Source organism: Sturnira hondurensis, unplaced genomic scaffold (assembly GCF_014824575.4).
Source record: "Sturnira hondurensis isolate 20B ecotype Veracruz unplaced genomic scaffold, ASM1482457v3 Scaffold0009664, whole genome shotgun sequence".
Lineage (NCBI taxonomy): Eukaryota > Metazoa > Chordata > Mammalia > Chiroptera > Phyllostomidae > Sturnira > Sturnira hondurensis.
The window spans coordinates 1,350,153-1,628,763 of NW_028082295.1; the positions used below are offsets into that span (position 1 = coordinate 1,350,153).

At 39.8% G+C, this 278,611-nt stretch overlaps 2 protein-coding genes across 51 annotated transcripts; one reads left to right on the plus strand and one right to left on the minus strand.

The window, feature by feature from the left end:
- The first annotated feature begins 25,981 nt into the window (after nucleotides 1-25,981).
- MAP4K4 (mitogen-activated protein kinase kinase kinase kinase 4) lies at nucleotides 25,982-225,285 on the plus strand. Of its 50 annotated transcripts, XM_037057278.1 has the most exons (34): nucleotides 25,982-26,344; nucleotides 26,625-26,690; nucleotides 99,284-99,371; nucleotides 107,219-107,275; nucleotides 146,106-146,231; nucleotides 147,461-147,571; nucleotides 151,485-151,575; nucleotides 153,161-153,291; nucleotides 155,498-155,552; nucleotides 157,209-157,287; nucleotides 160,465-160,640; nucleotides 163,469-163,541; nucleotides 165,008-165,218; nucleotides 183,746-183,907; nucleotides 186,919-187,005; nucleotides 187,588-187,800; nucleotides 188,751-188,912; nucleotides 191,617-191,850; nucleotides 192,829-192,935; nucleotides 194,242-194,384; nucleotides 195,057-195,154; nucleotides 195,702-195,710; nucleotides 197,265-197,440; nucleotides 197,937-198,057; nucleotides 199,114-199,305; nucleotides 201,311-201,428; nucleotides 201,742-201,912; nucleotides 207,935-208,078; nucleotides 212,180-212,314; nucleotides 216,734-216,834; nucleotides 218,217-218,390; nucleotides 218,926-219,085; nucleotides 219,840-219,979; nucleotides 221,752-225,285. In XM_037057278.1, exons 2-34 carry the CDS (start codon nucleotides 26,665-26,667, stop codon nucleotides 221,833-221,835), a joined length of 4,155 nt encoding a protein of 1,384 aa, XP_036913173.1. In that variant the 5' UTR covers nucleotides 25,982-26,344; nucleotides 26,625-26,664; the 3' UTR covers nucleotides 221,836-225,285. The 50 variants fall into 50 exon arrangements, with proteins under 50 accessions (XP_036913173.1, XP_036913186.1, XP_036913169.1 ...); XM_037057274.1 differs by lacking the exon at nucleotides 99,284-99,371 and having other exon boundaries at nucleotides 25,983-26,344; XM_037057275.1 differs by lacking the exon at nucleotides 99,284-99,371 and having other exon boundaries at nucleotides 25,983-26,344; nucleotides 194,245-194,384.
- A 38,610-nt stretch (nucleotides 225,286-263,895) lies between these two features.
- On the minus strand, nucleotides 263,896-268,444 carry LOC118994651 (uncharacterized). The gene has a single exon (XM_037057328.1). The coding sequence runs from the start codon at nucleotides 268,412-268,414 to the stop codon at nucleotides 264,875-264,877; it is 3,540 nt and encodes a 1,179-aa protein (XP_036913223.1). The 5' UTR covers nucleotides 268,415-268,444; the 3' UTR covers nucleotides 263,896-264,874.
- Nucleotides 268,445-278,611: the final 10,167 nt, after the last annotated feature.

Sequence of the window (278,611 nt, forward strand, 5' to 3'; positions counted from 1 at the left end):
AGTAGAAATATGTATAAAGGATGTGAAAGTTTTAAACCTGGAGTAAAGGAAACCTAAACTACTTGTTTTCTGGTTTCATGGGAAAAGAGCAAATTTCTCACATGTGGTTCTGTTTCTGATCAGAAACTTGTATTGTAAGACCTAGGAAAGGTCACCTGTAGTCGGTTGGGCCTTTGCCACCTGGGACCCAAGAAGGGTCAATTGGGGCTGACAAGTGCTTCAAAGCAGCATGTCTCTGCCATGAGACTAGGCTGCAAGGAACATGTCTCTGTGAGGCACCAGTGGATGCACTGGTGCAAGAGAATGCCGTGTGTTGTTTCGGAACTCTGTGTTTTGGATTTTGTTCTGTATCTTCTCTGAAAAGGAAAAAGAAAAAGTCCACTGGCAGGCAACAAAGACCAGGGTTACAGGCGCCTACAGTCCTCAGCCTAGCTGGCTTAGACCCAGACCAGACTGCCACAGAGCTTCAGAAACTCTCCCACTCCCCCCGGAGAAGCCCTGACCGGAGATCTAAAATCATTCACCAAGGAGACCGGACAACTTTGGACTGATTTGCTGCCGCTGGCACTACTTAGAATTAGGAATGCCCCCAAAGTCTTTAGGAGACCTCTTCCCATCCTCAGAATAGATAAAGGGGGGAGATGTAGCCGGAGACCTGTTTAGACAAGCCCAGACAAGTCAGAGGGACTGGGTCCATTTGCTGAGCCACTAAGATAAGGAGGGGTAAACAACTAAGTAACTAAGAAGTAAGAACAAAAGAACATTATATGACCCTATCAGCAGCCCTGCTTTCTTGCTTCTGTAAACCTGCTTAGCTGTATGATGCTGCTGTGTGCACACTGCAGCAGTCAGGTTCTCTGCGTAACTAGTTCTGATAGGAATGGCTCTGGTTTTGAAGGTCATGAACTGAGGTCCAAGGCTGACCATCTGATTTATAGGTTGTTTGCAGGGTCTAAACTTCAAGAAGGTAAAAATGTCCCTGTGAATCTAGGGACTTTTAGCTGCCAGATACTGAGTTTAAGTACAGTCCTTCCCAGTGTGGGAAAGGAACAGGGATTAAAAGTGAATTATGGATAAATCTGGATAGGTAAAAAGGCTATAGAAGGTTTAATATTGCAGAAAGTCTGTGGGAAGTTATAAAAATAAATGGAAAAGTGAACGTTTTGGAAAGATATTATGTGGTGTTAGTAATAGAAGGTATAAGGCATGGGGATGCATCTTGATGGGTATTGTGCTTTTCTCCCTACCTGATCCCTCCAGAATTTGGCATTCTGAAGGAATGAATGATGATGTAAGGTTTCTTTGCATAAAACCAATAAGACCAGTCATTAATAGTGGTTTTGTTCACCAGGACTTTGACTGGAATATCACGCCTGAAGGAGGCATGTTCTGGTCATTACCAGAAAAGCTCAGAGGAACTGGGATTGACCTGTGAAGCTAGTGAAAGCCCACGAGAAAAGCCTGGTGCTTTGGTTGGTTTTGCAGTTTGAGCCAGCCTTTCCAGGGAAGGAAGGAATGTTGCTTTCCTGAAAGATGGTTAAAAGGAACCTGTAGGCACAATGGAGGCTCAATGATTTGAATGAAATGACTGGTACAGGCGAAGCCAGATGGCGGATGTGTGGCTCTGCTTCTGTGCCCTGAGGGGCAGACTGAGAGTCAATCTGAAGGTTCCCTGTGTGAGTTCCAGCAAAGCGGACTTAAAGATCATAAGTGATCCAGGCTGCTTTTAGTGTGTTTACGCAAATGAACAGTCAAAATCAAAAGTGGGACCCAAAGTAGTCCCTGTAATAACAGTAAGGGTGATCTTAAGGAGAAAAATTATAGTGAATGGCGCAGCTAACTGTCTTAAAACTGTCTTATTTTCATTTAAGAGTTGAAACCAGGTTTGTGATGTCACCAAAGATGTACAATTTACAGGTGCAAAGGACCTGTCAAATTGCCACTGTTAAATGTCATTTCAGGAAGGACCTTGCAGTGGAATGTCATCCCAAAAGACAGTCTCACAGGCACAGCAACTGGTTTTGGGATTATTGTGTGAATTAACCTGTGTGTTCTTCTGTTTTCATAGGCCGTATGACTATGACCTGCCTATGCCTATAGATGGTTACAATATAGACCTAACTTAAAGAGCCCATCTTCGTCATCACCTGCCCTGAGACTCAACGGTTTGATTGAACTAAATAGTTAGGTTGATAACAGTTGGGGTGGTCTGTGGGCTTCCCTTTAGAACTGATTTTCCCTTTTCTGTCTTGATAACTTGGACAGAAAGGGCTCAGAAATCTGAAAGGAGGGAAATCTTAATGTATTCCCCTCAGCCCAAGTGAAGTATAGCAGGCCACAAGAGTGTTGCTAATTTGTTAATGAAAGTGGCTTAGCTGAAGAGAACTTACAACGCATAAATGAACTTAAAGACAGACTACGGCCCAGGGCTGGGATGGGAGCATCCTCCTGGCAGCAGGACACTCTTCTCTCCTTCCTAGTCCCCATCCTAGGACCCCTGATGATCCTCATCCTAGTCATTACCATAGGACCCTGGGTCATCAGAACAGTAGTCAGCCAGTTAGAAGGAGCACTAGTACAGAAGACCACTAGCCGCATTCTCATGCTCCAGCAACAACAAGAGCAGAGAGTCCCGTTATTGGATGCTGAGACAGAGGAAAGCACTGTCTAAGCACCCACAGGGGGGAATGATAGAGAAAAGCCCCTTTTCTGCCAGCCTAAGAACGCCCGGTAGGAGATTCTAACTTCCGCATTCCGCTTCTGTAACCTGCTTCTGCTGCACAGCCAAAGAGCGCCACAGCACCTCAGATATCCCCAAATAAGGAAATAGACATAACTACCGCATTCCGCTTCTGTAACTTGCTTTGCCACATAGACAGGAAGGTCCTGCAGGCTATATAAACCCCAAGAACCCTTTGTTCAGGGCTCAGAATTTGGAGGTTACTCTCCTCTGGGCCTGTGCATGTAATAAAGATCGTGCTCCTGAACCCTCGGTGTCTGGTTGCTTCATTTTTCTGTAACATTACCTTTATACATTTCTTGTTTTAAGAGTTACTGTCCTTTTTAGTTTTCTGTTTTTGTTATGTATTTTTCCCACTGTCCTTAATTTCAAATTAACTCACAATTTTAGTTAGTTTTTATTTATGTTAGGGATTAAATCTTTTTAAAATTTACAATCAAATTCATTTTTTTCTGTTTGCTAGCCTTTTGTCTTTGCTCATTTCTAATTTTATTGTCTTTTGTGTGAAAAGGGGGCCACATAGTAAACCTGAAAAGCTCAGGGGAGGCCTACATGGTGACCTTACAAATTTAGAGACCTAGAGTAACGATATAAGATAGGTCTAACACTAACACGTTCTAACTAAAAGCTATTATGGTAGGTAGTCATGTCCTAGGACAGTACCCTCCCTGACAAAGGCCAGTCTTTACCATAACTGAGCCTTTCTATTGTCTTTTTGCATCTAGGATAACATACCTTTGGAATGTCAGGGAGGGTACTGTCTGACAGTACCCAAAAAAGGGTAATTCCCCCCCCCCTTTTTTTATACCCCTCACTACACCAGAGCAGAGACTACAATTCCCCTCATTGTTATTATGTTGTTTTTGTATTGTTGTTCAAGTACAGTTGTCTCCATATTCATCCCACCACACTCTCCCACCCCACCCATTCCCACATCTTACCCTCAATTCTAACCCCCTTTGGCTTTGTTCATTAGTCCTTTATACAAGTTTCTTGACAACTCTTCCTCTTCTTTCCCATGTTATCCCCTTCTCCTCTGGTTACTGTCAGTTTGTTCTTTATTTCAGTGTCTCTGGTTGTTATATTTTGCTTGCTTGTTTGTTTTGTTGATTAGGTTTTACTTATAGGTGAAATCATATGGTATTTGTCTTTCACCACCTGGCTTATTTCATTTAGCTCTTAACTATCCTATACCCACCAGTATAAAAGAAGTATGTGTCCATTTGTTTTACTTTTACGCAATCCCAGAGATTTCCCCAATTTGCTTTCTCCTGTTTCCCTAATCCATCACCAATGAGTTTCATGTAACCCCCTTATGTATTCCCCTTTGACTCCTCTGATGTATTAAATAAATGGTAAAACTGCTATTTTCTGGAGCATTTTCTCAATCTGTTGAGATTTTATTCCTGGCAATTGTCATTTTGGCTAAAAAAACTCATAAAAAATTCTCTACAAGTTTTAACATTTGTTGACAAGCTTATGGGCAAATTGTGTTTCTTGTGTGTATGACTTGTACTTTTTGAAATACATTGAGATTTTTCTATGTGGCCTATTTTGTAAAAGCTTTTATGAGAGTTCTGAGGTCAAGTGAAAAGAATATGTGAATATATATGTATGGGTGTACATATATGCACATATACATATGTATATGATTCAGTAGTTAATTATTCAAATCTTCCACATATATAGTGTATTTTTATCTGTTTAATTTTTTTAAAGATTTTATTTATTTATGTATCTTTAGAGGGGAAGGAAAGAGGGAGAGATACATCAATGTATGGTTGCCTTCTGTGCATCCCCTGCTGGGAGTTGGCCTGCAGGGAACCAGCCTGCAACCCAGGCATGTGCCCTGACTGGGAATTGAACCATGATCCTCTGGTTCGCAGGTCTGTGCTCAATCCACTGAGCTACACCAGCCAGGGCTGTTTAATTTTTTTTTTTCTGAGAAAAATATGTTAAGATGTCCCACTAAGATTTTTTAAAAATATTTATTTATTTACATTTATTTATCTCTAGAGGGGAAGGAAAGGAGAGAGGAAGAGAAACATCAATGTATGGTTGCCTCTCATGTGTCTCCTGCTGGGAACTGACCTGCAACCCAGGCACATGCCCTAAATGGGAATCGAACCTTGATCCTTTGGTTCACAGGCCCGCACTCAATCCACTGAGATACACCAGCCAGGGCTCCCACTAAGCTTTTTGATTGTCAATTTATTCTTCCACATTTGCACATATATATTTAAGCTATATTACTGAGAGGGCAAAGGTCCATGACAATATATTTGATATTAATATTGCCATACTTACCGTCTTTAATAATTTTTAATCTGCATGAATATTTTATGGGTATATGGTTTTAAAAATAAAATAATTTTATAAGATATATATAAATGACTTCCTTTCCTCTTACCTTCTACTCTGATTTTATCCCTCTAGAAACAACCAGTTACCATTCTTTTCATTGTTTTTTTTCAATAATTGCCTCCTACTGCTATCTCTTGATTTTTTAATTTTAGATTTTATTGATTTTCTATTGTGCAGCATTATTTTGTAGCTCCTTCCTTACATGATTCTACTACATTCCCAATTCCCACATCTCCCCCAAAATGCTGTAGCTATAATTTTTGTTTATGCCAATATTCAATATTCATTATTCTGTCTATGCAAATATAATTCACAGCCAAGTTATTTATTATATTATGACTATATAGCCCTTTTAGGTATGACTTTCCCCCAGAAGTGTAGATCTGTCTTCCACATCACACAGTGTACTCTCTGTCTTCTTGTGCCTTTGGTTGATCTCAAGGCCTCCTCCATTGTTATCCTCCTTGGACTTCTCTGCACCCTCATCCTGGGCATTCCCTTGACTGTTCTCATGGGTTTTATTCCCTATTTAATATCATGTCTTTTTTTTTTTTTTTTTTGGTGGACCAGACACAGAGCTTCCTGGTACAAGGCAGATAAAGGTGACCTGTCTAAAGCTGTCTGTAATGATGGTATTTTACATTTGAATGGTAGTTTGGGGATATGTGTGGAATTTTAGGTTGCAAATTATTTTCCTTCCTTCCTTCCTTCCTCCTGTTAGAATTTTGAAGGTTTTCTAGTTTCTAGTCTTGCTGTTCAGATGTGTGCTCCCATCTGATTCCCACTCCTTTGTGGCCTGTTTGGTTTCCTGGAAGCTTTTAGGATCTTCCCTTTGTCCTGAGTGCTTTGAAATTTCACAGAGTTCCCATGGCATAGATCTCTTTTCACCCATTGTGCTGGCCATTAGGTAGTGCTTTCCAAATAAAGCTTGTGTCTTTTATTTCTGGGAGATCTTTTGAATTGATGACTTGATAATTTCTTCTCCTTTGTTTTCTCTCTAGATAATGGGCCTGTTAAATTGATACACTGGTCCTCTATCACTTTAGTACATGTTCATCTCTTTCATACTCATGATCTTTATTTCTCCCACTTCCTGGGACATTTTCTCAAATGTATTTTATTACCTTTTTCTCATGTAATTTTTCATATGTGCTGTTGAATTTTTAATTCCAAATACAACTCTTGAATTGTTCCTTCGTTCATAGTCTACTGATCTCTTTTTTCATAGATACAATTATCTTCTTTTATGTATCTGAAAAGAACACTTTGTTTTGCTTTCCAAGTTTCTTGTACTTCTGCACTGCACTTTTTGTCTCACTCAAATTTGTTTTCTGCTTTTTGAAGGAACTTTCTTCAAATATCTGGTGATCCTTAGAAATCTTTCATAGTCAGAAGTGGGTCACTTAAAGGCTCCTTGGAGGCTTCCTATGAGTATGTATGGCATGTTTTCTGTGTGTTCAAAATAAGGAGATCTGTCTGGGCATTGTAGTCAGAGGACACCAACCACCAATATTTGAAGGTCTTTTCTCTTAGGTTAGTCAGATTCCTGGGAGAGATCATCTCCAATACTGGAGGCTTACAGTGCAGATTACCTGCATTCTTGGAACCATGTGGAGGGAGAAGGCCAGGGGTCTTATACTTCATTCTATGTAGCACTTTCCTTAACCCTATTGTCATTCATTTCTCACTTAAATCCTGAATCCAGTGTCACCCTAGCTCATTCTCTCTCTAGTGTTTTGCGGAGGTGGAATAGTTGGAGTTTCAACTATATCATATATGGACTTCAATCAATAATCTCAATTTTAGGCTCACATGTATCCCACCTTCTACACTCAGAGAGGCACATCCTACTCCTAAGCCTTTCTAGAAGTTTGTGACACAAAGCTGCCTACTTCTGGATTTCCCCTACTGTCAACCAGACATTAGCTTTTGTTTTTGTTTTTAAATTATTTACCAATTAGATGTCTAACTGCTGTCCTTTCTCCAAAATATCTCTTTGTCTTTAGGGGGTCTATTACTATGTATTAAAAAAATCCCCTTACTGGTATCTTTAGAAGGTTGTTTGTTGGCTGGGAGTGGGAGCATATTCAATCTGTTATATGTAACTCAATGTTTCCTATTTATTTTTATTAGTGTTTGCTTGCTCCTGCATTTTTAAACTTAAAACATGCCATTTGGTTTCTGGTGTCTCTTATAGTAGTAATAAGAGTTATTTATTGAGCACTATTAACTAGGCACTTTACATGTACTATGTATATATTAGGTACAAGTATTATACATATATTTTCTCATTTATTAGTCATGACAACATTATGGAGTAGATAATACATACTATTTTTATGCTCACTTTACATATACCTAGGAAGTAGGTATATGATTTCCAATATGGAAATGCAAAGACTGTATTACTTTACTAACCCCTCTAGCACTAGTAATGGCATGTAGATTTTTCTTTAATCCATTAGAGTCTTTGTCCTTTAATAAACAAATTTTACCCCCCTACATTTATTAGTATCATTGATATGTGTGAATGTACTCTTACCATATTGCTTCAAGGACATGAAACTGTTAAAATTTCTCTGAGGTTAACCCTTATAAAGTATCTTTTCCTTTTCTCTATAAAGACTGTTTACTTAAGAGGCTTTTTTTTTCATTTTAATGACTTTGATACCTTTCTTTTCTCAGCATTGCTTTTCCACACATACCAGGCTAATCTAAGTTTTCTGTTTGTATTTGAGATTTCTCTTCGGTTGTCATTGAATGTTTTTATTAGTCAGTTTCCTTCTAATCGTGAAAAAGAATCAGGATTTGGAATTAGGTTCATGTGGGAAGCTTTTCTTCTGGATCTCTCTCCCTCCTGGAATCCCATTACTACTTTATGGGGCATCTGTGCCAAATTTCCCACTTAGAAGAAATATTCTTGTACTTTGGGAGTGAATACTGAGTCAGCTCTTTCCACCTTTTTCTTCTGGCCTCTAATGTTCCTATAAAGGTCCAGGAGGAATTCAGAGTCAACCTGTATCTTTCTTTAACCCCGGCACAGTGAATATTTCTTCTTTTTTTAAATCCTCACCCAAGGATATATTTGTTGATTTTAGAGAGAGAAATCAAGGGGGAGAGAGAGAGAGAGAGAGAGAGAGAGAGAGACAGACATCTATGTGAGAGAGAGACCTCGAATGGTCACCTGCCATGTATGCTTGAACCAGGGATGGAATCGGCAGTCTAGGTAGGTGCCCTCCCTGGGGATTGAACCCTCAACCTTTTGGTGTACAAGAAAATGCTCCAACCAAAAGTACTTTTTAATATATGAATATTTCTTATTTGAAAGCAGTTCAAAGGGTTTTAACCTGCCTATACATGCTGCTGTCACCATTGGATATGGACAGTGAAAGAAGGGGAAGGGAAAGGGAAAGGACTGCTCCAAATACAGTTATTTAACTAATTTCTCTGACAATTGCTTGAAAGTCTAGGTCTATTATTCTTTGTAGTCATTTATGCTGAATGTGGAGAAATTTTAGAATTGCTTTTGTGGTCTTAAATTTTAAACAAGATTTTTTGCTTTGTTGTTTTCCCACTAATGCAGTCCTATTCATGCTCTATCTTTCAGCAGTTTCTAAAATTCTTGACCAAGGAAATTTCTTTTCTGTTTTTTTGTATTATTGTTATGCTTTCATTATTCCTTTAATAGAGAAAGGGATAAAACATTTTCAGTTCTTGAGTTATCCCACTTGATTCAGTACTTTCTACTTTATTTCAAAAACACATTCCTTGTCTCTATAACAGAGTATGTAAGGAAAGGGGAAAAGGGTACATTTGTGTGAAACTTGCTTCTTCACAGCCACTCTTAATAGGCTTAACTGGGGAGTTGCTATCATTGATCTCAGATACCACATCCAGTGGAGATTATCATGCCTAGCCCAAACAATTAACTACTTTTCCTAATTTCCTGGTGCACTTTCTCTTTTAGTTTGACCTTTCACTTGCTCTCCTGCCCCAAACTTACCATTCACTTAACTTGAATATTCAGAGTTATCTAGTAGTCAACTTTTTCCTATATAGAAAATCATCTGTGTAGGAGACTGTATAGCCAATACTAGTTTCCATTAAAATATTAGAAATTCAGTATATTTTCTCTACCAGTAATATGTATACTTTGAGAATGATGAACGAAGGAAAGCAATGCTCTCCCTGGGTTTGCTATGGACTCAGTGTTTGTGCCCTTCCCAAATTCATATGTTGAAATGCTAACCAAGTGCCGGTATTAGGAAGTGGGGCTTTTGAAAGGAATTGGGTCATTAGGGGGAAGTTCTCATGAATGAGATTAGTGCCCTCATGAAAAGGCTTGAGAGAGCTTGCTTCTGCATTCTATGCTCTTACTGTCTCTGAGGGTACAATAAGTTAGCAGTCTGCAACTTAGAAGTGGCTCACAACAGAATCTGACTATGTTGGCATCTTGATCTGACTTCCAGTCCCCAGAAATGTAATGAATAAATTTTGTTGTTTTTAAGCTACTCAGTCTGTGGTATTTGGTTATAGCAGCCCCAGTAATATAAGTATTGATAAATAAGTAATTGTGGCTATTTAGATATCTCAAAGGGAGAGGTATTCATTGCAGAGTTTTCAGACCCTGCCACTTTGACTTTTCATAAAGATAGGCCTGCCTTCTACCAATAGGGTCCTCCAGCAGTTCTGCTCATGTGAACAATGTGAACTGCTCGTAGTCATTTAGTTCCCCTTCTTAGTCCTTTGTAGATAGAGATAATAATGCTTACTATGACAATTTTGAGCAAAAATTCAGCATAGCTCCCTGGACGTTTGTTGGGGGTGACCTGTTGGGTAATTATAAATGGGCACCTTTGGAGCATGGAGAACATGGTGGGTGAGTGTGCAAAGGAAGGATGTCCCTTTTATTTTAATGACTTCAGACTTTCCTCTAGAAATGGCATAAAGACAATTTAAGTTTCTAAAAAGCCTTACTCCCTGTTTAGGGATCTATCACTGTAGAAATTTTCATGGAAGGAAATAATCCCATTCTGCACATTTGTGCCTGGAGATTAATCCACCTGAAGTGGTCCATCTATCAGTGTCAATTCCCTGGGGTATACATAAAAAACAGGTTAGTTATTTCTCATTTTTCAATGTAAACATTTTATTGTTTATGCTATTACAGTTGTTCCATATTTTTCTTTTGCCCGCATCCACTCAGTCTACCCCATACTCCTTCAGTCAATCCTCACACCATTGTTTATGTTCATAGGTCATTCACATACGCTTGTTGATTAATCGCTTTACATTCTTTCAAACAGTCCCTACCAAACCCCTACTCTGCCCCCACCCACAGCTGTCTGCTCCATGTTTCTATGTGTCTGTTCTATTTTGTTAATCAATTTATTTTGTTCATCAGGTTCTAATTATAAGTGAAATCATAATGTATTTGTCTTTTACCAACTGGCTTGTTTCACTTAGCATAATAGTCTCCAGTTCCCTCCATGCTGTTGCAAAAGGTAAGAATTCTTTTTTTTTTTTTTTACTGTTGCATAGTGTTCCATTGTAATGTACCGCATTTTTTTTTTTACCCACTCATCTACTGATGGGAACTTAGGCTGTTTCCAGATTTTGGCTATTGTAAATAGCACTGCTATGAATATAGGGGTTCATATATTATATTGAATTGCTGTTTTGAGATTCTTAGGATATATTCCCAGTAGTGGAATCACTGGGTCAAAGGTAGTTCCATTTTTAATTTTCAAGGAAATTCCATGATGTTTTCCACAGTGGTTGTACCAGTCTGCATTTCCACCAACAGTGCCTTACGGTTTGCTTTTCTCCACATCTTCAGCAGCACTTGTTGTTTGTTGATTATTAATGATAGATTGCCATTTTGGCATGTGTGAGATGATATCCCATTGTGGTATTAATTTGCATCTCTCTGATGGCTAGTGATGTGCATTTTTTCATATGTCTGTTGCCCATCTATATGTCATCTTTAGAGGGTATCTATTCAGGTCCTTTGTCCACTTTGTGATTGAATAGTTTATCTTGCTGGTGTTGAGTAGTATAAGTTCTTTATGTATTTTGGAGATTAAACCCCTGTCTGATAGATCATTAACAAATATATTCTCCCATGCGGAGGACATTGTGATGATGGTTTGATAAGCTGTGCAGAAGCTTTATAATTTGATATAGTCCTATTTGTTTATTTTTTCTTTCTTTCCCTTGCCCTAGGAGATATATTGCCAAAAAAACATTGCTACATAAGATATCTGAAATTTTACTGCCTATGTTTTCCTCTAGAATTTATATGGTGTCATGACTTACATCTAAGTATTTTATTCAATTTGTATTTATTCTGCTGTATGGTATAAGATGGTGGTCTAGTTTCATCATTTTGCATGTACCAATTCTCCTAACACCATTTATTGAAGAGGTTGGCTTTACTCCATTGTATGGTCTTGCCTCTTTCAACAAATATTGATTCACCAAAAAGATGTGGGTTTATTTTGGGGCTCTCTATTCTGTTCCATTGACCTATGTGTCTGTTCTTATGCAAGTATCATACCATGTTGATTACAGTGGCCTTCTAGGGTAATTTGATATGAAGTATTGTGATTCCTCTAACTTTGTTCTTCTACCTCAAGATTGCTAAGGCTATTTGGAGTAATTTTTTATTCCATATGAAATTTTGAAATGTTTGTTCTAGATCTATAAAATATGCCATTGGTATTTTGATAGGAAATGTATTGAATCTATAGGTTGCTTTGGGTAGTATGGATATTTTAATGATGTTAATTCTTCTAATCAAAGAATACAGTATATACTTCTACTTACTTGTATCTTCCTCAATTTCTTTCTTTAGTGTCCTGTAGTCTTCCAAGTATAGGTCTTTTACCTCCTTGGTTAAATTTATTCCTAGCTACTTTATTTTTGTTGTTGTTGTTGCAAAGGTAAACTGGATTGTTCTCTTAGTTTCTCTTTCTGATAGTTCATTATTAGTGCATAGAAATGCCATCAGTTTCTGAGTATTGATTTTTGCATCTCACTACTTTGCCAAATTCATGTATTAGATCAAGTAGACTTTTGGTGGAGTCTATAGGGTTTTCTATGTCTAATATCATGTCATCTGTGAAAAAATAACTGTATTGCTTTATCCTTTCCAATTTGGATGACTTTTATTTCTTCTTCTTGTCTGACGACTGTGGCTGATGCTATGTAGAATAAGAGAGGTGAAAGACATGCCTGTCTTGTTTCTGATCTTATGGGAAACATTTTTAGCTTTTGCCCATCGAGTATGATGTTGTTGGTAGGTTTTTCATTTATGGCCTTTATATTTTGAGGTATGTTCTCTCTACTTCCACTTTGCTGAGTGTTTTTATCATAAATGGGTGCTGGGTTTTATCAAGTGATTTTTCTGCATCTATTAATATAATCATGTGATTTTATCTTTCATTTTGTTTGTGTAATGGATTACATTTACTGATTTGTGAATATTGAACCATCTTTGCATCCCTGGAATGAGTCCCACTTGATCTTTTTAATGTATTGCTGGATCTGGTTTGCTAGTATTTTGTTAAGGATTTTAGCATTTATGTTCAGCAGCAATATTGTCCTGTAATTTTCTTTCTTTTGTGTCTTTACCTGGTTTTTAAATTAGGATAATACTGGCTTTGTAAAAAGATTTTGGAAGTCTTCCCTCTTCTTGACATTTTTGGAATAATTTGAGAAGGCTAGGTGTTAGTTCTTCTTTGAAGGATTGGTATTAGTAATCAGTGAAGCCATCCAGTCCACGACTTTTGTTTGCTGGAAGATTTTTTATTACTGCTTCAATTTTATTAGTTGTTATTTGTCTACTCAGGTTTTCTGTTTCTTCCTGATTCCATTTTGGAAGACTGTATGTTTGAAGAAATTTATCAGCGTTCCAACCAAGATGGAGGTGTAGGTAGAAACCCTTTGCATCCTCACACAACTAAAAGGAGAAAAACAACCAATCTAAAATCAATAAACAACCAGAGATGCCATAAAATCAAACTGCATGGAACTCTGACAACCATGGAATTAAAATTAAAAAGTCAAACAGAAAAACCAGACTGGTAAGGCGGCAGATGGAGAGAACCTGTGGTGAGGCTATGGACCATGGTGGTGGGGCTGGCTGCGGGGAGGTGGCAGGCTATGCAAGAGAATCTGACTTAGGGGAAACTGAGTCTCAGAGCTTGCTGTGGACTGCAGTGGTTGTCTCAGTGGGAGGAACTCCCAGTCTCACATAAGAGTTTGTTGAAAAGTCTCACATGAGAGTTTGTTAAAAAGGAGGAGCTGCATTGTTCCCTCTCCAGCCCCTCCCCCACAAGTAGCTCCACGACACAGCAAGGAGGGTTGCCCTGCCCCAGTGAATACCTAAGGCCCTGCCCCCTTACAACTTAACAGGGGCCACAAACAAAGAAATAAGGCCAAATTGAAAGAACAGAGCAAAATATCAAAAAGAGCTAAGTGAGGAAGAGATAGCCAACCTATCTGATGTAGAATTTAAAGCCTTGGTAATCAAAATGCTCACAGAACTGATTAAGCTTGGTCAAAAAATGAAAGAACAAATGAAAGATACCCAAAATGAAATAAAGCAAAATATTCAGGAGACCAACAGTGACAGAAAGGAAACCAGGACTCAAATCAGCGATTTGGAAAAAAAGGAAGAAATAAGCATCCAACCGTAGCAGAATGAAGAAATAAGAATTTAAAAAAATGAACAGAGGCTTACAAACCCCTGGGACAGCCTGAAATGCTCCAGTATCTGAATTATAGGGGTGCTAGAAAGAGAAGAACAGTAGCAAGAAACTAAACACTTATTTGAACAAATAATGAAGGAAAACATCCCCAGTCTGGCAAAGGAGACAGAGTTTCAGAAAGTCCAGAATGCCCAGAGAGTCCCAAAGAAGTTGGACCCAAAGAGGAATACACCAAGGCATATTGTAATTACATTACCCAAGATGAAAGATAAGAAGAGAATCTTAAAAGCAGCAAGAGGAAAGATAAGAGTTACCTACAAAGAAGTGCCCATTAAGCTATCAGCTGATTTCTCAAAAGAAACCTTACAGGCAAGAAGGGGCTGGAAAGAAGTATTTTAAGTCATGAAAAGCAAGGACCTACATCCAAGTATACTCTATCCAGCAAAGCTATCATTTAGAATGGAAGGGCAGATAAAGTGCTTCCCTGATACAGTCAAGTTACAGGAGCTCATCACCACCAAGCCATTATTATATGAAATGTTAAGTGAAATGTTAAAGGGGCTTATTTAAGAAAAGGAAGATAAAAAATATGAACTGTAAAATGACAAAAAACTCATAACTATCAACAAATGAACCTAAATAGATAATAGAAAAAAAACCTAAGCAAACAACTAGAACAGAATAGAATCAGAAAAACGGACATCACATGGAGGGTTTTCAGTAGGGATGGGAAAGGAATGAAAAGAGGCAAATGGTACAGGGAAGAAGGAGCATACTTGGTAGGCACTGAATAGATGCAGAGAGGTAAAAAATGGTATAGGAAATAGAGAACTCAGAGAACTTATATGTACAACCCATGGACATGAACGAAGAGGGGAGAATGCTGGAGTGTTGCAGGGTGCAGGGTGGAGGGGGCATAAAGGTGAGAAATTGGGAAAATTAATTACATAATCAATAAAAAACTTACAAAAAGAAATTTATCCATTTTTCCCAGGTTGTCAACTTCTTGGCAGATTGTTGTTCACAATATTTTCCTATAATCCTTTGTATTTCTTTAGTATCAGTTGTTACTTCTCTTCCATTTCTGATTTTATTTATTTGGGCCCTCTATTTTTCTTGATGAATCTGGTTAAAGTTTCATAAATGTTATGTTTTGGAAGAACCAGGTCCCATATTCATTGACCTTTTGAAATTTTTTTGTCTCTATGTCATTTATTTCTGCTCTGAATTTGATTATTTCCTTCCTTCTACTCACCCCAGGCTTTGTTTTTTGTTGTTTTTCTAGTTTTTAGGTATAGGGTTAAATTGTTTACTTGAGATTTTTCTACCTTCTTTAGGTAGACTTGTAATGCTATGAACCTCCCTTTCAGGACTGACTTCACTATGTTCCAGAGGTTTTGGGGTGTTGTGTGCTCATTTTCATTTGTTTCCAGGTACTTTTTTAGAAGATTTTATTTATTTATCTTTAGAGGGGAAGGAAAGGAGAGAGGGAGAGAAATATCTATGTATGGTTGGCTCTTGTGCGTCCTCTACTGGGTACTGGCCTGCAAACAGGCATGTGCCCTGACTGAGAATCGAACCACAATTCTTTGGTTCACAGGCCCGTGCTCAATCCACTGAGCTACGCCAGCCAGGGCATTTCCAGGTACCTTTTGACTTCTTCCATGATCTCATTGTTGACCTGTTCATTATTTAATAACATATTATTTAGTCTCCATGTATTTGAATGTTTTGGAGTTTTGGGTCTTTTTTTAATTGAGGTTGATTTCTAGTTTGAAGTCATTGTGATCTGAGAAAATGCTTGATATAATTTCAATTTTCTTCAATTTGTTAAATCTTATTTTGTATCCTACCTTATGGTCTCTCTTTGAGAATGATCCATGTACGCTTGAGAAGAATGTCTGTTCTGTTGCTTTGGGATGAAATGTTCTGGAAATGACAAATCCATTTGATCTACAGTGTCATTTATGGTAGCTGTTTTGTTGTTGATGTTTTCTCTGGAGAATCTATCCATTGGTGACAGTGGGATGTTAAAATCTCCAACAGTGACTGTACTGCTGCAGGTCTCTTCTTTAAAGTCCTCCAAGAATTTCTTTGTATATTTAGGTGCTCCTGTGTTGGGTGCATGTATGTTTACAAGGGTTATATCCTCTTGTATTGATCTCTTCAGTATTATGTAGTGATCTCCTTTGCCTTTTGTTATGGCCTCTGTTTTGAAGTCTATTTCATCAGAGGTAAGTATTGCTTCCCCAATTATTTTTTTCATTTCCATTTGCATAGAATATCTTTTGCATTACTTCACTTCAGCCTGTGTAAATCTATTGTTCTGGGATGGGGTGCTGTAGAAAGGAAATACATGGGTCATGTTTTCCTATCCACTCAGCTATCCTAGGTATTTTGACTGGAACATTCAATCTATTTACATTAAATTATTGATAGGTAGTTATTCATTGCCATTTTTTCCTTTGAACTTGTGTTTCTCTCTCTCTTTCTTCTTCCTCTTCTCCTCCTCTCTATCTCTTTCCTCTTCTTCTTCTTCTCCTTCTTCTTTTCCTTCTACTTCTTCTTTTAGCTGTCCCTTTAACACTTGTTGCAAAGCCTATTTGGTGGTAATGTACTCCTTTAGCCTTTTTAAAAAAATATAGGAAGCTCTATTTTCACCTTCCATTTTAAATGAAAGTCTTCCTAGATAGAGTAGTCTTGGTTTTAAGTCCTTGCTTTTCATTCCTTGGAATGGAATACTTCATACCAATTCCTTTTGGCCTATAGTGTTTCTATTGAGAAATCAGCTAGCAGCCTTATCAGAGTTCTGCTGTAGGTAACTCTCTGTTTCTCTTTTGCTACCTTTAAGAATTTCTATTTATCTTTAAACTTTGCCATTTAAATTGTACTGTGTCTTGCTGTGGGTCTCCTTGGGTTCACCTTGATTGGGACTTTGTGTTTACTGAACTCATGTGAGTTTTTTAAGAAAAATTCACTAGGTTAGGAATGTTTTATGCCATTGTTTTTTCAAACAGGTTTTCTATCTCTTGCTCCCATTCTTCTTTTTCTGGTATCCCTATGATGCAAATATTGGTATGTTCCATGTTGTTCACAAGCTCTGTTAAACCATCCTCATTCTTTTTAAGGCTTTTTTTCTTTTTGCTGTTCATACTGGGTGTTGTTTCTACCTTGTTTTTCAAATGACTGTTTTCAATTCTCTGCTTCACCTAGCCTGCTTGTAATTCCTTCCAATGTATTCTTCATATTAGATATTTCATTCTTCATTTCTAACTGGTTCTTATTCATAGTTTCTATATTCTCTTTCATGCTGATGTAGTTCTTACCAAGTTCCTTGAGAATCCTTATAACCATTACTTTGAAGTCTGTGACTGATAATTTGCTTGCCTAAATTTCAGTTAGCTCTTTTTCTGGAGATTCTTCCTTTTCTTTTGTTTGGAGATTGTTTCTTTGTCTCCCCACTTTAGCTGCCTTTTTTATTTGCTTCTATGTATTATATAGATCTGCTTTGACTCCCTGTCTTTGTGGGGTGACTCCCCTTTGTGGGTCTTGTGGCACCCAGTGGTACACTCTCCTTGGTGTCCTGAGCTGGATACTATAGGAATGCTCTTTGTGTGGGTTATATGGGCTCTCCTGTTGTATTTGGGTCCTGATTGCTGTTGGCCTGTTCATTGGTGAGATTTCCTCTCTAGCTTTCTGACTGAGAGGCTCAGCTTCCACCACATCTTGTTAGCTGTTATACAGGTGCTGACAGAACAAAGCAATATGACACACAAAAAAACCAAAAATAAAACAAGCAAAAAACATCTCAACAGCAACAGCAAAAGCAATGACAAAAGAGCAAATGATAATAAAATTGGAAAGAGAAATAGAATAGTAGGTGGGGAAAAGGAAAGAACAAAAAATAATAATAAAAGACCAAAGGAAAGAAAAGTGATTATGAGAGGAGAAAAGGAGAATATAAGTAATGAACACAAAGGGAAAACAGGAAAAAGTGGCAAAAAGAAGGAATAACAAAAATAAGGCACAAGCAGTGGCAAGCAAGACATCAGAGGGTGAGATGAACAGTATCCCACAGGGTGGGATAATTGCTTTTCCCCTGGGAGGTGCTTGCTCTTCACAAGAAAGATGGCTGTTATGGTATCAAAGTATATCCTGGCACAGAAATCCCCCTCAGCACTGACACTGCTCCATGCTTGTGGTCCTAGTCTGGGGTCCAGGCTTCTCTCTTCTCAGGTGGAAGCCTCCACAGCCATGCTGTATCCTTGTCCCACTGCCTGTGGGAATGGGGCCACCTTCTTTCACCTTCCTGCCCTTCCTACTGGTCTCTAGGTGGTTTCTGGCTGTCCTTGGTTAAAAGTCTCTTTTTCAGACAGTCTTTTGTTGTTTATTTTGGGTGACTTTTCCCTTGTTTAATTTTACTTCCATTTTGGTTCTGGGAGGAGATAAGAGAAGGATTCTCCCACTCTGCCACCATCTTGCAAACCCCAGGTTAATTATTTCTGATATTCCTCCCAATTATTAGATCTCCTCTATATTGGGTGCAAGTACCTTAACAGCTTGTCCAGATTCCATACCTGTCCTGACACTTTTGGGTTTTTAACTCCCTTCATTTTCACTTAATTACTTGGGTGAGCTTAGATTAGAGATCTCTAATCTACCATCCTCTAATTTGGAATTCTTTCTACTTTGCTGTGTTGATTCCTGTCTAGTGAAGCAATATTTGTTTTTAATTGAGGTATAACACACAGTGATACACATTAAAGTGTACACTATGATAGATTTTTACATTTGTGTATACCCCACCAGCCAGATCAGGTGTAGCCATGAATGGCTAACCTACTATTAGTAAGTTTACTATTATTATGAGTAAACATACCACTGCAGTACCACATGATATAATATAAAGGAAAATTGCTGAATTCCACCACAGTTTAGAATTAGAAAAGTCATGATAGGAGATTTACTATAAAATCACTATCTTTGCATGCTTTTCCTGGAGCCATTTATGTGGGAACACAAAAGACCCTGTGTTAGCCACACTTTATTACTCTTCCCCTATCAGAGTCAGTTTCAGGGTTCAACGTGCTATTCTCCTCTCCTGTAAGTCAATCATGGTTACTTTAGGTATGCAAAGGAACCAAAATCCAAATATCAGCCAAGTCCCTGCAGAGCTAAAATGACAACTCACTGAAAACTCTCTCATGCTTCTTATTCTTGCTCCACTATAATACTGTGTAAGAGAAGGAGGCATTTAATAAAGTGTTAATAATGTGGATGTGCATGTGTGTATTATATATTAAGTACATCTGAAACGAATAAGGAAATCTGGAGATACCCTCTAAGGCCTTGTTTTCTTCATCTTTAGTGAATTTAAGTGCACATCACAAACACAATGGCCCTTGTTTTTCTTGTTTCAATATTTAAAAATGACACAGAGATTCATACTTGTGATTGAGCCCGTTTACCTTTATTCAAACCACTAAACTGGGCATTGTCTTTGCACTGTTGATCAGAGCTCTAAGTAATTGTCAAAAATGGAATTACCCAAAATGTTCCTTTTCATACCCAATTTCAACTAAGTATATTCCCCTCATTTCTCTTATTAGCCAGGCTTGTTGACTTATTGAGATTGTAAGCCCAAAGGCTCGGGGCCATCTGTGTCTAAGACAGCACCTATAATTGCATAGCTAAAATTCAGTACATATTGAAAAATAACAATAATTCCTTGTAGAGAAAGTGCAACGGCTTCTTAATAAAATGCCATGTATTTTCACTTTTCAAGTGACAGAATCTTTGACACAGAGGCTGTTTTCTTGAGAAGAGGCGGCCTGATACAGGAGAAGAGAAGCCAGATATGATCTGGGCTTCTCTGCATAGACTGGCATGACTGCATACATCACTTACCTCACCTAAATCTGACCATAATCATCTGGAAAATGCTGATGGTCATAGAATGGTGCCATTCCAGGGCTGTGTTAAGGATCAGAGGAAACAGGACAGGAAAACCATTTGTAAACTAATAAGCATTCCATCATCTTTACTAAGCAGCAGTAGTCCCTACATGCTTTCTCAGTGACCCTGAACTCACAGCCTTGAGCTGGGCAGGCAGTGCAGATCCCTGAGGGATCCCACTTCTTCTGCACCTTTTCTTCTCTATATCTAAAGAGCTAAGCTGTGATTCTAAAGATCATATATTTTTGTGCAGCACTTCTCCACAAGTACTATTTTAAGTCTGAATACATTTTTTAGAAGCAAGGCAGGTAATAGTGATAAGTTCTAATGCAATAAAAGGTGCAATTCTATAAGAATAAGTGGTCCTTTGTTTTGTGACTCTGAGTTGCATTTTCAGGAGAAGGGTTTTCAAACATCTCCTTGATTTTTTGTCTAGCTCTTTCCATCTCCGAATACCTACCTACTCATCAACTCCTAACCAATCTCAAGGAGTAGTCTGTAGTCAAAAATCAAGACAAATCAAGGAATTCTGTCAGTCATGGCTGGCCTCTTGACCTGGTCCTGACTATATTTTCTAAATTAATTGGCCACCAAGTATAGAATATAGAAATGGACAGAAGGGTAAAGATGATAATTTTATTTATTCAGAAGAACAGAAAAGGCCTCAAATTTTATAACTCATAAATATGAAATTTACAGTTCATAGTTTATTCAACAATAAACCACGTAATCTTTTACATATATCACCACGTAATCTTTTATTATAGAACCTATTTGAGAAGATTCTGAGACTGGAATTAATATAATTTACTGAGAACTACAAATCAGTTGGACCGACCAGCTTATACTACCACTAATGGAACACTGTGGTTCATTCATGTTTCAAGTGATAAACTCGATTGTGATTGGACTCTCCTTCAGTGAGCGTTCCGATGCACATTGATTGGGATCTGATGCATCATATGCAAACTCGTGATTCTACTACAGTTGTGACATAGAGAGTTTCACTGATCTGGTCGGTCTCTTCATGAGGTCACTTACTGCACAGGCTTGGACCACAAATATGTGATCAAGTATAAATGAAATCTGTTATCTCTTCACTTAGCAGACCTACCTTGGCTTTCCCTTGGCAGAGTCTCTGATTCCCTTCACCGAACCACCTATCAAAACCAGACACACCTAATAATTACTACTCCCAACCACTTCCTGTGGCTACCATCTTGATTTCTAAAGTTAGGACTATCTCTAACCTCATTTTTGAGGCCACTAGAGGATTTTGAAGGTTAAGGACTCTTCACAGCTAAACTTGAAGCAATTGTTTAAACTTAAGCAATTCTCATATAAAATATACATTTACAAAAAGGTAAGTTAAGGGACAGGAATTCTCTTTTATAAAAAACTTCAAATAAGTCTTCTATAAACACCAAGTTCTTCTGCATTGAAAATACTATTATTAAGTGTTTACAAAAATCTTGAACACAGGGACCCATAAAATAAGATAAATCTATATTTTCTCCTTTTCTAGCTAGCTAGGTCCATCCAGATCAGCTGCCCACGGAGATAACCTGCTCATCAACACACTCGTTGATTTATCTCCATTTCATGTTTTACTTTCTTATCCCTCCACTGCACATCCTAGAATCCCCTTTCAGATAAAATCCCTGCACTAAATCCCTGCTTCAGTGTCTCCTTTTGGAAGACCTGAGCTAATACAATTTCCTCATCACAGAAGTGACAGCATTTATTGGCAAGCTGGGGTAGGATGTCTGTCTTGCCTCTGGTCCACTTTGTGGCCCTTCGATCTGCTTCTGCATTCCACACCTGCCATCCTATTGTGCACTGGAGAACTTGCTTCCTTTTAATTCGATCAACACACTAGTTGGATGGAGTCTCATTGTGTCTTCCCATGCTCATTGATGGCCTTTAGAGGGCTAAACTCTGCTGCTGAATCTATAGCATTCTGCATGTTCCATTAACTCCCACTGCTCCTAGCAACCTGCTTTCACTATGGTGAAGAGGTCTGAGCAATTATAGGGCTGAGACCAAGGTTTTATAAACCAGTGTCTCCAAGGTCCTACAGGACTTTTCATTCACTTCCATCCAATCTCTTAATATTGCATATTGGGAAACTGAGGGGCAGAGAGGGTAAGCATTTGCTCAATACCTTGTCCATCAGAGATTAAGAACTCAGACCTCTGACCCTTAAGCTTATGCTTTTCCCCTTCTGAGCTTTTCCTGCACACATCCCATCATTGTTTCCTTTGGATCTAATTCCCTTTGCTCATCACTACTTCCATCATTTATTTCCAGTTAACCTAAGTCCTCTATGACCTTGTGCCCTTAAGATATATTCAGGCTCAGTTTCATAGCTCTGTTGCCCTGCTTGCCCTGCCCTATTCTGAGGTTGAAAATCAAGTTCCATCAATATTTTAACAATAAATAAAAAATTAGGACATATGTAAAGTGATCTTGTCCATTTTGACCTCTTGCATAACTCACTGCCTCTGGAATTTCTTTGACTGGGTATGAGCTGATTTACCCTAGAAAGAGGCATGTTTATGTCTCTTGGTCTGCTGAGCTCTCACCTGCCAGCAAAGCTCTTTAGAACAGAGGCTAGGCTGTTTTTTGGTTGACTTGATTGATAATCTGGGTTCTGTTTTTAACCTCCAGATTGCCCATGCCTCAGCTTTATCTTCTGGTCCGTCTAAAACCATCTAGCTTTATCTCTCAGCGTTCTCCCAATTGAGTGTTCTGGCCCAGGGTGCAGTCAGTGTCCTTATCCTTTTAGTTTCTTATTCTTTGTTCAAGTAAGTTAATTTTTCCTCCAGTCTAAAATGCAAAATTAGTATTTTCTTTCTAAATTATTATCTTGAATATAGTTTGGAGTGGTTTTATTTTGTGTTCTTAAATAGATACTTGAGGACAAGGACCATGACTGAAGCCTACTTCCTGGCATAATGTATTGCACATGGCTTGTTATGGACTAAATGTTTGTGTCCCCCTGTACATTGAAACTCTAAGCCCCCATATGTTGAAACCTTAAACCCTGGTTTGGCTGTATTTGGAACTGTGGCCTGTGAGAAAATAACTAACTTTAAATTCATAAGGTCATAAGGGTGGGTCCCTGATCCAATAGAGATAATTTTCTTCTCTGTATGTACTAGCACTCAGGAGAGCTCATGTGAGGACATAGCAAGAAGATGGCCACCTGTAAGTTAGGAAGAGACCTCTCACTGGAAACCAAATCAAGCGGAACCTTGATCTTGGACTTCCAGCCTCCGGAACTGTGAGAAAATAAATTTCTGTTATTTAAGCTGCCTAGTCTGTGGTATTTTCATGGCAACCTAGCAAATGAGTGCCTTTTGATTGAGAACATGCTCTTAGAACTCAAGCAGAGTGGCATGCTGGGATGGGGTACACTTCCTCTGTGTGAAAAGTTAACTAAATGTGCACAGACTCCAAAATCAAACCTTCCTTTTCCACCACCACTCAGCAACTCTCATCCTTTCCTCTGTTCATAACAGCATCCTTCCAAATGTGAAATAGGCTCCTAAGCCCAGAAGCCAAGCCTTAAGACAAGAATTAAGAGAGTCTACTGGCCCAAGAACTCTTATATTTCCTGTCACCAGGTCTGATTATTCTGCCTATGCTCTTGAGATGACCTTTTTTTAAAAAAGATTTTATTTTTAGAAAGAGGAAGGGGGGGGGAGAAAGGGAGGAAAAGAAGTATTGATGTGCCAGAGAAACATCAATCGGTTGCCTCTTGTATGTGCTCTGAATGGGAACTAAATTGTGACCCACGTATGTGCCCTGACTGGGAATCACACTGGTGACCTTTCACTTTACAGGACGTTGCCCAACCAACTGAGCCATACAGGCCAGGGCTCTGGAGATGGTCTCTTAACTGTCCCTCTTACCTCCAGGCTTCATCTAGTGTACAGACGAGGATGCAAAGGCTCAGAGGTTAAGCAACATGTGCAATGTTGAACAAATGGTAATAGGACTAGGTTCAAATCCATTGCATTTTTCCTAAACCCAGAATACATCCCATTGGACTTTTTTTTGTGTAGCCAGAATTTATCATGTTCTGCCACTAGCTGTAGCTATTCATGAAATTATTATACCCATTGTAAGGTTGTAAACTCTGAAAGTAGGATGCCTTAATCTCCCTTGAAACATGGAAAATGGCTAAGCCAGTGCCTTGCACTGAAAGACAATGAATTGAAAGCGGCAAGTAATTGCCATAGGAAATAACAGCATAAGAGACAGAGTTAAAGAAAGCTTATAGAAGAAAGAGATGATTTCTGAGTTGAGCTAAGGTAATTGAGAGAATTTGGATAGGCAGAGAAGACAGGAATAGTCTGAAGCAGGCCTTAATGCATGAGTTTTGAGTTGAGGCTGTGATTCTGGCTGTGAGGTGGAGGCTGGAGCTTATGCATCAGTTTCAGCTATGCAAACTAAGCAAGTCACTTAATTTCTTTAGACTTTAACTCCTTAACATCTTTTGGTTTCCTAATGTGGAAAGTGGGAAAAATAAAAACACCTATTATTTGGGGTTAATGTAAAGAAAAATGAAATAATACATTGTTTGGACCCAATATACATTACCTATCAAGAATAATAAACACTACTAAAATACTATCACTAGTAATATGGTCTGAAAGTTCACATGTGCATTAGTCTAGCAGTCTATGTAAATTATTTAATTAACACTCTTAGATAATGCCATTGCTGTTGATGGTTAAGAAACAAATGATTTAAACCACTATTAAATTCACAGTAACATTTTTGTTATTATAATTTTCCTAGCCTATGGATTCTAGGAGTCTTTGAATGTATTTTACCCTTACAAGGGATTCTCATAGTCAAAAATCTTGGAAACCAAATTGTTGGGAGGCAGGAGACTGCCAACCATACTGTAGGTAAAAGACTAACTTGGTTGAATCAGAGACTTTTATTTTGGGAATAGGCTGAGATGTTCCATGCCCAGGCTGTGCTTCTAAGGAATTTAGGCACATCCCTTATCTTTCAGCACTCTGGTTTCCTCATCTCTAAAATAAGGATAGCATCAGTCCTGGCCTACAGAAGTACTACTGCATGCAAAGCAACAATTGGTAGATGATGATGATGGTGATGTTTGTGAAGCCTAATTAGGAAGGGTCTTGAGTTTACATTCTGTGAGGCTCCTGTCTCAAAGTTTGATCCCAGTAACAGCAATGTTAGCATCTCTGAGAACCTGATAGAAAAGCAAATTCTTAGGCTTATCCCAGATCTGCTAAATAAGAAACTGGAGGTGGGGTTAGCAATCAGTGCTTTTACAATCCCTCCTGGTGATTCTCTGCACTTAGGTTTGGAACCTGTTGTGAGGTAATAGGGAGCCATAGAGTTTTCATCCAGTAAAAATTACTGGTCACTAGGATTAAAATTGGTTCATAGGTTATATATAGAATAGAATTAAATTGTCTTAACCACTGACAATTTAAGTTGCTGGAACATGCCTGTTTAATGAGCCTGAATGATTTGTAGGCACAGAACTTGGGTCAGTAGTGATGACTCCAAGTTTTTCACTATTCACCCTAGGTAACACAGCGTAAGGCAATTAGAAAAGCTGTTTTGGAAACTGTTTCCACTTGAAATTTTCGGACATCACAGCCAAGTGACGCTCGGCGAATCCAGCAACTACAACCCGGTCAAAAGTTTGGCCTGGAGAAGAGAAAGGACAAGAAAACCATACAGGGAAATGCCGGTTTTGAGTGTAGAGAACCTGGTGGTGGGGGAGGGGTGGGGATAAGTCGGGGTGAGGAGAGAGGACCTTCCTCCGCTTGGGTACACCCCTTTCGTATCCCTTTAGCAGAGGTCCAACTGCACACAGTCTCTCCCTGATATGGGTAAGGGTACGCTGCTTCTTGGCGTTTGGGTCCTTGCTTGTTAGTGCGAGGTGAGGGCGGCTTTTTGCACTCAGCACGGCAGCGGGACTACCCAGGCTCTGTTCTGCGTGTCCAACCCCTTGGGAGGTCACGGTGCTAGGCGCCCAGCGGCCATTGTTCGGCCGCACCCTTGATGTACATTCACGCCACGCGGGCGGCCGCCCCGCGCCCTCCAGGCGGGGCTATGGTGGGAGTGCGTTTCCGCCCGTCCTTCCTGTCGGAGCAGGAAAGGGGGAGCTGTTTTCTCTGTCCGCGGAATATGTTTTTCGTGTCCCGTGTCCCCTCCTCCCGCGCCACCCTTCCCCTCCGCCCTCCTCCCTGCTCCGCCCCCACCGCCGGGGGAGCTTTGTCTCCGGGCCTCTCGCGCGCACTCGCTCCGCGGTCGGCGGCGCGGCACCTCCAGCACCCCGCCGGCGAGTAGGCGCGGGGCTGAGGCCTGGCGACGCAAGGGCTGCCGCAGGTCGCCATGGTGTGAGCTGCGCTGCCCTCCCGCGAACGCTCCGCCCGAAGCCGCCGGGCCTGTGACCAGATCACCCAGCCATAGCTGTCTTCATCCTGACACTCGCTTTGGGTGGCAAGAAGGGAAAATGGCGAACGACTCCCCTGCAAAAAGTCTGGTGGACATCGACCTCTCCTCCCTGCGGGTGAGTGGCCGCCATGGGCGGGCTGGGAGTGCGCGGGGAGCGGGGGCCGCGCCCTAGGCGCTCCAGCGCAGCCGCGAGCCTGGCGGCCCTTTTGTCTGACTGTGTCTGCGTGTGCTTGGTTGGGGCGCGACCCAAAGCCGCCGCCCCACACCTTCGGTTTTGGGCAAGCACGCGGATGGAACCCACCTCGTTGTAGCCACCCTTTCTCTCCAGCTGCCCTTCTTTATTGATTAATTGTGTGCTGCTTTCAGAAGATAACCCTTTCCTCCTTCTTGCCTAGGACCCTGCTGGGATTTTTGAGCTTGTGGAAGTGGTTGGAAATGGCACCTACGGACAAGTCTATAAGGTCGGTGTGAGGCACCTTACCTTCTTTGTTTCCCGTGGCATGTTGAAACTTCTTGTCGGGGACAAGATTGGTGGTAAACACGCTGCTGACCGCAGGCCAGGCCACTTAGCTGAAGTTGGGAAAGGGGCTTCTCCTTGCAGGCCCTCTGTTTTTAAACAGAGCTTATATTCAGACTGGCCTTAAAAGACCTCATTTCCTGGCTTTGAGATAAGGAAATAACCTACACTCTTAGGCATGCACTATAATAAAATGGGAAGACATTTTTTATAAGACAATCTTCATTTTTTTGTTCTTCCCAAATCTGGCCTTCTTAATGTGTGTGTGTTAATTAAAATTAATAATCAGGCTTTGTCTATGGTCATTTTAACCCCTGCCTTGACCTTCTTGAAAATTGTCATCGTTTCCTCTTTTGAATGCTTGCTGAGAGCTCAAGGTGCAGCGTTTGGGACACTTTATAACTCTATCATGCTTTCTACTGATGGATACATATTTTGGAAAAGAAGGGAGGATGTGTGTTTGGGCAATAGGAGCAGGAAGAATGACAGTGTAAGGATTATAAAATCTGAATTCCAGGAATAACCTGTTTGACAGGTGTGTAATTGAAACAGAACCAAGGGAGAATGAACAGTGAAGAGGGTGTCTAGCTTTCACAGCTAGCTCAGGCTTTTCTCCCTTTTTCTAACGTTCCACCCGCCCTCCACCCAGCCCCAAATGGAACCAACAAATCTGGAGACTATGAGTCTACCCTGAGTAGCTGACACCTGATGTGACTAACAGCGCTGTTCATTTTATCTAGTGCACATTCTAGAGGTTATGGAAGAGCTGTAGGAAATGGAGGTGCAGGCCTTGAACATTTTCAACGCACTGTTAAATTTTCAACGTCATGATTTGTTTGTTACTATCAAACGTTTTCTGAAAGTTATTTGCAGTGGGGTTTTCTAACTGTTAGAGTGGGTACAAGGTCAGGATAGAGGAAAATGAAGGTATTTTTGGGCTTTGTGGTTCACCATGAATTGCCATTGTTTCATTAAAAATAGAGGGCAGGGAATTGGAAGCTGACTGTAGACATTTTCTTAGGCCAAGTTAAGTGTGGATCCTGTTGTCTCTCTTCTGCTTTATGAAGAAGTTTTATCTATCACTTGCAATGCCTCTCCCCAGCCCCAGCTTCCCCTGGTCTAGGCTGTATACGGGTCTATGGTCTGAAATTGTAGGTGATTCTACATGAATAAGCTTGTGTTTTTTTTTTGTTTAACTGTTGAGGTGAGATTCTTGAATTTAAAAAATCTGTTAAATCAGCCTACTGGGCTCATTTGAATTTGGAAGTGTCTGGAAAATTTTTGGAAGAGATTGTGTTGCAACTCACTGAGTGGCCTGGTAACTGGCTTGAAGACATTTTCCCTAGCCCTGGTGTTTATTTAAGCAGCAGTTTTTTCTAACCCAGTTTTTTTGGCCAAATTTAAGTAGTGAGTGTACTCTTCCAAGTGAGTTAGCCAAAGCTTGTTTTTGACCTGGTTACACAGTGGCTAGATTGTTTGTATCTTCTGGGGTCAGCATGGATGTGAAGGGCAGTGAAGTAAACCAGAAACCAACAGTCTAGTCTGTTCTTAAACTGCAAGAAAAAGAAAGAATGAAATCCGAACATATATTAATTGGTTTTAAGATGTGAGAGTACTTTATGGTAACAGATTCATTAAGTTTTTACTGCTCCTCATTTCCTCTTTGGTTCTATTCCCTCTTCCTCCCAAGCTTTTGAAATAGATTTGCTGGCATTGCATTTGGAAAGTATTTGGGACACTGGCAGTGACACAGCTCTCTGACTACAACAGTTTGTACAGATGAGAAGTTCTCAAATTATGCAGACTGAAGGAATTAAGATGTATATGCAAAAGTGGCATACAAATCATGAAGAAAATGGTGCATGAGATTTTATTCACCAGCAGTTCTATTTTGTTATTTTGGAAAATTTCAACATGCAAAAGGAGAGACTAGATTACTCACTCAGTTTAACCCTAACCAGCACATGACTAATCCGGTATCTGTCTCTTCCTCCCTTCCATTATCTTAACCTTTTCACCCATAAACACTTAAGTATGTATCTTTTTTGTTTATTAGATAATCACTATGCTGTTCTCATACTTAAAAATTAATTCCTTAGCATCAAATATTCAGTGCTAACATTTTTCTGGTTGCTTCATATATGTTTTATTATTATTACAAGAAATTCTTTATTGTTTATGAACTGGGAAGCTTAAGTGGTGGCGATAGCAGAAAAAGTTAGCAGAAAAAGTCTCTGTTTTCTTCCTCCCTTCAAATGTGTCATTTCTAGAACCACCTATTATGCATAGGAGTTTATTTAGGACTTTCATTGGCATGATTTACAGATGGTGATTTTGGGATTAGATTGTTAACACTCTAGCATGTGTTTATTGCTACTAAACACCATCAACATGAATAATGGCAGAGTTTAGAAAGTATTTGTGTCTAATTATTTATAAAAAAGTTTCTCTTTTTCCTTAAAGCAACTTCAGGTAAAACACCTGTAAGCTGAACAACCCATAGTCCCAATATTTTATTTTTATCTGTGAAATTTTAATTTTATAGAGATAGTAGTTGCTTATTTTGAGAAGACTGTATGTGAAGTGAATTAATAGGAAGAGGGAGTTATTTGAATTTTGATATATTTGTGAAAATGGCTTCTTTTGGACAATAGTTTGATAGTTTATAATTTATCTCTGGAAAAAATAGTAAATAGCCTGGGTATAGTTGAACAGTGTATACCTTTGCTTTTAAAAAGGAGTTGAAACACAGGACACATTCTGTTTAGGGAAATTTATTTTTACCTTAGATTTTTGAGGGCTCATAGAAAAGAACATTCATATAAATCAAAACTTAAAATTGTAAATTTCTGTTTACAGGGTTTTATTCATAATACCACATATTTATAAAAGTGTCTATAGGATGATCTTGTGCATGCTGAGTAAATGTAGTGAATTTTAATTACTTTCATCAAAGGGGGAAAGTGATAACTTGAGAAATAAAAACCAGAGGCAATAAATTATAGTTTCTTTATGTTACATTGGATTTTATTATTTTTAATAATTTGACTTTTTTTTCTTGGGGTAACTACTGTTATTTTTTATTTTGTGAGCATTCAGTGGCTGGTGTTCCAAAATGTCTTGACCTGGAGAAGGAAGCCTTGTATCTGGGAAGATTCTATATAGAGAGAGGAAGTTTGGGAGTTTAGAACTCAGTGGGTATAGTGTCTGGAGTCAGAGCTTACTCCCAGTAGAAACTGAGTATCTTGACCTTGCTTGATACTGTGTGTGTGGCAGAACGGCTGAGGGTGATCTTTGGGAATGTCAGGAGGTTTAGGGAGCACAGGGCATCTTGAAGAGAAGATATTTGTGCACAATTTGAGAGCAGAAATCATTCTTTAAGTGTTGAGGAGCCACGGAAAGTTTGCTGGGTTTGGGGCTCCCTGGGAGTAGGAAATTTGATTAGATGATGTTTTGGGAAGAAGCAGAAAAGTTCGTGATCCTAGGGCAGCAGTCCAGCAGAGAGCAGGTGAAGAAGGGTGGTAGAAAACAAGAGTGTTGGGGTGGATTCTTGGGCTCCATTGAATGTGAGGAATTCACTCATTCTTTACAGGCTTTGGTGTGGCCCTTTAAATGGGTGCACTCCTTGCCCACTGGATTAGAAGGAGTGTTGAGATTTGTGAAAGTGCTATAATCACTTTCCATTGCTCACCAAAAAAGTGCCCTATAAATTGTTTAGCTTTTAAAATTGTTTAATGTTTTCAAGCAAGCACTTCAGCTATTGTGAGAGGTTTAAATGTTATTATAAGTGTAGCATTTCTTATTCTCAACTGGAGATGTTTTTCCCAGTGGAGGAAAAGAAATTTTGTAGAAGTAGATGTTTTCATTAGGAGGACGGTTGACCTGTGCTGATTGACATGTATAGACTTGTTCTGAGACAGGTCCTTCATGCTGGAAGGTTTCTGGACCTGGGTAACAGGGGAGGAAGCTAGTCCTGCTGAACACTAGTTGCTGTGTAGCTCTTAAGAAATATCAACCCCAAACTTCCAAAAAAAACTGTTTTGGAACTAAACTAAATCAGGAACATCTGACCACCAGGTGAAGCCCTGCTGTTGGTGGGTTTTTAATTCTTGTCACTTGAAACTTCATGATAAATAAATGTTCATTCACAGAGCTGTAAACTTGTCTTTTGTCATTTTTTCTTAACCAGTATTGGATATATGAATATTTCTACATGCTGACATAATCCAAAATTATTATCTAGGGGAACTTGCTGCAGTGTATTTGTAGATTTTTGTGGACTGATTTTGGAAGAGCAAAGGTGTTTTTGAAATAATACATCCTACTTTTGAAATAATGCATCCCTGTACAGGTGTGCTAGGTCAAGGACTAATCATGTAACGAGTTTCCTTCCCAGGGAACTAAAACTATTATAAGCTAAGTAGATTTTTAACTTAGAGATGGATGCTTTGACACGTGAATTTCGTACATGGTCTTTTATTTTCTTTGCTTTATTAGTAAATACTTAATCACCTGGTTGTGAACAACTGCTTGAGCCAAGGAATTGCCTAGTCATAGAGCATCAGACGTTTTCCACATCTCAGTTTTTTACTAAGTTTGCGATGACTGTGCTTCTTATCATTAGTATCAGTCCTTTCATTTTTCTGCATCCCAGTCATTTAAAAATATCAGCAGGTGGCAGTAGAATATTGAAATAATTACACAGGTATGATGTCTTCAGACAGGTGGTCCAGGCACTGAAGCAGAACTGTTGACCAGAGAGCAGCACTGAATCGTGATAGATACACTGCAAGGCCCACTCCCCCTCTTGTGTGCAGGTCTATTATGGCCATTGAAGTAAAGTGTATGAAAGTGCAGACTGCTTGGCAGTTGACTGTATTAGAGTGAAAGACTTCATGGGATATTCTCAAATCAAATACTACTTGCTGAGAATTTGTGACAATTTTAATGTTTGAAATAATTTTATTTACTACCTTCCTTTTATGAACTTTGTTTCTCTTATAAGTGGATACATCTATAGTTAGTGGATCATATATAGGTCATCCTATAAAGTACTTGCAAGTAATTGCTTTGAATGTTTACTATAGACAGATTTTTCATGAATTCAAATGGGTTTCTTACAATACTGGTCAAAATTACCAGTGTTAAAGATGTTAAGATATATTTACTATTTAATTTGGGACCAGTTACTTGATTTTGTAAGATGTAAATTAGTATTTAATTTGGAACCAATTATTTGATTTTCAGGAGATAGAGTTTGCCAAATACTAGTTTAATTTTTAGATAATTGGTCGACAGTTTTTTTTTCTAAAATGGTAATGCAAGAATTGAATCAGGATAAATTTTTCGGAGCTACGAAGGGCTGGCTAGGGAGGAATGGAGAAGGCAGGATGATGTTATATTACCAGTTACCAGTGCAGCAGCCGTATAATATTAGGTTTTACGATGTTTTATGACTGTTCACCAGACAGAATATGATATTCTGTTATGAAGCTAGTTCTGTAATAAAAGTCTGTTGGCATTATTCAGATGAGAAGTGATACGTTAGGAGGCATAAAGTTTGGAGGCACTTTCTTCTGCTATGAGAATTTCAAAAGGAAGGACAATAATAAGTTTTAGGACTTACTAGGTTTTTACAAGTAGGATTCTTGACACTCTGACATCTGTGTAGCATTATGAGAAACTTAGAACTAAGTTGGGGAGACAAGATGCAAAATGATTAGCTGCTGATACTACTCAACTGTGCTGCTGTTACATGAGTTGGGCCCTGTTCTGTGTGGTGAAGGAAGCAGGGGAATAGGCTGGACAAAAAATGCCACACATGTAACATAACTTACATCCTATAAGGTTTCTGGTTCCCCAGAACCCCCATGTAGCACTCTTGTACTCAGGCACAGCAGATACCACATATGCAGCTGGCTCTAGCTTCATTGGGTGTTTCAGCCTCCACAGGGCTTCTGTCTCTGTGCTGTAATACACAGTGCAAATAACTAAAAAGTGAAATGAAAAAGTAGACATACAAAATACGAATTTCAGTCTTTTTTTATTAGAATCAAAGAACATAATATTACACTGTCAGATAGTTATAAAAGTTTTTACACATTTATTCTCAATTTCTGAAATTATCTTATGTACCTACCAGTCCCCACACTGCACTTGGAAAAGTACTGAACTGGCAGGATTCTGCTAGGGCTGTAAGTGGGCTCTTGGGTAGTTTGTTGCATTGGCAAGCTGGAGAATTGGGGGCCAATGTCCACCTCAAGCAGTTGTTCTCCCAGCCTGGAGAAGTAGGGGCTAAGCACATATTGCTCACAGCTTTATGCTTGATTTGCCTTTGATCTCTGGAGCATTGTTAGTGTCTCAAGTGTGGCCAAATATTGACAACTTATTCTATTAAATTCAGATAGTTAAAAGAAAACCCCCACTTTTATGTTATGAGTTGAAAACTTTATTTTCATTACATGATAAGCAGGGCCTTAGAAAACTTACCAAACTTATGAATACATATAATTACAATCTACCGATACTCAAATTCTCTTGTCAGAACCTGGAGTAGTTACCTTATTCCCCAGAGGAATCTGTTTTCAGTGCTTTTAGGTGCTATATCTGAAATTTACTGCCATATTTCTAAGTTATGTGCTTTTGTGGCTATTTCTTGATTTATCAATTTTGTATACTCACTGACTTTTTTTAACAGTGTAATTGTTACGAGTATAGTTCTGTGTTTAGCTGAAGATTTAGCTCTTATACTCTCCTCCTCCCTTGAATAAGTCTATCATGATTTTAGATTAAAATGATAATTATGTTATCATGACTAAATACTTGAGCCAAATGGTCTAATATGATTACATTTCCTTTTTTAAACACCCTTTCCCACTTGTGTTGCCTTACTTTTTCTTCATTAGCCTTGTTTTCTGTGCACCTGTTACTACATTCCTCTCAAGTACCCTAAAAATATACCAAATCCCTGGCAAAGTTAAGCTTTTTTCAACAATTTTTCCAAATGCTTAAATATGTCAGATGTTTTAGTGTTTTAGATAACTTACTTTTTTTCTCCCTAGAGGTGTCTCACAGCTGGCCAGGTATGGTTGCCCCCTAGACCTGCTGCACCGTGGTTTACCTGGAACATCTCTGTTTCCTGGATACTACAGTCTTCTTTTTTGGTTTGCTACCTTATCTTCCTGCAGCACAAGCTCCAGTAGCCTTATAAGAAAGATGCAAGGGTTGTAAAGGTTTTATGTTCTTGGATGGCTGAAAGTATCTTTATTATTATTTTATGTTAGGTTTGCATATTAACTATATATGGTGGACAGCATTTAGTTTGAATATCTTTTTCCTTTGGAATTTTGAATACATTGCTCTGTTGTTTAAGTATGACCTGTTTTAAACTTCTTTTGGCAAGCTTTTAGGATATTCTCTTTATTCTTGGTATTAGAATTTATGAGTGTCTCTTGTCATTCACTGTTCTAAGTACTTGGTTAATTTTTTTAACATCTGGAGATGCCCCTTTTTCTGAGAGATTTTTGTCTTTTCCTCCATCTTCTTTGCTTCTCTTTCTAGAAGTCCTATTAATCACTTTTTAAATTTTTTAAATATTTTTCTCTACTATTAGTTATTCTTTCTCCTTGCTCTGCTATTATGTGTTGTTTCTGACTTTACATTTTAATATTTTATTGAATTTTTAACTCATTTTTAATTTAGAGCAACACTCATTTTTTAAAACTGCATCTGTTCTTTTGTGTATATGTCTCATCTCTCTGAGTATATTCATTAAACTTTTTTTTGCTTGATTTTCATATGCTCTTGCATTTTCCCTCTATTTACTCCATATTTCATTTATCCTGTTTATTTTGATCTTTGTTTTTAATGCTGAAGATTTTCCTGAAATCCCTGGAAATCTATTGCTGCTCATATTTAAAAGTAAGGCACTAGAAATGAGTTGGAGGCTCAGTGTATAAGAGCAGGAGGTTCTTGGTACTTCAGTGTCAAGAGGACAGGTGGTATGAGTACATTATCATAGATTGAGAACCTCACTTTGAAATATCTGTAGGCCTTTTCTTTGGGGTCAGTTTCTCTGAGAAGAATACTCAGAGGCTTTTACTGCCTAGGGATTCTACATCTGTTTATTGGAGTTCTGGAATTCAGGGTGGAGAAAGGAGCCTGGAGAACCTACATTCTAATATGTTAGCTTTTCAGTCCTGTGTCCCACCTCTTTGTCCTATGTGGGCATTTCTCCTTCAATTTCTTCAGGGACTAAACCCTTGGTTCTTGTGGGCATGGAATGATGTGGGATAGTCACCAGACTATACAAGGTAGTGACAGGGAACCTGGATGTTTAATCACTGAATATCAGTTCTCCTGATTTTAGCTTTATGATACTTCACTTGCTGTCAATTGCTTCCAAATAAAGATCTTTTCAGGGTTCTGTGGGGCAGATTGCCTCACATTTGGTACACCTCCTTGTATGCACTTAAGTTGTAAGGTTTTCTTCTTTACTAAATGAATTACTGCTCTAGCCATTTTTTAGTTGCCAAAACTTGATAGAAATGATCTCTGCTGTCATCTCCTTCCCTTTATTTCTTTATTCTTCTGCTTACCTTATGATTATTTTTATGGGAATTAACCCCTGTGACTCCTGTGATCAGTTCACCAACCTGAAAATTAACTAGAAGTTATATCTTTGATTTTAAACTTTTTTGTTCTGCTCAGGTATTTGTTATTTTTCATACAGATCAGTAACTTCCCACAGCAAAACAGAAAAAAGCAGGAGTAAAGTAGTGCCTTAGTGCTTGACCTCTGTGCTGAAATACTTTGGGAGTTGCAAGCCCAGGGAGATGGGGTGAGGGACAGGGAGAGTGAGGCAGGGTGCAGAGCAGTGCTCTGGTGAGGCTTGCTGCTGCTCTGAATGAGCCTTCAAGAAATTGAGAAATGTCTTCAACAGGGTTTTTTTGTTTTTTAAACAGTTTTATAGAGGTAAAGTTTATGTATTAATAATTTCACTCCCATTTCATTCATTGAAGCTCACATTTCAGTGGTTTTTAGTAAATTTACTGAGTGGTGCGGCCATCACTCTAAATCAGTGTTAGAACTTTCATTACTTTAGCAAGATCCTCATACTAATTTACAGTTACTACTTGCTCTAATCCAGATCTCCAGACAACCACTCATCCTTTCTTTATAAATTTGTTTTTGAAAAAGAAGATTTTATTTATTTATTTTTAGAGAGATGGGATGAGAGGGAGAAAAACATCCATGTCAGGGAAACATTGATTGGTTGCCCCATCCAGGGACTGAACCTGCAACGTAGGCATGTGGCCTGACTGGTAATCGAACCCACAACCTTTCTATTTGCAGGATGGTGCCCATCCAACTGAGTCACAGCTGTCAGGGCTAAATTTGCCTTTTTTGAACATTTCACCTTACATCATGTTTTTTTTTTCTTTTTTGGAGGTTCATTATACTGTTAAGTGTGGTAGCTTGTTGCTTTATTATTGTTCAACAGTTTTCTACAGTATAGATATCCAGCTACCTCTGTCTATTCACCAGTTGGTGAGTGTTGCAGTTGTTCCTGGTTTTTGGCTATTGTAGCAAAAATGCACTTTGGCAGGTACTGTGGCCTGGCATCCACAGCTTGGGCAGGAGAGCTGCTCAATGGGAACACACCTTGGAGTCTACATGGAAGGAGAAAGAGTGGAAATTGATCTGCCTGGATCTTCCCATTTCTTAACAGTATAACTACATGCTTTAAGGTTTTGTGACCCTGCTGCCTGTCTGTGCTTCGCTGAAGCCTTTACCTTCCCCATTCCCATTATTAGTCATTACTGTGAGTTTAAGTCATTTCTTTAAGTGAATATAGTTTCTTATCCCTGTGAAGACAAACTCTTTACTGTCAGTGAGGTCATTGGTATCAGGAACTAGACCAAACCAGTTTTCCTTCTGACGCTTTATTGGGGGACTCCATTGTTTAATATTCAGACATTTTCCACATGATGCTAAAGACTGGAATTTTCCTTTGTCATAGACACTCACCAGGGTTTGAAAGAAAAACAACAAAAAAAATGTATTCTCTTTGGTCAGGAGGATGTGTACCAAGTTAAATAAATGGTTTGTTCTGTGATACATGGGGGAGTATAATTATGCATTTAATTCGCTTCAAGTGTACCTTTCAGAGTATTTTTCTTACGTTTTATTCTAAAGTGCATTTATGGTGTCTTTTATTCGAGACTTACTGTCAGATCAAATCTCATTAAATTTAATAATAGTTTACTTTTTGAAAATTCTTGTACTTAGAGTTTTCATTCTTACCTGCTATGATACTAACAGAATACTGCTGACAACCAGAGCCCTTTGACCCATCGGTTTTTCTGTGACCCTCTTTATGAATAATTGCTGTATAGTTTTATGGCTATTTAGTTTTGAGATCTCAAGTCAAGACTGATATTATCCAAATTAGGGCAGTACATCAAAGGGACATACAATTTATTGGGGACCCCAGGTTAGTGAGTATTGCCTGAGTTTGAGGATGTACATTCAAGTAATACAATTTATTGAGTGTATTCATTCACCTGCTAGGGCGTACCTTAAATTCTAAGTCTTTCCTGTTTGAAGTTGGTATATTTGAACATCTTTGTTATCTCTCTGTATGTGGTACACATGAGGTGGGGCACATAATTAATAAATATTAATATAAGAATAAACTCATGTACTCACAGCTGTAAACCTACTTTTGCCCACTCTGTATGTTCTTTTCATCCATTCTTGTTGCTCCTTCCCTTAGTTTCCAGGAAAAAAAAACCTTATGGATGTTCAGCTCTTTATTCTTTAGTGGTTTGAGGATTTAGAATCCAGTTTCTGTTTCTCTATAAATATTTTGAGTCTCCTCTGCTAGGCAAGATTCTTTTCAATCATTTATTGCATACTTAATGCATACATGGTATGTGCTTGGCACCATGTGTGGTTTGCTCCGTGTTGGCAGTGAACTGGAAGAGCAGTCAGATTGTGCCTTTGTGGGACACAGAGCAAGCAATTTGAAGAGGATGATACTGCAGGTGGGGAAGAGCATGGCCTGTAGGAGTATATAGCTAAGCTAGAGCTGCTAGCTTAACTAGATATGGTGTACACAGTGGAGCTTTATGATTTAAATTCAGATTCTGTGCAGGAGGCATAGATGGGTAAGGAGCAAGAACAGTCAGCTTATAGTTAAAACAAGCCTTGAGCTGATGACTCATAACCTTGATTAATAGAGCTTTGAATAAAGATAGGAGGGGTGTGTTCTTTTGGTTATGGTAATTGCTGGCCACTACTGTTTGCTTTGAACCATCATCATCTGTCTTTTGGGAGAACTTGTGTCCTGTATCTGCTGCTGTTTTGGTGTTCATTGCTGTTTTGAATCTTCTGCATCAGTGAGAGGTTAACAGTTTATCCATAGTACCCTAATGATCCCCAGAGAACTACTGTGGAAAAGGAGTGTTCATCAGACTTCTTGAAGTGCCCTTTGTGCAACATTAGGAATGATACCTGGAGTATGTGGTGAATGGATGGCCCAGAGTAGGTCACATAGGGACTACTTTATTCAGCAGCTATTCTCCTTGAACATTAGGGCTGGAAGTGACTTAATGTAAAATGGCAACAGTGTGGTATAGCTTTGTCATATCCAGGTAGTTGTTAATAAGTTTCTGAGTTCAGTTAAAAAAGGAAATAACTTAAAAGATGAAGTATCCCATTTCTTTTTTTTTTTTAAGATTTTATCTTTATTTATTTATTTTTAGAGGGGAAGGAGAGAGGAAGAGAAACATCAATGTATGGTTGCCTTTTGTGCATCCCCTGCTGGGAGTTGGCCTGCAGGGAACTGGCCTGCAACCCAGGCATGTGCCCTGACTGGGAATTGAACCACGATCCTCTGGTTCGTAGGCCTGTGCTCAATCCACTGAGCTACACCAGCCAGGGCCCTCCCATTTCTTTTTAGGTACTGTATGTTTGCTTTTTGATTATATAGACAGAAGATACTTTCAAGCTTACTGAGTAAAATGGTTTTGTGGTCTTTTTTGAAAAATTCAATATCAAGTGAAATATTTGTAACCTTTCTCTAATAATGCTGGCAAAAAGGCTTTTGCTAGCCTTCAAGTGTGAAATTCTTTTTTATTTGTTGAAACAAGGCCTCTGACAGTCATCAACACCAGGATTGAATTCCTTTACTACTCAGCTGGTTGAAAATATATATTCTCTCTTTTATGTATTACACGAAACAAAGTGATTTAAAGTGCTAAATATAGGACATTCTTGACCTTTATTTTATTTTTCATTTCTCTCTGGCTCTTTCAGCTGAGGATTTCCTTCTCATAGTCTTTCCCCTTTTTTTCTGCTTTCCTTTGGATTAATTAATTGTTTTATGATCCCATTTTCTGGCCTACTAGCTATTTTATAGTTTGCTTTAAGGTTATAGTACATACTTTTAACTTGTCACAGTAAATGATGTGTACTTCATGTACAGTATAAGAACATTACAATAGTATCATTTCCACTTCTTACCTGGCCTTGCAGTATTTTTATTATAACTTTTACTTTTATATGTCATAAATCTCAAAATATATTGGTATTATTTTTGTTTAAAGAGTTAACTGTTTTTTTAAATTTTATTTTATTGACTATGCTATTACAGTTGGCCCAATTTCCCCCCCATTTTCCTCTCCAACCCAATCTCTTCCACACTCCGTCAGGTAATTCCCACACTGTTGTCCATGTCCAGGGGTCGTGCATATATGTTTTTCAGCTACTGTATTTCCTGTGCTGTACTTTGCATCTCCATGACAATTCTGTTACTACTGATTTGTACTTCTAAATCCCTTCACCTTTTCTGCCCATGCCCCTAACCCCTCTGCCATCTGGCAACCATCAGAATGTTCTCTGTATCTATGGTTCTGTTTCTGTTCTACCTGTTTGTTTATTTTGTTTTTTTTACTTTTTATTTTATTTTTTGGGTTTTTTAGATTCAGTTGTTGATAGATATGTATTTGTTGCCATTTTATTATTCATATCTTCTTTAAAAAGATCCTTTAACATTTCATATAATACTGGTTTGTTGATGAACTCCTTTAGTTTTTTCTTGTCTAGGAAGCTCTTTATCTGACCTTCAATTCTACATGATAGCTTTGCTGGATAGAGTAATCTTTTTAAAAAATATTTTATTTATTTATTTTTAGAGAGAGGGGACAGGAAGGAGAAAGAGTGGGAGAGAAACATCAAAGTATGGTTGCCTATCTTGTGTCCCCCACTGGAGATCTGGTCTGCAACCCAGGCATGTGCCCTGACTGGGAATCAAACCGGTGACCCTTTGTTTCACAGGCCTGCGCTCAATCCACTGAGCTATACCAGCCAAGGCTGGATAGAGTAATCTTGATTGTAGGTCCTTGCTTTTCATGACTTTGGATATTCTTGCCAGTCCCTTCTAGCCTGCAAGGTTCTTTTGAGAAAGCCACTGACAGTCTTATGAGTGCTACCTTGTTGGTAACCAGCTGCTTTTCTTTTGCTGATTTTACTATTCTCTCTTTGTCAAGGTTGGCATTTAAATTATGAGGTGTCTTGGGGTAGGCCTCTTTGGATTCATCTTGTTTAGGAATTTTTGCACTTCCTGGGCTTGTATGTCTATTTCCTTCACCAATTTAGGGAAGTTCTTTGTCATCATTTTTTCAAATGGGTTTCCATTTTTTTCTTTCTCCTCCTTCCAGTACCCCTACGATGTGAATGTTGTTATGCTTGAGGTTGTCCCAGAGGCTGCTTATTTTGAGGATTTTACTATCCTTAATTTTTTTGGAATTTTTATTTTATTTTTTTTGCTATTCTGATTTGGTGTTTTTTTGCTTTCCTCTATTCCAAATTGCTGACTTGATTCTAGGCTTCATCTGCTCTACTGTTGATTCCCTGTAGATTGTTCTTTATTTTAATCAGTGTATTCTTCATTTCTGACTGGTTCTTTTTTTGTAATTTCCATGCCTATTTTAATGCTCTTGAAGTTCTAAGTTCACTGAGCATCCTTATAAAACCAGTGTTTTAAATTCTGCATATAGCACCTTGTTTACCTTCATTTTATCTAGTTCTTTTTCTGGAGTTTTGTTCTGTTTTATCATTTGGGCCATGTTTCTTTGTTTTCTCATTTTGGCTGTCTCCCTGTGTTTGTTTCTATGCATTAGGTAGAGCTGCTACCTCTCCCAGGCTTGGTAGTGTGGCCTAAAGTAGTAGTTGTCCTGTAGCATTCAGAGGCAGAGCTTCCTCATTTACTCAGTTTGGGTATTTGAGGTGCTCCCACTGTATTGGCTGTGTACACCCTCCTCTTGTTCAGGCTTCATTGCTGTTGACATGTTCAAAGTCAGTCACTCCCTATGTTCCATCAGGGGTCACACAACATAAACTACAAAGTGATCTGCAGATGGCTGCTACTTGTGCTGGCTTGGAAGTGCCCAGGAGAGGCTAAGCTGTGAACCAAGGCTGCTGCTAATGCTAGGCCTGGGGCAACTTAGCGAGAGGTATGGGGCTTGCTCATGCCAGATGCTGGTTGTTTGAGATAATTTAGGAAAATATGAAGCATGGGCCAAGACAAGCCGTTCATATGAAAAAGCCACTGGAAACAGCCTGGGAGGGTCCAAGAGTTGGGTGGCACAGGGCCTCAGGGAATCACCAGAGGGGGGCAAACAGTGTAAGCCAGGTTGATAGAGTCTCAGATATGGTGCCCATCTGCTGGCTCTGTGGTGGTAAGGTTCAGAAAAGATTCAGAAAAGGTTCAGAAAAGAAACAGTAGCCTCTGCCTATAGTTCTTTCTGGGAGAAAGGTATCCCCTGGCTCTTGCCCTGATGCCAGACACTTCAGTTCCTCCCTGTATGCCTCTGGTGCCTTTCAATCTACTGTCCCTGTGCTGGAGTTTAGAGGGAGTGAATCTGAGTAAGTCTGCAGGCCCTTTAAGAGGAACTGTCAGGGAATCCAGAGTTTCTTTCTTCTGTATCCTCAATCCCTTTTGGTTTTTACAGCCAGAAGTTATAGCAACTTCTCCATGGCTTTGGAACCCTGGTCTGGGGGTCCTGGTGTGGGTCTGGGATCCCTTACTCCTTAGATTTCCCTCCTGATTTTTATCCACCACCTATAGGTGTGGTAGTGTGGGACTAGCCCATTCCATGACTCCGCCTCTCCTGCCAGTCACGATGTAATTTCTTCTTTAATTCCATAGTTGTAGAACTTCCATTTATTTTGATTTCTAATGGTTCTGAATGATGGTTGTTCTGTAGTTTAGTTGTAATTTTTATGTGATTGTGCAAGGAGGTGAGCTGTGTTTACCTAGGCTTCCCTGCTGGAAATTTTATTGCTTAACAGTTAACTATTTTTTAAAAATATATAAATAATAAGGAAAAAACCTAATATGTGTACCTATGTTGTTTGCATTTCTGATGCTTTTCATTTCTTGTATAGACCCATATTTTATCTGCTATCATTTTCCTTCTGCCTGAAGGACTTAGTTTTATCATTATTTTGTAATATAGTACTGCTGGTGATGTTTTTTTTTATTTAGCTTCTATATGTCTGAAAACTTTCCTTTTGGTGCTTTCATTCTTGAGAGATATTTTTGCTGAGTATAATATTTATATTGTTAGTTTTTTCTTTCACTGTTTTAGAGATGTTACTACAGCATCTTGTCACTTGAATTGTTTCTACTGAGAAACCTGCTGTCCTTATTTTGTTCCTTTGTATACATACAAGCTGTTTTCTCTGAATGCTTTTAAGATTTTTCCTTTATTATTGGTTTTGAGTAATTTAACTGTGATATGTCCTGGTGTATTTTTCTTCATGTTTCTTGTGCATTAGATTTGTGAGCTTCTTGGATCTGTGAATTTAGAAGTTTCATCAAATTTGGAAAATTTTTAGTCACTATTTTTCAATTTTTTTCTTTATATCCCTTCCTTGTTTTTATATTTGGGCACTCCCATCACATGTTTATTAGGCTGCTGGAAGTCGTCTCACAGTCTTTATTTTTTTCTTTTGGGCTTCATTTGGGCTAGTTTCTTCTTTAGTGTTGACTCTGCCATTAATCCTGTTTAGTGTGTTGGTTTAAAAATTTTTTTATTGTTAATCCTCACCCAAGCACATGCTTTCATTAATTTTAGAGAGCAAGGAGCAGGGGGTGGATAGAGAGAGAGAGAAAGAGAAACATCAGTGTGAGAGAGGAGCATCTACTGGCTGCATCTCATACACAGGGATGGAACCTGTAGTATATGGCATGATGCTCCAACCAACTGAACAACCCAGCCAGGGCCCATCTAGTGTATTTTACATCTCAGATATTGTTTTTATCTCTAGAAGATTTGTCTTTTACAGTATTTTCTAGGCTTCTACTTTTTGAATGTGTGGAAAACAGTTAAAAATAGCTGTTTTAATTCCTTGTCTTTAATTTCAATATCTGTCAGAATTGGTTTGGTTTTGATGGATCTTCTCCTTATTGCTTGTGTTTTCCTGTCTGGTAATTTTTGAGTGGATGCCAGACATTCCGAATTTTACCTTTCTGTGTTCTGGGTGTTCTTTTATTTCTGTAAGTGTCCCTGAGCTTTGTTCTGGAGTGCAGTTAAGTTACATGGAAATAATTTGATTCTTTTGTGTCTTGCTCTTGATTTTGCTAAGGAGTTCTTGACCAGGGGTTAGTTGAGTGCTAATTTTGCCCCACTACTCAGGTAAGATCTTTCTGAGTACTATACTCAATTCCCCATGAGTTACAAGTTTTTCCATTTGTTTGGTGGGAATAGGCACTATTCCTATTCCTATGTGAGTATCTGTACTGTTTCTTCTGATCCTTTTGAATGGTTTTTAATGTCCAGCCTTGGGTAATTTCCTTACTTGTATGTGCTGGTTATTACTTGGCTGAAAGCACTGGGGTCCCTCTGCAAAGCTTTCTTCTTTTGTGTATCTCTTATTTCTTATACTGTCACCTGGAACTCTAGCTGCCTTGGTCTACCTTCAACCTCAGTTCCTTCTCAGCTGAAGGAATCTGCCACAAACTTTGTAAAGGGAGTAAGTCCAGGCAGTTGTATGACTCACTGCATTTGTTTCATCTTTCAGAGATCAGTGACCTTCATGGTTTTGTGTTTCACGCCTAGTTTCATGAAAACTTTTGTTTCGTAAATTTTGTATGGAGTTGTTTTAGTTTTCAAGTAGAAAGGTAAATTAAGTCTCTGTTGACTCCACCTTGGACAGCAGTAAAAGTCCAGTGGTATGGCCATGCTATTCACCCTTTGCTCATTACGAGTAATCAGCATCAAGACAAATTGGGAAAACAACCCCTCCCTCTTTTTGGTGGGAGTAATGGGGAGTAGGAGGAGAACAACCTTGGATATCAAGAATGCCATTAATATGTTTTATTGCAGTGTAATTCAAATATCACACTAGTCACCAATTTAAAGTGTGTAACTCAATGGCTTTTAGGATATATACAGAGTTGCCACCTCTGCCCTTTCCTCTTCTCTGTTCCTAGGCTACTACTAATGTGCTTTCTGTCTCTATAGGTTTACTGATTCTGCACATTTCATATAAATGGAATCAAACAGTATGTGTTTTGTGACTGCTTCCTCTACCTAGCATGTTTGCAAAATTCATGCATGTTGTAGTGTGTATTGGTACTTCATTTTTTATTGCAGAATATTGTATGGATATATTACATTTTATTTGTTATTCAGTTGATGAACATATGGGTTGATGGACTTCTGGGCTATTAGTAATAATTCTGCTATGAACATTTCTGTATAGGTTTTAGTGTAGACTATATTTTCATTTCTCTTAGTTTGACTAATTTGGTTGGACTAACAATTAACATTGTTAATATCATGATATTAACGATAGTTGGACTTTTCCTGGACAGACCTCATAATTCAAATAACTAAATATAAGAGCTAAAACAATAAAACTTAAAAGAAATTATAGGAGCAAATCATGACCTTGGCTTAGGCAGTGTTTTCTTAGATGACACCAAAAGTACCAGCAAAAACAAAATAAAATATAAGCTAAAATGGACCTTATCAAAATTAAAATTAAATACAAACCATTGTTAATATCATGATATTGTTAATATGATATTGGTAATACTATGATATTAACAATGGTTGGAGTGACATCAGTGTAACGTGACATCTAAGGAGAGTGGACTGGAATGTGCATGTATAACCAATGACTTGGCTGTACCAGTCAGTGGGGGTGGTAGATGCATTGAGCAAGCTTGTGGCCATTGCACTCAAAATGCCTGAGTGAATAGAGCAATGAAGCTGCATCAGATTTTGCGTTAAGCTTGAGCATTCTTTCATGGAAACTATTTGGATGATTCAGAAGGCCGTAGGTATGGGTAACTGGTGATTGGCTGCTTCATCACAACAGAGTGCTTGCACATGCATTACCTCTTGTGCAGAGTGTTTTGCGAAACATCGAATCACCCAGGTAACTCAGCCCCGATACAGTTCAGATTTGGCACCCTGTGAAAACTAAACTTTAGTTTTTTCCAAAAACTAAAATCATGTTTGAAAGGGTAGTGGTTTCAGACTGTCTGTGAGATTCAGGAAAATACAGTGGGGCAGTATATGGCAATTGGGAGAACTGTGTGTTCCCAAGGTGCCTACTTTGAAGGGGACTGAGGCGTCATTGTCCTGTGTGCAATGTTTCTTGTATCTTCTTCAAGAAATGTCTCTGTTTTTCAAATTACATGGCTGGGTCTCTGGACAGACCTCGTATTTTGAGTTAGTTAATTTTTGTATGTGATAGGAAGTAGAGGTGCGGCATAATTCATTTGCTTGTGGATATCCAGTTGTTCCAGCACCATTTGTTGAAAAAACTGTTCTTTTGCTATTCAGTTTTTTTGGTACACTTATTGAAAACCACTTGAGGCCCTGGCTGGTGTAGCTCAGTAGATTGAGCACAGGTCTGCGAACCAAAGCATTGCCGGTTTGATTCCCAGTCACGGCACGTGCCTGAGTTGCAGGCTGTGTCCCTAGTATGGGGTGTGCTAGAGGCAACCAGACATTGATGTTTCACTCCCACTCTTTCTCCCTCCCTTCCCCATCTCTCTAAAATAAATAAATAAAATCTTAAAAAAGAAAGAATGAAAACTACTTGACCTTAAGTGTTAGGGTTTCTGAACCTATTTTTTTCTTTTTTAAATTTCTGGACTCTTAATTCTGTTCCTTTGGTATTTATTTATCCTATGTCTGCACAACACTGTCTTGATTACTGTAGCTTTGTAGGAAGTTTTGAAATTGGAAAGTGTGAATCCTTCAACTTTGATTTCCAAAAGAATCTTTTTTTTCCTTGTATTTTTAGCAATGACTGACTCTAGGAGGTACTTTCAAGAAGCTTCTTCTTGCAATTGCCAAAAGCTCTGTGACTTGGGATTTTCCGGTTTTTATTAAAAACTTTACTAGTTTTGCACCCTGGCTGGTGTGGCTCAGTGACTTGAGCACTGGTCTATGAACCAAAGGTTCTCCAGTTTGATTCCCAGTCAGGGCACATGCCTGGGTCTCAGGTCTACAGTAGAGGGTGCATGGGTGACATCTACATATCAATGTTTCTTTCCCTCTCTTTCTCCCTTCCCCTCTCTCTAAAAATAAAAAATAAAACTTAAAAAAAACTACTATTTTGCACTCATCTATTCATACATATGTTAGTATCACATACTCAGTAACTTTCCACTCCTCCCAAATACCTGTTTGTTAGGAAGCATCTAGAAATATTTTGAAATCTCTTTCACCTGCAAATATATGAAAGAATAATTTGATAATGTCACCGATTCTTTCAGAATGTTAGTGGCCCTATAAATTAAGTGCTGTATAGCATAGAAGAGAAAAAAATTTAAAGATCTAAGGAAATGGAACCATTTGGAAATTAAGATATCTAGGTGCAAAGTAACTCTACCTAGATGAGTTTTTGACTTTTTAATATTTTTTCTTTTTTTCTCCTCTTTATTCCTCTCTACCTTGCACTGCCCCTTCCACCAGCATGCCCTACCTTTGTTCATCTTCATGAGTCATACATGTAAGTTCTCTGGCTTCTCTATTTCCTGTACTATTCTTAACTTTTCCAGGTCTATTTTATACCTACCATTTATGCTTCTTATTCTCTGTACCTTTTCCTCCATTCTCCCCTCTCTTCCTCCCTGCTGATAACCCTCCATGTGATCTCCATTTCTGTGATTCCATTCCTGTTCATTCCTGTTCTAGTTGTTTGCTTAGTTTGTTTTTCCTTTTTTTTGTTCAGTTGTTAATTGTGAGTTTGTTGTCATTTTACTGTTTATATTTTTGATCATCATCTTTTTTTTTTTTGGTAAGTCCCTTTAACATTTCATAGAATAAGAGCTTGGTGATGATGAACTCCTTTGACTTGACCTTGTCTGGGAAGCACTTTATCTGCCCTTCCATTCTAAATGATAGCTTTGCTGAATTGAGTAATCTTGGACATAGGTCCTTGCCTTTCATATCTTTGAATATTTCTTTCCAGTCCCTTTTTGTCTACAAGGTTTCTTTTGAGAAATTTCTTTTGAGAAATCAGCTGATGGTCTTATAGGCTCTCCTTTGTAGGTAACTGTCTCCTTTTCTCTTGCTGCTTTTACGATTCTTTCCTTATCTTTAATCTTAGATAATGTAATTATGATGTGCCTTGGTGTGTGCTTCCTTGGGTCCAACTTCTTTGGGACTTCCTGAGCTTCCTGGACTTCCTGCAAGTCTATTTCCTTTGCTAGATTGGGGAAGGTCTCTTCATTATTTTTTCAAATAAGGCGCAAGTTCTCCTCACTGTGGCTGCCTGTCTCCACTCCTAAGACCCGTGTGGAAGAATGTTTCTTCTTTAACTCCTTGGTTGTCAGACTTCTATACAGTTTAATTGATGGTATTTCTGGTTGTTTTTTGTTTTTAAATTTGTTGTTGTCCTTCTTATAGTTGTGTGGGAAAACAAAGTGTATCTACCTATGACTCCATCTTGACTGGAGGTCCTAGTTTTGTATTTCTTATAAAAATTTCTAGCCAAGAGTTGGAAGCAACCTAGATGCCCATCGGTAAATGACTGGATCAAAAAACTATGGTACATTTACACAATGGAATTCTATGCTGCAGAAAGGAAGAAGGAACTACTACCCATTGCAACATCATAGATGGAACTGGAAAGCATTTTGCTGAGCGAAATAAGCCAGGCGGTGAAAGACAAATACCATATGATCTCACTGTTAACAGGAATCTAAACAAAACAAACAAGCAAGCAAAATATGACCAATGACACTCAAATACGGAACAGGCTGACAGGGTCCAGAGGGGAGAGGGGAGAGAATCATAGGGGAAAAGGAGATGGACTCACATGAACAAGTATAAAGGACACGTGGACAATAACTAAGGGTGGGGGGCGGAAATGGGAGGGAGGTGGGGAGCATGGGGCGGGGGGGCGGGCAGGGTTGGGAATATAAGACAGAAAGCTGTACTTGAACAAGAATTAAATTAAAAAAATTATTTAAAAAATTTCACTGTAAAAATTATATTCCAGAGTATGTACAAATTACACACCTGGATAACAAGCCTATCATTATCAGAATAGTATAGAGAGATAAGATTAAAGACTTTGGCCCTGAACCACTAAGAAATTTGCCAATTGTGGGTGATTGCTTGGGGGAGGAGTGTATAAGGGGACTAATGGTAATGGGGAAAAATACAATAAAGATTAAATTACAAAGAAAAGAATAATTTGCCTTGGACTTCATTAACAATTTTTGGTAAACCAAAATCTGTATCATGCTTGAAATATTTCACCTTAAGGAAAAGTGTGCTTTTCTAACCCAACATCCAGTTTGATGATAAATGAAAAAGTTCCTATTCTCTATTACCTTGACTCCACAGCAAATAATAACTCACCAAGGAGCTCTCTCCGTTTTACTCACAGGCTTTGAAATTCAGCTGGCCTGAGATAAGAGCAAGATGTTTAGTATCTTTGAAGGAGTTCATTTATACAATACAGATAAATCCCAAATCTAGTCCAGAGTGCTGCTTTAAGAAATCATGGTGACTTTAAGGCACTTTAGAAATATGGTAGTGCTATGCAATCACCAAAGAGTCAAGTCTTGTCACTTTTAGTTTAACCTTTATTATTCTCATATTCCCAGAATAATAGTTTTCATTGAACTTGTTTATAAATATTAGCAAACAAGGAACTACCCAGAACAGAGATTTAATCCTAGCAACCTCTTGAGACTAGTCAATTACAGGGAAGGAAAGAAGGTTTTGTTAAAGTGCTTTTCCTCTGCTTGTGAAGAAACCTTTGTTGAGAAATGAACTTGGAGAAGATTATGTCATCTCTGTGCAACATATTTATACTTAAGATATACCTCGTATATTGTCTTACATTTCAAATGAGGTTCTTTGAAGAAAGCAGCAAGAAAACAACTCTTTCCTTAAGAGCGTAAGAAATATACTCTGCAGCTACCTGATAACTCTGTAAGAATTTCTGTCCTTCCTTTCATCAACAAACTATGGGAAAACTTCCTCCCTGTGATGTTTAGTAGTGATGTCAATCAACCCTGAATGATAATGGAAATTAAAACTCTTATTTAAGTCATTTGTATAATTCATTTTCACATTTTGGTAATTATTTTCATGTTTGCTCGCTTGAATGTTAGGGTTGGGAGGGGTCTGGAAAATTATCTGATTCAAACTTTGGTAAAAAGAATGGGCCTAAGATTTGTTCTGAAGAGGCCGTAGACCCCTTCCAAGATCAGAGTTCGTCAGTCACAGAAATGGGACTAAAACCTACCTCTTAGTAACTAGGAGGTAGGATCTAGTAACTAGGTCAATTTAAAATCAATTTAAAAATCAATTGTTTTTTATCTAGGAACTAGTTGTCACCCAACTAGTCACCCAACATTTCTTCTTTGAATCTTTTAATATATTTTCTATTTGTAAGAGAATGTGGTAATGATAAAATGCCACAAGAACAAATGTATGTGAACTCCATACCTGTAGTAGTTTGTTTGATTTGCCATAACAAAATGCCACAGACAGGGTGCTCAATCAACAGCAATTAATTCTGCCACAGTTCCAGTGGCTAGAAGTCCAAGATGAAAGTGTTGGTGGGTTTAGTTTCTCCTGAGGCCTCTCTCCTCAGCTTGTAGACAGCTGCTGTCTTGCCATGCCCTCACAGTGCCTTTCCTCTGCGTATGTGCATCCCTAGAGTTTCTGTGTGTGTGCAGCCCTCATTTTAGAAGGATACCTGTTAACTTAACAACCTCATTTTAACCTAATTACCTCTTTAAAGGTCCTGTCTCCAGATACTGTTATGTTCTGAGGTATGTAGAGGTTAGGTCTTTGACATAAATTTGGGGGAGGTTAAACACAATTCAGTTCATACCAACACCATAAAAACAATGAAGGCACAGAAAATAAACTTTATGTTCTAAAGTACTAATGCTATATAAACTAATAAATTAAGAATTTTATTTTTAAAAAACTAAGAAATACATAAGGTCTTCTATTCAGATATATAGTACATTTATTCAATACAAAAATGCTACGGACTCTATTCTAGATGATGGAGATACAGAATTGGCAAAAAAGACAGTCTTTGCTTTCATGGTGTTTAAGACCGTAAATAAATAATACATCAGGTGGTGATAAATGTGTCTTTCAGTTGGCCTTTGCTGCATAACAGACCACCCCCAAAACCGAATGACTTAAAACAACCATCATGTTATTTGCTCGTGATTCTGTGAGTCAGCAGTTTGGATGAGGACCAGGCTCTGCATGGTGATCTTTTACTAGAGTCTCCCAGACCCCTTGGCAGCTGCAGTTACCTATCAGTTCACTGGGAGCTGCATGTGTAAGGGCTGGCAAACTTTTATTTATTTTAGGAAGAGGAGAAAGGAGGGAGGAAAATAGGGAGAGAAATATCAATGCAAGAGGAAAACATCGATTGGCTGCCTGTCATACATGCTCCTACTGTAGACTGAACCTGCAACTTAGGCATGTGTCTTGACCGGGAATCTAACTGGTGACCTTTCAGTTTGTGGGATAATGCCCAACCAACTGAGCCATACTGGTCAGTCAAGGCAGACTGGAAAACTTTATAAATTTCCCTGTTTTGTCTTACCTCAGTTTTCTTTCTCTTCCTATCATTCTTCATTAAGGAACATTAAAAAGGTTTTGGATATTTTGTCAAATTCCATTTTGATGGGTTGAGATGGAGCTATAATGCTGATCTTTTTTTAATGTCTTCATTTTACAAAAAAGGTCTAATTACTGTTAACTGCAGTGTGTTACCATATGTCCTGCTTTACTTTTACTTTACTTTAGAAGTTATGATTTTTCATCCATTTGTTTGGATAGGATGATAATAACAAAGTGAGAAATAAGTCATAAATTGCTTTTGTTTTAGATGCTGAAATGCCTCAATTCATGTATGGCAACACCAGACCTGCTTTTCTTAGCTCCACAGGAAATGAGACTGGGGCTGGGGCCAGAGGCAGCCATGCACGCCCAGCTTTCAGTTTGCAGACTTCTCATTGGTCGTTTAGGAGAGTAAGTGAAATTTCTTTCTTTCCCAGAAGTGTTGATTATGAAGGGGAAATGAGATCTATGGATAGGTAAACTAACCAGATTGTACCTGTCATTTATGTGTCATTACATGAAGTTTGAAGGTGAATTTCAGTTCTTAGGAAGAATAAAACAAGTTAAGGCTCTCACATGACAGATAAATCACTTTCTTTATGTGTAGGGGAAAGAACAGACTCTTGAAATAATGAGCCATTTAAAAATTCATGGGCTTCTCTCATTAACAAAATAATTGGGTGATTTTCAACTTCAGTGGGTTGGCACCTGGGGGTCTGCTATATGCCATGTATACTGCAGAAGCCATTTGTTTTGAGTCGAGGCTATTCCACAACGATTTTGGTAGGTTTAGAAGAGAATCAAGATGTGCTTAGCTCAGTGAGGATGAATTAGTTTTTGTTATGTGATTATATAAATTGATGGAAATGGAGGGTTGAAGATAAAAGAAAAAATGCTGACGTTGCAGGCTGGATAGATTTGTGGCAGTTTTGGAACCAACACGCTTTATTTGAATTAGTAAAGAGAAGGGACACATTGTCCAGGTGTAAAAAAAAATAGCTCTCTTGTACTGACTCTGTGAGATAGCTTTTCATTTTTATTCTTATATTTTATTATATTATAAGAACATTTGGTACATTTCTATTGTGTAAATGTACCAAAATATATTTATTAATATATTTTATTCTTATTTTACATGTGCATAGAGAGGTTAAGTAATTTGCCTGTAGTCATGTAGCAAGTAAGCAGTGGAGAAAACAGATTTTAAGGCCTTTCAGTTTTGACTTCTCAGTTTAGTACTTAACCATTTGCCCAGACCATCTCCCAGGGTATGGACAGGTTAAGTTGATAGGCAAGATATGACTAGGCCTGGAGAAGGTAGGAGGATTTGGGGCTCTGGGTGACAATGGGAAGAGGGAAGTAGTGGGATTGAGAGGCAAAGGAAGACAAGTCAGTTGCCAGCCCTTAAGCTTTTCTTTCCCCCTATTTTTCTGTACCTTGTTTGGTGCTTCTAAAACTTTAATGTGCAGTTGAATCAGCTCTGGGGAACTTGTTAGAATGCAGATTCTGATTTAACAGATCTGAGGTGTGGCTTGAGATTCTATATCTCTAATCAGCTCCCAACTGCTGCTAACTACAGCAGTTTCACACATTGAATACTAAGAATGTAAGTGGGCAAAGAGGTTTAGGACAGGAAGTGATGGTTAGCAGCCAATTTAGACATTTCATTGGAACACAGCTGTTAGAATGGCTTATTTGGGTGAAGATTATGTCTTTGTGGTATAAAATATGTATCTGTACCTTCAAAGATGATGATTTTCTGAATGAACTATAACCCTTCTTTGGTATCCTCTGAGAATTGAGGAATGTTTATACAGGGATGACTGTTAGATCATGCATCCTGGCCCCTTAGGTTATGGTGAGTATTGAGGGACTCTGGCCTGGGTAGGAGTGAGGTTATAGCACCATTAGTGCTTTTTTCTGTCTGTCTGGACGGAAGGCAGGGCAGTGGAGTGCTACCCTCTTTGGTGATTTAGTGACACAACAAAAGTCAGAAAAAGAAACTGATTATGATTCTCCTATTCCATTTCAGTTTGTAGTGCATTTCTGGGCACAAATGTGTATCAGAGAGTGAATGAGTAAAGGTTTCTGGGTGAGGCAGTCACAGTGAGTCTGGGGCCTGAGCCATGTCAGTGAGTTTATAGTGAAAATAGATGACATCATTGTGGTACTGCAGACCAAACAGTGGCAGGTTTTTCACACCGTTCAGAGTGAGAGAAGGAAAACTGGGCAGGTATAAATATAATCAAGTGGATAACTTGGGAAAGACTTTGAGCCATGCCCTTTTAGTTCTTGATTATACCTGTCTCTAGGAAAACAGGCAAGAGAAAGTGTCATTGTTGGAATAGAAAAGCCAAAAGCCTGATTGTGAGAGTAAGGAAGTTCTAAAAGGGAGACCAGTGGATGTATGTAGGAAGAGCTTGAAAATTTAAAGTACTGTTGAGAAAGAAGCAAGGAAAAAATCTGCAGAGATATAAATGTCACAGTTAGACTTTAACTGTGTGTCTTTTTGTGGGGATAGGGGATAAGGTCTGTGGTTTTTATGTTGAAGTCCTGGAGTCCTACAGTGATAGTTCTGGCAAGAATTCAGAGAGCCTCTATGTTCACCCTCCCTTGTTTTGCCTAGAAGAACCTTCAAGGATCCAGACAGGTAGAGGGTCTCAATGGTTTAAGATATTTACCAGCTGTATAGTAGACTGGTAAATATCTTAAATACTAATTTTTGAGACTGTGAGATGCACCTTCCCCATTCCCACCCTCCAAACTTGGGAGGAATAATGGTTGTTAATGCTGCTTTTTGAGTTCTGTTTACATTTAAATTTGTAAAATATTATATTATTTATGCTATTAAATATTTTACTGCATTTTTTCCTTCAAAAAATTTTCCCATTTTTCTCCTCTAAAACCTAGGTGTGTCTTATGGTCTGAAAAATAACGGTAGTAGATATTTAGGTCAAATGGACTTTCAGATTTTGCCTAAACTGACTTGTTGACCTTCTTGCTTTCTCTCATCTTACTCATTTAAAAAAAGGTACACTTTTATTGAGTGCTTACTGTGTTCAGTCACTGTAATAAATATACTTCTTTTCATCATTTTCCTTTGATTTTTAGATTATATTTTCTGAAAATTCACATATTTAAGCTAATCTTTTGTAACTGTTTTCTTAATATGGAATAATAACTAAATTTGTCTCAAGTTTTAATTTGGAAGGCAAGTGGAATTATTGCTACATTTCTGGTTTTGGCAGACTTGTTATCATATTTTATAGTTTATTGCATCAGGCTGGTCTTTAGAGAATGACATTTTTAATACTCGAGTTTTCTTTGCATCACACTAATAAAAACCACATTTAAAATTTGTCCTTTAAAAACTCTATGCTCTAACTGTTGCCTTTAACACTACGCCATAGGCACTTTACTAGCATGAATTCAGATCTGTTATCTAAATAATGCAGAAATCATATTACCATTTTATAAACAGGCCTTTGAAATTTAATTTCTATTGTAGAATGTGTCAATAGGCTCAGAGGTTAATTAAAGAATAAAACCTAGAAATTGTGAACTCTTCATGGGAGACATTTGATATAAAGGTAATCCCCCAAAGCAGCCTGGAGAATCCAGCATCCACTCATAATGACTTTGGAGATGTGCCTTGTTGTCCTCTAGACTAGTGTAAAAAGCCATTTCCAGAGAGGATGTTGCCTAGACTTTGTGAACTAGGGGGTAGCTGATCGGACCCAGAAGAAAAGGCCCAGGAGGTAGTCTGCATGTGGGATATTTTGAGTAGTGTGTTAAGATTGGGGGTGGTGTGTTGCTTTTTGTGTGTGTGTTTGTGTGTGTTTTGTGGAAGTTCATATTGAATATAAGAGTTTTCATAGAGCTTGGGTAAACCTTTTCCCAGCCAATGCCTAGCAGGCAGAGCCCCTTTCTCATCTGCTTCTTTTCCCTCAAAAATCAGTAAGTCATCAAGACAATAGATCCGCCTCCATTGATAGCAACTTCTCTATGTTTCATTCTCTAATTCCTGCTGCACTGGGTAACTCAAGATCCTCATTGAGACCTTCTTATGGCCTGGAAGCTCCTGACCACAGTTTACAGCAAGAGGGAGAGAGAGAAGTCATAGGGAGATGTACTTACCTGTTATGCACCTTGGATCACTTTGAGGAGCTTTTAAACTTCACCTACACTGGTGAGTCCTGGCCTTGCTTGCACAGCTCAGTCAGCTGGGGAGCTTTTAAAAAGTTGGTAACTGTACTGAGACCCCAGGGACTCAGATTTGATTGTCCCAGGGGTGCCACCTAGGCCATGAGTTTTGAAAAGCTCCCCTGGTTATTCTGATGTTTTTGAGCTTTTGAACTGCTGAGAGCTAGGTCAGCACCCCTTTGTCTGCTGTTGTTGGTCAGTTTCTGCCCGTGACTCTGCTGGGTGTTGAATTTGGAAATCCTTTGCATCTTTTTCTAAATCCTTTTACCTTGATTTTTAATAACTCAAGTTTTGGAACAGAGTCAGTTGATTGTGGAAATTTGCTCCTTACCTAGTTCTACATTCAAGCAAAAGTAAATCAGTCTGCTTTTTTTCCTGTCTTTTTATTGTCATCCCCTGAATGAAAAGGTTATGAATTAATAATAATTTTCTGACTGTTTTAAAGACTTCAACTGGGTATTGTGTTAGAGGTTCTTCCTTTGGGGAGTTGTTAATATTCATGGTTTGTGAAAGATTTCTCATAGGTACGACTTTATGTGTAACTTGGTTAGAGGATATTTCCTAGGGGCTGCCTAGACTGTTTTTAGAGGAAGAATCTATTGAGAGTAAGGACTAAAAGGGTTTCAGTATCATCTGTTCCTTACTCATGATCTCCTGTCCTGCAGAATCACACGTTGTTGAGTTGGTCTTATGTATATCAGACACTGTATATAGCAGGAGTATTCAGCATCTTTTCTGAGGATGTTTCCCCTAATGTTTTTTTTCATATAACACTGTATAAACATTTTGTATCAACAGTACACTAGTGATATTTTCTTGTAAATATAGTAAGTGTAGGAGAGCATTGCTGAAGACATTTAGTTGTATATAGTAAAAGCAAGAAATACAGGCTTTGAATAAGCACAGAGGAGGATAAAGCAGATTTAATATGTTTTTGCACAACCTCTGAAAACTCTTAGAATCACTGTTTTTGTTCTGTGAGGTTAGACTTAAGAAAACCTCTACCCTTGTGTAGCTTATATGCTTTCTATAGTTGAGACCCAAAGCCAGAAACCTGGTGAATAGAGGTTGTAGGATTCATATTAAGAAACTTTAAAATGATCCTTTTGTGGTTTAAATCATTTACTACTTATTTTTAAGTTCTTTGTTGCCAGCCTGTATTGTTCTTTCAACAAAACTGAAACCATAAATTAGTCTGATGGGGTTAAGTGAGCCTTTGATCATGGAATTGGAGAAGGAGCTTATAGGTTCATTAGTCTGTGCTTCCTCCTGCCCACATTCTAAAAGCCCTCCCACAGAACAGCATCTCAGGCTAGTTCTTTGTCATATCCCTTGCAAATTCTCATATCCCTTGCAAAATCATATGGATGGGAGCTCATAGTCATCGTTATTCACAGTACTCATAGTTATAAATGTCAGCTGACATTCTCTTCCCTGCAACTGCTGCCCTCCTGAGTGGTGACTAGCCAGGTAAGGAAGACCTCATTCATGTTTCCCTGAGGCTTCTTAGCTTTAGACTGCTGTGCATCTTCAGTCCTTAAGTGTTCTTAGGTTTGACATGCTCTCTGTGTTTGCCGTGATACCTGTGGATGTGTTCCAAATTGATAATAGTCTGTTTAAAAATGGTGGTACATAGGAATGGACCTGGTGTTTGTGCTATCCAACCACTGTGCAGTTAGAGTACTTACTGGCTTTCCAAGCTTTGGATACTGGGAGGATAACTGGCAGAACTCTGAGGACATGAGTGACAGAGCCTGAAGGGATCAGGAGGGATTTCCTTTACTGCTATAGTAGTAGGACCAGTTATTTTGAGCTGATCATTCTTTGGGCCTCAGATTCCTTTTCTAGAAGAGGAAAGGGTGAGCCGATATGGCCCCATTTATCTCTAAAATTTTGAGTTCTTCCCTGACCAGTGTGGCTCAGTTGGTTGGGTATCTTCCCCCAAAGTGAAAGGTTGCTATTTCAGTTCCTGGTCTCGGCACATTCTGGATTGTGGGGTCCGGGTGCATACAGGAGGCAGCTGATTGATGTTTCTCTCTCACATCAATGTTTCTCACCCCTCTTCCTCCCCTCTTTCCTGTCTGTCTAAAAATAAATATATCAAATCTTTAAAAAATAAATAAAATTTAAAATACTTCCAGAAGGCAGCCCTTTTGAAACCTCTACTGTAGGGATTCATTAAAAGGTGATCAGAACTTATAGGGTACCAGGTTCCACTTACAGGATGTCCCAGTGTTTTGGGTTTAAATTGGTTTCTTGGTTTGGTATTTTTGCCATATTTTCTGCATTCTTCAGATGATTCTCTCTTTGGAGTGAATGAAACCAAAGTCAGCTTTGGGTGTAGAATCAGGGGTTTCCAACCTTTTGGCATTTCTGCCACACTGAAAGAAGAAGAGTTGGACTTCCGGCCAAGATGGAGGTGTAGGTAGACACACTTTGCCTCCTTGTGCAACCAAAATAAGGACACCAACAATTTAGAGACAAAAGAGCAGCCAGAACTGACAGAAAATTGAACTGTATGGAAATTCGACAGCCAAGGAGTTAAAATAGACACATTCATCCAGACCAGTAGGAGTCAGGTGGCTGGGTGGAGGGGTCGCATCAAAAGAAAGTGGTGGCTTGCGGACCCTGGGTGTGCAAGATGGTAGTGGGCGGACCCTGGGTGTGCAGGCGGCAGCTGTCAGACTCCGGGCTCAGGATGGCAGCGGGCAGACCCAGCGAGGAGGGCAAGGCAGCTGGCTGATCAAGCAGTCACACATTCGTGTGCAGATAAACGAGGCAAAACTGGGGAGTGAGACTGACTGGGCAACCCAGGGCTCCAGAGCAGGGAAATAAAGCCTCAAAACACTGATTGAAAATACCTTGTGGGGGTTGAGGCAGCGAGAGAGACTCCCAGCCTCACACGAGAGTTTGTTGGAGAGACCCGCAGGGTCCTGCTTGTATACAAGCCCACCCACATGAAAATTAGCACCAGAAGGGCCCAGTATGCTTGGGGGAAGGGGCAGAAGGGACTGAGGTTGAACAGAGAGCAGATAGAGAGTGCAGCAAGTGCCACTGTTCCCTCTCAGACCCCTCCCCCACATACAGCACTACAACCCAGCAACTGCATTGACCTGCCCTGGTGAACACCTAAGGCTCCTCCCCTCACTACATAACAGGCACGATAAGACAGAAAAAAATGTTCTAAACAGAACAGATCAAACTCCAGAAATAATACAACTAAGCATTGAAGAAATAGCCACCTATCAGATGCACAGTTCAGAGCACTAGTGATCAGGATGCTCACAGAATTGGTTGAATTTGGTCAGAAATTAGATGGACAAATGAAGGATATGCTAAGTGAAAAAAAGAAAAATGAACAGTGAACTAATAGTTATGGGAAGAAAACTGGGACTCAGATCAATGGAGTGGATCAGAAGGAAGAAAAAAACAACCAAGCAGAAAAGAATGAAGAAACAAGAATTCAAAAAAATGAGAAGAGGCTTAGGCACCTCCAGTACATCTTTAAACGTTCCCACATTCAAATTATAGGGGTACCAGAAGGGGAAGAGGAAGAGCAACAAGTGGAGAAGTTATTTGAACAAATAATAAAGGAGAACTTCCCCATTCTGGTAAAGGAAATAGACTTCCAGGAAGTCCAGGAAGCTCAGAGAGTCCCAAAGAAGTTGGACCCAAGGAGGAACACATCAAGGCACATCATAATTACATCACCCAAGATTAAAATGAAGGAGAGAATCCTAGAAGTAGCAACAGATAACTAGACAGTCACCTACAAAGGAGTTCCCATCAGACTGTCAGCTGATTTCTCAAAAGAGACCTTACAGGCAAGAAGGGGCTGGAAAGAAGTATTTCAAGTCATGAAATCCAAAGACCTACATCCAAGATTGCTCTACCCAGCAAAGCTTTCATTTAGAATGGAAGGGCAGAGAAAGTGCTTCTCAGATAAGGTCAAGTTCAAGGAGTTCATCCTCACCAAGCCCTTATTATGTGAAATGTTAAAGGGACTTATCTAAGAAAAAGAAGATGAAAAGCATGTGTAGTAAAATGGCAGCAAAGTCACAGTTATTAACAGCCACACCTAAAACAAAAATAGAAGCAAACTAAGCAAGCAAGTAGAACAGGAACAGAACCACAAAAATGGAGATCACATGGAGGGTTATCAACAGGGGAGTGGGAGGAGGAGATGGGGGAAAAGTTACAGAGAATAAGTAGCATAGATGGTAGGTAGAAAATAGAGAGGGGGAGGGCAAGAATAGGGAAATGTAGAAGCTAAAGAACTTATGACACATGGACATGAACTAAAGGGGGGGAATGTGGGTGGGAGAGGGTGTGCAGGGTGGAGGGGAACGAAGGGGAAATGGGACAATTGTAAGAGCATAATCAATAAAATATTTTTTAAAAAATGAAGAGTTGTCTTGGGTCACACATTAAATTCATTTTGACATGTAATCAGAAAAAGATCTCGTAATATTTTAAGTAAATTTACAGTTTTGGGCCACATTTATAGCCATCCTGGGCTGAGTGTGGCCCTCAGGCTGCAGGTTGGACACCCTTGCCTCTAGATAGGATTTAAGGACTGATTCTGTCCTAGCTGTGAGAGATTTATTTACCCTGAGAGACAAAACAAACTGATCCCAGTATGCTATCCAGACCTCCTGAAATTGCTGTTTTTTTTAAAGTTGTTCAAGTGACTGACTGCACAGCCATCTTTGGGATAGACTAGTTTCAGAAGCATTTGCTTCTTGTAAATAGTGAAGTATTTTGCATATGAAATGATACATGTCTGGGATTTACTTCAAAATAGTCTAGTGCTAGGAGGGAGGTGAGTAGTAAAGATGGAACAAAATAGGTCATGTGTTGATAATTGTTAAAGCTGGTGATGAATGCACAGACACATCTATTTCTGTGGTGTGTTTTACGTTTTCCAAACTAAAAAAGTAAGCTAAAAATGTTTTACTTTTTGAAACCACTTCCTTTTGCCTATTTTGTTTAGTCTGTAGTCACAAAAGGTAAATGGTAAGATATGCACCATGCTCATCTCATCTGATACTTGGATAACCAAAAGGCCAAGCCTGCACTTCTGTGCAAGCACACTGGATTTGCTGGGTGTGTTAACAATGTAATGTTGATGACAAAACTGTTCAGCATCATTTTGGCTGCTAGTCTGCAAGATGACACAAAGAGAGACATTTTCTCATACAGCGTGCCTGTACCAAAATCAGCCTCTCAACACTGTTGCGTGTGAAAGGAAAATCTGATGGGTGGCATTTGCAGTTGGTGATTTGGGGAGCAGCCAGGGCACCTGTGGCCATGTAGTGTTCAAATATGTTGTTCAACATTCTGTGGCACTTCCTAGTTCATAGTGTAGATTTCATCTCTTTCAGTCTTATAGCCTATTTTTTTTTGTGGCCATCTCATGTTCCTGTTGGTAGAAGCCTTGATAAAATCTGAGTGTCTTGATGAGTCCATTGAAGGTCCACTGACCCATGTATGAAATCCTTGGCTCGTCATGTTTGGCTTTATAACTTCCTCAGGTGTCCATGTAGATGCTAAGAATTAACTTGAACACTGAGTTGGGAAACTCATTTAACCATTTCATCTCTTACACTTTAACTACTAAGATAAACCAATCAGATTGGTTTATATGCTAGAGTGTTGCAAGTTGGAGAGTTTTGAAACTACTTTATTATCTTTGAGTGAGGATTTAGAATTATAAAGGAGTCTTTGGGCATGTATATTTCTGGTAACTTGAGAATTTTAGAGGAATTATCAGGAAAACTGCTTTTGAATCTGTGTGGGGTTTAAAACCTGTTGTAACTATCACATTCTGTCACAAGTTATGTAGTTTGTATGTATGCTGTGCCACAGAGAAATACCAGTAATAGCCATTCCTCTGTAGTATTTTAGTTTTGATTTCATTGTTGCAATCCATTAGCTTTAGTTAAATATCTGCTAATCATCTTGGCATTAATTGTGGGCCTTCCATGGTTGGTAGCAGAAAGTCTTTTGTTCAGTTTTCCACTCTATAGTTAGCCTGGGTGACACTTCCATATGCTGTCATCAAGACTTCAGGTTTTACTTAGAACGTAAATAACTTTATTTTGGAGTTAAAGGGCTTTAATGGATAGGATTATAGAACAGATTCCTTAAACTGCATAGGAAAGAGCATAATATTCTTAGTATTTGTTTGGCATGATTGCTTTATATGAGTGAAGAGGAATTTAGTTCTGGCCTCTCATAATTTTCTTGTGTATGTTTGAATAGCCTACAGATGATAAATGGCTAGAACCTGTAGCATTTATTCCTGTAACTACCATTTTAAAAACAGAAAAGAATTTATTTCCATGAAACCGACTGGAGTGTATTTTAAAGTTCCTGTGAGAGTTCATACAAAATATTATTTCAACAAATAGCATTATCTCAAATACTTGAAGTATAAAGAACTTATAGTCAGTGAAGTTATCTTTAGATTGTAACTGCAAGACTCCATAAAGATAAGGCCAATTTTATCTGAAATAAAAACTATTTTTGTTGGATATAACTTATGTAAATGGTCTGTGTTTGGACTGTAATTTTTTTCTGCAAGTACAGTTGAATATAAAATGAAAGAGAAATAGGAGAGAAACACTTATTTGTTGACTTGGCTGTTAGCTTTACATTAAAAATTGTAAAACAGAAAGGCAGTAATGAGATCATGTGAGGTACACGTTAAGGACTCCATGTAGGAAATGTGCAGAGCAAAGACCTAGGAGATGGTCAGATTCAACTTGCTCTCGTGAAATAACTCAGGAAATGGAAGAGTTTGTGGACCTAAGTGTATAGCCCAAATTGTCTCCTGATACCCTAGTCTGGAACATCATTGGGGTTTTGATCCAGACTGCGTGGCATATTTCTCTGCAGTATGCTACCAAAGTCTCCATCCATGGTTCCTCTCCCTTTGTGTGCTTGTTGGACGGTTTGCTGGGCCCCACCTCACAGGTTCTGATTTAGTAGGCCTGGTACTGAGAATCTGTCTTTCTAATAAATAACTGGATGCTGTGGAAGCTGCTGGAGACCATACTTTGAGTTAATATCTTTGTATTATAATTGCCCGGGGAGATTTTCTTCCAAAATGTTATTATGAAAACTTTTAAACCTACAGAAAAGTTACAAGTATAAAATGAATATCCACATACATCTACCTCCTAGGTTTTATAATTATTTTATTATAATTGATTTCTCACATGTCTCTCAATTGATTTCTCAATTATATACATGTCCATTTATCAGTCCATCCTATTTTTTAAAGACTTAATTTTTTTAGAGTAGTTTAGGTTTGCAGCTAGATTAAAAATAAGGTACAGAGCCCTGGCTGGTGTGGCTGAGTGGATTTAGTGGAGGCCTGTGAACTGAAAGATGGCTGGTTCGATTCCCAACTCAGAGCACATACCTGGGTTGCGGGCCAGGTCCCCATTTAGGGATGTGTGAGAGACAACCATTTGATATATCACTTGCACATTAATGTTTCTTTCCTCTTTTTTCCCTTCCCCTCTCTCTAAAAGTAAATAAGTAAAATCTTTAAAAAATAAAGTTACAGAAAATTTTACATATAACCATCCCCCTGCTCCCATGCATAGCCTCCCCTATCATCAACATCCTCAACCAGAGTGATACTTTTGTTATAACTGATGAAAAAAACAACTACACTGACAAATCATCACCACCCAAAGTCCACAGTTTACATTAGGGTTCACTGTTTGCGTTTTGTATTTGCTGGGGGTTTGGACAAATGTATAATGACATGTATCCACCATTAGTATCATACAGAGTAGTTTCACTGCCCTAAAAATCCTCTGTGCTCCACCTATTTATTTCTTCATGCCTCCCTCCCCTGACTACAATGTCATCATTGGAATCATACAGTATAGATATACCTCAGAGATAATGTGGGTTCAGTTCCTGAACACCATAGTAAAGCGAATCACAGGAATTGTTTGGTTTCCCAGAGAATATAAAAGTTATCTTTACACTATCCTGTAATTTGGAAGTGTGCATAGTATTGTATCTATAAAAACAACGAACATGCATTAATTAAAAATACTTTATTGTTAAGAAATGCTAACTGTCACCCAGGCCTTCAGTGAATTGCAGTTTCTTTCCTGGTGGATAGTCTTGACTTCAATTTGTAAAAAATGCAGTATCTGCAAAGTATAATAAAACAAGATTACCTGTGTGTGGCTATTTTTAAAGGCTTTTCAAAATAAGTTGCTGAAATTAATACCTTTTACCCTGAAACATTTCAGCCTATGTGTCCTTAAATGCAGTACAGGTTTTTCAAGGGAAAATTTACATGTAATGAAATGCACAAGTCTTAATGAGTTTTGAGTTTGTAGAAAATACTGCAAACTCTGCTTTAAACCCAAACCCTCTATCAAAGTATAGAACATCACCATTACACCTGGGAGATTTTTAAAAATTCAGCCTTTTCTGGAGCTGCATTGATGAACTAATCTGGAATTAGGCCCAAGCTTGATGTTTTAAAACCAAATTCAGCCCTGTTTGGAGACCAGTGCTCTATTTTTTGTAGTATGTGAACTAAACTGATTTATATTTGGAAATCTGGCAAAATTAAGAAATAAATCAGTTTGTGACATGAAGAAAATTCAAATGTTACACTTATGTTCAGTGTTCAGGAATTTGTGAAGAAGCAATAGATAAAAGCAGAAGTACGTAACTCAAAGAGTTATAGTTTGGAAAATGATTTGTTGATTGTGAGTTTGTGTCTCTTTTCCCCTATTCTTTTTTTCTTCAGGATCTTTGAAAAAGTCTGCTTGATATTGTGGAAGACATTGTATTCAGAAAGAATAATTTCTATTTAGTGTTAGGTTTATAATATCTTTTCCTCAATTTTTGTCTGCTTTTCATAAAATGACAGAGTAGGCCTGTGTTTCTCCTGCTGTGGGGTGTAATCCATTGGTGGGAATACAGCCAGTGTCGCTGGTCAAGACTACATCTTTTTTTAACCAAGTAGAAGATAGAGTGTATCACATATGCCCAAGGTGGGTGTTTTGTGGAGGTTTTAGAAACCCTTATTTTGATTAAAATGTGTGTTATGTGTGCATTGGTGGTGGTTTTAAATGCATTTTTAATTATAGGTTGCAGTCAAGATAGTTTGAAAGCCAGTGAACTGGGAGATGCTACTTTTTTTGAGCAAAAGTGAGGAATTTTTAAGTAAATAAACATTAAATAGTATAGACATTTCTTTTCAAATGAAATCCAGCCATATTGCCCACTATACTCTGCACTGTGATCCTCATCCTGTTCTATTCCGCTTTGGTCTAGGGCTTCACTGTGACCATACCCGTCAGGACAGTTCCTTTCACCTTCGTTTAGTTGCTCCTCACCCCACTGAAGACCCAGTGCTGTCTCCAATAGTGTGTCCCTGTCATGAAATCTTATCACACCTCATATGTCCTGTTGCCTTACATTCTTTTGGTACTCAAAGTGTTTCCTGGCTTGAGAGTTATCTTAACCAGTGCTGAAGGCATTTCCTGTACCCCCAGCATAGTCCTAGATGGCATGCAGAAGACAGTTGACTGGGGTGCTGGGACCTGTCCTTACTCCTCCTCCTACAGCTCCGTGGGTCTTTGTGGTTATACCTGCAGGAAAGAGCAGTCTTCTCAGGGAGCCTGGGAGTGGAGTGGGACCAGGGACTCATCTTTATAATGTATTTGTGGACCAAGATTAGAAAAAGGAAAGGCTTATTTGGTTTAGTCTCTGCTTTTTTAATGTACTTTGTATCTAAAATTTTTTTCATATTTCTGCTTTATCATTTGAAATGTCTGCGTGGCATTTTGTAGATTTCAGCCATTGTGATATCAGAGAACAGTTTGGTAAGTGGTTTGTTTGGGGATTATATTCATAGTTTACTTCTTTTGTTTTCCTCTGTGAGAAATATTGTTATGCTTCAGTTTTGAGTCGGGGGTAAAGGGATGTGTAAAATTGACTAGTAGGCCATCTCTTCCTGACTGAAGAGCCCACCCTTCTTCTTCCCTTCCCCCTTTTTGATGGCAGTGCGGATAGTTTTTCAGACTGTGTTGGTTATAGCAGAGAAGGCAGGAGTTAAAACTTAAGGCAGTTTGGTACCACTGCAGAGAAGCCCTCGTTTAAGAAGGTTAGGTAGAGAAGGGAGCTGGTCTGCTGGCTCATGCATCCCCTGTTGCCCTGGAGGGTCATTTTCTGTATCACAGACAGCAGATCACTGCCTCCAGGACTCTGGTGGGATGCATGCCGATGAGCACTGGGCCATGTTTCTGAGGGCTTGTTCCAGTCATGTGTAGAACAAATGGGAATGGTTTTAGTGTGATCGAAAGTACTTTTTTTTCATAAGGATACCATAACTTTTTAAAGTTTAATCCATATTGAATGACTTTATTTCAGATATATGTTAGAGTACATTTACATTGATTTGAATAGGACAGTGTCTTAAAATTACAAAGCAAAGAACAGAAAATCATCTCTTTTACAAATGAAATAATGCGTGGAGGTTAGAGGAAAAGGAAGGGATTTGAACATGAACCTGATGTACCCTGTTCCTGTTTTTTATTCACTCAAGATTCCTTTTAAATGAAATAAGTTTTGGTTCCTGTTAGTGGATTTTACTTTTCTTCCCTTTCCCCAGAAATGACAAGGAAAATTATTAAAAGTCCCATAATCTTCTGTGACCTTACCAATAAAGTGAATTTGCCTCTTAATTTTGAATTATTTTTTTCAGAATTGGGGAGAGGAAGCTGGTTCTGCAATTTCTATGGTAATATAAACAGTAAGGCCAGCAATGAAGGAAGAGGTATAGATTTTAATATAATTTGTTGTTAATTTTTAACTCAGTGGGAACTGAAAGGGGCTCAGAAAGCCCACAAAAAGTAGCTGGTGTGTCATTGACTGTGGTCCTAGGGCTAAAGTAAGTCACATACTTTCCTTCATAAACTTTCCAGAACTTACTTATTCTCAGGTTGATTGTATTTTTTTGAGAACTGATTATCCCTCAGGAATATAATGAAGGTGGTATTGAGTGGCTTGGGGCTGAGGGAAAAATGGTAGGTGACCATTTCAGAAATAAAGGCTTTACCATTTTGAGATTAATAATGGTTCACGTTTTGCTACTCAGAAGATGGGATGTTACAAAATTCAGGGTGTTTTTTCCTTCTTGGTCTCTCCCCTCCCAGCCCCTGCTCAGCTACATTTTCCCTCTTCTCTGGCTGTGTTGACAGAAAGGAAAGTGAGGCCTCAACTTCCTGGGATTGTAGTGTGATTTTAGTTAGCTGTTAGTCTTCTCCCTCCTCCGCTCCCAACCACGTTTACATGCTGGTGGACTTGGAAAGATGAACGTGCAATCTTGGAGCTGTTGTCCTTACTATGGTTAGGATTTAGCAGCCCTCTTCCTGGCTGAGGGTCCTGCATCACTTGACCTCTGAGTCAGCATCACAGCATCCCAGAGAACCTTTCCAGGTGACTTTTGGTACTGTGGATTAGAATTGGTGGGATGCTAGTTGTGAAATATCCCACTCATTTGAAAGCCAGCCTTTGTGACTAGTAGGCAGGCAGGCTTCCAGGATGCCCCAGCCCTGGCCGCAGGGGTCTCAAATGTTAACAGGAGCACAAAAGCTGCCAAGCCCAGGCATGGAGCTTGTACCTGACCTCTGACTGAGGGAGGAAGTTGCTGGTGATAGTCCGGAAAGGCCTGGCTTCTCAGCAGAGTGATGAAAGGGGTGTCAGGAAACTGCAGTGTGTAAGGCTTGTAGAAGACCCATACTTTCCTGGGCCCAGAGAGGTTAAACATCCTCTGTGAGGTGTATCCAGCAGGTTGGTGTCAAGCTTAGAATTAGATCTGGGTCTCTTGGAAATCAGGCAGTGGGCACTGATAAGGTAGTTGAGGTTGGAGCAGCAGCAGATGCTGTGATGTTGAGGAAGAAGAGAGGAGTCCAGGAGATACAGACGATTTGCCTGCCAGCCCCCTGTGGCTCTCACTTTAATAGGTCAAAGGACAAAATGTACGGACAGCACATGGGGCAGTGGGAAGAACAGGAATTTTGGAACCAGACAGACTGAGCTTTAAATATTCTTGCTTCCACTTACTAGTTTGGAAACCTTGGACAAGGTATGTATTACCACTTCAAAATTTAATTTTTCTTACCTGAAAAACATCCCATCAAGCTTTTCTTTGAAAATGAAGTATCCTGTGGGCAGATGGCCTTCCATAGCACCAGCCCATGGCAGCTGACCAGCGCCTTGTCTCCTCCTCAGGGCTCACAACTCCCGGTGCCTATGCTTTTTTCATGAGTGACTATAGAAAAAGCAGACAGATTTTCAGTCTGATGTTTCTGAGTCCCAGTTCTTTCACATACTGGCAGTATGACCTTGAAAAAGTACTTCACCTCCTGGAAACTTTGTTCTGTGAACTGCAGCCATGGAATTGTAATATTGACCTCAGAGGGCTGGAGAACTAAAGGACAGATCTGGCATGTGATAGCAGTTAATGAATTTAACTGAGCTTGCCTGCAAGAGTATCTGGTAAGAATTTCTTTAACATTTTTTCCTCTATTATTATTGAGACTATTGATAGAAAAGAGATGCTATGAGTTAGCTGATTCATTATCCATTATACAGAGAATCATACCATAATTTCTTTAATAATAGAGAAAATTAAAATTTTGTAACTACTTTTGTCTGTAAAAATCTGTAAAAATCTTCATTTTACAGATTATTTTACCATAATCTGTAAAAATCAGTTATGGAAAATGCAAAGAAGGCAATGACCTAGTAAAATGTCGCGTCCGCCCCCACCCTTTTTTTTTACATTATAGCAGCTGATCATTGCATGTATAAAGTTTACTGTCGTATTAAAAAAAAACTATAAAAAACTACAAGGTAAATCTGAAGTGCATTATTACGTACCTCTATGATGGCTATTATGCTGATTGGTAATTCAGTACTAATATCCAGTAGTTAACCTAGAAGATTGTAGTTAGCTTTATTACATAGGAAGCCCAAATTTATATTTTTTCCATTTTCATTTTTTTGTATCTGTAATTGTGTACCAGTTCAGCCATGATTAGTTTGCCAGATGGACAGTGATTATTACTCATTCACCCATGCACACATTGGTAAACTCAAGGACCTGCGAGTTGCTCTCTGAGAACTGGCCTGCCTTCTCCACACTCCCTTGGCCTTATATACAGGGTGAGTTGCTATGACTATGCAGCCAGCACTTGTTACCCATCTGCCTTCCATTGTTGCTTCTCAGAGAAAGAAATTCTGGGTCTTTTCACTGGTCATGCTGTTTAAGGAACAGCATGGTCACTGCACTGTGGTCTGGCTGGAGCTAAAGCCTGGATGGTTGTGGAAGACAGAAAGCCCTGAGAAAATGGGCTTTGAGTTCTTCAGATGCAAGACTGTTTGAACAGAGTGTTGTAGATGAGCCGAGTTCAGCATCTGTGGACCTGGAGAAAAGAGGAAAAGGCTAACTGAGCCTAGTCAGAAAAGGCTAGGCTCAGTTAGCATATGTTTTGACCAGTGTTTGTGCTCAGGGTGTTTTAAAGACAGAGAAGAAATCAGACTAAAATTATACCATCTCCCCTCTCACTGGCCAGAACTTAACATTTCTTTGACTAGCACCAATGCCCTTTGTCTTTTCTTTATGTAAGGCAAAAGGCTTAACATGCAAAGGTGTAACTATAGTGTAGTGACTGAGTTACAGTTGCTGTATAAATGAAATCCCTGTTCAGATGGCAAGGAGGGGTTGGACCAGAAAGTAGGACACTTCTAGGGCAGAAAGAGGGAGTAGAAATGGGGAGAGCAATCTTGCAGGGATGAATGGGGTCACCCATGGCAAACTTCCAGACTAATTATTTTTGCCAAATCTGGCCTTGTGTATCTTTGTTTCTGTACCAGACAGGTGGACGTTGTCAGAGATAAAAGTCTTTATTCAACAGTGTCTGAGCAGAAGCCTGTTGAACAGCCTGGTGAGGGCACCAACTATAAACCACCTACTTTATTTTTATACTAAGGTTTTCTGCTGTGATCAGATGGAAAATCTGTAGGTTTTAGAGTAAACCCTTCCCAGAATATCCCAAATCACTCTTAGTCATTTGTTGGGGTCCAAAACAAAAAGGCAAGCAGGCTAGCTGGCCCACAGGAGACCCTGTGCTCTAAGCCAAGGAGCGCATACTTATCCTGAAGGTGAGAGATGAAGGGTTTAAAGCGGGAGAAAGAGACAGTTTGTATTGGAAAGCCCTCCAGAAGCACTGGGATGGTGGCATGGAGCACAGTTTGGTTGAAGGCAAGGAGACCAGTTTGGGTGCCGTTGGAGTATGAGTCAGAAATGAAGTAGAAATGGAGGTACAGTAGTCTCCCCTTACCTATGATCAACTTTAGTCTAAAAATATTAAGTGGGAAATTTCAGAAATAAACAATTCATGAGTTTTAAATTTTGCATTGTTCTGAGTAGTGTGTCTGATGAAATCCCACCCCCCCCCAACTCTGTTCTACCCAGGACAAGAATCACCCCTTTGTCCAGCATGTCCACACTGAATACCTTACCTGCCCTTAGTCACTTTGTAGTCATCTTGGTTATCAGATTAGCTGTCTAGGTATCTCAGGGCTTGTGTTCACAATGACCTATTTTACTAAATAATGGCCCCAAAGCTCAAAAGTAGTGATGCTACTAGCTATTTGGATATGCCAAAGAGAAGCCAGAAAGTGCTTCCTTGAAGGGAAAGGTTAAAGTTCTCAATAAGAAAAAATAATCATATGCTGAATTTGCTAAGATCTACAGTAAGAATAGTGAAGAAGGGAAAAGAAATTTGTGCTAATTTTGTTGTCACACCTCAAACAGCAAAGGTTATAGCCCAGTGTGTAAATGCTTAGTTAAATGATGGGAGAGCATTAAATTTGTGGGTGGAAAACTTGAACAGAAAATGTGTTGCACCAGAAAGCATCGAGCCTAAAAATGACTTCTTTAGTAAGGGATCCCCTGAGAAGAGTGACCACATTCACATAATTTATCACAGTAGTTTAACCTTAGGTTAGGGCCATTGACCCTTCCCCCAACCCCCACACAAGCAAAATTCTTCATGTAACTTTTGACTCCCCCAAAACTTAACTGCAATCATTTCTCAGTATGCCCTGGGGATTGCTTCCAGGCACCTCCTCTCCCTGTGTGGAATACCAAAATCCTTGGTTGCTCCAATTCGAGTGGTTTACAACAGTGCATACACTCAGTCTTCCACAGCCACAGATTCCCAGCAGTGGATTGAAAATACCGTTTTTGATCTGTGGTTGGTTGAGTCTGTGGATGTGAAACTTGGAGATAACAGAAGGCCAGCTGTACTCGTATATTTGTCAGAAGACATCCATGTATGAATGGACGCATGTGGTTCGGACCATATTGTTCAAGGGTCAACTGTATATCATTATTATTGTTCCACTGTGTTACTAGTTATTTTTAATCTCTTACTGTACTTAATTTATAAATTAAACTTTATCCCAAGTATGTATGTGTACGGAAAAATGTATTATATATAGGGTTTGGTACTATCCTCAGTTTCAGGCATCCATTGGGGTTTTGAAACTACTTCAGAGAGAAGTGCGTACATTTGAGAGATGTATGAATATGATGGATGAATTCTGGGTGACAGGTAATTGTAATAGTGACACCGAAATCTCAGGACAGTTTTGAATGGTTGCTGAATTACTGTCAGGATGAGTGATGCTTTTTCTGCAGGGGAGAAATCCACTTTTCCAAACTTCTTTTTACTGATGGTGTTCTCTGTTACACTCTCCAGAAGTTTATTTACAGGTGTTTTATTCCATTAAAACAAATTGATATGAAATACTTTCAGAGCTAAAAATTCTAGAGCTGCTTCTGCTGAGGTTAGCATTCCTTCCAAATTGTTTTCACACAGTGCCAGCAGTAACCTTCCTCCTAACTGGCCTCTCTGCATCTGATCTGTTCCCTACAGTTTAGCTATAGGAATCTGTTCTGAACAACTCAATCTGTGCTACCCTTCTTCAGTAGTTGCCCAGTGCTGATAGGATGAAGGCCAAACTCTTTAATGTGACTCGAGGCCTGGCTTATCCAGCCCCTGACTTGGTCTATCTTCATACTGCCATTGCACTGGCCATCTGCCTGCCGCTGCTTCTTGTCTTGTTCCTGCATGTCAGGCACAGAAGACTTTTCCAGTCTTTCCCTGACGTCCTCTGCTAGATCCTGGTCACAAATGTAGGCACTCTGAGCACTGTCTCTTGCTACTATAGCATGTGGCACTGTTGCATTTTTACATTTGATCTTGGATTAGTGCTGGAGAAGAATCTCCACTGTCTGTCCCCCTTGCTTATCATTATACCTGATACATAACTGATATTGATGTATTTTGAATTTAGTTCTCACTCTCAATTATTCAGAGAAGTTACATTCAGTATTTTTTTTCTTATTGTCCTACACAAGATAAACTCCTTTGCGGTGTGTTCCCTGTGCCCTGTTCTAACTTGATGACACTTCACATTTTGGTGTAATGATTGTTGATCTCCACTGTTCTGATGTAGCTCTGTGAGACCTGTAGAGCCTTTGCTGACAACACTTACTGGACTTGGACTTGGAACATGGTGGGTATATATTTACTAAAGGGAATTGACTGAAAGAACACTTTGGAAAGGTAGTTATTAAAATAAACACAATGAAAGTTTGGTATCAAAGAAGTTAATACTTCTCTGCCTCTCTTCTCTCTCTCCCTTCCATATTTCCTTCCTTTCTCTCTTTGACAACTCATTTTTACTGTTGAGGCAGGTGTGACGTGCTCACTACGTTATCATGAGCTGTCCACATACAGGAAAATGGGCAATTGTGCAATTTGGATTTTGATTATGAAAAGTTAGTCACTATGACAAATCCATGAAACACAGATAATAAAGCTTCTAGTAAAGCATAATCTTGTAAAATTATTTGTCACCTGGAAGAGCTGCCATTTTGACCTCTAGTGCATTTTCTTTCAGTTGGGGTGGATGTGTGTTTGTGGGTCAGACACATTGTGAGTGGTGGGGTCAGACACATTGTGAGTGGTGGGGTATGGTTTCTGAGAGATGCAAAAATTGGACCAGGGCTGTTGATTCACTACAGCAGTAATAAGCTGCTCTCCCTCTCCCAATCTGGGTAATGAGGGCTGTGCCCTCTTTTAAATTATTTGATTAAATTACGTTGGTTACATGGATTCAGATTTAGAAAAGTGCATTATTGCTCCAAATTAATTAAGTCACTTAGACCTTACCTAATGTGAGTTTTTGTCCCTATTACTAATTGTTGTCTCTTTTATGGATCGGGGTACATGGTTGGGAAATGTTCGGTAGTGATAAGTAGAAAACAGGTCTGGAGTAGTCTGGGGGAAGGGCTGCTTAGTGTTTTATTGAACATGCTGATGAATGCACACTTTAAAGATTGTGGGTGTTTCTTTTCCTTTCTCTGCCACTCCTTTTGAATTGCTCAAGGTCCAGAGCCTGTTTCTGGAATAGGTGACTCAGATGAAATTAAGTTTGAAAAGGAAAAAAGCTGTCATTTTCTGGTTATTCACTATAATTCAGGCTCAGATTAAGCCTTTCCTCTCTATTCTCTCTTCCCTTCTTGCTCCTTCATGTCAGACTTCTGTCTCCTTTAACTTCTGTACTTTTTAAGTTTGCCAGAAATGGATTGAAACAGAAAGAAGTGGCATGAATTAATATTGGTGATCTCCTCCTGCTCTTTGTCAGCTTTTGGAGTTGTTACGAAAATCAGAGAGGGCAGCATCGCATAGCTTGGAGGTGGCAGGGCTGCCCCTGAACCAGGGTTTCACTCAAAGCTCACTCTGGACTCTGTAGCTTCTAATGCCACTCTGTGGCTTCTCACCACCAAGGAAGGTCTGCTTAAAAGTGACAGTGCCCCGCACCGCACCCCACCCCAAACAAAATTGGAGCAGCTCTTTTTTACTTCTCTGAAATCACTGAAATACACTGGGAAACTTTAAACACCAAAAAGTATCTACATAAACCCGGATCCTCTCTTAATCCAGTGAACAAAAGAAATGACAAGAAATTAACTTAGACTTTTAATGAATACAGTGGCCATCCTGAGGTAGAAAGAAAAGCATGTTAGGTACAGTATATTGAGAAATTCCCTCCATCAGTACTAGGAGTGACTAACATGCCCGATAACAAAAAGAGCAGTAGGATGGATGTCTTTTTAGTCAGAGCAATTGAAATCCATTTCTGCTGAACAAAATTGGTAGTTGTTGCCTTTGGGAGGTGATTGATTCAGTGCTTGGAGGTTTGTGGAGTGAAAGTAAGGGGATAATGATCTGCAGAATATTTTTTGGTTCAGTGATTTCTTTTCCTAGACATCTTGAACCTGTCTTGTACGCTCACTATTCTCACAGTTTTGGGAGTGCCTTGGGGACTATGCCCTGATGCTGTTTTTTGTGTAGCATCTAATGACCTCCCCTCTTGGCCCTTGTCCCTCTGCCTTGCTTTCTGGGTCCTTTAAGGGGGGCCATGTAGTTTAAAGGAAGTGTTTAGGGGTGAGAAGATCACTGTTTGCCTGGCCTGCCATCAAATAGACAGAACCCTGGGGAAAAGGCTGAATCTAGCAAGTCATTTTTTCAGCTCTAGATTAAGGTAATCCCAGTAGTGCCTGTTCATGAGGTGGTGGTGAAGATTGTCAAAGATGAACGGAGTGCGAAAAGTCCAGCATGAACTGGACTCAACCTTAATTGGTAGAGGCAACTGGGTGTTTTAAAGGGAGAATGAGGGAGTGGGGAGGGGAATGAACTGGACCTCTGTAGAGTAGGGAAGTGGGTATTGGGCCATGTGAATTCCATCTGGGTTTTCTCACTAGCTCTTACTGAAGTTAGGCTCCTGCCCTCTCACAGAGACTGGAAGATGGGCCTTGTCTTCAGGCATTGGCTGGAACAGTCACACAATTACTACTTTTGCCAGCTTGGATTTTTCTTAGGCAGGTGCTTTAACAGAGGGTATGGTCACTTTAGGGATGCAGCCTTGAGCTGTTACAGAAACTGTGTGTGTGTGCTCAGGCCAAGTTTAAGGCCTAGTTGAGAAGAGGGCTTGGAGAAGACTGGCTAGAGTTCGGTCAAGAGAGAATCTGCGTCAGGATTAAATAGGGTCATGTTCATAAAGTGACACATATTAAGTGTGATTGCTGTTGGCCATCTTATTCCTTGGTGCCTCTGGTAGGGCTTTTGCTTATTGTCCTTTTAATCATGGTTGTCTCCCTTAATTCCTGGAGATACTTAATCACTGGATTAAGAGAGGATCTAGTTTTTTTTTTTTTTTTTTTTTTTTTTTTTTTTTTTTTTTAGTGATGGTACAGGGCCTGGTAGTCAGGGCCAGAGGTGAAGCCGTTCTGACAATCCCATGACAGGTTCCACAGTGTCTCTGCAGCTAAGTGCTCAAATACAGTGATAGCCACACAGTACTGTCATCCTTCACACAGTTGATGTTCAACAAATAGACAGACATTAAATGAGGATGGAAGTGCTTTTTAAAAATATAAAAGTATCAGTAAGGTATATAGATTTCCATGCGGCATAAGCTCCTGCTATACACAAGCACCCCTAGACCCTGTTCCCCGTAGTTTTAAATTCTCTTAGTGGGGGAAAGTGTGATTTCTTTCCCTTCTGTTTTGTAACTTGGATGACCCAAAAGGAAAACACATTCGTGAAGACATTTTATATATAGGATATAAATGGAAACAGTTACCTTCTTCATTGACAGAAGTCCTAAAGTATTTTTCACTGGAATATCATTTGACTCTATAGAGTTCTTTTCACTATATTACTTTTATAATAATGCAGTATAACTTAAGAAATATTAAAGCAGAAGTTAACTCCATAATAGCTGGTATACTATGTGTTGGGTTCTTAGTTGCTGTAATTTAAGTTCCCTGGAGGTTGCTAGCTACTTTCTCAGTCTGAGTACTCTCTGCCTAATTGAACTTAGGGCATATTACTTACTTTCCATAAACTCTGTTCACTAAAAAAGGTTAAGATAAATGTGATTCTGAAGACTTGTTTGCCTTAAATAATGGCAGGTAGAATTTCCAGTGAATCTCTAACTTAAACTCCAGGAGTGAATTCAGAATTCATTCAGATAGGTTGGAGTTGTTAATCAGTTCCTTGTTTGGCCATCACTATTGGAGAAGTCTACTGTAGCAGCTCTGTACTGGGGGAACTGTACTGGGGGAACCAGCTTTGGTGCCCGCACAGTGGCTTCTGCCTCTTAACCTATAAATGTCAGCAAAGCAGTCACCCTCCTTGACTCTTCTTCTTACTTATGTCTGGGACTCTGGCCCTTCCTGTGCTATAGGAAGGCCACTCATTATTTTACACCAAGGGGAAAAGGTGGAGGAACTGTTGTTGCAGCATGTGGATATGTGGACTGCAGGCCTCTGGAGGTGGACAATGAGTATCCTAGGAAGATGGAAAATAGTAGTGAGCCTTCAGTAGACAATCTGCCTATGTCTTTGGCTTCAGAGGTAATTTGTATCACCTTGACTGATTTTCCCCTACCCATCATAATCTAAAACTTACCTGATTGTCTTGTGATTCTAATTCATTATATAAATTGTAGCACCACACAGTGAAGGTCGTTTCCTTTTTTCCAGCAGAATCAAGGCTTCAAGCTGTGCTTTTTGACTTTAGTGTCTGCACTAACTGTTCTTTTCAAGGCTGTTGTGAATACAGAAAGAAATGTAAACATTGTACTGGGAAAATAAATATTTGAAGATAGTTTTTAGTCTTGGTCAGCATAAGTAAAGCCATTCCCTTATTCACTTTGAAAAGAACCTTATTTCTAGAGTAAGGGGAGAAAACATGTCTTCAGAAAACTTTGCTAAGTTTTGTGGAAGTGGAAAATTCTCTACTTAGTCTTTCTCTCCTTCTGTATAGCTAATAATACTAGCAGAGATTACTGTCAGCATTTGAATGTTTATATGCCAGACACCCTACTGAGTCTTCTGCCCTGAAAATACACCTATTAGTTGATATTCCCAAAGCTGCAGATAATGGGACTATAACCTGTACATGTTATTTCTCTCACCTAAGGCCGTAAAGAGTTTTTTTAAAAAAAGAATGATATGAGGATCAATCCAACACTGTGATGCTTGATGACTCTTAACACCATTTTATTGTTAACTTCTTCATCTTATGTTTGAAAGTGTGGAGGTTGATAGATTTTTTTCTTCTGTGAGCAGCATATCATAGACTGTTAATGAGGGATTCCTTGCTCACTCTCTAAGTTAGATCAGAGGAGTTTTATTTTGTTTCTTTCCCTCCTCTCCCCCTTTAATTATTCAGTTTTAATTTTTAATGTGGTACATACTGATATAACCTACCTGAACAAAAAAACTTTTTGGAGTTTTTAATTTTGATGAGTATAAACAAATCCTGAGACTAAAAAGTTTGAGAACTGCTGGTCTAGTGGTTGAAAGTGTAGGCTTTGGGGCCAGCTGGCCCTGTTCTAGTATATAGTAGGTAAGGGACATTGTGGTAAAAGTTATTTTGCTGAATCTCAAAGTCCTTAGTTGAAAAAAAATGGGACCAACAGTAGTAGCTAATAGGATCATCAGTATTAAATAAAGTAAAACATGCTAAGTTTTTGTCTTAGGGTTACACATTCAGAAAATGTTACTACTGTGACATGCTCCAGTGAGTCTTGCCTTCTGGGCAGTAGGACAGTTGTAGGATCCTTCCAAGTCCTACACTCTTGGGTTCCTTTCAGTCTGACTCCGGAGGAAAAGTAACCCACAACAGTGAATATGAGCCCCTAACTTCCACACATTTGGGATTTTGTTGGGAGGTCTCCCAGGCAGATACCACCAGCTTCTTGTTTATTTTGGGCAGACTGTGGAGGCCACAACCCAAGGCAATGGGGCTGTGGACTGGAACCTGACAGGTAATTTGGGAGTGCGTATTCTCTCAGTGACCTCTTTGGACTGCTGCTATTTTCCCTAAGCCTTTAAAATAAATGGTTTCTTTCCTAATCTCTAGCTTTGAACCCTGCTGCCTGCCCTCTTCCTCCCCTTGCTTTTCTGAAGACTGAGAAGTCTTCTCACTCCCCTTAGGATGTTTATGTTGTGTAAGTGTGTGCCAAAAATAATGAAGCCCCTTTAATTTAGTGGGAACTTCGGCCTGAATAAAATGAGTGACAACTAACCCTATTTAGTACTCCTTTCCCACTTCCTTTGGCCCTATCTTATTTTCATGGAAATAGTGTCCTGTTGTGTGCCCACCCTCCTGCTTTTCATCAGGTGGCTCTGGTTCAGAGGCCCTGCTCATTGTTTCTACCGTGGTTTCATTGTAGAGGCTTTGGCTAATAGTAGGGTATTTAGGATTACTCAAGTGAAAGAGAGGGGACTCATACTGATTGCTTAGGACACACAGACATTTTACTCGTATAGTATTTTCTGAAATGGATGAAAGAAGACATGAATTTACCACTCTCTCCATGAATGGGACAGTGAAAAAGTAGCTTCCACCTTTACCCCCAAAATATGTAAATTATTATTTAGAAGCCTGAAAGAGCAAATTCATTTTTCTCTCCAGATTTTAAATCTCAAGTGACAGGAGGCTTTCATCCAGGTTAGTACACCTCCCCTTTTTAAAAAGAGGTTTTATTTAAGAGTCTTAAAAATAGAAATTTGCTTGCATTCAGTTTTTAACTTGGCCTCAAAGTTTTCTACTTGAGGAGGTTAGTAAGACTAGAGCAAGGGTAAACTTCAAATTTATAGGAGTCTCAGGGTTTTTTGAGAATGATCTGTATTAATCCAGTGTTAAGGTATCTTGGAGACCCTTATAAAGGGAGGAGACTGCCTTTATTTTTAGGGCTGTGAGGTCATATGCTTCTAAAACATATATACTGATCTGAGAGGCTTTCTTAGGGTTCACATTTGGTCAGTAATATTCCTAAAATGGGGAAAGTAACAAAACAAAGAGTTCTTTATAGGAGAGCCGTCGCCCTTGTCCCGGTGAGTGACTTGTAGCATTGATTGGGTCATATCTGGATCAAGTGTTTAAGGCTCCATCCAGCTCTGCACAGCAGTGACCCTTCTCAGTAAATGTGGTATCTATTCCCTGCCCAGGTGTTGGGATTGCATATTGATCCTCTTCATGGGGACTTGCATTTTCCTCATAATATGCTTTTGCCCTTTATTTCTGCTCTACTGTCCCACCCAGACATGATAACTGTTTTTACCAGGGATAAAAACATTCCACATTTATAAACCACTCTCAAGAAATAGTACTTGAAGGAAGAAAACCATGAGAGAGGGTAAAGGGACTGCCTGTTTTCCTAAGGTGTTTCTAGCACTTTTTTTCTTTGCTAAGAACTATGAGGAATCTGGCTGTTTAAAATTTATCAGTGGAATTTGTCTTAGCATATATAAATAAGAGAACATAGAAGTCTTCAGGTGTTAGAAGACTGAAATTTCTTCTGAAATTGGACAGAGCAGATTTAGAAAATTTGATCTTTTAATTAATGAAATTTAGTTTTCTTTTTTTCTACTTACTGAATTGTAGACATTAGATCTGCAGAGGTTACTTTCTGACCAACACCAAAGTGTTTTGCTGTGCCCCTGCTTTCTGTGAGGAGGTGAGGAAACTTGAGCTGGTGTGCAGCCTTGTCCTTGGACTTGGGATACATGAGAAATGGGTGGCAGTGCACTTATGGCAGAATCTTGGCCAGGTGGGCTTCACCATACCTCGCAGCCACCTGCCGGCTCTTTGCATCACTTGAACACAGGTGCAGATGGCATTTTCTGGCCATCTGCTCTTTGCTGATTTCTTCTTCTAAGAACAAAGTTGGGTGGCTTAAAACTTCTGTGCAGTTAGCATGTGATTCTGAACTTCTCAAACCTCAGTTATTTGAAAAAGGCAGGAAATGACTTAATTCTGAGTAGTCAGTTTCCCAGAGAGCAATTCTTTAAGAACCAGAAGTTTATCTGATAACTTTTATGGTGGTAACAGTTTCAGATTCTTTTGTCATCTATAATGGGGCAGAAAAATTTAATTTTGTTTTATTGATAGTGCAATACTAACTTTTTGTTTGTTTTCTATTTTTAATGGAGTCTTTTATTTTTATTTTTAAAAATATTTATTTTTAGAGCGAGGGGAAGAAAGAGAAAGAGAGGGAGAGAAACATCAATGTGTGGTTGCCTCTTCTGCACCCCCATACTGGGGATCTGGCCTGCAACCCAGGCATGTTCTGTGACTGGGGATTGAACCAGTGACCGTTTGGTTTGCAGGCCACCACTCAGTCCACAGAGCCACACCAGTCAGGGCTGTTTTCTATCTTTTATTTATTTATTTTTGTTGTTGACACTATTATGGATGTCCCCGTTTCCCCACCTACCTTTGCTTGCCTCCACCCATACCCCAACCTCATCCTCTGACTATCAGGGCATTATTCTCTGTGTCTCTAAATTATCCATATATATTATTTGGCTAACCCCTTCACCTACTCTTTAAAAAAAAGTGCTGTATTTTTTTCCATTACCATTTAATCCTCTTACCCTTATACCCGCCTCCCAACACAATCACCCCACTGTTGTCCCTACTGCCTTTTTAATATTCTGTTATCCAGATGAGTAGCTAGCCTAGCAGACTTAAGTAGTGGGACACCAAGAGTAAATAGTGGGACATCAAGAGTTGAACATAGATATAATAGTGACATTGGAGTTGTTTTGTTGAAAAAGTGTTTGAAGGTACATTCCTTTGGTTTATTTGCATTATTTTCAAAGGAGAAATAGACCACATGCAGCCTTCAAAGATTTGTAGTTCTAGACTTCTGGCCAAGATGGAGGAGTAGGTAGACACATTGTGCCTCCTCACACAACCAAAATAAGGGCAACAACAATTTAGAAACAAAATAACAACCAGAACTGACAGAAAATTAAACTATATAGAAATTGGACAGCCAAGGAGCTGAAATAGACATATTCATCCAGACTGGTAGGCGGGGTGGAGTTGGGTGGCCGAGCCAAGAGGGATCTCAGCACAAGAAGTGGTGACACCAGGCGCACAAGGAACCCCAGGGTGCGCAAGATGACAGCAGGCAGACCCTGGCAGCCCAGACAGCAGTTGGAAGACTCCGGGCACGGGGTGGCAACAGGCAGACCCAGTGAGGGGGCAAGTGTGAAGCGAGAAACTGTGTGTAAGTTTGGCTGGCTGGCCAGGTGGTCCCATATCCAGATGCTTATAACTGGGGAGCAAGACAGACTGTGCAACCCAGGATCCCAGTGCATGGAAATAAAGCCTCAAAACACTGTTTGAAAACACTTGTGGGGGTTGAGGCAGCGAGAGAGACTCCCAGCCTCACACGAGAGTTCTTTGGAGAGACCCACAGAGTCCTAGAACATACACAAGCCCACCCACCCAAGAACCACCACCAGAAGGGCCCAGTTTGCTTGGGGGAAGGGGCGGAAGGGACAGAAGTTGGACAGAAATCAGATAGAGAGTGGAACAAGCGCCATTGTTCCTTCTTGGACCCCGCCCCCACATACAGCATCACAACCCAGCAACTGCATTGACCTGTCCTGGTAAACACCTAAGACTTCTCCCCTCACTACATAACAGGCGTGACAAGACAAAAAATATGTCCTAAACCGAAGAACAGCTCAAAGTTCCAGAAATAATACAACTAAGCAACCAAGAGATAGCCAGCCTATCATGTGCACAGTTCAAAGCACTGGTGATCAGGATGCTCGCAGAATTGGTTGAATTTGGTCAGAAATTAGATGGACAAATGAAGGCTACACTAAGTGAAATAAAGGAAAATGCACAGGGAACTAATAGTGATGGGAAGAAAACTGGGACTCAAATCAATGGAGTGGATCAGAAGGAAGAAAAAAACAAACAGAAAAGAATGAAGAAACAAGAATTCAAAAAAATGAGAAGAGGCTTGGGCACCTCCAGTACATCTTTAAACGTTCCCACATTCAAATTATAGGGGTACCAGAAGGGGAAGAGGAAGAGCAACAAGTGGAGAAGTTATTTGAACAAATAATAAAGGAGAACTTCCCCATTCTGGTAAAGGAAATAGACTTCCAGGAAGTCCAGGAAGCTCAGAGAGTCCCAAAGAAGTTGGACCCAAGGAGGAACACATCAAGGCACATCATAATTACATCACCCAAGATTAAAATGAAGGAGAGAATCCTAGAAGTAGCAACAGATAACTAGACAGTCACCTACAAAGGAGTTCCCATCAGACTGTCAGCTGATTTCTCAAAAGAGACCTTACAGGCAAGAAGGGGCTGGAAAGAAGTATTTCAAGTCATGAAATCCAAAGACCTACATCCAAGATTGCTCTACCCAGCAAAGCTTTCATTTAGAATGGAAGGGCAGAGAAAGTGCTTCTCAGATAAGGTCAAGTTCAAGGAGTTCATCCTCACCAAGCCCTTATTATGTGAAATGTTAAAGGGACTTATCTAAGAAAAAGAAGATGAAAAGCATGTGTAGTAAAATGGCAGCAAAGTCACAGTTATTAACAGCCACACCTAAAACAAAAATAGAAGCAAACTAAGCAAGCAAGTAGAACAGGAACAGAACCACAAAAATGGAGATCACATGGAGGGTTATCAACAGGGGAGTGGGAGGAGGAGATGGGGGAAAAGTTACAGAGAATAAGTAGCATAGATGGTAGGTAGAAAATAGAGAGGGGGAGGGCAAGAATAGGGAAATGTAGAAGCTAAAGAACTTATGACACATGGATATGAACTAAAGGGGGGGAATGTGGGTGGGAGAGGGTGTGCAGGGTGGAGGGGAACGAAGGGGAAATGGGACAATTGTAAGAGCATAATCAATAAAATATATTTTTTAAAAAGATGTGTAGTTCTAGATTACGTATCAAAAGATTTTGTCTATAATAATATAATATAAAATACTTTGATTCAGAGAAATACTAAAAGAAAGAGTGAAAATATCCTATCTGCCCAACTATGCTACTCATACCTCTTTCCTGCCAAATAATACTATTTCAGTAGAGTGTTGTTCTGTGCTAGTTTCTCACATACAGTGATAGTGTCATTTATCCTGAAGTTAAAAAAAAGTAATAGAAACCACATATTCTGACTGTGAATCCTGAATTTGTACTGTTCTGTATTATATAGATAGTTGTCTTTGGGCTATGAGTTCTTTTTTTTTTCTAATTACATGTGTGCCTCATCATAGGTATGTCTAAATTAGAACTGCCAGACAGATGATAGTTCATGCATACACACAAACATTCTCTCATTCACTCACTCCTGGAGGGTCTTTTTAGAGCTTTGGGTCTGAAGGACATTCTAATTATAGCACAGAATGTGTGTAAACACTCGTCATCCATAGTCATTAAGAGCGTAGCTGAGGAGGGTGTAGTAAAGTGTGGGCTACTAGCTTTGATTGTGAGCTACTAGATTGATTTCTGGAGCTCTTAGTTTGGGAAACGACTCTAGAAACTGTATGACATCCCTCTGCCTGCTCTTGTTGCCTGTTCCCCCTGCTTCCACCCCCCATCCTCTTCTAAATAGATCTGCTCTTTAGAATTCTTACATTGGTCCTACCTGGTGTGTCTGCTGTGGTTGCTGCCAGTCAGCTACTCTCACACCAAATTTATTTTTTGACATGTCTTTTGACTTGTTTATTCCTTTTAAATAAAAGTGTATGCTGGTACTTTTACTGAATAAATGAATAAATGTGGTTTTGATTGTTTTAGAACACTTGTGAGAAATTTATTTCATGTTTCTAAGCTTAAGAAGTGGCTTGATTTGTTGATCTCTTACAGTAATATGTATTATATTCAGGAGAGTTGACTACTCATGGCTGAGTGACATCTATATCCTGTCTTCTGGAATGTTAATTTTGTGGGATTACTTTTCTAATTGCAGGATGAGAGCTTGCTCTAAAAATGCTGTTTAGGGAATCTGGTAAATTCTGAACTGTGCCTTTAACTATAGGTATTTATTTAGGGAAATTTGAACTCAGATTAAAAGTAAATTACATTTTACGTCTGTGAACACTACGTAACTTTGGGGGAAAAATTTAGGCCACATGTGGACCTGTTTCTATAAGTTTTTTCCCCCTCTTCTCTTGACTTAGGTAGTTTGATTTTTAGATCCATTTCATCTTGTATTTTTTCCCCTATTTTTTTAATAGAAACTTGAGATTTCCAGTGTAGGGAGTATGTTGCTAAAACATAGGCAATACTGAGGAATCCAGGTTTACAGGGTTATTAGCAAGTATTTTAGGTAAATTTTTAAAAGTATGTCCTTATGTCCCCCGCTTCCCCCCCTGAAACACATTTTCAGGTTGGCATCCTAGGTAGAATTAACTGTACGAATTTAAGATGAGACCAAGAGAGGAATCCTGAAGGCTTGTCCTGGGGCTGCTTTTGTGTACACATTCTTGGTAAAGACTGGTGTACCTTTCTACTGGGTTTGGGAAGGGGAGAGTTGGGTATCTGGTCCCCATACCAGGGGTAGGCATTGCAAGGATGGAATAATGAAATACTTCTTTAAAGGAACAGATATTTCCACTTTTTCATTAGAGAAAGTCTACACCGCAAGTCACCACAAATTAAACAGCTCAGATGGTACATAAGATTGGATGCCATATTCCAACAGCCTTATCTAATCCTTCTTCCAAGGGATTTTTTTTCCTTCTAAGCCTTTGGTAAAGTATTAGGAAAGTTGTCTGAGGCAGTATACTAACCAACAAATAAAAAAGTCCCCAAATGTCACTTCATTACTAGCTGTGCTTGTTGGAAACACTAAAGAGGTAAATTGCTTGCACCCATGGCACCTCATTGTGTGATTCTAGTGGAAAATGCTTTGGGGACACTTGAGAAAGTAGGAGTGGTGCTTAATAATAGTATTATCAAAGCTCAGGGTAGTTATTTTTCTGGAGAAGCAGAGGACTTTTAATGTTTTTTAGTGTATGTATGTTTTCAGATCATGTATATATTTCAAAGGAGCAGCCACAACCTGAGTCTTTGGTGTAAAACATAGCATCTTACTATTTATGGGGTTTTCCAGAGAAAGTTGGTGATTACTGGATGTAAATAACATACTGTGCTTTTTTGCTTTCAAAGAAATATCTAGTGTAGTAAGTGAAGCTGTTCAAAGCAGGGGAACATCTGAATTAGATTTCCATTTACACACCTAAAAAAAGCATGTGTCTAGCTGTGTATATGGAAGTAACAAATGTTTCTGGTATTTACCTTTTAAAAAACAAGCAAGCATAAGAACAAAAAAGTTCCCACTGTTCTGCTTTGGGGTCGAAATCAGTCAGTTACTGTGAGATAACACATTTACTGAAGAGCTTTCATGTGTCCATTTAATTTCTATTTAGCTTTTTTTGGCTCTGAACTTGGAATACAGAGTGGGCGTTTAGAAATAAGGAGTGAAGAGACAAGTTTAGGGTCAGCAAGATACTCTCACAAAGGGAACAGGATCCAGATAGCATCATCTTCTGTAGTCCTTCTCTGTCCCCAGCCTGGGAAACTCTGGACTGGCACTGGTGCCTGCTGCTGGGAGGGTAGTTACCTTTCTTGTTTTGTTGTTGTTGTTGGAAAGTCTGATTTTAATAACAGCTTTTTAGTTGTGAAGTACCATTTCTTTGAAGAATTCAGTGTTCCACAATTTTGCATAAATACATTCTTACCAGGTTGAAGAGCATGAAGTCACCTGAGAAAGGAAAGGACAAAACAGACCTCAGAAGTTCATAAACTTTCAGTGGAATATATTTTAAAAGATACTAATTTGTGGAAATGGACTTTCTCTTTTCTTCTTGTTTTTGTAAGTCAAATGGTAGAATCCCTGGATGAGAGAGAGATTCTTGCTGGCTTCCTGTTCCCATCTCGGTGATCCAGAAAACAAATAGCTTAATGCCTGCAGTTACATGTCTCATCTGCAGAATGGGGCTCAGGCAAAAGACCAGAATGGTGATTCCTTAAGGTCCCTTAAATTATTTAGGAAGTACTTATTGGGTACCTACAGAGTGCAAGGCACTGTGCTATTTCCAAGGAAATCCATGGAACAGGTAGTAGGGTAGTGAAAGCGGCCATGAAACAGACAACTCCTAGATCAGTGATTATGTGACATGTAGATTGAGGAACTGTTAGGAAGTGCCGGAGCTGAAACCAAGTCTGGTTTTATTTAAAGAAAGGTCAGTTGTCCTTAGTTGGAACTTGACTACAGGCAGCTGGAGACAGAGCTGACTGGAAGTAGACTGGAAGCTCTGATGGTGTTGACTGTGTGTGCTGTGCTGTTCTGGTTGGGTGCCCAGGGTGTGTGTACATGTGAAGCTTCTTTGTAAGCTATTGTCATAATGCAGGTGTGGCTGTGATTCTCTAGGTTGGCCAGTGCTAGTCAGTCTTGTTACTTCTATCCAGGTCACTTTTGAAGGACCCTGTCTTCCTGAGTGGCAGGCCAGTTAGCTTTTAGGTGATGAACATTTTTTTTGTAGGAGAAAATTTTGGGGGTTGATTTGAGGCTTGATGTACATATAGCCTGGGGGAAAACATTCATATCTTCAAGGATAGTTCTAGCCAGAGAGATTGTCTGGTCGTCATAAAAGTTGAGGTACTTGTGTTGAAGTTTGGTTTGGAGTGAAAAGTTTACAATCTGTATAGCTCTAAATACACATGGGTAAAAGGATTTTCTAAGTTTTCAGACAGCTTTCTGGGAAGTGTCTGCATGGGTGGTGGACCATGCTGGTCACCTGTGGGAAGGCCTCACCAGCTGGCCAGGTTCTCATTCGAAGAGTCTGTGGGTCATTGACAACCTCTTAATTTCAGTGGAGATGAAAACACCTGAGCGTGTGCTTTTCAGGATGAACGGCGGGGGGTGGGAGGGTAGGGGGACCAGTGAGGAGCTTTGTCAGCAGCATCAATGTGTGAGCGTGAACATCACTATCTGGCTAGCCTCTGCACTGTCCTGGGGGTTTCGGTCATGGTAGTTATCATCATCATCACAAGAGCACAGTGATACCCTTTTGGTTTTGGGCCTAGCAGTATTAGTGGTAATAGGTCTGGGTTATGTTCATGTGCAATTTGAGGTTTTTAAATAGCACAGGTGCAAAGCATATTTCTGAGAAATAACCCATAGCTTGGAGGGGTTGTGAGGATGATACCATTTGTCAGGCTTAAGAGGACTGTGGTTAGGACACCACCCAAAGCGTTCGTTTTTTCATGTTCCTACTTGTAGAACATGGGAGAAATGGTCAATGGGATAGGCAAGTCATCTTTTTTCTTTTTCCAGTGTCTTTTTAAAAAATGTTCTTTCTTACCTAGCTTCTCCAAAATGGGCTAGGAGGGGATTGGGTGAAATTTGGGCAATGAGGGGTGGGGAGGTTGGCACATTTATAACTGATTCAAAAAACACCCTTTAAATTGTTATTTATACACTTAATTATTTCAACCTCTAACATAGTCACGTGTTCATCTTGACTATGGTCTGGACAGAGGGTCACACTGACTTATACACGTGGGCTGCTTTCCTTTTACATTGGATTCTGCCTCAGTTTGGTCCCAAATGAGCCATGGAGTGGGTGGGGGGTGGCACTGTTACATTCCTTGTCAGTGCCCTACAGTTTACTGCCTGCTCACACTCCGTATAGGATATATGACCTCAGGGTCTGGAAAGGGAGTTTTGTGGTTGTTCCTTGGAGAATGGTACTTTCCAAACTTTATGGTGTTTAGTTCTCTGTTTGTTTTTCCTTCTGAATTTTCTTTCGAGGATGGTAAAGTAGATTGAAATTAGTTTTATATTGAAATTGAAAATTTTATGACATGCCCAAGGATAAATGAAATTATCCCACAGTATTGGAAACCTGGTCTGCACCTGAAACATTACTTGAAAGTCAATGAAAATAAAATAGGGTGGGAATCTTATGACCACACAGATTTACATTTTTAGGTTGTGCTCACAATGTACCAGCTTGTCTTTTTGAACAGTTAGTTCACCAGTAATTCATGTTCTTATCTGAAAGGTGGCATTATTTCAGTTCAACTGCCCGTTGGTTCATTATTGGCTGAGGAGAGAATGTCACTCCTTATATCAGCTTACATTTTCTGATAAAACACCCAGGCCATTTTCTGGTCATCAAGGTCAACAAGCTCATATCTTCCTTATACCAGAAGGCTCTTAACATTAGGAAGTTACAAAATGATGGAGGGAAAGAAAGGATGATGCTTTACAGTACATGGAGCCAGGCCCTGTGCTAGTGCTTTCACCTGCCAGGATTAGTTTAGATGACTTAATACTCTCATTTTGTTGAAGAGGAAACTGGAGACTGAGCAAGGTAAAGTTACCTGTCGGTGGTCATGGGCTCGAAAGTGTTGAGTTGGAATTCAAGCTTATCCCACCACACTGTACCAAGAGTAATTGGTACAGATCATTATCTCTGCCAGCCAGTGTCTCGTGTAAACTTAGGAAACCATATTTGTTTCAGGAAGACCAATCCTAGTTCTGCTAGTGCCAGGCTCCACCTGCATGGAGCACTGGCAGCCTTTTGCGAAGTCATGGCACCGGGGGCAGCAGCAGACTATACAGTAATGCCAGACCTGTGCTTGGTGTAGAGAGAAGGATGCAAATACAAATAGCCAGTATTTGTTGAATGTTTTATGCATGCCAGGAGTCACTAGCTCCAGGAGTGGAACATGCTTATACAACACTGTCTCATTTAATCTTTCAAATTATTGCCACGAGTCAAGCACTGTGATCATCTTCACTTTTTAGATGTTAAACCTGAGGTTTACAGATGTTTTTGCTATTTGCCTAAGATTGTATAGAGCTAGTCAGTGGCACAGTTGTAATTTGACTTTCTTGCTAAGCATAACAACCTTCCCAAATTTGCCTTTGATTAAAAGTTAACTAATTTTCTACAGTGTTTTCCCCCTCCCCATAACACATTTTTCCAAAGAAAATTTTTGTTTGAAATAAAACAGTTTTTGAAATGTGCCCTTGGCCATTTTGGACGTAACACTCTTATTGAGCTGCGTAATGGAGAATGGAAGTGCATTTATGTCCTGGAGGACCTAGCGATAATGGGGTAGATACTGTGTTTTCTGTTGAGGTCCTGGAGTCTGAGAAATTAGATCACTTGGCATCTTAAGGTACATGTATGTAATTCTGATTATGCAACAATGATGTGGATTTTAACAAGTGTGTATACCACTTTTAGCTCTCAGACATTTTTGTTTGCAAGGATCCAGTGAGTTTTTCAATCCAAATATATAACTGCCAGATACCCAGTGAAAACATGTCCAGGCTCCAGTCTAAAAGGTTGTCTGTCTGTTCCAAGCAGTACTCATTACAGAAATTGCCAACACACCAAGGAATTCTGGTGATTGCTGTAGATTTAGTCAGTTAGGCAGCTTTTGGACAGTTACCTTAACCTTTCTTTTGTGGTTTAAAGAGTTAAGGGCCATTCACAGCAAGATGGCTTAACTCTTTAAACTACAACAGGTTGAGGCAAAGGTTCTTGTGGGCATCTTAGCTCCTGCTAAGCTCCTGCTAAGCTCCTGTTTATGGGAGATTTGCCTGGGGGCCTTATAGGAGCCACTGAAGCACAGCCCCTAGAAGGGTGACAGCCAGCCCTTTGGGGATGGTGGTAGTGGTATCTTTTATTATCAGTTCCTATTTCCAGTGAAACAAAGAGGAGGGGATGATTGACCAGCCAAGGTGTATATGGCACTTTATTTTGTTTCTATTAGTTGGAAAGTATCACAGAATTAATTGCTTTTGTTTTTGAGTGTTAGATGAACACCTAACACTGCCTGTGTCTTCTGTTTATGTGCCTGTGAAGTGTCCTGGTTGTAGAGTCGTGACATAGAACAGGCTGTGTGATTGCAAAGATCTGGGATGACGCTCATGTCTGTGAAGCTGGGCAAGTTAGTTGACCCTGTCATTCTGTTTCCTGGTCTGAAAAAATTGGGCCAGAAGTCCCTGTCAAGCAGGGTTGTCATCAGGAGTAGAAAGCATATGAGGCCCTGGCTGGTGTAGCTCAGCAGGTTGAACACAGGCCTGCGAACCAAACATCCGTGGTTCTATTCCCAGTCAGGGCGTGTGCCTAGGTTGCAGGCCAGTTCCCAGTGGGGGATGCACAAGAGGCAACCATACACTGATATTTCTCTTCCTCTCTCCTTCCCTTCCCCTTTAAAGATAAGTAAATAAAATCTTTTTTTTTTTAAGAAATAAACCAGGCTATGAAAGACAAGTACCATGTGATCTCACCTTTAACAGTAACCTAAACAACAAAACAAACAAGCAAGCAAAATATAACCAAAGACACTGAAATACAGAACAGGCTGACAGGGACCAGAGGGGAGAGTGAAGAGAATCACAGGGGAAAAGGGGAAGGATTCACAGGAACAAGTATAAAGGACACATGGACAAAAACTAAGGGGGTGGAAATGAGAGGGAGGCAGGGAGCACTGGGGAGGCGGGCTGGGATGTGAGTAAAAGACAGAAAACTGTACTTGAACAATAAATAAATAAGTAAGTAAGTAAGTAAAAGTAAGTAAGTAAGTAAAGTAAGTAAAGTAAATAAAATAAGTAAGTGCTTTGAGAGTCCAACCAGGAAAAAAAAGAAAGCATATGGAAAGTGAATTGACTTCTAGTTAAGCATTCAGTAAATGGTGTTGTTATGACTTAGGTGGTGTCATTTGGCACCAGGATTATGTGTCCCACTTTTCCAGATGCTGCTTTACTTTATTTAAATGTCTGAGAGAAATCCTCTCAGAATATGGAATCTGACAAATCACCACACCTTGATACAATGCTGAATCTACTGGCTTCACTGTAGTGATGAACCCACACCTGGCACAGGGAGGCTGGCACAGGTAGCACAGTGGGGTGTGTCCCTGCCACCATTTCCCTCTGGGCAGTTGCTTTGTCAGTGACTTGTAGTGACTTGAATTCCTGGGATTTAGAATGCTTGAGGAGTTTTTGAAGGAGTTCCTTTTGACTAAGACCCTGGTCTAGCCCGGGCCCTGACTAACGTTGGGCTTGGAGTATGGAAGTACTTTGTATGATGTCTGCTGAGTTGTCAGCTCTGTGGAGGTGACACAGCTAACGATGCATTAGGGGAGACTATTAAGGGCATGGCCATCCAGATAGGAGCTCTTTAACAAAAGCCTGGCAGTGAATGGAATTTCCTCATTTTTTAAATCTCCATGAAGAAACTCTGAACATGGGCTGCACAGAGCTTTCCCGTGTCTTACCGGGGGCCAGTGGAGTACTCTGAGGCTCTGACTTCATAAAACCTCTTCCCCTCAGCTTAAAATAATTGGAGCTGGGAGAAGAGAGGATTAGGAAAGCAAAAAGTCCACTTTGTACTAGTTCCCTGCAGCTGGTTCAGGCTAGAATGTTATGCAGAATTTGAGTATCTGCCATTTGTGGAAACAGAACATCTGAGCAACAGTTGATAGATGGTTTCCTCATAGCAGCCTTTCTGTCTGTCTTCTGAGGATATGAAGCCAGAATAGTGGAATGGCAGAGGGTCCTTAGCCTGCAGCCCAGAGCCACCACTCAGTGGTTGCATGACCTGGCAGTAGCAGTAAGTTCACTTTATCTGTTACTCCAGAACTCTAGGGACTTGCAAAGCAGAACTTCGGTAACTCTTGCACTTTACTACCACTCCATAGTGGAGAAAGGCTCTGTTCTCAGGGCTGGTTGTAGACTTGGACAGGAGTTCTCAGGAGAACCATTTTGTAGACATTCATGGGTTTTGTAGTTGTGTTTCAGCACTCCCCCATTAGTCTTTAGCTTTCAAGCTTCTTCTGTGTTATTGTTGAGTGGCTTTCCAGAGCTGTTTTCAAGTACAGTTTAGGAGGGTAACTTCATGGTGGTAACTGGCTTATATCCATACCTGTAAAGGGAAGAGCCCTACCTGTCTGCCTCAAGGGCATGTTGGGAAAAGTTTTGCACTTAAGAAGTGAGTCAGCTCATGGGTCATATTTGGTCTCCTCCATTTGATTGTATTTCCTGTGAAGACTTTGTATCTCACTTAGTTCATTTCTGGATGCCCTGTTGAAGCAGAAAATCGCTCAGGTGGACTTGTCAGGAAGTCTCTGATGAGAGAGTACCTGAGAGATTTGGAGGTTATACTGTTACCTGGGATAGGCCCGAGTCAGGGCCCCTGTCCACCAGCTTGTTCCCTAGTTCTTGCCTTGCTTGCAAGAGATGAATTCAAGCAAGAGACAAACATGTATAGCAGAAATGAGATAGCAAGTTTATTAATGAAACATATATGAGCAAGAAACTATAGGCAGGCACCTGGATCGTCTGAATACCCCATGTATAGAGGAAATAAAGTTGTTTAGTAAGTTCTGTGCACTTGAGCCAGGGTTACAAGTGGGCACTCAGCTTATCTGAGTGCACCAACTATTGGGGTTCAGGTACCTTCTCCCCTTTCTAAACCTTGGGAATAATGTGCAGCTATAAAGGCTTTCTTTCTCAGCTAGTAAAGGCTCTTTGTCTTACTTAGTGAAATTGTTACAAAGGCTCTCTTTCCCAGCACAGTGTCTCAGGGACTCCCCTCCTCCTGCACTATTCCTGCTTGTGATATTCAGAATTACCCGGCAATCTTCTTCAGATGAGATTTAGGACTGCTGAATCAGTGGGTGAGACAGGTCTCTCTCCTCCTCCCTGCCTAAGTTTACTACCTATCCTACCTGCCAGTACCTCCTATTTGAGATTGCATGTAAAGGTTGTACTTACAAATCACTAAATTGATCCATCACACAAGCATCTACCACTCACTATTCAGTCTTCACTGGCCTCCTGATTATCCATTGAAAAACCATTTAGTGGGTGGGGGCTTGCTGTGTGCAGACACTGGGGTCAGGTACTGGGCGTGTTCCTTTTCCTGCCTCTAACTTAGAATCTAATAATTAGTGATTCGCCATCTGGGTGATTTTTGTTTTTGTTTTTTCTCTTCTTAAAACAAAAATTTTTGATGCATGGTGGAGTGCAGCCCTGTCTTATACTTGTTGTCCCGGCGTACCTCTTATTTAGCGCCTCATTCATCCTCAAGTGAAAAATTGACATAATCACCCCTGAGAAGGGGGAAGAAGTCAGGGCACTTGTTTGGCTGCTTATCAGTTGTTTTTGTTGGAGGGTTATGAGGCATTTACTATTTGGGCTTTTCCCATGCTAAGTGGGCCACAGCTGCCTATTTTACAAGTCTGGGAGATAATAATCATGCACTTATTAGCTACAGTGCAATATTTACTAATTATAACATGTGCTCTACAGTTCTGGGTTTTAGAAGAGAGCTTTTTATATTTTATTAGGAATGTTTTGGAGGTACATGCTAGAGTCTTTCTGACATTATTCCTCATGGGGCCATAATTGCAGTTATTATTAATTATTTAGGGGAGATTATAAAATATGGACACTCAGGCCTCACTCCTAGGGATTTTGATCTACTAGATCTGGGTGAGGCCCAAGCATATATAATTACCAACAAAACAGACAAATCACTCAGCAACAACAACACAAACCTCTGCTGGTCACTGATTGTCAGCTACGGTTGAAGAGCCACTGCCACCACCTCTGGTCAACGACCCCTGCCAGCACACACAGAGGTGAGCATCCTGAATGGTGAGGCCATTGGAGGCATTGCTCGAGAGTTTCTGCCAGCCCTGGCGGCCTCGGCACAGGTCAGCTCTAGACAGTCTTTTCTTGGGTCTAGGGACCCAGCTTTAACAAATCTGTTTTCCAACAGAAACTAAAAATGTGGGTTTTAGAAATTTTGCACCCTCCTACTTTTTGGAATGTTCCATTTAAAAAAAGAGACACCCCCCCCCCCTCCCCGCCACATGCACCACTGTAAGAAATGCAATGTCCTGTTTAGTCAAAGAATTATCAGGGAAAGGAACTTTGTTCTTTATTAGCAATTAGAGAGTGGTTTCTTGCTGTAGAACTGCAAGAATTGCTTTAGTGAGATGCCAGGTAGCCTGACATGGTAGAAGGGCAGCCATAACAAGACAACGTGCAGAGGCTGTTTTCAGTACGGCTCTATTCATAGACTCTTGTTAACTAGTCAGTCTTTGAGTTTTGTAACCTCACAGCCCAGGTAGGTACATATCAAAAAATAATATGCAGTGATAGGTACCATAAATTCAGGGATTTATTTTTCAGTTGAAACTATTTGTTTTCTCTCTGACTATTGTCCTTATAGAAAAAAGGGATATTGTTTTCAGCGCTTGGTTAGACAATCCCAGCTGGGTTCTGCCAGTAAAGACCTTAGAATTCAACGTTGAGGATGAGCTCTGATGAAGAGAAGCTGTATAGTCAAATGATAAATGGAGAAATCTGGAGATATTTTTAAGCAGGGCTTCTGGTTTTGCTTCTGCAGTCCTTTCTATAACCCAAGTTTGAGCTTTGCACAAGGAAATAAGTCAGTGTTGGCACTGGCGTGGCTGGTCCAGAGAACAGTTACTGCTTCTGATGTGTGCTGGGAGGTCCTTTTTTCAGAGGTACACTACAGAGGGACATCCTTGGGACACTGTTTGCTGCTGACATGAGGGAGCAGAGCTTGTCACCATTGCTGCAGCTTTCCTAGAACCACCATGCTGCCTACAAACCTCAGAAGGTAATGGCCAAGGTGGTGGGGTCATGCAGCCTGCCCTGCAGTGCCTGTGAATATTTCTGTGTAGGTTAATTCAGGTTCACAAGGTCCTGCAGGGCAAGTCATTCATCACCTCTGTCTCTCTCTGTCCAAATGACAGGGTATCAAAGGGGCCTCTCTGACCACCGAGTATAAAATAGCAATCTCCCCTTCCTGGCACTGCCTTTTCTGCCAGGTTTTCACCTGTAGCTATAAAAAAAAGTCAGAAAATATTCCCAACAGCAGCAAATGTGTATTCACTTGTTTATTGCTTGTGTTCCCCTCTTCAAATGAGGGCACAGACTTATAGTTTTTTCCCATTTATATCCTTTGTATGAGGACCAGTGCCTGGTAAATCAAAATGCTGGCTTAGGGGCAGACCTCAGAGCCAGGACATTTTATAGTGAGGTGGCCAAGATCTTGAGAAGTTAAGTGACTCATTCAAGGTCATAAACCTGCTTAGTGGAAGAGTGAGGAATTTACTCAGATAAACACCATTTCTTTTCATTTTTAATATCCTGAATTTATCTTAAGAAAGCAAATTTTAGTGCACTTGTGGCTTGAAGTTTCCATTTACTGCTGTCTTTTTGGCTAGTTCCGTATTGTAATTCTGAATGCCTGTGGCTATAGGCTGAAGAGTAGCTTCCTGGAGCAGCAAGTCCATTGACAGATGTTGTCTCATCAGGGGATTGATGAAAGGGAACAGGTGGATTTGGACTAAGCCACAAAGCAGTGGTTTGTATCCCTGGGAAGAAAGAATGGTGCTGGGCATTTCTCTTACCATTCTCAGTTAAGGATCTTAAAAGCCAGAGTTAATTAGGCAATTGCACAGATTTGTGAGTGCTCAAGTTTCCTTATTCCATATCAGCTTCTGATCCCCTAGGCAGTTGTGAAATCTTAGTTTTCTCTCCCTTGCATCATTTTCTGAGTCTTGCTCTTTTATACTGATAGCCTCAGGCTTTGCCTAGACCCCAATAATGTTCTCAGGAGTACTGCAGGGTGGGCACTGGATAGTAGTATCTGTGGGGATAGCAACAGCGTTTCAGGGTGATTACTTGGCAACTCTCAGATTTCTCAGGGTACCCTGGTTTCAACACCTGAGGCTGTGGAACCAGTCAGGTTGACTGAAAAGTAGAGGTAGGGTTAGGAAGAGTAGAGAAGAGAGAGCTTTCTTAAAGCAGCTCACTGGCAGCATCCCAGGCAGGAAAGTAGATATACTTGTATGAAGAGGTCTAGCAACCCTGGTGACCAGATACTTCTTCCTCATCAGCTTTTATGTCCTCACTTCCACTCTCCTGCTGCTGTCAGTTACTGAGTGGGATGTGAGCAGATTCTGGAATGCAGACCTCAATTCTAAATTGCTGTGGCCTATGAGGAAATCCACTGATCCCTGAGTGAGAATTCCATCTCTCTCTTTCTTACTAGCTATGTGACCTTGAGCTAGTTTTCTAAACTCATGGAATTGCCACTTCCTTTCTGTAAAGTGGGTATTGTTTTCTTCTTTGTGAGGTTGTTGCAAGAACTTCCATATACTTCCTGTATATGTGTTAAAGTATTTGTGCACTTATATGTGCCAGACAGAGAAATAAATAAATATCTATTAAAAATACTTGTTGAAAGAATGCCTCTGGGCGTATCTTTATTATCCTCTCCTTTGTTGGGTGGAGGGGAGATTTATTGTTAGGAAGGAGGAGGAAGGGAGAGGAGAAAAATAGAGGGAAACTGCATGTGGCCCCCACTTCACTTTGACTGTCACTTATTTATGTATGTGGTCTTTGTGTGACCTTCTGCTAGGAGTGGTCGGAACAGTGAATCTATGACCCACTGGGTTTACTGAGGCCTGGTAAAGTTATAAACCTGTTCCTTACTTTATGTACTTCTTTACAGTCTTTCATTATGATTAGAAAGCTAGAATGGGCATGCCGAGCTCAAAAAGAAATGGTTTATAACACAGAAGAAACATAATCTGTTATAATAATTACAGTCCTTTGTAATAGATTATTGTTTTTAACAAAAGATGCTTTGAGAAATTTTTGTTTTCAAATGCTGAGACTAGACCTCTTACTATTTTGTGTGGAACTATCTCTTAAGACACCAGTGATTTGTTTCCATTTAACCGAATTAAATTTTGATGAACTTGGTGTGAGTTTACATGAAGTTGCTTTGGCTTTGAAAACTTGAGTTGGAGGTATGGATGCATTATTCTGTAGCATACTATCAAGTGGGACCTTAAAGGGAAACTCTAAAGGTGAGTTTTGTCTTTTACTTCTCGCCCTTGTTGTTTTAGAGGAGTCGAGAAACTGAGTAATGAATGAAATGTCTTGCTTGTGAACATTTAACACAGGCAATTGCAGAGTCATATACAGACTTTGAGAACTAGAAGGAAAACAAATACAGCATTTCCTTGAATACCATTGTTTTGTTACAACATTGATGTGATGTTCTAGGAACTTAACTCTTATTTAGATCAATTAGCCTGTGCTAAAACTTGTTTTGTTGTATGTTGTTTTGCTTAAAGTCACAGAATTTCTTAACAGTGTTAAGCGAGGACTTGCCATACTGCCCTCAGAGACCACATTGTAGGTAGCAATTACGCCTCTAAACCGTGCTAGTGCTGAGGACTCAGCAGCAGTTAGGTTTAGGGAGACACAAAGCTGCTTATAGTTTGACTTTATGTATATTCTGAGTATGTCCATGTTCAAGGGCAGTATTAGTTTAGAGTCAGCTTCTTGAAATGCTATGAACAAGTAAGGAACAATTTGAAAACCTTAACTGAAGGTTGCGTTGGTGATGAGTGAAAGTTGACTGTGAGTAGATCCGAAGCCTGGAGTGGAACCAGAATCCCTTGTATCACTTAATCTCTTGCCTTTTGATTTGTGTCTGAAACTTAAAACTTTTTTCCTCTAAGCCAAGGAGAAGATTCAATTTACATGCTTTAGTGATGCTTGAAGTGATATTTTAATATTGAAATTACAGCATGGGTATAATTCTAAAAATTGAGTGTACTGTGCAGTCACAGGGGAGACACATAGGAAAACTTCTTGGGACTGAGGGGATTAGTGATGGGAGAAGGAAAAAGGGAGCCCACAAAATTCTGTTTCATCTTTTGTTCAGGTTAAATGGTGAGTGAAGCTTTTTATTAAAATTTGTTATTTTCTATATGATGCCTCCTAGAGTCCTGTGGAGGCAGGGTTTTGTGTCTCCAGCTTCACAGTGGTTGATGTCACTTAGCTGTTGTTGGTTATGTTGTGCTATATATAACATTGGGTTCCCCAATGGGTCAGTCATGAGGCCCAGCTCCCTTCCCTGAATCCTATCTTCTCATTTGAGAAACTCAAAAGTTAAAACTGTCTATATGTAAAAAAAAAAAAAAAGACAGGACTCTTTGCTTTGGAGTAGGGACCTGTGGTCATTCTACATGTTTTTAAGGGAATGCCAGAGAGTTCAGATTGAGAATTATATTCCAGATAAATATTTAATCATTTTAACATGTGAAATGAACTAAAAAATAAAGTTTCTTATTTTTTAATTGTAAAATATTGATAATACAGAAAAATAGAGAAAGAAATTTACTATTTTTAGAAGCTTCAGACAGTGAACAAATGTGAAGTAGTACGTGCTTTATGTGCAGGTCTTTCTGTGTGTGAGAGCTCTTAAGTAGGGAATGTGTATTTTTTTTAAGATTTTTTAAATTTAGGAATGTGTATTTTATAGGTTGTATCTTCATCAGTCACTTAACTTTTGTACAATGCTGAATTAAATGACCTTGAGGAGTATAGTATTTTCATGTATCTTGACAGTCATGTGATTGAATTCCCGATCTCCTATTACCAGTTTGGCTAATTGCTTAGCTGTTGAGTGCAGTAAGCTTTATCAACATAGTGGCTAAGATAAAAAAATGACTTTAATACGCATTTGACTATAGAAGGGACCTGGAGTTTTTCATGCTACTTAATGTTCTTTTGTTATTTTAAACTAAAATTGTTGAATCTGAAGCCAGTAGGGTTTTTCAAGTAGGTAGAGGAGAAAGCAGCTGCAAACGTTTATTAAATGTTAGTGGTAGAATCTGAAATCTTTATTGTTAATACATACTTTAGCATGAAGACTTGCCAGTGCTTTTTCTTTTACTATGAATGTAAAAATGGATATACTAATTTTTGTCCTTTCTTGTATTTTCAGGGACCTTTACTGTTGGTACTTTTCAGTTTTCCACTTTTCCTTTTAAAATACAATTCCTCCCACTGGACACTGTCTTCCAGACACTGGCTCACACATGCACACACCTCAGGCTACTGCCTGCTTTGGAAGGGGCACTTTTTTTTTCATGCAGCTTCACCAGGTATCTTTAAAAGGTAGCTATCTTTTCTTCCCACTTGACCCACCACTGCTCACCCAAATCCCCTGCCTGCTCTACCCCCTCCGAAGGAACTACGGTACTCATGAACTCTCATGGCAATATTTCTTCCCTTGTACAACCCCGTCATTTATATTCATCTATGTTGTCTTCTACTTGTCAACCTAAACGTAATTTTTGCTAGAGTGATAGCTTGCCTAATTGGAACTTAACTTGCTGTCTGGCCTGTCCCGCCTCCTCCCTCCCCCATCTGTTCTGTCCTGAAAATGATGGGACAAGTATGCAGGACCCAGGTGACTGTGTTCTTTCTTTGTAGGAATCAGACTGTTACTGCCTGATGTAATGTTCCTCAAGGCTGTCACTTAAATTGCAAGGACAGGATAGTAATTGATATTCGTAATGATTTCCCTGAACCATTAAGAAAAGCATCTTAAATACACTCAAGATTTTAGGGTTGAGAAAGATTTCCATCCAGATTGGTCTCTTAAAGAAAAACGATGTGGTACATAAATTATTTTACCTTTAACTGTCTGCTAAGTCAGCTCTGCAGAACTACTCACCTATTAGGGGGTGGACACTTGAAGTCTTACCATGCTATTTTGACTGTTCCGTTCTTGGTAGAACTTGAGTGTACACATTCTCTGCTATTCTCCTTAAATGGAGTGTTCTAGATAAGGTAGCTCTGACCTAAGAAAGGCCTAATTCTGTGTTGAAACCTTTAATTTTCAACTCCAGGGAATAAAAACAATCTTCTTATTATCTTGCAAGTCTTGGCTGATCTCATCACACTTACATATTCCCGTGTGCTCTCTGTCCTATCATCCACAGCCCTGATGATACAAGGCAGGGAGAGATAAATAAACAGTTGCTAATTATAATAAGAAATAGTAGTCACAAGGATAAAATGTGCAAAAATATGAGCCTGCTCACCTCACACTTGTTTTGGGCTCTGGAGGAGTATAATGAAAGCAGCACTTGAAAAGCATGTTTCCTTGAGGTCATGTTATAATGCCTGCTCTGTTGTAAGGAGGTGTTTAGAAGACTGAAATGTTTTTTGAAGTTCTCTGATCTGTCTCCCAAGTTAATTATGTGGTTCCTTGTCTCAGATGGCTCATGAAGTGCCGTCCAGGTAATATGCCTTTCCCTTTGGCTGATTTTGGATTTTTTGCAGATGCTTCCTGGAAAAGAACACTCATAAGTGGGGCCTTTCATTTGGGGGTTTGCAGTGCAGAACGAGTGAAGCCAGTCTTTGTTTTGGGGTAAGTGTAGAGAACCTTAGATAGAGTGGTCAGTGGATTGAGTGCTGAGTTCATACCATTTATGACATGGTAATATAGGTTCTTATTTGCTCTTAAGAATAAGGAGATATAAGAGGAAGTGGGTTGGAATTTTAAACATATTAAAAAGACTTTAGTTTTTAGAGCAGTTTTAGGTTTCACAGTTAAATTGAGAGGAAGGTACAGAGATTTCCCATATATCCCCATTCGTATATATGTGCGTATGTATGTATGTGTGTGTGTGTGGGTAGTCTGCCACCAGAGTGGTACCTTTGTTGACATTGATGAACATGCACTGCTACATCATCATCACTCAAACTCTGTAGTTTACATTAGAGTTTGCTGTTGGCGTATATTCTTTTCTTAAATTAAAAAAAAATATATTGGTTTCAGAGAGAGGAAGGGAGGAAGGGAGAGAAAAAAACATTGACTTTTTGTTCCACATATTTATGCATTCATTGGTTCATTCTTGTATGTGCCCTGTATGTGTGGGTATTGATTGAATCTGCAACCTTGGTGAATTGGGATGATGCTCTTAACAAACTGAGCTACTTGGCCAGGGCCTTTTAGTGTGCATTCTATGAGTTCTATAACTTTGGACAGATGTACAGTGACATCTACCCATTATTATAGTATCTTACAGAGTATTTTTTCTGCCCTAAAAATCCTCTGTGCTGTGCCCAGCTGACCCTCTTCCCCAGTTGATTAAAATACATATATTATACTTATTGGGGATGATATTGTTTAATAAAGTTCTATAAGGTTTCAGGTGCCTAATTGGAATTTTTAAGGTAAAATATGAGTGATGTGAGTGAGATGTCCTGGAGAGAGAATTGGCAAACCTGGTTTTGCTTAGCCACTAGACTTGTATCCTTTTAGCTCTCTGGGATATTTCTCATCTGTAAAATCAACTTTTGTTAAATTAGGCTTGCCTGTCCTTTGAGCTCAGGAACATTTCAAGATAAAAGTTTTGAATAAGTTTCACAATATGTTATGATTTTATGATAAACATAATTGACATTTTAGAATTTGCTTGTTATGAACCCAGCCTTCACGTACTAAAACCCCCAGCTAAGACAATGAGTGCATGTTATTGTAATAAATACTATATAGTCCAAAAAGGATATGAGAACTTAAACATGGGCTTTTTCATATAAGCTTGAAAAACTTCAGAATGCATGAGAATCACTAGAGACTAGGTAAAAGAAGTCTCAAGGATTTCTGTATCTCACTGACGCGTGCACTGGCTCGCAGTGCCCGTGGCGTCATGGATGAGACATGAAACAAATTCACATGGACTACTGAGTCCCATGGAGGAAAAGGGGCGGCATGGCTACTCCCTCAAGAGGGGAGCGTGCTGACCCTTGCCTAGACAGGCTTTTATTGGTTTTTTTTTTTTTTTTTTTTTGCACAGGAATACAGGTACAGCTTATTAATCATTGTCGGGCAGTAAACAGTGGATAGCATAGAGAGAACTAATAGGGCTTCTTCTGAGTCAGGGTCTATTAGCTAAAGGGCTATAAGACTTTGGGAAAACAAACTTATTTTTTGCCTGGGCCTTTATCATTTAACTAAAAGCATTCTTAGCAAAGCAGGGTTCACAGGATTGTTAGGAATTCTTTCTTATGCCGATCATCCTGGATCCTGCTCTAGCTGGCAAGGGGCTGCACTGCCTCCCCCATCACGGGTGCTCAGGCTTCAGTGGATTAGAGCCAGGAAGTGCTCCTCCCAGAGGACATGGGGACTGTACTATGTCAGAATAGCTGTGGGGGGGCGAGAGTCCATTACACCCTTTTTGTTGCAGCCCCCTGAGTCGTTCCATGATGGCCTCCCAGGTGATTGTGTCTGGCTTAGGTTGCCCCTCCTCTGAGGAGTCTTACCCATCATCAACTATCCAGCCATGCATTGGGGGCAGGGGAGTAAGTAGAGACAGCATTTGCTACCAGAGACAAGCTTTGTCTCCTAAGTGGCTTGCATTCCAAAGGTCACTCACTCATCCTTAGCCATGGGAGGCAGTTACAATTCCTGAAACTAGGCAAAGCGGTTCCCAACACCCTACTTACCAAATTCTCATATTAAAGTCTGCACATCACAGGTGAAAGGAGAAACTGAACTTGATTTCCTTAATAGAAAAACTTGACACCTCTCCCCCTACAGTCGGCCACTTATATCCAAAATACTACATCTCTGAAAAACAAAACACTGCGAAAAATCATTAAGGTGAAAGGACAATGCTTCCAAGTTGGATGGTATGAAGAGCAACCAGGTGTTTGTACCGTTTGCGGCAGGTACACACATCACATCATGATAGAAGGCCCTCTTCCAACTTGGTGAGAGACTGGCAGCTTCTGGACAGGGTGCAGTTTATGGCAAGCTATTTTTGTCTTTACATGTCTGTAGGGAGGTGATTCAGTTTAGTGATACAGCTTCTAATCCTGGTGAATCATTGAGTTCTCCCCCTTTCTCCTGGCCTGTGGATAGCTGGATACCTCTCCTTTCTGGCATTTGGTAAGGATTATTTGCAACTGAAATTAGAGGGGATCCACATCCTGTCAATTGATCTTCAAGGCTATCATGGCAATCCTTGAAGACCCTGCTGCGGCCTCTAGGTGGGTCTACACCACTAGCCCCATAGTGACGTTTGCTTCATGTCAGCAGAGCACTTGGCTCTGATTGTGTGTATTCTTACTTCACATACTGTGGGGGCGACTTTGCTAGCGAGTCCCCCCATCTGCCACGGATGAAAGTAACACTACAAGGACACGATCTGCTTGGGGAGGAAAGGTGGTCAATCTCTCAGAGGAGAAAGGCCAGGAGCCCCTTCCTCAACGGCTTTCATCGGGTTGTAATACACAGGAATACAGGCAGCAAGGATCAAACAGTAGATAACATTTCAAAGACATCTGAGGGCTTAGTCTGAATCAGTGTCTGTCAGGAAAGGGGGTTGCAGAAACTTTGGGAGACATACTCATTTCCTGCTCGGACCCTTATCATATGAATGAAAACACTCTTAGCAAAGCAGGCTTCACAGGACTTTTAGGAATTCTTTCTTATGCCTGATTACTCTAGATACCATTCTAGCAAAGCAAGGAGCTGTACTGCCTCCCCCATCACAGGTTTTCAGGCTTAAGTGGATTAGAGCCAGGAAGCAGTTCTCCCAGAGGACATGGGGACTCAGGCTATGTCACAATAGCTGGGGGGCAAGGGTCCATCACTCCCTCTTTGTTGCAGCCCTCCAAATCCTTCCATGATGGCCTCCCAAGTGGTTGTGTCTGGCTTAGGTTGCCCCTCTCTCTGAGGAGTCTTACCCGTCATGGGCTAACCGACCAAGCTTTGGGGGCAGGGGGAGGAAGCAGAGGCAGTGTCTGCTGCCAGAGACCAGCTTTGTGTCCTTGTGGCTCACATTCCAGAGGTTGCTCACAGAGTCTTAGCCATGGGGGGCAGTTACAACTCCTGAAACCAGGCAGAGCGGTTCCCAACAACATACTACTGAGGTGGTATAAAGGGGGACGTTTGTTACAGTTAAAGCTTCACCAAGGGAACGTAGGTGGGGCCTCCCTTATGAGTCCCCAGTCTACCTTGAGAGGGGTAATCATATGTTCTATCTTGGGTATTGTTGAGTAAATCACACAAATTTTTATCATTTCAAAAAACCCTTCATGTAGCCTCCTTAGCACACACTTACATACATATTAACTAACATTTGTTATATTCAGCCTTAGTTTTTCTCCTCATGCTATTTTGCTGGCCATTTTGATTCCTTTACATGTGGTGGCCCATCTCAACAGATAGAATATTACTTGTTAGTTTCAAATTAAGAGGTTTTATACATATATAATATGTACATGTTTGTATATTTGTTTATGTATATATATTTATATGTCTGTGTGTGTATATAGATAGATAGAGAGAAAGAAGCACCTTGCTGCCTCCCCATATATTGGCCATGCCTTTTGAAGATGAGAAATGGGCCTAAACTGATGAGGTTTGAGGTAGTTGCAAGCTGCATTAGTAAGAAAAGTTCAGGGAATCAGCAGGGGCCTCTGGAGGGAGCAAAGACTCAGCTGAGTGTCTGCCAGGTATGATGAGCAGGGCTTTATATAGGTTGCGCACTTACTGTAGCCTGCTTCAGATTCTACAGTGATCTTAGAAGCTTGTAGAAGTTAAACAACTTTCCCAGGGAAATACATTAATGAAGTGGTAGTGGAAGAATAAGAGCCCAAGGCTGCCCAAATCCCAGACTCATTTCTTCCAATGCATTGTCTTGTTTCTTAGGAAGGAGAGAGGCAGAATTGTTAGTTTCCTGATTGCAATTTCAATTTAAAATGGACCTAATTTTTGAAGACCTGGTATATGTTATGGCTAATGCCTTTGCTTGGTCTGTTATGTGACACAAAAATAATAATTAGTTGTTAGGTCCTGATTCTATAATCCCTCAGTGAGGGAGACTAATGTTCTATACAAAGCAAATACTGAGTGAATTCACCATTCTTAGTCTTTATGCCACTGTCAAACTTCTAAGTCTTAAGAATACACTTGCAGTCTTAAGTTCGGGTATAGAGGGAAAAAAGGAAGACACCGCTATTGTACAAACATCTGGAGAGGTTTTTTTTTAATAGATCAGTGGATTTTCTTTCTCTGTAAAGATTGTAAGTGTTACCATATCACTCAGAATATTCTCCTTTCCTCCACATCTCACCCAATACATGCCAACACAGTATTGCTTACCCTGCTTGAAAAGAGGGAAAGCTGGGCACCTCTTGTGATATTTCCTCTGATTCTGTCAGCGGGAAACGGGCTTTAGTAACTTGTTTTTTGTATTATAAAGGATTTTTAGCATTTATTTTAACATATTATGGTTCAAAAAGTTTTATGTAACAAATAATTACAAAACACAAGAACAGATACAAGGTGTTTCGGGTACTACCCATTTATAATGTACATCCTTATTTTTTCCCTCAAAAGTTGGAGCAAAAAGTGCACGTTGTACATGGCAAAATAACAGTACTCTTCGTGCAGGGGGTACTACCTACTGCATGAAGAGTAACAGGTGTGTGTTTGCATATTTGAAGGCTGACTGAGTGCTAAGGAGATCGTCTTTGTGTTTCTTACAAGAAGTTTTACCCTTCTTGGCTATCATAATTTGGTTTCATGATTACAGTGCCAGTAATAAGTACTCATGGGAGTTGCTTGATACTGTGCTAATGAATTCATTTCTATTATCAGTTGAGAGAAACAAGGTTCAGTCATAATTTATTACCAGGGTTGTGTTTGATCATGTGCCACACACTAACTGTTCTCAACAATAAACCTGTGAAGTGGGCATCGCTTTTCCCTCTTTGACAGGAAGGAGCCAGAGGTATAGACTGAGCTGTACTGTGCCCTGGTCTCAGGCTCTGTGTGGAGGAGATGAGGGGACAGATCCGGTCTGGCTAGCCTGTGCTCTGAACTCCTGCCCTGTAGCTGCAGGGTCCTGCCCATGACCAGGACCCAAAATAAAGCTTAGTGTTCTTTGTAGTGATGCTTAGAATAGCACTGTAGTTACAAAGCTAACAAAAAAAAAAAGGCTGAGGTTACAGAGCCTGTAACACATATAGGTAGGCATTTTAAATGAGCAATTTTGGTTAGGTAGTAAAAGATATGGGAACACATAATAACCTTCATAAATTATGACCTTTCTGGCACAGAGTTGGACTCCACTGTGCAGGAGCTTCTGATAGATGTCAAACGGCTTCCTCATTACTTAGTGCAATATATAGACAAGACAGCATTTTCTTTCAGGACCAACTGTGAATGCATGAACAGTGCCAGACTATTCTCCCAGGGTACGTGGGGATGCTAGACAAGGTGTGATGATGGGGTACTCTGGGGTGGCAGGTAAGATATCCCGTCTGGGCTGTTGAGGCTAGGCAGGCTGGGAAAGCACACTTGTAGAGTAATAGCTGGCAGGTGGCTGGAAGGGCAAGAAGGCAGAGTTCCCTGCTACATGGACTATGTCCCTTCTCCCTGCCTGCCTCAGAGGTAGGACTTCAGGTGGCCTGAACTACAGATGGTACACACAGTCACATGGTAGCACTGCGGTGACTTAGGAAAGTAGCTCATGGGGAGGGTGGGATTGGCAATGTCTGCAGGTAGGTGAAATCTGGAATGAGGTGCTTGACTTGTGGATTGTGTTTGTCTTGGGTTGCTGTTGCACATGTCCTGCTTCTGAACTGTTGGGCCATTGCTGGACTCCATCCCATTATGACCACATGTAATGGAGACTTCATTTTCTTTTTTAAAGATTTTATTTGTTAATTTTTAAAAGATTTTATTTATTTTTAGAGAGAGGAGAAGGGAGAGAGAAAGAGAGGGAGAGAAACATCAAAGTGTGGCTGCCTCTTGCGTGCCCCCTACTGGGGATCTGGCCTGCAGCCCAGGCATGTTCCAGCGACCCTTTGGCTCACAGGCCAGTGCTCAATCCACTGAGCTACGTCAGTTAGAGTATGTTAATTTTTTAAAGGAAGGAAGAGAGGGAGGGAGAGAAACATCAGTGTTCGAGAGAAACATTGATCAGTTGCCTCTTTCAAACCCGGAACTGAACCAGGGACCTGGCCCTCGAACCAGGAACCTGCCCCGCAGTCCAGGCATGTGCCTGACTGGCAGTCAAACTGGTGATTTTTGGTTTGTGGAAAAACACCCAACCCAGTGAGCCATACCAGTTGGGGCTAGAGACATAATTTTAGTAGAGTGTCATTTTCACAGGGTTGTTTTTTGGACTATGAATTGGAACTTGAGTTCCTGTGCAAACTTCCCAAAGAAAAAGGGAGGCTGTTCCTTTGTTCCTCAGGTTTTAAGTTCTAAAATTCATAATGCTTTACCATGGGACCACAATAGAGGTAGGCTTGGGGAAAACATGGAGACATTACTTTTGTTTTACATTTGTTGCAGAAGGACCATTTTTCATAAAGTCCTTAAATAGATAGTGCTCAGGATATCTGGGTAGCTCTTTGTTAACAACTCAGCTGAGAAGTGATTAGCAGAGTCTTCATGATAAAGAGTGGATGGAGAGGAGCCAGACTGATAGTAATTAGATCCGATAAGCCTCATCTAGTGAGGGGAGAAGGACATCAAATTTGAAATATCTAGTGATATAAGTGAATAACAAATTTTTAGGTTCTAGGTCAGGAATTAAAATGTAGCTGTGAAAAAGCCTTAACTTGCATACCCACCCCGCATCGTCTCTCCTTCTGTTTCTCCCCCATCTCTCTTTCTCCCCTTCCTCCACCCTGCACAATCTTTTTGTACACTCCTTTATGCTGGGTAGTTATTTTCCAACCTTTCTACATTGGAACTACAAGGAGACTTCAAAAAAGTCTCTCATTATAATTCTTTAAAATCAAGTAATGGGTAATGGGAGCTCCACTAGGGAAAAATGACTGTTACTCATTTTTGACAGCAGACAGCTAGGGGTGTGTGTGTGTGTGTGTGTGTGTGTGTGTGTGTGTGAGTGATGTCATTTCTTTCATGTGGAATATTAGGAAAGAAAGAGTGCTCAATGTGATGTATAGAAGAAAACCTTTAAGTTGCTTGGGTTGAGAGGTAATGATAGGTAAATTCAACCCTGGAAAGAAAGGGGAAATTTATCAAAACGCATTTGTTCTAAATGTTTTGTTTATCAAGTGTGGTTCATTGGTATTACCAACCATATTGTTCTGTTGAAAAGCACAGACTACTTCATCATTAATTTGGGGGGAAAATACAGAAGAAATGATTGAAGCTTCAATCATTCTGTTCTAGTGATTGTGCAAAACAGTGGTGCCAATGATCTTTTTTTTTCTGTTTTTCAGGGTCGACATGTTAAAACAGGTCAGCTGGCAGCCATCAAAGTCATGGATGTTACTGAGGTAAAATGGAGTAACAAATGTATTCAAAGAAATCAGCCATGGCTGGTGTAGTTCAGTGGATTGAGCTGGCCTGTGAACCAAAGGGTTGCTGGTTCAATTCCCAGTCAGGGCACATGCTCACAGCACATGCCTAGATTGTGGGCCAGGTCCCCAGTAGGGGGCACACAAGAGGCAACCACACATTGATGTTTCTCTCCCTCTTTCTCCTTCCCTTCCCCTCTCTCTAAAAATAAAATTAAAAAAATCTTTCAAAAAATAAATCATTAGATAAAAGACAGGGACACTCGCTTGACCTCCTCCTTTCCCTCTAGCCCCAGGTAAGGGTATAGTTCTGTTTGGAGAATCAATCTTGAACACATTGCCCCCCCCCAACATTGTGGTTCATAAGGTCCAGCACAATAATTGACGTAAATTGTTGCAGATGGTTCCTAAGCAAGTAACAATCAGTAGCATTTTTTCTTTAAAAAAAAACAACACATCTAAGTGATGTCATCCCTGGCAACATAATGGACCATAATTGGAAACATCATCTCCCTCGGAAAAGAAGAGATTTGGGAAGGGATCATGGAGGTCACATAAATAGGGATGTTGAGGGGTGTGGGGTAGGGACAAGTTTCTCTAGGGATTAGACCACATTTGGAACATTTCTTTTATTTTTAACATGGAGAAAGAAAACAGGTCCAGCCAAGTTCCCAGAGGTTTGAAAACAGAAACATCTGCTAGAATGCTGAGCAGATTGTTGGCAAAATTTAGTAGCAGAAAATGGTCATGTGAGGATTTACCGTGTAGCTTTTGGGAAAGAGGAGAAATTAACTCAGACAAAAAAGTACCATATTTTGCTGTGTATAATGTGCATCCACATTTTTGTGTGCCTTATAATGCACAGGGTTATTATACCCATGGTATGTAATCTTTATATCCATGTATAATGTACATCCTATTTTTCCCTCAAAAATTTGGGCAAAAAAATGAGCATTATACATAGCAAAATACCGTATCTATTTTCCTTTGTGTGTGCATGTGTGTGTGTGTCTATATTTCATTTTTAATGAATAGCCATAAATTATAGTGCACTAAATCCATCCTATTTTAAGTTACAGTTAATACTTGAACAACATGGGTTTGAACTACGCAGTTTCATTTAATACGCAAATTTTTTCAGTAAATATTGTAAGTGTATTTTCTTAATATCTTTTCTGTAGCTTATTTAATTGTAAGAATGCAGTATATAGTACATATAATATATAAAATATATGTTATTCAACTCTTTGTTATTGGTAAGGCTTCTGGTTAACAGTAAGCAACTAGTAGTTAAGTTTCGGGGAGTCAGAGTTATAAGTGATTTTCAGTGGTCAGTGCCCCTAACTACCATGTTGTTCAAGGGTCAACAGTATTTTCTTTTTTTTTTCCAACTGTATTTTCATCATAAATTTTACTTTACACTTGTGATTGCTTCTAATTTGCTTAATTATGAATAAGGTTTACTATCTTATATCACATATTCTAGAGAAGTGTTAACCTGCAACTTTGGGTGTTTGGGATATCTAAGTTAAATCATAAGCTCCCCAAATCTGGGGTTTGTCATGGAAGATAATGGCTGAGTTAATCTCATGTGTATAGTTGAATAATATTATTCAACTATACACATGAGATTAACTCAGCCATCCCTCAGGCAGTGGAGAGGTCTCCTCCACTGCCTTGTTCTCTCCTTGGTCTCTAATAATGTGCTCAGCTCCAGTATACGTATTTCCTAGTAAGAATTAGAAAATATTGTCGTCTCTGGACCACAGGACAACCGATAGAGCTTTATACAGGTATTTAAAGGTGTGACGTTTTATAAGGTGACTACTCTCTTTTCTCTGCCAAAAAGGATATGGAGACTTTATAATGAAAAGGTAACATTGCTTGGTTAACTGGCCAAAGATTCTTGTAAAGTAGTTTGATATGGGCTGTGTCTGGGTAGCTTAGCTGGTTACAACATAGTTCCAATATGTAATGGTTGCAGGTTCAATCCCAGGTCAGGGCACATACAAGGATCAACCAATCAATGTATAAATTAAGTGGAACAACAAATCAATTTTTCTCCCTCTCTCTTTGTCTCTCTCTGTCTCTCTTTCTCTTTCTTCCCCCTCCCTCCCTCCTTCCCTCCCTCCCTTCCTCACTCTCTTCCTTGCTCTCTCTTTAAAATCAATAAATAATAATAAATAAAATAAAATCAATAAACAATAAAAAACCTACTGTGGACTGTTGTGTTGTGTTATAGTATACAACTCAGTGGGAAATTGGGTGCTTTCCAGTTAAATATTATTTTTAAGATTAAAGAGTGGTGAAAGAGCAGCAAGTTCTAAGTTACTGTGATTCAAATATCGGAGTTGAGTTATTAATGAAATGCTCTCTGTGAATGGAATGACCAGTGACTCCTTTCTACCAAGCTTCTGCTCTGCATGTTGCTGGTTCTGAATGGGGAATTCAGTGCTAGAACCTGTGTTCTTTGTCCTGTGTGAGCATACATCCTGACTGGTTACTGGCAGATGTATGGGTGCCATTGTAACGGTAATTTTCTGGAATTTTATGAAGCATTTGGAACTGAGAGTTGAGTTTCTTTCCTCACTTCAGCCTATGCACCCCTGGCTGACTTTTCTGCTGTGCCAGCCTGGTCATGCTTCCTTTCCCATCTTGAGTGAACTCTGAGGCTTGTCTTCTCTGTAGAGGGCCTCTTCTTCTAAACCTGGCTCTGATTGTAAGTATAATAAATGATCACTGTTTTTTCACATGTGTAAAACATAAGAAACATTTTTAAAAAGCTAAATTCTTATACTTTTACCACCTTACAATGCCCATTATTGGTGCTTTCGTGTATTTCCTTTCACTCATCTCTGAAGCACAGCTATAAAATGAATGGACAGCTGTGTGTGACACACACTTTTGTATTCTACTTTTGTAGAGTCATATACACAAGGTATTTACTTGCCTGAAAAATCAGGCGATGTTGGAAAAATGCATTTTGGGGGCTCTTTTAAAAATAATTATGCAAAACCCATGTGTTCAGGTGAAATGAAAACCAGATGGTGAGTCTTCAGGACAAGTGCAAACTCAATCAACTACTTACCACCTTGGCTTCTCAGTAATATTTCCTGCGTGCTTTTCTATGCAGTGACCTCTGTGCTAGAGCATGGGGTACAATGTGGACAGAGGATGTTGTGCAGCCAGGACCCCAGGAAACACATTGCTTGGTTGATTGGCCAAAGACCTTGCCAGTGCCCCCATATCAAGGCCCTCTCAGCAGCTGTTGTAAAGGTGTAGGCATTGGCCTGGGTAGGACCTGGGAGCAAGTCCGCATGAAGAGAGAATTTGCAACTGATGTTTTCCAGTTTCCACTCCAGCAGAAGGCGCTGTTCTAGAGGGTTCTCTTGATGAGACCAGGATTCTGCATGGTTTTTGACTTCTCAATTTTGTCTCAGAAGGAAAAAGATGTGAATGCTTATTTTTGGGAAAAATCACAGACTTGTTCTGACTCTTGAGCCTATTCCCGAGGTGAAATCAGGAGGTACCTACCAGCCTACTCTTTATTGCTCAGGCTCAGAAGGTCAGAGAAGCACCATGTGGGAAGGGAAGTGTGTGGCTGCTGTCCTTTCAGCTGTCAGCTCTGGCAGTCCTGAACCAGTGTGCTTGAGGGCCTGTGCTGAGTCCACCGCACTGCTTTACTCAATCACGTGACCTGGAAGCCTATTATAGTGGAGAATTCACATTTCACCTGGGGTGAGGTGGTAGGAGCTCTGTAGGAAACTAAGAGGTGTAGAAGTGATGTAAAAACCTTCTTTCTATTTCTTCTCAGATTTTAAACATTTTAAGAATTGATTATCTTTAGGATCTCCAAGGGCTCTTTTTAAAGAAAGCATGTCATTTATCTGATTGGTTGTGGGAAGAGTTTAAAGAGCAGGTAAATGATATATTCAAACTGGAAAAGACCAGGTTATGTGATCTATAATGTGTTCTTTTATTTTTGAAATAATAATAGAGTCACAGGAATTTGCAGAAAAGTATATAGGGAGATCCCATGTGTCCTGCACCCAGTTTACCCCATTGGTATAACTATAGTACAATATCATAATTAAAGTCCATGCACAAAACAAAGCAAGACAAATGATTGGTTTTACAAGCTAAGGATTTACAACAAATGAGGCTACACCATTGCTCTCTGCCTGCCTGGAGGCAGGCCACGGAAATTGACATTTATCCAACCACAAGGTTTTCCCAGCTTGAGAGTGCATTCATTTGTGTGTGCTGTGTTTTGTGTGATACTTGAATTGGTTGTTTGAATCTTGATAACTCCTTCATTTCAATCCTTATGTCTTAAATGTCAACTTGCATTATTATTGCTGATACATATCAAGGACTGATAGTTCATTTCTTCAAGTTTTAGGATCTGGTATTTTGAGGTAACACTCTGGAAGAGAAAAAGATGAATTAGCTAGATGAGTAATTCTGAACTTGGGGTCCATACACTCTTTGAGTAAAGTTTGTCTCTGAGAATTAAATTTTATGTTTTCATTTTAATAATTTTCCCCAAACTTTTTCTTATGAAATGTTCTTAATTACAGAGCTGTTAAAAGAATTAATACTCTCTACCCTTTGCTTAGATTCAACAGTCATTAGTGTTTTGTATATGTACTGTGGTACCACCATAGGCCTTCACTTAGAAATACTTGAACATGCCTTTTCTTAAAATAAAGACAGTGTTCTATATAATCATAACACTGTCTAGGAGAATAATTCCAGAATTTCACCTAATGTTTATTCTATATTCAGATATCCTCAGTTATGCTATGATAGTTTTTGTAACCATTTTTCAAGTCACAGTCCAATTAAGATTTATACATTACGTATCCTAGCTATTACCTCAATTTTAATTTACATCTTCTGTTCCCACCTCTTTGCCCCTTCTGTTTTTTTAAAGAAATTGACTTTTAGAAGAGTCCAGCCAATTATTGTATAAAATACTTCATATTCTGAATTTGTCCCTCATGGTAGTTCCCTCATGTTGTGTTTCAGCTTATTCCTCCTGCCTGTATTTACTGTAACCTGGTAATTAGGTTGAGAGACTCAGATTAAATATTTCTGGGCAGGAACATCTCTTTGGTGGTATTAGATATTTCATATTGCATCACATCAGGTGCATATTTATTCTGGTTGTTTCACTATAAGTGAAGCCAAATTGGATAACTCAATTGGAGAGGTGACTGCCAGATATCTCCACTATAAAGGTGAATATTGTATTTGTACTTGGTAAATAATCTCCATGGTGATACCATGACACCAAGTGAATCTTCTGTTCACCCGTAACTTTTTAACTAATGCCTTTGACATTCATTCACCTGAGTTAGTTAATATTGAGAGATGATGGTTTTCAGATTCTATCTTCTATATCATATCAGTCTATAAAGAAGAGTTTCCTTTTTTTCTTACTCCCACCATTGCTTGTCCTCTCTCTTTTTTTAGATACTGCCAGAGACGTGGTCAGTTTTACTTAATCAACATGTTTCCATCAATTAAAGCTGCTGTGATTATGATTATTTAATCAAGTGGTGCCAAATTTGGCCGTGGAAGCTCTCCCAAGACTGGCTTCTTGTAGCCCTTTGGCATTAGTTTTTGAGTACTTCTTGTTTTCTGGCACAAGTATATATTTGAAGCTCATCTGCAAGAATGTGGAATTACTTCCTCTGAGGAGCCTTAGTTCCTTTTAATGGGAAATATATTTAGAAACCAAGTTTGAATACTAAGTGTATTCGTTGCTGCTGAGGTGTTACTACTTCTAAGTCCTTTCATTAGATAATATGGAAATATATATTTCAAAAATTAAGAGTTTTTCCTTAATTTTTAAAATCTTTTATATTTCTTCTTCCTCCTGGACTGAAAAAATTTGATTCATGATAAAGTAAAATGCATTTATTTATTTGCTTTATCTTTAAATGAATATAAACAATTTCAGAGTTTTAATAACATTACTACTTTAGAGTTAACAGTGGAATGAAGTGTAAGATTTCTCTGAAGTTCATATTGTCTTTATGATATTCATTGGTATTCAATATTTTCTGATATTCAATATAGTCATATTGAATTCTGTTGAGATGCCAGGAGCCAGCCAGCAGATTTTATTGGGTACCCTTTGTCTTGCACTGTGCTTCTAGGGGTGGGAGTATAAAAGCTACATAAAAATCCAGCCTTGCCTAGAACAGCCAGTAAAAACCTAGCCTCTGCCTGTGTTTTGAGTAAGGGAGTATCTCTGAAAAGGAGTCACTCACACCTGTTTATGTGTTTCCACAATGACAGATTTATTAGGGGAGACCACCCCAATAACCCAGTGGAGTCACATGCAGATGATACACAGAGAGGGGAGCTTAAATGATAGAAGCGAACAGAGTGAACTTCTGGCACGAAGTACCAGTCACTGATGGCATCAGCAGATGTAGAGGTGGGAGTCGAGCCGCATAGGTACAGTGGAGTGGAAGTCCAGCAGGGCTCCAGGCATGACCCATGGTATAGCTAAGCTTGAGCATTGATTGTTCGGTGCTCTTGAGTTCTTATGGCCCCCAAGGGGTGGAGGTCCCATTCATATCTGTGTCCAGATGGAGTCCTTATCCAAGTATCCAGACATATGGTTTTGGATTCTGGGCCTCTTCTAAGGGCATTCCTGTTAAATCCCATTACTTCATTCTTGACATAGCACTTGATATAACTGCCATGTTTGACAGTGACTCCATACTGGGTTACCAAAGGTATCCAAAATGCCCACTCAGCTCTTGCTTTATGTAGACTGTCACCAGACTCTGTGGTAAGGGCCGCAGCAGAAGTGGTCTAATGCTAAGCAATGTGTGTCACCTCTGATGGACACGTATTTGAGCACCGTCAGAGCGGGACCCACACAGGAGGAAGACAAATTTCTTGCTCTTGGGTAGTTGGTTCTGTGGCCAGAGGGAGCAGAATAAGCTTACTCCAGTGACAAAGTAAGGCCTTTGAGGCTTAACAATTTCACTGCTTTTCAGCTGGAGGGGAGCACAATGTAATGAATGTGCTCTTCTAGTCTAGACTGAAAATAAGAACAAAAGGAAGGGAGGGAGAAATCTCTGTGGACCTTGTGACCTATTGTTTACATTCTCTTGTTCCTCAGAGGCCAGTTGAATGTGGCAAGCTTTCTCTTGCCCTTGGGTGGGTCCCACAGACTTGCACAGGGTTGTGCATGGTTGATGCCATCAGTGCATCTGTGTGTCCTTCCCCCAGTATCTCTCTTGCCACATCTCCTTCTGCCGTCTACATTTCTTAACAAACTACCTGCTGTTTCATATCTACTGAGAGAGAACCTGATATGCCAAGTTTGTGGGATGCTAAATTTTCTTACTTTAGATAACTTCTAAATTTTAATGATCTTGATCTTTGATTTCTATTTCCTTACTTAGCCTTTCTGTAGATGGAGTAAAAGTCCCACATTGTACATCTTTGTTTATTTTTAATATTGGTACAAATCCTTGAAGAAAAGCTCTCCAAATGTGTTACAAATTGATTAAATTTTAGTGTATTTTAATTCGGAAGTATGATAGTTATGTTGAGAACTAATAGCTTCAATGTATCCTCATAGAATACAGCAGTATTTCTTAACCTTATTTTCATCATAACCTCTTAAAAGGTTTCTACCTTTTTAGATATTTTTCCTTATCACTCCATGAAAATGTTAAACTCTCTATTTATCTGTTCATGTACTGTATTTATATCTTTATGGTTTATGCATAAAAGGGGTAGGTTTTTTCCTCCATATCCTAGTACCACTTTCACCCTCTTGGATGATAGCAACTCCATTGAAAAACCTGTATAGAGTAAGAAAAACATATGACCTTTTACAGATGAGCCAGAGTAAGCTTTATATTATTTCTAATATTTTCTTTTTTTAAAAAATTCACCAGATACTAGAATTAATCTTAAGTGGTAAAGAAGATCTGACTATAAAGTACACAGTGGATGAAGTGAATCAGTGTTTTTTTCAGGACTTGGTCCCAGCATGGCACAGGCACTTGCTTGAATTCATACAGCAGCCTTGGAGGCAGAAAGCATCCTGTCCTTTGTCTGAATGAAAGAATGAAGGCTGGGACTCAGACACAAGGTTTCCTGATGCTTGTTGCTTCTCTTTCCTTTGAGTCCTACCCATCTTTCCCCAAAGTTATATAAAGTTCAACTTAAGATTGAGGTTGAACTGTTCAACAAATAGGGACCTTATGAAGTGTTTTAGAAATAACTATGCTGGTGATGATGTGATGGATAGAATGTGTTTCTATTTTGGATTCATTCTAATTTAAGAATGTAACTAAGAATTTGCAAAATATGAAAATTCTCCTATTATGTTTTTGTATAATAAGTAAATAAGCAGAGGAAGGTTTAGACTAAGTTAGCTGTATACCTCAGGTACCTTCTGTTTTTCATGTTGAAAGATTATTTTATTTATGAATAACAACAATTGATGTTCAGAATGGTGATTGCCCTGCCCAGAATTCTGTAAATTTGTCACCAGAATAGCACCGCAGTCTTCTTTTCATTGGTTCATTGGACCAGTCTTCTTTTCATCTCTTACTTTACTTTAGGAGCAGAGCAGTGATGTTCTGTCATCAGATTTTAATGTAGTGGCAACTAACATGTTGCCATGCCCTGTTAGTTGTAGGTATTCAAATCTTTGATGAATTGAACAGGATGTTCGATTCTTGGTGGACATGTGGATAAACACAACAGATATGCATGATGGATTTCATTGTCCAGGCAAGTGATAGTAATGGAGGACTCTAGAAGATAATCATGTTTTATAGCATTCTCACTTTTTGTAATAAAGTATTTCAAATTAATCATAGATGTTATACACTAATCATAAACAAATATTAATAACACATGCTCTTTTTTTTAAATTTAACTTTTGTTCAAGTACAGTTTTCTTTCTTGTATTCCCAGCCCTGCCCCCCCCAGTGCTCCCCACCCCCCCCATCTCCGCCCCCCATCTTAGTTATTGTCCATGTGTCCTTCATACTTATTCATGTGAGTCCATCCCCTTTTACTCTGTGCTTCTCTCCCCTCTACCCTCTGGACCCTGTCAGCACGTTCTGTATTTCAGTGTCTTTGGTTACATTTTGCTTGCTTGTTTGTTTTGTTGTTTAGATTCTGGTTAAAGGTGAGATCATATGGTATTTGTCTTTCACCGCCTGGCTTATTTAGCTCAGCATAATGCTCTCCAGTTCCATCCATGATGTTGCAAAAGGTAGAAGCTCCTTCTTCCTTCCTGCAGCATAGAATTCCATTGTGTAAATGTATCATAGCTTTTTGATCCAGTCATATACCAATGGGCATCTAGGTTGCTTCCAACTCTTGGCTGTCGTAAATTGTGCTCCTATGAACATCAGGGTGCATAGGTTCTTTTGGATTGGTGTTTAGGGGTACTTAGGATATACTCATAATAGTGGAATTTCTGGGTCAAAAGGTACGTTCATTTTTAGTTTTCTTAGAAAGTTCCATACTGTTTTCCATAGTGGTTGTACCAGTCTGCAATCCCACCAACAGTGAACTAGGGTCCCCTTTTCCTCATAACTTCTCCAGCACTTGTTGTTTGTTCCTTTGCTTATGATAGCCATTCTGACTGGTGTAAAGTGGTATCTCATTGTGGTTTTAATTTGCATCTCTCTGATATCTAGCAATATCGAGCATCTTTTCATGTGTCTCTGGATCCTCTGTATGTCCTCTTTGGAGAAATGTCTGTTCCAGTCCTCCGCCCATTTTTTAATTGGGTTGCTTGTCTTCTTTGAGTGGAGTCAAGTGAGTTCTTTGTATATTTTGGAGATTAAACCTTTGTCTGAGGTATCATTGGCAAATATGTTTTCCCAAGCTGTTGCTTCTCTTTGTATCTTGATACTGTTTTCCTTAGCCATGCAGAAGCTTTTAATTTTGATGAGATCCCATTTGTGTATTCTTTCCTTTATATCCCTTGCTCTGGGGGACGTATCAGTAAAAATATTGCTGCGTGGGATGTCTGAGATTTTCCTGCCAATGCTCTACTCTAGGACTTTAATTGTGTCAGAGCTTATATTTAAGTCTTTTATCCATCTTGAATTTATTTTGGTGTATGGTGTAAGTTGGTGCTCGAGTTTCACTTTTTTGCATGTAGCTGTCCAGTTCTCCCAACACCATTTGTTGAAAAGGCTGTCTTTACTCCATTTTATGTTACTGCCCCCTTTGTCGAATATTAATTGACTGTAGAGAGTTGGGTTTATCTCTGGGCTCTCTGTTCTATTCCATTGGTCTATATGCCTGTTTTTGTTCAGGTCCCAGGCTGTTTTGATTACAGTGACCTTGTAGTATAGTTTGATATCAGGTATTGTAATCCCTCCTACTTTGTTCTTCTTTCTCAAAATTGCAGCTGCTATTCGTGGTCTTTTGTAGTTCCATATAAATTTTTGAAGTGTTTGTTCTATGTCTGTGAAATATGCCATCGGCACTTTAATAGGTATTGCATTAAATCTGTAAATTGCTTTGGGTAGTATGGACATTTTGATGATGTTAATTCTTCCAATCCATGAACACGGTATATGTTTCCATTTATTTGTGTCTTCCTTGATTTCTGTCTTCAGTGTTGTGTAATTTTCTGCATACAAGTCTTTAACCTACTTGGTTAGGTTTATTCCCAGATATTTTATTTTTCTTTTTGCTATATTGAATGGGATTTTTTTCTTCATTTCTGCTTCTGCTGTTTCATTGTTAGTATACAAAAATGCCTTTGATTTCCGGATATTGACTTTGTAACCCACTGTTTTGCCAAATTCATTTATTAGTTTGAGCAGTTTTTTGGTAGAGTCTATAGGATTTTCCAAGTACACTATCATGTCATCTGCAAAGAATGACAGTTTTGTTTCCTCCTTTCCGATTTGGATGCCTTTTATTTCCTTTTCCTGTCTGTTCGCTGTGGCTAGAACTTCCAATACTATATTGAATAGAAGTGGTGAAAGTGGACAACCTTGTCTTGTTCCCGATCTTAGTGGAAAAGCTTTTAGTTTTTGTCCATTGAGTATGATGTTGGCTGTAGGTTTTTCATATATGGCCTTTATTATGTTGATGAATGCTCCCTCTATTCCCACTTTGCTGAGTACCTTTATCATAAATGGGTGTTTTACCTTATCAAAAGCTTTTTCTGCATCTATTGATATGATCATGTGGTTTTTGTCTTTGCTTTTGTTTATGTGGTGTATTACATTTACTGATTTACGAATATTGAACCATCCTTGCATCCCTGGGATGAATCCCACTTGGTCATGGTGTATGATCTTTTTGACGTATTGTTGGATGCGGTTTGCCAATATATTATCGAGGATTTTAGCATCTATGTGAGTCTGCCTGTGTCCTGCCGTATCTGGCATCGTCCTTCTCCTTCCCGTGCAGGACCCAGACTTTCCCAATAGAGACTTCTCCACAAAGCCTGTCTCTCAGCCCAGCCCAATCCCAAAAGACCAGCAATGACAGTGTCCTTCTTAAATCCCTCAGGCTGGCGGGCTGGCGGGCTGGCGGGCTGGCGGGCTGGCGACCGCAGCGTCTGCAGTTGCCACCCTTTACGTTAACTTAAGCCCACGGGTCTCTGCCCGGCACTAAGCTGCCTGCCTAGGCGGGGAGGGGAGAGTCAGTTCTCTCCCACGGAGTGTGCCGCCAGTCCACCGGTTCTCCAGCCTTCACTCCGTCACCGGCGCCCCGGCCATGGATTCAGACGGGGCTCCTGTCCCCCCCCCCCCCCTTGGTGCCAGCCCCCATTGCGCGCCAATTCTAGTCGTCGGTACTCACGCTCCACCAGAGTTCGCCTGCCCTGTGCACGCCTGGGCGGGCACAGCCCGAGGCCTCCCGCGGGCTCGCAGCCGCTTTTGTCTTCACTCGCCTTCTGGATTCCTTGCCAACCTGCCGCTGTTTGCTTCCTCCGTCACACTCTCCGGTCTCCTATTTTAATAAATGTCGGGGAACTGTTGGTTGATTATGCTGTTCTTCGGTAGATCTGCCCGGATTTTCCACCAAATGTACGAGAGCTGGGTTCCCTCGGTGCTACTCTGTCGCCATCTTAACACATGCTCTTTACACTTAAATTTCATCCCCCTCAGAAGAAATTAAAAGAGTCTTTAAAAGTGATTAGTGGGTGGGAGAGAAAGACAGAAAACGGTACTTGAACAACAATAAAAAATTAAAAAAGAAAATGATTAGTGGTTAGGAATGAGTACATTTCTGGATTTTGTTTTTAGAATTGTCACTGAACTAAAAGAAAAGATTCATAGTTTTATTCCTTTTTACCCAAGAACATGAAGTTGAGACCTATAAATATTTTTCAAAATGAATTTATGGTTTTTGGACTTCATAGAATGTTGACCTCATTAAATAATAATGTTCTAGCTTTTACCTTAAGACAGCATTAACATCCTTGATTAGAATACAGCCTAGATCTAAATTTAATAAAGCTTCAGTTTCCTTATCTGTAATATGGACTAATAATTTCAACTTGGTAGGCTTTTGTGAGAATTAAAGTTTTATGATGGATGCATAGTGTCCAGCAAATTAATTTTTACATGGTGAGTGAGTGTTTCTTTGTTCCCTTCTCCTCATTAAAGATATTAAAATAACTTGTTACTTTTCCTAAAGACTCTGACAAACCCTTTGTGCCCTCCTTGTCTACTGCTCTCATGGCTTCTCCCAGGTGCAGGTGGCCCTTGTCCTCCCTGTGTCTGGATCCTCGCAGGCTGCTATGTCAGGGGACTTCTTTGTCTCCTCCAGGTAGAACTGCTTTTCTCCTACCCTCTGAACTGTCTTACAGTGCTGTTGAATGACTGCCTAGCAAACAACTTCCACAGGTTCATTTTATACTTACAGTATTCTGTACTAGATTATAAATTCTTTAAGTTGTTCTTTTAGAGTTCTCATAGCCCTTCCAGGCTACGATAAACCCCTTCACATGGGTGGTGCTGAGCTTATAGTTGCTGTTTCTAAAGAATGTTATGGCAGTTTTAAAAGGAGAATTTCCAGAAGGTTTTTGAGTGTGGCAAAAAATATATAACATCATTTTTATAAAATTAGAGACAGACCTTCTTTTAAAATGCATATGGTATATTTTTATTACTTTATAATCATGCATTTTTCTCTATTGCTTTGTGCAACAGTTCTGAATATTAAAAAGAGTAAAAGTATTATTCATTTTTGCTGAAAATATGAGAAAGGACTAATCAGATGTAGTTTTGGTTCATTGGGACTGGAAGGGCAAATATAAACCATAGTTTGTTGGGGGGGGTGGTTAATGCTGTTCATGTAGTTACACTAATTCATTCATTTTAAACAATTATTGAATACTTAATCTCTTTAATACATATATTCTCAGACCTGGGGTGGAATAGAAAGATTAATTATGCTCTAGAAGGAGCTATTCTTGATCTCTTGGTAAAAACAAAGCTGGCTATGAAAAGATGTTCTTTGTAATTGTTAATGAACACTCTCCAGGTGTACAGAACTTCCACATTTTCTTAGTTTAATTTCACCACTTCATGAATGAAAGGCATTTTTCTGAGTAAAATAAATAGTTGACTTAAAAAATAACCCAGTATTTTGTATAAATTGGTAGTTTTAAAAATAGAGACAACTTTTTAAATAATTCTTCTCATTCCCCACCAACTTTATTTTATAAAAAAATCATTTGAGCTAAGAGTGCAAAATTGTGTTTTTCATTTTGACACCTTCTTTCTTGCTTCCATTCCCAGCAAATTTATTAAAAGGGATGCATATTATAAGTTCAAGATCATCCTCAGGCCAGAGGATTCACTAGGAGGACTCAATGGACTCAGCACAGCTGGAGTTCAGCTGTGACTTACAGTACAGTAGAAAAACACAAAACAGGAGCAGCAAAGGAAAGGGCAGGTGGGATGAAGGCTGAAGGATTCTGGGCACTTCTAAAGGTCCTGTCTCAGTGGGAGTCATGGGACATGCTTTATTCCTCAAGCAATGAGTTGTTACAACACACATGAAATGTCTATCAGAGAGTCCCGTTAGAGACTCAGTGCCCAGAGTTTTTATTTGGAGCTGGTCACATAGGCACCACTTGCCTGGTACATACCAAGAATTTCAAACCCCAGGAAGAAAGTGGGTGTTCAACATAAACCACATTGTTGACACAATTTAGGGAACAGCAGGCCATACTTACCAGTTCTGGGAGTGGTGGAAACCCTTTTGAAATTTAGGTCCCAGTTTAAGCTAAGGGCCAGCCTTACAAGCAGGCCTTTCTAGGGGTAGCAGTCTCAGGCTTTGAGACCAGATCTTCTGACCCTGCAGTCATCACCTTGGACTGAATGTCTGGTCTCCCAGATCCAACATGTCTCACATGAATTCCTAGTCTTTGCTCATAAACCTGTGTTGTAGTCAGGTTTGCCCTTTCTCAGTTGGTGGCCACTCCAAGCTTCCATTTGCTCAGGGCAAAAAAAAGCCTTGGAATCCTCTGTGACTACTCCCTTTCTGTCACATCACTCATCTCACCTGTTAGGAAGTCCTATTGGTACTACTTCCAAATAATATCCAGTTTGTGTCAAAATAATCTTGGCCTGTGGTGGGTGATGGGAGAGAGTAGGCCACAAATTAGTAACTGTTAAATCTGGATTTAGGTATAAGAGGGTTTGATACACTATATTGTCTGCTTTTGTATATTTGAAATGCATAACAAATGATAACAGTCTACGAGTATATAAGAAAATATCACACACATGAATCTGACCCCTTCCTACTAGAACCTCTATCACCCTGGTTTCAACTACTATCATGTCTTACCCAGATTTCTTTAGTAGCTCCTACCACATCTTCCTTCTTCTTGCTTGTTCACCAGTTTTTTCTCTGTATAGCAGCTTAATGATTTTTTAAAAACAAAGATCAGATCTTTTATCTTTTCTTTCTTAAAAGTGCAGATTCTTACAGTGGTCTGTGGTGCTACTTGACTGGCCTCTCATCTGTTCTTTCTCAGACCTCCTCTCCTACTCCTCTCACCCTCATTCCATCCATACAGGCCTGCTCACTGTTCTCCAACCTGCCAAGACCTATCACTCACTGCTTGTTACCTCCCTGGAATGCCACTCCCTTATGAATGCACTGCCTGCTCCCTCACCCTCATGCCTTGACACAATGAATTGCAGCTCCCTTCTCCTGATGCCCTTATCTTTTTCTACATTTTTCATTTCCATATTGTGGTGTATAATGAGCTCATTTACTATACTTAGTGTATTTCACCTGCCTCTACCATTGCTCCATGTATCCATGCATTCCAAGGATATAAGCTCCATGTTGACAGGGATCTTTGTTCTTTTCAGTGATGACCATCACAAGCACTAGTTCAGTGCCTGGACTGTAGTAGGCATTTTGTGAACCTCTGTGGAACGAATGAATAGTGTCAGTACTGGAAGACATATTAGAAATCTACAAAAGTGCCTCTTCTTCCTCTTTATATGTGAAAAACAAAGCTGAGAAAAGTTTAATATGGTTGGTTGATGGTTTTGTGTTGGTATGTGCATGTACTTTTCATGAAACAGTTGGAAAGTTAAACTTAATATTTTAACTATGTATGATGAGATACCCTTTGAAATATAATAAAATGGTGAATCATTACAGTTGGAGAGAAAAGGTTTCAAATACCCTGTGCCCATTCCACTGAAACACTTCACCTTTTAAAATGATAAAGCCTTTTTTGGACCTCCTTAGCACCCCAAACCCATGTTTTTCTGAATGTCATTCCAATAACTGCTTTCTAGTTTAAATTATATAGGACCTGAGTATAAATTCATAGCCTAAACTAAACTGGCCATATAATAAACTTTCTGGAGTTGCTTCTTTGATTAGTTTGTCAGTGTCCAGTGAAAATCTTAAGTGTATATGATAGTGTAAGAGGTTTTAGAATAAAAGTTTTAATTGTTTAATTGGAGAATATTCACCAACCATCAGCATCATACCAAGAGAAAGAAAGGGAGAGCTCTCTAGTCACTTTGTACTAATCCTGTAGAAAAGAGGGTTGAGTTTAGTGGACTTCATCTAAAACAAGATTAGAGAGACAGCTAGTTGATTGGCTAAGTTTCTAGCACTGTCGTGGGTGTACTATTAAGCTACAGGTGGCCCTGAAGCAGTGTGGGAAACTACTCTCTCCCAGGGTAGAAGGGCTGCCCATTGGTGAATGTGCAGACGCAGGCAGACAGTCTTCCTGTTGTTCCCCATTGCACCTTATATCTTAGCTATGCCACAGATAGATTCCACCCCCAAGTCAGTGATTCTCAACTAGTGTGTCACAAGAATTTTTAAAATGTGCACTATTTGACCATTTAGTGAAATAAAAAAATGATGATAGCCAACACAATAATAGCCATCTGATGTGAATGAATAAAAATTATATCTATTTTTTCAGATAGGCAAAAAATACACATTTTGATGTGCCACAGAAATTTAATAATTAGTTTGTGTGTGCCATGAGATGAAAAAGGTTGAAAATTGCTGCCTTAGATTTTAGCTCTGCATGATAACATGGCATGACAAAGCCCAGATTTTATTGTCACTGTATTCTGCCCCAAAGCTCCTGTTTGTTTTAATTATTCACTTTACAGATTCACCCTTGTCTCTTTGCATCTTGGACATTATATGTAGTTTAGTATGTGTTAGAGGTTGAAGACTCCCTGGCTATTTGTTTCTCCTCAAGTTGTTCAGAGAGAAGGTGAAAACACCTTTTTTGTAAAATGACTGTAGAGATGTTTTTGTTCAACAGGGGAAGGGATAAGAAAACTGTTGAGTCCATTCCAAGATTTGGAATTCCAGAGTGAAGCTGCAGCATTTGTGGTCTTTGGTTGGCCTGACCCTCCGTGTAACCTAGTATACAGAGAGTGGTAGAGCTCACATGGTGCTAGCAGCCCTCTCTCACTGCCTTCCCTTACCTCTCGGCTAACCTGACATGGCACTTTTTTTATGTTTGAGTGAACTAATACCGTGCCTTGGTATGGTTGTGTGCGTGTGTTATAATAAATGATACCGTGGTTCATAGGCTGTGTGTGTTAGGATAGTCAGTCCAGAGACAAAAGAGAGAAGAAGATGGGTAACATTTGTGATCTGAGATGTTTTTTCATTCATACTGAAGCTCAACAAAATGAGTTATTCTTTTCTTCAGGAAAAGCCCACTGCCTTGCCAGTGACCATGAGTTCCCGCTATTCACCTCTGTTTTTCTTTTCCCCACTAGGAGGATGGAGAGCAGATACCTGTTTCTGCTTTCTCCCTGGGTAGGGCTGGAAATAACTGAGGATGAGTGCTGTGTGATGTGGGTCAGCGTGTGGGGTTGTGGCCTGAGAACTAGGGGAGAGGGGGAGGAGCTGCTGGTTTCCTGCAGCTGCTGGGGCTCTGCATCTTCCTCCTGCCCAGGGGGCCCCATGTTGGTTCCAATGCAGTCACAGCTGATGCTGCTTCAGATAAAGCAGAGGTCATCACAGATAGTGAATGTTTTCTTAGCTGCTCTAATCAAGTTAGTTTAGAAGTTCAAGGTCATTCAGGCCTTGGAATTTCACTGGTTAGTTCTGTTTATGTGGATGGTAAGAAAATTAAAATTTATTCTCTTCTTCCACCAAGAAAACTGCATTTCCAAGTGCTAAGTTTTATGGCATAAAAATTATAGCTTAATAAAGCAGTTGAACAAAAAGTTTAAATGACTTTTAGAGTATTTTTTGTTTAGGTAAGGGAGATATTTTAGAAAGAAAAATATAGAGAAATAAAAAGATGAGAAAAGCATTTCATAATTTTGTTGCCGTGACTTAATTATTGTTAATGTGTTAATGTATATTGCTGTAGTTCTGTATATAAAGATCTATGAGTATATATGCATATGAATGTAAAATTACTTTTAAAGGGAGCAGGTAACCTTTTCTCTAGTATTAAAAGGAATGTACTCATCTAGAAAACCTTTTTTCCCTTAGAATGCCCCCCCAAGATAATTGTAGTTGACTTTTTGGTGTGCTTTAAGTCTTTTGTGGATAAAAGCTATTTCCTTTTGCTGCTAATCACTTAGAGCACTACCATTGAATATGTGTGTTTATCTGTTTGGTTATACTAGTTTAAAAATAACCTTGTATTTATTCTAAGAAGGTTCTCTTGAATAAATGGGAGGGTGAACTCCTTAGCCTTGCCTAGTCTCAACCATACACTTCATTTAACTTTCTTTTAATCACCACCTTGCAATGCACTCCTACTTTTAAGCTAGTTAAGAGTGCCATGTACTCTTCATACAGTGGTCCTTCTGTCTGTAGATTCTGTGCACAGTGCGGCTCTAGGTTGTAAACTACTGAAGAACAAGCCAGTGTAAGTAATTTCATAGTACTGTGTGACTTGAAGCGCATTTTATATTTAGCTGGTTTTTTATGTTTGTTTTCCAGTTGACCCACAAGATCTTGCAAGGTGGGCACTAATCACCTCTGTATGTAATGGTTACCTAATCATTGTATTTTCCTTGACAGGTGCTCCTTAAATGACAAGGTATTTTTTCATTATTTTATTATCTTAACTTATCTAAGTATTAAACTGAAGTTAGTGAAACAAAGCAGTGTATGACTTACTTTTTGTAAGCTCGATGACTGCTTCAAATTTATGTACTATGTGGTACCAATTTGATAGATTCTGCATTTCCACTGATACTCTATTTCAGTCTTCCATTAGTTGCTTAATTGAGGTGGTTCAGTCCCGGTATTTGTTTATATATCATCTTTAGCATCTGTTGCTTCATTTGTGTGGAAGGGAAGATAGGCAGCTGCCACCTTGTCTCTAAGCTGGACTGTGACATCATGTCTGTGATGGGTGGAAACAGCTATGAGGTTTCCATGTGTGCTGGGCAGCACAAACACCAAAAACATCTGGTATAAGAATGAAGTTCTCTTCTGTAACTGTATGAAAGTGATTTGGTGCATGATGGAATGATAGCAAGTATACTTCCTGCACATAAAGCACACAAATGATTCAAGAGCCCAAGATAGTTTTCTGTGCAAACTTGAAGATTTCAGAGATTAAAAGTATCATCATCCTGCTATAAATCACTTAGACCAGTGCCTATGGATATGTACTAATTTTCTTCATTCCAAGTTTAAGAAATGGCCATTTTGAAAGCAATAGCAGGAGTGAAGACTTTGGCCAAACACAGTAAATTAGTTTGATTCAAATCTCACAAGGATTGCTGTATCTAAGATGCACCTCTTAGCAGCTCCAGTAGATTTTTTGAGGGGTGGTTTGAGTGTTTTTTCTTTATATAGATATTTAATGTGTATGCATCAACTTAATTATATTTATGTCATACATTGTGACTTTATACATACTATAACTTATATACATAATATGCAGTCATATAATCTCATTAGCTCTTGCATTGGCCTGTGTGGGGAAATCTATTCTAGATTGACCCTTGTTTTTATAATATCTGAAAAGTTCAAAATACCTTTTAAAAACAGAAAGGTTTCCAGTATTTGTTACATATTATACCAGAGATTTTATGACTTTTTCCCAAGTCAGTAAGGATATCATTCATTGTCTTTAATTAAAATTAACCGCTTAGGGGATCTTTGCTCTGAATAGCAAGTACCAAATTAACCCTTTGTTTACTCTGGACCCTTAAGTTGAGATGAATTTCTTTTCCTTTCTTTTGAGGTTTTCCTTGTAAGGATTGTAAGCCTTAGAGAACTGTACATTTTAAACTCAGTCTTTCCCCCACTCTGTGTCTTAGATTAGTCAGAAACTGGTCAGCCTAATTAATTCTGAGAACAGAGGATACAGTACTCTTCTGTGACAGTTTTTAGCCCAAGCCTTAGTATTCAATAGACAGACTAGCTATTGAATGTACACGTGTGCAAACATTAATGCACTGAGAGAGAGCACTGTTGATGGTTTCAGTTGTGAGGTTCCCAGTTAATACTGAACCTGACAAAAAAAGAGCCGATTTTCTTGATTTCTCTTCCAGATTTGTTTTGTTTTATTGGTAACTTAGTCTGGGCTCTGAGAATGCAAAATTACTTTGCTGGCCTGTGGGTATTCTTGCTTCATCCTGCATGCATGGTGATTCCTCCTGTCTGGAGTCTGGATTTCTCCGATTCTGGCTTTTCCCAGCCCCCTTAGCAGTTGGTCTATAAGGTTGACCCATGTGCACCTTGGGAGGCCTTCCTCAGCCTCAGAGCAGGTTGTAGTGCTTTCCTAGTTGTCACTAGCTATTGACATCTGCGCCCTGTCCCAGTGTCCACACACGTAGTGGTCTGTTAAGAAGTGGGCTGATTGAATGCGTTTGTGCCAATGGATAGGCACGTGCAAGGGTGTGGTTCTTGTTAAAATGCTGTCAAGAAAAGTGACATAGCAACTTCTTCGCCTTCATTTTTGGTGAGGTAAAGGTAAAGTTGGAGTTTGTATTGCTATTTGTACATGCATGAGCTGGGCAGTTTGCAAGACAGTAATATCTTTTGTGTTTATGAGTTTGATTTGTTGAATGACCTTTCAGAGTCTTCCCTGGATAAATTATTTATCTGAACATGTAACCAACTGCTTTGCATTTTTGGTCTCTGTAAGTCAGTTCCCTCTTGGAGGACGAGATGCCATTTGAGGATGTTGCCATGTGTGTTCAGGATGGTGGGGTTTACTGTCCTTGTTCTTTTTTTTTCTTCTGTTGTAGAAATCTATTCCCTCAGACCTGAGGGTAGGCCTGCAGGGGTTTGTGGTTCTTTTTTCTGCTCTCTACTGAAAGATGGCCCACCTGACCTAGGAGGCTTCTCACAAACTGGCCATATGTTTTGCTTTGTAGTCCTTAAGCAGGCGGGGAGATGGTGGTTTCCAGAAAGGGAGGACTGTGTTGTTTTTCAGGGAGTGTCTCTTGTTGCCAAACCAATGTCAGATCTCTCCCCCAGTGAGTCAGTCTGTAGTTTCCCTTCTCACAGCGCACGCACAGGTGCTTAAGTGTGTGGGGGGGAGGAAAATTGGGTGGAGGAACATGATCTTTAATGAGCTATTTTAGGCCAAAATGACTTACTACAGTTTTGTGAAATGTAGGTAGTAGATGACCCTAACAATATAAAGTGATTATTAACAAAAGTTTGCTAATCAGTTATCTTTTTGATGATTATAAGAAAAAAGAAGTCTACACCTTTCCTTTGCTCGCAGTACCTGCTGTAGAGCTCCTTTGCTGCTAGTTGGGTAGGGTTACTAGAAGAAGTAAAAGAAGCAAGAGTCAGGTGGGGTGTGAATGCATGTCTTCAAAATTTGTGAAAACTTGTTTTCATTTGCCTGTTTAAATTGAATTATGTCAATATCGTTATTGCCTTCTACTCTAAAATTAGATATTTATTGTCTAGTCTAAACACTTATTGCTGCATGCAATAAGTCACATTTTAAACAATAATCCTGTATCTTTTTAAAAATTACATTCATAATCCTTTCAGCCAATAAAGTTATATATGAGTGATACAGCACTTGAATGGTGCTGCTTCTTGAAGCAACACTTTGAATCGAAGTGTGCCGCCTTTAGTTAAAGGACATATGTTATGGAAAGGATATTCCAGTGTAAACTTGGAAGTGTTTATTTTGTCAGTTTTCATAAGCAAGTTGCAGTGGCTAGTGGTCATAGTCCATTTAATGTCCCCTTTACTGAGAATATTATTCTTAAGCAGTTAACTACAGTTTCCAGTTCACAAATAACTTATAAATTGTAGCTTAAGGTATTATTTTTATTTAATTCTCTTATGGAGAAGAACATGGTTTTGTTTTTTACTAGTTTTTTAAGGTCAGTTCCTAAACATGGAGGTTTTAATGAATATTGTATAACATTTTATAGTGAAATGGAAAAATTGTTGTCAGGGTAAATTTTCCCTTATGTATTTAAATGTGCCAATAACTAAACACATACTGTTTTAGTTAGAATCTCACATATAATGAGATTCTTCGATGAACTTCCTGTTGGAGTGCTCTCTACATTTTGGTTTTTACTACCTGAATGACCATTGTTGTCTGTATCTTATAAGATGGCTCCAATTTTGTGTTTTAAGGTTTAGCTTGTTAAGAAAAAGTTTAATGTTTTGATTCTTTACTGATAATACAGTATTGAAATTTTTGGCATTTTACAGATACTATCTGCCTTTTAAATTTTAATCCATTAAGTCCATTTGTATCCCATAGGTGTTTGTAAATGTTTCCCACAGTTGTATATACTTAAATGCAGGCTTACCCATTGTTCATATTGGACATTTTTGTGCTGAAATACATTAAGTGGGATTTTTGTAGCAAAGCATTCTATTTTTCTGTTCTTAAAGTATGTGTGTGTGTGTGTGTGTGTGTGTTTTGTTTTGTTTTGTTTTACATAAATCTTCAGTTTAAACACAGGTGTATTTTTTTTTAGCAACTTGACTCTTAGAATCCTTTGACTAATTTTTAAATAAATATCCAACCAAAAGTTATAAATTTATTAAGATGTGGTCTTACATACAGCATTGTTTGCATTAGTAATGTGAGATTTTTGATTTAGAAAAATCAGAAGATACAGGATTGAAGTTTCATTGTAAGTTGAAATAGAAAATATGCTAAAATGTCTAGGCTTCTGAGAGGAAGTTCTTACACTCTTCTTTCTTGGCATTAGAAAGAAGCAATATGGATTTTTCTGAATATTCAAAATATTCACACAGTTGTATCCTTTTTAGATTGATTTAGGTTTGTCTTAACCACTGTTTCTTTAAAATTTCAGGTTGTTGGCATTCACACTGAGTACGTAGCTACTATGGTTTTTGTATGGGACACATAAACATTTGGTTACATGCAGACAGATTTTAATGTTTTAAAGACTTCCTGCTATATTAACATTATGTTGGGAGTCTTTTAAAATATTAAGTAGAATTTAATTGAAGTCACATAAATCTTGAGGTGATGTCTGCAGATAGTAAATACTATGGAGAATTTTCCATTCCATATGAAAGTATGGGTGTAAATGTTTTACAGTCATTTCATATTTGGACAGAACCAGCATTCAGAAAAAAAACATTTCAGTTTGAAGATGGATTTTTTCTTGTTGCATTGTTACTGCGTAACATTTCTCAGAATTTTGTAAGTTATTTTAAAATACAGTGGTGAATTCATGTTTATTTTTTTATGTTGAAAATTGAAGTACTCAGGTGGTATTTAATGGGAAAGATCCTTTGGGGTAAATCATAGTGTATTCTAAGGAATGCATCTATAGCATTGATGACTTTAGCCTTAAAAAGGGTCTATTATTTCTTCTTCCTCTTCATCCAGTGGTATATTAGCAAAGTAGTTTATAGTCTTCTGCAGCCTTACAAAGTTGTTTTAAATTTTTAATAGAATGCTCTTAACAAAAAAATTGTATCATATTCCAGTATCCATAAATTACTGAATCACAGTTTGTAAATAATTTGTCTAATACTAGAAGGCCAAAGAAAGTCTTGAAATTTTAGTTATTGACTCTGGTGACTTCACACAATAAGATTTCTGTGCAAAAGGTAAGGTGATATTTGATCAAAAGTACATATTTTTGGTGTCCATGAGAACTAGACTTCCATATTTGCTTCTCTTGGAAAGCTCATTCCATTTTATTAAAATGTTTGTAATTGCAATTTTGTGTTTAATGTTTACTTTCTGTCTTTTCTTTCTTTAGCATTTAGGTGATTCTTCAGCAGTTTGCTATATGGCCATTGTTGGCCTTAAACTGCACTAGTAACAAGCATGGCATTTATCTTGTATTGATAATAAAACCAGTTTTGATAATTAAAAATTTATTTGTAAGTAAAATTATTTTCTGATAAACTAGAAATAGTCGTCAATATCAGCAGAAATAGGTATTATGGTGTTATGTTCAGAATATGTCTCAGAAGGAAAATACTAAAATGAAGCTGTAGCAGCATCAGTGTGTGTCCCCAAGTAGTTGTAACTTTTTTACAGCTTCAAAGTACAGCTATTAATATCATTCTCAGCAATGAATTATCATTTTTGGTTGAATCACATGTCAAAGGTATTTGATTGTCTGTTCTCTCCAGTCTTTTGGTATCTGGGTTTTTGGCATCTTTTCACAATTTTTTTTCCCAAGAGGAGTACCTACAGTTTATCAATGTGTCCTTGTATGAAGAGAAACTCACAGCATACATAGTTAAGGACTCACACTGGTAATCAGTCTTCAGCAATAGACTTAATCTCACTGTATAGTAGGCAGGCAGAACATAGGTTATGGTGGTGTGGACTGTTTCAGTGGCTGGCTGTTCGTTTACCTGACAGTCCACTTGGCTGTCTGGGAACCTTTTTTGGCCTTCTTAGTCTATCACACAACAGTGAGTCTATAAAGCTCGGCAGATGTACTGTGGATTGTCCATCCACCTATCTCCTGCCACAGGGCAGGTGATGCTAGACATTAACGTGGTCTGAGTTCACGGGTTGCTTCAGGAATGCTTTGTGTTCACAATAGTATCATGTTATTTATAAAGTAAAGAATTATTATAGCTCTCCTTTGCACCCCCATAGTGGGGAATGATCCCAGAAATTTAGGAAGTTGTGAGAAGTGTTGAAGGGGTATTCACATAGATGCTGAGACCTACCCACAGGGTGAATGGATGCTCTTACCTGAATATGGTTACCTAAAATCTCCTCAGTAGAGAAGGTCAGGAAGTATAATGTCTTTTTTTTAAATTTTATTTATTTTTCTTTAGAAGGGAAGGGAAGGAGAGAGGGAGAGAAACATCAATGTATGGTTGCCTCTCGTGCATCCCCTGCTGGGAACTGGCCAGCAACCCAGGCATGTGCCCTGACTGGGAATCGAACCTCGATCTTTTTGTTCGCAGGCCTGCGCTCAATCCACTGAGCTATACCAGCCAGGGCAGGAACTATAATGTCTTGATTCTGTATTCTTTTTTACTTGAAGATATATGGAACTCAGTCATCATCTTTTTTTGACAGTATCTTCTTAAAGCATTTCTGTGGGAACAACCTTTGAATACTCAGAGCTAAGGGAATGGTTGGTTCTTCATGTGGTTTCTGTGAGGATCTTCTGAGACTTCTTCCGGCATGAAATGTGTTAGAAGTAACTCAGTTATAAGTGAATGGAAACTGCTATTTCAGAACAAAAAGGGGATCTCTTTCCAGATATGCAAATTATCCACAGTGAAGATAATTATTTGTAATAAAGTGGCAGTGTATACACATTTAAGTTAAGGCTTATTTTCTGTTACCCTTATTGGTATGCTGTAGCAAATTTCTGTTATTCAGCAAGAGCCAGGTCAGAACTACCATTGATTTTGGTTTAACACCATAACACTTGAAAGATAGTTAACCCAGAGAGGATTTAATTACTTTTATCTGAGTGCTCATTTTTTTATTTCTTCTTTTTCACTCACCTACTGCATTGTATCATGAAACATATCAGATAATATGAGCAATAAGTAGGTTAGCTTATGAAGAGGGAGGAGCAGACATGAAGAGTGAGGGAAAGATTAAGGTAAAACCATACCAAAAATCTTTGCTTGGCCACTACTATCCTCAAGCATTGAACAGTTAGTTAACTATATAAATACTGCGCTTAGACACCCTCCACTGCCAATTACCACCCCCTCCCTCCCCTGGGACTTCTAAAAGAATGGTCCGTGGAGCGGTTACTTGTTTCATTTTTTTGATAATTTTTATACTTTTGACTTAGGCATAAATAGTAAAAATATTTTTATGATCTTATCAAAAAGCAGGAGGATTGCACACATCAATTTTGTTCAGGGTTTTTCCTGTGTATGATACAAATTTTTAAAAAATTATGGTGATATGCTTTTAGTTGTGGAAACGTAGGAACAGATGATCTATATGATGTGAGGGGGTTTTATTCTTTCACCCGGGTTGAGGAGTTAAAATATCTGTAAATCCAAGTTGTTGCTTCCTAAATGCACTGATTTAATGGACCATATAAAACAAACTGAGCCTTCCATTTCTACCCAGGAAGCATAATGGTTACTGGTTTATTGTTTTGGACTGCTAATTTTGTATCATCTGTGTTAGTTCTGGGTTTGTTTAAGTTGATCTCCTCCATGATGTATATTTGCTCCTGCCTCTTTGCATGTCTGGTAGTTTTAATTGGAGGCTAGACATGTGATTTTTACCATATTGGGTATTGGATATTTATATTCTTACAATATTTTTCAGCTTTGCTCTGGGTTGCAGTTAGTTATTTGGAAACAGTTTGATCCTTTTCAAAGATTAGTTTGTTGGTATTAATTAGATCAGCATTTAGTGTAGGACTCATTTTGACCACTAGCTGAGTTAACAGCCTTTGAATGGTCTACATAACTTCCTAAGAATGATGAGTTTTTCATTTGGGCAGTGGTAGCAGGCCCTGTTCCCTGTCCTTGTGAGCACTAAGTACTGCTCCTTGACCCCCCATTCCTGTTGGGGTTCTCTCTCTGATCTTAGGTAGTTTCCTATTGAAAATGTGTTGAGCAGGGCTCTGCTGAATAGTACAGGGCATCGCAGAGCTTGCTCACACTTTGGTCTTCTGTCCTACAAATTCAAATTGTCATGGTCTTTGCAATCTCTCAGTTACATCTCCTCAACTCAGAATCTCTGGGTTCTGATTAAGTTTCCTGTCTCTTTGCTGTAATCTGGAATCTTTCTCAGGGCAGTAAGCTGGCAGTTGTAGGGCTTCTTCATGTTTCCCATGTCTCAGAGGTCACTGTCCTTCAATGCCTGATGTTCGATGCCTTAAACTTTTTCATGTTTTGTCTAATTTTAGTTATTTTAGTAGGAAGGTAAATCTGGTCCTTTATATTGCATCTTGGCCAGGAACAGAAGTTCCCTTTATTCTTTTTTAATCAAAGACCCTTTCCAGAGTATAGTCCTTATCTGATTTACCATATCTGATATGTAAGCAGGGCTCTGTACATGAGAGCACACGTATCCAGAGAGAAATGGAGAAACATTTACTGCTAAGACATCCCTACCTTCTTCAGAGCTATGCCTCTTATTGTGCCATTCCTTACTTGGGCCTGTTTTTAAGGTTTTATTGCAAGACTATTCAGCAGGCACAATATTCTTTTCCTCTTTGCACTGTGGGAAGCTTCATGGAGTTTGTCCCTACTTTAGAGAAGGCTGTGAATGGACTGAGGTAAGAGTCTCTTTAAGGGATCCTCTGGTAGGTCAGGAAGGTAAGCCAGCATGATGGGTGATTCTGGGCCTCATTTACCTTTGCTTTGCTCCAGGAAAGACTTAAGTGTGGAAATTTCTGATCTCAAGAATTTATGTGTCTTGATTGGTACCATTGTAGCAAATAGCAAGAAATGACTGTAAGGCCAAGGTCAGAGCTTCCATCAATGGCCTTCTTCTGATGCCATTGACCCAGCAGAAGGCAGATTAACCAGTAAGGTCATAGTTCTTCAAGGTGCCATCAACCTGCGTAACTAACTGACCATTGGAGGAAGCAACTCGAGTAGGAAAATTGACAATGACTCTAGAATAGCAGGGAGGTGGTGGTGTGAGGACCCTTGTCCAGGGAGACAGCAGACCGTGTAGGTTGCCCAAAATAAACTCATCTAGAGTTCTCTTTTTTCCCTTTTTATTGAGAGGAATACTAGTTAGCAAAATTAATATAGATTTCAGGTGCACAATTCCACAACACATCATCCGTACACTGTATTGTGTGTTTACCACCTCAAGTCAGGTTTCCTTTCATCACCATTTATTCCCCCATACCCTCCTCCACCTCCCACTATCCCCACTCTTCCCTACAGTCACCATACTGTTGTCTGTGTGCATGAGTTTTTTTCTTTTTTGCTCAATCCCTCCATTGATTTACTTTTTTAAAGAATTTACTTTATTTACTTATTTTACCTTATTTTATTTTATTTTTAGAAAGAGGGGAAAGAGAGGGAAAGAGGGATTGATTTGAGAAACATCAATCAGTTGCATCTGGTATGCACTCTGACTGGGGGTTGAACCTGCAGCCCAAGCATGTGCCCTGACTTGGAATCCAATGGATGACCTTTTGCTTTGTGGGACGGCACCCAACCAACAGAGACACACAGATCAGGGCCCTCCATTGAATTATTTATGGAGCTAACTCCTCTTAACTCTACCCCCTGCAGCTTCAATTAGAAAATTAAAAGTCAGTTGAAGAATATTATTAGGTAGATTAAAGAAGAAAATATTTATAACCCAGAGACAATCTCTGGTAACATTTCTTCCTTTTTCTTTTTGTAGACTCATTAAAATGTGTAGTTATGTAAATACACTTGTGATGTGAATGGCAAAATGTTGATGTCAAGAACATACTGTTCTTGTTTTGGATTACTGCTCCCTTTTTAGTCTCATAATATAATTACAAGTTTGATTATGTAGGGGAGGAAAATATTTTTGCTCCTATGCTTTTGGTTTTTGATCAGGGTCCCTGTAACAAAAAACATTAGCAAGAGAAAAACAGAAGTTTGTTAATTAACGTGTATATTTCATATATCCGTGGAAAGCTTCACAAGAAGAATGACAACTTGAAGTGGTAAAACCAACCCAGTTGCTTTTATACTTGGTGAACTGAGAGAGGCAATTGTGAAAAAATAACTGAAATACATGGAGAGGCTAAAGGAAGATAAGAGTTTTTTTTTAATCAGATTTTTATTTTTTTAAAGATTTTTAAAAATTTATTTATCTTTAGAGAGGAAGGGAAGGAGAGAAGGAGAGAAATATCAGTGTATTGTTGCTTCTTGTGAGTCCTGTGCTGGGAACTGACCTGCAACCCAGGCATGTGCCCTGACTGGGAATCCAACTGCAGTCGTGTGGTTTGCAGGCCTGCACTCAATCCACTGAGCTGCACCAGCCAGAGCTTATTTTTAAAATGTTTGCTTGTACACAATTCTCTCGACCTCAACTCACTGTTTCTAGGGATAACTTTTTCCCATTTGGTAGAGGGACATTTTTCAAATGGAAGTTTTATTTCAAGGGGAAGTCAGAGTACCTTTTTTTTCACTTGCTGTTTTTCGGGTATTTTTAGTTCAAAATAATCCTTATGTCAAAGAAGCATATTTTGTATTGACATATTCTGGTTTCTTTCAAGAAACAATCAAGTGTTTTAGTGGAGGATTTGATTTTGGTCATATTGGACCTTACCTGGTAGATTTGCTTTTCATTTCAGTTGGGGTCCAGGTTTCAGGTCCTGCCTTATGTTTGCCATACTTTAGGGTCCCCAATAGCAGATGCAGACATACCTTTTTGGAGACACTGTGGGTTCTGTTCCAAATCATTGCAATAAAGTGAATGTATTTTGCTTTATTTATTTATTTTTGTTTTGCCAGAACATATACCATATATTGCTGTGTATAGTGCACACCCATGTTTTTGGCCCAGACTTTTAGGGGGGAAAAATCTTATGTTTTAATTTTTAATTCAGTTATTTATTTGTTTATATTTAGAAGCAAAACTGATTATTGTACTCTAGGGTATTATTGTACATACAGATATTATTGCTTTCTAGAGTTATACTTTTAACACATAAGCATACATAAAAGAATTAAAGACATTTATATAGATACAGAATTAATACTACCCATGTATAATGGCACATCATTTTTTTCCCCTCACAAATTTTTGCAAAAAAGTGTGCATTATACACAGCAAAATATAGTAAAAGTTATGTTTACACTATACTGTAGTCTGTTGAGTGTGCAATAGCATTATGTCTAAAAGGGTACTGTATATACTTAAAATGCTAACCATCTAAGCTTTTAGTACATCATCATCTTTTTGCTGGTGGAGGGTTTTGCCTTGATGTTGATGGTAGTGGTTGCTGAAGACTGAGGTGGCTGTGGCAATTTCTTAAAAGAAGACAACAATCAAGTTTGTCACACTGATCAGCTCTTCATGAATGATTTCTTTGTAGCATGTGATATAATTGGGTAGCATTTTACCCATGGTAGACTTCGGATGGTAGACCATCTACCCATGGTCTACCATCCTTCACAATTGGAAACACTTCTCTTATGCCCTGCTGCTGCTTTATCAACTAAGTTTACATAATGTTCTAAGTCCTTTGTTGCTGTTTCAACAATTTTCACAGCATCTTCACTGAGGGTAGATTCCATCTCAAGAAACCAGTTGTTTGCTCACCGATACAAAACAAGCCCTTCCTCATTTATTAGAGTTTTATAGTGAGATTGCAGCAATTCAGTGACATCTTCAGGGTCCACTTCTAATTATAGCTCTCTTTCTCTTTCTACCACATCTGCAGTTATTTCCTCCACTGAAGTCTTGAACCCCTCAAAGTCAGGCATGAGGGCAGGAACCTGCCTTTTCCAAATTCCTGTTAATGTTGATGTTTTTACCTCTTCCCATGAATCACCATGAATTACAAATATTTCTAAGGGCATCCAGAATGGTGAACCTTTCCAGAAGGTTTTCAATTTATTTTGGCCAGGTACATAAGAGGAATCACTATGTATACTAGCCATAACCTTAGGAAATACATTTCTAAGTTGAGGACTTTGAAATTCCAAGTTTATTGATTCAGTAGCAAAATTGGAGTGCATTTTTTTGGTCTCAGATGGGTTCAAAATAGTGTTTTTTCTTGAGCAAGATGTCATGAATGTCTGGTTTTCAATTTAATTATGTTAATTTTATATTTTTTCTCTTGGGCTTTTAATCCTTCCTTTGGCAGGTCCTGCAGCCTTAATTTTGTTCTAAAATGTTGCCTTCATAATTCTGTTCACCTTTGGTTGAATTGTCATTGAATCTAAGTTGTATATCTTTTCATGTGTCTGGTTAAATAAAAAAATTAATTTTGATTAATTCAGTGTATTGTGGAATGAATAATAATCTTAGATGTAGCTGAGATATGCTACTTAAAAGGTGATCTGTTCTCATTTTTCTATCAGTTCATAGTGACACAAAGAAGAGCTTGGCAGTAGTTAACTAATAAAATGTGTTATAAACTTTTAAAAAAATTGATATTTTCATTCTAAATGTGTATTCATTTATATATTTCGGTGGTGAAATCTGCCAGAGATATTTGCCTATCACATTAGCAATCCAACTAGCTAGAGAGCATAATAAACTGCTCTTTCTTTTTTGTTCAGCTGTTACTGCGTGGTCTTAATTCTGTGGAGGGTTTTGCTGGGAAAGAAGGTTAGCTCAGAACATTGCCCAGTCCTCTTGGATTCTCCTACTTAGCTTATCTGAAGTCAGCCTGGCTCTCTTGACACAGTCACTGCCATCAGTAGAAGGAGAGAGGGTTTAGGTAACAAAGGTTTAAACAACATTTTAAAGAGTCATTAAAAAAAAACTGTAATATGACCTTCTGTGTGCTCAGATGGTGGGGTGGGCAGGGCTTGTTGTATGCCTCATTTACAAACACATAGCTGCTTTTGAAAATTACCACTGTGCTGATGTTCTTCCCTTCCCCATTCTCTGGCAGCCAAGGAAGGCAACAGAAAACTTCTCAACTAGTCATCTCTCAGCCTGAGACAAAGATCTTTTCTGTAAAAGTTTAAGTGGACTTCTCTGGTTGGAGTCCAAAATGCTAATTGGCATCAGCTGCATTAAAGTCATTAAGTGGGGCCATTAACTGGGGGCTTGCAGCTGCCTCATCACTGAAGAAAACAAGGAGAGAACCTTAACTTTCTTTCAAAAATTTCCTCTCTCCCCTTTCAAGTTACCTTAATTCTTTATTTCTATTTCTATTTCTATTTCTATGTCTATTTTTATTTTTATATGTGATTGTGGCCTCCTTAGGGAGGGGAATGCAGAACAAAGTCATTTGGACTGGTCTGCATATGTGAAATGTATAAACTTGTTATGTTTTTTTTCCCACTTTTTTCCAGTTCCACTTTCTTTTCTTATGTGGAATTTGTTGTTTTAAAATTTCAGTTCTAGCCTACCGTGAGTCGGTTTTCTGTTGCATCTTCTTAAACTAAATGAGGAGTTTGTTTTTGGTGGTAGTAGTGATTGTAGTGTGTGTGTTTAAATGTTGGATTGAGACCACCAAACTTATTTTTATCTAATGGTTAAAAGGGAGGTTTGAACTCAGAAGTTGGTTTGTTATTACTCTACTCTAAAGACAACATAAGGACTTCCAGCCAAGATGGAGGCATAGGTACACACTGTGCCTCCTTACACAACCAAAATAAGGACAACAACACTTTAGAAACAAAATAACAATTAGAACTGACAGAAAATTGAACTGTTTGGAAGTGGGACAACCAAGGAGATAAAATAGACACATTCATCCAGACAGGTAAGTGGGGTGGAGTTGGGCAGCTGGACTGAGAGGGGTCGCAGCACAAAAAGTGGTGGCACCTGGTTCAAAAGGCACCTTGGGCATACAAGACAGCAGCAGGTGGACCCTGGGCCCACAGTCAATGGCTGACAGACCCTGAACAGGCAGATCCAGCGAGGCAGCAATTGTGAAAAGAGGCCCTGCAGACCAGGCAGTCCCACATTCTTGTGCAGATAAACCTCAGTAAGGCAGAATTGGGGAGAAAGACAGACCATGAATCCCAGGGTCCCAGCACATGGAAATAAAGTCTGAAAACACTGATTGAAAACACCTTGTGGGGGTTGAGGCAGCGAGAGAGACTCCCAGCCTCACACGAGAGTTTGTTGGAGAGACCCGCAGGGTCCTGATTGTATACAAGCCCACCCACATGAAAATTAGCACCAGAAGGGCCCAGTTTGCTTGGGGGAAGGGGCGGAAGGGATTGAGGTTGGACAGAGAGCAGATAGTGCAGCAAGTGCCACTGTTCCCTCTCAGACCCCTCCCCCACATACAGCACCACAACCCAGCAACTGCATTGACCTGCCCTGGTGAACACCTATGGCTCCTCCCCTCACTACATAACAGGCACGATAAGACAGAAAAAAATGTTCTAAACAGAACAGATCAAACTCCAGAAATAATACAACTAAGCATTGAAGAAATAGCCAACCTATCAGATGCACAGTTCAGAGCACTAGTGATCAGGATGCTCACAGAATTGGTTGAATTTGGTTGCAAATTAGATGAAAAAATGAAGGCTATGCTAATTGAAAAAAAAGGAAAATGAACAGGGAACTAATAGTGATGGGAAGAAAACTGGGACTCAGATCAATGGAGTGGATCAGAAGGAAGAAAGAAACAACCAAACAGAAAAGAATGAAGAAACCAGAATTCAAAAAAAAAATGAGAAGAGGCTTAGGCACCTCCAGGACATCTTTAAACATTCCAACATCTGAATTATAGGGGTACTAGAAGGGGAAGAGGAAGAGCAACAAGTGGAGAAGCTATTTGAAGAAATAATAAAGGAGAACTTCTCCATTCTGGCACAGGAAATAGACTTCCAGAAAGTCCAGGAAGCTCAGAGAATCTCAAAGAAGTTGGACCCAAGGAGGAACACATCAAGGCACATCATAATTACATTACCCAAGATTAAAATGAAGGAGATAATCCTAGAAGTAGCAAGAGATAAGGAGACAGTTACGTATAAAGGAGTTCCCATCAGACTGTCAGCTGATTTCTCAAGAGAGATCTTGCAGGCAAGAAGGGGCTGGAAAGAAGTATTTGAGGTCATGAAAGGCAAGGACCTACATCCAAGATTGCTGTACCCAGCAAAGCTTTCATTTAGAATGGAAAGGCAGATAAAGTGCTTCTCAGATAAGTTCAAGTTCAAGGAGTTCATCATCACCAAGCCCTTATTATGTGAAATGTTAAAGGGACGTATCTAAGAAAAAAGTAGATGAAAAGCATGTATAGTAAAATGACAGCAAACTCACAATTACTAACAACCACACCTAAAACAAAAACAGAAACCAACTAAGCAAACAACTAGAACAGAGCCACAGAAATGGAGATAACATTGGGGGGTTTCAACGGGGGAGTGGGAGGAGGGGGGGGGAAGTACAGAGAATAAGTAGCATAGATGGTAGGTAGAAAATAGGGGGAGGGGAAGATTATTATGAGAAATGTAGAAGCTAAAGAACTTATGATACGTGGACATGAACTAAAGGGGGGGAATGTGGGTGGGAGAGGGTGTGCTGGGTGGAGGGGAATGAAGGGGGGAAATGGGACAAATGTAATAGCATAATCAATAAAATGTTTTATAAAAAAGACAACATAAAACACTGTATTAGTAAGCATTAGTCATAATTAGGTTTCCACTTGTAGTTGGCTGAAAGTCGTCGGTAGATTCTGCATTTCTGATGTTTTCTCTTCAAGTTGGGCACTCATTAGTAAATGACACCGAGGAACTAGATATCTTCTTATTTTGTAAGGTGTGTAATTGTCATTTATTCTACACTCATAGAAACAAGATGAGTAAAGTTCATAAGTCATAGTTTCACTACACAAAGTAACTGTTCTTCCATTAGACTCAGGGATATTTATTGTGCCGTGGTAGTATGCTGACAGTATTGCCAATATGTGTATTAAGTGTTTTTCACACCAGTGGACAGTGCTGAATTTAAGCCCAGAAGAATTTTTAATTGTATGAAATGTGTAAGAGTTTTAGCTTGGTGGACACTGAAACAAAAATGGAAAAAGAAGTACTGAAACTTATCAATGTATGTTGCAATCCTTTATTGTTACTCAGGAAGTGTCTCATGGGAGAAATGTAGGTAGCATTTGCTTTCTGTCGAGAAGTGAAACCTATTGGCAGAGCATCATAGGTAGTAATGGTCCTTGGAACAATTTAGCCAGTAAGAGGAAGGAGAGAGGTGGGGTCAGCAATGGATTGATAGAGCAATCTTTACTGTCCAATAAGAATGCTCATCCACAGGGTCCTAGAATGTACACAAATCTACCCGCCTGGGAATCAGCATCAGAAAGGCCCAATTTCCTTGTGGGTAGTGGAGGAAAAGACTGAAAGCTACCAAGACCTGAGCAGGATGCATTGTTTCCTCTGTGGCCCCTCCCCCACATACAGCACCTACAGTGCAGCCATGTGAGTTGCTCTGTGCTGGAGAATACCTATGGCTCCACCCCTTATTATGTAACAGGCACATCAAGACAAAATATGGCCGAAATGTGAAAGAACAGATCAAAGTCCAAAAATAGAACTAAGCAATGTAGAGACAGCCAGCCTACCAGATGCAGAGTTCAAAACACTGGTAACCATATCTATGAACGGTTCAAAACACTGTTCATAGTAGATATGGTTGAGTATGGTTGCAAAATAGAGGAAAAAGTGAAGGCTATGCAAAGTGAAATAAAGGAAAATATACAGGGAACCAACAGTGACTTATTGAAGGAAACCAGGACTTCCTTATTGAAGGAAACCAGGACTTATTGAAAAACTTATTTGAAAAAATAATGAAGGAGAAATTCCCCAATCTGGCAAAGGAAATAGACTTCCAGGAAATCCAAGAAGCTCAGAGAGTCCCAAAGAAGTTGGACCCAATAAACACACAGTGAGGCACATCATAATTACATTACCTGAGATTAAAGATAAAGAGAGAATCTTAAAAGCAGCTAGAGAAAAGGAGACAGTTACCTACAAAAAAAGTGCCCATAAGACTATCAGCTGATTTCTCAAAAGAAACCTTGCAGGCAAGAAGGGACTAGAAAGAAGTATTCAGAGTCATAAAAGGCAGGGACCTGCTACATCCAAGATTGCTCATTCCAGCAAAGCTTTCATTTAGAATGGAGGGGCCGATAAAGTGCTTCCCAGCTAAGGTGAAGTTAAAGGAGTTCATCATCATCAAGCCCTTTTCTATGAAATAAAGGGGCTTAACTAAGAAAAAAGAGATGATCAACACTATGAACAGTAAAATGACAAAAAGTCACAAGTATCAACAGTGGAACCTAAAAAAACCCCCACAGAAGCAGAAGGAAAAACTAAGCAAACAACTAGAACAGGAACAGAAGCACAGAAATTGAGATCCTGTGGAGGGTTATCAGTGGGGAGGGGGAGGGGGGAGAATGAGGGGGAAGGAACAGGGAATAAGAAGTATAAGTGGTAGGTACAAAATAAATGGGTAGTTTAAGAATAGTATAAGAAAGGGAGAAGCCAAAGAACTTTATATGTGTGACCCATGGATATGAACTAAGGTGGAGGAATGCTGGCAGGAGTGGTGGTACAGGGTGGAGGGGAATGGGCGAAAAAAATGGAACAACTTTAATAGCATAATCATAAAGTATATTGAAAAAGAATGCTCATAACCTCAACAAGTGATTGTCTGCTCTTAACCACAAAAACAAAAAGAAATTTTTATTTATCTCTATTCTAATGCAACATTGTTCTTTTTTACTTCAGGTCCTTTTACATTTACTGATTTATATAAAATAAAACAATCCTTAGTTAACTTTCTAATGACCTAGTTGCAGTCTTTTGTGAAGAAAATGAGGTGTTTGACTTTTCAGGGCCACTTTTTCTCAAGAATAACACCACACACTTTTCCAACATGGGTATGTTTATGGCCATAGTCATGTGCTTGTTTTTTGCTAGGAATCTATCAATCTTGACAATCTTATTAACAGTTGTCCTGGGCTGCTCAGGAACCAAGAGATACCATCAGGAGCTACTTATGCTGACCCAGAAGAGAGCAGACTTTGTGTAGCCTGTGCCAATAAGTTGTGGTCACTGTACACTATGTACATAACTACATGTGAATGAGTGTGTACACATTATCCACATACAGTATAGTTTGAATGACACTTTGTGTGAATGAGAGTGGTACACTATGCTCATATGCTATGCATATGAATGACACTATTTGTGTGAATGAGTATGTGTACATTGTGTACCTACACTGTGCATGTGAAATACATTGTGCATGTGAATGAGTGTGTGGAAAGCATACAGTAAAGCTTTTGATGAACTGGGCTTCCTAATGATACTTGGGGCCTGCTTCCTTTTTCCCTATGTTAATAAAAATTGTCAACCTTTGTGTTTTAGTATAAAGTTCCTTTGAAGAAATGTCCCAATACAAGTGTGTAACTCTAACACTAGCCAGGCTGCAAACTGGTTTTGTTTAGAATTGAGGCAGTTATCCTACTTATTTAGTATCACATTCTTCATTTTTACTTAAACTATGGCCATGTTGAAATCACAGGTGAAACAGTACCCATTTGGTGTACAGAGTTTGAGAATTATTGCATGGACTGATAATATAGACTGTACTTGTCCATATGACTCTTCTTTTATTTGCAGTCATTACCTCTAAAGCCACATGACAACTATGTCCATAAAATATGCTGTAATATTCTATACTTGGAACCAAGTGTTAGTTTAGAACCAAGCTGGAAGCCACCATTTTGAAGATGGATCACTGTCCTAAGATGATTACATGTTTTGTTATGTATTTGGTCTAACTCAGTAATGTACAATTTGGAAGTTGTACTTTAAATGATATTTTTTCATTTCATCTTTCTATTAATATCTGATTAATGATGCTGCATCTTTTATCTTAACAGTATTTGCAAACTAAACTTACTTTGGGTCTGTGAGGCTTGTGAGTGCCTCACAAATGTCAGAGGGCACTAGGAGATGCTAGGCTGTAACAGGTTTCTTCTGTATGTGTGTTTCACCTTCTTCCTGTTAATGTGTTCTTCCCTGTGTGTGTGTGTGTATGTGGGCATGCACTCTCACATGCATTCTTTTTTCCTCATACAGGCACACATGCACCTAGACTGCTCAGAAACTTCTGGGTCTTCAGAAGAACATCAATGATAAGTGGAATGAGTGTGTCAGTGCAGAAAATAAGGACATTCTAGGGAACCAGTCATCATTTTCTTTTGAAAATATATGTATTAATAAAGGGAATCTGGTTATCAGGTTTTCTCAAAGACTTTCTAATTTTCTCTCTATCTAACCAAGGATGATTTTTTTCTTTTTCTGCAACTTCTTTCTTTGTTCTCACTTTCATTCTGCTTTCACCTCATTCTTACGCTACCTTTAAGTCTTTCTTTGCATGACTCTTTGCAGGTGGTTTAGCAGAACCCTTTCTCTGCGTCATGTGTCTGCAACAAAGGGCAGAATGAGCTTGCTGGTGCGGTTTCTTCCCCAGGGGGGTGTATAAGACAGGAAAGTGAAGACTGACAGTCATAAGAGTGACTTGTTTTCATTTTTCAGAGCTGTTGTCATCCTCTCTTTTCTTCATTCCTCCTTTGGTCTTCTCACACAAACTCTGCATTTTTTCCTTGCTTATCTTTTTTAGTAAAGCAAGAGGCTGGGGATGAGCCGAGCCAGAACAGCATACTGTCACTGATTAGTGTTTTGTTACCAGAACTTGATGGACTCACCTGGCTCTCTTTTTGGGGTGGTGGATTCTCACTAAGCCTGCTGTCCGCTGGTTCTGTGGCACTGGTCTGTATTCAGTAATCCACCCCTGGCCTTGCCAGACAGTGAGACTCTGTTGCTTGAGGTTGTTAGAGGTGAACCTTCTCCTCCTTAAGTGTGCCAGGTGATTTATGTTCACAAGTTCATTCTCAAACAGAAATAGCCTTTCTAGTAATTAGTTGAAATAGTAGCAGTCAGTTCTCCTTTTTTCTCCCATTTTTTACAGATGAGCAAATTGAGGTCCAAAGAAGTGAGGTAAATTGCCTAAGGTTCACATAGTGCAAGAACTGGGACCCCAAATGCCCACTGCTCTATGCTTCCTGTGCTCATCTTTACCTTTTGCACCTTTTGTGTATCTTGCATGGCTTGTAATCACATTTCAAAGTACCCAATTCTTGGCACAAGGATAAAGTGAATGGATGATTTTCCCTTGTTGGGGAGACTGAAAACTCCAGTAAAATCACACCCATCATTCAGAAACCACACATTTTATTTTTATTTTTTTCTAAAGGATGAAGAGGAAGAAATCAAACTGGAGATAAATATGCTGAAGAAATATTCTCATCATAGAAATATTGCAACATATTACGGTGCTTTTGTTAAGAAGAGCCCTCCAGGACATGATGACCAGCTCTGGGTAGGCACACGTTTCCTTAGTCTTTGTGGGGTTTCCTCTTGGGTTGTATTAAAAGGGCATTAGGGACCTTCCAGAAGGAGGAAAGAGAAAAGCAAAGAAAAAGGGCTGGTGTCTTTTTTTTTTACCTTTTTGATTGACATTATACTGATTATTTGATGTTGATTTTGCTTTGTCTGGAAAAGAGTTAAATTTATATTTCAGGAATAAAACATGTTTTAAAAGGAATGTAACCAAAGAGCAAGGAGATTAAAAACTTGAAAATAAATGCAAACTAAAATTTAAAACTTTATTTATGGAAGTTAATTAATGTGGAAAGTCAACTAAATACATCTTTCTTCATCACCTGGAAGTGAGAGACAAATTGTAAGGAAATAAACTTATGTCAGTAATTTTTAATAAGTTTAGTGGTAATCATTAATTAAAGATAATAAATTTCAGGGAAATTTCTGGGCTGGACACATTCAAACTCATCTGTTATTAAACACATTTATATTCATGATGGTCAAACTGAAATTCTATCAGCAATATGTTTATCATATTAGTTATGCCAAAGGTCCTGGGCTTAGAAAGCAAGAAAATAGATTAATACTTCTCCTAATTTTTAAAAAAGTCATTGCAGAAAGTTTTCAAAATTAAGAAAGTACAAGGAAAACAGTTACTTTCTTTTTCATTGTCCAAATCCCATCACTGTTAAAACTTTAGTTCAATTCAATTGGTTTTCTAGGTATTTTAAAAATATACTTAGATCCATGCAGTTCAGACATTTAGATATAGTAAATGCTGTAGTTTTAAAAACTGTGTATTACTTAGAAATAACACTTCTCTTTTGTACTACCCAGTCAATGTAAATTAGTTTGAGAATCATAATAGTTTGAATCTGGCAAATGAGAAACAACGTTAGGGAGTCTTTGTTTCAGATATTTGATAACTGAGCATTGATTAAGAACAAAATAGCTCTCCCGTGCCCATGTGCTAAGGAGAAAGAAGGGACATTAAGATCCTTTTCAGAAGATCTCAATCTCCTGGACTGAAATATATAGTTAATAAATTTGATGGTGAAATGCTCTCAACAGTCTTAATGCCTCCAAAGTGATCATGCACCTAGATCTTTAAGAAGGGCAAAAAGGCGTTAAACTGTGCTTTTCTAACTTGTCTCGGGTGTGTACTAATGTCCTGATACTGTGCTGACTGTTGGGATGTGATAATTGTGTATCTTTTCTGCCTTATAGCTTGTTATGGAGTTCTGTGGGGCTGGGTCTATCACCGACCTTGTGAAGAACACCAAAGGGAACACACTCAAAGAAGACTGGATAGCTTATATCTCCAGAGAGATCCTGAGGGTGAGGACAAGGCGTGGATCTTGTGTTTTATTTTCATTTTTCTTGTCCAAAGTATTTCTTCACATTAATTATAACTATACATGTTGCTCTTTTCATGAGAACCCAGGGCTCTGTATTGCTGCCTGGCTTTGATAGTTTAAACTGTATCATCATTTTGGTATAAAGAATGTAATATTCTGGCAAGTATCTAAAGAAAGTAGACATAACCAAAAAATAAGTTTTTTTCTGTATCTCCCTGAATTCATCTTCAAGTGTTAAAAAAGAAAATCAAAATGGAGAAGAGAAGTGATTGCTGTTGTTTTTATGGGAATCCTGTGTCCAAGCTTATGAATCAGTGTTAATGGTGCTGAATGCTGGCTTTCAAAATCATCCTATGGACTTTGGCATTAACTGTTAGAAATCTCTTTGAAATATTTATGAGAAAAAATTCTAGTGTTTAATGTTATTTACAGCCACTTAGAAAGCTGGCTTTTGGTCTTAGAGTAAGTTTCTGAACTAATGTTATTGCAGCTTCTGAATGATCCCTTTTATAGCAGAACCATCCTGATGGCATAGGCAGAAGGTTCTTAGTATTTCGTACTTGAAAAGTGCCTGTGAGTTGCCAGTGGCCTCTCTTTTTTGGTCAGCCAGCAGTTTTCTCTTTACTTACCTCTACATTACATACTTAAATGACTTGGTTTGATTTCATTTACCGCTACATTTAAAAAATAAAGACTGTAGAGTTAAACTGGAACCTAATTGTTATGCTTCTCTCACTAATAAAAAAATTACTTTATTTTTTATTTGTAGGTAAATTTACCCCATTTTTTATATTTAAGTTTCATGGAGGACTACAGGTTTTAAAATGCCATGTAGAATTCATGGAGATAAGTTTTAATTTCTTTTTACTTAGATATTTTATACAGCCCTTGAAAATAGATGTTTTATACAGCCCTTAAGAAACTGGTTGTGAGGATGAACTATGAGAACCATCTGTTTATACTCATATTCGGATTTCATTACTAAAACATCAGGGTTCTATCTTTTTACCAGGAGCAGATTCTAAAAGTGTGAAAGTAAGTACCCTTCCCTACACTCCTGTGGTGGAGTTCAGCATTTGTTGTATTAATAGCTAAATATCTTAGCCTGGTAGACAGGGAGGGAGCCCTGGTTAAGAGTGTAGGTGCTAGCGTTCATCAGGCCTCGATTTGAGTCCTGCCGTGCTGCTTACCTGGTATACACCCGGCAAAGCCACTCGACTTTCTGGAATTAACTTTCTTCATCCGTACGATGTAGGTACCAAGCCTATGAAGGGAGTACCTTCATTATGAAAATTAAATCAGTTGGTATATATGAGTCATATACTGTAATGTGTGGTTACACAACTGATCCTTAATATTAGTTGACATTATTCTCTGTTACATGCATACACTTACACGTACCTCTCCTATGTGTAAGTCCAGTGTAGGATTTCTCAAGTGGAGAACTAGGCTCTAGTATAAATGTCCAAGGCAGAAAATTTATTTCAAATAGACAGTTTACATACCTTTATATGTATAGGCAAGCATTGTTTAATAAGTATACTTACCTACTTCACTACCATTAGTCTCGGGCAACATTACAAAGCAGCCCAGGTTGTTCAGTGCCCCTATTCAACGAATATAGTACCTTCATGGACATCTTTTTTGGGATGCAGCAAGTATTTTCCACCTCACTGACCATGTGAAATGAGAGTTTCCTTTGTTTACATTTCATCTAGAATAGGAGTTTTTCCTATGACAAATATCTAAAATGAACTTTTTAAAAAAGCTTCTGAAAGAGTCAGGGCATCAAAAGCTGGTATGTATTTATCACAAAGGAATTACTGAGAGTCAGTCTTGGTAATGAGAAGGCAATGTAGTGAGCAAGGGGTGAGCTTTCATGGGAAAGGAAGGCAGCCACCCCCAGGCAGGTACCCTGGGATCTCAAAGACACAGCCAGGGATAATGTCTGTAGTGGTAAAACATGTTCTCACTTCTTAGTGGATGTTAGATTCAGATGCTGCTGGGTTAAGATCCCTCAAAAGGTTGAGTCTTGAGCATGTAGAAAAGCTGTTTTAGACTGTCCTGCTGGAAATTTTGAGACCAAAACATTTACGGACAGAGCCAGCGTGTTTATTCCAGCTCAGTTCCATATTCACGGTCCAAATGGAATTTTGGTAGAAACCAGCATTTTCTATAGAGTATGGGCACTTACAGCCTTTCATAGCCAATACTGACGAGCAGCCTTTGACTGCTTCTTGTTCTGTGTCCATAGTGGAATACTTACAGGAAAACTGTTGCCTAGCTTTGAAAAATTGATTCATTTGGTCTAGAGTGAGTATTTCTGTGTATTTGGACTTGTCATCTCCTAAGAAAGAACAATTGTTGTTTGACTTTTGGCATGAGAGTAGTTGAATACACACGTTCCATCCCTCCAAGGTACTCCATCCACCGAAAGTATCTTCATTGTTCAGAGCAGTCATGACTTGAGTTGGTATTGGTTGAGATTCCGATAGCCACGATTTACCCAGTGTCAGTGCAGAGGCCACCGTCCTTGACAGTAGCAAGGGGAAAGAGTCATTTCTCATGTTTATTGCTTGTAAGAAACAGGAGTGAACCCAGGCAACATTTCTGAGAACATATGGGTACTTGTCTTGGTTGCTAAAATAATCCCCAAAAAGTGTAAGAAGGGTGGTTGTGAAAGTTGGAGAAAAAAAATGAACTGGAATAATAAAAGTAGGAAATGTAAAAGCATTAGGAAAGCTGTACATTTTTTGGTCTCTTCTTTTGCTGTTCAAAGTTATTTCATGCTGAAAGGGGAGACTTATCCTAACTGTAGCACTAAGATACCATGTATTTTTAGTTCTCTTTTTCCCTAGTCAGTGCTTTGTGGTAAAACACTGCATATCCTATATGGTGGAAGAATACACAGAGCCGTTAAATACTTCTGTTTCTCAAGTGGACTAGTGACGGATTATTTAAAAACTCCAGTGTTAGAAAAACAAGTGTTCTTTAACTCATAGCCAGAAAAAGTATTTGATACTTTTATTGCTAACAATAAATCTCAAAAAATTAAACAGAAAAATCAAACCTAGTGTTTACTCTGCCATTTTTAATTCTTTTCAGAGTAAATAGATTGCTTGTGATCTTAACAAAGATGGCCTTAAGATTTCTAGCTAAAGGTGGAACAAACAAATGAGTTGTGAGAATGGTGCATTTTTATCTTTTTAGACCATACTAGATGCAAAATGTGGTTGTATTATTGCTCCACCTTTCATAAGAGACATACTTTTGGGCTTCATTCCAGATGCAAGGTCATCAAAAAGCACCATAAGCCCAGTAGGGTTTTTCTCTTTGGGAAATACATTCTGGAACACAAAGCTCCTTTGCCAGAATATTTTATACTTGGAATAGAGGTGGGATTTATTGACAGTTAGCAGTTTCTCACTATGTGCTGGGAAAACCAGGCAGTGTTCAGGGCCAAACTTTAAACCTCATTATCACCCTTTGCTTTTCCCCTGGGATGTAGCTAGTTCAAATATATCACAGGGTCACCCATGAAAAGAGATGTAGCATGGGAAAGGAACTACCATGTACACAAATAGCATTAAGTTATAGCAGTAAAAGTACAGATGGTAATCTATAGTATATCTTCAAGGGGTAGCTAGAAAGTAGTGATGTTGCTGGTAGGGATATTTGACCCATTGGAGTTGGAGGGTGGGTGCTTCTTTCTTTCTGTTTAGTGTTATGGGTGATGTCTTCCTGGAAGTGCACAAAGATTGAATTTTTATGTTCTAAATGTGGTTCACAAAACTTTTTGGTCTGTACAATGCACTTTGTCATAAAGGGCATATTCTTGGTTATTTACTTAACAGCAGTAAAGAACTAAAGTTCAGATCTGTTTTCCTATTCAGGGACTGGCACATCTTCACATCCATCATGTGATTCACCGGGACATTAAGGGCCAGAATGTACTGCTGACCGAGAATGCAGAGGTGAAACTTGGTATGTGATGGATGTACCGCAGGATCTCATACTTGTGCCTGATGCAGACCAGCAGTAGTCCCTGCCCTGTTTGCATTTAGCCTAAGTTCATTCTACTACCCATATTTTCTGCTTCTGCACTATTTAACAAGTGGGAACTGGGCATACTGCTTAGCCTGGCTCCATCTCCCTTCTCTCATGCTTCTCCCTCCTGCTCTGTTCTCTGTGTAGTAGACGGACTAGTGTCTAAATCACATCATGCCATTTTCCTGCTTAAAGATCTTTAATGGTTTTCTGTTTTACTTTGAATGAAGTCCACATTAATTACCATGGCTTGTAAAAAGCCATGGCCCCAGCTACTTTCAGACCTCATTTTGTGATGGCCCGACTCACTTCTCTCTTCTTCCTCAGTCACTACCTTTTTAACTTTTTTTGAACCTGGCTCAAAACCTTTTCTCATACTGTTTCCCAGTTTTGAAGCTCCATTTTTTTTCCTCATCCTCATAGGCCTTCCCTGACCCTCTCATTCATATTGGGTCCCACTGCTTGTTCCCTCTATAATAAGGATCACAGTTTGTAATTATAAAACTATTAATTTACTTATATTTCTGACTCCTTTACCAAAATACAGGTTCTGGGTGTGCAGTGACCAGGACTGATTTATTTGCCAGAGTATTCTTACCCAGCACTAGCATAGTGCCTTGAATGTAGTAGGTGCTTAGGAAATGGATACGTGGGTGGATGAATGGATGGATGGAGCTCATAGTGTTTTTCCTGGAGATGGTTTTATAGTGGTTCTTTTATTTTCCATTTTCCCTTACCTGGATCTGAACTTGTTCTCATTCCGTTTTCATAAAATAGTTCTGTCAGATTTTTAAACAGAATTAACATTGTTTTCTTCCACTAAGGCATCACAAAAAACCTCTTTATGCTTGTAAGAATTTAGTCCTCCTTTCCAAAAAGGGTAGGCACCGTAGTTATATTTTAAAAATAACATCTTCATCGTTGCTCTCTTGCATAGTGCCTGCAGTGATTGGTCATCTGTGGAGGAATAGTCTGACCAATTGGAAAATCCCCTCAAAACTAAGAGAGGAGGTATTTGATTGGTTCTCATTCCTAACAACCCAGCAAGCTGTGTGTGTGCCCTGCATTGTCCCCTGGTGCTAGGCCTGTGATATTCCCTCAGTTACCACTGGGTGGTGGATTGCTTCTTGCTGTCCAGGTAGCAGTAACTGCACTGACTGCCTGGCCTGTAAGTCTCTGTCCCCATGGGGAACATTCACCATGAGAGCTAGCCAGGTAGTATTTTGATAATGACCTAAAGGTAGGAGTTGACTCTGTTAACCCTGTGAGTGATGTCACACCTCTGTAGCGGAAGCTCAGGGAGGTGACCAGGTCTAGGCCTCCCAGCTTCCAGACTGGTAAAGGATCTTGGCTTTACTCTGGAAAGTTGCTCCTTATCATTGTTGGGACCTTGAGGAGTTTACATGTCCATGAAGTATTGCTGTTTCAGTTTGCTCTGAAGACACTTCTTCCTCACTTTTCTTGCTCTTATATTTTCCTTGTTTGTTAGTTGTGTTTCACTTTTCTTTTCTCTTCCTTCTAGTCGATTTTGGTGTGAGTGCTCAGCTTGACAGGACCGTTGGGAGGCGAAATACATTCATAGGCACCCCCTACTGGATGGCTCCTGAGGTCATCGCCTGTGATGAGAATCCAGATGCCACCTATGATTACAGAGTAAGATGGACCTGCTTGCTTGGCCTTCACTGGGTCCCTACCATTCCTGAGGGATGGGGGCTGTGTTTACAAATTTTCACCCCTTATCCCTTTCTGCTTTATCAATGAGGATGACATGGCTACCCTGTTGCAGTTGCAGCTTTGTCAGCATAGTATTTAGATGCTGTCTTCTGTTTCCATTCTGCATTATCACCTGTCTTCTCCTTACTTAGTAATACACTGTTTTCAAGACAGTCTAGGTTTTTTTTGTTCTGCATAGAACTTTTTGTTATGAGCATATTAAATGATTCTGCCCTGTTTGCTGTCCTTTTTATTTTGAAGAATATATTCTAATCAGATATTTATTTTTTTAAATATTGTCAGATATATAGCAATGGCTCAAATTGTTAAAGAGCTTTACAGCTTTGATTTGGTACATAGGTGTATTTGAATTATTAGAGTGACCTCTAGGGATATATATCAATAATGCACTTTTTTGACTCTGATGTAATGCCCAGGCTTGATTATCAGATTCAGGTTGAATATGTTAGCCCAAACTGTATTTTTTAATGTTCCCTGGCCTTATTTAATGAGTCAGAGTAGTTAATGTACCTGTCAGTAATGCTCAAAATTGAGTTCATAACATTCTCCAGTGTACCTCAGTATTTATTATAAATACCCAATTAATGAAATGCAATTTAAGCCTGTGGTACAGAGGAATTTTAATTTTTTATTAGCTGAAATACTTTAAAATAGTAGACATTATGACTTTTCACTTTTTAGTTTATCATTCTGTATCTCCAAAATTTGCATTTTCTAACATACTCAAAATATTTCATACATAAGTAAATGAAAATAATTTTAAAAAGTACAAAATCCAGTTATGCTGAACTGTATTAAGCAACATTATCTCAGAGGAGATGTGTGGTTCGTGTTGCACAACACCAGGGAGCATAGAACACCTGCTTGTCCTGCCACTGATGGATGGCTGCTGCTGAGGTTGATCTCTGGGTCGACGTGGTAAGCCACTCCTTTGCACTCTTACAGTACAGAAAACTCCATAAAAACAAAGGAGAAATTTGTGGGCCTCTCCTTATTTTTGTAACCAAACATATATATTTGAACTCTAAATAACTAGATTATTTAGAAAACCCTTAAACTGAACTATACTAAGTGATTCTTGTGTTAGGGTAGCATATAAACAAAAGACTGCTAATGATAGTAATCACCCATTATCTACTTTTTTTTAAGATTTTATTTATTTATTTATCTTTAGAGGGGAAGGAGAGAGGGAGAGAAACATCAATGTATGGCTGCCTTTCGTGCGTCCCCTGCTGGGAATTGGCCTGCAGGGGACCGGCCTGCAACCCAGGCATGTGCCCTGACTGGGAATCGAACCGCGATTCTTTGGTTTGCAGGCCCGCACTCAATCCACTGAGCTACACCAGCCAGGGCCATTATCTACTTTAAAAAAAATCTTGTTTGGATTTTAAGAAATTGGTTGATAATCATTTATTCATTCATCATCCTGTATTTACTGAGTGCCTACCACATGTGAGTCAATTCCAGGGACGCAAAGGTAAATAAAACAGACAAAAATTCTTGTCCTTGTGGAACTTATATTTGAGTAAGAATACAGTTAAAATTCAGAATTTAAAAATAAGAAAAGATTCTGTGCACAGAAAGGCACTTTACTTATTGCTCGCCCCTTACAAAGTTTGAGTGGAGTATAGAGAGACTCAGCAGCATGACTCACAGTAGTGAGCTGTGGTAGATTTTGTTAATTCAGCTATGGACCTTTTATAAAGAGTGCTTTCTAGCTTTTAAACTTAACATCTTCAATAAGTTTGAGATGTTAACATAACACGTAAGCATGAGTGTGTATCAGGGCCAGGAGTCTAAATATTAAATGTTTGTAAAGAAATGAAGAAACACACTGAGCAGCAGAGCATATGGAGGGCAGCTAGAGAGAGCTTTCACATGGACCATCTCTAGTTCTTTCATGGATGTGAGTGATTCTGATTAACAAGTCAGTGTTATCTGTGTTTTATTATTCATTTGAAAGGTATTCTTACAAATGTGTTTGTGCTTTTAATTTCCTGGCAAATCTCTTTTCAGTTTATACATCAAAGAATGTGTTTATATCATTTGTGTGAGTAACCAGTATTGTTAAGCTAGTGGCCTCATAACTAATATTCTACTCAAACATACTGTTCTGTTTTTGCAGAGTGACCTTTGGTCTTGTGGCATTACAGCCATTGAGATGGCAGAAGGTGCTCCTCGTAAGTAATGTTCTTTATAGCCAATTATGTGTAACTTAAATGTAGCTTTAAGGCTTCTAAAAGAATGGCTTCATTCATGGATGAAAGAAAGCCATTCCTGGTGGGACATGTAGACAAAGGAATCACAAATACAGTGAAGTTTTGGATGTAAAAGGAATTCTGGTATACACTATCCTTTTTGGAGATCTCCTTGAGGTCTTTAGGTTGTATTCAGATGTGTGACCTGGTTATGATGACATCATGTAATAAACAGTAATTTTTCTTTTTACAATTTGAACTTAATATTCTGTGAAACCAGTCTTAACACATCAAATTTAAGTATTATTTTTGTTTTGACTTTACAAATAGAGGCAAAACTTTTAATCAGTAAAATGACCTTTTTTTGTATTTCTATGCAGTTTTGCCTCTGCTATAGATTAAATCAATGACAACTTCATAAAATAGATTTTGATCAGGGATGTGGTAGAATTGCAGAGAATAGGAGAAACATAGCATTTTCTGCTAGTTCCCCTGATAAAAATGTATACATCAAGAATGTGTAACTGTCTGGTACGTAGTTGTTGCTGAATAAATTTTTGTTGAATGAATGAAAAAAATTAACAACAGTTAAGAATTAGTTTGCAGTACAAAACTGGATACCTGCCATGAATACCATATGTTCCTTCATGCTTTCTTCTGAGGAACAGAGACAAAAAAGTAGTATTGCCTGATCCTTTGTTTTATTTTGTTTTGTTTTTTTCCACAATGGGAATAGTATTATATTTGTGTGTGTGGGGGGGGGCACTCCCATTTCTCAGCTTCCTTGTAAGATTCTCATGAAGGTAAATAAACATGTGGAAATGCACATTGCCTGTTGTGTACATGTGTACCTAACATGCCTTTATTGGTTAAGTGATGGGAGTACAAACAGGAATTGCACAGAATTCAACAATTCCATTTTACTCTTAACAGTTTTGCTGTTTCATAGTAATAACAGCTATAATAGTGAACAGTCAGCATGTCTGGAGGGTTTAACTGTGCTTACTGTATTCCAGTAAGCACAGTTAATGAAAAATTATTTTCATTGTAATCTTCCAGATGGTTTAGAAATGTAAGCAGTTGATTCTTCTAACACTTTGAATCAGTATTAATCTTTTGTTCATGAAAACTTTTCAACATCTTTTTTAAATTGTACATTCTTGTCATTGTACTGGTCCTCCTTATATTTTGCTGTTTGAATGGGGAATTCAGGGTTTGCCTAAGGCTCATAACTAGATGTCTATCCTGCTTAACATAAAGCATATCAATAACATGATAGGACAGAGCCTTTGATATGTGAGTGAGCTCTAGATATCAAGAATGAGTAAAATGAGCTGGGTGGTGTAACTCAGGGAACTGAGCACAGGCCTGCGAACCAAAGGATCGAGGTTCGATTCCCAGTCAGGGCACATGCCTGGGTTGCAGGCCAGTCTCCAGCAGGGGTCAGTTCCCAGCAGGGGTCAGTTCCCAGCAGGGGACACATGAGAAGCAACCATACATTGATATTTCTCTCCCTCTCTCTTTCCCTTCCCTTCTAAAGATAAATAAAATAAATAAAATTTTAAAAAATACTTATTTCTTAAAAAAAAGAATGAGTAAAATAAGTGCCATACTGACACAACTGTCTCCTTTCCCCAGCTCTCTGTGACATGCATCCAATGAGAGCACTGTTTCTCATTCCCAGAAATCCTCCTCCCCGGCTGAAGTCAAAAAAATGGTAAGCTACAAATGTTTTTTGTTGTTGTTGTTGTTGTTCTTTTCTTTCCTTTTTTGCCGGGGGGGGGGGGGTAGTGATTTTTAGTTTTACTCTGAAACAAAATTCTGGCCATTCTGCTTAATCAAAACACAAAAGCCAGTGTCCTCAAAACACCAATTAGAAAGTATATTGTTTTTTTGTTTTGTTTTGTTTTGTTTTGTTTTCCTTGCTAGATTCTCTTTGTATTACAAAATAGTGACAAATGGCCATAATGAAACAGCATAACATGATTAAAGAAGAATGTTTCGTTTTAATATATCAACACATATTTAAGTATAATAATTTTTCTAAACATTTTAACATTAAAAAGCAAGGCTATATTGACTTACAGTCCCTCAGGTGAAATAGGATGTTAAATTTAATGGTGTTACTCACTATTATTATTGCACAACATTGAAGTTAGATGTTTCTTCTTCGTTCCAGAAGAATACATTACAGGAAGGGTCTTCTCTCTTTGGGCTTCCACCTTTCTTTCCCCTGAAGTTCTCATTTACCTGCCAAACAAAAATTTGTATTTGTGGAGAGAGACAGTGGTGACCTTTAATGATGAAAGCTTTAAGACTTACAACAGTGTGGAAAAAAATGCTGGTTTGATTTAATTTTAAAATTATTAAGTGGGACGATAGTGCTTTGTTTTTGTCTGAGAATTATGCATGCTTGTTCCTTCTTGAACTATGAGCTCTTTTTTATCAGTTCTTGTTTGCACTCAAGTTCCCCATGCCGGTGGGCCCTCGCTCCTCTTTCTGCTTCCCTGTTTTCCTGGGCTAATTAATCTACCAGTATCTTACAAAACACCTTACTACCAGGGTTTTGTTTTGTGTTTTTTCCTTTCTGAAACTATTTCAATTAGTGTGGTTTCCTTTTTGGTTTTTACCTCTGGTTCTGAAATAGGCAGAAGATCTCAAGTTTGAGCTTTTCATTCTGGATTTGGTCTTTTAGCTATTACTGTCGTTTTCTTCTTGGTTATTCACCTTCTGATGTTTTGTAGCTTTCTTTTCCCATCTGGATATACTCCCCACACAAGTATTTTTATTTTTATTTCTTTCCTACTGCTCCATACCCCTCCTTGTCCTTTCTCCCAACACATTCTACTATCCTTTCCCCACATGTTTGTAGATACTATTTTTCTCATTCTTCTTATACTTTCTCTGACCACATTTAACTCAGAAAACTGAGGTTGCCAATGTCAGAGATTTTTTTAAGGCAGTACAATAGTGAAGATTTTAGCCTTAGTGGTCTCCTGTATTAAAACATGATAACTGGGCATCCATGTGCGGCCAACCCTAGGGAGACCAAATGCATATGGTGGACATCACCAAGGAGGAAGCTATGGGGCTGGGGTAACACTTTATCTGGCTCTTGCAAAACTAGTAGTGCTCACTTTTCATTTTTTTCTCTATCCGATTTAATTAAAGGAAGTTTATGCTCTGTCTTCAGGGTGCCTCATAGTTTCTAGATCTTGTCAAGTGGGCCCACTCTGATGATTCTGCTCATTATTACTTACAGTTTGGGTATTACCCACTGTGTGCATAATACAGTGATGTTAAGAGACAAATGTAGATGGCAACACATTCTTCCTGTGTCCTTATACAAACTTTCTCCAACTAAACTTGATAAAATGTGTTTCCATCCATCATTCTCATTTTACCCAAGTTTTCTAAAGGGGCAAGGTGATGGGAAGCATAAAGTCCAACTTCTTTATGATTGCTGTCTTTCTCTCTACTGTGTGTAAGCTTCTGCTGTCTTTGGAGAAGTGACTTCCAAGATGATCAATGTACTCTCTTCCAGCAGAATGTGGTAATTGATTTTAAAGAATATAGTATAGACCATTCCCAAATGCTAATCTATAGACATGGTACATGAGGATCCCTTTGGAATCTTTTAGTTTAGGACTCCAGCTTCAAAATTGCTGCTTTGTTAAATCTGAGGAGTGACCGAAGTATTTGTGTTTTTAATGAACTCCCCAAAGTATCCTTGTGGGCAGTAGGGTTTGGGAGTCTCTGTTAGAGCATTGCACTACTTCCCCCATGTTCTTCATTAACCACAGACTAAAGTAACAACCTCCTTCATTGACTTTGGGGGCCCTTCTTAGTGCTAACCCCAACCTATTTTTCTGTTCTTGTCCACTTTCCATGCTAGCATCAGGTAATGATGTATTATTCATAACAATTTTCTACCTTTGTTCATGTCATTCCTTTCACTCTGGATTGGTAGCTTTTCTCTCCCATTTTTGGAATACCAAAGATTCTTATTTTCCTTAATGTTTAACCCACTGTAGCAGTAGTCCTTTCTTTCTTCTTCTGTAAGTTTGATGATACATCTGCTATTGTGTATACATAAATATTCTCCACTTTATTTCCTGTGTGTATTTCTTAAAGAGCCAGCATAAACAACTGTAAATTGTTGACCCATAAATATCTGTTGAATTGAAAAAAATAATAAGTTTGAGTGGAAATACAGAGCAACGGAAGTGATTCTTAAAGCAGTGAAATCATTGGAAAGAATTGAACTAATCTTTGAAATCACATTTTTAAAGGATGAATAACTCATTCATTCAACAAAAATTTATTACATACCTATTGTGGTCTGCCATACTGGGTGTTGGACTGCCTTCAAAACTATTATTTCCACCTCTGTGCATTAAACGTAAAGAGCTAATAAATAAAACAACTTGGGGGACTCTGATTGAAATATCTTATTAACAGGTTCAAGACCCCTAGCATTTAGTAACGTACTTGGCTCCTTCTCTTATTTTCTATGTCGTCCTTGTCTTTCAGGTTCCAGACATCTCTCCTCCGTCTGCCTTCATTTTAGCAAAAACTTCCCCTTTACCCCCTTGCCTCCTCTACCTTAAACGATTAATAAACAACATTAATTAATTTAAATCAGACTTATTCATGACTCTTTGGCGTTTTGTCATTGATATGGTATAACTCTTAAGCTGCGTATGAGTCACACCCCTGGTCTCCACAGTGTCCTGAGCTTCCTGTTTATGTCCCCTGATTCATTTGTGTGCATTTGCAGAATATTCACAGTGATCCTGAGGCTCTTCTTTGATTCAGTCTTATAAGTTACTGATATTTTGAAGCTTTGCTTTTGGGATAGAAATTTGATGATCTTTTTTACTTCCTCTTATAGGTCAAAGAAATTTTTTAGTTTTATAGAAGGGTGCCTGGTGAAGAATTACATGCAGCGGCCCTCCACAGAGCAGCTTTTGAAACACCCTTTTATAAGGGATCAGCCAAACGAAAGGCAAGTTAGAATCCAGCTTAAGGACCATATAGATCGGACCAGAAAGAAGAGGGGAGAGAAAGGTATTAAACTTGTTTATAATTTCAGCTTAAAAATGCATATGTACATATGTATACATTAAAAAAATTTTTTTGCCAACCAGAATAGGTTGCTCCTTGTCCCAACCATGAGTTTGTGTTCATTCACCCAGTGCTTGAGGAATTTGTCTTTGCTTTGCAGATCAGCAGTGGGCCTGGGGTCCGCCTGGCTCCAGGCAATATCCACAGAACTGCAATATCCAAGCAGATGCCATTTAGGCCCCACGGCTGGTCAGCACAGAGGGTTGTTTTTGTTGTTCCCTCTGAGGAGCACATCTCTGTTGCTGCACTTTTTACTTCATTGCTGATGTTATGACTTGCATTCATCATTCAGGATTTATTGAACATTGGCTGTGAACATTGTCAACACTGTGTTCACTTTTTACTTCCATGTTGCAGAGCTCCTGGGTTCCTTACTGCTTTCCTTTTCTGCCAGTGGGTGCTATGCCTAGGCCTGGGCCACATGGATGACCTAACTACTTTTCTTCATTTACTGCCTAACATGAACATGCCCTTATGCTTGCTAATTGAGGTTTCTTTCTGTTCCCAATATCACTGTTTGGTATTGTTCCACGTTCTGTGTCCACCTACCTGGTGTGCCCTCTCTTTCCCTCAGTCCAGCAAAGTACTCATGAAGCTTCATCGCCTGCTTCACAAAAGCTCCTTCCCTGAGGTCTCTAATTCACCTTTGACCTTTCTGTTTTGCAAATTCTTGGAGTAACATATGGAACAACATTAGGATAATAGGCATCTTGATAATGAATTTGTTTTGACACTCAAATTTCAAGGCCAAAGAAGAAACTAAAAAGGGCCAAATTCAACACAGTGCAAGAGTTTGTTACAGTCACCTTCAGAGGCTTTTACTGACCTGTTTACATGTCTATTTCAGTCTTACACAACTTGGATATTCAGAGTTAAGTCATCATTTGATGTTCACAATGACTCTTTTGCCTACTGATAATACTCCATCATAAGTTATTAACCTCTTGTAATTAAGCTAAGAGTTGGAACAAAGTAAACTAAAGTTTGCAACAAAATAACCATTTTTTTAGAAAGTTTTTTGCATATTGGATCATTTTCCCATTACTTTCTCTTTATCCTTACCTGAGGACATGATTTTTTATTTTAGAGAAAGGGAAAGGGGGCAGAGGAAAAGAGAGAAAAAACCACTGATGAGTTGCCTTTCATATTCGCCCCAGCGTAACCACAACTAAGGCAGGTGCCCTGACTGGTAATGGAACCCATGACCTTTAGGTTCACAGGCTGATGGCCCGACCAACTGAGTCACATGGCCAGGGCTCCCATTAATTTCTTAATAAGAGCCAACAGTCATGGGACATTTGCTGTTCCAGGCACTAATGAGTACTTAATTGACGTATCTTGTGTATTTTTCAACCACATTTTGCATATAGGACAGTGGGTACCTCTTATCTTCACTTCTTATCTTCAAGTCACAGTGGCCTCTTTTTTCTCTTTGCATTAATTCATCTTCCAAATATTCTTTACTTCTTGTCAATAATTAGTAGTTCATTATACAGAATTTGAACACAGCAGGGAACCTATTGAAAGGACTCCAAAGATTATTTAGGTGGACTTTACCTTGGAAGCTAGCCTGCTTGCTTATTTATTTATTTAAGATTTTATTTTTATTTATTTATTTTTAGAACGAGGGAAGGGAAGGGAGAATGAGAGGGAGAAAATATCAATGTGTGGTTGCCTCTCACATGGCCCCCACTGGAGACCTGGCCTGCAACCCAGGCATGTGCCCTGACTGGGAATTGAACTGGTGATACTTTGGTTCACAGCCCGAGCTCAATCCACTGAGCTACACCAGCCAGGGCTAGCCTGTTTTTATGTTCTTTAAAATTAGATGTTTTTGACTGTCTCGCAGTAGGAGAGATAGACTGATGAACTTGTGTGTGTGTGTATGTAACGTATCTAATAGTTATATGTAGTAGATCATGTTTCTTACCAAGAACTGCTTTTAAACTTAGGTCCCTGGAATAAGTTAGAAATGTACTTCTCGTTTGTGAAGAGATTTTGTATTATAAATTTCTTCAACCTTTCTAGTTTTGATTGCTCCATGGAATAAAACAGCACTCTGAAAGCCAGGTACTGATATTAAGCTGAGGGTCCAATGAAACAGAGTATTATTTTCAGTAAAATGTCACAAAACCTGTTTAAGTGAAAATAATTTACTCATATTGAAGCTTTTGCTTAGTCTGGTCTAAGGAGAGCCACTTTTGTCTCCTTTTGTCTCCCTGATTTCACCTTTATAATTGGTGGAACTGATTTTGTTTGTTTGTTTTTTCCTGCTATAAGTATCTTCTTCATATTTTACTTTTTATCAGCCCAGTAGACTTTCTGTCTGCAGCACTTTAGGTAGATCCTCAAATACTATTGTAATAATAAATCTTTTAGTTGCCTTAGTTTGGGCAGTTTAAATCTCTTTCTTATGAATTTTGGCATCAAAGTGGATTTAGAATTTCTGAACTTACCAGCACTTTGGGGCCCTTTTTCTTCTGTGTGGAGGGCTCTGGAGCCTCAGTGACTGCCCTGCTTCCCCTCAGCAGTACATCGCCTGAGCAGATGCAGTAGAATCTGCTCTTGACTGGCAAGTGAGCAAGGATAGGCCAGGGTCTTGCCACCACTTATTGTGGGAAAGTTGTGTCTTGTTTTCCCCAAGTTCTCTATGTACATTGTTATTTTCACAAAGAGTATATTGTTTATTTTCTTCCTAATCCTCTTGGAGATGCTTGCCTGTACGTGTATGTGTCATGATTTGTGAACTGTCCTATTGATTTTTTTAATAGATGAAACTGAATATGAGTACAGTGGCAGTGAGGAAGAGGAGGAGGAAGTGCCTGAACAGGAAGGAGAGCCAAGGTAATGATAAAACCACTGTTCAGCTTCCTGCACTATGAAGAGTAATGCCAGGATTTCAAAAGATTAATTTCTCTGTCATGTGACAAATCTTAAATTACTTTGAAAGTGCTTTAATATTATCTTCTGTTCTTCTCTATTTGTTGAAAGCCTCCTGTAAATATTTTCTCACTCTGGATCCCCTTACCCAGTGGTTCTTTACCAAGATTGCATTGCTTTCCTTCCCCCAGTCACTTGGAAATGGGTGGGCTGTGTTTGGTTCAGCGGAGGGGAGCTTGCTGCTGGCATTCAGTAGTCTGGCTTGTGGATGGTAAAGGTCTTATAGTGCATGAAACTACCCTCCACACACAGTTGTCCACTCATGGGCCAGTAGGACTACACCAACTGAAAACACTACAGTTTTCCCCCAAACATTTTTATTTGTTTGTTTTGCTGTTCCCACAAGGGTGGCGAGACCAGCATTTCATTCCCTTTATTGGGGTATATTCTCTCCTGACCTATTTTATAGGCCATGTTTTTGTTATCTCTGGCTTCCCAATGTATAACGAAGCAGAAGGGTGAAGGGTTGGTAGTATGAACCTCACTGTAACTAATTAATCAGGAAATAGAGGATTTTAAAATTTAATATTGGTCTTGGCTGGTTCTTGCTGTGGTCACACGTAACTGACTAATTGAACACAGGGGATGGAGGAGTGTAAGATCTGAGGGGAGCCAGTGCAGAGGATGTCAGCTTGAAGTTATCCATAGCAAGAGAGAAGATAATTTATTGAAAAAATCCATAATATCTTTTTCTTTTTACAGAGAAAGTTTGAATTCATTTGAAAGTAAAACTTTTAATTTGAACTGAGTTCATGAGCAATGTAATTATTTTTGGATAGGAGCATGATCTAATGAAGGAGGTTGTGTAAGGAGATTTATTTGCCATGTTACTCTGGGTGTTTTGGAAGTGGAGGGGGGACCATCTAGGAATGATGCTGTTTAATCAGTGGTTAATTTTGGGGACTCACTTTGGCTTAGCTGCTGACCCTGAAAATAGGGAAAGTGGAAGAGAATATGTGATATGACTTGGTGTACCAAGATGAAGAAAATGAAGGGTAAGGTAAGTACTGGAGGTTACTCTGATACTTCTTTCCTGGCAGACCCAGAACATGATGTTGCTTTTATTGATGAGAAATAAGGTCGTCAGAGAGGGACTGAATATGAAAGATGGTGATTTCAACTTTTAAATTTAGAGTTTGAGTTATGTGAGAATCCTAACTAGAGATTTCTTGTTAAGCAAACATGCCGGCCAGAGTTTTCGGATATTTATGAAATGGATGAAAAGTAATAAAATGTATTATTGACTTGTACATGCAGTAATTGCCATGGACTTACTAGCTGAGACTCAGGGTGGGAGTAAGTCATTGAGACAGTGACTGTGAGGCTGTGAAAGTTGTCTGCACTCTTGAAATCCCTGCTTCCTCCTGCAGTTCCATTGTCAATGTGCCCGGTGAGTCCACTCTGCGGCGGGATTTCCTGAGACTGCAGCAGGAGAATAAGGAACGCACTGAGGCTCTTCGGAGACAACAGCTCCTGCAGGAGCAGCAGCTCCGGGAACAGGAGGAATATAAAAGGCAGCTGCTGGCAGAGAGACAGAAACGGATTGAGCAGCAGAAAGAACAGAGGCGGCGACTAGAAGAGGTAGAAATAGAAAATGTCCAAGTTGATTTTCTCTTCTTTTGGTCACATTGGTAACCAGACATTGACAGGCATCTCTCTGTAACCTCTGGAAGTGCTACCTTCCCCCTGGCAAAGCTGTTCAGTAGCTTCTCAAGGAAAGCCTGTGCTTCCGAGGGGCAGGTCTTCACATTGCTTCAGGTTGTAGTAAAGGTTTTTTTGCTTGTATAGACTTACAGGGACCTGCCCCACCGTGACTCAGCATCATTTCTGTAATAGAGGCAAAGAGCGACAGGGTCCCAAAGATAGCATCACACTGATTCTAGAGGCTGTTTTCATTGTGGTTTAAATTGGCTAGCTCAGGCTTGACCTGATTGCTTCCCATCCTTGGCCTTTTGGTTCAAGTTCTGAAACCCTCAGAATTTTTCACTTGCAAAACATTTCTCTACAAATGCCTTAACTTTAGGTATTTTTATAAATGCTTTAACTTCAGGTACATTTAAGAATAAGAGGTGAAGAAAAGAATTATACCTGGTATAATACAAATGCATTTTTGTACTTTTTACTCTCTCTTTATACTTTAGTTGTTAATGTGGCCTTAGTTATGTCCTGCTTTGGGGAAATACAGTTTGTACTGCCTGCTCATTTAAGTCATTAATACTGTTAACAATGGTGATGTGGTGACCCACAGGTTTTTCATTTTTAATTCACAGAAACATTTCCCTGTGTTTCACTTAGGGCTCAAAAGAGGTTTTTAATTTTCTTTTTCCAATTGCTTTTGTTATATACATTTCACAGCTCTAAATCTCTCATTCATAAGTAGTTTCTATTTCCATTTAATTTACATACCTAATTGTTTCATCTCACACCACAAAAAATACAAAATATATAAAGATATAGTATTAGTACAGTGCTCTATTGTATAAATATGATAACAACACGTGCTGTTACCCAAGTTATTTGAGTACATTTTGTGAGGGAAGTCTTTATTTTGTTTGCTGTGTTTATAACCTGAATTCCACGCACTTGATCATTTCTACTCTAGAAAGCCAGGGCTTGTTTAACAAGGAGACTCAGAATCTTCATCCAGAGTCTGTGGACTACTTTTAAAACTGTTCTCAATGCTCTGTGAGGATAATGGAGTGGTTTATTCAAGTTGCATGTTGACCATTTGGACTTACGGGAATACTTGAGTTTTGAGGCTCTATACTAGTTGTTTATCTAGAACATGCAGTTTTTTACTGTCCTTTCTAATCCTGGGCTGTAGTTTCCTTTATCACATGAAATAGATTAGTTTGGTGATTTATAACATGAAGTAGCAAGGCAGCTTGGCTCGTTTTTACCACAGGCCATAGGAACTGCTTTCAGGCCCAGTAGTGGTGAAATGAGTATCCATCAGGGAGCCTGTAAACATAGTAGGGAGCAAGGATTGCAGTGGCTCAAGGAGAGGAGTTGAAGTTCTAAAGCAGTGATGTTTTATTAGCTGAATAGAGGCTAAGAATTGCTTGTGTGAAATGAAAACTTTGCACTTACCATTTGTGTCATTTAGCTCTTTAATGTCAGCTTCTCAGTAAAAGCTCAAACTCAGAGTCACCTTCTGCATCTCTATCAGGAATGAGGGATCTGGGTTCTGAAACAGAATGTTTGCATAAATGTAATCCACTGGTTTGGATTCTTGATAATCTAGCTCCTTTTTATTAGCCTGGGTAATTAGCATTGTTTGTATTTGGGAATACAAATACAAACAGAAGATAATTTGGGAATATTTGAGCCACAAATGGTTTGTGGCCCTTTATTGGCATTAAAGGTTCAATCAGAACTGTTTGGGGAATGAGGATTTCTTTTGTTATTAGCAAAATAGATAAAGATGGTCAGCCTCACTCATAAGACAAGTAACAATTAAACCTAAAAGGGGATACCTTTCTACCTGTTAGTGGTAAAAAAAAAAAAAAGGTCCAAAAGTTGAGGTTGTGAGAAAGCACAATACAGATGTCATTTCTTTGAAACTGCCACAAAATAAGGCCTACTGGGGTTAGGACTTCTTTAAGAAATCTGTCTGTAAGTATATACTCCCATTTTCCTTTAGTGCTCTGTTGGCATTTGCTGCTGCTGGCATCTCTCCCCTTTGTTTTTTTGTACTTCCTCCTCCTTGGCTCCTGTGTAAACTAGAGATCATGGAAGTCCTTGCAGGTATTTTTGAGTGAAGTTTTTGTTTATGTTTTCCATTTTCTTTGTTGCTTTTGGGTGGTTCAGAGAGGAAAAGCAGGGGATGCTGAGTTCATGCAGCCAAATTTATACTGGTAGTTTCATGCACCCCTTTCCTTTCCCTCACCTGTTTGTGCCCCCAGTCTCTCTCTTCTGAGTATGCTCACTGTTACTCAGGGAATACGATCCACATTCAGAATGCCATGTGATGAACATCTCCCATCACCAGTTTTAATATTACCTTTCATGTTTGGATACATCTTCACAGCTTTAGATCATATAGAATTTTGTCTCTAGCTATTTTTTATCCATAAAAATGGTTCACAGGCTAGCTTTTCCTCCTATTCTCACCTATTTTCTGTTTTGAGCAAAAATGAAGAATATCTCATTGTATTGTGCTGTTTTTTAAATTAATTTTTAAAGATTTTATTTATTTATTTATTTATCTTTACAGGGGAAGGAGAGAGGGAGAGAAACATCAGTGTATGGTTGCCTTTCGTGTGTCCCCTGCTGGGAGTTGGCCTGCAGGGAACTGGCCTGCAACCCAGGCATGTGCCCTGACTGGGAATCGAACCACGATCCTCTGGTTCACAGGCCTGTGGTCAATCCACTGAGCTACACCAGCCAGGGCTTAAATTAATTTTTGGTTTGGTACCTGTTAACTTTTCCTCCCTACTCCCATGACATCCACTTACTTGATTAGCATATTTTTTCATTCTTTGTCTAAGTTTAATAAAAATATTAGACAAGATGTTGTCTTTGAGAAAACTCGATCAGTAATCTAAGTCAACATTACTACTTTAATTAGTGTACCATTATTTTCTATTAAAGTGCTTTTTAATTTTTATTTATTATTTATTAAATTTATTGGGATGACACTATTTTATAGAGTCATACAGGTTTCAGGTGTACATTTCTATGATGCATGATCTGTATATTTCATTATGTGCCCACCACCCAAAGTCATATCATCTTCCGTCACTATATATTTTGTCCCCTTTACCCTTTTCTACTCCCACCACTCATCCCCTTCCCTCTGGTAACCACCATGCTATTGTCTGTTTCTGTGAGTTTCAGTTTTATATCCCACATATGATTGGAATTATGTGGTTTTTAGCTTTTTCTATTTAGCTTAGCATAATAGTCTCAAGATCTATCTATGTTGTCAAAAATGGCACTATTTCATCTTTTCTTATGGCTGAGTAGTATTCCATAGTAAATATGTATCACATCTCTTTTTATCCATTCCACACTTTGGATAAGGTTTTGAAGCTATTACATATATAAGTTTCCTGTCTCCTAGTCTATACGTCTTCATTTTGACTTCATGGAAACTGTCAAATTATTGGTAAAAGCAAGATATATTTGTTTGTGTTTTGGTGTGCTACTTTTAGAAAGGCTATGATGCCATCACAACAGCACTACATTCCTTTTCTTTATTTTTTTAAATTTCCTTTTATTTATTTTTTAATGAGTTTTTAAAAAATTTTTTTAAAGATTTTTTAAATATATTTTGTTGATTATACCATTACAGTTGTTCTATTCCCCCCTTCATTCCCCTCCACCCGCACACTCCCTCCCCCACCATTCTCCCCTCCTTAGTTTATAACCACGTGTCTCAAGTTCTTTAGATTCTATATTTCCCCCACTATTCTCGCCCTCCTCCTATCTATTTTCTACCTACCTTCTATGCTATTTTCTGTGCCTTCTACCCCCTTCTCCCCCTCCCACACCCCTGTTTCTAACCCTCCATGTGTTCTTCATTTCTATGGTTCCACTCCTGATCTAGCTGTCCTCTTGGTTTGCTTTTGTTTTAGGTGTGGTTGTTAATAACTGTGTGTTTGCTGTCCTTTCACTGTTCATATTTTTCATCTTCTTTTTCTTATATAAGTCCCTTTAGCATTTCATATAATAAGGGCTTGGTGATGATGAACTCCTTGAACTTGACCTTATCTGAGAAGCACTTTATCTGTCCTTCCATTCTAAATGAAAGTTTTGCTGGATAAAGCAATCTTGGCTGTAGGTCTTTGGATTTCATGACTTGGAATACTTCTTTCCAGCCCCTTCTTGCCTGGAAGGTCTCTTTTGAGAAATCTGCTGACAGTCTGATGGGTACTCCTTTGTAGGTGACTGTCCCCTTATCCCTTGATGCTTCTAGGATTCTCTCCTTCATTTTGGTTTTGGCTAATGTAATTATGATGTGCCTTGGTGTGTTCCTTCTTGGGTCCACCTTCTTTGGGACTCTCTGAGCTTCCTGAATTTCCTGGAAGTCTATTTCCTTTGCCAGACTGGGGAAGTTCTCCTTTATTATTTGTTCAAATACGTTTTCCACTCATGGCTGTTCCTTTCCCCCTTCTGGTACCCCTATAATCCAGATGTTGGAACGTTTAAAGATGTCCTGGAGGTTCCTAAGCCTCTCCTCATTTTTTTGAATTCTCATTTCTTCATTCCTTTCTGGTGGGATGTTTTGTTCTTCCTTCTGGTCCATTCCATTGATTTGAGTCCCAGTTTCCTTTCCATCACTATTGGTTTCCTGTGCATCTCCCTTCATTTCAATTAGTTTAGCCTTCATATGTTCCTCTAATTTGTGACTGTGTTCCTCTAATTTGTGGCTATAATCTACCAGTTCTGTGAGCATCCTGATAAATAGTGTCTTGAATTGTGCTTCTGAGAGGCTGGCAATTTCTCGGGTCACTTAGAGTTATTGGCTCTGGGACTTTGAGTTCTTCTTGCGCCATATTTTGGGCTGTTTGTGCCTGTTCCGTAGTAGGATCAGAGCCCTAAAGTGTTCACTAGAGCAGGGCAACTAAGTCGCTCGGTTGTGACGTTGTATGTGGGGGCGGGGTCAAAGAGGGACAATGGCTTCCCTCTGCCGCCTGCCACCGGCACCGCAGCCACCACCGTCACCAGGCCCATGCGTTTCGTTCCACTGCACGAGAGAGTGCCACCGCCGTCAGCCCTCCACCACTGGGTTCGCCCTCTGGGGCCTTCGGGGTCGTCTCACTGTGTGCGAATGTGCGACCGAGGTCAGTCTGCCCCACACCCTGACTGGTTCCGGGCTGCCTGCGCATCTAGGTCGGGGGATCAGTCCTGCCCCACCCAGCTCCGCTGCTGGGCTCCGCCTCTCTTACCATCCCCCTTGAACGGTTCGTAGTTGTCGGACTTCCGTATAATTCCGTTTTCTGGTCTTTGGGTGTGTCCTAGTTCTCCAAACCTTTGTTGTATTCCAATTTGGTTGTGGGAAAAGGCACAGTGTTTCCACCTATGCCTCCATCTTGGCAGAAGTCCTTTTATTTATTTTTAACTGTGTATAAATGATCTTTTTTAGTATAGGTGGGAGTCAAAATCAATCTTTCTTTTTGAGATTACAACTTATCCTTTTTTTGAATATTTACTTATTTTTAAATATTTTATTTATTTCTTTTTAGAGGGGAAGTAAAGGAGAGAGGGAGAGAAATATCAATGTATGGTTGCCTTTCTTGCGTCCGCTGCTGGGAACTGGCCTGCAACCCAGGCATGTGCTCTGACTGGGAATCGAACTGCGACCCTTTGTTTTGCAGGCTCAATCCACTGAGCTACGCCAGCCAGGGCTCTTATCATTTTCTTTAAAAATAACCCCAAAATAGGGGGTCCCAATTCCTTATATTTCCCTTTTGTGGAGAAGACCCTGGCATGTGCTCTATAGACTTGAATTTTTGCTGCTAAATCCAATCAAGAATCTCACCAAGCAGGCCACCTCTTTTATTTTGCTACTGTTTCTCCCTTTCTGTTCTTTTTCTTTTCTTTTTTAATCCTCACCTGAGGATCTGTTTATTGATTGTTTTTTGGCAGGAGAAGGGGAAGGGGGGGGGCACAGAGAGAGAGAAACATCAATTGGTTGCCTCCTGTATATGCCCCAACCAGGAACTGAACCTGTGTAACCATTTGGTGTTTGAGACAACCCTTGAACCAGCTAAGCCGCCTGGCCAGGGCTCCCTTTCTTTTCTAGAACAAACGCTGCTGGTGGGACATTCAGGACTTGTATATCTCAGTATTTTTCTGCAGTTACAAAGAATGACTTTCTATCTCTGTGATCTTTTCCTTTCAAAGTTTTTTTTCCCCTAGAGTTGCCATTGCCCGTTTGTGATTTGGGGAAATTTGCTTTCCTCCAGTAAGGGGTAAATGTTAGTGTGAGCCTTAGCAGTTTCTTTGCTTTTTCTTCTACCCAGAGGACATTTCATTTCTATCTTATCTACAAATTTCAAAGTGGCAAAAATTTTAGAGAGGTGGGTGGAAATTGAAGAAATTAAAAACAAATGGAAGCAAGAGAAAAAATTTTTTGTGAAATGAGTATAGTACTAAAGCTAACTTGTAACATTAGGGAAGCAGGAGTTTCTAAGAAAAGAATTAATAAACTGTGACGTGTTTGTTGTGTATTTTTTCGATATGAGATCTTTGGAGGTATGATAAACTCACCCTAGCAGTGTTTCCATGCATTTTAAAGAAATAGGAACTGTTTCTTTACCCCTCTTTGTCTACAAGAAGGCATTTGCTTGGCCAGTCACTCATATCTCACATTAAGAGCACGTGTTAGTCCATTTCCAGCTGTGCTCTCTGCAGTAGTCTCTGTGGTAGGCATGCAGGTACCCCTCTAGCCCAGACCTAATCTTCTGCCAAGTCAGCAGCTTTGATATTGTGTAGAGGGTAGTGCTTTTGTCATTCAGAACTCCCTGTAGGTTCATAAATGTTCTTCTGGTATCCAAGTCTAGTGTTTGTTTATATTTACAGTTATGTTTTGTAAGAATTAGTTTAATTCAGCAAACATTATTTGCTGCCTAAAATGGAGAAGGGAACCTTTAGGGAGAAGCAGATAGTTTCTCTATTATCAGTAGACATATTTAGAAAAGTTTTTAGAACTTTGTTAGGCAAAAACATTGCCTTTAAATACCAAACTAGAAAGGGAACTTTAAGATCATTAAAGTATAGTTGGAAAAGTACATATTTACTCAAGCATGCTTGGAAAGATTTAAGTAATAAGCAGATCTTTTTATAAAGTTGAGAGATTTGGAAATCACGGCATCATGCAGTTTCTCAATTTGTCTAATTTTGTTTCCAAAGAAATAATGACTTAAGGAGATAATGACACCAGTTTGCAGATGCTTTATAGGATTATGTTTATGTTATCTTTATCATTCTCAGCAGGGTAAACCCAAAAGGACATGTTCATTAGATTCTCCTAGGTTTTGTTTTATGAAATCACAGGAATAAGGTTAATCTAGTATGGAAGGATGTCACTTAGTTGATATTTCATTTTTGGCCATTTTCTTGCTTTTACTGTAATCACCTATTAAGCTATATTTTACTAAGGCCTTTTTAAACTTTTCATTATGCCCTCAGATCCTGCAGTTGAGGACCTGTTCTGACTATAGCAGTTTTTATGGTTGGTAGTTAAAATTCTTGCTCTTGGTCGTGTTTACAGTTTCAGATACTAGAGCATCATATAGAAAAGGAGTCAGAGACTAAATTGTTCTTCTCCTTCGCCACTGGTGTCCCAACCAGGACTTGCTTAGTGAGCTCATCCTGGAAAATTTACCACTTTCCATATTGTCTTGTGGATTTTTAAAAAATGTGTTATTTGTCTTACTTATAGGACTTGTTGGAGAAGAAGCTATGTCTGATTCATCTTTGTGGACTGGTGTTACTTAATAACTATTTCTTAGATGGATGAACCAGTCATTTATAGTCCTAGATGTATCTCTGAAAAGAAAACGGTTGTTCTTAAATTTATGGTCGTTCTTAATTTTATGATCTTTCTTAAATGGACCTTTGGTCTTGAGACCTCAGATTGAGTTCCAGAGCCACCTTAAAGTACTTTAGCGGACCCTATAGAATATTCCTGGGCATAATGGGTATGTTATGTAAACTGTGGAGCACTATGCAAATGTAGGTCATCTTGAAAAGAGGGCTTTATGATTTGGTTGAGTTTGTAAGACGTAGAGACTTTACTCCAGTGCTACATGTTGAAGACAAAAATCACAGCTTTCATTTTGGATGTCAGGTGCTGGGAGTGAAGGTTAGATTTATAGTTCAAAAACGTATTTATTGTGATATTTACTACAAGGTGGAAAGGATTGAGTGAAACATGTTCATCTCACTCCAAGGAGCTTATTATCTTTCTTGTCTATTTCTTTCTCCAAGAGTATGGTATTTTCACAGGAAACTAAGTTTCCTTTCAGAGGCTTTTATTTAACAGTTGATCATCAACATAGCCTGTCCTTGTTTGTAAGATGCTTACTTTTATTTTATGATGTGCATTTATTAGAATAACTTCTAATTATTTTAATCAAATAATTACATAATTATTGATTTTGGACAACAGTTGAACGAAAACAACTTGAAGCTACTGACTTTGGGAAATCCCAGCGGAAAAAAATTTAGAGGAAAAATATTTAAAAAAGAAGTCCCAGTGAAATGACTGAAAAAATGGTATAAATAACAATGACGGTAAGAACAAGAAAGGAAACTGAATTGTGTTAGGACAAGGAAGAGAAAAACTAGAACACTAATACTGTAAATCCTGGAACAGTAAAAAATGGGAGGTGACAAGTGGGGCCCACAGCATATATTTATGGGGCAATTATACACCTCCACCCCATGCAGCCAGGCTGCTGTGCTCCCCACTCAGCATGAGCAGATATGTACACCTAGGAAAAGTTTCACAGAGGCTCAGAAAATGGAAGAATCTGGTACGGCTGTCCATATGGAGAAAGATGCTGAAAATAAGAGCAGTAAGTGTGTGGATGCAAATATGCTCCCTTTCCTCAAACAAGCGCCCATAGTGTTGGCAGTCATGCTTATTACAAACACTCTCCCTTCAACCCAGGCAGGGGGATATAAGGCTCCAGTGAAGTGATTGTGCTGCTGCTTCACAGTCACCTTACTCTAAAGCTTAATTGTTAGCAAGTGCTATCTATAGCCTTCATTGTTTTCTACTATCTTTTATATGTGGACACTGAGAAAAGCCTTTAACATGAGCCTGCCATCAAATTTTCAGAAGGTGGTGGAGAAGTGAATGGAGGTCACACTAACCTCCTCCTGGGACCAATCTGGAATTACAACAAAGTTATAGAGAAATCACCCAGGACAAACAACTGGACAATAGTGAGAGAGAAGCCTTATAACCTCAGACAGACAGAAGAATCAGCTTCAGCACAATCTGGTAGGGAGTGTGTGGGAGACATGAGAGGGCTGGCTGGGCACCCACTGGCAGCAGTGCCAGAGTGATAACTTAAGCAGCCAGTTGGATGCTCCTGAGAAGTGTGTTGTCTAAACCCTAAGCTGGGACCCCCAGCATAGAGCACCGGAGACCCCCAAAAAGTGCACAGATAATATCCAGGAGTGAAAAGCAGCAGGGTTGCTTTCTGCCAGAGGGGGACAGCTGGAGATGCAAAGAGCTGTTGAAAGGGCCAATACACAAATTTTCATTTGTAAACACTTACCTGGGCTCCAGCAAAGGGGTGGAGGCAGAGTGGACTAGAGATTCCTGAGGATATAATGGGGACGAAAGCTTTGGGAAGAGAACTGAGACACTAGCAGTCAGGATCCTGATGATAAGTCATCCACCATATATCAGCAGCATCTTGCTCAGACCATTCCCCTCTGAGCAGCAGCAGCAGCCTGAGGGGAAACGATAGCCCCGAGCCCTGGAAGGACTCTGCTCCACCTATGGTGCTTAAGTCTCACTGCTGAGTGCAGAGTGACTGTATTAAGAACTGAAGGAGACAGACAGAGACAGTAGATCCCTGGAAATTTCAAACTGCCTTTGGTCAGACAGGGCCACTATCTGACATCAGCACAGGCAGATCTAGAAAGAAAAAACAGTGTACCTGCCCCATAGCATATAAGACAGGGTGGGTGGAGTAACCCATCAGTCAACCAGCTGGAGGGAAGGACCCATGAATGAATGACCCAACAACAATCAAAACCTAATTACATCTAGAGAACCAACATAATCGGCATAAAGCCAATCCCAAGAGCATCAAGTTTGGGAGATTAAGGAGACTGCACCACTGAATCACATAGGTCTCCAACTGTAGAAGTTCACACTACAAAGACAGGGAGTAAAAAAAAGATCAATTTATGAAACAGAAGCAAACAAGAAGAGTTTCCCCAAAAATGGGAAGACAGAGAAGCAACCCCCAATCGAAAGGAAAGGAGGAATCCCCTGATAAAGTGCTAAATTACATAGAAGCAAATAAACTATCAGATATTCAGTTCATAACAGTGATTATAAGAAAATTCAGTGAGCTCAGTGAGAATTACTAAAAGCTACAGGGAAGCTACAAGAAACTTAGTGTGAACTATGGCAGCATGAAAAAGGACATAGAAACTATCAAGTGCCCAACAGAAATGAATACAATTTCAGAATTGAAGAACAGAGTAGAAGGAATCAAAAGTAGGCTAGATAAAGCAGAGGATTCAGTCAGCAAGCTAGAAGACAAGGTAAAAAAAAAAAAAAACCTCCCAGAGAGAGCAAGAAGAGGAAAATAAGTCTTAAAAAGAAAGAAGAAGGGTTAATGGCCGTGGGGGACAACATGAAATGTAATAATATCCCTGTAATAGGGGTAACAGAAAGACAAGAAGAGGAGCAAGGGATAGAAAACCTATTCAAAGAAGTAATGATAGAAAACTTCCTTAATTAGATGAGAGAAAAAGTCATGTAAGTCCAAGAAGCACAAAGGTCCACAATCAAGATGAACCCAAAGAGGCCTACTTTAAGACACATAATTAAAATGGCAAAATTCAAAGACAAAGAGAGAATCTTAAAGGTAACAAGGGAGAAACAGTAACTTCCATACAAGGGAGCCCCAATAAGGCTAGCAGCTGATTTCTCAGAGAAACACTACAAGCCAGAAGGGAAAGGCAAGAAATATTCCAAGTAATGAAAAATAAACACCTGCAACCACGAATACTCTACGCAGCAAGGCTGTCGTTTAAAATGGAAGGTGAAATTAGGAATTTCCTGGACAAAAGAAAGATGAAAGCATACTCCTCCACCAAGCCAGCATTGCAAAATATGCTAAAGAATGCTTTAAGAAGATGAAGAAGAACAGTGAGAGACAGGGGGACACAGGTACAAGGGAAGAATGAGCAGCTACCTATCAGTAATAACTTTAAATATAAATGGATTAAATTATTCAATTAAAAGACATAGGGTAACTGAATAGATAAGAAAACATGGGCCAAACATATGCTACCTACAAGAGAACCACCTCTGAACAAAAGACCTACACAGATTGAAAATGAAGGGTTGGAAAAAATTATTCCAAAGAAATGGACAGTAAAACAAACCCAAGGTAGTAGCACTTATATCAGACAAAATAGACTTCAAAATAAAGTTTAAAAAAACAGACAGAAGAACACTTAATAATACTCAGGGGCAGAGTCCATCAAGAACACATAAATATTGTAAACATACATGCATGCAACATAGGAGCACCCAAATATATAAAGAAATTCTTGGAGGACTTCGTGAAAGATATGGACAGGAATGCAATTATAATAGGCAGTTTTAACACCCCACTGTCAAAGATGGATAGCTCCTTCAAACAAAATATCAACAAGGATATTGCAGCATTGAATGATGTCATAGATCAATAGGACTTAACTGTTTAATGTATATAGAGCCTGACATCCCAAAGAAGTAAAATACACAGTCTTTTTAATGCATTTGGAACAGTTTCGAAGATAGACCACACGATAGGATACAACACTAGCCTCAACAAATTCAAGAAAATTGAAATCATATCAAATATTTTCTTTGACCACAATGACTTGAATATAAAAACCAATCTCAAGGGGAAAAATCTCAAAAATATTTAAGCTCATGGAGACTGAATAGCATGCTATTAAACAGTGAATGGGTTAATAATGAGGTCAAGGAGGAAGTCAAAAGGGTTCCAGAAACAAATGAAAATGAACACACAACAGTCCAAAACCTATGGGACACAGCAGGGCAGTCCCAAGAGAGAAGTTCATAGCAATGCAGACCTACCTGAAAAAAAAAAATAGAAACACTCAAATGAACAACCTAATCGTACATCTGTAGGAACTGGAGGAACAACCAACAAAGCCCAGAGGGATTAGAAGGAAGGAAATAATCCAGATCATAGGAAAACTGAATGACATAGAGACTAAAAGAACATTTGAAATGATTAATAAATCCAGGAACTGGTTCTTTGAACCAGACTCATCAAGAAAAAAAGAGAGAGGACCTAAATAAACACAGAAATGAAAGAGGAGAAATGAAACACAGAAATTCAGAGATGAAAGAGGAGAGATTACAAGTGATACTACAGAAATAAAAAGGATTATAAGAAACTACTGTGAAGAGCTATATGCCAAGAAATTTGAAAACCTAGGTGACATGGACAAATTTCTAGAAAAATGTAATCTTCCACAACTGAGTGAAGAAGAAATAGAAAGCATGATCAAATTGATAACAGCTAGTGAAATTGAAGTAATAATAAACAAAACTCCCAACACACAAATCCCTGGACCAGACAGTTTCACAGGAGAATTTTACAAAACTTTTAAGGAAAAGCTAATCCCAAACCTTCTCACACTATTACAAAAAAATCCAAGAACAGGGAAGATTCCCAAAGTCTTTACATGAGACCAGCATCATCCTAATTGAAAAACCAGACAAAGACAGAGAAAGAAAGCTACAGGCCAGTATTGCTGATGAACATAGACTCTAAAATCCTCAACAACATAGTGGCAAATCTCATCCAGCAATACATTGAAAATATCATACACCATGATCAAGTGGGAATCATCCCAGGGATGCAAGGATGGTACAATATTCACAAATCAGTAAATGTAATATATCACATAAAAAGAAAGACAAAAATCACATCATATCAATAGGTACAGAAAAAAATACTTCATAATATTACAGCACCCATTTATGATAAAAACACTCAATAAGGTAAGGTATAGAGGGAGCATTCCTCAACATGATAAAGGCTATATATGAGAAACCTACAGCCAACATCATACTCAATGGACAAAAACTAAATGCTTTTCCCACTAAGATCAGGAACAAGACAAGGGTGTATGCTTTCACCACTGTTATTCAACATTACATTGGAAATTATAGCCATGGCGATCAGACAAGAACAAGAAATAAAAGTCATCCAAATTGAAAGGAGGAAGCAAAAGTGTCATTGTTTGCAGATGACATGATAGTGTACATAGAAAACCCTATAGACTCCACCGAAAAACTACTTGACCTAATAAATGATTTTGTCAAAATAATGGGATACAAAGTCAATATTCAGAAATCAACAGCATTTTTGTACACCAACAATGAAATATCAGAAACAGGAGTCAGGGGAAAAATCCCTTTTGCTATAGCTACAAGAAAAATAAAGTGTCTAGGAGGAAACCTAACCAAGGAGGTAAAAGACCTATACTCAGAAAACTGTAAACACTGAAGAAAGAAATGAAGGAAGACACAAATAAATGGAAGCATATACCATGTTCATGGATTGTAAGAATTGTAATATATTATCAAAATGTCTATTCTGCCTTAAGCAATTTATGGATTCAACACATCCCTATTAAAGTAACAGTGACATTTCACAAATACAGAGCAGACATTTCGAAAATTTATATAGAACTATAAATGACCCCAAATAGCTGTAGAAAGTTTGAGAAAGAAGAACAGAGTCAGAGGGATCATCATACCTGACATCAAACTATATTACAAGGTCACTGTAATCAGAACAACCTGGAGTGACATGAGAAGAGACACAGGGACCAATAGAACAGAATAAAGAGCTGAGAAATAAACCCAAGACTCAATGGTCAATGAATATTCAACAAAGGGAAAAGAAGCATAAAATGGAGTAAAAATAGCCTCTTCAACAAATAGTCTTGGGAGAGCTGGACAGCCACATGCAGTAAAGTGAAATCCGACCACCAAGGTACACCATACACAAAAATAAATTCATGGTGAATGAAAGACTTAAATATCCGTTGTGACACCATAAAAGTCCTAGAGAAGAACATAGGCAAGAAATTTTTAGATATTCCACACAGCAATATCTTCACTGATATGTCTCCTAGAGCAAGGGACATAAAGGAAAGAATAAGCAAATGGGACTTCATCAAAACAAAAATAAATAAATAAATAATATTAATTGAGGACCTACTTGATACCAAGCAAAATATGAGTCAGGGAGGGATAACTAAATTAATGATGTGATTTTGACCAAGAAAAAAGCTTAAAAAATCACTGTATATTGTTTGACCTTTCCAAAGATTTATAATGCCCATTATTTTATTAATATCTCTGAGAAGAGATATTTAAGAAATGTTTACATTAAAGAAATGTATGTAACTTTGTTTTTAAAAAATAAATAAATAAAATAAAATAAAAACAAAAAGCTTCATGGCTAAAGAAAACATTAGTAAAATAAAAAGAGAACTAACTGTATTGGAAACTATATTTGCCAATGATACCTTGGACAAGGGTTTGATCTCTAAAATATATAAAGAATGTACAGGAATCCATTCTAGGAAGACAAGTAATCCAATTAAAAAATGGGCAAAGGAACAGATGCTCTGAGACCAAAAAAAAAATGTCCTTAGTGAAAGAACAGATCGAAGCTCCACTAAAAATACAATTAAGTGGTGTAGAGATAGTCAACCTATCAGATACATAGTTCCATATACTAGTAGTCATGATGCTTATGGAAATGGTTGAGTATGGTTGCACAATAGAGGAAAAAGTGAAGGCTATGACAAACGAAATGAAGAGAAATGTACAGGGAACCAATAGTGATGGGACAGAAACTGGGACTCAAATCAATGGTTTGGACCAGAAGGAAGAAATAAACAATCAACTAGAACAGAATGAGGAAACAAGAATTAAAAAAAAAAATGAGAAGAGACTTAGGAACCTCCAGGACAATGTTAAACATTCTAACATCTGATTCATAGGGGTGCTGGAAGGAGAAGAGGAAGAGCAAGATATTGAAAACTTATTTGAAAAAATCATGAAGGCGAATTTCCCCAATCTGGCAAAGGAAATAGACTTCCAGGAAATCCAGGAAGCTCAAAGAGTTCCAAAGAATTTGAACCCAAGTAAGCACATACCAAGGCACTTACTTCATAATCAGTTTATGTAAGATGAAACATAAGGAGAGAATCATAAGCAGCAAGAGAAAAGGGGACAGTACCTACAAAGGAGTGCCCGCAAGACTATCAGCTGATTTCTCAAAAGAAACCTTACAGGCAAGAAGGGGCTGGAAAGAAGTATTCCAACTCTTGAAATGCAAGGACCTACATCCAAGATTGCTCTATCCAACAAAGCTTTCATTTAGAATGGAAGGGCAGATAAAGTGCTTCTCAGATAAGGTCAAGTTCAAGGAGTTCATCATCACCAAGCCCTTATTATGTGAAATGTTAAAGGGACTTATCTAAGAAAAAGATTAAAAATATGTACAGTAAAATGACAGCAAACTCACAGTTATTAACCACACCTAAAACAAAAGTAAAAGCAAACTAAGCAAGCAAGTAGAACAGCAACAGAACCATACAAATGGAGATCATATGGAGGGTTATCAATAGGGGAGTGGGAGGAGCAGAGAGGGGGAGAAGATACAGAGAATGAGTAGCATAGATGGTAAGTAGAAAATAGAGAGGGGGAGGGTAAGAATAGGGAAATGTAGAAGCTAAAGAACTTATGACACATGGACATGAACTAAAGGGAATATGGGTGAGAGGGGTGTGCAGGGTGAAGGGGAATGAAGGGGGGAAATGGGACAACTGTAATAGCATAATCAATAAAATATATTTTTTGAAAAAAGAACTCAGTATGTGAGCTTTAAAACTGATTGAGTGAGAGACATTCTTCTTTGCATTTCAGCTTCAGGTTATTGGAAGGCTTTTTGTGTTATCTTTAATGTATTTTTACTCCAGAAAAAGTCCAAAAGATGTTTTTCTTTGAAAAATTTGGCTAGCCAGGAATATCTGAAAGAATTAAATAATTTTTATTTAAAGCAAAGAAACCCATGCTTCTCAATTGGTAAATTATAATGAATTTTATTGCCAGTGTTAGAAAAATGGTTGTGGTTTCAGCTACCCTATATTTATTGTATGTGATGTACTGGTGGAATTTTTTTTGCTCCAGTATAGAAAAAGCAACAGGTATAAAATTAAAGGTCGTTGCTTAATTTGCTTTGAAGAAGAAAGGCTCTAGTACCAGTGCTTGGAGGTGACTCAGATTTCTGACCTCAAGTTTTCTGTTATGTTTTTCATAGAGCCCTGGGGTGGGGAAGTATTTTTGTTTGTTTTATATTTTGGTAGCTAGTTTTAGGAAAGAAAAGCCTCTCCCCCTAAGGGGCGTGGGGCAGTATGCAGGGATAAGGCCATGCCCCCTTTTGGCCTCATGCAAATGACACAGGACAAATGGCCTCAGTGTAGAAAGCTCAGCTTTTGAGTCCTATGTCACATGGACAGTTGCTCACAGTTACCTTCCTAGATGGGGTTTTAAACATACTCCAATGGCTCATGTTTCTCTTTTTCTAAGATTCAGAAAAGCACAAAGGCTTTAAGCTAGCAAGCAGCAGGCAGCAAGTGCATTGTATGAGGGTATTATTGGTGTTAGAAACACCAGGACAGAAACTTGGTTCTTCTCATGATGTTATCCCCACCCAGGGGAGACAGGTGAGTTTTGTGCATTGAATGCTAAGAGCAGACAATAGGGGCTAGAGGAAACCACAGAATATGGAATGTATGAAATGAGGGAGTAGGTAGGGCTAAAAGGTCACTACAAGCTTCATTGAGAATAATGCTGATGTATTACTCAACTGAGAGAGAACAGACGCCAAGTAATCTTCTGCTCACCACAAGTTATTCCACAAGTAAGATGCTGTACATTTGTCAGGAAATCCTTTTTGAGGGTGTATAGTTTCAGATTGAATGATAGCCCAGGATCAGGGGTAAACCCATAAGGAAAACTTAGACAACAATAAACGCTTTATTTTGTATACCCATTTAAAATATTTGTGTCTAATATACCAATGCTTTACCCCAAAGTTTCTTGTTTTTTTAAATATTTAATCTCAGTGTCACATTAAAGTTTTTGTTAATAATAATTGGTTTCTTGTGTCTTGAGAAATATAATGGCTAATATAGTAGCCACTGACTACATGATTATTTAGATTAACTTTAATGAAATAAAATTGGAAACTCACTTTTTCAATCATACTAGTCACATTTCAGTTGCTTAGTAACAACATGTGGTTAGTGGCCACTGTATTGAATAGTGTTGAGGTAGAACATTTTCATCATCCCAGAGAGTTCTGATGGACAGTGCCTATCTGGAGGCTAGCATTTTTTTCATATTCACGGGGAAGATCTTGTTAATTTTATATTTTGCACTGAGGAAGGACTTTACTCACAGATGTCTTGGCCTGGATGAGACAGGCAGCCAGGTAAGTACCCAGCGTGTCACGTTGCTTTATACTGTGCAGTAGTTTGACCAGCCTAGAGTAGGAAAGGTCGTCAGAGCCAGTGTGGTGAATCAGTGATGCCTTTCACACCTCGTGATGAAATGTCTGGTTAACAGGGTAGGCTTTAGAGACAGAATGACCCTTCCAGCTGGGAGCTTACTAGCCTGTGACACTGGGCAACTCCCTTAGCTTTTCTGAACCTATTTTCTCATCTGTAGAATAGGAATGAAATACCAACTTCCTAGGTTTGTTATGAGAATTATATTAGGTAAAGTACATGGAATAAAGAATATCAAGTACTGAATACTTACCACAGTGTGAGATGCGTAGTAAGCATGTGCTCAAAAGCAGTTATTTAATAATATATTCATAGTGGTAAGGATGACATTTCCTAGTTCTGGTTGACATCAGTTTCTCTTTTCCTGATGTGTGCCTTTCCCTGCCCTCCTTTTTAATTATTTCTCTCCTTTACTTACTTGCCCTATTTTTATCTTCCTTTATTTCATTCTCTTTTGGGTTTTTCTCCTGACTTATTGCCTTGGGTAACTTGTTAGTGATACTCAAGGATTAAGAATTCCCTGTCACCTAATTTCTGGGGTACAGTGAAAAATGGGAAATAATTGGTATAAAAATGAAACCAGCCCTATAAGGATTCACAGAAACATAGCACCTTTAACCAGTATTTTGAGGAAGCTGGTACATACAGGTCAAGTGGCAATGTGGGATAACTGGCCAGTAGAGACAGGGTCCATGAATGCCCCCTAATTTGCTGTAACTGGTCAGCAAACTGTCCCGAGAGCCATAGCCAGAAAGTCCTTGCTGATTACACCTTTCCTTATGTAGCAACAAAGGAGAGAGCGTGAAGCCAGAAGGCAACAGGAACGTGAGCAGCGAAGAAGAGAACAAGAAGAGAAGAAACGTCTGGAGGAACTGGAGAGAAGGCGTAAAGAGGAGGATGATAGGAGACGGGCAGAAGAAGAGAAGAGGAGAGTTGAAAGAGAGCAGGTTAGTTCACAAAGAATGTTCCAACAGTGAGTTTGTGAGGTTTCTTACTTGGTAGAGTTGGGGTATTTGGGGCAACAGTATGCACACATGTGCATGCACATATTCAGTACACAATTGGAAGTGCACCAGTAAATTGAGTCTTTTGTTTATATATATGTTATTATACTTTAGAAACCTTGAAACCAGAAAAGTGGTCTACAAATAGTATGATGGTTCAAAGATTCCTTTTTTTTAATTTAATTTAATTTATTTATCTTTAAAGGGGAAGGGAAGGAGTGAGAGAGAGAAACATCAATGTATGGTTGCCTCTCATGTGTCCCCTGCTGGGAACTGGCCTGCAACCCAGGCATGTGCCCTGACTGGGAACAGAACCGCGATCCTTTGGTTCATAGGCCCGCACTCAATCCACTGAGCTACACCAGCCAGGGCCAAAGATTTCTTAATATTCCTTCTTTTGTTCAGCTAAAATGCTTCAAACCTAATATTATCTGGAGATAATTGGCCTTTTTAAAGTGAAATTAAAAACCAACTGGAAGAAAATTTTTATGAGCAATATTTGAAGTAGCCACTGGATATGTAATATATATTTGCATATAATTAGGTGTATACATGTATATGTAACAAATGTAGCGGCATTATTTTTTTGTTTAACCAAAGAAAGATCAGATTTTGGTAATATTTATGGCATTTTATTAATACCAGATATAGTTGTCTTTAGACATCTTTTTGTTTCCTGAACTACCAGTGTAAACAGAAATGGACTGAGCTGTCTGTTTTCCATGTTGTCAGTGTACATCCCATCCTTGCCTTTCATGTCTTTGAATGAATCACTCTTCGTTCTGAGGTTTCAATAAAGAAAAAAAAGATGTGAATGGGAACAAATTTAAATAACACTTGAGATTCATACTTAAAGTACTTAAATATAATGGTATTGACTTCCAAATTTGGTTATCCAGTTATTATCCTTGACATTAATGATATGCCTCAGGTTTTCTGAGATGGGTATACCTGCTGCATTACTGATGTCTCCTAGGATTAAGTGATATCCTTTATCTTTTACCTTAGTGACATCATGGACCAGGTAACTGGTGTGTTTTAGGTGGTTTTGTTTCATATTCTGATTTACACTTGGGGACTGCAAAGAAGACAAAATATGTACTATACGTTTTAAACATTAAATCACAATTTAATTCTCACAATTTGATTGTGACAGGATGGTATGTAAGCAATACTTAGTCTTTGCTGTTCTAATGGCAGGTCATTAGCTTTTGTGTGTAGCAAGTATTCTTCACTTCGTCTTTAAAAAAATAGCATCAAAAATCAGTTTTATTTTACTCTTCTCATTTTGTTGCAAAGTAATTATCCCCATGTTAACAGTGCTGTGGGAAACATTTCTGCATAAGATGCTTGTTTGTGTACATGTGTAATTGTGTTCTGTGTATTCATTGACTGTAGGTTAGGACATTTGTGATTTGGATAGATGTAGATTTTTCAGTTTTCCCTGTATTTTAAAGGTAGAAAACAAATGAGTGTACTATTTGATCCTTTCATTTATGGTTTAATTCTGTTGAGTTCAAAGCAGAAATGAGTTGGGAGCCAGATTCCTTTCTCAGCCATTGCTGGGGAAGGTCATATTCCGTGCTTGGACAGTCCTTGGCATAGCATGTATCATGTAGGGTTGGGCTTAAATGGAGCCCAGATTGGAATTGGTGCATTTGCCACTGGTCTTATGGATATGTTTCCCCTGGACTGGGTTTTTTTTTTTTTTCCAGGGGGGAGCTGAATTTGCTTTGTAAGATAAACCTAAGGAAATTTATAGTCTCAAGTTCTGTTATCCATCATTTGCTCAATTAGAATAATTGTTTCACTAAAATTTGCGTTCAGCCCAAATGTGTGGTCATTTGTACTTTAAAGGGTGTAGCTTGGCATCGGTACATTCTTAACAGTAGCCCTATAAAGAAATAATCTGACTTTCAGAATAAAATTTGCCCTCATAGACCCCTTAGTCTACTTTTCTTCTATAGTACTTAGCTTTCTTCCCTGTTGAAAAGGAAGGGAGCTTCTTTTGTCTGTAAAATATTTGTTCTTTTTGAAGTTATTTTATGTCTGTGTTATATTTGGGTCTCACAAAAAATATTAAGAGTTGGGAGAGAATATTCTTGGCACTAGTTTCTCAGATGAGAAAACTGAGGAAATGGGAGGTTGAGAGCTGGCCAGAGGTCTGGCTAAGGTCTCTTGATTTCCAAGTTCATTAAAATACGCATGTAGCTTTAAGTTTGGATTTTTCCTCTTTATATGCATATTTTTGGATGTGTTTACCTGTTTTCATTGTTTATCTTTCTTTTCTCATTGAAAACCATTCACCTCCACCTTTTTCTTTCACACACACACATGCACACGTGCATCCACACCCACATACCCCCTCATCATGAAGGACCTGGGCCTATTCATTTGTAAAAATTACCTGAGTCTCGTGTTCCCAGACTGTGGCTTCTAGAATGTAGTCATTCTAGGTACCTTCCATACCATCAGAGAAAACACAAATCGTATTGTTGTATTTTAATATTAAACAAATTTGGTGTGGGATTTTAAAAATTGGCAACCTGTGATTGTTATAAATAATGAGTAATAGCAGACATTTATTAGTGAGAACACTTTGCTTTTGTAAAATTAAATTTCTGATTTCTGTAGTCTGCCATCTTAAGGGGAACATCACAGTCCTTTAAAACCCAGCATTTGTGTAGAACAGCTGTGTTCTAAAAGAAGACTTTCCAGATACCTTTGTGTATACCATTGGAGGGCATGTCATTACTTATTAGACTCTTCAGGTATTAGTGGTCAGTTGAAGTTCTTGGGGAAATCCTTAGCAATAGATTTTGTTAGAGGTTCATTACTAAGTGAATTACCACTTAGTAAAGATGATGGGGCAGCTGGTTCTTGGTGCTCCCTTCAGATGGTTGTCATGCTTTCCTTTTGGATAAATTGATTGCTGGGTAATTTCTGTGTGACAGGAGTATATCAGGCGACAGCTAGAAGAGGAGCAGCGGCACTTGGAACTCCTTCAGCAGCAGCTGCTCCAGGAGCAGGCCATGTTACTGGTAACGCCCGTATCTGTCTTGTTCTGTAGTGCCAGGGCTCATGTGTCCACCCCTCCCCTGAGCTGGGCAGAGCTGTGTTCATCACCAGACCATTGTGGTTAGTGCTGTGGGCTGACAGGCTCAAGTGGAGTAGTCCTCTGTGGTCCTAATGCTTGGGGCACATTTCCAGGTGGCTTTTATTTATTTCCTTATTTCCCACTAATAACTTAACTGTTCTCGTTTGGTGGATAGACAGGTCTTGAAAAGAAGTCGGCATTCAGTGAACAAACAAGAATGCTAAGGGCTGAAGGTTCAAAGCACTTGCCATAGGATTTTTACCTAGTTTACTCTAGATACCTCTTGAAACCACTGCTACTGACTTTTAATTGAATTTTCTCTTACTCTGTCCAGTGATATTATTGTTAGCAACAAGCTGTCAGATTTTTCCACAGGTAATATGCTACTTAAAATCCCACCCATTTTGCTTTGTTAACAACACATGGGGAAAAATAACATGATCTTTTAAAAATAAAGTTGAGAATGAATCGGAGAAGAGGCAAGCTTTCCATTTCCCATAGATTTAGTGTTCTCTCCCTCTCCAAGGAGTGCCGATGGCGGGAGATGGAGGAACACCGGCAGGCAGAGAGGCTCCAGAGACAGTTGCAACAAGAACAAGCATATCTCCTGTCTCTACAGCATGACCACCGGAGGCCACACCCACAGCAGCAGCTGCCACCACAGCAGGAAAGGAGCAAGCCAAGCTACCATGCTCCAGAACCCAAGCCACACTATGAGCCTGCTGACAGAGCTCAAGAGGTATCTGCTTTCCTGTGTTGCTTAGACATTGATCCTGTGCTGATTCCGTGCCTCTTAAGATCAGGGTAATAATAATGCTAGAAGGGGGCATGGACTTCAGCTGGTGATCCACCCACTTGGTTTTCTAGCTGAGAAATTGAGGTTCTGAGAAGTGAGGGGACTCTCTTATCTAGTGAAGTGTTTTATCCATGAAGGACCAGAATGCCTTTATTAATAATTCTCAGGTAAATTGAGCACTCAACTAAATAAAAGGGGGGATATTATATGGCAGAATTATTCTATAAAATGTAAATGAGGGGAACGGTGGCCTGGTTAACTAATTTTCCAAACTTGCCATGAGGGTGAATGTGTCTATAGCCCAATATACTGACTTTTCAATGATCCTGATTTGTTACCAAATTGGAATATTTGGGAGAACCTTCCAGTAAGGATGTGGCAAGGCAGTCACTATTCTAGGATCCTAGGAAGCTAGGGAGCTAACTTGGTCAGCCTCTAGGGTATGGTGAATTCTAGCCTGCAGGTGGCACCCTTCCACTGTTTCTGGCCCTCACGGAGAGATTCTGGGCACAAGTGTTCTGGAATGCCCTTTTTTGCTGGAATGAAATGTGTTTTAGATTCCTGATAACATTCTTTAAATCTGTTGGTTTAGTTGGCTGTGATACATTTATATTTTTTTCTAGTTTATTACCCACATGTACAACCCTAGAATTCTTGCCAGGATAAGAATTTAAAGCCTGCCTCTTTTAACTTTTATTCTCATAAGTATTTCTTTATCCTGAATCAAATCCTAGCCCTGCTTTATTCACCTCCTCCATTTTTAACCACTTCTTTCTTTCCTTTAGTTGAAGTAAACAGAAAATTTCTCTTTACAGTTCATCCACGTCAGGCTTTCTTTGCTATCTGCTTTTCCCCACTGACATTGAGTTATGTCTTCTAATTCTCTGACACAGGTGGAAGATAGATATAGGAAAACTAACCACAGCTCCCCTGAAGCCCAGTCTAAGCAGACAGGCAGAGTATTGGAGCCACCAGTGCCTTCCAGATCAGAGTCTTTTTCCAATGGCAACTCCGAGTCTGTGCATCCTGCCCTGCAGAGACCAGCTGAGCCACAGGTAGCAACAGCCAGTGGCTGTGGGTCAAGGAGATGCACGTGATAACTCACTGAGTTACTGGCCTGCTCATAATATTCACATTTTGGTGTGTTACCACATTTAAAATGAGAAGATATAAGCAGGAGTAAGTTTAGACCAACTTAAAGAGGATACACCCTCAGTTGATAGGGAAAATAAGGAATTTTTTGAAAGATTTTTGTTGCATTTATTAAGAATATTTAGACTCAGTCATATCTTCTCTTAGTCTCATGTTTTTCCTTCCGTAAATCAGATGTTTAGGAGTAAGTGTCTTCTTATTTTAATACAAAGATTTTTTTTAGTTTTGTTTTTAGAAAGCTTGTGTTATAAGTACATGGAAAGAGAACCAGACCTTTTCTTAACCTGTGACCTTTGGTGTCTGGCATGTTCCATGCATGGGCTTCAGAGAGCCAGTGAGGACTCTGAAATTCCATGTACATGTTTTTGGTTTGTCCAAATGTGCACATTTTTTTTTCTGAGAAAAAGGTCTTTTATTGGATTTTCAAAAGTTTCAAAGGTCTGAAAAATGTTACAATCCAGCAGAGTGGGTTATGTGTGGCTTTCCCTGAAGTGGGTCAGGGTCATAGGCTCTCATCATTCCACCACGGCCTGCTGCCCTGTCTAGGTGAGGAAGCACCTCCGAGTGGAATGGTGAGATTAAGAGAACCCTCTCTTGTCTGGAGAGGAAAACAGGCAGCTAAGGGTACCCATGGCAGAGATCTTAGATTCCACTGATTCCCACTTTCTCAGAAAACAGCTGAGTTTTAGACATTTTACTCCATGTAGCTATGTAACGCAGAATATTGGAAACAAATTCTTAGGCATAAGTTTACTTGTTACTGATGTTTATATGAGTTGGGAGGCAAAAGTTCACTTCCTTGTGATAGAATTAGCTTTGGTATTTGGAAAAACAAATTCAAATGTTTTTGGATTTGAATGTGCTTTATAGTAAATAACCCCAATAATGGAGGAGTTCAAACAATAACGAACCAGGACTTTACCATGAGATATTGTGGGTGTGTGTTGGGTGGGAGAAGGGGTATATTGAGTGGTAGGAGGTATTTACATGGGATCAGCAGCTCCTTGATTCACCGAAGAGCTGTCCCACAATGGTAACTCCAGAGAGCAAGGGGTAGAAAGAAAAAGGGAACAAAGGAGAGTAGAAAAGGGCAAAGGGAAGAAAGGGAAGGGAAGGGAGGAGGGACTAGTTGAATAGGCTTGACATTCCTGTGAAGAGTCCAGTATTAATTTTTTTATTCTGAAAGTTAAAACCTACATAAATAATTTTTTTTATCTATTTGGCTACTAGCATTTCCTGACTTACATAGACTACTTTTTATATTAATGATTAATTAATATAGTGCCTGGAAATAGCCTCCCTTTTCCTCTTATGTAAAGTTGCTTTCGACTGAAACATGCACCTTTGAAAACATTCTCCGTGGGGAAACTTTTTTTAGGTGGGACTCTATTCTAAAAGTCATGTTTTTGAAAATTTTAGTTATAGATAATACTGTAAGTTTTATGCTCCCCACCCCTAGCCCCGAAAATTTAAAACATTTCAGGCATCTGGGATTATACCAATGACGAGTTATGTGACTATCACCTAGAAATCATAAATTTGAAACTGATTTTGAATCTTGCTTTTGGGAAGGTTGAACCAATGGTGATTTGGTATTTCCAGTTTTCATTAAGCATTGATGTAATAGATGTAAAGCTGGAATAATGTAAATTGCAATATTAAACATATTTTAAAATAATAAAATATAATTTAAAGAAAGTGCAGATTATTTCAGAGATTGTTTTCTCAACTTGAAAGCAACGAGAAGAAATCAGTTAAAAAAATCAGGAGGTCAATTTAGGGAATCATAAATCAAGAAATTAAAGTTTTTTTTCATAACTAGTATGAGGGTGTACATAGATCTAGGGTTTGAGTGTTTTAAGGCTTGAGAAAAGAAAGAAAATTGTTGGTTTATTTGAAAAGTTGGCTGTTTTTAAGTTATTCTACAGGGTCTGGCACAAGCAACACCCCTTTTCGTTACAAAATCTTTTATTACAAAATCAGAAGCATGTAATTCTATAACATAACACTATCACATTCAAGCATACCATATGACATTTTAGGTGAAATGTTCAAATTAAAACTATAAATTACTACAACCATATTATTACCCTACCAACCACATTCAAACAGTTGTTACTTCTGCCGGATCCTCTATTTATAGTCTGTCAAAACATGAGGGGTCTGTCTTTGCTCATGAAATGGGTTGTTTTACTGTCATGTGGTCTGAAATCTCACTGTGAAGGTGGATAGATAGGTGTGCATTTATGGCAGTGTTCACCTTGTGATCTCTCTCCCTCTCTCCCTGTCCAGGCTTTGCTTTGATAGGATATGCATGTAGCATGAGTTCTATAAGCCTTTTTTAAATCTTCATGTTTACTGCTATCTTTAATGTTTGTCTGGATATTAAAAGAGTTTTCTTTTAAGTGTACATTGGTTCTTTTTCTACATACTGTGTTCTCCAGGTCACTTCTTTACTTTAAAGTGTAACTGTTTTACTGCCTGGCTTACCTGATACTATAGCACCCAGTTTGCATTTCCCAGTTCCTTGCTTTGGATTTGGTATTGACCAGAAAAAGCGTTTCATGCAGAACGCATTGAATGTTTTATGTTTTGTTTTCTTGTAAGGTACAGTGGTCCCACCTGGCATCTCTCAAGAACAGTGTTTCCCCTGTCTCGAGATCCCATTCCTTCAGTGACCCTTCTCCTCCCAAATTTGCACACCACCATCTTCGCTCTCAGGACCCATGTCCACCTTCCCGCAGTGAGGTGCTAAGTCAGAATTCTGACTCTAAGTCCGAGGTACCCGACCCCACTCAAAAGGCTTGGTCTAGATCAGACAGTGACGAGGTGCCTCCAAGGGTAAGAAGCAGAAAGACAGATTTGTGCTTCTTTTTCCTTTCTGTTATTTTTTAAGCATTATTTATTTTCATAAAGGGTATAATGACTTCACCTAAATTCAGGGCAATGAATTTCAAAGGAACCTCTTACAGTGGGGAGAATGTTTTATGTTTTACATAAAACATGTTATGTTTTACACTTAAGAGTTATATTAACCCAGTGACAATTAGCTTTCTATTGTTGTTGTTAAGTCTATGTTTAAACACCAGGTAACAAAATAATTTAAGAGTAAGTCTATAAAGAATATGCTTTAAGAATAAGTAGAATCAATATATTTTAGCAGTTGTATTGTATGTTTATATAGAAGCTACAAAGTTGTTTTACAGTATAAACCATTATCTAAGTGTTCAGAAAAGATGTCATAAGGAAAAAACATTAAAAATTTCAAAAAATATTAATTTTCTTTTTAAATTGAGAAATTTTTGGTTTTGTTTTGCTTTTTAAAAATTTTTAATTTTTAAATTTTTTAGTAATTACTTAATGGTGAAATTAAACACAAGAGCACATTTTAGTTTATTTTTCCTCTACTTGGTATTTGCTTCTTCTGAATATTTTCTTGCTTCTTACCAGTCTTCAATTCCTACTGATCCATTTGTATACATTGTTTGATTTCTTGGAGCTTATTTTCCTGATTCTTATATTATCTCAGCAAAATGCTTTGTGTGTCCCCTGCTGCCAGGCTTCATTCCAAACATCATTTAAATGTTACAGAAGTGTAGAAGGGCTATTTGTCCTGGCTTCTTTCATGCCTTTGACTAAGTTTTCTCTTTCTGTTGTATAAATGGAGGGCAGAGAATGATCAGGAATGGGGGATAGGGTAGGATAGTGATACAGTAAGGCTAACATAACTAGGACTGCTGTAAAAAATATGTTTTGGTACAGAAGTCTTTTATCTCCTCATATTTTCAAGAACTTACTTGCTGTATTTTTTACCCAAAGGTCCCTGTAAGAACAACATCTCGTTCCCCTGTTCTGTCCCGGCGGGATTCCCCTCTGCAGGGCAGTGGGCAGCAGAGTAGCCAAGCAGCTCAAAGAAACTCCACCAGGTAAAAAAAAAAAAATGGAGAAGGTTAAGAACAGGTTTACTGCACAGTAGCCTACAGTCTTTTGTCATGTTTTTCCCCCCATAAAAATGCCCATAAACAGGGAAGTTCTGGGGCAAAGAGGAGATTATCAGTTAATTAAAGAAAAACTCCCATAAAGTTTATTAACTTGAATAACATCAAATTGATTTCTTGTGAAAAGAGAGTCTGAGTCCAGTTGTATAGGGAGCTTTAAAATGAAATCTGTCTCTGTTAGAGTAGAAGGAACAGCAACAAAGGGGGCAGGATTTCTAAGATAATGCTAACTTGTGGGAGCTCATTATCTGAAAGAAATCCTAAGGCCTTGGAAGTACAGAAATGACACGTAGTGGTTGACCTGCAGTTTGCAGTAAACTAGTGAATTAGCCAAGTACTAGTGTTAAGTGCTAGAGCTGTTCAGTACAGTGACTGCTGGCCATGTGAGACTAGTGGCTACTATATTATACAGCTGCATTTGCATTTACTTTAGTTAAAATTAAACAGGATCAAAACTTTATTTTCTTGGTGACATTAGCCATATATGAAGTGGTCAGTAGCCACGTGTAGCTTGTGGCTACCTTATTATACAGCTCAGCTATAGAGCATTTTCATCATCTCAGTAAGTTCCACTGACCCATACCATGCTAAGGAGAAAAGGTCACTTTGTTGAGTGTTTTGTACCTGATTGTTACTTAATCTCTGCAGTTAGCCTTCTGTGTGTGGAACCTCAGTATAACTTGAAGCAGTGAGGTAGGTGATAGTCCAGAAGCTGCAGAGAGACTTCCTAGTCTTTAAATGATCTGGGGAAACTGTGGGATTTTCCTTTGACTGAGTCTGTGCATCAGTTCTGTCCTGGTGCACTTGTCCTGTGAGCAGGCTCTCACAGGGACACATCACAGCCCCTGCTGTCTGTCACATTTCTAACACAGCGTATGTAAAGAGACTGCATAAGTGTCAGTTGGGCAAGAAAGAAAGCCAAGCCTAGAAACAGTGTAATTTTATTATACTGTGATATGTTAAGCAGATTTTTAATAATAAGAAACTAAGTTTATACCTGTGTCAGGTATACTGATACTTACAGACCAAACAATAGTATTTCCTCTCATGTCTGATGAAGATTTTGGGACTGCTAATGGTAAAATATCATTTAGCATTTTTGGTTTGTTAGATATCTGAGATAAAACCCATGAATAGTGTAATAACTTTTGGTGAGTTGAATACTGTTTGTGTTTTTAACTTGGTGCTGCATCTTGGGATGATGCACTGCCTACTGTCTCCTCTTTTTTTCCAGCAGTGGTGTTGAGTCCAGGTTGCTGTGGGAGAGAGTGGAAAAGCTGGTGCCTAGGCCTGGCAGTGGTAGCTCCTCTGGGTCCAGCAACTCAGGCTCCCAGCCTGGGTCTCAGAGTGGCTCTGGAGAGCGCTTCCGAATGAGATGTAGGGTGACTTTCTGTTTCTCTTTCCCTGTGAACAATATTGAGCTATGATTAGTATACTGCAAATCCTTTAAAATCATGTAACAGACATTTGGTTTTTACATAGCTGCATATCACAAGACAATGTTAGAGTGTAAGTTGGTGATGACAGTAGTAGTCATCACAGTTACACATGACTAGCACTATGAGCACTTTACACGTATTATCTAATTTAATCCTTATAATAACCCCATGAGATATATATAGTGTCTCCATTTTGCAGATTACAATAACTGCAACTTTGTGAGATTAAGTAAACTCATCCAAGATGATTAGCTAACTCTCTGAGCTGAGATTTGAAACTACTTCTTTCAATGTAGTCTCCATCAATATTATCATCAACATTGCTTATTTAAACCTACTCATAATAATGGATCAGAAAAACTTCCCTCTATAATATTAATGGCTTAACCAGGTCTTACGAACTCCACTGTGTTAATAGAATTTAAGTAAGGAGTCAGAAGCCCTGGAGTCCAGGTCTGCCTGTGGAAACCCTGCCATGAGTGGGGCTAACAGAAGTAGGCAGGGGGACAAGGCAGTGAGAAGCAGAGGGTAGATGGGCTGGGTCTCCCTTGTAGCACACATCTGGATATTTGTATGTATCCACCTTGCTTGTCTCTTTTGCACTTCACAGCATCATCCAAATCTGAAGGCTCTCCATCTCAGCGCCTTGAAAATGCAGTGAAAAAACCTGAAGACAGAAAAGAAGTATTTAGACCTCTCAAGCCTACTGTAAGAGTTGCACAAAATCAGTTTTACTTATTTCAAGCTTGAGTGAGATCTTTCTATTAAAAATATGTAATTGAGAGGCACAGTCCTTTTTCTGGGGCTCTTACAGATTTGAGGGATTATAATGAATGCCATAAATTGCACACATGTTTCTGCCCCCTTTCCAACTTAGTTATTAAAAAATACAAAAGAAAGAAAAGTCTTTTTATCTCTTTCATCAATGTGTATGCATTTTTGGAGAGTTGGGGATTTATAATACTGGCTTTTAGAAAAAACCTTTTCCATCACCTTTTTAAAACCATCTGTTACTTAAGTTCTGCCTTTTGGTACCTAGAAAGGCAGTTTTGACTTTCTCATATGTCTCTTTTAATCCTTGTCGCATTAACTGACCTGTCTCTGCGCACATTGTGGAGTTTTAAGCCTGTTGGAATTATGATATCTTGCTTGAATTGACTTCTATACTCCTTGTATTCCCTTCTCTCTCCTGTGCTTCCATGGGCTGTGTGTGTGTTCCTCGTCATTGACTCAATGGCTTGTGGCTGCACCACAGGGTGAAGTGGTAAGCCCCTCTCTGGAAATTCAGCATCAGAGAACCACTCTAACTGCCTTTTAAACTTAGCTTGTGTTTCATCTACATTGCTTTTCTTTCCTTGACTTACCTTTTTGTTGTTCTCTAGAATGAAAAAACCCTAAACTTTTGCTTCATTTTTTTAACACACAAATTTTGCTACATACATTTTTTGTTATTAAGTATAGCTAAAAAAAAACCTTAAAAAGCCACAACTGTAGTCATCAAATGATTCTCAAGGCTCGAGATCCAATATTTGATCATGCTACTTCAGAGGGACAAGCTAAAAAAAAAAAACTTGTTATTCATTGGGGAGAAGAAGAAAACTTTGTTGGAACTGCTAAAAATATGTGGGAGGGGAGATGACTACATAGCCTGTTTTGTAAAACATCATTATTGTTATGTTTTTTAATCCTCACCTGAGGATATATACTTATTGATTCCAGAGAGCAAGGAAGGGAGACAGAGAGAGAGAGAGAGAATTATCAGTGTGAGAGAAACATCAGTTGGTTGCCTCCCATATGTGCCCTGATTAGGAACTAAACATTGCAACCTAGGCATGTGCCCTGACCAGGAATCGAACCCATGTCCTTTCAGTTTATAGGATGATGCTCCAACCAACTGAGCCACAACAGCCAGGGCAAAAGTCATTATTTTTAAATAAAATTCCCAAGTATGTGAAAATGTAGAATATGAATAATAATCACATTTGGAAATTATATTTGGATAATTGATTGACTATTAAAATATCTCAGTATAGAATAGTAAAGGGAAATGAAGCATTTTTTAAATAATAACTTTTACTATGGATTTCCTTTCTCTCTAGTGTTCATCATATTCATTGGCGCTGTTATAGGGTGGTAATTTGAAGATCATGGGTTAAGGCAGGGACGGGTGCCTGGCCTACCTCCCACCCACCTACCTCTTCTTCACTTCATGTGTCATAAATGTTGATAAGAATGTGGCAAATTGTTAACAGTTGGTGAACCAAGATATGAGTGGTATTCTGCTGCTCACTTTACTCTTACATTTTTCTGTTGGTTTGAAATTTTTAAAACTAAAACTAAAAACATCAAATATGTATTTTAAGTGAGTGCCATTTAACTAGAATCTTGCTTTTTGGATAAATCTCCCTAAAAAAAGACTGTTATGTAGAACAAACTGCAAGGATCTGTCTGCACACATTTATTGATCTAGAATTTTATTTCATAATTGAAAAAGCTATCAGCTTATCATAGCAGGTTATTAATGGGGTTTTTTGGTGTGACATTTGAACTTTGTATAGAATCTTTGACTTTGTTTTTTATGTTTTTGTCTATTTTTTGGTCTTTTCTATCAAAAGGCTTAAGTGCTCATTTCACTTGATACTGGTAAATACTCTACAAAACAGTGTTACAAAATTGATGCTGTGGCTATTTTATTAGTGGTTAAAATGAAGAATTTCTCATTCTTTGCTCTTTTCTCTTTTTCATTCTCCCCACCCACCACCACTCCCACCCCACCCCTTCCCATCGGCCTTACTCTCTTTTCTGTCCTCTGCATTAGGATTTGACTGCACTGGCTAAAGAGCTTCGAGCAGTCGAAGATGTGCGACCACCCCACAAAGTGACAGACTACTCTTCATCCAGTGAGGAGTCGGGGACAACGGATGAGGAGGAGGATGATGCAGAGCAGGAGGGGACCAGGGAACCCATGTCTGGACCAGAGGACACAAGAGCAGCGTCAGTCCTTGGTGGTCTCTAAAATTTTAGAGAGGATAAGAACACACCCATTGAGTCTTCTTTCCACTGGGAACCAGTTTTTATCATAAGATTCTGTGAACATGTAACATGTAGTTATGGATTCAGCAGCAGGCAGCCTTTATGTTTTCTCCCTTCTGTTTGTGTATGTGTATATTTCAGTGCTTCTCCCTAGTTTCCCAATGTATATTTTACTTTTTCTTTTTAATTTGAGGATATGTTAAAAGGGAAATTTCTGTTTGGTTTAACTACTTTAATTAACTGTGAGCATTCATTCAAAATTTTTTTTTTAAAAAACAAACTGTACTGGCAGGAACTTACTTATTGAATGGAAAGCCTTAAGCATTTGTTTTACTTATAAAAATGTTTTATCTGTGGCCTGATCTCTTTAATGACTTTTTGAAGGTGAAAAGTATATAAACAATATCCTTAACTAGTGGTATTTATCATCCTTCATCTCTGGATTTTTTCTGAATAGGTCATCTGTGAATTTGAGCAATGGTGAAACAGAATCTGTGAAAACCATGATTGTCCATGATGATGTGGAAGGTGAACCAGCCATGACTCCATCCAAGGAGGGCACACTGATTGTCCGCCAGGTACCCATGTCTCTGTAGCATTGTTAGAGGCTGAGCTGCTTCTGTAGCCATTAACCCACTTGCTCATTCACTCACTCATGCTATTTCTACATCATCATCTGTTTTCATGTTAACAAGACCCAGAGGGTAAAATATCTGGGCTAGGGAGGCAGGTATGTGCTGCATGCCAAGAAGGTGCTAGCAGTCCTCCACTTCACATTGCTGCTCCTCTGCATGTTCTGTGGCAGCCCTCATTCAAGCACCATGCTGAGTCTCACTGTCTGTGTCTGGTAGTAGAAAAGCCACAGGGCGTTCTTCAGGAGGCTTGTGGAGCTGAGGGCAGAGACCAGTCTGTAGCCGAGTGCCTCGGTGGTTCTGCAGAGAGCTTTCAGCTCTGTGCATCTGCAGTGCTGCAGTGGAGCAGAGTCAGGCTGGCTCTGCCAGAGTGGACGAGCCTCAGCCATCAGAGTGAGGTCACTCTGTGTGTTCCAAAATGTTAGTTTCCTTACTGTTGATTGTTAAATGTGTACTGCCTGATGCCCTCAGTTTGGATTATTAAGTTTTTCAACTATCTCTTCATTTCTTAACTTAGCTGAAGGAAAGTGATCTACTTCTCATTTAAATAGAACAGGGCACCTACCCAGCACTTTGTACTTTTCCCTGAATGTGTCTCATGCTATGGCAATGCATTTGGATGGAAAGTGGGAAGAACATGGAAAAGAGCAGGATTCTAAGAAGTGACAGGGCACTTTCTAGAGCTTCAGACAGCAATATTTATAAAGAAAAAACACTACTTGTGATTTGGGGGGGCAGCAGCTAGTGTGGCAGATAAACCAGACTGAACACTTACTGCTCAAATCCTGTTGCCACCAGATGAGATACTTTTGAGTTCTGTTGGCTCAACTTAGGCATTCAGCAAGGAAGTGTGAGCAATTCAGGCTAATTTTCTCCAGTCTTTCCTCTATAATGTAACAGTTTTCAAAGTCACACAGCACCTGAATAAAGTCAGTTATCTGTAGGGTCATAGGCAATTTCAGCAGTGCCTGAGCGAGACAAGTGTGCCTGTTTTTTCTACAGAGTACAGTTGACCAAAAGCGTGCCAGCCATCATGAGAGCAATGGCTTTGCCGGTCGCATTCACCTCTTGCCAGATCTCTTACAGCAAAGCCATTCCTCCTCCACTTCCTCCACCTCCTCCTCCCCATCTTCCAGCCAGCCGACACCCACCATGTCCCCACAGACACCCCAGGACAAGCTCACTACTAATGAGGTATGTCTTGCACCACAGCTGGCTGCTTTCCTAGGGTTAGACCAGCACTGCCTAGTAGGTAGTTTGCAAAGGAGACCTTTCCAACACCCCCTACCCCTTCCTTCCCAGCCTACTTTCTTCTATCACCTACCCTTCTCCCCAACCCGCCCCCCCAAGTAACATGTTTCAGATCTGCATACAAATCCCTTAACCTAGATCAGTCTCCCTCCAAATGCGCCAGGTCACTGTTTCCTTCTCTAGATCAGTGTACTTGCATGGCTTTCTACTCAGTTTATTGTTTAAAAGTCTAAATAAAGTGATTGCTGTGTTCTTAGATCCATTCTGTATTTACGTGACACTCTTAGAGTCATTTGTGAAATCTGCCTTTTATATTTTTTTATCCAATAAATAAAATACAGCAAAAGTTGGTTACGTGGACTTGGACAAACTTGTCATCCTGAGCAGAAATTTTCTTCAAACAGGGCTGCATTGTTTTTTGTTTTGGCGGGTATTATGGGCTGATTACTCTTCATTTGTTTTCACCAACCCTGTTAAAGGATTTTTTCCTTGAAATACACAGTCACTCAGAGTTGAAGAGGCCAAATGTTTGTCGAAGAAACCTAGACATTTAGGATGTTAAACAAGAAGGTCTGAATGTGCATTTAATGTAAAATCATAAATGGGAAACCCTGTGTGCTCATACAAAGGCCTGACTGTGGTGCTAGTCTTGAGTGCTAGTTGGGTGATTCTTTGCTCTTTGTGATGGAGTCATGCACCTCCAACCCCCTTCCTACCAGTGCAGTGACAGAGTGCACCTTGAGCACCCTGTTACTGAATTAAACAAGTGATTTGATTTCATGGGAGCTTTGATTTAAATGCATTTGTCTGATAGTTGAAGGAGGTTAAAAGTGGCATGTAGCTTCAGCCAGTTTTGTCATTGTGAACATTTAACTGCTGGTCTGCCTGCTTGTATTTTGGTTCCCCTTGTTAGAAAGAATCAGAATAATCTTCTCCCCCACTGCTTCTAATGCAGGCCCAGCATCAGATTGGCCATGGACTGGATTGGCTACAGATCATGGGATAAGGGGAGGAAGCCTGTAAGCTGGCAGCTCTGTCAGCCAGGGGCAGAGACTCTAGGATCCTAGGAGGGAATGAGCTCTGGGCCATGGTGACTTGAGCTACCCGCGTAGGAGAAATGGTATAGGATGAAAGCATCTGAGCAGGCAAATTCTGTTTTCTCTAGATGATGTATCCCACCTGCACTCACACTCTTCCTTCTATTTATATTTCAGCTGTGCTCCATTTTGCTCTAATGTACAGTATTTACTATAACCCTTAACTCACTAAACTGGCAAGTTAATTTTTCTGTTTGTTTTGTTTTTAATTGTCATTACATTTTCACTTAACAATTTGTTTCACTTTCTTTGTGGGTTTTTTTTTTGTCTTAAGTTACATTTTTAACCAAAACTCCAGTGCTCCTAAGGGATATGGCTTTATTTTCTCACTTGCACCATTCACTACTGAGCCCTGTTTGATACGAGTTTATGATGATGCATCTAAAATGATGGTAGCCAAGCTTCTGTAGCTTTCTGGCAAGAGGCTCACTTTATAATAAGTAATGTAAAAATTAAGGACTGCCAAGTTTCCAACATCGATTAATTGGACTTTTTTGGATAGGAGAATAAATTCAGAAATTAATGAATTGAGGTCAAGACATTTCAGACCTCCTTTAGGAGTTGTCATTATAATTATTTGCTTAAAGAAAACTAGGAGCAAGAATGTAGGTTTTATTGGTAGCACGCAGCATTCCTCCCTTGGATGAGCAATGTTCCTGAAAAGAGATAGCAGTGTATTGTTGAGAGTGTTGGGCATGTGCAGAAGTGCCCTCAAAAGTGTTTTGGAGGGTTATGCAGGAGGGGAAGGGTTTTGTATTGGGAAACAGTATATAGTACAGGAGTGGGTTGAACTGTTTAATGTTTACCTTTTTAATGACATTGTATTAATAAAATTGAAATTTACATTGCAGACTCAGTCCGCTAGTAGCACACTCCAGAAACACAAATCTTCCTCCTCCTTTACACCTTTTATAGACCCCAGATTACTACAGATTTCTCCATCTAGTGGAACAACAGTGACTTCTGTGGGTAAGTAAAGCAGCAACAAGAAAGCAGCTGACCAACAGGAGTTGGTTACTTTATGTTGCTCCCTCCTGTGGCTTAGGCATGGCATGGTGGCTGTTGCAGGTGTAGACCCTCAGATACACAAGCACCCACCCCGCTTGCATTGCCTTATTTGCAATGAGCTGCATAGTTTCATTTTTCCATATTCATTGCCTATAAGTTTTTTTGTGGACAAAGACCCAGTTATGACACATGAGTATTTCCTCAGTATAGTGAGGAGCAAGGCCGGCACATTGTTGGTGTGAAGAAAGTAATTTCAAGTGTACTTGTGTTTTAGTGGGATTTTCCTGTGATGGAATGAGACCAGAAGCCATAAGGCAAGATCCCACCCGGAAGGGCTCAGTGGTCAATGTGAATCCCACCAACACTAGGCCGCAGAGTGACACTCCAGAGATCCGTAAATACAAGAAGAGATTTAATTCTGAGATTCTGTGTGCTGCCTTATGGGGTAGGTATTTTACCGCTACTCTGGCCCTTTTATTTTTGTTCTGAATGGTACTGTTTTGGATAGTTTGGAGATTTTTGAAGATCTGTTGACAGGCACAATGGCAGGCCTCTGAGCTCCCACCACTGGTCCTCCTGTTCAGTCAGGCAGGTATGTGTGCATGCTGGCATGTGCTCCAGCAATCGGGTGTTGAAAAGATTGACTTATCTCCATTTCTTGTAAAGATGGAAAGTAAAAAGATGAGAAAAGACATTCAATGTGTTCCATATTTATAAGGTGAATGAAGGAATTTGTTGAATTGCTTTTCTTTAAATGTTTCCATTTAATATTTTTTCTTGCAGTTTGTGCCTTGGGCCTGACATTTAAATGAAGCTTTTAAAATCAGGCTGCCACTTGCCCAGTTTGCAAAAGGGGGGCTGTGGAGCCAACTTTACCTATTGAATACTTGTGTTTGTGAAGTGTCTTCATAACCTAAGACACCAGGAGAGGAGAGCTGGCCATGCACAGATCTCTGACATCTCACTTTCTAAAACTTACTTTTCTGTCACCCACTGGTCTGTCCCCTCTTTCACTTCCACAGATAACCTGCTCTTGGACTGACTTTGTCTTCTAGTCCTTCACTTTGTTTTAGTTTTTCTCCTCCCCAAACTCCAGATCTGCTATTTTTGTCAGAGACCCAGCTCCTCCTCAGAAAAGTTTCTTGCTCCCTTGGCATTGCAAACACAAATGGATAGAAGACACAGTTTGTTCATTGTTTTGAGTCCCCAGCACATTTTCCCCAACGTGTATTTTCTGGAACATCAGTGGCCTCTGCATTCCCCACAGGGACTGAGCCAGCTCTCTTCCTCATGCAGCCACTCACTGTACCCAGCATCCACCTCCTCACCCTCAAGGTGTTCCTCGTCCTGTTGTTGAAGAACGGCCATGCACTTGATAAACTTTCCTCCTAGTCCAACTTCTACACTGTATCTGCCGATGGGCCCCTCTTGCCCACCTGTGAGCTCTGCTCGGCTTTCCTCCTAAGGGTCTGGGAAAGTTGTCTCCACCTCTTGCAGACATACCTTATCTCTTTTATTCCTTGAGTTCTGGATTTTTGTCCTTGGTATTACTAAGTATTTTATATCCCCTAATAATCTAAAGGACTTCTCTTTACTAACCTTCTAGGTAAAGGAAGCAATACCATTTGGGGGATAGTTAGGATCGTGTGAAAGCAGTGGCACAGCACATCATGGCCTGCTGCTGCTGCTGCTGCTGCTGCTGCTGCGTGGGGAGTGTCAGCAGTGATCCTTTTGTGGGGCTGGGTGCCATTTCTGTTCATACAAAGGCCTGGCATGGGGGTGCTTATATCATCAAAAGTAGTTATATTCAGTGTAGAAATACTATTAAATATGTTAATTCTTTAGAAATTGATGTAATTTTTGTCCAGAATATTTGTACTGGCAGCAATCTTACACTTATTTTATATTCCTTGAATGTCCTGTAAATTGCTGGGCCCTATTTTATGGGCCATTAACTGATTTTTTTAATTTAAGTTTTTCTTTTTCTAATTGTTCAAAACCTCTGAGTATCTTGAGCCTATGTTTTTAAAAAAGGAGTGAAACTTTTTATTTTATCACTGTATTAAAAAAGACTGGGAGGTAACTTAAAGTTGAAATGTATTTCTATGTCATTATGTTTAAGTTGCTCCTTGGCTGGGGCACAGCAGTGGTGGCTTTCCTTAAACTGCTTGTGATAGCTGTTACAAGTTACCTATTAAATTGAAAATAAGCCTCCTAAAGACTTAGACCTGGAAAAGTTAAAGCCTGTGCTGTGAGAGCTTTGGCCCACAAGAGGAGAAAATTCAGAGGACTCTGCTGTGTTATTTTGAAATGGTAAAATCTGTGCTTTTACATTCTGCTGCCTATTGATACATCCATCAGTTTTTTCTGTATCTTCCTAGAAAATGCTTATAACAAATATTCTTTTTAAATCACCTTATCTAATTGACTTTTGTTTTGTAAATTTGCTGCATATTTATTATATTTTTAATAAGGCAATTTTCCTATTCACAGCCAGGGTTATTTTGAACATGATTGTTTCCATTCTTACACTTTTAATGAATTGTCCGCAGTTAATTATAGTGCTTTGCCTATAATAGCATAATTCATCAAATTTAAAGGAAATTTTAAATCACGTTATACAACTCTTAGTCATTTTTTCCATAAACCTGCACCAGATTCCTCTGAACTGTACAATTGTAGTTCCTAGTACAGCTTGTTTGAACAGTTTGCAAAAGTTTAATTGTATCTAACAGTCAAAAGGTTTAAAAACTGTGTTTATAAAAAATTATTGCAGCATGCAACCTAACTTTTTTCAGAGGCCCGTAATTTCCAAGGGTGTCATTTTCTAGTGACTGCCTATATCCCTTTGACTGCTAGCACTCAGTACTTTACAGAATTACACAGCTCTTAGAAATACATAATGGAAAATTAGAAAGTAGGATGTGCCAAAATATCTGCAATTTTTGTATATATGAGAAGACTTTTTTAGCTTTATTTTTTTATTCCTTTATTTTTCCTTATTGTTAAATTGCGATTGATATTTGAATGCTGTTAATTTTTAGAAACCACAAATAATAGAAAGATTTCACAAGCCTCATGTTTTGGATAGGTAGTACCGTGATTCTTGATATAGATCTTTTTAGCTACCTGATACTGAAGATAGACCAGGAAAATTCTGAAATACTACTTGAACTAAAACCTTTGGAATGGACTCTCTGTCTGGTGGAATCTCTGTCAATGTTTTGTTTTATCTATTGCATATAATTTTTAAAGCTATTTATAATTACCTCATCTAGGTATGTGACGGGAAAACACTAAAATAAGGTCCAAATTGATATGGCAAAATGGTCAACCTCAAAAGTAAAATTATATGAAAATGAGTAGAGCATTGCATAAGCATTTATTTTTCTTATCCTGTTAACAACTCTTTTTTTATGTTGGACAACAGTTTATTTTTCTTAGCATTAAGTCATGATTTTATGTGTATGATATTTCTATTAAAGAATTTCTTTTGTAAAAACGTAATGGCTTTTGTAAGCCTGAAAATGTATAATGCCATGAGCTCTAATTCAGAGCCATGGTATTACCTGATTAATAAAATACCAGTAGCATCCATAGCTACACTGGCTGTTATGATAGCCACTAGCCTTGTGTAGCTATTTAAATTTTAGTAAATTAAAATAGAACTTTCTTTTCCCCACTTCTACCAGTCACATTTCAGGTGCTTAATAGCCACATGTTGTGGTCATTGGCTAACATACTGGACGTCATAGCAGAAAGTTCTGTTGGGCAGGACTGGTTTAGACGGTACATTCTAAAATCTTAATTATAACTGATAGAAGAAGCCATATGCACATACAAGCCTTTCTCCTTATGTTATGTAAATGATTGAATCTCAGGGGTTTGGTTTAATTTTAATTTTACTCAAGATAGGTAGTAAATAGTTAGGTTTTTCCCTTTCCCAAAAATTCCAGAGGCTCTTCTCAAATTTTTTAAGCTATTTGGTAGTACATCACACTCTAACAAACTGTCTCATTAAAACAGTACTACACAGAAGGCACCTATGATTTGGCAGAGGTGTGTGTTGGGCAGGATGCTGTTTTAAAATGTACTCTGTTTCTACAAGGGCTAGGTGAAATCTGCATTGTATGTCTAGTAGATTTTTAATGGGGCTTTTACTGGGTCACACTATTACCAGAAATTACAGATGTTTGTCTCTAGAAATCATGAGGATTTCTGTACATGTTTTACATTTTTTTTGAGAATTCCAGAGATAGTGTTGTGTTAGTTTTGAGCCAGCAGTGGCTTCTGCATATCTGTAGCTGTCCTCCATGTATGCTTAGCACTCTGTTAGTTGCTGAAGTTCTTACCTGAGTTCGAATAGCAGTGATGGGATGGACATATGTAAATTTCAGGTTCTTGCTTTTCCCCAGGACCGAAAAAGTTCTTCCATTTTCCTCACTAGGATTGCTTGGGTGGGGTTTCACCTCCTCACCTGCGCATTTAGGAACAGGCATGCAGCTGGGAGAGTGCTTGAAGGGTGTTTTCGTGTTACCTTCAAAATTGTTCATTTGAAGTTTTTTGGAAGTAGGATGTGTATGGGGAGGGACCCCCCCCCAAAACTGAATTTATTGTAAAAAAATTGCGTATTTATTCTCACATGTTTAAACTTAAGTCACCTTCAAAGTACTCTCTGTTCAATGCAGTACACCTATTGAAACTTTAATCCACTGCTCAAAATAGTTTCTGAACTCATTGATTTTTGATGCCTTTTAGTGCTGCTTTTGTTTTTTGTTTTGCCTCTTTCACATCGGCAAAACATTTCCCTTTGAAAACTTTTTTCTTCTGGGGAAACAAAAAGACATTCAGGGCCAGATTGAGTGAATAGGGAGGGTGGGGTAGAGGGAATCATGCCATTTTTAGTCAACAATTGCTGAACACAGCACGATGTGCGCAGGTGTTCATAAGTTCACCCATCATGAAATGAGCAGATGCGTTGAAAGAGTCTTCAAAAAAAAAAATCACTGAAGCCAAATGCAGCCTCTCACAGCAACTCCAGATGGTACACTCGTACAGATGGGTTCCCAGAACACTCCCCTGGGTGGGGGGATGCTTGTACTGCAAGGAGCCTGCCCTCCAAAAGATAAATCCAGTTTGGGGGAAGTCTCCCCTTGTATACATGTGTACATGTATGTAGTAAAACATGGACCATGGGGTTCAAGAAATACATAATTTGTTCTGTATCATTTCCATCTGCTTGAAGATATTATTTAAACAATTACTTCGTAAAAGCTTAGATACTTTATTTCTTTTCTCAGTGCTTAGTTTAGGGATTCAGTACCAATCATCAAGTCTTTTGTGCCTTCTTCTAATAGAGAACATGTAGTTTTTGTATACCCCAAGGAAGAGAGGAGTTTTAATGTGCAGTCATGAGAAGGTGGAAGGGAGGGTGTTGTAGCAGCCTCAGTTAAGGTCTCTGTCTATCAGGTTTTTGTTATAAGGTGGACAAAGCCTAAAGTAGGGTACAAACAGAGGAAAGAAAAAGAAGCAGGTCTCTCTTGTTTTAGCGGTCAGTTTGGCTAGTTTGAGGAAGCAGTTGTGGGAGAGGATGGTGCTGTTGATAGAGATGATGAAGGTTGACATGCTGGTGTCAGAAATTTACATCAGGTAGAAAGCAGGGAGGGTGGGGTATGAGTTAGTTTGGAGTTCATAGTTCTGAGGTGCTGTTCCAACAGATAGACAAGACAGCAAAGGAAATGTCAGTATTTAAGGAGAGAAGTTGTGGGGAAGTGAGGAAGGAGAGGAATGCAGCTTGGGGGAGAGCATAGAGACACTCAGCACATAGTCAGAAAGTGAGCATGGGCCCCATGGGGAGGTTGCAGTATGTTAATATACCTGAGAAACTAAGTGACAAGAGGACAGTGCATTTGTTTGTTTCTTGATGATGGAGAATGGTCTTTAAGACAATGTTAAACTGAATGATTAAAGCCATATCAGTCATGAACTGTTAGGCATTTAATGGCTATATACAGCCATTCCAGTGAAAATAATGACAGATAAAGGAAGCATCAGAGATCATAGCATGAGACAAAGGTTTGTTCAGGTGTCTACTGTGGTGAACAAGATATAGAATCTCTTATACCAAGATGGTGAGCTCAACTGAGGAAGCACAGGAACTGGTGGAGTGTGAAGAAAGTTAGGGGCATGAAGCTTGCTCACTTTCACCTTTATGTCCTTTTTTATGTTTAAGTAAATTATTTCACCATTACTTCTCTATGGTGATTTGTTGCAGTTTTATTACTTTAACCTGCTGCTGTTCTAAGCATTTGCTTTTGAATCATACAGCAATATGCTTTCACCAAAGCAGTTTGGTGGGTGAGTTAAGAAAACCACTCTGCCAAGTATGTGGTGTTATCCTTTCCATACAACCAGCCTATCTGCCAAGCACAGTGTAAAGTTTACACCTTTCTATGTCATTGAAATAGGAGTGAATTTGTTAGTGGGTACTGAAAGTGGCCTGATGCTGCTGGACAGAAGTGGCCAAGGGAAGGTATATCCTCTGATCAATCGAAGACGATTTCAACAAATGGATGTCCTCGAAGGCTTGAATGTGTTGGTGACAATATCTGGTGAGTATTTGATAAAGCATGATTATAGCACTGTTTAAAACATAGTAATTCCGAGCACTAAGATTCGGTTAACTCATTTTCTGAAGTAATGTCTAAATAAGAAACAACCGTAGGGTGTTTTCACAGTAATATAATAGGAAAATGTACTCAGATGGACCCACAGGTGCAACTTAACCTGCGGCTCCTCTTAAGACCTGTCTTGAAAGGCGCAGGAGCACATACTTTGTAATTGTCTCCCATGTGGTCCATATGCTGCCCTCTGTTGGTTGCCGGATTTAATTTGGCTCATCTAATACATAGGTTTGGGTTCACTTCCTCCCCTGGTGTTCTTTCATGCAAAAGAATCTATTCCTTGCCATAGTAGTAAAAGTAATGTATTTTCCTCTTCCATCAATTAACATTTAGTTTAAGTTTGTTTTCAGAAAGCACTTTTTGAATAAATTATATAATATTATTTAGAAAGAAACTACTGTAGAAAAGCAAGTAAGAGAAATAAAAAGTAAAAGAATGTGTATTAACTTTTCAATTTTTGAGTTTCAATCTTTTAAGCACATGCACACTCAAAGTACCCACCTACAGGGAGAAAATTCTGCATAAAAATGGTTATGCAGTATTTCAAACATTATTCTAGAGGATAATAGTGAGAAAATATAAAACCCATGTACTAACTATCTTGTTTTAGCAGATGTTAAAACACACTGTTGTACAGTTACTTACATTGCAAGCCATTTAATGACATTGGAAACTTCTTCCAATGTCATTAAAGTCTTCCATTATAGCCATTTTACATGGCTACCTAGTATTTCTTTGCATGGATGTATTAATATTTACTTACTCATCTTCTGCTGTAAGTTTTTAGTTTATCTTCACTCCCCTTTTTGTAAACATTTCCCCCAAATACCTTTGTAGCTTACTTAACTTTGGCCATACATATCCATGTTTCATAGATCATAATTTTCTAATAATTTGTATTAGTGCTGGGATCCAAGAATATGGTTCGAAGTCTCCAAAATTAGCAGACTTTAAATAGGTCTTATAATAACCAACAGTGGTTTTGATTTAGTTATCTGCTAACTCAAGCTTGTTATATTTGTTTATGCATATGAAATTTCTTGCAGTTATTTTAGTTTTCATGGGGTTTTGGTTGTGTAAGTAAAGGTGTTTGTCGAAATACAAAAATTCGTCATAATTACATGAGAAAACAACTATTTGAAGTGGGAGTAGGTTCTGATATAGGAAAAAAATAACTCTGCAACTAAAAATGACCTACACTTTATTTTGTGATCCAGTGAACAAGATGATTCATGGGGATCAACAGTTATCTGATACCAGTGATATCTTTTGGTTTAATTTTTTGTATTCACTTTAGTAGCTTTTCATGGCTTCACAGTAATAAAAGTAATATATATCATCTGTAGAAAGCTTCAAAAATAGAAAAACTTAGGAAGACTAGATGTTACCCAAGAATAACTCTTGTTAACATTTTATTGTATTTTTTCTCTTTTCTATAAATGAATCTCACAATATGGGGATAAAACCCAACATATAAAACTATGTGGTCTTTGTTTCACTTAACATATTAAATATTTTCCACACTCAGTATTTTCCAAAACTCTTAAAACTTAAAAAGATGTAGTACAGAAAGTCCACAGATTATCATTCAATGAATTGTCACAATTAGAATTCATCCATGTGACCCCAACCTGGTGAAGTATCCCAGAACCTCCCTCATGCTACCTGCCAACCACAGATAGCTCCCCCTTTCCCCAGAGGGAAGCATGGTCCTGACTTCAACACCTTACATTGGTTTTACTTTCACTGAACTAAAGTCATATAAATGGTAAAATGGTAGGTATTCTTTTGTGTCTGGCTACTTTTTTAAAAGTAGTTTTAGGTTTACAGAAAAATTGAGCAAAAAGTACAAACAATTCCCATGTTAGCCCCCCACCTACCCCCCAGTTTCTCCTGTCATCTCACATTGGTTTTAGTACATCTGTTAAAATTGATGAATCAGTTATTAACTAAAGTCCATAGTTTACACTAGGGTTCACTCTTGCTGTTGTACATTTTGTGGGTTCTGACAAGTGATTAATTATCCACCATTACAGTATCAAACAGACCTCAAAACCCCTAGAAACAACTGATCTTTTTTATTGTCTCCATATTGCCCTTTCCACAATGTTATAGTTGGAATCATACAGTATGTAGCCCTTTCAGACTGTTTCATTTCAAATTTCCAATTGTTTCACAAGTACAATAGGAAAGCAGTTGACTTGCGTATTAATGTAGTATCTTGCAACTTTGCCATAATCACTGTTAGTTCCAGGAATTTTTTTAAATTGTTCAGCATTTTCTATCTAGATAGTCATGCTTTCTGCAAACAAAGGTAGTTTTATTTCTTTCTTCCCAATCTGTAGACCTTTTATTTTCTTTCCTTTTCTTGTCACAGAGGACATTCAGTGTGATGTTAATAGGAGTGGTGAGAGGGGACATCCTTCCCTTGCTTCCTGATCTTAGGGGGAAAGTATTTGGTTTCTCAGCATTAGGTATGATGTTAGCTGTAAGTTTTTGGTAGATGTTCTTTATCAAATTGAGGCAGTTTCCCTCTATTTCTGTTTGCCTATAGAGTTTTTTTTTATCATGAGGAGATGAGTGTTGGGTTTTTGTCAGATACTTTTTCTGCATCTATTCATGTGATTAATAGGATTTTTTCTTAGCTTGTTGATGTGTCTGGCTTCTTAGCATCATTTTTTGGTTGTTTATAGCTGTATTTTGTTCCTCTTTATTCTTATGTATGACTATGTCACAATTTGTTCACTCATTCTGCTGTTGATAGACATTCACGTTGTTTCCTGTTTTGAGCTGCTACGAACAATGCTGCTATGAACATTCCTGTCCAAGTATTTGAGGGATCATGTACACACGTGTATATTAGAGAAATTATGGCATCATAGCAGGAAATGCATATTGTATATCCTACTTTAATGGATAATACCAACCTTTCCAGAGTGATTCTGGCAGTTTATGACACTAATTTCTGAAATTTCTAGTTATTCCGCATGTCTCCTGCTTTCAGTATTACTGTTTTTTTAAATTCTAGACACTGAGAGGTGTATAAAATTGTATTTCATTCTGGTTTTAATATGCATGCATGAGAGACTATTGAGAGCAAGTGCCTCTTCATATATCTATGAGATAACTTCTTTTGCCAGTTCATGTTGCTTGCCCAGTTTTTCTTTTGGGTCATTTTCTTATTGATTTATAAGAGATTTTTACATATTCTATTTGTGAGACCTTTGTCAGCTCTGTAAGTTACACACACCTCCAATTTATGGTTTGCCTTTTGCTGGATTCAGGTTTCTCTTGGCTGATTTATTAACCCTTATGCTGTCAAATGGTAGATAACAGCTATCCTGGAAGGTTTTGAGAATCAGATTACATAACACATGTGAAAACATCTTGCAGGCTCTATTGATTGTATTGTTGTGAAGGTATTTATTACTTTGGTTTATTGATACTATTTGTGTATGTAAGTGTGAGTCCTTTATTCTTTTAAAATCTCTCCTTTTAGTCCTGACTGGTGTGTCTCAGTGGATTGAGTGCTGGCCTGTGAACCAAAAGGTTGCCAGTTTGATTCCCAGTCAGGGCACATGCCTGGGTTGCAGGCCAGGTCCCCAGTTTGAGGACACGGGAGAGGCAACCAACTGATCTATGTATCTCTTGCACATTGATATTTCTCTCTCTTTCCCTTTTCCCTCTCCCCCTCTGTCTATAAATAAGTAAATAAGCAAGCAAGTAAATAAATAAATAAATAAATAAATAAATAAATATTTCCCTTTTTCCTCCTGTCTATAAATAAATAAGCAAATGAGTGAATAAATAAATAAATAAAATTCTTTTAAAATCTCTTCTTTTAACTCAGGCTATATTCCTTGGATTTCGAAAGTCCATCTGAATAGCTTGAATTGGGTTTCTAGTAAAATTGATACAAAATGATTCCCTTAAGGGGTGGTATTTATTGAAGTTTCTTTTGGTTACTATTGTTGACGATGATAATTACTTTTGAATATATGAGTAAAATATTTTTATTTGTTTTGCTAGGCAAAAAGGATAAGTTACGTGTCTACTATTTGTCCTGGTTAAGAAATAAAATCCTTCACAATGATCCAGAAGTTGAAAAGAAGCAGGGATGGACAACTGTTGGGGATTTGGAAGGATGTGTACACTATAAAGTTGGTGAGTTCCAGGAGGGTCATAAGGGTTTTATTTTTCCAGGGTTTAATTAATATTCCATTTAAAATTCACCTGTTCTTTGAAGCTTTTAATAATAAACTTGTTTCTGACACATGTAGTTCATTACTGTTATTTACTATTGTATTCCTAAGGCACCTTACAATCCTGAAAATTCATCTAGACTCGGGTGCACCTTTAAATATAACACAGTTTATTCCTTCTGCTCACTTTGTCCTCTGTCTGTCTCATCCATCTCTCAGCTCATCTTGTGAGAGACTCTTCACCACTTTTCTTTGACAGTTCACATTCTTCTGTGTAAGGTGTGGTTCAAAATAAACTCCTTAAGAAAGCCTTGCCAAAGGAAAGCCATTCTGTTTGGAGTTCTCATTTGTGGTTCAGGCTTATTCTCCATTTAGAAGACTGAGGAATAAGGACGCTGAGTCCTTGGCAGTCTGATAGACATGTGGGAATTTGTCCTAGGACCTATTGCTGTCCTTTTGGATTAAGAGCACTGTGCAAAGCTACTGTGTTCTTAGCCAGTAAGTGAATCTAGCTGGCCAGTCAGCGTCTCATGGAAACTGTGTTTTCTTCTTTGTGGCATGCATGCCGTGGTTCTCATGAAATCATATCTCACAAGAACAAGACAACAAAATGTGTGTGTATAAAAAATATCAAAACATGGTGCAGACACTGGCCCGCAGTGTCCACAGCATTATGGATGAGATACGAGACAAATTCACACAGACCACCCAGTCCTGTGGAGGAAAAGGGATGGCATGGCTATTCTCTCAAGAGGAGAGCGCCCCGACCCTTGCCTTGACAGGTTTTTATTAGGTTCAGTTTGCACATGAATACAGGTAAAGCTCATTAATCACTGTCAGGCAGTAAGGATCGAACAATAGATAGCATACAAAGAACTATGAGGGCTTATTTTGAGTCAGGGTCTGTTAGCTAAAGGGCTACAAAACTTTGGCAAACAAACTCACTTCCTGCTTGGACCCTTATCATTTAATTGAGAGCATTTTAAACAAAGCAGGTTTCACAGGATTTTACATATTTTTTCTTAGGTCTGATTGCCCTAAGGAACCTGCTCTCTCTAGCCCAGGGCTGCACTGCTCTCTGTCATTGTTTCGGGCTTAAGTCAGGCAGTGGAAGCAAGACAGCCAAGAGATTAGGAGACTTCTTGCAGACAGAATAAAGATGCAGGCTATGTCAAAGCAAGGGTCCATCTGCATCTTTCTCCATAGCCTCCCAAGTCCTTCCCTGGGGCCTCCCCATGATTGTGCCTGTCTTAGGTCATTTTCCCCTTGGGGAATCTTACCCATCATTGACTAATCCACCAAGCATTGGAGGCCAAGCAGGGTGAAGTGAAAGGAGCAGAAGTGGCGCCCCTGACAGGGAGATAAGCTTTGTCTCCTTAGTGGTTTATGGTCTGAAGGTTGCTCACTCAGCCTTAGCCATTGCGGGGGTTACAGCTTCTGAAACCAGGCAGGGTGGTTCCCAACAAAAACATTAGTACAAATGTTGGAATAAAGGGGAAATAATGGATCTTAATCAAATTAAAGTTTTATAGGAGAGGTTATATATTCTAATGTATCATTTTAAATGGGAAAATGGGAAGTTGAGATGATCAGCCAATGATCTATATGTACCTAAGACTTATTAACATAAGGGACCTATTGAACATTGATTACTGCTTATATGATTTTTATCTATGTTTATGAGAGTATATGCTATAGTTCTCTGCTCCCAAGGATGTTAACAACTCTTGACATTACCTTCTTGTTTATGTTATCTGTCCACAACCCTCAAGTTCATTGGTTAATAATGATTATAGGAGCTACCCCACTGTTAGAATGATTCTGAGTGATATAAAAAAATAGTACTGTCTTTTAGGTATAGATTGGGGATTAGGATTTTTTTTGTTGTGTGTGTATGAAACATTTTTATTTTTGAGAGAGAACTAATCATGTAAGGTTAAATTGGATGAGAAAACTCAAAAACAGCCTAAATGTTATGAATAGATTATCCTACAGAGGGAGCTAGGGGCAGGGAAATTATTTTTTTAATCCAAAAAACCCCCAGCAACCCTCAGGCCTCTCATTCTTTTTTAAAAAAAATATTTTATTTATTTATCTTTAGAGGGGAAGGGAAGGAAGAAATATCAATGTATGGTTGCCTCTCGTGAGTCCCCTGCTGGGAACTTGTCTGCAACCCAGGCATGTGCCCTGACTGGGAATAGAACCGCGATTATGTGGTTCGCAGGCCCGGGCTCAATCCACTGAGCTACACCAGCCAGGGCAGGCCTCTCATTCTTGTAGAATGAATCAATCACAAGCATTTTCTGGAGATAATGAGTGTACAATACCATTCATTTGTTATTTTTGTACGTTTAAAAAATTGTATTCAGTTTATCAAGACCTGTGCTGTGCTATATAAGCAGGCATGCTATTTCAGTTTATATTTAAATTAATTAACATGAAATAAACTTTAAAATTTATTTTCTCTTTGACACGAGTGCATTTCAAGGGCCTGATAGCCACATGTAACTAGTCACTATCATGTTAACAGTACAAGTATAAAGCCTTTCTAAAGTCACAGAAAATTATGTTCAAATAATAGCACTAGTTTTGCCCTGGCTGGTGTGGCTCAGTGGATTGAGTGTCAAGCTGAAAACTGAAAGGTCCCTGGTTTGATTCCCAGTCAGGGCATATGTCTGAGTTGTGGGCCAGGTCCCCAGTCGGGGGCTTGTGAGAAGCAGCCAATAGGTGTATCTCTCACACATTGATGTTTCTCTCCTTCTCTGTCTCCCTCCCTTCCCTGCTGCCTGAAAGTAAATAAAAGCACTTATTAAAAGCACTAGTAAATAAAAAGCACATTTTTTTTAAAAAGCACTAGTTTGGACAACCTTTCATAATCTTTTTTGTGTTAATATTAATGATTTATTTGGAAGTGACAATATATGGACTTTAACAAGGAGAGGTATCAAGTTAACAAGCCATCTCATGCACAAGGGAAGAGTCAAGTCACAGTGTGAAAGTAGATAACTTATAAACTGGAGAATCTGATCAGACCAGTAATTCTTGTGTGCTCAGGGCTCCTCAGCATGTCTGTTTTTAAGCAGCATTGCATAGCTGTGAGAGAACTAAAGCAGCTGTGTAAAAGAGGAATTTATGTGTGTGCGTGCGCACACATATTTGTCAGTGCGTGCGCTGTGGGGTGTGTGTGGGGGGGTGTCAGTGTGCGTATTTGTGCTCATCAAGTCATTGTGTGAGTGTGGGTGTATATGCACATGTGTGTATGTGTATAAGTTGAAGATTTTCTTTTTAAAAATTTTGTAAAGACTTTATTTATTTAGTTTTAGAGAGAGGGGAAGGGAGGGAGAAAGGGAGAGAAACATCAGTGTGTGGTTGCCTCTTATGCCTCCCCTACTGGGGACCTGGCCCGCAACCCAGGCATGAGCCCTTACAGGGAATTGAACCAATGACCCTTTGGTTTGCAGGTCAGCACTCAATCCACTGAGCCACGTCAGCCAGAGCAGATTTTCTTTACTACTATTCTTTTGGTATAGAACTTTAGGTAGGATCCTAGCAATTATTACCTCCATAGATCAAGAAGTGATTTGAGCCCTGGCTGGTGTAGCTCAGTGGATTGAGCATGGGCCTGCGAACCACACGATCGTGGTTCGATTCCCAGTCAGGGCACATGCCTGGGTTGCAGGCCATTTCCCAGCAAGGGACACATGAGAGGCAACCGCACATTGGTATTTCTCTCCCTCTCTCCTTCTTTTCCTCTCTAAAGATAAATAAATAAATATTTAAAAAAATAAGTGATTTGAAATGATATTTGTTCTTATACACAGAAATAGATAGAATTCACACTCAGTGAATATTTTGGTTTAGACTTCTATGTTCCTCAGTCTGTAAGCCTCATGCAGGACACAGAAGAAGCCATGGGGGTGATTTTACCTCTTTGTGTGATTCAGGAGCTTCTTGACTGATGAATCTCATAATTATCCTTTTCAGGTAATACTGATCCCTTGAGACTTTGGGATGGTGTGCCTGGCATTGCTCTTGATAATTAAATATTTGCAATATAAGATTAGGAATATTATCTTGATAATTAAATATTTGCAACGTAAGATTAGGAACATTAATGAAAGTACTCAGTGGTAGTTACTAGAGTATTGGAGTTGAGGCTGATACAACATCAGGAACTATGGGAACAGCCTGTATTACACATTGAAGAACTTGAAAAGGAAATTGTGAGGCTTGATCTCAGTCAACAAACACCTTTCTCTTGTTGGTTTGGATGAATCAATAGAAGTTGTTTTTATAAAATTTATGAAAGACAACCAAAAGAATTTAGAGTTCCGTGTTGATACTGACTTGTGCTTCTCTTGTTTTTTTTTTTTTTTTTCAGTAAAATATGAAAGAATCAAATTTCTCGTAATTGCTTTGAAGAATTCTGTGGAAGTGTATGCATGGGCACCCAAGCCATATCACAAATTTATGGCCTTTAAGGTAACAACATCAAGTGTACCTAAAAAGTAGCAAAAGCCATGCACACCATGACCAGGGAATAATTTTAAAAGCCCTGAATAGTTAAAACTGATCATTTAAAATTTGTAAACTAATAGATTGTTTAACTTTTCATAAGAAAGGCCATTTCTAATGTCATAGCCTAGCTCTCTGCTTTCCAGCCCTCAGAATGTGAGATGGAGAGAGCTGAATGCTGTGCAGACACTAACCAATGTGCTAATATATAAACGGAGGAAAAGACAAAATAACACTACCTCCATTTAAAAAGCTGACTTTGACTTCCACATAAAATCATGGATGTGCACATATAAACCTTTAGAGAACAAAAAAGTGTGCAACAATAGATAGCTTTAAGGTATACATACATACATATATATATATATGTGTGTGTGTGTGTGTGTGTATAAAGTACACACACATATATGTATAAATTTTTAATCAAAATGATATTAATGTTATATTAGATACTATAAGTAAGTTAATAACACCATTTCTAATACTAGGCATAAAACCTTTTGAGCACAGTCCCTGGGACCGTTCAGTGGAGGCTAAGAAATTAAGACTTTTTCATCCAAAATGATTCTATTTACTTACTTTTAAAAATAGTTTTGATATATTTTATTCAGAATAAGCTTGAATTATTTGGAAAATTGACATATTTAGATTGCTTATTGCTTAATTCCCAGTTCAGCAGGCTAAATGGGATTGTCACATTTGCTTAAAAAATAAATCCATGTATTATTGAATGAAAATAATTGGTAATAAATTACAATTATCTTCTGAAATCTGCTTTTAGTATATCCTATATTTTACAGGTACTGTACTAGTTGCTTTTAACACCTTACTTCAGTCTGTCTTATTAGCTGTCGGTACTGATATTAATGAAGAACTAAGGCCATACAGGCCTTGTACGTCATAACCGTTTGTCACTATAACACTCTAGTCAGAATGAAAGTAGAAGACTAATAATATTAAGTAGAAGTCAAATAGTTACTGTGATAATTATGCTGATAAAAGTCTCAGTATGGCACTCCTACAGTTCCTCTCTGTGCATTTTCTGCATTTGAATAATATGCTATAGAAAGTCCTGATTATTTCACTTCATGCTTTTCTCACCAAGATGTACAACAGAATAGTAAGTGACAGAACAGAATTCTTGGGCTAGGTTGGGAGAATTTGGAACATAGCTTCTGGAAGAAGTGTTTTCTAAAGTCACATTAACAGACAAAAGCATGATAAATTAAAAATGTATTTTTACCTTTGGTTGTAACTTGGGCCTGGCTTCTCTAGTTTGACCTGTTACAAATAAGGTCTACGGTATCTTACTGCTTCCCTCTTGGTTACTTGTTTGTACTTGTTTGTAGTCATTTGGAGAATTGGTACATAAGCCATTACTGGTGGATCTCACTGTGGAGGAAGGCCAGAGGTTGAAGGTGATCTATGGATCCTGTGCTGGGTTCCACGCTGTTGATGTGGATTCAGGATCAGTCTATGACATTTATCTACCAACACACGTAAGAAAGAACCCACACTCTATGGTTGGTTGACTGGCTTCATTTTGTTTTGACTTTTTCTGTATTCTGCTCAGTGAACTAACTCAAGCAGGGATTCCTTGCTTCCCCTGGTGTAGGGGTGAGTATTTAAATGTCGTGCCATTTTTATAGCTCCATGCTCTAAGACAAGTGGAAATCATCTCTTCTGGCTCTGTGAAGCCCTCATTGAAAACCTCTTAGCCCTGGCTTTGACTAACACGGGATGGATTGGGGCAGTTGCTAGTAGGTCAGAAAACCCCTGAGTTGGGAGTGATTTGAGGAACATAATTTCTTAAATGGAACTCACAATCTTAATAATGTTCCAAGGACCTCAGAATAATGTGAATTCAGAGTGTACTTTCTGTAAAAGGTAGACTTTGTGATATAGATTGCATTAATTTTCCAAAAGTTTATCCAACTGCTGTGTTTATCACTAGGAATATGAACTAGTACATTTTCTGAGGCAGTCTTACTGAGCACTTTTTTACAGGATAGAAATAGCCATGAACCTGCTTTTCTGTACTTTGTTTTTATTCTATAGATCCAGTGTAGCATCAAACCCCATGCAATCATCATCCTCCCCAACACGGATGGGATGGAGCTTCTGGTATGCTATGAAGATGAAGGCGTTTATGTGAATACCTATGGAAGAATCACCAAGGATGTGGTTCTGCAGTGGGGAGAGATGCCAACATCTGTAGGTATGTATCTCTCAGAGGTGAAGGCAGCATTTGTAAAAGTAGAGCTTTCTCTAAAACTGCATGTATTTATCAACAGAGTAGTTGGTAATAGGTGGTGGAAAGTTAGATTGTAGACCATGGGACTATCTTAGAACAAAATCCCAGTAATTATTTACACTTTTTAAAACTCTTGTCATTCATAATCCTTTATTTAAATCCTTATGGCATTCAGGGAAAGTAGGACAGATGTTGTTGCCTGATTGGGGCAAGTAAAGGAAGACAGAGAAAGGTATGTGATTTTCATTTTGCAAGTGGCAGAGCCACAACCAGAAGCACAACCTCTTGTATCCTGAGGTGCCTTCATGAAGAAGGGTGCAGGAATGATAGTGGATAGCTGACCTTTTCATGGCTTTAAGTTAATATCCTCAAACTATTTTGGTTTTGTTGCAGTTAAGTCACTGTCTCTGTCTAGTTGTCATTTCTTCTTCCTACCTTCCCTCATTACTGCTTTGATGAAAATATGAGCAGTAAACTGTAAACTCATTGGGTCAGTGCTCAAGACAAGTGAGAAATGCCTCAGGGAAATTAATAGATTCAACCATTGATTCAAAATTACAGTTTCCCAGGATAGACCAAATGTTTACAAAGGCAGAGTTCCATAAAACAAATATTCTTAAATGCTAGAGATTTGCGGGGGAGGGTGTATTATATAAGCAGCATCTTTTCATGGTTGTTTCCTTATCTTTGACAATATGTGTTTTTGCCTCTCAAAAAGCATATATTCGATCCAATCAAACAATGGGCTGGGGAGAAAAGGCCATAGAGATCCGGTCGGTGGAAACTGGTCACCTGGATGGTGTGTTTATGCACAAAAGGGCTCAAAGACTGAAATTCTTATGTGAACGCAATGACAAGGTAATGGTGTCCTTATAGATTCTTTTTTAGTTGCTACTGTCTTTTAGCAATAGTTTATTTTTCATGGAGTTGGGCAAAGCTTCTCCTTAGTTTTTTGATAGATGGTGAAATAATTTCGTCAAGGAACTTTTTACTTGTGGATTTTTAGACCTATTTATGGGGTTTGGGAATATATATATATATATATATATATATATATATATATAGCTATGAGGAAATAAGAGACATTCTCTCTGTAGAAATTATCATATTGTATCTTTTAAAAACCCCATTAGGTGGCCCATCTAGACTATGTTTGGTTTATGTGTACAGAAGGTTAAAGCTACCAGGTTTAGGTGGATGGAGTTCTTTTGTGATTAGAAGAAACCACCCATGTAGATTTGGGTAGGGTAGAAGGTCCCCCTCCCCTGACTTGTTAGTCTGCCTTTTAAATAGTGCAGTAATTTCATAGTTTACATGTCAGAAATGCCTAAGAGTATAAATCATTTTATTCAGAAACACAAGTACCTCTTGTAGCTGAGATTCCAGGGCATCCAGGCCCCAGTATAAAAACCTTTATTCTTCAAAAATGACCACATCCTTGTTTAATCCTTGTCCTACTCACTCTGCAGGGATTCCCTCCCAAAACCAGCTTTGGAATGGAGCATAGATGGCCAAGGGTGTTGACTCGTTCCTGCCTGCTTTGGGAAGGACATCAGAGGGGGAGCTGGTCTTTGCCAAGCCCCACTTTCTCTCCTGTTCCTTTGGATAAAAGCATGCTTTACTCCCTGAGGCAGCCAATTGCAACCTTAGAAACGTACCTCTTAAGAGCATTTCCACCTCTCGCTTCATGTGAAGATATAGTGAATGTCTTGGCAACTAGTCTGTAGGTTGACTTCTCATATGAAATGTAGAATTTTGACATGACAGAGAAGAGCCGTAGATCTCCACTTTGCAGCTGGTCCTCCTGTCCACCCAATTGCATACACCACACAAAAGCTACGTGACAGCTAACCCACTTTCTCCTGCAATCCAAAAGGCCATTTACTAATGGAGTAACATTTCTTTTCCCTACATAATAACCCCCAGATCTTTTACTTGAAAATCAATTCAACTTGAGACCTTATCCAAGATTTTACCAGGTTTTTGGCTTATATTTTCCAAATGTTATTTAATGTGGCCATAAGTATAATATTTTTTGAACTTCTGGTATTTAAATGACTTCACTGCTCATAATATCATATTCCTCAAAGTATATTACACTTGATCTTAGCCAAAAGGTCAAGAAGCAGTATATTCCTCAAAGTATGTTAATAAAAGATACAAAACTACTTTATGGAGTAATGAAATAACTCTAATATATTTTAGCTTAATTTTTTAAAAGAGAAAAATCAGTTTGCTAAGGAGTCCTCCCCCATTGCCCATTGAGTTTTCTAAGCACATTTATCTTTTAGAAGGCATTTGCAGTGGAGGTAAAAGAAATAACCCAATTATAGAAACTTTTTTATTTTGAAATTCTCACTATATGGCAATGTACAAGGAGTTATTTGACCAGTTGGCCTTCTTAGTTATAATAAAAATTGGCTACAGATGATCATTCCTTATGAATGAAAAATTGACATCATCCCAGATTTTCTTTTGAAAAGAGCATTTTGTATTTCAGCTTCTGCATATGGAGATGTAGAGGTTGTTAGTGGCTTGGGGTTACCTGCCTGTGAATCGCAGGAAGCATTGCTTCTTCAGGCAGTGTTGTGTTTTCGCAGTAAACCCCACCTTTTCTCTTGCTCTTGCAGGTGTTCTTTGCCTCTGTTCGGTCTGGTGGCAGCAGTCAGGTTTATTTTATGACATTGGGCAGGACTTCTCTTCTGAGCTGGTAGAAGCATGGCAGTGAGGATCGCTGGCCCCAGAGTCTTCCAGATCCTGAGAACTTGGAATTCCTGCAACTGGAGCTCAGAGCTGCACCGGGGCAGTCCAGGACAGCTGTGTGCACAGACACCGCACATGGGGTTTTCTCCTTTCCTTCCCATTCTTCCTACCAGTTTATCCCCAATATTTTTTAATTCAAAAATAAATCGAGGCTGCAATGCAGCTGGTGCTGTTCAGATTCTACCATCAGGTGCTATCAGTGTTTTGGATTGAGCATCAGGCCAGAAAGCAAATGCATTTCCTTCAGCTCCAGAATTCCTTGTCTCTGAGTGACTCTGTTGTTTGGGTGTCTGAAGGTGGAGACCATGAAAATGCCATTGGTTTGTTGAAAGTGGGCACAAGGAGGTGTAGAGCGGTGGTCTTGATGAGCCGGTTGTTGAGGCAAGAGCAGATTTAATATAGTAACATTAACAATGTATTTAATTGACATTTCTTTTTTGTAATGTGACAATATGTGGACAAAGAAGGGGCAGGTTTAAGAAGTTAATATTTATAAAATGTGAAAGACACAGTCACTAGGATACCTTTCTTTGTGGATGGGGCTCGGGAGGCAGGGTGGGGTGGGTTGAGGGTGTCCCATTTTATTTGGATTTCTTTTTGCCTTCATCAAGAACTCAGTCATTTCTCTGTATACCAGGTTTTGCCTAAATCATGTGCAGATGGTTCTTCAAAAAAAAAAAAAAGAAAAAGAAGATGTGTACATTTGTCTAATGACTAGAACTTTGTTGTGTGACAGTATTAGCACTGCCTCAGTTAAGGTTTAATTTTTGTTTAAACCTAGAAGTGCAAAAACAGTTTTACCACAGTCTGCACTTGCAGAGGAAAAATATTTTTTTCAATCACATGTTTATTTTTTTGCCTACCTCATTGTTTTTAATGCATTAAGAGGTGGTTTCGTTTATATTTGTTTTGGGGGAAAACATTAATGCTTAATTTAATCTTAATACCAAAACTATCAGGTTGAAGTTTGACTGTTATTTGTCACAGGTCTCAGTAGGCACATGAGAATTTGCCTCTGAAGATGAGAAATGGCCATAGGGCTTCATCATGCTGACTGATGCAATCTTCTAAGTAAAGAGAGTAGAAAGCTTTGTTTTCACATATTCATGTTAGTGGTTGGTGGACCACTGTAGCCTTCAAGAGGCCACATTGTTCTCAGTTCAGGGTTTGGTAGCAGACAGGTGATGATATCAGAATAGTCACACAAACTGTTCATTTTGCAGGAACTTTTCCAGGGGGGTGAGGGTATTTCTCTTTTCTAAAAAATGAAATGCACTAAAACTATTTTAAGAATGTGGTTAATACTGCTTATTTGTAAGATGTCATCTTCCTTTGCTTTAGGTGTAATATCAAAGCCCTGGGTTTTCTTGTTCTTTGACTTGTTCTCTTGTTCTCTCTCTCTTTTTAAAACCAACTTTACTTCATGAATATGTTCATGACATTGTAATAAATGTCTTGGGTGATAATTTGTTTCTTGGCTCCATGGTCACTCAATTCCTCCGAGGGTAGCAGCCTCTTGGGAAAGGAATGAGGCTCAGCATCACAGGTCTGCCATCTTCCTTTGTCCTTTTGGGTTCTGAGTGGGAGGACTTTATCAAAGCTGCTTTGAACTCTGTGTATCAAACAGTAGGTTAGTGTTTCATAGGCATAATCTTTCTTTATGGTTAATTTTCTTTTATAACATGAAGATGGGGAACTTACCTCCCCCAAATATAAATCATTTGCACCTATTTGCCAAGGCTGTGCCCAAAATTCTCATCTTATTTGGCACCCATTTTGACCACTGTTACTCTCTTTCCTGGCTCAGCATTCTTGCCAAAGGCTATTTTTTGAATTACGAAAATCTAGTGAAAAAGATAAATGCACTCATAAATGCAGTAGCAACAGTTGGTTGTATATACCTACAAAGGCAAGATAACCTGAGAAAGCCTTCCTTACTTCTAGAAGGACAAGGTGATGGAAATGGTTTGTCCATTTGTATGACTTTGGAGTAATGCTAATGTCCAAAGTAGAAAAAACTAGTTCTTTTCAACTAATTTGTTGTTAACATAGAGAACAAGATTGAAGAGTTAATCTCACCTTTGGAAGGGACTTTTGAGATAGACCAGATTCTATCATCACAGGACTTTACTCAAAATCAAATCACTGGGGGCGATTTTCTACCTGTTTTTGCTTTTCAAGTAAGATACCATGTGTGTGCTACCATGAACACAGATGTACACCAAGAGGAGGATGAACCAAATGGTTGGGTCCATTGTGGCCCCTTCCATGGCTTTAGAGAGAGGTGAAAGTTTGGCAGGTGTCTTTGAAAAAATAACTAAACTTCTGATATCAAAATGGAAGTGATAAAAAAGGGAGAGACATCCCAGTCTTGATTTTCCACAGACTTGAACCTCAATATCAATAACACAAGGGGTGTCATGCAGATATTGGAAATGGTATATCATTGGAATTACTGAGTGTTTAGAACTTGTCAAAAACTAGGTTCCCTCCGAGATGTGATGGGGTCTGAGCTCAAGGCAGAATAGTGCCTATTCTACTTTCCCAACTCACATACCTGTCACTCTCTTGGTGTTTGGGTGGAAGAGAAGTGACCTTACTGGTGGGTCTCATTTCCTCAGCTGGCCTGGCTCTGTGTCCTTGTGGGGTGGGTTCCTGGTGTGTGCCCTCCTTGGCTGTGGTGTCACCTTGGTCTCACCACCTTGTCAGCCAGACTACATTGCTACAGCTTAAAGCAGGTGCCCAATTAGGTTTCTTCATAAAAGATTGTGAGCTATTAAAATTTCATCCTTCTGGAGAAGGGAAGATTTTGTTCCTTTAAAAAGGTAATGACTTCACACAAGTGCCAGGATGGCAAAATTACAAAAGGAAGCAGTATTATGGTGATAGCATCAAACATGGAACATTAAAAACCATTATAGTGGTGCTCTTCAAAACAAAAAATATGTCTCTAGGTTTAGTCAAAGCTTTAATAACTAATGTCTTTCTGTATTTAAATCAGAGTAACTCTGTGTTCAGTGCAGTGTTTTTACTTTTTTTCTTCATACCCATGTTATAGTGGAGAAAATGTTTACAAAAATGGTTTTGTTACACTAATGTGCATCACATATTTATGGTTTATTTTTAATTGACTTTTTTAAAGGGTTATTTAGGTTTTCCTCATAAGTTGTAGTTCACTTATGGTAATTCATATCCCTAATTCTGCCAACTATAAATTTGTTAAACAGTGATACAAACGACAGACTGCGTTAGAATTACTGATCCCAGACTGCAAAGCTGGCTGGCAGCAAGTGCACAGCCTTCTTTTTTATTCTCACTGCTAACTTGTCTTCTGTGTGTTATGAAAATTACTGTTGTTCCTCTCCCTTCTTTTCCTTAAATAAAGTAAAAATGACATCTGTTATCTGTGGCATGAGTTTCGAATATATTCTGACCCTTCTGAACATTTTCTTCCTTTAAGGATCCATATTTTATGCATACCTCCTGCCCCAGTGCCACCCCAGCTCCAGTGGGTGACTCCCATGTCCTGCCATCTCCCATAGGAGGAATTTCCCAAGGAATTACCAGACATGGGCAGTGAAAATAGCAAACATTTGTTCAGAGATCTTAGAATGAAATTGATAGTGGGCTCTCAATCACCATGTTTTTAAAGCCAAAAGGGAGTAAAGCTGGTCCTTAAGGAAGAAATATGGTTTTATTTTTGCAAGTCTGAATTGGATTGAAAAGTAAATTAGCATTTTGTCTGTACCTAATAGGACAATCAGAGTAGTCCTTTTTCAAAATGGTACATACGTACTAACTCAGGTCTCATAGTCAGTGCTCCTTTTTGTGCGAGGTCATTGGCTGAACCCTTCAGTTGTGCCCCATCAGTTCCTCCATTGGTCTGGCAGGAATGATCCCCATGGGCAGATCTGAGGCCACATCTTTGGGATCAGCACTTTGCCCAAGCCTCCAGGGTTACCGAGAGGTGCCTGTGGTACGTTATCATCTACTAAAATACATTCATAAAGTAGCTCCTCAGTGCTTCACTCTAGAAACACATTACTTCTCTCAGGTGAAAATAAAATTGTATATATCTAGGCCATCAACTGAGTGAGGTTTTTCCTTTGCTACTAGATGTTTGTTGTATCTGGTGCATAATTAGGGATAAAAACCTGGTGGGGTGCTTGTTATGGGATTACTGTTCCAACTTCCTGCTGCATTGGCTGAGAGGTTGCATAAAGGAAGCAACCAGGACAGAGTTACCTGCCATAACTGACACCAGCTCTATGTTTTGGTGCCACATTCTTGGATGCAGCGACATTGTTTTCTCTGTTGAGCATGAAGCCACCCTCTCCCGTCCGGGCCTTAGTTCTCACAGGTCCCTGCCACTCTGCTGCAGCTTGGCTTGCTGTCATTAACTGTGAAGCCTCATGATCCTCAAGTCCTGTCTCCTCCTCTGCGTAGTTGTAGGAAATTTGAGTTTCATGGTCCAGCTCAAAATTACATAAAATTCTTCTCTTTGGGTCTAAGTCATAAAACTCTGTCTGCATGCCTAATAGAAGTCCTGTGGAGGGGTGTGGAGGGCAATCTTGCTCCTTCCTTATATTAGTTTGGAAGCTGGACATAACTATAAACATTAGAGACTAGTATTAGACAACATTTTTATAATAATTGACACTAAACATTAACTTAATTTCTTTTATCAGCTTTGAGATGTAGTACACATACTACAAAATTTATCTACTTAGAGTTTAGTGGCCTTTAGTTTATTCAGACTTGTGCATATGATGCCACCACAGTCAATTTGTAAACAATTGTTATCACCCCAAGAATACACTCCACACCCCTTTGCTGTTATCCTCTCATCCCCTGCATCTCCCTAACCTACTTAAACTTTAAGCAACCACTGATGTGCTTTCTCTTAATGCAGATTTGCCTCTTTGGAAGTTTCATATAAATGGAGTCATATGATATGTATCCTTTTTGAATGTCCGTGTTGATTTCACGTAGTGTTTTTGAGGTTCATCCATGCTATAGCATGAATTCATACTTCATTTCTTTTGGCACCCTTGGTTCTTACCCTTAGTAATGGAGGCCTTCCTTCAGCTTTAGGACTAACCACCTCACTGACAGCTGGGTTCCAGCCTCAGATGAAAGCTGTGGAGTTAACCTTTTACCAGAACAAGCAACTCAACCCCAGGCATGGATTCCTGCTGAGATGTGTTTTCAGTTTGAGCTCTAGACTTAGAGACACAATGATTCCCCTCCTTCCAAGAGATTTAGGTGCTAAACACAGTGCTTATCACAGGTCAGATACAGGGTTGTCAGGTTCTGAAATGGTGACTATTCTGGAAGCTTACCTGCTTTGTAGGACACTGGTCCTGTTGCCCACAGAGAACAGGCCTCCAACCCCCTGGGTAAGCTGGGGAATGGTGAACATTATTCCTGGTGTTAAAGGCCTGGAACATGGTACTCAAGTTCTCCCTCTAACTTAAGTGTGCTCATGAAAGCTGGTCCTGCAGAGCCAGGTCTTTTTTTTTTTTTAAAGATTTTTATTTATTCATTTTTAGAGGGGAAGGGAAGGAGAGAGGGAGAGAAATATCAATGTATGGTTGCCTTTTGTGAGTCCCCTGCTGGGAACTGGCCTGCAACCCAGGCATGTGCCCTGACTGGGAATCGAACTGCGATCCTTTGGTTCGCAGGCCTGCGCTCAATCCACTGAGCTACGCCAGCTAGGGATGAGCCAGATCTTTTTTTATCCTGGGTAAGTAAATAATTACAGCTGTGATGTCTTGTAAGGGCCATACCAACACCTCTCTATTTTACTGGCATCAAGGGCATTTCTTTGTGCCGCCTTCCATAAGGCCATCTTTTATAGGGCACATTGAGCAAGTGTGGGCACTAGTAAACTTCTGGGAACTTGGTTTCATTTTGGTCACTAACAAGTTGAGCAACCACTGGGTGCTCAACAGTCTTAAGGTATGGTGTTCCTGAGAGGAAATGTAGGGGAGTGGTCTAAAGGGGCACCTTTGAAATGGTGTTTTTACTGTTTGGTAGTTAGCTAATTCTTAATGAGAAAGGTGAGTAAAGGAAATTAAACATTGAGGTTAATAAATTAGGGAGCATAAGCCTGTTTGCTTCACCAGAAATCTACAGCTTCACATCTCCAGAGGCTCATAGCATTGCTCAGCCAAGGAGATTAACACTCTTTCCTTCCTTTGTCAGGTACCAGATTGTGAGGGTGAGGGAAGGCAGGCACATACACAGTAGAAGTCAAAATGGTGCAGTGGTTGGTGCTTAACAAAAGAGGTTCATCAATCCAGCTTGGATGGGAGATGGGCCCGTCAAAAAAGCACAAATGCTTGGGAAGTTGATTGGTTCTTTTGAAACAGCACCTGGTTTGTTCCAAACCCAAACTAATATAACCCCGGGAGAACAAAGAGGCATGCTTGTGATCTCTCTCCCCCCACCACTCTGCCTGCCCACCCTCCGTCCCTCCCTCCCTCCCTCCCTCCCTCCCTTCCTTCCTCCCCCGCTCCGTAATGCGCTCACTTCCTGCATTTTCATTCTCACCTCAGAGCGTGAAACTGTGGGTCTAGCAGCTTACAGGGCCGGCAGAAGACTGCATGGGCTCAAAGGACAGAATTTAATAGGAAGCAGAAACTCTGGATACTGGCTTTTGTTTTGAGCTTGCTGAGGACATGGCTGAACTTTTTCCATGGTGGGATAGAGGGAGATGGGATATTGGAAACCCAGGAGGCAAGATTGTTTCCACAATCTTGCCACACCACAATCTCCCATGTGTGGGTCCTTGAAACGTTTTCCTCACAGTCCTGTGAAAGAATCTGATTTATAGTGACAACAGTGATTAGTGTATTCTAGATGTTAAAACAGAGACTTCATTTATGTGCATACAGAAAAGATTGGTACTCTTTATCTAAAAGAGCAATGTGGCGGCCACGAAAGCTCATGTAAGTTTGGACTATAGATAAAACTGAAGCAAGAGAGATGGTACCCCTGCTTTGTTAGGTTGCACTTGGCTGGATTTACTCACAGGATCTAGACTAACTGTAATTTTGGCATGGTATAGAGACACTCCAGGGAAAGGCTCCAAACTAGTTCCCATAAAGACTGGTTTTTAAAAAAGGTAACAAAATTAATTAGAATTATGTAAGTTCTAATTAAGAATTATGTAAGGATCATTCATTCTAGTTTGGGGTTGTTAACAGTGAAGATTACAAATAATTTGTGCATGTTTGCTGTGCATAAGGCACACAATAAGGGCTTTTACACCTGTCCTCTCAGTCTACAGGACAGAAGATTCAGAGTACTCACTTGTTCACTTGAGTGTATTTGGAGATAGCAGATGAAGGAGGGGTTGCTCAGCAAGATGCCAAGTGGTAGAGCCAGGAACAGTGGATTGAATCCACAGGGAGACAGAATCTGTCTCCGTTAGAAAAGGCACAGTCATAGTTGTGCAAGAGGTTGAAATGGGCAACTTGGCTGGCCACATCTATGCCCTTGAGGCTGTCTTTGTTAAGATGTGGAGAAGGTCCCTTGAGGTGTGTTGGGACTAGATATGTACAAGGCTGGTAAATAGCTCGAGAGCCATTAGAACATTATTGAACCCACATACAAATGGCTTTGGAATTCCTTGAACATATGAATGGATTTTTTGAATAAACAGGTATTTAGGTGATGATCTTAAGAGTTCCTCCACCTGCAGGAGAAACGGGATAGGCAGTGGCGGAGATGGGAACTTTATCCAGGACACATTTGATTCCTCTTTCCCAGTAATGTGTCTGGCTCCCCAATGAACTCCACAGCCACCAAGTTCGGAACCCTGCAGACTCCCCCCCACCCACCACAGGAAATGGGCAGGTCCTGCTGGATCTGAGAGCAGGCCAAGTAGTTCCATTTGGTCCTAGAGGGCTTTCCACATTTAGTCCTCTAGAGAGCAAAAGAGAAATGATTGCACATTCCCAGGCCCAGGTCTGTCCCAGGTTTTCAGCCTTGTTGAAGAAGAGAAATGCCAATATATAAAGCAGAGAAAAAAGGTATTGGTGTGGATTTTAAGTCCAAATTTATAATGTTCTTTAAAGATGAAACAATACCAATACTGCTTTACTATTGGGGTTAATGGATAACGGCAGTCAATGTCTATATCAAATTTATTATTCTTTTTAGTTCTCTGGAGATAATTTTGATGTTGACAGGTGTATGATTGCAATTTTTAAACTGTTAAACTTGCAAGGAAAGGACCTGAAATATGTATAAAGTCAAAATTTGGGGATTTTTTTTATGCGATTCAGAGATAGCTGCAGAAACTTTCAAGATGTGCAGAAAAAATAAGTTAACCTGTTTTGTTGGTCTCTAGTATAAAATATAACAGACTTCATTGTGCACGTTTAAACTTTTTAAATAGCCTTGTCTGGTGTGGATCAGTTGGTTGGGTGTTTTCTCCCAAATGGGGAGGTCACCAGTTTGATCCTGGTCAGGGCACATGCCTAGGTTGTGGGCCTGGTCCCTGGTTGGGGCACATGCAAGAGACAGCTGAGTGATGTTCCTCTCTGACATCGATATTTTTCTCCCTCTCTTCCCCCTCCCTTCTCCTCTCTCTAAACATAATTATTTTTTTAAAAGATTTTATTTATTTATTTATCTTTTAGAGGGGAAGGAGAGAGGGAGAGAAACATCAATGTATGGTTGCCTTTTGTGCATCCCCTGCTGGTAGTTAGCCTGCAAGGAACCAGCCTGCAACCCAGGCATGTGCCCTGACTGGGAATCGAACCGCGATCGTCTGGTTCACAGGCCCGCGCTCAATCCACTGAGCTACGCCTGCCAGGGCCTATATTTTAATTTTAGATGTATTTTACTTACCTCAATATATTACAAAATATTTCAACATGCAATCAAAGCACTTTAATTTTTCTAAAATTATTTTGTACTAGTTTCAGGTGTACAGCATAGTGGTCAGACAATCATACTTTGCAACATGGTTCTCCCAATATTTCAAGTACGTACCTGGCACCATATATAATTACTGCACTATTGACTATATTCCTGTTGTACTTTACACCCCAGGACTGTTTTGTAACTACAAATTTGTAGTTCATTTTCACCCCATACCCTGCACCCCTGCACTCTGGCAACCGTCAGTCTGTTCTTCGTATTTATGAATCTGTTTGTGTTTTATTTATTTATTTTGCTTTTTAAATTCCACATATAAAGTTACATATGTTTGTCTTTCTCTGTCTGACTTACTTCACTTAGCATAATACCCTCTGGGTCTCTCCATGCTGTTGAAAATGCTAAGAGTTGAGTGTTTTTTTTATGACCATGGTACATATGGGGTGGGCAAAAGTAGGTTTACAGTTGTGGGTATGCAAAAGTTTTATTCTTGTATTATTAATTATTATATTATTTTCCATATGAACAACTGTAAATGTTGTTTTTCCCACCCCTGCATATACTGCCATTTTATCCACTCATCTACTGATGGACACTTGGGCTGCTTCAGTATCTTGGTGATTATAAATACTGCTGATATGAACACAGCTGCATATATCCATTTAAATGAGTGAAAAACACTTTAATTTTTTAAAATTCTTGTTCTGTCTTATATTCCCAGCCCTGCCCCACACTTTAAATTTTTAAAGACAGATTTCCACTGGAATGTTACCTAAGATGAGGGGAGCTACAGGGATGAAGGCAAAGATCTGATCCGTTCCATTCAGTCATATTTTCTTCTTGAAAGTTGATTTTTTTCAATACAAAGCTTTTATTTCCTGGTTTTATAACAACAATTGTGGGAGAGTCAAAGATAAGCATACCACACAATTTGCAAATATTGAGGGGCCAATTTGGCAGTGCCTGATGTGTAGTAAGACCTTGTTCTGCCCTAGGAGAGTGACATGACATGCTTTAGCACAGCAAGTCTCCCTGCCTGCTGTTCCCTTCATTTCCTCAAGAGCACAGGGAAGAGGGATCCTATTTAGGTTTTTCACATACTCCACAAGAAGTAATAAACTGTAGGTAAAATCTGTGCAGCCAGATAGTTCTCTGTCCTGAGGAAGGTCAGTGTTTTAGACAAATGCTTGTCCACTGCCAAAGAGTAATGTTCAGTCAGGAACCTGTGAGTCATGTGACAGGAGCAACAAGGGCCTCATTCTGCTGAGAATTGGAAATTGTCAGAGATTTCTCATATTTGTGGAGAAAACCCAATCTATGTCCAGTCATGGGTCCTGCCATTGTGTGATCAATGAAAGAGTTGGGCCCATGAGGTGGAAACAGAAGTGTAATGGTAGCTCCAATTCTCTGCACCCATGCCCTATTCATATATACCTTATTTTGCCATGTACAATGTACACTTTTTTTGGCCCAAAGTTTTTAGGGAAAAATAAGGATGTGCATTATACATGGGTATAAAGATTACATACTATGGGTATAGTAATTCATGTATAATCCACACAGAAATGTGGGTGCATATTATACATGGCAAAATACAGTAACCTCATCATGGACTTTGAGAGTTTTATTCTTGAATTCCTCTGTATTGTCACAGAACTTGAGGATAACGAGGTGTCTCCTCTGAGTCCAGCTCATAATCTCCCTTGGGTAGAACTACAGCTCCCTTGCTTTAATTTATCCATGTAATGCTCTGAAATCCTTCTAGAGAACTGGGCACAGGTGTTTCTACCACAGTGTTAATGTTGAAGTCATCATTTTTGTGAATCGGATGTAACAGAGAGAGTGATTACCCTGGGCTTATCACATTGGACCAAATTCTTAGAAAATATTCCCTCAACATCAGATACTCAAGTTCAGCTATCTGAGAGCAGATTTTTTTTGCCTGCATAAAAGTTAACATGAAACATCTGCATCAAAATAAGTGTGTTACAGGTTTACACACTAAATAGTTCATTCATTCAATAAATATTTGTAAAGTATTATACTTTGCATGAGCCACAATGTTACATGCTGAGATTATTGTAAAGAGTAAAGGAAGAGGATATAATTGTAGCTCGGATTCCAAAAGGAAGTTTATTATAAGGGATTGAAAGGACATGGCAGCCTCCCCACAGAGTGTGGAGAACCCTGAGGCACAGAGGACAGTGCAACATGGGCTCAGCGGGGAGAGAGGACCCCTTCCAGCTGTGGACATTTAAGTCATCTAGAGTAGTGGCTCCACACCTCAAGCAAGCATCAGATTATCAAGAGGTATTGTTGCAACAGATTGCTGTGCCTTATCCCCTGAATTTCTGACTCAAGTGGTCTGAGGTAGGGCCAGAGAATTTGCATTTCTCACAAATGTCCAGGTGGTGCTGATGCTGCTGGTCTGGGACCACACTTTGAGACCTCGCTGTTCTATAAAGACTGTTTCTTACTTTTTGTGTTGTAATTTTTTCCATTACCATTTAGTCCCTTTACAGCCCCTTTCCCCCCCACACTGTTACCCATGTCCATGAGTCTTTTTTTCCTTTTTGTTCAATCCCTCCACCCTTACCCTCCCCAACCATAACTGTCATCCTATTCTGTATGGGTCTCTCTCTTACTTTGCTTGTTAGTTCAGTTTGTTCATTAGATTCTCCATATGCATGAAATCATATAGTATTTGTCTTTCTCTGGCTGCAGTTGAAGATGGAGATAATTAAGTTAAATGAGGTCATAAGGGAGAGCCCCCAATCCAGTAGGACTGGTGTCCTACGAAGAGACACCAGGAATGCTCACACATGGAAAAGAGGTTATGTGAGGGAAGACACAATGAAAAGATGGCTGTTTGCAGGCTGAAGGGAGAGGCCTCAGGAGAAACCAAATGTGCTGACACATTGATCATAGACTTCCAGCCTCCAGAATGTGCCCTGACCTGTGATAAAATTTCTGTTGTTTAAGTCACTCAGTCTGTGGCTTTTCTTTACAGCAATCTAAGTAAACTAATACAGAGCGCAGCCAAGGTGAGAAACCGAGAGTCCTGAAGCTGGGGAAGGAGAAAGATTTAGAAGGGGATTCTGCAAGTGGAGACTTAAGTAGGTCCCACCAGGTGACACAACCTTTGAAGAGCCGAAGTATCATGGAAAGCATGAAAAACTGAGGTAGGAGGCTAAGCCAGAGGTCCCTAGGTGTCAGAGTCTACAGGTTGGTCAGTGAATGGAGTGTCTCAAAGGCTGAAGACTTGAGATCTATCTACTGTTTTCAGTTGGCATTAAGCTCCAATGATTCTGGTACAAACTCACAGAAGCTTGAATTTTTCAGCATTTTAACTAGAGGAGGGTTGGAGAGAATTAGATCTGATGTTTAAAAAACATGGGCCATTTCTTGCCCTTAATGTTGTAAATTCAGTATGTTTTGTAGTGTTTATATTAATAATATAAGCTTTAACAATTAAAAACTTATATTATGGAAAAATTTAATATATGTGAAAATAATAGAAAGAATAGACAGACCCTTATGTATTCATCACATTGGTTGAACTATTATCTATTTATGGCCATCTCTTTAGTCTCCCACCCCACTTATGGATTATTTTTTTAATTTAGTTTTCACCTGAGGATTTGCTTTTTTTAAATTGATTTTAGAGACAGAGGAAAGTAGTGGGGAGAGAGAGGGAGAAACATCAATGTGAGAGAGAAACATCAATCAGCTGCCTCCCAAATGTGCCATGACCACCATCCAGCCTGCAGCCTTTTAGTGTATGGGATGACACTCCAACCAACTGAGCCCCCTGGCCAAGGACCTCATGAATGATTGTGAAACAGTCCCCAGATATCCTATCATTTGTTCATAAATACTTCACTATCCATTTCTTTTTTTTTTTAAAGATTTTATTTATTTATTTATTTTTAGAGGGGAAGGAGAGAGGGAGAGAAACATCAATGTATGGTTGCCTTTTTGTGCATCCCCTGCTGGTAGTTAGCCTGCAAGGAACCGGTTTGCAACCCAGGCATGTGCCCTGACTGGGAATCGAACCGCGATCGTGTGGTTTGCAGGCCCGCGCTCAATCCACTGAGCTACGCCAGCCAGGGCTCTCACTATCCATTTCTAAATCCACTAAACCATCATTACAACTAAAAAAAATGAACAAAAATGTCTAAATTTCCTCAGATATTATACAGTGTTCAAATTTCCCTGATGGTGTTGTCAGCAATTTTTAGCACTGTGTTTGAATCTGGATCTTTGTAAGTTTAACACAACATAATTGGTTCATACATTTTCTTTCTTTAAAGCTAGCATTACTGGTATTCCAACAGTTCCAGGTTTTGGCCATTGGGAGCCTGTTTAGTTGGCTCCTGGCTGTTTTAGGCATGACTGTCATGGCTCTGATGGTTTTCCTTTCTAGTGTTACAAGTTCTAGGCTCATTTTGTTCATTTTTCTACCCTAATCCTGGAATCAGTCATTTCTCCAGAAACTCTGAGTTCTTTTAGTGGGAAATGGTATATTGTAACTATAAATAGTGCTAGTGTTGCTCCTTGCTACAAAGTCAGGCATTTGTTTAGAGCTTTCAATGAGAAAAATAGATCATGAATTTATACTGAAATTCAGGACAATAGGATTTTCCTTTAATCTCTTTGGTCTTATCACTTGTATTTTTCCTCTCTCCCATTCTGAAAGTCCTTGTTCCAGATAGTGCCAACAACAGTACTATTCATTGGCTATGACATACAGGCTCAGAATAATAATGTTAACACTGTCACCAACAATATGATCACTGAAAACAACTTAAAGTTTGTTTGGAGGTCAGTTTGGAGAAGACCCTTTCTATAAGGAGAAGAGAAGTATAGGTCAGGGGTTTGGAATTCAGGGGGAAAGTCCATCAGATAAAAAGCTGCTGCGTTCTTTCATCTATGTCCTGGGCAGAGGTCTTTATCTGTGTCTAGGATGGACATCTCACCCTGGAACACAAGGGCTCAGATACCATCTTGACTGCTTATAATCTTCCTGAGGCATAAAGGTAGAACTGCTTATGGTTTCCTAGAGTCAAGGTGGGTCATATCTTCAGTTCCTGAAACAATAGCTTTTACATGCATTGATTACTAAGCTTATTAGCTATCACCTAAACTAAAATTTTCCAACTCTTGAGTCCCTCATCAAAGTGGTCAATGAATATGTAATTTCTCTAGGTTATGCCCAGTGCACCCTCTGAAGAGCATGTACCATTTTGCACTTTCACCAGTAATGTATGAGAGTAGCTGTTACCCCAGGGCCTCACTAGCAGAGTAGATTGTTAAATTTAGAAATGGTATATCGATATAGTTTTAATTTGCATTCTTCTTACTGTAAAGAAGGTTGAACGTTTTTTCAAGAGTTGAAGATCCACTTACATGGGATCTAGGTTACATCTGCCCTTACATCTAGGTTACACTCTAGGTTACATCTGCCCTCCCCTGTATCTCCTGCCTTTCTCAGCTGTCATTGTTAGTCTGGGCAGGTAGGCCAGGTGTGGCAAGCCCCACCAGCATATACATGGCTATGTGCTTGAAGAGTTGGAGTCAGGACAATCACCCTGGCACCCTGCAGGCACAGATACTAGCATTACTAAAACACTGGCCAAGTTCTTCAGGTATGCAGAGTAACTCAATGGCCCTGCTCTGCTTCTCCTTCCTCCAGCGATGTTAGTAGAGGGGACTTCCATGTTTTGGGGCTTCTTGGCCTACACCCTGTCCTGAAGGTCATTCCACACCTGTACAGTTTGAGTTGACATCATTATATACTAAATCTGTCTATATATATTGGGACTGTTTCTGGATTTTTCTGTTTTCCATTAGTTTGTCTTCTCATTTGCAAACTTCAGTGCTGAATGATGGAGACTGTATAATTTGTTAAATTTTTTTCTTGATTTATTAATTTGAACTATTTATTAATTCCTTGATAAGAAAGACAAGGCTTTGTCAAATTTACTCCTCATTTTTCTTATCCTTCCCCTACTGTGGGTACTCAGTACTCTTGAGAGCAAGAGGACTAGTTAGGCTTCAGGACTTACACAGAAAATCACCAGCTCAAACCTTCACTTGACACTTCTTTCTGTCTGTCCTAGCCTGCAGCCTGCCCCATAGAAAAGCAGAAATCAGGGACTTTCTCGAGGAATGAGACATTTACATGTCAGCTATGCTGCTCTGATCTAAACCCAGGCTGAGGAAAATAATCTGCCATTGTTAGTTCATGTGATTTTTAAGGAAGATTACCTAAAGCAGCATTTTCCAAACACTGCTCTGTGGAACACGGGCTTTGCCAGGTGGTAACATGACTTCACCAGCAAAAGGAAGTCCATGATTAACCAAATGAACACGTGCACAGTAAAAGGCCTGAGAGGGAGAACCTCATAGGAACCAGTCTGTTCAACTCTGTTTAAACTAGCCTTGGCCCAAGGTCTTTGATGCTGAAAGCTTTGCTGACAAATTTTTACCAAAAGCACACACAGGAAATCCACTTTTCCATTTGTCATCCAGTGCTGTTTTCTAGAAAAAAGTCATCTCTTGTGCTGCTCATGGTCCAAAATGCTTCACAAAACAAGTGTCTTTCCGAATTTGTGCAGAGAAGTGAGTGGGAACTGGGGTGTTTGTCCTTTTCTGATGAGCAAGCGGGGCCATATGACTTGTTCCCCTTTTTGCTCAAGGAAACTCTGAGTCAAACTTGATACTTAGTTTTTGTAAAGATATCAGTCTCTATGATTAAAATATTTCCTTCCTTTTTCCTAGTCTTACTGTTTTGATTTTATGTACTACATCTTTGGTAAACCCTCTCAAAAATGTTTTAGGAACAGTCAAGGCCGAAATGTGTTTCAGAGGGAAAGCATGACTAAGAAAACCTGACTGATATGACATTTGGTGTTGACAAGTGATAATATAATGTCTATGGTCATGTAGATTCCACAATACAGTCATAGTGTAATCACACATTTGTGACATGTTCCCAGCTGTCAAAATGTTAAGGGGTTTCCATGGTAAGATAATATTTGGCTTTAAAAATCACTACAATGTTCTTTTGCCTTGGTGACATATTTGATGGCAAAAGGAAAAACCTCGGGGAAAGTATAGTTTTACATTTCTGTTTCTTGGGGGAATGTGGACTACATTTAACCAAGAGAATAAGTAGTTTCGACATGTTTTACTGCAAGGTGCAAATTTCATCATCAGAGGTGGTTGGCTGTTTCCATAGGCTCCCCTTGAATGTGTTTCCACATCTAGCACATACCATACTGTTCTTAGGTCATACTCCCAGTTGGCCATTTTAAAGTCACAGTGCACAATCCTAGCTCAAGAGGAAATGAAGGGAAGCTGAAACCAGAGGGAAATCAAGTCCCAGGCTCATGCAGCCTGTCACCACTCAGCCAAAAAGCAGACAGGGTTTGGAGTTACAATTGCACTTCTGTTAGTATCAGAGGTTAGTGATCAGAGAAGGTGGCAGGTAAAAGTCCTAACATCCACCTTCCTCTTGAACTTTCAGAAGCAAGTTTATATAGGGGGATGCAGGGATTTCAGAAAGGGAAATTTCTAAGGGGAATGCAGACATGCGCTTTCTCTTGGTAGTAAGGGGAGAGGAAGCTTAAAGAGGAATGGCACAACTTCCTCCCTAGCTCACTCCCTTTGCTCTAGTGTTATCTCTTTGCATTAGCATTCCACTCTTCCCTGGACACCTGTGGTTTATGGCCAGGGAGGCTATGCATTTTCTGGTTAGGGATGGAAGGTATAAACCATTTGCCTTTGTGTGTCCTTGGTTAGAAGAGGTAAGTTCTTGTGATTTACCAGCTGGCTATAAATTGCTCAAACTATTTGGCCTTGTTTAATTTTCTTGTCTGTTTCCCCATTCCACTTGGGGAAGCTAGGAATTTCCCTAGCTTCTTACTATCTGGTCTCAAAGCCAGAAGTGAGGAGGAGGATTCAGAGCTGAGGTATTTAGTAGCAAACATCAACAGTCTTTTGCCTTAAAATCTGTATTGAGTTATAATTAAACCACTTCTCTCAAGATATTATATCAGCCCTGGCTGGTGTAGCTCAGTGGATTGAGCGCGGGCCTGCGAACCAGACGATCGCAGTTTGATCCCCAGTCAGGGCACATGCCTGGGTTGCAGGCCAGTTCCCAGCAGGGGACACAAGACAGGCAACCATGCATTGATATTTCTCTCCCTCTCTCCTTCCCTTCCCCTCTAAAAATAAATGAATAAAATCTTTAAAAAAAAAGATATTATATCAGGGGAAATGTGAGTTGGGGGGAACCTCAACATCTGGCAGTATAATACTAGTCAATAAATTATGGTGGAATAGTACAAAACCAATAAAACTGAATTGTACAAAAATATTTAACAACAATTTTACTGCCATTTTAAGCACTTGTGAATGTGGAATAATATTTCATATTTTTATTTTTGTTTTAGGCAATATTTGCCACCTGTGGTCAGAGATACTGAAAAAAGTTAAAATTTATTACTCTGGATTACAAAGAACTAAATTAAGTCCAAAAGAAATTTAAATACACGATGCTGTTTTGTAAATTTATATTTTTATCTTTATTAAAGACTAAATCAACACTAAGACTTTTGAGACATCCTGTATTTATTGAACAATGTGGGCCACCAACAGTGTATCCAGGGTACTTCAAATTTTGTAAACTATAACCTACATGTCTATATGTTATAGAATAAAGTCTAGAGAATTATAACTATGTATATTTACAAAGCAGTTTTCTCTTTTGTGGGATTTTTTTCCCTTCTGTGCTTTTCTGGGTTTTTCACACTTTCTACAATCAACATACATAGAATTTTTAATATGGAAGGGAAAAACATTTAAAATGTTCATAGTGCAATGGGTCTGAGGAGACACTTCTGTTTATCTGCCCTTTGTCCTACCAAACCGAACCAATTTGGTTCAGGTTTGTGCTCCAAACCCCTCACCACCTGTGATCAGAGCTTGGTGGGGTGAGGGTGCCCACCCACCTGCAACTGGGTGAGCAGGAGTGGGTGTGTAGCTGACTCTGACAACACGACTTGTGGGTAGGTTTGCTGGGAATTTCTTAGAAGAGTGTCTTTACTTTTGAGCAAGAGCTGCAGGAAGAGACAACTGCTTTCTGTTCCTCCGAAGTCTTGACAGCAGGCTGAGAGGACGGGATCTGCGGCTGTCAGGGCATGGGGCCAGCTCACAGGGAAGCAGTGGGAAGGTGTCAGGGCACGTGGCCAGGGCCTCTGCCAGTGTGGGCCATCTGACTGCTGGCTTCCTGGGCAGGAGATCTAATGCCTGTCCTGTTAAAGCCAGCATGAAATAGGATTTCTGTTTCTTTCATCCCAAAGCATCCCTACAAATATAAGCCCCTTCTGAAATCTGTTGTTGTCCATCACACAAAGTTCTTCAGGCAAACTGGCCAGTGCCAGCATCCAGCCATGCTCACTGGATACAAGGCCAGTAAGCAGATGGCAACTCCCTGTAAAATATATTTACAGCCTGGGGCTTAAGATTTTTCATGTGTTTTCTTTTATGAAAAGGGTATTTTTTCTTTTTGTAAATATATTTTTTTGATTGTGCCATTACAGCTGTCCCATTCCCCCCTTCACTCCCCTCCACCCTCCACACCCTTCCCCCACCATTCCCCCATTTTGTTCATGTCCCTGTGTCACAAGTTCTTTAGATTCTACATTTCCCCTACTATTCCTGCCCTCCCCCCTATCTATTTTCTACCTACCATCTATGCTATTTTCTGTGCCTTCTCCCCGCTCTCTTCCTCCCACTCCCCTGTTGCTAACCCTCCATGTGGTCTCCATTTCTATGGTTCTGTTCCTGATCTAGCTGTCCTCTTAGTTTGCTTTTGTTTTAGGTGTGGTTGTTAATAACTGTGAGTTTGCTGTCCTTTCACTGTTCATATTTTTTATCTTCTTTTCCTTAGGTAAGTCCCTTTAACATTTCATATAATAAGAGCTTGGTGATGATGAACTCCTTGAATTTGACCTTCTCTGAGAAGCACTTTATCTGTCCTTTCATTCGAAATGAAAGCGCTGCTAGATAGAGCAATCTTGGCTGTAGGTCTTTGGATTTCATGACTTGGAATACTTCTTTCCAGCCCCTTCTTGCCTATAAGGTCTCTTTTGAGAAATCCGCTGACAGTCTGATGGGCAGTCACTCCTTTGTAAGTGACTGTCCCCTTATCTCTTCCTGCTTCTAGAATTCTTCATTTTAATCTTGAGTAATGTAATTATGATGTGCCTTGGTGTGTTGCTCCTTGGGTCCAACTTCTTTGGGACTCTCTGAGCTTCCTGGACTTCCTGAAAGTCTATTTCCTTTGCCAGACTGGGGAAGTTCTCCTTTATTATTTGTTCAAATAAGTTTTCCACTTGGCACTCTTTCTCTTCCCCTTCTGGTACCCCTATAACTCGGATGTTGGAACATTTAAAGATGTCCTGGAGGTTCCTAAGCCTCTCCTCATTTTTTTTATTCTTAATGTACTTGGGAAGAGTAAGAAGGCCCACAATCACTTTCTTCGAGTGAAACTCTTCTCTCTTGAGCTTTCTTCTTCACACTAAAATCAGTTGTCTGGTTACAGTCTCATCTGTTGTGGGTGCCAAACAAAATTCATAGGGCTCTGAGTGTCAGCCTGGGTGCTGTGGACCAGCACACCCTCATCTGTTCCTAGAAGTTATCAGGGTAGCATTTTGGCAAGAAGGAGCTGGTGTGGTTATGCTGGGGACCATGGCACCCCAGGAGGGACCAAAGCAGCACTCTTCCTGAAGACAGCCCATGCAAGCTGGTGCCTGGCAAGCCATCCTGGGCTGCCTGGGACCTGGTGATATTCAGACACTGCACTCAAGATATGTTTCAGCCAGTGAAGGGCCTAGTGAGTCTCTCCATTCCTTTGATCAGAACAATGTGTTGTTAATAATGCAACTGTGCTTGCTTTTGCTGGGAATAGTGCATCCTGTGCTTGCATGGTGGGCTATCTCTGGAGTTGGATCAGCCCAAATCTCTAAGGCTTTTCCCTCCAGCTACCTTCAAGCTGCCCTCACCTAAACAAATGAAGAAAAAAAATACCTTTCTCATGTCTGGCAGCATGGACCTACATCATTTAGATAATTTTGGGATTATCTAAATGACAAATTTTTAATATCCATGTACTATACTTCTTGTTTTGAATTTGTGTCAGACAAATGTCCAGTAGAGAGATTCTTGGAATAATAGTATTGACATTTTATAACTCTGCAAGAGTGAGGTTTGGGGGTTTTTTTTGTTGTTTTTTGTTTGCTTATTTTATCTTAAATGAAGAATTTGGTAAATTCTACCTTGTTAGTTTATGCCCATAATCGTAATTTATGAGAATTTTTCCTGCTTCTGAACCTGTCATTCACTAAATTAACTATTGACTTGTGTCATCTGATGTTTGAGAAATAAAAATGTTCTTTTTGTTTTAAGATAGAACCCCAAACAAGCTTGCTTAGAAAAGGGTCAAGGGTAGAACTCTGATATGCCCACAAAAGCCCCTTCCAGCTGAGGGGCCTGTCAGCAGGGCCACATCTCTCCAACTTGTCCAGAGGAAGGAAATAAAGGACAATCCAGTATCACATGGCCAGAACATTTGGCTACTCCTGGACCTCAGTCACAAAGTAAGGAGATCAGTGGGGGCCTGGCCTGACTGCAAGTACTTAGTCTGTGTCATACTTCATGGGACTCCAGTTACCAACTTAGATTGAAGGTGTTCTTGTTAGTGAGGTCTTCTAAACCCCTGGGATGTAAATAAGATTTCCATGATAATCTTTCGCATTTGTATTGTTGCTTTTTTATATTTAAGTTTTAATTCATTAAGAGTTTATTTTTTATATAATATGAGATAGGGAATCAGCTGTCTTTTTCCGCAGATGTGCTAGGACAGTTGTGCTAGGACCTTCCTTTACCAATAATTTGGATAATATTTTAAATATTAATCAAAAATATTTTCCTTTCATTTGTTGACCCTTTCCTTTTTATCATCATCATTATTATTAAATTTTGTATCAAAGGGATGCTACCTTAGTAAAATAAATTGAGAATTCTGCCACATTTCTTAGTTTGAAATAGATTAAATGATATTAGAATTACTTGAGAATTGGGGTTCAGTTATAAAGCCATTTGGTGCCAAGCACCCTTTCAATTATATATTTTTACTTGCCTGTTCAGGAACACCTATGGTCATTGATTTAGTCAAGATTTCCGCTTCTTGGTTTAATTCTGACATTTATTCCTTTTGCAAGGCACCCATCTGTTGCCAATATGTTGCCATGGAGTTGTAATATTCTTTTATACCAGTTCCACCTGTTCCTGTGTCTTTGACTATCTGACTTTCTCATTCTATTCATGCATACTTTTGCTAGGTATTTTTTTGCCTTTATTAGTTTCATAAGAAGTGTAACTATATTATTGGTCTGTTCAACATTGTACTGGAAGTTCTAGCCAAAGCAATCAGGCAAGAAACAAGGAACACAAAATCAAAATTGGAACAAAAGACAAAATTATCTCAGCTTTTAGATTATATAATCTTATATGTAGCAAACCCTAAAGAATCCACAAAAAAGGTATGAGAGCTAATAAGCAAACACAGCAAAGTAGCAAAATATAAGATTAACAAACAAAAATCAATTGTCTTTATATACATTAGAAATACATGATACAAATACGACCTTAGAGAACAATTTCACTTACAATAGCATCAAAAAATAAAATACTGGCTCTGGCTGGTGTAGCTCAGTAAATTGAGCGTGGGCTGTGAACCAAAGGGTCACCAGTTCAATTCCCTGTCAAAGTGCATGCCTGGGTTGTGGGCCAGGTCCCCAGCATGGGGCATGTGAGGGACAACCACACACTGATATTTTTCTCTCTAAAAATGAATAAATAAAAAAATTTTTAAAATTAGATACTTAGAAATAAATTTAACCAAGAAGATGCAATTTACTTAGTAAATTGGAAATGACAAAACATTGCTGAAATAAGTTAATGAACACTTAATAAATGAAAGTATTAATGTATTTATGACTTAATATTAAGATGACAATAATACCAAATTAATTAATGCAATCCCTACCAAAACCCAATGGCTTTTTTTTTCAGAAATGGCAAAGATAATCCTAAAATTCATATGAAAAGCAGCAATCACCAAAACAATTTTGAAGAGATTAATGAAGTTGGAAGACTCACACTTCTTAATTTGAAAGTGTAATCAAATCAGTATGGTAATGACAGAAAAATAGACATATAGGCAAATGCTGCAGAGTTGAGAATCAAGAAATAAATATATAAATTTTGGCAACTGATTTTTTTCTAGCATGTTGTTTCTCATACTGTATTAATGTTGTGCATGAATTTAGTTTTACAAATTGAAGTCTGGATGGAAATAATAATGTTTATTATAACTGATATGATTTTTCAAAAGGATTTTAAAATATATTTTATTGATTATGCTATTACATTTGTCCCATTTCCCCTCTTCACTTCCCTCCATCCTGCACACCCCTCCCACCCACATTTCCCCCCTTTAGTTCATGTCCATGTGTCATACTTATAAGTTCTTTACCTTCTACATTTCCCATACTATTCTTACCCTCCTCCTGTCTATTTTCTACCTACCATCTATGCTACTTATTCTCTGTACCTTTTCCCCCTCTCTCCTCCTCCCACTCCCCTGTTGATAACCCTCCATGTGATCTCTATTTCTGTGGTTCTTTTCCTGTTCTAGTTGTTTGCTTAGTTTGTTTTTGTCTTTGTTTTAGGTGTGGTTGTTAATAATTATGACTTTGCTCTCATTTACTGTACATGTTTTTATCTTCTTTTTCTTAGATAAGTCCTTTTAACATTCTATATAATAAGGGCTTGGTGATGATGAACTCCTTGAACTTGACCTTATCTGAGAAGCACTTTCTCTTCCCTTCCATTCTAAATGATAGCTGTGCTGGATAGAGCAATCTTGGATGTAGGTCCTTGCCTTTCATGACCTCAAATACTTCTTTCCAGCCCCTTCTTGCCTGTAAGGTCTCTTTTGAGAAATCGCCTGAAAGTTTTATGGGAACACCTTTGTAGGTGAGTGTCTCCTTTTCTTTTGCTGCTTCTAGAATTCTCTCCTTCATTTTAATCTTGGGTAATGTAATTATGATGTACCTTGATGTGTTCTTCCTTGGTTCCAACTTCTTTGGGACTCTCTGAGCTTTCTGGACTTTCTGGAAGTCTATTTCCTTTGCCAGAATGGGGAAGTTCTCCTTTATTATTTGTTCAAATGACTTTTTCACTTGTTGCTCTTGCTCTTCTTCTTCTGGTACCCCTATAATTTGGATGTTGGAACATTTAAAGATGTCCTGGAGGTTCCTAAGCCTCTCCTCACTTTTTTGAATTCTGGTTTCTTTATTCTTTTCTGATTGGATGTTTATTTCTTCCTTCTGGTTCATACCGTTGATTTGAGTCCTAGCTTCCTTCCCATCACTATTGGCTTCTTGTGCATTTCCTTTATTTCACTTAGTGTAGCCTTCCTTTTTTCATCTAATTTGCAACCAAATTCAACCAATTCTCTGAGCATCCTGATCTCCAGTGCTTTGAACTGTGCATCTGATAGGCTGGCTATTTGTTCGTCACTTTAGTGGTATTTTTTCTGGAGCTTTGATCTGTTCTTTCGTTTGGGCCATCTTTTTTGTCTTGATGCACCTGTTACATAGTGATGGGTGGAGCCTTAGTTGTTAACCAGGGCCGGGTAACAGGTCACTGGGTTGTGACGCTGTATGTAGGGGAGGTGTCTGAGAGGGAATAATGGTGCTTGCTCCTCTCTCTGCCAGATTTCTGTCACTTCCTTTACTTCCTATAAGTAAATTGGGCCCTTCTGGTGCTAATTCCCCTGTGCATGGGTTTGTGTGTGTTCTAGGACCCTGTGGATCTCTCCAACAAACTCTCTTGTGAGGCTGGGAGTTTCTCCCTCTGTCACCTCAACCCCCATGAGTGTTTTCAATCAGTGGTATGAGGCTTTATTTTCTTGTGCTTGGACCCTGGATTGTGTGGTCCGTCCTGCTCCCCAGTTTCACCTGGTTTATCTGCATGTGTATGTGGGACTGCCTGGTCCACCAGCTGCCGCCTTGCCCGCCAGCCACGGCCTTGCTGCAAGCCCTCTCCGTCCACGCTGCTCAAATCCGCCTCTTACTGGTCTAGATGAATGTGTCTTCTTTAACTCCTTGGTCGTTGAACTTCCATACAGTTTGATATTCTGTCAGTTCTGGTTGTTTTTTGTTTTTAAATTGTTATCCTTCTTTTGGTTGTGTGAGGAGGCACAGTGTGTCTACGTACACCTCCATCTTGGCCAGAAGTTGATTTCTTTTAATAAGGATGCCAAGACCATTCGATGGGAAAAGTCTCTACAACAGATGGTGCTGAGCAACCTGTTGAAGTGTATTTGCACTTATAAAAGAATAAAGTGGGGACCCTACCTCATCCCATATACGAAAAGCTCAAAATAAATTGAAGACCTCAATTTAAGAACTAAAACTATAATATTCTTAGAAAAAATATAAAGGTAAATCTTCAAAACATTGAATTTGTCAGCAGATTCAGATACCAAAAGTAGCAACAGAAAGAAAATGAAATACTTATGTGCATCAAGAAAAGACAGCCTATGGAATATGAGAAATAATTTGCAAATTGTATAACTGAGAAAAGATATTTTCCATATATATTATCCAGATAATATTATAAAGAATGTCCATATCCAGAATACATAAAAACTCCTAAAATTCAACAAGAAAAATAAGCAATTAAAAAATAGGCAAATGTCTTGAATATACATTTCTCCAAAGAAGATATATAAATGTCCAAAAATAATGTGAAAACATGCTTAACATCATCTGTCATTAGGTAAATGCCATAAAAATTACAATGTGATACTTTCCTTTAGCCATTGCTTGGGGGTAATTCTGCTAGCAACACATTCTCTTAATTTTCCTTAGTCTGAGGATATGCTTGGGCATGTCTTTCCAGAGCAGTTTTTCTTGTGACTCACTGAACCTTCTCATCTCACATATTCAAGTATTTTTTTCAGCTCAGGACAGTGACTCTCCACTGTCTGTTCACTGTCTTTTTCCCACTTGCTCCTTTTCCTCCTCCAGGACTCCTACTCTAATTGTGTCCTCCAGGTTTCCCTTGTTTTCCTTTAAGACATCCATCCTTTCCTCTGCATTTTGGTTCCTTAGTTTGACCTGCTTCTTTCACTGGGTTTTCCACAGCGCCATTCTTAGCCAGCTTGTCTGCTCTAAGTCTCAGCAGTGTGTACAACAGTGAGTCTTTCAAATTGTCTACTGGATTTTTGGCTTGATTTTTTAAAAAGATGTATCTTTTTTTTTTTTCTTGAGAATCTTGAAGTGCTCATTCTCGAGCCAGACTGCCTCAGTTCAAATCCTAGTTCATCCTCTTACCAGCTACTTAAACTTTGGCAATTACTAAACCTCTTTGTGCCTCCATTTCCCTATCTATAAAATCAGTATAAGAATAATACAGTTGTGTCAAAAACTATAAATTCTTCATAATCTCAGTTTTGTACATCTTACTCTCTGAACATCTGTTCCATCTTTCCAGCTGACTTCCTCTGTTCTCACAACCCTGGCTATCCATTAGCCTCACATGTCTTCACTTCTGCTTCTGAAGTTCCTACAGGCTTCAAGACTCTTCTCAGGGAATTGTGGCCCCTCCCTACATGCCCCTTTTCTTCCCCTGCTCCCTCTCACTTTTAACTTGCTTTACAAAATCACAACTCTGGTTAAATGAAACTCTCCTTCCTTGCACCTGTGCATTTGAATTTGACCATGAACACAGAAAAAGACACATTCAAGCTGAGTGGTATCTCTCTAGATTCTGTCCACAGACCTCCGTGGGCCCTTGCTATGCCTGGCATTCACTTGTACTATATTTTTCTTTTTCTCTACAGCCCTCCCTTCTCACTTCTACTATAACCATCCCTAGTAGGGATGCTTCCACTTCAGTGGAAGCTGGTGAATTAAGTACTGTGATTTATAATCAAGTTCAATTCTGGAGCTCTTCAAGCATTTTATGCACTTAGATTTTTTGCCACCAAATCCTGAAAGGGCCCAAGATTAACAGAGTGCGTAGCCCATCTGCATGCTTAATTATTCAATTGCAACAAGTGCTGATAAGGGTGTGGGGAAAAAGGTAGCCACTGTGAAAAACAGTATGGAATTTCTTCAAAATATTAAAAATGGAGCTGCCTTATAACCCATTGATTCCAATCCTGGGTATATACCTAAAGAAACCCAAAACACTGATTCAAAAGAATATATGCACCCCTAAGTTAATGGCAGCTTTATTTACAACATTCAAGATATATGGAAATTGCGCAAGTGCCCATCAATAGACAAGTGGATAAAAAAGCTATAGTACATTTACACAGTAGACCACTACTGGCCAGCCATAAAGAGAGTGAAATCTTACCATTTGCAACAACACGGATGAACCTAGAGCAGGGTGTCAAACTCATTTTCACCAGGGGCCACATAAGCCTTGAGGTTGTCATCAGAGGGCCGAAATAATTTTAGGACTGTATAAATGTAACTATTCCTTAACTGTTAAGGTTGAAATTACATTTGGCCCTTTGAAGGCAACTGTGAGGCTGATAATGCCCCCCCGTGAAAATGAGTTTGATACCCCTGACCTAGAGGGTATTATGCTAATTGAAATAAGTTAGTCAGAGAAAGACAAATACTATAAGATTTCACTTATATGTGGAATTTGAAAAGTCAAATAAATGAACAAACTAAGTAGAAACAGACTCATAGATACAGAGAACAGACTGAAGGTTGCCAGAGGAGAGAGGCATGAGGGGGGTGGGTGAAAAGGTGAAGGGGTTTAGAACTTCGAATTGGTAGTCACAAAATAGTCTGGAGATGTAAAATACAACAAAGGGAATATAGTCAATATTATAATGGTTATGTACAGTGTCAGGTGTGTACATGAAATATTGGGGGAACTCTTTGTAAAGCATTTGATTATTTAGCCACTCTGATGTACACCTGAAACTAATACAAAATAATATTGAATGCCAATTGTAATTGAAAATTTTTTCAAAAGAAAAATATTTTGAACATTTTTGTGCTAGACAACATTCCCAACTGGACCCCTCTTGGTGCCCCTGCCCTAGGCTTCCAGAAGCCGATCACATGGTGATGGGGCACAGTTTCAGTCTCATATTTATACTATTTTCAGGGAAATGTTTGAAGGGACCTGTGTGGAGAACAAAATTAACAAGTGGTAGCGTACCCAGTCCTACCAGAAAGAAAGACTAGGAATTCTAATTAAATTGTATCTACTCTACACAACACCCCTGTGAGTGGAACGTGCTCTATGAATCCAGGAAAATAAAGTCTGTGTTAAAATATTTCTCCCACTGTCTCTCTTGGAAAGGAAGGTCAAGTCTTGAAATACCTAGACTTCTTAAAACTATGAGGTCATGCTCATTGACAAATGCATTTTAACAATGGGATTTTTGGCCTTGTGTTGCTTCCTAGAATTCCTCCCTCAGCAGGTTGCTCCCAGTGGCAGGGAATTCCCTGTGGATTGACAGCCTGCGGTGTCCTGGAAGTGGTGCTTCAGGAGGAGGCAGCAACTGGACCACCTCAGGCAAGACATTTCAGGGACTTACGGAAAGTGGGTTTCAGGGGTGCTCCCAGAGTCAGATTTACTCTTTGGGCACCGTGAGCTGACCTTGAAACTGGTTCTGAATGAGCAAAAGTCCCTAGTTTGAAGCAGCGGAGTGCAGGGTGAAAGCAGGTGTGCTGAACAAAGTAGGTCCTGTAATAGTGGAACTCTCTCCCTTTTTGTCTCTTGCCACCAGTGAGGATAATTTGCCCCTCACAGGGAGTTGTTTTCCTGGGTGTTTGACAAGGCAGGATTCAACATACATCCAGACACAGATGCATCCTTTTCTCTGTTCATCTTCACCAGGATCTCTTGGGCTTGAGTCCACACTCAGTGACCAGGAAGCAAATGTAGAGAGGATAGAGCCACATGTGCCCAGGAGGTGAAGCTGAGAACCTGCAGCAGGGAGTCAAGGAAGGGTGTGGGGGCAAACCCACCTCTCTCTTTGGACATTTACTAGAAGAGAGTAATGCCATGCTGGGCTGTTTGAGTAGCCGACGCTTAGGAAGCCAGTGGAACCAAGGCATTCTATACCCTTGGGTGGCTTAAAAGTGTTTTGGCCTAAGTCCAGTGCCGTGGTTATGTAATTCCAGTGTGCAGTCAGAGATGAGAACAACTAGGCTCCTTCAGTGTTTGTGAGGCTCAGGGAAGGGGAACAGGAATGTCTCTCCAGCCTTTTGGATACTATGAATAGGAAGACTGGATACAGCAGGAGGTGAATGTACTTTTCTCTCTGTTGCTTATTTTATCTCCTCAACTCTGCATGGACAATGTAGCTTTAAGAATAGGAACACCATTCTCTCGTTCTCATCTTCTTGCCCTACATACCTGAGAAGAAGTTTGGATCTGAAGAGCAGCCACAATCATACAGGATAACCTGGCGCCAATCTAGGGTGAAAAGGTAGAAAGACAGATTTCCTGTTCTGGAATCCATTTCTCAGATTTTTGTCTCCCTGGTAAAGACTATGTACCAGGGGGTGCATCCCTCCTTATCCCTTATCTCCTCCTCTGTGGAGTGGAAGGTGGGTGACAGACCTATTTCTACAATAGAAGTTCTTTACCTGGAAACATGAGGTCTTCCACCCCCAGCATTACCATTTTACTTTAATAAATATCTGAATATTTGTAAGGGCCATATTTATTTCATTTCTAACCATAATCCCATATACTAATCTTTTCATAAGGTATAACCATCTCCAAGAATTGTTCAAAGGTTGATTGTACACAAGGAAATGTGTATGTAGGTGCACACTCAGCTCATACACACTCAAATGGCCTTATAAACAAACACAGAGAACACAGGTGCTGAGTTTTAAGGCCTCAGATGACGTTCGAACTTTGTCCATTGCCTGGCTAGTTGGCCTTTGTAATCATAAACAAGAGCTGAACAGGTTTGAAAAGAAGGGAGGATTAGAAGATGATCCCAATCTCCTTCCAACAAACTCCATCACCACCCACTTTCTCTCTTAAGCCCAGCAGCACTGGGGCTGGTCAGTGGGTAGAGTTGGAAGGGTGGGCCAGGCCTTAGTTCTGTAGGATTTTGCCCCTTTGGGCAGCATGAGAGTAGGCACTAGAGCTAATGGCCCTGGGGTAAAGATACAGTTTGTGGGTGGAGATTCTAGATCTCCCAGAGAAACAGTGATGGATAAATGAAGTCCCTGGGGACCTGCTAGGCTTCTTAACCCCCAATCCCACCCTGGATTGGACTAGGCATTTGAGACCTTTTAATCCCCAAGATTTGCAGAGTAAGAGGCTTTGTAGCTGAAAAATACCAGGACTGAATCTCACCTAACCATAGTCTAGGAACTGTGCTAAGTATTCGTATTAGTTCAATTAATTGTTACAACAACCCTATAAAGCAGGTTTCTATGTGATCTCATTTTTTTAGAAGAGGGAAGTGAAGGACAGAGAAATTCAGTGATTTGCCCAAAGTCACAGGCAGACCAGGGGTCCCAAATGAAGCAGTTTGGCTTCTAACCACCATGCCATGCTTTCCTTTTGGGTTAATATGTGATTTACTTGTCACATGCTGCTGGAACCACTAGCTACTTATCAAAGGTAAAGTTAAATTCCTTTCTTATTCCATATTCAAGAAGAAATTTCAGATACACTAAAGGCTAAGTGTAAAAATATTTAAATCAAAAATCACGAAAACACTTAAGCAACTACGTTTTACCCTTAAGATGGGGAATAACTTTCAAGCCAAGACAATAAATCTGAAAGGTATATTAGAAAAGACAGATGTGCTTGATTACATAAACTTTTCTGTATTACAAAGTGTACTATAAGTGAAGTGAACAGAGGAATGGTAAACTTGAAGGGGAGAGGTGTATTTTCAATGCACATTGAAAGACTGTTAAGAAAAGCTTTTACATTTAAGAAAAATTAGTAAACAATTAGAAAATGGGTGAAAGATGTGAATAAGCATTCCATAAGAAAGCAAATCAAAGGCTGATAAATATATAACAAGATGTAGAACTTCTTTATAGTAGTTAGGGAAATGCAAATTAGAACAATGTAGTTATCATAAATTAAGAGTAACACCCATTATTGACAATAATTAGGAGAAAGATCTCATATTATTAGTGGAAAAATGAATTGTGTTGCCTTTTGAGAAAGCAGTCTAGCATACAGCAAGAAGGTAGTTTTCTGCAAGCCAGGAAGAGTTCCTACCAGCAACTACTCCTGATGGAAACTTGATCTTAGACTTTCCAGCCCAACTGTGGGAGAATATATTTCTGTTGTGTAAGCCAGGTGGACTATGTCTGACTGATGCATCGACTTCCTTCCTTTCCTTCCTTCCTTCCCTCCTTCCTTCCTTCCTTCCTTCCTTCCTTCCTTCCTTCCTTCCTTCCTTCCTTCCTTCCTTCCTTCCTTTACTGTCTTTCCTCCCACTGTCTCCAGTTGTGATTGTTCTTCACTCCCTTTCTGTTTTCTAAGATTATTATCAATGAATACAACTTTGAAAAATCTAAACCATTGTAAAATCTGGTCCTCTATTTTATTACTGTAGCCAGAATGTCTTACAGTGCATTTTTCTGTTCTTCAAGGACTCCTCTCCCAAACCTATTTTCTGTTTTCTTCAATGTAGTTGTCCTGTCTGTAAAGGGGCTGTTAACCCGGTTTGGTTTCCTCTGAGCACACAGCAATATGTAAATAAAACAATAGCTGTGCCAAATAATATATAATGGTTTAGTCACATATGATATTTGATTTTCCTGAAGTTAATAATTATCTTATGTTTTCATTTGCTTAGATTTATATGGACTTATCATTAATATTCCTTTTTTTGTTGTAAGATTAACTTTAGGTCTATCAGTTTGTATTCCAGATGGTAAAACAAATAACTTCCCAAATTTACTTTTTTTCTGAGACCTTCCTCTTGGGATTCTTCAACCTCCTGCTGCAGTTTGGGAGGCTTGCTTTATAGTACTACTGGCTGCACCATCAGCACCATCCTCAGACCAAGATAAAAGGAACCCATCCCAAGTTGTGTGCTTCTGAAAGCCGTCTCCCAGGCATTCCTCTCCCCACAGAGTGAGGAGTCTATGAGATAAAGGCATCAGGCCAGCCAGAGCCTGAGTTCCTCCTTCCAGACCATAGCCTGGGTACCTTGGGGCCTGGAATCTCCTGATTATATTGTCCTGAGTCTGTTACCCTGAGTGTGGACCTTGCTCTGTGTGTGTGTTCACATGTGTGTACTTCTTGGCCTGAGAGATGGCCAGGGCATCAGTGGGGTTAGGGGTTACTGCTGGGCTACGCCCTTGCATGTGAATTTCCTTGTGGTGCTGGGCAGTCTAAGGTGAGAGAAAGAAGAGATGGGCTAGGGGCTAGCTCTCTCAAGTCTTCACTTTCCCTCCTAGAACTGCAAAAGTGGGAGTCTGTGATCTCCTTCTTTCCAGGTTGGTACACTGGTGAATTTACTAAGGTAGTTATACACATATTTTATTGAATACAGAAATACTGTTTGTCTGTTGATTGAGTCATATCTTTTAAATGCCTAGGTTTAAAGTATGTAGGCTTCCATTTGTAATCTTGCCCTAGGCCCTGCAATATTTAGGGCAAGCCAAAGTGTCACTAGGGAATTCTTTGTAGCTTTCTTGAGATAAGATCTAGCTTTCTTGAGATAAGCTCTCTCTTTGCTGGGTCATGTTTTAGTTTTAGGTCATGCATTAGTTTTCACGCATTAGTTTTCACTGAATAAAAAGCATTTCAAAACTAAGTGACTCCATCAACAAAGATTTCAATTATTTCTTATGATTCTGTGGGTTAGCTGAGTGGTTCTGGGCAGGGATTGCTCAGCTCAGGCTCCTGTGCCTGGACCCTCTGCTGGGATAGCCGTGGTAGCTGGAGCCATTCTCCCCATGTCCCTCATCTTCCAGCAGACCAGCCAGGCTTGTTTACATGGTGCTGGGGAGTAATTTCTGTTACATTCTATTGGTCAAAACAAGGCACAGGGCCAGCCTGGTTTTAAGAGTAGGAAAAAAGACAGAAGGACCTGTAAGGGATTTGTGGTCTTTTAAAAATTTTTTTGAAATCTATCACAACATGTCCTCTTTCTTTGGGGTTTATTCCCTAGTTCTGCAAGAGCACAAATTCCAGTAGTTTCTTCAGAAGGGTGCATGGGAAACAAATATTTTAAGTCTTTTCATACTATTAAAACCAACAGTGGGATTTAGTGTGGGGATTAGTCACACCAGAAAGACCAACAGTGTGCTTCTGGGCTGAGGCTTTGTGTCATTCCTGAAGAGACTGGAGACTAAGTCTGAGATCAGCCATGCAAGCTGATTTGCTGACATAACAGAGCCCCAGAAAACTCTGGACAGAGAGGCTCAGCTGACCCTCCCTGGTTAGCAATAGTTGCCTACCATTACATACGATCACTGGGGATACAATGCACCTTGACTCCACAGGGAGAGAACAAAGGAAATTTTGTATTTTGTACTTTTCCTAGACAGTATCTGATATACTTCTTTCTATGGATGATGTTAATTTGTAGCCTTTCCTTGTAATAAATAGTAACTGTGAGTATAAGAGGTTTCAGTGAGTTCTGAGTCCTTCTTGTGAATTACAGAACCTGGGAATGTTTTTGGGAATCCCTCAAATTTGTAAGTGGTATTAGAGGTGAGGAAGGTCTTCCGTGGTCTGTGTCCACTAATTTGGAAGTTGGATGAATTCTTACAGTTTCCCAATAAATCTTTCTCATTCTCTGATTATTCTTTTGTCTTAACATTTTATTCTTCTGATATGTTCATTTAGGATGGGGGCAATATCTTCTCTTATTTCTCAAGGACAATGTATGATTTTTATTTCCTGTTCCCTATTTCTTCTCCCTTTAGTTTTCTGTGAAGTTGTTTGTCCTATTTGGTTCCTTCTTTCATGTTGGGTGCCTTCCTGAAATGTATGCTTACTCATCACTAACCATTCATGGTTAAGAATGAGGCATTGCATGACGATTAGAAGCCTCGTGTCTTGTGAAGGCCTTGTGGACTGGAGAGGTTCATTAGAGTGATTAGGTGGTTGGTTGGCGTTTCTGTGGGATGATGCCCAAATCTAAAGATGTTTTCTCTGGGGATTTAAGATGTGTTGAATTTCTCACAAATCCTCTGATTTCTTGTGGTGGAGGTGAAATAGACCTGCCTAAGGGAATTCTGGAAATAGAACTTTGTCTGGATCAGATTAAAATTCATTTCTTCTGTCTTTGCCCTAAATTTTTACTTCTTTTAGTATCCTGAAGTCTGCTTGGAGAATATACCTCTTTCTATTGTGGGTTGGGTTGGAGATAGGGACAAGAGTATGGAGGAAGGGTAGTCACCTTGCTGCTTGCAATGGAACAGCAGTCTGCCTTTCTTGGTCCGTAACACTCAGTTCAGCCCTCGCATACAACTGCTATGGGCTGTTCTCAGATGGCTCTTGTCTGTGCTTGTCTCCTCAATAAGTAGTGTTCAGTCACAGCATTTACTGGTATTACTCCAGGTATCAAACATTGGGAGAGACCAGAAACAAAAAAAGTCCCTGCTTTCTAGGAAGTGAGCATCTTAAGAGAAAGTAATTGAATGCAAATAGCTACAATATCAGGTGCATGTGCTATCTACTGTAGGAGAGGAACAAATATGAATCTGTAGGAATCACAGAGAGGAAAGAAGTCTTCTAGCATGCCCCTCAGGGAAGGTTGCCTGGAGGAAATAAGATCTGGCTGAGTTTTGAAGGGTTAGTTGGATTTCAATAGGCAGGGATGGGCAGGGAGTGAGGAGTGGAGAGAGAATGGGGCCTACCAGGCTTTTTCCCTGTGTTTCTCTACCTGGATCATCAGATTCCTTTTTTGTTGCCGTGGTGTGAAGATTGGCCCTTGGCACATTCTGTGTGCTTACATTATAAGGATTGTGTGGGCCTGGTCTAGGAGAATCCTCTAAGACTGAAATCATAACTTGGCAGAACTGGTCCATCAGGGGAGCTGCTGCCTCTGGCATAGTCCGACAGGTGGAAAATCAGGACGCCACTCCTGGAACCACTGAGTTAATGGCTTGTCACATAGCTTAACTTGGAAAGTGGAAAGTGACCTCTGTCTCTACTACAACCAGCTCTACATACCTGCAAAGCTTATGAGTGGCCCCTGTAATGCTCTTCTGAAAAACCCAGTGTCTGTATGGTCATGCTTACCAGTGGCAATAGCAGAAGTTACTGGACAATGGCCATGCTGCCCTTTGGCCTCTAGAACCAAGAGGAAATTGACTAATGTTTGGCACTTATTTTGCCTCTAGAACTCTAGCAGAAAGTGCTTTTAAACATGCAGAACAATTCTTCCACATATGTGATTGGTCCTGGGCCTCTGGGATCCCATTAAAGGTGTATCTTGCAAAACTCACTTCAGCTTGTAAAGCATATTTATAATGATAACCTAGATGGTGATGGATATTTATCTAGACTGATCTCCAAGGAGAAGGCCAAGGCCCTCCATCAGACCTCTAGTATTACAGAAGTCTTTTTCTGCTCACAAAGATAAAAATCCTTTGTAAAAGTTTGAGGCTGGAATGGGGAGATGGTTCCTCTGTAGTGGGAGAGAGGACATACTGGTAATGTACTCAAGATACGGCTTTGGGGGGCATTTGTTTGGGAGAATGAACCAACTGTTGTCATGTCAGAGGTTCCTCTAATATGCCACATAGTCCTTCTGCCTAGAATAGCAGCTCCCTCCTCTTTGTATGTAGCTTCTCAATCTTTAAAGTTCAACTTTCCTAGAAAGGCCGAGCACCCCATTGGGAAGCAAGTCTCAGTGAACCAAACAGGAATACAGGTTTGTTTGGTCCAGGGACCCCTTTCTACATGGTGGTATTTTCATCCTTTTTCCCCCCTAGAAGGACTGGAGATGGAGATTATCAGAAGCAATGGTGGGTTCCCAAGGAGGGGATGTTCTTTCTGAGACGGTCTCCAGTGGGCTAAACCACTAGGGAAAGGACAGGGGAGGGGACGCCGGAGTTTTCCGGCTGATGCCTCTGCCATCATTCTAGCCCTGGCCAGAAGTTGCTGTAAGGCTGGCTTCCCCTCAAGCATGCAAGCCAGCAGGGTGACAGAGGCCTTCCAGGGCCTTTGAGAAATGGAAAGCCATCTCAAAGGTGATCTCACCCATGCCCCTCATTTGACAGAGGGAGAAACTGAGGTACAGAGAGGCTATGACTTATGTCCAAAGTCATTTACTGAGTTCTACAGAGCTAGGCTCTAATTCTTCATATTTCCTCCTCAGTGCAAGGATGAAAGCATCCTGCTTTTCACTGATGAAGTTGTAAGGGAGATGGATTTTATTTTTAAAGCCAATTTGTAAAAGCAGATGTTGTGATTTTGGCCTTTGTATGTCTTAAGGTAATGTACAAATCTACTCCGACACTTCTGAGGATCCTGGCATCTTGATATCTGGAAAGGGAGGAGAGGTTAGCTGTGCCTTTTGTGAAGAAGTGAGAACCCAGGGAGGCTAAGTGACTCGCCCAAGGACATACAGTGCAATCAGGACCAGACAGTGCAGTCTGAGCTCCCGCCTCCTCTCCCTAGACACCTGCCTTCTCAGTGATCCTGGGAGCTCAAAGCTTACCCCAAGATAACCTATTATTTTCTTTGGAAACTCTGGGCCATGAGCCTTCATCTCAGTGTTTTGGGGAGTTTGTGAGCCATCTCTAAAGAATTTAGGGGCCTCCAGCTGATGATCATGCAATGGCTTACTCTAAAGCAATATTTCCCAGTACTCCCCTGCCCCCCAGCCTCTTCCCTGGAGCTGGGAACAAATTGTGGCCACCTGGGCTCTGACTAGCAGCATTTCATAATGTGCTTTTGTTTGGAATAGAGTAAACCACATGCTCTTTCTCAACCAGGCAGAGAAGTTCTGGTACTTCTTCTTTGCAAGCAAAATACTGTTAGGCAACCCCTGTGTTGAAACACAGTGCAGCTTCTAAAACAAACCTAGGAGTTCTGCCTTTATTTCCTGAAGACTCAGCCCTTCACATGTGGTCAGTAAACAGAAGAGAAGTCAGTGTAGAGAAAAAAGGCTATGCCCCTTATAGGTTGGGGGGCCTTTGTCAAGTCACCTCACACCTTCTGAGTCTCTGTTTTCACATTTTTTAAATGGGAATCAAAGCACACTCAGTGTTAGAAAATGAGTTGAGATAATATTTTGGAAGCAACTAAGTCTGCTCCCTTTCCAACTTCCCCACCCAACCATGTGAATTTCTAGGTCCCTGTCCCACAAGATGCCTGGAAGGTTCTAATTTGTTCCCAGCTCCAGGGAAGAGTCACAGCAAAGCAGAATCAGACCAAGGTATCTGCAGCTAGGGTCGGGTAGGAAGGGCCAACTCTACCATACAAACTAAAGTAACCATAAAACAGCAAAAAATAGTTCACAGGGATGTTGACATAAGAAACGTACAAACCTGTAGAGAATTTTTATGAGGTTTTTTGAGCCAAACTGACAACAATTGCTGGGAATAAAATCTCAGCAGATTAAGAAAATGCTCCAGGAAATGGCATTTTGCAGCTTATATTATACATCAGAACCAGAGGAGACGTAAGGGGGTTACATGAAATCCATTTGTGGTAGATTAAGGAGGTGGAAGGAAGCAAAACAGGGAAGTCTCTCAAGATTTGATAAAGAGTCAAATAGAAAGACGCATAATTTTTTCACATTAGTGGGTACATGATTATTAACAATCAACATTTCCCACACTTAGAAATCGTAATCGGGAACAAGATAACCAGGTGGGGTTATGTAGTCTGCTCTGGTGGGAGACTAAGTCCTGAGGGGTCTGGAAAAGGGAATTACTCTGACATTACAAAGGTATGTTATCTTAGATGCCAAAAGACAACAGACAAGGTCAGTTAATGTAAAGATTGACCTTTGTCAGAGAAGATAGTGGCCTAAGACATGACTTACCTGTCATGACTCACTTTTAGTTAGGAAATTTTAATTTCAGATCATCCTATGTGGTTACTTTCAGCCTCTGAGTTTGTATGGCCACCATGCCAGCCTCTCCTGAGCTTGTCAACTTTAGTATGTGGGTGCTTTTTTGTCCGCAGGAAGAAGAGGTGAATGGTTCACAGGGTGGCTTTCCCTGCCTGCTAGCAGTGATCAGTTCTGGAAAGAAGACTTTCACCTGGACACTTAGGGGGCCTTGCAGTGAAATGCCAAGGGCTGGGAAGGCAGAGGGTTACGTCTAGTTGTGTATGGCAGATGCCTAGTGACAGGGGTCCAACAGGAAGCAGACTCACCTCTGAGTTTTTCTATCTTTCAAGGTGTAGGGGACTACGGGCGGGGACATTGAGATGGCAGAGCTAGGCCACAATGGAGCTGACCCACCCTCAGAGGGCAATGCAGAAAAGGGGAGTTTCCTGAGTGAGGAACGGAAATGTCTCCTGTCTCCTGTCTCCTGTCTCCTCTTACCTTCTGGTCTCCTTTTAGGGCTTCCTGGGGGCTCAACCTGCAACCCAGAGCAGGGCCATGTGTGAGCAAGGTGTGTGGGTGCACATGATGTAAAATACCAGGCTCATTCATGACCTTCTCTGAGCCTCAGCTATACAAACAGGAAGACAATCCCTTCCCTGCCTATCATTCAGGCTGGTCCTGTCAGCAAACTTGCCAACCAAGGCACCTCTGCCAGGAATGGGGTGGTGAGGCAGAGAGCAGAAGTAGCCCTAAAGATGAAGCATGAAATGTATTTGTCTTTCCCGATGTTAGCTTAGAAATTAGTGTGAAAATTTGAATCCAACCGCATATTTGTTTTTATTACAATAATATATTTTTAATTACCAAATCTTGGGTACATTCGGTACTCTGGGAACATAAAGAATGCTTTCTTTGTGGCTTTATGTGTCCTCCATTCACCCCTCATCCCTAATCCAGGGGTTCTCCTGATGCAGCTGCCCAGCTCAGCAGCGCCAAAGCCACAGTCCTGACACCTGGCTGCTGGTTCCCCTGAGCAGCCACCATGTCCTGCTCTGGGTCACACTGATGAGCATGCATCAAGGCCTTGTCCTCTGTGCTCAGCATGGTTGGAAGGCATGCAGCAGCTCTCTGGCCTGCAGTTGTTGGCTTCTGGCATTTACCAGAGGTGAGAAGCTGGGAGGGCACAATAGCTGGACTAGTATTTTGGGTCCAAGGTTTGGAGGTTTTCCACTCTACTTGGAGAAGGTGCAGGTAAGGCTCTTTTTTGCCCTACTGGGAAAACAGAATTAAAAACATAATCTTCCTACCCAGAACATCAATAAAAGCAGAAGAGAAAAAAATATGATTTTATTAATAAGCATAAAACCAGAGTGTGATACTCATCCCAGACAATCCTCTAAGAGCTTGCAAAAGCAGAAAGAAATCTCACTGTTCTTCTAGCCAAGCAAATACAACCCATTACTTACATGTTCTCAAGGCTAAAAGTAACTTCTCACATAAGAGGACTTGCCAGCACCACCTGTCACACAGAGTTCATTCTAAATTTTCTGGGTAATTGGGGTCGCCATTTGAATTAGTTCATTGATTTTATATACATAAAAAGGTAAACTTATCTTTATGACAGGAAGTCATTTTGCAACTTGGAGCCTGTTCTCCCATGGAAATTGGGAGAAAGACTATCTCCCTGGATATTTCTGTCTCAAAGAAATGGCTCCCAGTTCCTTGAGAAAGACATGCCTGAGTCATAAAGCTGGCAGGAGGCTTATTTAGATCCTAAAAAATATTTTCATATGCTTCAAAAAGACAGAGAAATAACAGACATTTTCTGAGTAAAGGCTTTTGGAAAAGGGATAAAGGAGTCTCTTACATTATTTTCAATATGGAGAATTCAGCCTCTCATTTTTAAAAAATTTTTTTAAAAGATTTTATTCATTTATCTTTAGAGGGGAAGGGAAGGATAGAGGGAGAGAAATATCAATGTATGGTTGCCTCTCACGTGTCCCCTTTTGGGAACTGGCCTGCAACCCAGGCATGTGCCCTGGCTGGGAATCGAACTGTGATCATGTGGTTCGCAGGCCCGCGCTCAATCCACTGAGCTACACCAGCCAGGGCCTTCATTTTAAAAAAAGATTTTATCCATTCACTTTTGAATAAAGAGGGAAAGGGAAGGAGAAAGAGAGAGAGAAAGAGATCAATGCATGTGAGAAACATCTATTGGTTACCCTCTCTCTGTACTCTGACCAGGACCGAACCCTCAACCCAGGCATGTGCCCTGACCAGAAATCAAACCAGTGACCTTTTGCTTTGCAGAACAATACCCAACTAACTGAGCCACACTGATCATGGCTCATTTTTAATTTGTATTTGTACTTAGAGCCCCCAAGTGGAGAAATGCATCTCAAATTCCAAGGTGAGGGTCACTATCATCCAATTGGCTGATATTTTCTCTGGCACACTGAGAAGAGTTCAGGGTATGATTTAGACTAGAGTGAGGGCAGACACCCAGAGTATGGTCAGCTGTGCAGAGGGGTGGTAGGAGAGGACTCAGTCTTCCATGGAGCTCTTTGTGTCTCCTGTTACATAGTGAGGGGTGGAGCCTTAACACGTCCCTGGGTTGTGATGCTGTATGTAGGGGAGGTGTCTGAGAGAACAATGGTGCTTGCTCCTTTCTCTGCCGGATTTCAGTCACTTCCCCCACTTCCCACAAGCAAATTGGGCCTTTATGGTGCTGATTCCCATGTGGGTGGGTTTGTGTATGTTCCAGGACCCTGTAGGTCTCTCCAACAAACTCTCCTGTGAGACTGGAAGTCTCTCCCAGCACCTCAACCCCCACGGGTGTTTTTAATCGGTGTTTTGAGGCTTTATTTCCCCACACTGGAGCCACTGGGTTGTGCAGTCTGTCTCGCTCCCAGTTTTGCCTGGTTTATCTCTGCGAGAATGTGGACCACCTGGTCCCCTAGCCACCTTGTGCGCCTGGGCCTCTTCACAATCTACCTCCTTGCTGGGTCCGCCTGCTGCTGTGTTGCATGCCCAGGGTCCGCCAACCACAGCTTCTTTTGGCCACAACCCCTCTTCGCCTGGCCACCTGACTCCGCCCTTTCTACAGGTCTGGATGAATATGTCTGCTTTAACTCCTTGGTTGTCAGACTTCCATACAGTTCAATTTTCTGGCAGTACTGGTTGTTTTTTCTCTAAATGTTGTCTTTTTTTTTTTTCAGTTGTGCAAGGAGGCACAGTGTGTCTACCTATGCCTCCATCTTGGCTGGAAGTCCCCATTGCCTCCTTTTTAACAGTCATATTTTTTCTTACATATGGTCTATGATTTACATCAGACACACCTGAACAGGTAAAAAAAAACTGATTCCTGGGCCCTGTGTACTTCCAGAACTGGAAACTCTGGGGGTGGGACTGCATTTCCAACCAGCATCCCTTATGCTTCTTACACTGGCAGGACCTGGAAAAAGGGGTTCTTCCAGAGACAGCCTGCCTAGGAAAGGGTGCCGCCCTCTGAACCAGAAAGGCAGTCTGCCACGCTGTGCAGATGATGCTGACAAACCACTTAAACTTCCTTTGTCAAAGAGAGAGAACACTGCACGTCAGTTTAGGATGAATTACATTAGAAAACATGTATAAAGGGCCTTGAAACTGCAAGGGGCCAACAACGGTAGTAGTATGGTACTGCTCCTATGTGGGAATCTTTCGGGCCTTTAAGCATCTTGTGTTTGGAAATAGAGTCCTCTAAAGCATCAAGCCCTTTTGTCCTGCTGTCTTGCTCCACTGCCAGGTGTTACTTGTAAAGATGTCCAAACAAGACTCCAAACAAAATTTCAGGACCAACCTGCTCTGCTTGGAGAAATACACTAGCCCTTCTGTCCCTTAGTCTTCCCACATTTCGACCATGTGCTATCCCATGACTTCATCTACACCTAGTCCCAGTAGCAGGGAGCTGTATCTGCTTCCTCCACTAGGGGCACCATTGAGATCCCAGTGTTTGGGTCTCCTCTGGGCATAGCTGCTAGTGTTATTCTCAGGTCTTTAAGGTCCAAATGAATAATGAGAAAAAGATTGAAGAAGTAAGATGGAGTCACTATGGTCAAGCTGTTAAAATTGTTAAAATCAATTTAACAGTTTAACAATCAATCAATCTCAGGCACAAAGACATGATTCTATTCTTACTTAAAGTGGCTGGAAAACTTAAACTTTTGAACTTTTCAGTTGTGCATTATTTCCTAGATATACCTAAATTCCAGAGCTAAACCCCTGAATGACTTAACAAGAAATTTTTGTTGTATTCGAATGGCGAGAAACCAAATGTCCAGGCACTTAGAGCTCGTGATGTTATTTATTGGCCAAAAGCTTTACCTGCGCAGGGGCGAACTTCCCCAATTGTGACCGGAGTCACGTAGCTCCTCAGAGCTGCAATATGGAAGTCGCGCCTGGCTTACAGACTACAGGGGTTTTATAGAGCGCAGCAAGCAAGCAGTGTCCAGAAGCAGATGTGGCTGTTAGCAATCGGTGCAATTGAACACAGCTTTTTCTTTTGATTGGCGGGGTTACTCGTTGGCGGGCAGATTCTGGCGGTCTGCCTTGCTCCACATATTTACCTTATTTGGCTATTTACTTGGCTAACCACTCATCCCATCTTCCTGGAACATTCTGGGGGCGGGGAGTACAGCCTTAAGCAATAACATCCTGCTTTACACCTTGTTGCATTTTCCATTTTGTCGTAACCTTACATTCCCCCCTTCTCAAGGTTATTAGTCAAACCATTGACTGTTCTTCTTGGGGTAGTATTGTATAAGGTTGGGACAGGACCATAAGTTTGACCCCGTCTATCCTATCTTTGATAAATGCGAGGAGTTTTTTTGAGAATGACTGGTCCTAGGGTTAGGGTCAGCAGGAGGAGTAAGAGGGGACCTACTAAGGCCGACACTAAGGTGGTAAGCCAAGGTGAAGTTCTAAACAGTGAAGCAAACCAACTGGGGCTGTCTGGTTCACTTTCTCTTTCTCTAAGTCTTTTGGTGAGTGTTTTTATGCTTTCCCTTATGACGCCAGAGTGGTTTGCATAAAAACAGCATTCTTCCCCTAGGGCGGCGCATAAACCCCCTTGTTTGAGGAATAATAAATCTAGGCCTCGTCTATTTTGCAAAGCTACTTCTGCCAAGGAATCAACTTGTCTTTCTAAGTACACTACTTGGTCTTGGAGTAAGGATATGTCCCTAGAAAAAGTCTGAGATAGGAGTTTTCCTTGGGTGCAAATGAACCATACTCCTTCAGGTGCTTGGGGAAACCTAGGTTCTTTGGTTTTGTTAATATTTACAGGCACTTGGTCAAGGCAGTAACTGCTGTAGTCTGAAGAAGTTAGGTTATAGCCCTCCAGGAGGTAACAGGTTCCGTTCCCGTGAAACTCGGCAAGGGTGAGTGACCCGTCTGCCTCGCAATTTTCCATGGTTGACACGGGGACGGAATCCAAAATTAGTCCTGAGGTATTGGCTCCTATTCCTACGTAAAATGGGGGTCTTGGGCTTAAGCATAACCAACATGACTCGGTAATCTCGGGTTGAGTATCATTGAAGAAAGGGAAAATCTTATCTAGCAAGTCTAAAGCTGATTCCCCTCGGTTGTGGGTCCCCTCTGGAGGATGGTGGGGAGTCAAAACTGAGATCCCTTCGGAATGTGGGGTAGTAGATAGGGAGCTATTTTCAAGGGAATTTCCTCCAGGCTGGATAACGGATGGAGGACCATGGGGAGGTCTGGCTGCCGGACCTACAGTGGGTTTATCGAGTGCAGCCTGCCATCATCACAGAGTCTGTCACCAAAAAACTGGGAAAAATCAGTCCTCAGGGAGACAGGTGTTCTCCAAGTATAGTTGGTGGCAATCACAGTGCCATCAGCTGTTCTAATTATTACCCATTCTTGGAGCTCTTGCCCGGAGCACTGCATGACCCCTAGGAGGAGTAAGAGTCCTACTTTTTGGAGAACTTCAGCTGAAGTGGTCGTCCGGGGGTTTGCTGAACGCACCATGCTCCGTCGTCGTCCTTGGGTGGTAGGGCTGGTTTGATGTGGGCAAGGTGAATCCAGTAGGGTTTTTCAGCAACTCGGACGGCTGAGGGGGTGCTGAGCAGTACCTGAAAGGGTCCTATCCAGCGAGGTTCCAAGTTCCCTCGCCGGTGATTTAGGATCCACACCCACTGTCCAGGCTCTGGCGACTCTACCCCTTGTCCTTCTGAGTGAGACGTCTGTTGCAGCGCCCTCACCTCACGGCGGATGTTTTGTAGAGCCTGTAAGGGCTTGAGGAAATTGGAATTAGCCAGCTCTATTTCCTCTGTGGTGAGTTTGGGAACTAGGGGTATGGGTTGTCCAAACATAATTTCATATGGCGCCCATGTTTTAATGTATGGGGTGCACCTTACTCTGAAGAGGGCGAAAGGGAGTAGCTCAACCCAGTTTTCGCCGGTCTCCTCTTTTAATTTAATTAAAGTTTCTTTTAGGGTTCTATTCATCCTCTCTACCTGTCCTGAACTTTGGGGTCTATATATGCAATGGAGTTTCCAATTAATCCCTAGCCTGGTGGCAAGTTCTTGTGAAACCTTGGACACAAAAGCAGGTCCATTATCTGATCCTATGGCTAGGGGTATTCCATACCGCGGGATAATTTCCCTTAGCAATACTTTGCAAACTGTAGACGCAGTCTCACCTCTGGTGGGAAAGGCCTCTACCCACCCAGAGTAGGTGTCCACTAATACTAAGAGGTATCTATATCTGGATGTGCTTTTGGTCATCTCGGTAAAATCTACTTCCCATAGTTCTCCAGGGAATTTCCCTCTATATCTAATGAGTGGAGGCAATTTCTTGTTTTGGGCATTAACTTTAACACAGATTTGACACCTCGCGGTTATTGAGTGAACAATGTCTCTTAGGCTTGGTCCTGTATAATATTTTCTGACTAACTTTTCTAATTTATTCTGACCTAAATGGGTACTAGTGTGAATATCTTGTATTACTTTCCCTAACACACCCTGGGGTAGGAATATCCTGGAGTCTGGCAAGATGATCCACCCAGCCTGATCTTTTCTCCCCCCTAGTCCTTTCCCGAGTTGTTCTTCTTCTGTAGTATATTTAGGATGAGGAGGAAGGCTTGGGTGGGGAAGTAGGGGCAGCACACTCTCTTTCTGGGCGGCGGCTTCCCGTGCCGCCGCATCTGCGAGGTTGTTCCCTCTGATGACAGGCGTCTCGCCCTTTTGGTGCCCTCTGCAGTGAATTATGGCTACCTTGGCGGGGAGCCAGATGGCATCAAGGAGGGCTAAAATCTCTTCCTTGTTTTTAATGTCCTTACCTCCTGCAGTCAGGAGGCCTCTCTCCTTATATATGGCTCCATGGATATGTGCTGTAGCAAAGGCATACCGGCTGTCAGTGTATATATTTACAACCTTACCTTCTGCCATTTTCAAGGCCTGAGTTAGTCCAATCAGCTCAGCCCTCTGCGCTGAAGTCCCAGCGGGCAGCGCCTTCTTCCATAATACCTCTGTCTCTGTCGTCACCGCTGCTCCCGCGTAGCGCTGTCCATCCTCAACATAGCTGCTCCCGTCTGTGTAGAGGGTGAGATCTGGCTTTTCGTAAGCCTGATCCCTCATATCTGGGCGGGAGCCTGACACAGCGTCTAATACATGTGAGCAGTCATGCATCACGGTGGAATCTGGGACGGGCAACAGGGTGGCTGGGTTCAAGGCTGTTGTTTTCAAAAATGTCACAGCTGGTGGATTCAGGAGTTGGGCTTGGTATTGGGTGAGCCTTGCATTTGACAGCCATCTGTCAGGTGGAGCTCTCAAAACTTGTTCTAAGTAATGTTCTCCAATTATTTGGATGTCCTGGCCTAGTGTTAGTTTACTGGCTTCTTTTACCAGGACGGAGGTCGCCGCCAGGGCTCTTAAACATGCTGGCCAGCCTGAGGCTACTGGATCAAGTTTCTTGGACAAGTAGGCTATGGGCCTTTTCCAGGGCCCTAATTCTTGGCTTAGTACGCCGAGGGCTACCCCCCCCCCCTCAGCCACAAATAGTTGGAAGGGTTTAGTCATATCTGGTAGAGCTAGGGCTGGAGCTGTGGTTAGGGCTTCCTTTAATGCCTGGAAAGCCTGTCTTTCTTTCTCTGTCCATGTGAAGGAGTCCTCCTTTCCCCTAGTTAATTCATGGAGGGGTCGTGCCAACTCGGCGAAGCCCAATATCCAGAGCCTGCAGTATCCCACGGCTCCCAGAAATTCCCGTACTTGTCTTTTGGTTGTGGGCTCAGGAATTTGCATGACAGTCTGAATCCGCTGGCTAGATAGCATTCTCTGCCCACCTTGTAAATTATAGCCCAGATAACTTACAGTTTGTCTGGCGATTTGGGCCTTTTTGGCTGACACTCGGTACCCCATCCCCTCCAGTTCTCGCAGCAGATCCTTTGTAGCAGTCTTGCACTCCTCTGAACTCCTTGCCGCGAGGAGTAGGTCGTCCACATACTGCAGGAGCACTACAGAGGGGTGGGAGGTACGGAAAGGCTGTAAGTCTTTTCCCAAGGCCTCACTGAAAATAGTAGGAGAGTTTTTATAGCCTTGTGGCAGGCGCGTCCAAGTGAACTGCCCTATTAGTCCGTTTTCTGGATCATCCCACTCGAATGCGAAAATCTCCTGGCTCTTAGGCGCCAGCGGGATGCAAAAGAAGGCATCCTTTAAGTCTAGTACCGAGTAATAAATGTGGGTAGGGGGCAACGAGCTTAATAAGGTGTAGGGGTTGGGCACTATGGGATGTATTGTCTCTACTCGGGTGTTTACTTCCCGCAGGTCTTGCACTGGTCGATAGTCCTGGGTCCCAGGCTTCTGGACTGGGAGCAGTGGTGTGTTCCAAGCTGATCGGCACTCCCGCAGGATGCCAGCCTCTAGGAGACGTTTTAGGTGCCGGGCTATTCCCTGTCTCGCTCGTGCGGGCACAGGGTATTGCCGCACCCTTATCGGGCTGGCCGTGCTTTTCAGCTGGACTACCACTGGGGGCTGGTGTACCGCCAGTCCGGGCGGGTTGGACTCCGCCCAAACCCCGGGGATCTCGGAGAGCATGTCCTGCGGGATTTCTTCCCCCTCCTTACCTTCTAGGAGGGTAGCAAGCAAATACTCTTCTGATATGGGTACAGTCACCTCCAGCTGGACTTCGGTTTCTCCTTCCAGGGGACGATCCTGGTTGGGCTGGTCGTTTCCCCTGAAGGTGATAGTGGCCTGGAGCTTTTGTAACAAGTCCCTCCCGAGCAGTGGATAGGGACATTCTGGAATGACTAAAAAAGAGTGCGTTATGGTGCCCAAGCCCAAATTTGTTATTCTAGCAGTTGCCCACGGATAGGCTTCTTCTTTGCCCGTTGCTCCTACTATTTTGGTAGTAGCCTTTTGGACTCGCCCTTGTGGTTGCTTTAAGACAGAGAAAGTGGCTCCCGTGTCGACTAGGAAATTTATTGGTTTTCCCTCGACATTTAGTGTGACCATGGGCTCTTGGGAGCCTACTGGGATGGAGCCCCGGCCTCATCAGTCCAAGGTTTGGAGCAATACGGCGGGTCCCGCCTCCTGCTCCATTTTCTTTGCTTGCAATTTCGGGCATTCTCGCTTCCAGTGTCCCTTTTCTTTGCAAAACGCACATTGGTTCTTGTCTAGCGGTTGCCTCTGATTCTTATGTGTTCTTTCCCCTCTTTGCCCCTTGTGGGGAGGTTTTTGAGCAGCGATCAAAATCTTGGCGACCTCTTTTGCCCTCCCTATCTCGGGGTCGTCTCTGTTCACATATACCTTTTGGGCTATCTCTACCAGTTTGCTGATATTTTCTCCCTCAAAGCCTTCTATTTTCTGTAGTTTCTTCCTAATATCTGGAGCTGCCTGAGTCACAAAGGCGATATTTAGTAGTCGCCTATTCTCTGGGGCCCTGGGATCTAAAGGGGTGTAGACCCTATAGGCTTCCATGAGCCTTTCTAAGAATGCTGCAGGGGACTCTTCCCTACCCTGAATTATTTCACTCGCCTTACTGAAGTTCGTCGGCTTCCTGGCTGCAGCCTTCAACCCCCTTAGTAGAGCCCGGCGGTACTGGAGGAGCGCCTCCCTTCCCCCACTGGAGTTCGAATCCCAATTGGGGGGTTGCTCAGGCAGTATATCTTGAACCTCCCTTCTTCCCGCTGCAGTTTCCCCTTCCTCCCCCATGACTGCCTTCGCGGCCTCCCTCATAATCCTGTCCCGTTCTTCTGAGGTAAAGAGGGTCTGTAGTATCTGCTGACAGTCATCCCAAGTGGGCTGGTGGGTTCTGAAAATGGTTTCTAATAGGGATATCAGACCCTGTGGTTTTTCCGAGAACGGAGGGTTCTGATGCTTCCAGTTATATAGGTCACTGGTGGAGAAGGGGACATAGATTAGCCGCGGCGGCGCCCGCACAGGTGCATCCGGGTGTGGTGGTACCTCTCTGAGGGGCAAAATGGCGGCGCCACCCTGAGGTTGCATCTCTACCCCCCCCCCCCTACCTACTCCCTCCTCTGGTGTGGGGGGGACTCTGCACCTCCCCCCTCTCTGTGGTATCTGGTCTCGGGAGGGGGTAGGGTGGAGGGGCAGTAGGCGAGACTAGGAGATCTTCTGAGTCCCCTTGCAATACTGGATATAACCTAGGCTTCTCCTTCCCGTCTGTTGACTGCGGTGGGCGCCCAAGTCCCCCCTCGGGGCGGTTAATCCCGCCCCGTGGCGCTGCTACACACACCGCCCGCCGCCTCCTCCGCCCATCAGTTTGGCACCGGCGGATGTATCCAGGACGGTCAGTGGCGATGTCTACCCAGACATCTATGTACACCATTTGGTCTGGGTGGGGGACCCGGTAGACCACTCCTCGGACGGCGAAGAGGAGTGGTAGGTCAAAGGTTCCTTCTGACGGCCATCCCACACCGAAGGTTGGCCACTCCAGCTCACTGAAAGTCCGGAGGATTTCAGGATCCGGCGGTGGTCCGCCATAACCCTGGGCTCGTCTCTGAAAATCAGAAAAATTATTTAGCAGACACTGGAGGGCAGTGTCCGGTGTGGAGCCTCCCTGTCCCATACTGGTCCTCTGGACAACCTTGGGGACTTCAGAAATAAAAATAAGGAGGGCAGCAATTAAGGTTAGCAGGAAACACACGGACAAACAAACTCTCTGATCACACACAGGCGAACCGCGGTTCTCAGGCATACGTCTCGCAGCGCGGCGCAGCGCAAAAAGTGAAACCAACTGCGACTTTGTCCTGGGAGCCTAGCTCCGATTCCCGAGAGCGTCCTCTCCTTGGGAATCCCCCGGGTGGACTACCGGCGATGTCTCGCCTACCACCTCGGGGCTCTGAAGGTCTAGACCACCGAAACCAAATGAGGATCCTCCCAAAAACTTACCGGGCCCGGCGGTTCTCTTTCGGTTCCTGGACGAAACCTCCCCGGCGGGAAGTTAAAATCTCGCTGGGGCCTCCAAATGTTGTATTCGAATGGCGAGAAACCAAATGTCCAGGCACTTAGAGCTCGTGATGTTATTTATTGGCCAAAAGCTTTACCTGCGCAGGGGCGAACTTCCCCAACTGTGACCAGAGTCACGTAGCTCCTCAGAGCTGCAATATGGAAGTCGCGCCTGGCTTACAGACTACAGGGGTTTTATAGAGCGCAGCAAGCAAGCAGTATCCAGAAGCAGATGTGGCTGTTAGCAATTGGTGCAATTGAACACAGCTTTTTCTTTTGATTGGCGGGGTTACTCGTTGGCGGGCAGATTCTGGCGGTCTGCCTTGCTCCACATATTTACCTTATTTGGCTATTTACTTGGCTAACCACTCATCCCATCTTCCTGGAACATTCTGGGGGCGGGGAGTACAGCCTTAAGCAATAACATCCTGCTTTACACCTTGTTGCATTTTCCATTTTGTCGTAACCTTACAATTTTCATATGCTGGAGGTATATATACCTCTTATAGATAACCACTTGTCATGCTTAGGAAAGAATAGTTTATTATCCAGACCACAGAACATCTGGAAAATTACAATCCTGAGTCAATCTGTGCACTAAGAATTTGGGACTGACTTTTCTCAAATATGTGCTTTTTAGTATAAAAACTCTGAAACTTTTCTTTCTCTTTTGAAACACCTGGCAGTATTTTTAATTTGAAGATCCTGAGATCCTTGAAGAAATCTTTGTCACTTATTTCTAGCCAAAGTCTCCTGATTCATTTATGCTCATTCATAAGCGTCTTGCACTATGTGAGGAAGTAGGAAGTAAAATATGTGACCAAATACTCAAGGGTCCTGTCTTCAGGATGAGCTTATCACCCCACTGGGATTCTAGACTTGTTAAGGCAGGAGGCTGGGTTGAATAATCTCATTTCTATATAATGCTTGGCACAATGCTAAATTGAGAGCCAGTAAATTCTTGTTGAATTGAAGAGTTTTTACTATGTGTACCTGGTTTTCTCAGATCTGGCCCTATAGATTAATTAAATTAAAAATTAACCTAATAAAATTAATTTTTCAATAATAATACAATAAGAACTTATTATACGTACTTCTGACAGACACCAAATCTAGGTGGGTTATCTATGAATTATCTCCTTTAATCCTCTTAACAATTTGTAAATAGGTACTATCACTTCTTAATTTATCAAAAGTCACACAACTGTTGGTAATGGGTCTGGGATCAAACCCAAGTTAGTCTATTCCTTCAATTCTTTTTCCTCTGAACTAATAAATAGCCCTTTATTAGATACATCTTTTTATTTTTTAAGGATTTTTTATTTATTCATTCCTCAAGAGAGGGGAAAGGAGGCAGAAAGAGTGGGAGAGAAACATCACTGTGTGGTTGCTGCTTGAGCGCTCTCCACTGTGGACCTGGCCTGCAACCCAGGCATGTGCCCTGACTGGGAATCAAACCAGTGACCCTTTGGTTCACGGGCTGGCACTAAGTCCACTGAGCCACACCAGCCAGGGCTAAATAACCCTTTGTAAAAATGCAAATACTGTATTAGTGCCTGTTACCCTCATTCCCAACTGCCTCCAGAAGAATTATAGTAAGAAGGGAGTGACATTTTTATTGTCTTCTATGTATATAGCTTTGGTTTTTAAAATTTATTTATTCATATGTTTTGGGGTTTATTTTGGAAATCATCTTCAAGGAAGATTTGCAAAGTCCATGTGATCAGATCCCCACATTAGCCTGGTAAGTTGGTCAGGAGAGGTATTGCTATGTCTTCCTTGAGAAAGCTGCAATTTGCTGAAGTACCGTGGGCTGGAATGTAGCAACGTTGGCCTGGGACAGAAGATTGCTCACTCCTGAATCCGTAAAGGTAAAGGGAGCCAGAACCCAGAGGGACACTTGCAGGAGTTAGGGGATGGGCTCAGTTGGACCTGTGGTCTCCAGGTCTTGGGCTGGGGGCTCAAAAGCTAGTCAGTCAAAAAAAGCCTAAGTCTTATATTTGATAAAAAGCAATGGTGTTTAGAGTATTAATTGATAAAATACACAAATATAAAAGCTACAATGGATCCACCAGTGCTTTAGATAAAATTTTATTTTATGGATTAACAACAGAATCTTTATGCCATTGATAAATAGTAATTTATGCACACAAGAATATAATTAATTTACTCTCCTGATTACTCCTGAGGGGTGGTAAGGATTTCAGGACCTCTTTTTTTTTTTTTTATAATTGAAGAACATTATTTTATTTATTTATTTATTTATATTTTTTTAAAGATTTTATTTATTTATCTTTAGAGGGGAAGGAGAGAGGGAGAGAAATATCAATGTATGGTTGCCTTTTGTGCATCCCCTGCTGGGAGTTGGCCTGCAGGGAACTGGCCTGCAACCCAGGCATGTGCCCTGACTGGGAATCGAACCACGATCCTCTGGTTCGTAGGCCCGCGCTCAATCCACTGAGCTACACCAGCCAGGGCCAGGACCTCTTGCTATTCCTGTTTTTCCTGTTCTTCACCCTGTCAACCTCTGCCCCTACCCTCCCCCTCCCCAGGTTTTTAAGGCAAGCTTCAGAGGAAGACTTATTTCAGGCCTACCTGGCAAGGTGTTGAGAATGAGGCCCACTCGGGCCTAAGGTGAGAAGGTGAACCATCCTGAAGAAAGGCCTCTCAGAATAGAGCTCCCATTGCTATTACCTGAAGGGCAAGTTCAACAGTGGGAGTCAGTGTCAGATAGAGCTACTGCAGTGACCCAGAGCAGGAATAGGATGGGATTTGGATGGTGATCTTGTGCTCATGAATATGTCAGGAGGAGAGGCTTAGATTGTGGGATATTGTGTAGAGTACAGGTAGGTTTGGGAGGGGCTGGGGTGTTCAAGTGCTTGTTATAGGAGCATTGCTTTGGTTCTCCCCTTCTGCAAGCTTCAGTGGCCAGAGAGGGGTGGGGACTTAGAATACTGATCATGGACCTTTCCTGTGAGACAGGATGAGAGGACAGTATAGCTGTCTTCATATTGCCTCTGCAGAGATAAACAGGTAAGGTTTCTTTTCTCTCCAGTACAGCTAAGTAGTCTGAGACTTTGGATTTTGAATTCTGGCCTCACTTATTGTAAGGTGGAACAAATAGTTTATATCCTATTGTACAGAGCATGCCCTGGGAAAATAAATGAAAACTAGCCAAATGAGAAAAGCAAAAGCAATTTATTCAGAGCTGGCTATGAAAGGGAGTCAGGTACCATCATTTGCATTTTGCCAGAGACTCAAAGGCAGGCAGAAGAGTACAAAAGCTTTATGGTGGAAAACAGAAAAATTTCAGTTATGCTCTGATTGAAAGTGGTTGGCTCAGGAAACTGGAAATAGGCTCACCAGAAGCAGAATGTTTCTGTGTGTTTGATTAGGGGGTGTGTTTGGCTTTCTCCGACTGGTCCTAAGTTAGAAACACACCAGAGAGGGGGGCAAATATTAGGGTGGCTGATAGTTACTGATCAAGTCATGACTGTTTGGGGTTGATTGCTATAGGTGTTGGTTGTCAGACCTTCCTGCAGTTGGTGGTCAGACTTCCTGAGCTGGTTACTGCAGATTGTGGATCAGAATGCTATTATTATATGTGGCCTGGTTATTGTATATTCAGTCTGGTACTAGTTCCCCCTCCATGGGGTCTGGGCTCATTGCAGGGATTAGCCTGGATTGACCCACATGTGAGAGGGATGGGAGAAGCAAGGCTGGAAACTCAGTGCGACTTGTGTATTTCAGTGGATTCCCTTCAGGGTTGAGTTATCAGCATTTAGCTATGTTCATTACTTCGGAGCTATTCTGCAACTCTTTGTAAATTGTAAGAAACTGTTAAACTCATAAATTCTGTCCTGTGTGGAAGAGATTTAATTGGGTTCTCCTGATCCCCTTGGAAAGACCAGTTGTGTCTCTATTTGCAGTTCATCCCAATATTGTTTTCTGCACATAAATCTCTGCTGTTTTAACTTTTCCTTTGATCTGGTTATAACATCTGCTTGCATCCTTCCTAGCTTTTAAATACATTTTTTTTATTTCTATGTTTGTGTGAGAGTCATGATTTTACTTCTTTCTCAAAAGTATCTTTTCATACTCTGTGTGTGTGTCTGTTGTAGGGATAAATGGCAGCAGGTGTCCCTGGAGACCAGGTACCAGCCCCTCTGGGAAAGGGAGTGAGGAAACAGTCCTGCCTGGTGGAGCAGGGGCCTGGTGATGGCCAGGAAGGGGTGTATATCTGTAGGATGAGGGCCTCCAGTGAAGGTCTGGGCCTGTGGTCAATAAACAGGACAAAGAAGCCAACAGGCTGATGGTGGGGAGTGGTAGCCTTGTGGCTGGACCTGTGTCCTGTATCTGCAAGGCTGTGTTCTGATTTTGTCCACTAAAGAGACCACCATGGATTCCAAGTTCTGGCATGCCCCTGGTCACTGTGCTGGCTTGGTAGACTGAGTGAATTCAGAGGGCTTTGAGTGGCCAACAGCTTCTTAGGAAGATGAGAAGCACTGTCAGCTCAGAAGAAAGCTACTCTCAGTCCCTGAGCACATTCAGAACAGAGACTCAGAACTACCCAGAAGGTGGTCAGAGCTTTCTAACGAACCTTTAGAAATAGTGTGAACCTTGAGTATCCTTTTACCACCTGCCACTCCGAAACCAGGAATTCCCAGGGGCCCCATTACTCAGACTCCTCAGCTCTATCTACCCAAACTGAGTGTGCAGTTATTAAAAGTTTATCATTGTGAGGACCAGGGCTCCAAGGAATACAGACTGACCAGATCAGGGAGAGATGTCATATAGAGATGGTCTTGAAGTCCCCTGACAAGTGGGAGAGTTTTGAGAAACAGAAGACAGAGGCCAGGCGAGTTTGCCATTCCATCTATACCAGGGAGTGGGGCTAGGGGCCAAGGGACATGTCTGGCAGGAAAGGGGCTCATGCCTTCCCTGGGATCTGGAAGCAGGAAGAGTTGGAGTTCAGAAGCCCTCCTGGAGTGGGACACTGGCTCTCTTTCTTCTTAGCTATGTGACTTATGCTCACTGTCCCTCAGTTTTCTTCTCACCTCAGTAAAGTGAGCTGACACTGCTCAGTTCATGGTGGCTTGGGACTTTAAATAGGAAGACATATGTTGTGTATTAAATCCAGTGTTTAAAGGATAGAAAGCACTTCATAAACATCAGTTCTCTTTGTCTTCTTTCATGGAACTGGGGTGCATGGAGGAGCTGGTCATGATGAGGAAGTCAGGAGCTCAGTCATCAGAACCAGGAAACTGTGGGGATTTCCTTCGGGGTCTGTCTTGCCAGGCCATCCCAGCCACAAAAACCACTCTAGGAGGTGCCCAAGGATGTCTCTAGAAGGGAAAAGGGGGCCCATTTCACCAACTCAGACTTCCCGTTGTTCCCCACTCACTCATCCTACACCTCACCCACCTTGCGTCTGTGGATGTTACTACCTGCCAAGCTCCTGTACCAGTCTCTTGGCCCCTGACCTCTCCCCACCACCTTCATCTTGAGAAGCCTGGCCCTAGATGCCTGTGCGTAGCCAGACAGCAGTTCCTGCAGGTCCCAGCCTGACTTGGGGGAGGGCCAAGCCAGGAATAAATAATGTCAGAGGCCTGGTGAGTTGCCTAGAAAGGATCCAGTAGTAGCCTAGGGCTCCCTAAATCCTTTTTGACTGGTTGCAGCACCCAGGGTGTGGCTGTGCACATGGGTGGAGTGGAGAGTACTGGCTGGGAGCAGGGCAGGCCACCACTTGGCCTTTGGATAAACAAAGAGCTTGTTCCAAGTGGATTTCTCACACTACTGATCTTTCTTGGTACCTAACCTCACTATACCTCAGGCTGGTTATTCATGTCCAGGGTGTTCATGAGTTGGTGTTAGTTATATAGCAATGGATGACATTCACTGGGTGTTTTACTTTCTGCACACAACTTTTCTAACTCTCTTATTGTCCCCAGTGTATAGAGGAGAAAACCAAATCAGAGAGGTTAATAATTATATTCCAGGCCACTAACTAGGAGAGAATCGTATTCACCTTTGCACTTCAGCTCCTTGAACTCAGCTGATATTGTTTGTGCATTCGTCCTACAAGTCCAGACCAGCACAAAAACCGCTCTAGCAGTTGTCCAAGGAAGTCTCTGGGGAGAAAAATGGATCCCGCCTGTTTCACTAAATCAAACTTTCCTCCGATTCTTCACTCACCTTGCCTCTATGGATGTCGCTACCTGCCAAGCTCCTGCACCAGTCTTCTGGCCTCTGACCGCTCCCTATCCCCTTCCTCCTGCGAAGCCTGGCCCTACATGTCTGTGCACTATCACTCACCAACGTTTCTATTTTGGGGGGTGACTATTTTAAGATAAGTGATGCAGGGTCTTCTCCTGGGGCAGGGCTTCTTTTCAGAAACCAGCGCCCCTAGTAGTTAGGGGTCACACTGTGCCTGGTCTTGCGTTCGGAGCCAACCCTGGAGTGTGACCACACTTGAGGGGCTGGTTTTGAAGATGACCTCTTACCTGCCTTACTTATAAAAATGTTTTGCTTCTGGCCTCTTTCCACTTGGCAAGAATAGCAAAGTAGTTAACTTTTAGGTGGAATGTGATAGGCTCAGTGCCCCCCGAGTGAAATATTTTTAGAAAAGGAAATGATAAACACACCCATCCCATCTCTTCAGGGTATATATGTGTACCCTTCCCAGGACTGACTCTTCCAGGTGCAATACCAGGAAAGCAAGTCAGGTGGTTATGTCTGCTTGTATGTGAACCTAACATTTTCTTCTTGGTCACTTTGGTCACTAATAGAGTGTCCAGGATGACTGTCAGGTTATTCTCTCCTGAGGCATTGATTGGTGGGGTGAGCAAGAAGGCATGGTTCCATAATTCATATAAGAAAGCCATGAACCCATGATTCAGAGAAGAAAGGTATAAATATATGATTCAGATAAGAGACCATTTACTGTCCTATTTGATTCTCAGCCATTGTTTTGAGAAACAGATCTACCTGAATTAGTGAGGGAATATATATGTTGAAAAAGCAGCTGGAATCTTGTCAAGTACAGCCTGGCAATAGATCCGGGCTAACAGAGTGTTCTGAACTGAGACACCTGGAACAAATAATTCTGATTTGTTATCAGTGCATCATCACTTTACATACGATATGTGATTATTTTTCATAAGTATGTCATGTGTGCTTGCTATAAATTGTTTGTTTTTACTTAGCAACCTTTTTTTAATACAGGTAGAATCAGAAAACATTTCACTCTAGTCCTGTTCCAAAAGTGTCAGCATTATTAACACCCCTACTTTTACTGGATTAATGGAATCAAGTCAAGGCTTAGACATCCCAAGGGGAATGAGGTAATGCATTGTAGATTCTGTGGGTAAGAGAGGTAATGCTGGTTGCTGGGATAAAATCCAATGAGAATTGACATTTGAATGGCTCTACCTGGAGGAAGAAACTGTCCTGTGCAGATGACCTTAGTATTGGTTATTGCTTAACTGGCACCTTGCTGTTATAAATCAACATTGATTTGTTCACATCTCCATTAGTCATTTTCTCTACTAGAATGTGAGTTCTCAGGGCTTAGAGCAATGTTCAGCTGAAGCAGGAACCCAAAAAAGATATTAGTGAAATGAATGCATGGGGATTCTGCTCATAGTTGGAGTCTGATCTCTGTGCTTGGCCTGAGTAGATTCAGGGATTAGATCCTAGAAGTTCTGTTGTTCTGTGAGGCCTCTTGTGATCTAGCCCAGCAACCTTAATTTCATCTGTTTTTCTCCTTTTTTCCCTTTATTCTTTATTGTTCATGCTACTACAGTTGTCCCACTTTTTTTTCCTTTTCTCACCTCCACCCGGCCCCTGCTTTACTCCTTCTTCAGGCCATCGCAACACTGTTGTTCATGTCCATGGTTTATGTATATATGTTCTTTGACTAATTCCTCCCCCTTCTTATATCAAGTTCCTTCCTCCCTTCTCCCCTCTGACAGCTGTCACTCTGTTCCATGTGTCCATGACTCTGTTTCTATTTGTTCATCAGTTTATTTTATTCATTAGATTCCACATATAAGTGTAATCATATGGTATTTGTCTTTCACAGACTGGCTTATTTCACTTAGCATTACAATCTCCAGATCCAACCATGGCTGTGTAAATGTACCACAGCATTTTTATCCACTTATCTACTGATGGGCACTTGCGCTGTTTCCAGATCTTGGCTATTATAATCCATGCTGCTATGAGCACAGGGATGCATAT

Excerpts from the sequence above, each read along its gene's own strand:
- MAP4K4 (XM_037057274.1), top strand. The coding sequence starts at position 26,288 with ATGGCGAACGACTCCCCTGCAAAAAGTCTGGTGGACATCGACCTCTCC. Across the intron at positions 165,219-183,745 it reads AGAGGCGGCGACTAGAAGAG|CAACAAAGGAGAGAGCGTGA; the intron begins GTAGAAATAGAA and ends TTCCTTATGTAG. Across the intron at positions 187,006-187,587 it reads AGGAGCAGGCCATGTTACTG|GAGTGCCGATGGCGGGAGAT; the intron begins GTAACGCCCGTA and ends TCCCTCTCCAAG.
- LOC118994651 (XM_037057328.1), bottom strand. The coding sequence starts at position 268,414 with ATGGTCACACTAAATGTCGAGGGAAAACCAATAAATTTCCTAGTCGAC.